General features: G+C 41.9%; 2 protein-coding genes across 8 annotated transcripts; one reads left to right on the top strand and one right to left on the bottom strand.

Moving 5' to 3' along the window:
* The first annotated feature begins 62105 nt into the window (after positions 1-62105).
* kcnab2b (potassium voltage-gated channel subfamily A regulatory beta subunit 2b) lies at positions 62106-164937 on the top strand. 4 transcript variants are annotated; one of them, XM_060938224.1, is made up of 15 exons: positions 62106-62156; positions 67928-68202; positions 129302-129345; positions 129565-129602; positions 131323-131402; positions 138580-138624; positions 141815-141859; positions 143529-143572; positions 143662-143748; positions 152495-152580; positions 154153-154273; positions 154424-154518; positions 155268-155388; positions 160955-161043; positions 163809-164937. In XM_060938224.1, exons 1-15 carry the CDS (start codon positions 62106-62108, stop codon positions 163896-163898), a joined length of 1311 nt encoding a protein of 436 aa, XP_060794207.1. In that variant the 3' UTR covers positions 163899-164937. The 4 variants fall into 4 exon arrangements, with proteins under 4 accessions (XP_060794207.1, XP_060794204.1, XP_060794205.1 ...); XM_060938221.1 differs by lacking the exon at positions 62106-62156 and adding an exon at positions 148540-148584 and having other exon boundaries at positions 67812-68202; XM_060938223.1 differs by lacking the exons at positions 62106-62156; positions 67928-68202 and adding exons at positions 98548-98756; positions 148540-148584.
* Positions 164938-169158: 4221 nt separating this feature from the next.
* Positions 169159-261484, bottom strand: megf6a (multiple EGF-like-domains 6a). Of its 4 annotated transcripts, XM_060938217.1 has the most exons (34): positions 261069-261484; positions 245210-245332; positions 235518-235643; positions 227985-228107; positions 227295-227417; positions 227054-227191; positions 217621-217743; positions 217346-217468; positions 217030-217212; positions 216574-216705; positions 213290-213418; positions 212937-213065; positions 212681-212815; positions 212452-212586; positions 208449-208574; positions 207409-207540; positions 207117-207245; positions 206874-207005; positions 206633-206761; positions 206398-206526; positions 206015-206143; positions 204244-204372; positions 203997-204125; positions 203764-203892; positions 203499-203627; positions 194441-194572; positions 194202-194330; positions 182769-182897; positions 182530-182658; positions 171489-171617; positions 171263-171391; positions 171059-171187; positions 170057-170185; positions 169159-169929 (listed from the first exon to the last, which is right to left on the bottom strand). In XM_060938217.1, exons 1-34 carry the CDS (start codon positions 261223-261225, stop codon positions 169865-169867), a joined length of 4401 nt encoding a protein of 1466 aa, XP_060794200.1. In that variant the 5' UTR covers positions 261226-261484; the 3' UTR covers positions 169159-169864. The 4 variants fall into 4 exon arrangements, with proteins under 4 accessions (XP_060794200.1, XP_060794201.1, XP_060794202.1 ...); XM_060938218.1 differs by lacking the exon at positions 235518-235643; XM_060938219.1 differs by lacking the exons at positions 169159-169929; positions 170057-170185; positions 171059-171187 and having other exon boundaries at positions 171329-171410.
* Between the last annotated feature and the right edge of the window lie 26874 nt (positions 261485-288358).

The following is a 288358-nucleotide window of genomic DNA, read 5'->3' as shown; positions in this document are numbered from 1 at the left end:
TCACAATGTGTGTGAGGTTGCTGGTTTTAGTAAAATGAAGCTTATAAAAAACTACCTGCGCTCAAACATGTCACAGGAGAGGCTCAATGGGCTGGCAATGCTCTCTATAGAGCACGAACTTGCGAAAAAGCTGGACTTCAATGACCTTATTGACGACTTTGCCACAACAAAAGTCTGGCGCATTGCATTTCGCACCTGAATAGTTGCAGACTAAGGAAATGTTAAAATGTTAAAACTGTAAAAATGTTGAAATGCTAAAATTAAATGGTTGTTGACCTGTTGAATGGTTTTTGAATACCTGTCATTTAAGGGTTGGAGTGAGTAGAGACTGAGAGAGGTGGGTGGGTGTGTGGGTTGGCCCGGGGGGGGGGTTTGTTAGGGGGGCCCATTCAGAGCATTTTGTCCCGGGCCTAGCCAAAGCTGTCAGCGGCCCTGATTGGGTATATAAAGAGCATTTTAGAGAGGCAGAGTCTCTCAGATATAAAGATGGGCAGAAGTTTACCAGTCTGCGACAAACAGCATCTACAAATTGTGGAACAATTTCAGAATAATACTCCTCAATGTAAAATTATGAAGACTTTGAATATCTCATCATCCACAGTACATAATATAATCAAAAGATTCCGAGAATCTGGAGAAATCTCTGTGCGCAAGGAACAAGGTCGAAAATCAATATTGGATGCCCGTGATCTTTGGGCCCTCAGGTGGCAATGCATTAAAAGCAGGCATAATTCTGTTATGGAAATCACTTCATGGGCTCAGAAATACTTCCAGAAATCATTGTCTGTGAACACAGTTCACCATGCCATCCACAAATGCAGATTCAAGCTCTATCATGCAAAGAAAAAGTCATATATGAACATGATCCAGAAACTCCGCCGTCTTCTCTGGACCAAAGCTCATTTAAAATGAACTGAGGCAAAGCAGAAAACTGTTCTGTGGTCAGACGAATCGAATTTTGAAATTCCTTTAGGAAACCATGGACGCCGCATCCTCTGAACTAAAGAGGAGAGGGATCATCTGCCTTGTTATCAGTGCTCATTTCTAAAGCCTGCATCTCTGATTGTATGGGAGTGCATTAGTGCCTTTGACATGGGCAGCTTGCACATCTGGAAAGACACCATCAATGCTGAAAGGTATATATAGGTTTTAGAGCAACATATGCAGACATCCAGATGATGTCTTTTTCCAGGAAGGCCTTGCATATTTCAGCAAGACAATGCTAAGCCACATACTGCATCTATTACAACAGCATGGCTTCACAGTAGAAGAGTACGGGTGTTGAACTGACCTGCCTGCAGTCCAGACATTTCACCAATTCAAAACAGTTGGTACGACAAAGATGACCCAGGACTGTTGAGCAGCTAGAATCCTATATCAGGCAAGAATGGGAAAACATTTCTCTCCCAAAGCTCCAGCAACTGTTTTCCTCAGTTCCCAGACATTTATGGACTGTTGTTAAAAGAAGAGGGGATGCTACACAGTGGTAAACATGGCCCTGTCCCATCTTTTTTGCGATGTGTTGCTGCCATCAAATTCAAAATTACCTTATTTTTTCTTAAAATGGTGCATTTTCATTTAAACATTTGATATGCTGTCTATGTTCGGTTGTGAAAAATATATGGGTTCATGAGATTTGCAAATTATTGCATTCTATTTTTATTTACGGGTAGCACGGTGGTGTAGTGGTTAGCACTTTCAACTTACAACAAGAAGGTTCTGGGTTCAAGCCCAGTGGCTGATGGGGGCCTTTCTTTGTGGAGTTTGCATGTTCTTCCCGTGTCTGTGTGGGTTTCCTCCGGGTGCTCTGGTTTCCCCCACAGTCCAAAGACATGCAGGTGAGGTTAACTGGTGGCTCTAAATTTACTGTAGGTGTGAATGTGAATGGTTGTGTGTCTCTTTGTGTCAGCCCTGCGGTGACCTGGTGACTTGTCCAGTGTGTACCCCGCCTCTCGCCCATAGTCAGCTGGGATGGGCTCTGGCTTGCCCGCAACCCTGCACAGGATAAGCAGTTACGGATAATGGATAGATGGATGTTTTTTATTTGCATTTTACACAGCATCCCAACTTTTTTGGAATTGGGGTTGTAGAAAATATAGCCCATATAATGCTCTGAAAAATGTGTCGGTCCCCTTCTTCCTGGTCTACTAAGGAAAGAGACTACATTATCTTTAGATATTACTTGGGTGATAGTACATTCTCAATGTAGCAGTGAGATTATAGTTACATATTAGACTGTATGGTACCATTATGACAGCATCAGGCACAGTGCTGATGCTGGAATACTGAAACCCCATGTGCACTTACTGTACACTTTATTATACACCTCTCTTATTTTTAAACATTGTCAGTGCACATAGCCTTATCCTTTCCCATTCATGATTTGTGTTAATGATCTCTAGATTTTTAATAGTAGTTAATTTCTGACCACACCATCTAGTCAGTGGTGGTCCTACTGCCTACAGGGATAAGGTCACAAAGTCATTTAGAGCACAAGTCCCCAATCCTGAAGAGAGAAAAACTAGGGAGGGAACAAAAAAACATAATGAAGTTTCAGGAAACTCACATGCTGTACATTTGATATAAAGACATGTGACACCCTTTGAGGGAGACTGAAGTGATAGAGGACTCACTGCTGAACAGTTCCTCAGTAAGCGGCAAGCTGTATTTTTGTCTGAATTTTATTTATTTGTGGGTACATTCAAAAACCAGGGCACAGCAACTGTACAATAAGAAATAAAAGCCTATAGCCAATGGAAAAGAGTAACTGAATAAATTTTTCAAGTGAGCCAGAAAGAAGGAGTTGTTGGCCATGCATCTTGCATGAACAAAACAGCTAAAGGCTCTGAGAGAGGAGGTAAATAACAAACAACCTCTAAAAAATGCTGATATACACTATGTCTAAAAGATGGACACCTGACCATCACAAACAAATGTGGGTCACCCCAAACTCTTACCACAAAGTTTGAAATACACAATTGTCTAGAATGTCTTTGTAAGAATGAAACTTTACTGGAAGTAAGGGGCCCAAAGCTGTACCACCATGACAATGCCCCTGTGCACAAAGCGAGGTCCATGAAGACATAGTTTGCCAAGGTTGTTGTGGAAGAACTCAAGTGGCCTCCATAGAGCCCTGAACGCAACCATACTGAACACGTTGTGGGATGAACTGGAAGACTGACTGCACACCAGACATCCTCATCAAACATCAGTGCCTGACCTCATTATTAATGTTCTTGTGGCTGAATGAATAAATCCCCACAGACATGCTCTAAAATCTAGTGGAAATCCTTCCCAGAAGAGTGGAGGATGTTATAACAGCAAGGGGGGCTAAATCTATAATGCTATGTTCAACAAGCACATATGGGTATGATTGGTCAGGTGTCCCTACTTTTGGCCATATAGTGTATGAAGGAAAGATAAGGTAAACACTGATACATTTTAAAACTGATGTGATATTGCATTGTGCTGCAAATAACACTTTTATGTTTGTAATAATGATTAACTTTAATTAGTAATTCTGTTTGAAGTATTCAGTCTAGTTTTGTGATGAAAATATAAGCAATCTTAAAAAAAAAAACCAGTTGACAAGGGCCCTCCACCAAATGTCTTTTGAAGAATCCTGGGATGCAGGCACAATGATTATCAATCTACTTACTTGCTTATTTAAAAGTGCCATAGAATGGAAATCTGTATTGACTTTGGCATAGTTGAAAAAGGAGAGTTGAGTACATGGAACTAACATACTGTGAACCTCAAACATTGTTGTCTCCTCCTTCAAATGCGAATCCCACATATGCAGTAGAAAGTGGGAAAGTAGGCCAATTCCAAAATCCTTTACTGTTTCATAACACTTATGATTCAGTAATATTTACGACCCCAATATTTGCATACACCAGCCCATGTTCTAGCCTGGGGCAATATTACTTTCACGGTGGTGTAGTGGTTAGCACTTTCGCCTCACGGCAATAAGGTTCTGGGTTCGAGCCCAACGGCCGACGGGGGCCTTTCTGTGTGGAGTTTGCATGTTCTCCCCGTGTCTGTGTGGGGTTCCTCTGGGTGCTCCGGTTTCCCCTCACAGTCCAAAGACATGCGGTTAGGTTAATAACATGGGGCAGCCTTGCTCAAGGGCTGAGGTGCCCTTGAGCGAGACACCTGACCCCCAACTGCTCCCCAGGCGCTGTAGCATGGCTGCTCACTGATCTGGGTATGTGTGTGTGCTCATTGCTCACATGTGTGTTCACTGCTTCAGATGGGTTAAATGCAGAGAGGAATTTCACTGTGCTTAAGTGTACGTGTAATAAATAAAGTTGTTGTTGTTGTTGCTCTTCTTCTTCTTCTTCTTCTTCTTCCAGCAGCAAGTGGCTGCCTTCTCAGTAGCTCTGTGCTAAATTTCCGTTCGGGATTAATACCTACCTACCTACCATGGACCTGCCCAGTCGAAACTTCAACAGTTTTGCAGGTATTGTGAAGAGCAACACAATGACAATGGAGCAACATAATGAGAATGGCAGACTACTTGTTGGGATCAAAAAGTTTAGAGACTGTTCCTGTTGCGAATGCAGCATGGCAACGGCATGGTCATGCACGTGCAGTGGGAGCGAGCAGTAACTTTTGTGAGTAAGTATGCCCGATGACATCATGCTATCAACATTGGTCCCTGTGTTACATTCATTTTTGTGACAATGTGCACATGCGCATTTGCAATTTTACTACAGAACTCAAACTTGTTAAACTCAGGAAATCGGCAATGGAGACCATTGAAATGCTTCACCAATGCTTCAGTTTTAGCTGGGTGAGATGTTTTGAATGGTATTCACGCTTCAAGAGGGGCAGAATGTCACTGGAGGATGACAAGAGGTCAGGGCTTTGCTCAGTGTTTGACCCTGAGGGGCAGTTCCAACTTTACTGGCATCACAACCCAACTGCAAACCTGTAAGTAGTTAGCCATGCTGTGCAATTTTATCTCCTTTTTTTCACCAGGACCCAAGCCACATACCTCCTATTTAGACATCAGAGAATAATTTAAAACAGTGAATTAATGCATTCTATTGCCTCTTGAATTTGATATTCTTTTGATATAGATTTGCAATTTCAGCTGTATAGGCTGAAGTTTTTTGTTTATTACTTGTTCATATAGTTGCCTTTTCTGAAAGCCCACCACAAGCCTATATATTCTCAGCTGGGCCATTCTGGATCATGCACCCCTTGGACCTCCCTTTAAAAAAAAAATCCTAGATTCACCCCTGCTTGATCTTTTTCATAATGTTGTACAGTATTTAGAAATGTGAAATGAGCAGAATGCGCTCATTCTGTTATATAGTAAGCATCAGTGTTCCTTCTGCATCTAGGGTTCCCACTCTTTATAAGACATAATCCTTCCATTATCCATAACCACTTATTCTGTGCAGGGTTGCAGGCAAGCTGGAGCCTATCCCAGCTGATTATGGGCGAGAGGCGGGGTACACCCTGGACAAGTCGTCAAATCATCACAGGGCTGACACAAAGAGACAAACAACCATTCACACTCACACCTACGGTCAATTTATCCATCCATCCATCCATCCATCCATCCATCCATCCATCCATCCATCCATCCATCCATCCATCCATCCATCCATCCATCCATCCATTATCTGTAGCCATTTATCCTGTCCTACAGGGTCACAGGCAAGCTGGAGCCTATCCCAACTGACTATGGGCAAGAGGTGGGGTACACCCTGGACAAGTCACCAGGTCATCGCAGGGCTAACACATAGACACAGACAACCATTCACGCTCACATTCACACCTACAGTCAATTTTAGAGCCACCAGTTAGGCTAACCTGCATGCCTTTGGACTGTGGAGGAAACCAGAGTACCCAGAGGAAACCCATGCAGACATGGGGAGAACATGCAAACTCCACACAGAAAGGCCCCCGTCGGCCACTGGGCTCAAACCCAGAACCTTCTTACTGTGAGGCAACAGTGCTAACCACTACACCACCATGCGGCCTGTTTTATAAGACATAATTTTCCAGGAAATTTTCAATGATCCATTAAGCTTCGGATGATCAATGATATGATCATCAGTTTTCAATGTCATGGTAGCATGGAACTCCACTACCCATCAACCCCTGCACATGATTACTCATATGTGTCTTGTTGTGCTTCATTAGGCACCCTATATTCATGCTCCTTCTTGGAAGTCACGCCACCCTGCTATTAAGTGGAGGAGATTGTTCTGCCACGCAGCATCATGGAGGATGCTGTGCCTCCTGCTAGCTATGCTGGAGGTATTGCTCCTGGGGAACGACAGGCCTGTGTTGGCTCAAGGATATCCCATCAGGTAGTACAAAGCCCCCTCTTGTCTGTTTCACAAGTCAGGAGCTGTGTGTTAAAGGAGAGCTCTGTCAGGGTAGCATAGGAGTACACTACCCCTCAGCCCATGCACGTTACATGAGTCAGTCACATGCCTCACATTCACCCTCACCTGTTTCTTATTATGCCTCATTAAGCCGCCTATATAAGTTCCATTGACTGTGTGTTACTTTGTTGCGCATCATCCATGCTACAGTTTATTCTTTATCCATGATTCATGTTCATGCTTTTGGTTTTGTTTTATTTATTTGTTTACTTGTTCATCACTTTATGTAAATACAAATCTGCACTTGCATCCGCCTTCACTTCTTTTACATAACAGTTAATTTGCCGCTCTGTTCTGACTTCAGACTGGTGTTCTCACTGTGATGAGCAGTGTCCGGTTTACACCAAACATAGAACTGTGCTAAGGTCAAATAAAAAATTTTGTGTAATCAGGAGAGAGAACCTTTTCTTCTTCTAAAAAGTTCTTCCACAAACTCCAGCTTTCTCGAGTGTCTGCTTATCTGATGAACAGTTGCTACCATCTGATCTGTGGATCTCTCAATCTCCTTCAGAGTTACCCTTAGCTCCTTGGCTGCTTCTCTGACTAATACGCTCCTTGGTTGGACTATATTCTTTCCATTTTTTAATTGCGGATTTTATGGCGCTCGATGGGATGTGACACTTTAATTGCACACCAGTGGATTCATCTGATTTTGTCTTAATTTCAGGGTTTACTGTACAGGAATGGGGCTGAATACTTATGCAATCACAACTTTTACCTTCTTTATTTGTAAATAATTTTACAAACTATACTGAATTTTTCCCATATGTCAATATTATGGACTATGTTATGCAGATTCATGACCTCTAATTCCAGTTCGGTCCATTTCAGTCCCAGGGTGTAACATTATAAAATGTTAAAAGGTTCAAGGAGTATACTCATGCAATACACTGCAGCTTGATTGGAAACCCCTGAAGAAATTTGGCAGATTGTAAACATGCAGTAATTCATTCGTCGGACTGGTTTACGTGCAGGGTTCTAGCTGAACATTATACACTGAGCCCCACTGACTTGCTGCCCTTGCTGTATTAGTTACCAGGCTGTCATCACATTTCATGGTCAAAGGAGTAACAGTGTGCTGTGCTGAAGAATCTGTGCTGTACTGCAGTAACTGATTCCTTAAATGACCTCTCTCTAAGCCTGTGATGGTACGTATGAAGTGACTGTTAGTGATGTTTACTCACCAGTCAAATTTCATATTAAATATAGCTTAGAATTGAACTACTTTCAAAACAGTAGCAGTCAAATCCATGTGGATTAAGGAACTGTTCAACAAATTATATTTGCACAAATATATTGTTTAGTTCAAATGCAATGACGTGTCTGGTAACCAGAATTTCATTTTTAGTTTTCATTGGACCTTGTGATCATAACAACTGCATGCCTTAAAGCATTGGTCATTCAAAAGAAGGAATTTGTACTTCAATGGAATTTAAAATGTGAACGAGGACTTTATAAACTGACTTCTGTTAAGTTGCTGATATATATGATGGGGCTCTGCCCCACCTGCCCCACTGGATGAGCCATTACTGGTTGATTAGCTGTGTATGAGGTAAGTGGATTTATTTATCTATCCAGTAAGTTTTTTTTTTTTTGCCTAAAACACATTCGCTAAATGTATGGTAACCTAAATCTGACATGACTAAACCATCAACAGTACAGTATCAGAAGTATCATTACAGTATCTCAGATGTACAGTACGAGATCTCAGCTAAAGAGGCCATGGTGCTCAAGCACAGCAATAAATTAACCAATGTTTCAAGCCTGCAGGCTCTGATGGAGACCTGGATAAATCTTTCCTGTCCTTTGTGACAGTGACTCACCTCTTTTGATCTTGATTAATTGATTTGCTATGACTGCCATATTTAGCTTTCTCCTCTTAAAAGGCTATTTTTAGAGTTTTATGCAATTTATAGTGAGGGTCAGATTTCCCTTTTCATCAGAGGGAGCAACTGTCACTAAAGCAGTGATCGTATCACTGAAATTCAATCTTCAATGTCAGAGACCAAAGGGAAATATATTGTCGGACGAGGCTGTTGTTCTCAGCTACTTTGACCTTGAGTGAAAGACACTTGTGAAAAACATGAGGTGAAGAACAAAAGCTGATGGAACTAGGTGTCTGTTCAGCACATGACACCACTTTGACATCTTTTACCCTTAAACAACCTCTCTTGACTGTCAGAATGCTCCTGTTGTTATATAAATCTTTTTCCCCCCCCTAGAATTGGGAATATGGTTAGGTATTTTCCAGTAATGAATGTGTTGTCTATGTACTGTACTGATGTTACACTGTGGTTTGCTTTCAAGAGGTGATGTGGGGTGGGTTTTTTTTTGTTTAATTAAATACTGTAACTATAATAATTTCATACTTTGTTTCTCTTTTTATACCTCCTACTTCTAAAGAAATATAAAGAAATCTGTTATAATGGTCCAAATACCTTTTTTTCTGTGTGTGTCCCCCCCGAATAAATGTATGGAACAGTAAGCTTGACATGCAGGCTTAAACTGTTTACAGATGTTAGTTTGGAAGAATGGTCTCTTCGTGAAACTGTTTTTCTCTCCATTACTTTCCAGATTACTTTTTGGGTGACTATTCTGCCTTATAAAGCTTATGGCTTATTTTTAAAGCTATTTTCAGATTTCAATGCATAATAAAACTCACATCTGGTAGGGAGCAACCCAGTGCTTGTTATGCTTATTTTTATAAAGCTGTGTTATTCACACTTCAGTTTGCATGTCAGACTGAGGAAGGGTGAGATAAATGAAAAACTAAATTTGAGAAAGAATTACCACAACACACACACACACGAACAAACGTCCCTCTTTTTCAGTCGTGCAGTATGATTCCACCAGATGTATTTGATTGTAATTATTTGGCCAATATCTACAAAATTGTCAAATTACTGTATATTGGCAACACAGAAACCAGAAACTAAAAGCTAAAGCTAAGACGCAATAATAGCCATTTTCCTTTTTTGGCTTGTTACTAATTCTTTGATCATGCATTCATTGTTTTATCCTGAACCACATGGATTCCACAGTGCAGTGTGACTAACTAAAGTATGCTGTAAGACAAGCTTTAATCTGGTTATGTGCAAATCTGTACTGAGTTAAAAGGTTCACTGCAAATAATGTTCTCTTTCCTATGTTTAACTTCAAGTGATGTGACTGAATCTGTATGCCCTCCAGCAGGTATCACCTCCACGGACAGTAATGCATCTCTCTGGCTCTTGCCGTGAGCTCCAGTAAAGTGCTGAATGTTTAGCTGGATGGAAGAATCGCGGCCGATGCAATGTCACCTTATACAGCGCAGGCAGAAACCGGAGCTTATCGTGAGAGAGTGAGCCTTCACCTCTGTCCCCCTAGTTTATCGGGGAGCACCTTGGAACCTTGGCATCAAGCCTATATGGGACACATGAGAGGAGGGGAGGAGAAGCACTGTACCTGCTTATTACCTCGGTCTCTTCTGGCTTTGCTATCCATAGAAAGGGCATTCTTTGAAGAACAGAGCACAATAGAAGACAAGGAGTCCTTAAAGCTGCTGAAAGAACAGCAGCTTTGGTTGCAACCTTGGCTAAACTGTATTAGCTATCATCCAGATAGCTATCATTAAAATATATGCTCTGAAAAAATTTTCCGTGGGGCTATTACCGAAGCTTGTTATCCTTTTACAATGACAATAGAAATATTTGTCTTCGTATTATGAACTCTGTAGTTCACACTGAAGCATTTCAACTCCATCTGGCTATATTAACTAATCAGGATGCTTCTTTGCAATGAGCTCATCGATCTTGGCTGTAATTTAATTTATGCTTACATAGAGAAAATACAATCTAATCTTGTGAATATGTTGGAGTTATTTATAAATCTACTGGGAAAATGGCAGAGAAAGCTGGCATTTGAACAAAAGTTCCAATTCCATCAAAAGAGCCTAACATAATGTAGACTGTTGGAGAGACCTCAGAGGCTCATATGGCTTGGAAAACAATACTGAGTTTGCTTTGCTTCTGAAAGCATTTTGCATGGTGTGTTTGGCATGGCGGTGCAGGGAATAGCTTTGCCACCTCACAGCTCCAGGGTCCCAGGTTTAATCCTGTTCTCGGATTACTATCTGTGTGTAGATTCTTTGCATGTTCTTCCCATGTCCAAGTGGGTTTCCTCTAGGTTCTCTGGTTTCCTTAAAAAAAAACAAAAAAAAAACATGCCAGTAGGTGGATTAGATTACACTGGTGTATGCATGGTGTCCTGTGATAAACCCTGTGCAGGGTATATTCCCACTCCATGCCCAGTGTTCCTTAGTGAAAGTGAATGAAAGTCTACTGCAAAAGTCTGCATGTGGTTAAGATGCAATTCAATGCACAGTGGATATAAAAAGTCTACACACCCCTGTTATCATGGCAAGTTTTTCCATCCATTATCTGTAGCCGCTTATCCTATGCAGGGTCGCAGGCAAGCTGGAGCCTATCCCAGCTGACTATGGGCAAGAGGCAGGGTACACCCTGGACAAGTTGCCACATCATCGCAAGGCAAACCATTCACACTCACATTCACACCTACGGTCAATTTAGAGCCAACAGTTAGCCTAACCTGCATGTCTTTGGACTGTGTAGGAGTCCGGAGTACCTGGAGGAAACCCACGCAGAAACAGGGAGAACATGCAAACTCCACACAGAAAGGCCCCATTGGCCACGGGGCTCGAATCCAGGACCTTCTAGCTGTGAGGCGACAATGCTAACCACTACAGCACCATGCTGCCTTAGCGGGTTTTTGTGAAGTTAAAAAACAACAACAAAAAACCCCTAAGATAAGTCAATGTCAGAACTTTTTCCATGCTCGATGTATAAAAATTAAGTGAAAAACCCTCAGAAACATTGTAGGGAAAAATAAGAAAAAAATTACAATAACCTGTTTGCACAGCCTATTATAACTGTGGGTGTGGTTTTGTTCAGAATGAACCAATCACATTCAGTCTCATGTTCAAAAGTAATTATCATACGACTGTCATCAGTGAACTTATTCTGATTAATCCCAAAGAAAGGCCAACTGTTTCTCTAAGCGTTTCTTCACATCATCTTGGTTTCATCTGATTGGTAAAGACATGGTCTTCGCAAACCTTACAAAGCCTGTGAGATATTGCACTTGTTGAAACATATCGATCAGGAGAGGGGTTTAAAAAAATTTCCAAAATGTTAGATGTACCATGGAACAACATGAAGGCCACCATTGACAAGTGGAGAAAATGGAACACTACAGTGATATTACCAAAAAAGGACAAAACAAAAAGTTACTATGGAGGCTGCAACAATGACATTAAAGGAGCTGCAGGAATATCTGACAAGTACTGGTTACTATCTGGGGTATGGGCTGTGGGGTAGGGTAGCTCCATCCATGCCCAACTAAAATCACCCTAAACCATGTGGCAAAATGTTTTATGGTCTGCTGAGAACAATTCCAAAGGGTATAATAATTCTCCTATAATTATAAGCTATAATAACTCCAAAAGATATATTTGGCAAAGAAGAGCATATCACCATACCCATGATAAAGCATGATTGTGGCAGCATTGTGCTTTACAGCTGCTTTTCTTCAGCCAGAACTGGGGCTTTAACAAGGTGGAGGGAATCATGAATAGCTACAAATACCAGTTAATTTTACTGCAAAACATTCAGGCATCAACTAATAAGCTGACGATGAAAAGGAATTTCATCTTTCAACATAACAATGACCCAAAGCATCCAAATCAATGAAGAAAGACTGGAGAAATATTGCTAAGTCAAAATATGCCAAGTGGATAGACTCTTACTCAAAAAGACAAAGGAGTGGCATGGTGGTGTAGTGGTTAGCACTGTCACCTCACAGCAAGAAGGTTCTGGGTTCGAGCTCAGCTGCTGATGGGGGCCTTTCTGTGTGGAGTCTGCATGTTCTTCCCATGTCTGTGTGGGTTTCCTCCAGGTGCTCCGGTTTCCCCCATAGTTCAAAGACATGTGGTTTGGTCAACATGAGGCAGCCTTGGGCTGAAGTGCCCTTGAGAAAGGCACCTAACCCACAACTGCTCCCCAGGTGCTGTACTATAGCTACCCACTGCTCTGGGTATGTGTGTGTGCTCATTACTCACTTGTGTGTGCATGTGTGTGTTCACTGCTTCAGATGGGTTAAATGCAGAGGAGGAATTTCACTGTGTGCTTAAGTCTGTGCTTGAGTGTACGTGTGACAAATAAAGGCTCCTTGGCTTGGCTTCTTCTTCAACAAAGTATTAGTTACCTCCGCCAAGGAGGTTATGTTTTTGGTAGCGTTGGTTTGTTTGTTTGTTGGTTTGTCTGTTAGCAACATTACGGAAAAAGTTATGAACGGATTGCTCTGAAATTTTTTCCAGAGATGTGACTGGGCACAAGTAACAATCCATTAAATTTTGGCGGTGATCCGGATCACCGTCTGGATCCCGGAATTTTTTAAAGGATTCTTGGCAGAGGTCTGCGCTCTCCGAGTGCTTTTCTAGTTTAGGCATGTGCACACTTGTGCAAGTAGGTTATTCTAAGTGTTTTTGTTCTTTTTAAGTTTTCTTTTTTCTGATCAGAAGATCAGAAGTCTGCACTTTCTGGATCATGATGTTACATCATGGTACAACTGTATTGAGAACATGCATGTTTTTGAAGTGAGAGACTCTGGTGAGAAGTTTGGATGTGAGAGAATGTTGGCAAGCTGGTGTGTAACTGAAGCAGCTTAACAAGATTGCCACCATTGCCAACTACTTGACGAGTCACTTGAAGGTTTTAGCATGCCTTATGGGGTGTTTTAAAGATTTCTTTGCGATGTTCAGAATTTTAGCAGTACATTTTTTGTTCTGTTGAGACCCTATGGTAGGACAGGACCCTGTGTGTTTTTATCCATCCATCCATTATCCATAACCGCTTATCCTGTGCAGAGTCGCAGTCAAGCTGGAGCCTATCCCAGCTGACTATTGGTGAGAGGCAGGATACATCTCGCCAAATCATCGCAGAGCTGACACATAGAGACAAACAACCATTCACACCTACAGTCAATTTAGAGCCACCAGTTAACCTAACCTGCATGTCTTTGGACTGTGGGGGAAACCGGAGCACCCGGAGGAAACCCACGCAGACACGGGGAGAACATGCAAACTCCACACAGAAAGGCCCTCGTTGGCCACTGGGCTCAAACCCAGAACCTTCTTGCTGTGAGGTGACAGTGCGAACCACTACACCACCACCACCGTGCCGCCCCTGTGTGTTTTTATCTCAGGTTTTAATTCTTGATAGAAGACACATATGGCTATTCTAAATTACTCTCATTAAACTTGCTCACTACTCACATGTGTATATCATTACAAGAATCCATCATGCTTTTTCTTACGACAACACTCTGTTTATAATCTACCCTCTGTTATCCTCTACTAATCTACTGTACACCGAGAGAGAGCGAGAGAGCATGATCTGCATAGTCAGGGCAGTAGGAAGATTCACTAGGAATACACCACTGCAAGTCAAGCCACCGGATACATCCTGATATCTCTCTCTCTCTCTCTCTCTCTCTCTAGCTTATTTGCGCACACATTCCCCCCCCCCTTGTCTCACTTCCTTTCTCTCTCTCTGTACCTCTCAGAGTGATTTCTGCTCTGCCCATCTGTGTTTCCACACTGCACGCCAAGCTGGGGTCGGCAGGCTGGGATAAAGCACGGGACAGAGGTAAGCATTCAACTGCAGTATCACTTTCAATCTCCTCTGCCATATTGAGTGGCTTTGCTGTATGTGTGTGCATGTGTGTATGTGAGTGCATGAGAATGTATGCACTGCAGCAATGCACCACTACAGCACTACTATTCTCATCTCAATTTACAATTTGTTTCTCGATCAAGAAACACGTTTTCAAACCATCTTGTAAATTAGGTTGTAGTTTTACCACTTTCTTTATATTTACAGTGTTTTGGAGCTTTCTTAACATCAGTGTGCAGTAATAGTTATACCAGAGTCATTTTTTTAAGCTGCAAACTTGTACATTTATGTGGTGATTTGAGGTTATTATCTGTCCTGTTTTTGATATTAAAAAAACACATTGATAATACTGCTATTAAAGTTAAGATTGATATTTCACAAATGTTGATTATATTAACTTGCTCAGAAATGCTCCAGGATACAATACGTCTGATAAAACTTTGGGTTTAGTGAGTGCTAACTTGAGAAAGTGTGATCTCTGAGAATTCAGACCACTGAGCCAGGTTATTTTCACAGGAAGTACAGGCTTGCCAACACATTCGTCTCAGATCTGAACTCTCAGGAACATGAAGTGTGGGACAGATGGGAAGTGCTGTGATGCTTGTGACGGAACTGTAGAGACACCTTTGCTCTGTTGTTTTGCAGCAGGTTGGGTGTAATCTCTTTCTGTGTGTTATTGGGCTTGGTTTTTTTTGTCCTTCCCTCTATGAAACTAAAGATCAAAAGAGAGCTGAGTGGACTGTTTATGGTTATTCTTCATCCATACTCTGCAGCAATAATGTCAGTGAATGAGGTCAGAGCCTGTCAATCTTGAGGTTGTTGCTCAGTCTATGGTCTATGCATTAAGACCTCACTGTACCTGAGGCTTTAGTTGCCTACTGAATAATGACAAATGTGAGACGATGGCTTTCTCCCTTCAGAACAGCAGCCATCTGCAACAATGGGTGGATTTGAAGTTATTTTTCTCTGGACTTTTCATCTTGACAGTGTTTTGAAATGTGAAGCGAGGAAGGATTATATGGAAGGCCATCGGCTAAATATAGTAAAGGTTGAGGTCCAATATGATAGTAATAGTGCTTTCTGCCATATTTTACACAACCTGTACTTGGCCCAAGACCCAAGAGAGGAATTCAAGACATTTATTTGTGCACTCTAGTAAACTATTATTATTATTATTATTATCTCATCTCATCTCATTATCTGTAGCCGCTTTATCCTGTTCTACAGGGTCGCAGGCAAGCTGGAGCCTTTCCCAGCTGACTACGGGCGAAAGGCGGGGTACACCCTGGACAAGTCACCAGGTCATCACAGGGCTGACACACAGACAACCATTCACACTCACATTCACACCTACGGGCAATTTAGAGTCACCAGTTAACCTAACCTGCATGTCTTTGGACTGTGGGGGAAACCGGAGCACCCGGAGGAAACCCATGCGGACATGGGGAGAACATGCAAACTCCACACAGAAAGGCCCTCACTGGCCACGGGGCTCGAACCTGGACCTTCTTGCTGTGAGGAGACAGCGCTAACCACTACACCACCGTGCCGCCCTTATTATTATTATTATTATTATTATTATTATTATTATTATTATTATTTCCTAACCAGTTAATGGTCATGATAGTCTTCCGACTTTACTCCAACTCATGTCTGAATGAATCAGAATCAGGATCAAGTTTATTGCCAAGTACGTTCTCACATACAAGGAATTTGCTTTGGTGGTTGGTGCTTGAACAGGTAAGATAAAATAATGTGAAAATAGACAAAAGTAGTAATATAAATAGAATAAAAAAAGTATGAATCTAAAACATACAATTTGAAAAATAGACATGTTTAAAGAGTATGTGCATATACATATATGCGCTCCTGTATGTCTAAGAAGCTGCACTCTTCACATTTCACTTAGCTGAAAAAAGACACACACACACACACACACACACACACACACACACACACACACACACACACAAATTGGTTGCAGGATTATCTTGTCGTTACAGGACCATGAAGAGCACAAACTAATGATGTGACTCAATTTAACTTTAAAGCTGGTAACAGTAGCGATATTCATATCATGCTTCATATTAGAGAAAACACTAATCATCACCTGATGATGAAAAACAGAAAACAAAAACACAGTGAATCCCTAATGAATACTGGCATTCCTGCCTGCTGTGAATCATTCTGGTCTTATTCACCCACTCTAGAGGGCTACACTCACTCTATTTCCCTTTAAACATATGTGAGTTAGAGAGAGAGAGAGAGAGAGAGAGAGTCGGTGCTGACACCACAGAAACCTGCTCAGACTCCTGATGAGGCATCACGTAAACTCCGCTGCAGAGAAAGTCTCTCTCTCTCTCTCTCTCTCTCTCTAATCCAGTCAGCCTCCCACTCACTTTATTCTACAGTACAACACAAACTGTGATGTATTGCTTCAGCAATGTTTATCCTTTTTTATACAGACCCCATCAGTCCACAGTCTTTTTTTTTTTTTAATCTTGTTAACACACCTCTAGTTTGCAGACTCACTTAGGGTCTCAAGCCTGGGATGAACTGGTTAAAATGGTCTAAACATGGACAATTTATTTCTCTGGATGGACTGGGATTTTTATGATTTATTGCATAGTGAGAATCAAAGCTCTGAATACCTGATACCTGATACTGACTTAACACTTCCACCCTTATAATAACTGAACTTATCTTCTAGTAGCTTCTTCGGTAAAAATGAGAAACATCAAAAGCTTGATGGCAACAAATTTTAAGGTAAATTCTGTCTTGTATTCAATAGGATGTGCATTTGGGTTATTTCCACAGCTCAAATATTTGACAGAGTACCTAAATGGCAATTAATCCAATTTCTAGGTGGTGGGGTTCTACTATGTATTCTTCTGTATTTGTGTTCTTGATCAAACTTAATGACAGTAAAATTTTGGCTAATGGATATGTTGTGTAGTTAGCATTCCTGTTTTTACTCAAAATGTACTTGGCAAAAGTATAAAAGTATAATTATATTCATTCATGCCTACATTCGGGAGTGTTTAATGTAAATAAGATGTATATGATGATAAATTGTGGCATGGTATTTGTTTATGAATTGTATGTACTAGTCCATCTCAAGCAATTTGAATATTGTGGAAAAAGTTCAATATTTTCCATCAGTTATTTAAGAAAGTGAAAATTTTATATATTCTAGACTCATTACACATAAATTAAAATGTTTCAAGCATTATTCTATATTAATTTTGATAATTGTGATGAGTTATGGAATCCACGGACACATATCGGCCGAAACGAATCCGAGAAAATTGCAAAAGAAGCATTAAATGTCGAAAAAAATGCTTCTTTTGCGATTTTCTCGGATTCGTTTCAGCCGACATGTGTCCGTGGATTCCATAACTCATCACAATTATAGCCTACAGCGCAAAAAAAAAAAAAAAAACCCATCTCAATATATTAGAGTATTTCATTTCAAGTTTGAGTAAAACAGTATAAATACCATGTACTGTATCTCTCGGTCTAGTTCAGTACATGCAATCACAATCATGGGGAAGACTGCTGACTTGACAGTTGTCCAGAAGTTGATCATCGACACCCTCCACAAGGAGGGAAAGCCACAGAAGGTCATTGCTGAAAAGGCTGGCTGGAAAAGGTGCACAAGCAGCAGGGATGATCACAGCCATGAGAGGATTGTCAAGAAAAGTTGATTCAAGAACTTGGAAGGGCTTCACAAAGAGTGGACTGAGGCTGGTGTCAGTGCATCAAGAGCCACCACACACAGACGTCTTCAGGAAAGGGGCTACAACTGTTTCATTCCTAATATCAAGCCACTCCTGAACCAGAGACAACATCAGAAGCGTCTTACCTGGGCTAAGGAGAGAAAGAACTGGACTGTTGCTCAGTGGGCCAAAGTCCTCTTTTCAGATGAAAGTAAATTTTGCATTTCATTTGGAAATCAAGGTCCTAGAGTCTGGAGGAAGAGTGGAAAGACACAGAATCCAAGGTCCAATGTGAAGTCCAGTGTGAAGTTTCTGCAGTCTGTGATTATTTGGGGTGCCATGTCATCTGCTGGTGTTGGTCCATTGTGTTTTATCAAGTCCAAAGTCAACGCAGCCATCAGGAGATTTTAGAGCACTTCATGCTTCCATCTGCTGACAAACTTTATGGAGATGCTGATTTCCTTTTCCAGCAGGACTTAGCAGCTGCCCACAGTGCCAAAACTACTACCCAAGGGTTTGCTGACCATGATACTGTATTACCATGTTTGATTGGCCAGCCAACTTGTCTGACCTGAAGCCCATACAGAATCTATGGGGTATTGTCAAGAGAAAGATGAGGAACACCCGACCCAAAATTACAAACAAGCTGAAGGCTGCTATCAAAGCAACCTGGGCTTCAATAACACCTCAGCAGTGCCGCAGGCTGATCACCTCCATGCCACACCGCATTGATACAGTAATTCGTGGTAAATGAGCCCCAACCACATATTGAGTGTATAAATGAACATACTTTTCAGAAGTTGGACATTTCTGTATTGTAAATCCTTTTTTGACTGATCTGAGGAGGTATTCTAATAATTTGAGAAACTAGATTTCTGATTTTCATGAGCTATAAGCCATGATCGTCAAAATTAAAACAAAAAAGGCTTGAAATATTTCACTTTACATGTAATGAATATAGAATATATGAAAGTTTACCATTTTTAATTAAATTATGAAAAAAATGAACTTTTTCCATGATATTCTAATTGTTTGAGATGCTAGTGAGCAGAAACTTGCAGTTAAAGCTGAATCACCGCTCATTAGTATGACTGATTCATGAATCAGACACAGATTTTGTCATACATCATCCCATTTGTTCAAATCTGTACTTGCTTCTATGCAACATTCATTTGAAAGGCTATTGGTTAATGGTGAATGCAAATGAGAGGCTGAGCTTAATATATGTTCAGTTCAAAATATTGAGTTTATTGCTGTTCTCAGATATACACTAAACTATTTAATAAATTTGTACATTTTTAAATGCACAGATTGAAATATATCCATTCTCCATAAGGGACGCGAGGGAAGCTGGAGTAAATCCCAGCTGACTTTGGGTGAGGGGTGGGGTACACCCTGGGCAGGTCACCAACCTATTGCACGGTTGACACAGAGATCAACAACCACTCACACCTATGGGAAATTTAGAGTAGGTCACCTAATCTGTATGTTTGCTTTGGACTGTGGGAGGAAACTGACACAGGCACAGGGAGAACTTGTAAACTCCATAAAGAAAAGCCCCAGTCAGCTGTGAGGTTTGAACCTAGTGCTAACCACTGCACCACCGTGCCACCCAGATGGAAATGTTTTTAACGTATAAACACACACTAGGACAAATTCCTCTTATGTGAAAGAATCCGGGACTGTATGTTAGGTTAAAGCCCAGCACTGCAGCTCCCTCTTCTTTCTATAGTCCATAACAGCATGAGACAGCAGAAATGTGAGCAGAGTGTTATAAAGCAAACTTTCTCAATGTCACACTAATCACACATTCACTTGGTGTATTTCTTACAGCTCAGTTGTTATTAGCTGGGAATTCATCTTTGAGAACCAATGTACACCCACATAGGCAGTGATGCTGAAACTTATTGGTCCTCTACATTTACTCTAGAGCTCTATGAGGATCAGATGTTCTGTAGCATTTTCTTTGTGAGTACAAAGTCACTGCACCATATTTCTCTCTTTGAATATCAGTCCGTTTTAAAGGGAACTTGTGCTAAACAGATATCAGAACAAAACTCTTGAACACAGGAATCATGGTTCTTGAGTTGCCTGCTATTAGAATTGCTGTGCTCTTTTGATTATTTTTTCATTCTTTTAAGCAAACACACACTGATACCTCAACCCCAGTTTTTGCATCACTTTGTACCTACATATGAAAATACTCTTCTTGGCTGTCACTTCAGGACAAGGCAATAGTCTCTCATCTCATCTCATTATCTCTAGCTGCTTTATCCTGTTCTACAGGGTCGCAGGCAAGCTGAAGCCTATCCCAGCTGACTACGGGTGAAAGGCGGGGTACACCCTGGACAAGTCGCCAGGTCATCACAGGGCTGACACATAGACAACCATTCACACTCACACCTACGGTCAATTTAGAGTCACCAGTTAACCTAACCTGCATGTCTTTGGACTGTGGGGGAAACCGGAGCACCCAGAGGAAACCCACGCGGACACGGGGAGAACATGCAAACTCCACACAGAAAGGCCCTCGCCGGCCACGGGGCTCGAACCCAGACCTTCTTGCTGTGAGGCGACAGCGCTAACCACTACACCACCGTGCCGCCTGTGTAAGATGTAAGAAGTCATATATTTGACTATTGCCATTACATTTTGGGTGGCACGGTGGTGTAGTGGTTAGCACTGTTACCTCACAGCAAAAAGGTTCTGGGTTCAAGCCCAGTGGCTGACGGAGCCTTTCTGTGTGGAGTTTGTATGTTCTCCCCATGTCTGCATGGGCTAACTCTGGGTGCTCCAGTTTCCCTCACAGTTCAAAGACATGCAGTTAGGTTAACATGAGGGCGGCCTTGGGCTGAAGCGCCCTTGAGCAAGGCACCTAACAACTGATGATGCAACTGCTCCCTGGGTGCTGTGCGCTCATTGCTCATGTGTGTGTTCACTGCTTCAGATGGGTTAAATGCAGAGAGGAATTTCACTGTGCTTAAGTGTACGTGTGATAAATAAAGTTGTTCTTCTTTTCTGTGAAATGATGATGCAAAGAAAGTGATGAATTAGCACAAAGTGAAACTTGTCCTCAGGCTGGGTGATGATTTGATAAACAAATAAATAAATAATCTGGCTGACTAGTTCAATGCCCTTGTAGAATAACAATTGATCTTGATCTTCAAACATAATATCAGATTTTTGCAGAAAAGTATTGTTTTCTACTCCATTGTACCAGTGAGGAAATGTCCCGATATTTGCTGATTGTTACTTCAACAGAATATTACACTAAGTGTTATTCTGTCAGTTGTTCATTTGGCACTAGAACTTTCTTGACTTAGAAGTTCAGCACTTCTCCTACGTGACTTTTGCATTTGTTGTACATCACTCTGGATAAGAGTGTCTGCTAAATGCCTGTAATGTAATGTAAGCGATCTTAGACCCTTAGTGTGGCCACCGGCGCTTTAAGGGGGGGCTTCGGGGGGCTCAAGCCCCTGGGCCACAGCCAATCAGGGGCCTTGTAATATTAATAAAATAATAAACTGTCGGAATCGTGGGCCTACATTAATGTACGGATAGAAATAAGGTTAGAAATAAATGAGCGCACAGTAGCCTGCTGTAAGAGACATGGTGGATGTGGTTCGCGAAACGAACACCCACAACTGTACCAGAATAAAATGTAACAAAATGTAACGTCACGCACGAAAGCGCGCCAAAGACTGCAGACTACAGACTACTGAGACACAAATTTAGAGGCTTTGAAAGATGAAGCGTTCACATGTTAGCGGGGCGCATAAAAGGAAAAAAAAGAGAGATGCAGGTAATGATAGAATCGTTGCCTAAAGTCACAGACTTTTTTAAGGTAAGGATCACCAATCTGTTCAGAATATCAGCTACTTATCAGTTATCAGCCTACCAGCAGCTAGGCTATGTGCAGCTAGGCTAGATATGCCATGATCTGTCCAACAGTAAAATAAATCAGTTGTGATTTGAATACGTGTCGTGTGATTTGAGTTATAATCCTGTTAGTATAATAGCATATTTCGATGGGGATAATAAAATGTCTAAAACGGCATCTACTGAAGAAATTGATGAAAAGATTGTAGCCTATAATTTTCACAGTTCGGGCAGCAGACAGAGTAAGCATACTGAGGGGAATAGCAATACAAAGCTAGCACAGATCCACATTTCTCGCTAGCTGTGTTGGGTGTGTTGTTAACCCGTGTGGATTTAAGTGAAATACTTGAGAAGTTCTGTGGTCAAGACAACGTTTTAAGGTAAGGACATTTGATTATTAATGTTTGCCCACCGTGGCTTGTTGTTGACGAAAGGCCCACACGATTTTGCCTTATGCAGCTACTGCTAGCATCATGCTTTGAACTAGGTTAAGCTCATTTGCGCTAAAGGATGGGTTTATTGAAGGACTTTGATGTAACTCGTTTCTTTTTAAAAAATCGTATGCTCAAAACAGTATGCCCGTGTTCAGTGTTCATCATGTTTAACTTTTTTCTTGATGGAGTGCGTGAAATATTGTTGCAAGTGGTATTTCAATGCAGTCATGTCAAAAAGGCAGTTGAATGCATGGTCTTATTCAAGGAGAAGGAAGACTTGCATGATGCTTGAACATAGATCGGTAAAATAGACCCTAGTAGGACTCGGTTTTGTGTATTTCGGTCTGTAGAGTTATGAGTTTGGCCGCTGTCCATGGTGTTTACGTTTCATGTGGCCGCCAAGCCAAGTACCTTGACTTGCAGTGAATGTTTGTTTTCATGCCGCTGAGCTATTTTTATGTATTTTATTTTTTAAAAGGACTTGTCTGTAGGTGTGTGTGTTTTATGTTTACAACACATAGGTCTACATTATAGCGCACGCACACTTGTGTGGTTATCTCTGGCCATGCCCCTGCGTGAAAGTTGCGCAGTATCACTGTCCTGTCCGTGGTAATAATCACAACCGGCTCTGTAATGATAATGCGCACGTTCTTCTCTCCCTCTGTGGTCGGATGTGTTGAGCGATGTGAGCGTGGGCCTTGCGCAGCGACGCTGAGCCAAACGTAACCTATCGTAGGCTTCCAGGCTAATTACGTGCTTACACTGTAAATGCTTGACACGTATTGCAAATAAAATAAGAGTGTTTTCCTGGCCAACGGTAAGGGTAGGGTTGACAGGTAGCCTATGAGGGGCCTAGCCCCTGGGCCACGGGTGTTGATAAAGTGCCCCTGAGTGTGGCTACTGGCTAGTCAAAAATTGCTCTAAGTTTGAATGTGTGTGTGTGTGTGTGTGTGTGTGTGTGTGTGTGTGTGTATGATGCCCTGCAGTGGTCTGGCATCCCATCCAGGATGTATTCTTTCTTCCACTCAGTGACCCTGACCAGCATAAACATCTTGCAGTTGTAAATAAACTGATAAACTGCTGTTTGAGAGGTGTAGCCTGTCAGAGGAACCTTTCAGGTCATAATATTAGTGTGTTCTTGCTTTTTGTGCATTTTGCAGCACTATAGAAGTGTATGATGATATCATTACCAACAGAAAGGGCAGTCCACTGGAACAAAATTTTGCTTATAAAACAGTAACATGTTCAAATCTATGAATAAATTGAACTGATTTGTTAAATAAGATAAAGTATTATGTAAGGCCTTTTTAAAATAGCAATGATTTGGCCTTTACTATGGGCGGCACGGTGGTGTAGTGGTTAGCACTGTTGCCTCACAGCAAGAAGGTCCTGAGTTCAAGCCCAGCAGCCGACGAGGGCCTTTCTATGTGGAGTTTGCATGTTCTCCCCGTGTCTGCGTGGGTTTCCTCCAGGTGCTCCGGTTTCCCCCACAGTCCAAAGACATGCAGGTTAGGTTAACTGGTGGCTCTAAATTGACCGTAGGTGTGAATATGAGTGTGAATGGTTGTTTGTCTCTATGTTAGCCCTGCGATGACCTGGTGACTTGTCCAGGGTGTACCCTGCCTCTCGCCCGTAGTCAGCTGGGATAGGCTCCAGCTTGCCTACGACCCTGTAGAACAGGATAAGCGGCTACAGATAACGGATGGATGGATGGCCTTTACTATGTTAATAATTTTATGTAAAATAATTACACTATGTTTATGGAAAATTACTGCAATTTCTACAATACATTGGTTTCTTTTATTTTGACATGATGCATGTTTCCCACTGAAATGTCTAAAAAAAAAAAAAACCTTGATGATGTAACCAATCCTGTGTGAGTTTAGAAGTAGGGATTTGTATCTGGCGAATTAGAATTTAGGGATGATTAATCTCGAATGTGCTGCTAACTATGACACAGAGGCGAAGGAGAGAATACGTTTGGGCTACGAAGTTCACAGATGTAGAGCGGGAGCAGTTAAGTTAGTAAAAAGAGGCTTATTTAACATTTTTGGACACTGAGTACAGCTAATAGGCTACTGGCCCAAATGGCACGGTGGTGTAGTGGTTAGCACAGTCGCCTCACAGCAAGAAGGTTCTGAGTTCGAACCCAGCGGCCAGCGAGGGCCTTTCTGTGTGGAGTTTGCATGTTCTCCCCGTGTCTGCGTGGGTTTCCTCCAGGTGCTCCGGTTTCCCCCACAGTCCACAGACACGCGGTTCGGTTAATATGGGACGGCCTTGGGCTGAGGTACCCTTGAGCAAGGCCCCTAACTCCCAGCTGCTCCTCGGGCGCTGTTAGCATGGCTGCCCACTGCTCTGGGTATGTGTGTGTGCTCCTTGCTCACGTGTGTGTGCATGTGTGTGTTCACTGCTTCAGATGGGTTAAATGCAGAGAGGAAATTTCACAAGTGTGTGATGAATAAAGTTGTGCTTTCTTTTGCTTTCTGTTAACAAGTGTCTGTAGTGATAGGCTCCAGAGTGTTTGCTTTCACCTGTTAAGTTTAAAAGTGAGCTACCAAGTTAATCATTTTCACGGTTCTTTTCCTGTATTCGGCGGATGTATCGAGTGCTGTAGCATGTGTTGTAACAGCAAAAAAAGTGTCAAGTTTGAACTTTCTTCATTGCAACAAAACATCGGATTAAGTGAACACGAACTCTGATAAAGCTAGTGAAGCCACATTTGGAAGAACAGCTCGCTCATGGTGTCTCCCATAACCCAGTATGGAAAGTATGAACCGGAACAGGACGGTACATTACAATAACGTTCCGTTTTCTTAAAATTCAGAGGTTTCATACTTAACATCTTGTACTCACACATATCACTGCCATGTATTTTTTGATTATCCAGTATTATTATATCCCGTCACATTGTATTAACGTTATATTCACAATATTTTCAATCGAAATTGATCTAAAAGCCTGGAACTCCAATTATGGAATATACCTCGGCGTGATGTCACAAAGAAATCCCGTGTGGCGGAACAAGCACCATCTCGAGTAAAATGTGGTTTTACACTGATTGTGAAAATGTGGGTCATAAAACAGAAGCACAGATGAAAAAAGATAAGAACTTCAAATGTCTACAATGTCAGCTGAAGAAACGAAAAGGTAGAGGTAGGGGAAGAGGCAAGAAATTGTAAAATAGATGAATAAATAATAAAAGTTATATGTTTTGACAATAAAACAACTAAACAATATATTTTTTGCTTCTAACTTTATCATACGTGACGGGACGGGTTCATCTGCAAAGATGGTATGACTAATGTAAGTACCGATTAATAAAATGGTGGACGTGACGGATGTCTCTGTGAAACTGGAACAAAAAAGGTAAGATTAAAGATTATGTAAATAAATGTCACAAAAATGGTATTGCGGGACGGAACACTTGTTATACATGGGACGGAACAGCATATAAAAACCCGGAAGGCAAATATAAGAAAATACATGACACTACATTAAAATATGTGACGGTACTGTTCCGTCCCGTTCTGTTCCATACCAGGTTATGGGAGATGCATCGCTCATCAAATGCTTATTACTGCCTGCTGCTACAGGGAGCTACTAGCCTCCATTGCCATTGTCTTGCTCACCACACATCCTGGACTGCCAAGTTCATGAGTAATTTGTTTGAAGCTCAACTGCCGATTCATCCACTGAGCACAGTAACAGCATGAGTGAACTTTATTTTGTGTCGGTCGGATTTCATCTGCCATTGGAACTTGCATTGTAGATTTTTTTTTTCCTCATATGCACCAACGTTTAATGGGCCCCTACTTTTTTTTTTTTGCAAGCTTGCTATTGAAGCTCTATGAAATTGAGCTCTATGAAATTGAGTCGGACTATTATTGACTGGGGGGTGGCACGGTGGTGTAGTGGTTAGCACTGTTGCCTCACAGCAAGAAGGTCCTGGGTTCGAGCCCAGTGGCTGATGAGGGCCTTTCTGTGTGGAGTTTGCATTTTCTCCCCGTGTCCGTCATCGGCGTCGCCAGGGGTATTTTACTGGGGCACGTGCCCCAGTATAGATCTGTAGTGCCCCAGTAAAAAAAATCCAGTGACGAAACGCTCTGAATTTTAAACTTGGGAATAGCTGCAATTTAATTAATTCATAACGTGGGGTAGGCTAACCGATGCGCGAAGAAGACCATCTACAATGCTTTTACATTGGTAGTTTTGGCTGGCCTCGCGCACACTAAGCAATGTGAAAAAAGTGTGCGCGTGACATGAGTAACATCTTGGTTGCTATGGGGACCGCAGACTCCAGCAGCCCTCAGATGCAATGAAATTCAGAGCAGGGGAAACCATCTCTCCGTGTTTTTCAACTGTTTACAGGTTAGTAGACAGTAATTCCACTGTCATTTTTGTAACACACACACACACACACACACACACACACACACACACACACACACACACACACACACAGTGGTGCTTTTAGAGGCTTTTGGATTGTGTTTAGAGATGTTCAATGCTGAAAATGCGTGTGCTTACAAAGATATGTTTGGTGATTTAAAAGGTATCAAGTGTGAATACTGTTGGCCATTAAGTACTCTTGGTTGAGTTTAAAAACTCGGCGGTGTTGTATTGTATGTTAATATGTTCTTTTACAATATTACCAACAGTATAAGTATTACATTGCTATTATCACAAATGTTGCAAATATTCATACTGTTATTATTAAATGATTGACCTGGATTCAGTGTCCTCGTAATCATTTTGAGTTTTACAGCTCTAGTGACTAGTTTTAAGCAGGCCGTTTCTAAATATAAATATCAATATATAAATATATATTACATAAAATATAATATATATTACATAAAATGTAATATATATTATATAAAAAATATAAATATAAATATAAATATAGTGCAAAATTTTTAGCTCGCGCGCTTCGCGCGCTCGCATACATTTCCTGTGCCCCTTTTGTGCCCCAGTATGGTCTTGGGTCTAGTGACGCCCCTGGTGTCCGTGTGGGTTTCCTCCGGGTGCTCCGGTTTCCCCCACAGTCCAAAGACATGCAGGTTAGGTTAACTGGTGACTCTAAATTGACCATAGGTGTGAATGTGAGTGTGAATGGTTGTCTGTGTCTATGTGTCAGCCCTGTGATGATCTGGCGACTTGTCCAGGGTGTACCCCGCCTTTCGCCCGTAGTCAGCTGGGATAGGCTCCAGCTTGCCTGCAACCCTGTAGAACAGGATAAACAGCTACAGATAATGGATGGATGGATATTATTGACTGTGTTTGCATTGAAAACTGTGTAAAATTGTCACTTCATCACTTAACCTTTTGTGAAGGGTATTTTTCTTTTGTTCTTTTCCATTAGTGGGATTAATAGTGCCACTCAGTGTAGTGGTTGAATGGGGTGCTATCATGATTTGTGATACATTTTAGTTCATTATACAGTTGTGTGCGGAAGTGAATTGAGGCTTCTTATTTTTATTTCATATTTAGTCAACTATATATATATTTTTTAACATACATATGTACACACGGTGGTGTAGTGGTTAGCGCTGTCGCCTCACAGCAAGAAGGTCCGGGTTCGAGCCCCATGGCAGGCGAGGGCCTTTCTGTGTGGAGTTTGCATGTTCTCCCCGTGTCCGCGTGGGTTTCCTCCGGGTGCTCTGGTTTCCCCCACAATCCAAAGACATGCAGGTTAGATTAACTGGTGACTCTAAATTGACCGTAGGTGTGAATGTGAGTGTGAATGGTTGTCTGTGTCTATGTGTCAGCCCTGTGATGACCTGGCGACTTGTCCAGGGTGTACCCCGCCTTTCGCCCGTAGTCAGCTGGGATGGGCTCCAGCTTGCCTGCAACCCTGTAGAACAGGATAAAGCGGCTAGAGACGATGAGATGAGATGAGAGACATATGCATGCATTACACACACACACTTTTTAAATTTATACATTCTTACATTAAGATAACATAAATGTCATCTATTTGTTAAAGATTTATCTGAAGTGTGGCATTGCCTTATTGTAGTGTACAGTCAAAGTAAAAAGTTTGTGAACCCCTTGGAATTTTCTATATTTATGTCTAATTCCCATATAAAACACAGTCATATCTTCATGTAAGTTACAATAATGAACAAAGACAGTCTCCTATAACTAAAGATACACAGATTTTCAAAGAATGTGTGACCATATTGAATAAATCATTCAAACTGTGAAACTGAAGGTCAGAAAAAGTAAGTGAACCCTAAGCTAATGACTTTTTAAAAAGCTCATTGCAGTCAGAATTTAGCACACCTGGGTTCCATTTAATGAAACGAGTTCAGAGGTGTGGCCTAGAATTACTTTGATTGATAAAAACCCCTGAAAAGTTTGAGTTTGAACTTTTGACAAGAAGCATATCCAGATGGGAATCATGCCTTGCACAAAAGAGCTATCTGAAGACCTAAGATCAAGAATTGCTAACTTATATAAGGCTGGAAAGGGTTACAAAGTCTTCTCAAAGATTTTAGGTATTCATTAGTCTACTGTCAGGCAAGTTGTCTATAAATGGAGATGATTAGGTATTGTGGCTACTCTGCCTAGAAGTGGGTGCCCCGCCAAGATGATCCCAAGAGCACAACGCAAAATCATTAATGAGGTAAAGAAGAACCCGAGAATGACAGCAAAAGACTTGAAGATGTCATTAGAACTGGCTAACATCTCTGTTTGTGATTCAACAATACGCAAAACATTGAACAAGAAAGGAGTCCATAGCAGGACACCAAGAAGGAAGCCACTGCTGTCAAAAATGAACATTGCTGCACGCCTGAATTTTGCAAAAGAGCACTTGGACCCTCCACAATGGTACTGGGAAAATGTTTTGTGGAGTGATGAAACCAAAATTGAACTATTTGGGAGGAACAAGCAGAACTCCATTTGGCATAAAAAGGGCACTGCATATCAACATCAAAACATCATCCCTACAGTAAAGTGTGGTGGAGGGAACATCATGATTTGGGCCTGCTTTGCTGCATCAGGGCCTGGACAGCTTGCCATCATTGAGGGGAAAATTAATTCCCAAATTTATCAACAAATTCTCCAGGATAATGTGAGGGTGTCTGTCCATCAACTGAAGCTCAGAAGAGGCTGGGTGATGCAACAGGACAATGACCCCAAACATCGCAGCAAATCCACAGCACAATGGTTTCAGAAGAACAAAATCCACTTTTTGGAGTGGCCTAGTCAGAGCCCAGATCTCAATCCTATTGAGATGCTGTGGAATGACTTGAAGACAGCCATACACAGAAGACAACCCAAGAATATGAAAGAGTTAAGGCAGTTCTGCAGGGAAGAATGGGCTAAAATTCCCCCTGCACGATGTGCAGGTCTGATCTGCAGTTACAGGAAGCGCCTGGTTGAGGTCATTGCTGCCAAAGGAGGGTCAACCAGTTATTAAATCCAAAGGTTCACTTACTTTTTCCACCACTCCTGTGAATGTTGAATGTATTTGTATAATAAAGTCATGAAAAAGTAGAATTTTTTTTGTGTTATTGGCTTAAGCTCATTGTGTATATCAGTACCTGTGACTTGGATGAAGATCAGATCACTTTTTATTACCAATTCATGTAGAAAACCAGATAATTCCAAAGGGTTCACATACTTTTTACTTTGACTGTAGTTGACACTTCCTGGTAAAGTATTTCTTCATTGGAGGCACCACGCTAGTTATTTACTAAATTCATACAGTACTTACCTATTCTAATTTTGATACTAAATCTGCTAAATTTAATGGTAGACAGGAAATCCAGTCAATTCACCAGCTGGAAACCCAGGATCCTGTTTGTTTTGAATGAGTGTGACCTCAGTGTAGATTAAAACACTAGTGAAAAAGGGGTTACAATTATATACACTATATGTACACAATATACATTCTATTTTCCTTTGCTACATCATATTTGAGCGGAAGTCAACTCCCATAATTACAACCCCAATTCCAAAAAAGTTGGGATGCTGTGTAAACTGTAGATAAAGTCAGAATGCAATAATTTGCAAAACATGGAAACCCTATTTTTCATTGAACATAGTACAAAAACAACATTTCACATGTTGAAACTGAGAAATTTCATTGTTTTTTGAAATATATATGCTCATTTTGAATTTGATGTCAGCAAAACATTTCAAAAAAAGTTGAGACAGGGGCATATTTACCACTGTGTTGCATCACATCTACTTTTAACAACACCGGGTAAACGTTCGGGAACTGAGGAGACCAATTGCTGTAGTTTTGAAAGAGAAATGTTGTCCCATTCTTGCCTGATGTACAATTTCAGTTGCTCAACAGTTCGGGGTCTCCTTTGTCATATTTTGCACTTCATAATACACCAAATGTTTTAAATAGGAGACAGGTCTGGACTGCAGGCAGGCCAGTTTAGCACCTGGACTCTTTTACTATGGAGCCATGCAGTTTTAATATGTGCAGAAAGCAGTTTGGCATTATCTTGCTGAAAGAAAGAAGGCCTTCCCTGAAAAAGATTTTGTCTGGATGGCAGCATATTGCTCTGAAACGTGTATATATCATGCAGCATTAATGATGCCTTCCCAGATGTACAAGCTACCCATGTCATGTGCACTAATGCACCCTCATACCATCACAGATGCTGGCTTTTGAACTGTGCACTGATAACAAGCAGGATGGTCCCTCTGCTCTTTAGCCTGGAGGATGTGGCGTCCATGATTTCTAAAAATAATTTCTACTTTTGACTTGTCAGACCTCGGGACAATTTTCCACTTCGCCTCAGTCCATCGTAAAAGAGCTCAGGCCCAGAGAAGGTGCCGGTGTTTCTGGATATTGTTTATATCTGGTTTTAACTTGCATTTGTGGATGCAGTAATGAACTGTTTTCACAGACAATGGTTTTCTGTAGTGTTCCTGAGCCCATACAGTGATTTCCACTACAGACATGTGTCTGTTTTTAATGCAGTTTTGCCTGAGGGCCTGAAGATCACAGACATCCAATGTCAGTTTTCAGCCTTGTCTCTTGCATACAGAGATTTCTCCAGATTCTCTGAATCCTTTAATGATATTATGGACCATAGATGATGTGATCCCCAAATTCTTTGCAATTTTACATTGAGGAACGTTATTCTTAAATTGTTGCACTGTTTGCCCATGCAGTCCTTCACAGAGCGGTGAACCCCTCCCCGTCTTTACTTCTGAGAGACTCCACCTCTCTGGGATGCTCTATTTATACCTAATCATGTTACTGACCTGTTGCCAATTAACCAAATTAGGTTTTTTTTTAGCATTACACAACTTTTTCAGTCATCTGTTGCCCCGTCCCAGCTTTTCTGAAACATGTTGCTGACATCAAATTCAAAATGAGCACATATTTTTCAAAACCAATAAAATTTCTCAGTTTCAACATTTGATATGCTGTTCTTGTACTATTTTCAATGAAATACGTTATACGTTGAGTTACGTCAGTTACGTCACTTCCTCTGGCAGGAAATTTTGGAAAGGCAGTGAGGTGAGGAAAGGACTCTCCAAACATTTTACCAAATTGGATGGCTTTATTGGTGAATTATGCCACCAATAAAGAACTTTACAGTCGAGGAAGGCGAGGACATTAAAAAGTCACTCGACTTTCTGGCAGAAGAAGTTTCTATTATTAAACAGCAACAGAAAACCATCATGGACCTGGTGACGAAAGTAAAGTTGCTCAGGCTGCAGAACGCCGAGAAGGACCGGTGTCTCGCCCACCTGGAAAGCAGAGTTGCTGAATTAGAACAGTACACCAGGATGAATGATGTCATCGTCACTGGGATTCAGATTAAACCCCGGTCATATGCAAAAGCAGTGACAAGGGAGGGAGAATCTGATGAACTGGGCAGCAACTCCCTGGAGCAACAAGTGTCGGCATTCCTACATTCGAAGGGAATCAATATTGATTGCAACAACATCGAGGCCTGCCACATTCTACCCAGGAGAGACAAGGAAAACACTGCCGTCACCATGAGATTCATCAGCTGGAAACATAAAGCTACATTGCTGAAACAAGGAAGGAAACTGAAAGGAACAAACATCTACATAAATGAGCACCTGACAAAACGCAATGCTGACATCGCCAGAAAAGCAAGACAACTGAAGAAAGAAAATAAAATTCAATCTACATGGATCACCATCTGCAAAGTATTCATTAAGCTGAACGGTACACCGTAGGAGGCGAGAGTACTGGTCATACGAAACATCGAGGACTTGGACAAATACCAGTGATGGCTATCGGGATTGTACGGTAATCAATACCGACGTGACACGACACCAAACTCAACCATGACACACACCGAACTAACTCCTTCATCCATTACCCGGAACGCTACTCGGCTCACGCAAATGCTTGTTGATTATGAAAACCTGCAACTGAAACCACATGAATTCACTGACCATAAACTATTGGATACAGAAAATGACATAGACCCGGACAATAACTTTTTTTCAACCATTAATGACAATTGCCACTATTACACAGAGGAACAGTACAATCAGTCCACTGAGGCTGTGGGAAAATTATTAATAATACACTTCAACAGTAGAAGCATGTACGCTAACTTCAAACACATCAAGAAATACTTAAGTCAGTTTACTCATCCATTCAGCATAATTGCCATCTCAGAGACCTGGATTGACCTGGAGAAAGGAGTGGATTTCGAACTGGCTGGATATGAATTTAATTATATAAACAGGAAAAATAAAGGTGGTGGAGGAGTGGCGGTGTATGTGGACTGTAATTTGAATTATAAGTTAATAGATGGCATGGCAATGGTGATTGATAACTTATTAGAATGTTTAACAGTCGAAATTAATATTGAAAAAAGTAGAAATGTATTAATTAGCTGTATATATAGAGTGCCAGAAACTAGTATAGAGGCGTTTAAGGACTGGGTAGAAGAGACATTTACAGTAGATAATAAAAAAGTTATCTTCATTTGTGGGGATACTAATATTGATCTGTTGAACCCTAATAAGCACAGTATGACTGAGGAATTTATTAATACCATGTACAGTATGAGTCTCCACGCAAAAATTACCAGACCCACCAGAATTACTGACCATAGTGCTACTTTAATAGATAATATATTTACCAATGATATAGATAATAACATTATAAGTGGAATATTAATCAATGACATTAGTGATCATCTACCAGTTTTTACAATTTATGACTGTAATCATAAGAGAAATGTGATAGACCATAAACTTAAGTATACTGTAGAAGAGTTAGGACTGAGGAAGCCATGTTTGCATTAAATAATGATTTATTAATACAAGACTGGGAATCAGTTTATATAGAGAATAGATAGAGCATATGATAACTTTTTAAGTATATTCAAATTATTATATGATAAAAATTGCCCACTGAAGCAATATAGTACAAAACAAAACTATAATGACCAACCTTGGATTACTAAAGGATTACAAAATGCCTGTAAGAAGAAAAACACTCTATATAGAGAATTTATTAAATTAACAACCAAAGAGGCAGAAAATAAATATAAAAAATGTAAAAACAAGTTAACGAGTATCATAAGGAGATGTAGGAAGGATTATTATGGTAAATTAATATATAATAGCAAAAATAATATTAAAGGAATATGGAATACATTAAATAGCATACATACATACAAAATACATTAAAGATGGCTCTGGACAAATACATTACCCTAAATACTTTAATGACAAAGGTATCAAAAATTATAACATGGATGTAGTTGCTAATAGTTTTAATAATTTTTTTGTTAATGTTGGACCAAGATTAGCTCAAAATATCTCTGATCTGGTAACAAATGATGATTTTATAGATAATATTATAAAGAGGAATTCTTGTTCTATGTTTCTTACACCAGTAGATGAGAAGGAAATTATTGATATAGTTAATAAATGTAGTAATAAAATATCCACAGATTGTAATGATATTGATATGAAACTAGTGAAAACTATTATTGGGGGGATTTCTAAACCATTAACATACATCTGTAACTTGTCATTTCAAACCGGTACATTTCCAAGCAATATGAAAATAGCAAAACAAATTCCACTGTATAAATCTGGGGACAAACACAACTTCACAAATTACAGACCTATTTCTTTACTTCCTCAATTCTCCAAAATTCTTGAAAAACTATTCAATAACAGATTAGATAAATTCATTGAAAAATACAAACTACTCAGTGATGGTCAATATGGATTTAGAGCAAATAGATCAACAGAGATGGCACTAATGGAATCAGTTGAAGAAATCAGTAACTCTATAGATGATAAGAAATATGTCACTGGGATATTTATTGATCTTCAAAAAGCTTTTGATTCTATTAATCATGATATATTAATTAATAAGATGGAACAATATGGGATAAGGGGAGTTGTATTAAATTGGATAAGAAGTTATTTGAGCAACAGGACACAATTTGTGAAGTTGGGTGACTCTGTCTCAATTCGTTTGAATATTGATTGTGGTGTCCCTCAGGGGTCAGTATTGGGTCCTAAACTGTTTATTCTTTATATAAATGATATGTGCAATGTATCAAAGATATTTAAGATGGTATTATTTGCAGATGACACAAATATGTTTTGTTCTGGAACAAATTTACATGAGTTAGAAAACAATGTCTTCAGAATTGTACAGGTTAAAAAGTTGGTTTGATCGAAATAAATTATCATTAAATCTGTCTCAAACAAAAATCATGTTATTTAATAATTATAAAATAAATAGGGCAATAAATGTACAGGTAGATGGTGTTGATATTGAAAGAGTTTCTAATAATACATTTCTTGGGGTAATAATAGATGATAGAATTAATTGGAAATCACATATAAAATACATACTAATTAGACTATCAAGAAACATATCTGTGTTGAGTATAACTAAGCACGTCCTGGACTATAATTCACTCCGCATTCTTTACTGTTCCCTGGTTTTACCGTACTTAAATTACTGCTCAGTGGTGTGGGGAAATACGTATAAATGTTCACTTCATGCAATAACTATACTTCAAAAAAGAGCTATAAGAATAATTCATAGTGCTGGTTACTGAGATCATGCTAATTCACTATTCTTAAATTCAAAATGTTTAAAATTCAGGGATATTACAGAATATAAAACTGCCTTAATAATGTACAAAGTAAGGAATTATAAAGTACCAAGGAATATCCAAACAATGTTCTCGGATAGAGAGGGGGGCTATAATTTTAGGGGGAAATTGAAATTTAAAATTCGCAGTGCTAGGACAACGTTAAAAATGTTCAGTATTTCTATTTGTGGAGTAAAGCTATGGAACAGTTTGAATGTGGAGCTCATGAAATGTACAACTATAAACCAGTTCAAAAAAAGGTATAAGGAACAGATCTTTATGAGGTATAGGGAGGAGGAATTACAATAACATTCTATTGATAATATATGTGGTTATGGGTACATAAAAAAAAAAAAATCTCCTTCTCACCCCCGGCGGGGGGGTGGTGGTATCCATGTCATCCTCAAGCTCGGGTCCTCTACCAGAGGCCTGGGAGTTTGAGGGTTCTGCGCAGTATCTTCGATGTTCCTAGGACTGCGCTCTTCTGGACTGAGGCTTCAGATGTTGTTCCTGGGATTTGCTGGAGCCACTCTCCCAGTTTGGGGGTTACTGCCCCAAGTGCCCCCACTACCACGGGGACCACGCAACCCTTGACCTTCCACATCCGTTCCAGCTGCTCTTTCAACCCTTGATACTTCTCAAGTTTCTCATGTTCCTTCTTCCTGATGTTGGCGTCAGCTGGGATCGCCACATCTATCACCACCACCCTCTTCTGCTCTTTGTCCACCACCACTATGTCCGGTTGGTTAGCCAGGATCTGTTTGTCAGTCTGGAAGCTGAAGTCCCACAGAATCTTGGCCCTGTTGTTCTCAGCCACCTTCTGTGGTATGGCCCATTGGGACTTGGGTATTTCTATTCCATACTGGTTGCAGATGTTCCTGTATACTATCCCAGCCACTTGGTTGTGCCTCTCCATGTACGCTGATCCAGCTAGCATCTTACACCCTGCTACTATGTGCTGGACTGTTTCAGGGGCTTCTTTGCACAGTCTGCATCTTGGGTCTGATCTACTCTGGTAGATCCTGGCCTCTATGGCTCTTGTGCTTATGGCCTGTTCTTGTGCTGCCATGATTAGTGCCTCTGTGCTGTCTGTCAGTCCTGCATTATCCAGCCATTGGTAGGATTTCTTGATATCAGCCACTTCCTCTATCTGACGGTGGTACATGCCATGTAGGGGTTTGTCTCTCCAGGTTGTCTGTTCCTCCTCCTCCTCTGCACTCTCATCAGGGTTCTGCTGCCTGAGACATTCACTTAGCAGTTCATCCTTTGGGGCCATCTTTCTGATGTATTCTCAGATCTTCGATGTTTTGTCCTGGACCGTGGTCTTGACGCTCACTAGCCCTCGGCCTCCCTCTTTCCGCTTAGTGTATAGTCTCAGGGTGCTGGACTTGGGGTGGAACCCTCCATGCATGGTGAGGAGCTTTCTAGTCTTGATATCTGTGGCTTCTATCTCCTCCTTTGGCCAGTTTATGATACCAGCGGGGTATCTGATGACTGGTAGTGCGTACATGTTGATGGCTCGGACCTTGTTTTTACCATTCAGCTGACTTTTCAGGACCTGCCTTACTCTCTGGAGGTATTTGGCTGTGGTTGACTTCCTTGTGGCCTCTTCATGGTTTCCATTAGCCTGTGGGATGCCAAGGTACTTGTAGCTGTCTTGGATATCACCTATGTTGCCCTCTGGTAGGTCAATCCCTTCAGTCTGGATCATCTTGCCTCTCTTTGAGACCATCCGGCCACACTTGTCCAATCCGAATGACATCCCTATGTCATCGCTGTAGATCCGGGTGGTGTGGATCAGCGATTCTATTTCTCGCTCATTCCTGGCATACAGCTTGATGTCATCCATGTAGAGCAGGTGGCTGATTGTTGCCCCACTACGGAATCGGTACCCGTAGACGCTCTTCATGATGATCTGACTGAGGGGGTTCAGGCCTATGCAGAACAGCAGTGGTGATAGCGCATCTCCTTGGTATATGCCGCACTTGATGTTGACTTGGGCAATGGGTTTTGAGTTGGCCTCTAGGGTTGTCTTCCACATTTCCATTGAGTTCTGTATGAAGGTCCTTAGGTTCCTGTTGATCTTATACAGTTCCAGACATTCCAGTATCCATGTGTGTGGCATTGAGTCGTAGGCTTTCTTGTAGTCAATCCAGGCAGTGCACAGGTTGGTCTGTCTCTTCTTACAGTCTCGGGCGACTGTTCTATCGGCCAGTAGCTGGTGCTTGGCTCCTCTGGTGTTACTGCCAATTCCTTTCTGTGCCTCGCTCATGTATTGAGCCACATGCTTACTCATTTTTGCCGCAATGATGCCTGACAGGGCCTTCCATGTTGTGCAGAGACAGGTAATTGGCCGGTAGTTGGATGGGATGGGTCCCTTCTGGGGGTCCTTCATGATTAGGACTGTCCTGCCTTGGGTTAGCCATTCTGGGTGGGTTCCATCCCTCAGCAGCTGGTTCATCTGTGCTGCTAGGCGTTCATGGAGTGCAGTTAGCTTCTTCAGCCAGTACGTATGGATCATATCGGGGCCTGGTGCTGTCCAGCTCTTCATCTTTGACACTCTTTCTTGGACGTCTGCCATTGAGATGGTTACTGGTTCTTGTTCTGGGAGGTTGCTGTGGTCAGCTCTTAGGTCCACTAACCATTGGGCATCGGTGTTGTGTGATGCCTTTCTTTCCCATATGTCTTTCCAGTATTTTTCCACCTCAGCTCTTGGTGGGTCTGACCGGTTGTTGTTCCCCTGCCATTGAGAGTACACCTTGGCTGGTTCAGTGGAGAACAGCTTGTTTATTCTCCTGGCCTCTCCTTCCTTGGTGTATCTCCTCAACCAGGTGGCCAGAGCTGTTAGTCGCTGTTTGGCAGTTTCGAGTGCCTCTGGTATGGAGAGTGAGTTGTACTTCCTGGGCGCCCCTTTATTCACCATGTTCCCTTTCTGTAGTTCAGCTAGCTGGCTAACTTCTCTCCTTGCTGCCTTTATCTTGGCCTCTAATCGTCTCTTCCATGGTGGATACTGTTTGTTATGTCCCGAGCCCACCTTGTGTCCAAGCATCTCCATGATTACTGTTGCTGTACTGTGTATCAGCTTGTTGGTCTCAGTGATGGTTCTTGTGGAGATTGTCTTCAGAGCAGCATTCACATCTACTAGTAGATCTTCTGAAGGTACTTGGCAACTCAGCTTCGGTATTCGTCGGGGGCTCCAGGTTTCCAGTTGGGTCACGATCTTCCTTCTCAGGTCAGCAGCTCTTGTGTTGAGGCTGTTAGCTGTTGGGGCTTGGTACCCAATCTCTGGTTGTGGGGATGATGACATCTCCCCGCTGACCTGTCTTCCTGGCTCCCCCTTGCCGTAGCATCGTTGTTGTATTTCATTAATCTCTAGTTGTGATAGCAGATTTCGATTATGGATGTTGGAACACTGGGCTAATAGCTGTTTCTTTGTTAGCCTTGATTGTGGGTTTCGAAGTATCCAATGGTCCCACATTCTCTGCATGTATCCCCTCTCTCTGGGATTGCTTGTATAGTAGCATTCCAGCAAATCCGTATTTTCTGTCCTCGTCCATCGATGTCTTGTTCCAGTAGCCCATTTCTCATCAGTTTGCCCTGGTTCCCTAGCAACTGACGCAGACCTTGTTGACCCGGGCGACGTCTGAGCCGGTATGACTCTATCAGTTATGTTTTCACTCATTCCTGAGGTAGGCTGATATATCATGAGGGGGTTTTGCCTAAGGACCCTTACTGGATGATGTTTTGCCCCGACCGGGATTCGAACCCCGATCTCCTGCGTCGTAGTCAGTGAGCATTACCACTGTACTATCCAGCTGATTATATATATATATAAAATGTGAGTATTTTTATGATATGGGTGTCTGTGTATGTATGGATGTGTACAGTTATAGGTATGTGTATATGTAAGTACTGTGTATATATAAATTGTATGTGTGTATATAACATAATTATCTGTATATATGATTTGATTTGGTCGATATTATACCATGTTGGTATGTCTTGGTATGTTGGTATGTTTTCTTTTTTTGTTAATTTTGTTTTCTTTTGTATATATAGTTTATTATGGTAGAAAGTGACGTTTGATTAGTGGTGGTATAGAGGGTTAGGATTTGCTAAGTTATTTACTTCTTCCTAATCCTTTCCGAACATTATTATGTTACTGCCTTGTGGCTACGCTATTCTGTTTGTTTATGACGATGTTTTGATGATTGCATTTTTTTATTTTTATTTTTTGTTTTTATATCTTCTTTACTGTTCGGAATCAATCAATCAATCAATCAATCAATCAATCAATCAATCAAATATAGGGTTTCCATGATTTACAAATCTTCACATTCTGTTTTTATGTCCAGTTTACACAGTGTCCCAACTTTTTTGGAATTGGGGTTGTATACTGTCAGTATTAATTTTGTTTCATTGCACCTGTGGTCAAGAATGCAAATAAAGTGGAGGTTTAAGGGGACTGTCAGCTGCAGGAGTCCAACTGACAGGTGAGTTCGAAAGAGCTGATGGATGAAAGAAAGAAAGAAAGAAAGAAAGAAAGAAAGACTGTAACTGTGGGGTGAGAAAGAGAGTGAGATAGTTGTGAGTCTGGGGTTGGGAAGGAGAGGGCTGACAGTGTCGGGGTGAGATAGTGAGAGAGCTAAGATTATTTAACTGTAAATTGAATAGGCTCAGTCTTTATTTCTAATAATCATCATATGCAGAGGTGGCTCGTATCAATGGGCTTGCAGGACTAGGCCCCCCCTGTCTTTTAAAGGCAAAAGAAAAATAAGGTTTCATATTTTGGGCATCTACATCATCTTAGCTGCAGTTAACAAATGTTTTAAAGATGACTATTTGTGATTTAAAAAAAAAAAGAAAAAGTGTAACAGTGCCACTAGTGGTCCTACAAAAAAAATTCCCACACAGTGATAATAGTGTGAGGCTGTGGGCTAACTGTAACAAGCCCAGTGTTGTAGGCAGAGATACTCTCTGCTGTAGTTTTGTGCAGCCAATCAGCAGCAGCCATGTCAAATGACTACACAGCATGACACAGCCGCCTAGTTTTGAACTCTGATGGGCTAATATATTCTAGCCCATTTTGATGACCTTTCCATAATACTTCACCAGTAGGCACGTTACAGACTCAGTTGCAGGTGTAATGGATGTGAACAAATTGGATTATCTACTCTATCATTATATTTCCACTAAAATATATTTGGAGGAGAAAATGTGAGTTAGACTGAGCACACATTGTCTAATCAAAATACAAATTACACAAAAGTATAGATGACAAACTGTAAGTTTAGTGGGTTTTTTTTGTTTGAACAAAAGTGTTACAACATTCCTGTGTACCGTGTTTGTTATGCAGATGAAACACAGTCCAGATTCAAATGCCAGAAGTTATATATAAACTTTTAAATTATATATATTAGTGATATATATTATTCACTGTCTCCCCCCCCAAAAAAAAAACTACCACCAGCCACCATCTCATATGTATTGTCAATATACATCATACCTGAAATATAGCAAAGAGTGTGCAATCCCCCTCCAGTCCAACAGAGGTCATGATCACCAGATTGATCAGTCTCGCATGTTTCTCTGTTACTGCTTCCTACATAAACACAGTGCAAATTGATACATGTTGCAAAGTCTTGCTGAATATTCTTCCATGAATGATGGGCCATGTTATTGTTCTTTGTTTTGAATCAATCATTGGTCATGACTTGGTCTCTGTTTAAATGGTCTTGACTACAATACTACTAGTCAATTTGTATGTAGTAGTCTTATTAATGGGTGGCATGGTGGTGTAGTGGTTAGCACTGTCGCCTCACAGCAAGGTCCTGGGTTTGAGCCCAGCGGCTGACGAGTACCTTTCTGTATGGATTTTGCATGTTCTCCCTGTGTCTGTGTGGGTTTCCTCCAGGTGCTCCGGTTTCCCCCACAGTCTAAAGACATGCAGATTAGGTTAGTTGGTGGCTCTAAATTGACCATGAGTGTGAATGGTTGTTTGTCTCTATTGCCGCTTTTCCACTACCAACGCAGCTGAGTTGGGCTGAGCCGTGCCGTGCTGAGTTGGACTGATTCGAGCTGAGTGGGGCTGTTGGAGTTGCATTTCGACTACAACCGCGCTGAACCGTGCTGGCTGGAAGTGGGTGGACACATTGGGTGGAGTTAGCGAAAGTGGGTGGACATCACATGATGTCATTAGGCGGCGCAAACAGTGACATTAGTGACCTTTTAAGCGGTAGTCTCACGTTTGTTTGGGGTGAGGGCTTGTTTTTGGGGGGATAGTTAGGGAGTGTAGCAGAAGGAACGAGGTGTGCTACTGTTCTGAACTGGCATGGCTGCCCCAACAGTAGTCTGTTTCAATAAACCACTTATTGAAACTTACTCTTGTCCTAGCGAAGGATGCCTTTTCTAAAAGAAAAGAGTTGATGTCCAAGACCTTCAGCCTTAGTTTGAAGAAACAAATAATCAGTGATCTGGAGCACACTACTGTACATTGCTGAATCATGGTTGATGTGTAAGGAGGATGTGTGTAGACTGGAGAGCTGCGAGATGGGACTATGGAGACAAATGATCTCCTGGACAGATAAGAGCCGCAATGAAGAGGTGCTGCAGCACATTGGGGAAAACCGTTCGATTACAATTATCATCAGTAGGAGGCAGGAAGCCTGGTTAGGTCACATGTTACGGCATGCAGACCTATCGGTCAAAGTGATTGAAGGTAGAATAGAGGGTAGGAGACCCCCTGGGAGATGAAGAGTTGGAATATTAGACAGAATAAAGGATGGGTGCTCTTAGGCACAAGTTAATTGGCATGCCTTCAACATAATATTATAAGGGACTGTACTATGGGGGAAAGCCATGACCTAATGGTTAGAGAAGCAGCTTTGGGACCAAAAGGTCACCGGTTTGATTCCCTCAACCAGCATGAGTGACTGAAATGCCCTTGAACAAGGCATCTAACCCCAGGCTGCTCTGGGTATTTTGTACGTTGCTCTGGATAAGCACATCTGCTAAATGCCATTGATATAGTGTAATGACTGGAGCACCAGAGAAAGAGACTCCTGTATCACTGTGGAAAAGATGCTACATTTCTATAACTTCTCATTCAAACCTTGTGACCGAGTGCCTGACAGGGATATTCTGCCTCCCATCAATGCCATGGGAGTTAAAGTTAAGCTTTACTGGACTCTCCCAATGATACCGTCCCACCTCTTGCTCTTTTTCTCTTCTGCATGCATTCCTCCAGTGCCCATGTCCAGACATTCTTCCACTGAATGTTTAACCAGGTTTCTCTATATTCATTCTCCCACTCATTTCAATGATATTCTCTTCCTATCCCAGCTCTCTCCTCATTCATCCTCAGTTCTCTTTAACCATAATTGCAACCATTCTTTCTCTTGTTCTCATGATAGCAGCCCTTCTATCTCACACTCACTGATCACAGCTCTTTTCTTTCTTTTGCAGTCAGTGATCAATGCCCTTCTCACTCATTCTCAGTGATCGTAGCCCCTTTCTCTTAATCTTAGTAATCTCAGTCTGTTCTATTGATCGAATGATTGCAGATTCTTTCTTTCTTTCATTCTCACTGATCACAGCTCTTCTCTTCCTCTTGCTTTCAATAATCACAGCCCAACTCTCTCTTGTTCTCAGTGAACACAGTCCCTTTATCTTGTTTCTTTCAAGGAGTATATCCGTCTTTAAGTTCCAGCATTTTTCAAGGACCATATCTCTCTCTCTTTCTCTCTCGCTCAGTTTCTCTCAAAGGTCAGACTCTTCTCACTTTCTCAGCCTTCCAAGAATTCCAACTGTCTCTTTTTCAGCTACTCTCAACTATTACAGGCCTCTCTCTCTCTCTAAGGCTACATCCACACGACAACGGCAACGAGATTTTTTTTTAAATATCGCGTCCACATGGGCAACGGATCAGTAAAATATCAGGTACATATGGCAACGCAATGCTTGCTGAAAATGATGCAATACACATGCCACACCTCTACGTGTGCTGTAAGACGGTCCCATCGGAGACACCAGAACAATAGAAGAAGTAGACGCATGCGCATAAACCCCTTCTTCTGTAGCATCAGCCACATAAAGTTTTGATTATTAATCAGTAGCGTAAAATAGTATCTATTGTCTAAGACACTTATTTATATTTCATATTAAAATGTCTATGTAAATTAATACATAGAAAGCCTGGCCAGGCGCTGAACGTTCTTCTGCCTTCACTTTAAGAGAAATTCAGGGCGAGCATGAGCCTAGGTTCTTCCCTGTCACTGTCACACGCACACACCTTCTCACTCCCTATCCTATGGCTATAGAGATCTTGCAGTCACGTGACCGGAAAGTACACAACCGCCATCTTGTCGGTCAAAAACACCGCTGAATACTGCTGCACTCGTGTACAGAATGGATCAATTTCAACCGACGGACTACACGGCTCATTTTTCTAATGAACAGATAACTAGATATATGTCTAAAATAAACGATCTACAGATTTGTGACCCTTATATGGCTTACTGGACGGAGTTTTCACGACCAGATTTTGAACTGCCAGCAGAATACCCGGACGTGTATAATTACCTCATTAACTTTCCCTCGCTGTTCAGTGGTGAAGCACTGCGTGCTTATAAATCTCTGGACAGTTTTCTCTACAGAAATTCAGGATTTGTCAGCGACTCAGATGTGGCATCTTGTAAACAAGAATCCTCATTGGATGGGTAAGTCACTTAAGTATTGAGTATAGCACTGACCAGCCGATTATAGAATAGAATAAGGTAATTCCAAATCGTCCGTCTTGTTTACCTGGCGTTGGAGAGGTAGAGGCTTGGCAGTGGAGATTTGAGTGGCTGTTTTCTGAGCTTAGTCAACAGGCCGGCTCTGCAGCCTCGCTTTTGCTTCGGCTCCTGGCACCGCCTCCTTCGCTTTGCTTCCGATAACAATCCACGGAGACCCCGCTGGTCTCGCTATCTCGTCCGGAATGTTTTTTTTTTTTTCTCGTCCGGAATGTTGTGCATGCGATGGAAATCGCTACAAACCGTCATTTTCTGCTGGAAACCAATGTCCAGTAAGTCCATACGGTTGTAGTGGATATTGAAGTCCGGTACAGACAAACACGCAAAACACGCAAAAATACACACAAAAAACATAAAAAACGTGCACAGGTAGGGAGAGCTTGTAGCCGCAGCCGTTGTAGTAGAATTGTATATAGTAGGGTTTTCCAGAAGAAAAGGTAGAAGTTAAAGCAGAAGTAGAACCAGAAGTAGAAGTAGAAGGCGGAATATGGCGTTTGACCGACACGATGGCGTCTGTCACAATCTGGATCGGCTGTGACGTCACATGCAAGTGCTCCATAGTCCCTTTAAATCATGTGCTTGTTTTTTGAATGGAGACGCGGAAAGAGGAATGAACGGGGGTAGATGGAAGCCGGTACGCCAACATTCTGATATCCTCCAAATTCGTTAATGGTCCGGAATAAATTGAATGCTACACGTTGATGGATTACTTTGTTCTTCTACGCCCTTTTTGAGGAATCTACTGTCGGACTTAAACCAACATCTGAAGAGGTGAGATCGCTCCTTTTTTTCCTATTTTTGTTGGTGGGATTGTTTTTGTTTTCGGAAAGCGCACGGGTGGTGCGCGGTTTTGGTTATACTGCTTCCGCAGTGTTTGGACTAAAGACTCTGCCCTAAGGGTTATTCTCTCTCTCTCTCTCTCTCTCTCTCTCTCTCTCTCTCACTTTGCACCATTACACAATAAATATTCACAGTGAAAATATTTTGTAAGCGTGTTTCATGAACCAAGTTATAGGATTTGTTGACAACTCGCATCGAGTTCGTTACACTTCTACCCGGCGTGAAGCACATGTGGTTGTGACGTCATCGTAAACAAATCCGTTCTACTCATCCAGACGACTTCGCAACGGCGCCGTTGCCAGATTTTTCCACTCTGGAACCCGTTCTCAAAAGATTTCGTTTTGGGGCACCCAAAACGCCGGTGCCGTGTGGACGCCAGGCCAAAACGATAAACAATTTTATCAGATTCACCTGAATCCGTTGCCGTGTGGACAGGGCCTAAGTCTCTCTCAAGGATCTCAGCTTTGCTTTGTGAATGACTACAGCCACATCACCTTTCTTACAGCCTCTTTACCCTTCATCCTTGCCTCTAATATTGTCCCCAATTCATCCTAACCCTGCCCTTGCACATTCTTACTCATTCATTTCAACCCCTTCCTCTATGATCCCAACAACTTCTTTCCTCATTCATTCAAGTATCCATCACAATCCATTCCTTCATTTGGAGAATATACAATCCCATTTCTGTTCTCAAGTTTAGACCCTACTATAGGCTAAATCTACAGGCTTATCTTCTCAGGCTGACTCATTTCTTTTTACAATTTTAAAAATATTTGGTATTCATTCATTCATTCATTCACTGCTATTTCCTGTACATTCAGGTTTTTTATTTGCATTTTCAAAATTTGCATAAAAGATAGCTGAATGGAAAACTCCATTTCTTTCCATTTCTTACTCGTGTTAAAGGTGCAGTCTCTTCCCAGTCCAGGAGCTGCCCATTCTATGTATTCACTGAAAAAACATCCATTGTTTGTACACAGCCCTGACTCTGTAAATGAGACCCAAGTGACTGAGCCACACAACACTATTCCAGCCAATCAACAATGGGGGCATTCATGCTCTTGCACAGGACAGGGAGAGGGGGCAGGGAGATGGTGCAAATGGGGCTGTGAGAGCAAGAGGGGCAGTAAATTTGGAACATGCTAACATGCTGGACTCCACAACATAATCACATTGTCAAGAAGGAGAGATGCCAAAGTGGAGAAGGTCAGAAGGAAAAAAAAAAAGTCATTAGGCAAGTGTGAAGAGCCATGTTAACGTTGGTGAAGCTTTGCAACAGTGGAGAGACCTATGAGAGTTGAAAGACATTGAGGTTATGTTGTTTCTGCTTGACAGGTAGGTAACATTTAATTGTGCTATGATTCATAGAACCAATAGAGCAGTATTATTTTGTCCTAGGTTGGCATGGTGGTGTAGTGGTTAGCACTGTTGTCTCACAGCAAGAAGGTTCTGGGTTCGAGCTCAGTGGCCAATGGGGGCCTTTCTATGTGGAGTCTGCGTGGGTTTCCTCCAGGTGCTCCAGTTTCCCCCACAGTCCAAAGACATGCAGGTTAGGTTAATTGGTATCTCTAGATTAACTGTAGGTGTGAGTGTGAATGGTTGTTTGGCTCTATGTGTCAGCCCTGTGATGATCTGGCAACTTGTCCAGGGTGTACCCTGCCTCTCGCCCATAGTCAGCTGGGATAGGCTCCAGCTTGCCTGCGACTCTACACAGGATAAGTGGTTATGGATAATGGATGAATGGATGGATGTTTTGTCCTGTTTGCTAATGTTTCTAATAGCTAACCCCAACTGTTTAGCTAACAAGCAGGTACCTGTGCCACATTTGTCTCAGGTACTGTTGAAATACTTTCCCAATGACACTCAGCTTACTTTCTCATTTGCCAAGATATGCTGTTATTGTGATGTTAGCTATAGTCGCAGGGGTAACAGTTTGTTAACCCACAACCTTGCTACAGTTCATTATATTACTTGCTGTGTCGTTCACGCTATATGATGGTATTTGTCTCTACAAAAGTTGCAAATGGTTTTATAGGCACAAAGACCTGAAAACACAAGTTTGCTGCATACGGTACTTCAAAATGTTATGCTAGGTAATGTTACCTTCCTTGTTAGCTTCAGTACAGACCTATGGTTCTCTCTTTGGTCACTGTAGTTTTGTAAAAATAAATAAATAACTCTTGCTAGTTTTTACTCTGTTGTATTTTGGATATTGTGGCTGTATACATGCAAGTTGTTTGATGACATTTTATATTATAATGTTTGTTTTTCTGAAATTATGATGGATATCAGGCGACACGGTGGTGTAGTGGTTAGCGCTGTCGCCTCACAGCAAGAAGGTCCGGGTTCGAGCCCCGTAGCTGGTGAGGGCCTTTCTGTGTGGAGTTTGCATGTTCTCCCCGTGTCCATGTGGGTTTCCTCTGGGTGCTCCAGTTTCCCCCACAGTCCAAAGACATGCAGGTTAGGTTAACTGGTGACTCTAAATTGACCATAGGCGTGAATGTGAATGGTTGTCTGTGTCTATGTGTCAGCCCTGTGATGGCCTGGTGACTTGTCCAGGGTGTACCCCACCTTTCGCCCGTAGTCAGCTGGGATAGGCTCCAGCTTGCCTGCGACCCTGTAGAACAGGATAAAGCAGCTACAGATAATGGGATGAGATGATGGATATCCACTTCCACACTGTATAAAGTTGGAATGTCCAGACCATCTCCACCACCCTGTGTCAAATGTTGGCTCTCAGTCTTGGCCTGAAAGGTGAGGCAAACTGTTTGATTAGATATTTGCATTTTGATCCCTCTTTTTGTGACCACTTTAACCTCACAATATTTAGATACATATATTTCTCTTTTAATCAGCTAGTCCAGTTGTTAGGGTCTTTGCCTTTGCAATGCACATCCATGAATTTGGGGATATGGTGGACGGTACGTCTGAAGGAGCACTAAAGGGTGGTGTGTGTTTGTTTGGCTGTTGAGTTCAGATATAACAATCTTTTTCCAGAATTGCAGACTTCATCATTAAGACACTGTCATCTATAGGACCTGTCTGGAATAAGATGCAAGTTGAAGTAACTCTTACTCCCATATCCTTAGCATCACTTATCATATGCTTTTGTAACATAGCTGTCCCATTTTTCTGACCATAATGCCTTTTCTTCCACATTAACTTTCACCCTTCTATTCTAATCCCAGCCAACTGCAATTAGACATCTTCAAGAATGTCCTCCACTAGGTCCCTACACTCTTCCTCTAACTGCCAGATTCTAAATTGCAACACACTATTCAGCATGGCTACCTACAGACAATGAGACAGAACCTCAGAAAGACTTGCACAATGCATCAATTTACCTAATAATTGTGGGGGCCAGGCTATCTGATAAAAAGCACAGTGAAGAACAGGACATTTTCTTATGTATTGGGCAGGTTTATTACAAAGTTTCAGTGAAAAATGCATTGCTTTTTATGCATTTCTGTGGTACCTAGTTATCCTTCCGGCATTCAAAGTGGTACAAGTTGTACCGCGAGTTGGCTTAGTGGTTAGCGTGTCTGCCTCTCGATTGGGAGATCGCAAGTTCTACCCGTGGTTGGGTCATACCAAAGACCATCATAAAAATAGTACCAACTGCCATCTAGCAAGACATGCTGCAATACAGATATGAGTCAGGAGTCAAACTCTCGCGGTTACCAGAGGACCAGCCCCCCACTGTAATCCTAGCTATGTAATAGGCGAGAGGCCGAGGGCTACAGAAACGGAAATTGGCGCCGCCTTATGCGCCAAAAAAAAAAAAAGGTGTGGGAAGGACTTTAGATTCAAAGTAGCATAAGATTGACTTGGTGAATATACATTAGCTAAGTGTTATCAGTGAAAAATTAGGACTTTATTATATCCCTTTCAGGGCAGCGCAGTGGTTAGCATTGTCACCTCAGAGCAAGGTTTTGGGTTTAAACCTCATGGCTGACTGGTGCCTTTCTTTGTCAAGTTTGCATATTCTCTCTATGCCTGCATGCGTTTCCTCTGGGTGCACTAGTTTCCTCCCACAGTCCAAAAACATGCAGATTAGGACAACTTCTCTCAAGAAATTCCTTCAAGAAGCTGCCCAAGATCTCACAGACCCTTCCTCAGTATGGTTCTATAGTTGGTCTCCATACCATTTAATTAAAGGCAAGGTTTCAACTTCTCAAATTGCAAAGAATATTTAAAAATTATGACATAGAAGAAGCTCTTTGCTGCTCTGATAAATAATTTTGTGTGTGAGTCACATTAGGAATAAAAAGCATGACAGTGACTCATAATTTAGCAATATTGCATAAGCAAGAGTGTGGTAATTAAATAATATTGGTTGGCGTTGAGTGGTATATCAGATATATTCCATTCAGCTAGCATGATATTGAACTCGTCTTTGACTCGTTCAATATCATGCTAGCTGAATGGAATATTATGCTATACCATGAAAAAAGCCAGCAAATATTATTATTATTCATCTCATCTCATTATCTCTAGCCGCTTTATCCTGTTACAGGGTCGCAGGCAAGCTGGAGCCTATCCCAGCTGACTACAGGCGAGAGGCAGGGTACACCCTGGACAAGTCGCCAGGTCATCACAGGGCTGACACATAGACACAGACAACCATTCACACTCTCATTCACACCTACGGTCAATTTAGAGTCACCAGTTAACCTAACCTGCATGTCTTTGGATTGTGGGGGAAACCGGAGCACCTGGAGGAAACCCACGCGGACACGGGGAGAACATGCAAACTCCGCACAGAAAGGCCCTCGCCGGCCACAGGGCTCAAACCCAGACCTTCTTGCTGTGAGGCGACAGCGCTAACCACTACACCACCGTGCCGCCCATTATTATTATTATTATTATACATTCCTTTTGGGTGTTCAATACGTCTTTCTCTGTAAAAATTCTCTCAAAATTTCATATTTAATGAAGCAAACCTGGTGGCCATGTTTGTTTACAAACTGTCACAGTCACTTGCTAGCACAGAAGTTTTACATTTCCGACGTGTCTCTTTTCCAGTTTTTCGATGTCCGGTGGTATGTTTTTCTGTTGTAAACATGCATAAAGAATATCTAATGAAGTTTTGGTAGCGGCGGCACGGTGGTGTAGTGGTTAGCGCTGTCGCCTCACAGCAAGAAGGTCCTGGGTTCGAGCCCCGGGGCCGGCGAGGGCCTTTCTGTGCGGAGTTTGCATGTTCTCCCCGTGTCCGCGTGGGTTTCCTCCGGGTGCTCCGGTTTCCCCCACAGTCCAAAGACATGCAGGTTAGGTTAACTGGTGACTCTAAATTGACCGTAGGTGTGAATGTAAGTGTGAATGGTTGTCTGTGTCTATGTGTCAGCCCTGTGATGACCTGGTGACTTGTCCAGGGTGTACCCCGCCTTTTGCCCATAGTCAGCTGGGATAGGCTCCAGCTTGCCTGCGACCCTGTAGAAGGATAAAGCGGCTAGAGATAATGAGATGAGTTTTGGTAGCCTTTCTGGTGTTCAATGCGTTTTTCTTTCCTGGTGAATAAAGAAATGCTTCTGCACATGCGCAGCAGAAAACTTTCTCATTGGATATTCGCATCAGCTCCGACGTGTGATGTCATGTTGTCTTGACAAACATGCAATATCGTAAACCATATTCAGCGCTCATTCTCCATTGGGTAGAATAATGTAATACATGTAGAATAAGCGATATGCTAACAATATTGCATGCTATCAAACCAAATTAATGAAACCCGCTAGAAGGGAATAGAATCTTCTTCTTCCTCTTTTGGCTGCTCAGAATACATGCTTTTATTTCATTGAAAAAGTGTCCTGTATGTATAATAATCATGAATATTGACATGGTTGTGATTCAGCCAGAAGCATGAGGCCGCAGGTTTGAAGCTGCATGACTGTGAATGAGATGGTGCTTTTATACAACAGTTCTATAAATAAGAATTAATCTAGAGTAACTGACATTTCAGACACAACATGGCCAAATGTTTTGTTTATTTTACTCTGCTAGCAGAAATACATCCTAAAGAAGCTACACTTACTTTATAGACCATCAGTTAACTGGCTAGCTAGCTCACATACAATAGATTTGTACATTCTTCTTAAAGGTGCTTCCACTGAAAGTGGCTTCCCTTCTTCCTTTTTATCTTTATCTGACAAGCTTTCATATTTTAGGTCAATGGTTATATTCATGAAAAATGTGTCATTTGCCATGTTCGCTGATGACTAACTCTACTGTAATGATTTCAAATTATTATTATAATTGGACTTTTACATGGGCAGCACGGTGGTGTAGTGGTTAGCGCTGTCGCCTCACAGCAAGAAGGTCCTGGGTTCGAGCCCCGGGGCCAGCGTGGGCCTTTCTGTGTGGAGTTTGCATGTTCTCCCCGTGTCCGCGTGGGTTTCCTCCGGGTGCTCCGGTTTCCCCCACAGTCCAAAGACATGCAGGTTAGGTTAACTAGTGACTCTAAATTGACCGTAGGTGTGAATGTGAGTGTGAATGGTTGTCTGTGTCTATGTGTCAGCCCTGTGATGACCTGGCGACTTGTCCAGGGTGTACCCCGCCTTTCGCCCGTAGTCAGCTGGGATAGGCTCCAGCTTGCCTGCGACCCTGTAGAAGGATAAAGCGGCTAGAGATGAGATGAGACTTTTACATAGCGAACTCAGATGAGCGGAGTGATACATACAGTGAAACCTTCCAATGTGGTTATACTAAATATAAGCACTGTTGAAACGCTGCTCATCCAATCAAATTAGTGGACCATAACTAATTGTTGTAGAATATAAAGAATCATTTCAAATGCAATTGCATTAATAAAAATTGCCGTTGCACTTTCAACATCAGTCATCAGATGAACATTGTCTCATATTTAAAAAAATATGGCAAGTTAATTATTTTAACAGTCAGGAGTATTTTTTTTTATTTAACAGTCAGGTTAAATCAATTAACCTGTATTTTTTATATTGTGGTGTTTTTATATGATCATGATATAAATGTAATCTAAATAGAATTGAAGTCACATTAAATGCAAACTAAAGCAGTTGTTATCTCAGCTTGTTGTGAACCATTGTCCTTCTTTGCCCTTTACTATAAACAGTCCTCCTATTTCAGCCTTGCAGATGCTGTGTGGTTTGGTGCTCTGCAGTGACTGGAGTTTTCCTTCCATGCCAAGGAAAGTGTTTGCTTGTGTTGACACTTCAATTTTTGAACCCTCTCCTTCTCTAATGATTTATTGCGGATTCTGCTAATTTTAACATCTCACTGGTGAAAAGAATGGGGAAAAGATTTGGAATGAAACCTCTTTTTTGCTCATGTTTTGGATGAATAAGATCTATAGTTGGTTTTCACTGTTAGTGTGCTGAGGTTTGGGATGTGTCAGTACTGAACGTATTGTTTTGTGGAACCCTTATTCGCTATCCTCTTACTGGTCATGCCATGTGTATAAAGGTTTTATTTAAATCCTCGTGTGCAGTATTCTGCTATTGTGATTTGATAATGAAATCAAGTATTAGAATCCTCCTATTATTCAAGGGAAGATGGTAGTCGGGTTCCATCTGCTAGTTACTCCAACTTTTTCAACATGTTCTCATAAGCATTCTCTTATGGAAGCCACTAATTGGTTAACAGGGGACGGCCATAACCCAGTTTTATCCTAAAGCAGCAGCCTGCATTAAAACAGCCTGCTCCAACTGAGCACAGTATAGATTAGAGGAATATTATGTGAAATAATTCTTAAAAATTGTGGAAAAACAAATAAATGAATTAAGTATATGCTGTACATACTGAAATGCATTTTGTGAATGAATATGACCATTAAGTTCAGAATGAGATATGGTATAGTGATTTCTTGACATTTCTGAACATATGTGCTTCATTTTCAGATTACAGTTTAACATTGAATTATTCTAAAAAAAAAACCCTGCATAAAATTCAGTTTATTTTTCCAGTATTTTCAGTCCAGTGGAAATTATAATTGTAACTTATTATAGCCATTACTTAAAACCAAGAACCTTTAAAACAGCAAATATCCTCTTTAAAACAGATGTGTGAGTACAGGGTGTTTCAAAAAATGGGATATTATTTGAGATGTACTGTAAATATCCCAGAAACTACATAGTCTAGGCAAATGAAACTCAACAGGCTTAATGTTGAGCAATATAAGATTTATTCCTCAAAATTTGAATAAGAAATTCAAAGGTATATGGATTCCATGAACGATTTCACAAAATTTCAATATGCGTGCCGCCTGAGACACGGACACACAGACAGCCTTCCTCTTTTAACTTTTTGTGCCGTGTCCAAATCTGCATTGCAGTTGGTGCATTTTTAGAGAATTCTCACATAAATGCACACTGCACAGTCTTGTTCGACTGTGTTCGAGCGTACTCTAACACACACAATGCCTTTTCTTTTCTAGTGAATGGCATTTCTATACCTAAAAAGATAAAAACATTAAGCATAAAATTTTGACCTGTTTCCACACATGCTATTAAAATTTGAGGTCAATTGAATGAGAACTGGCAAATTTATTAGACTGTGAAATGATATCAGATTTTTTGAAACACCCTGTATTATTGCACCTAAATTTATGTCACTTACACTGGTGTTTAACTGGCGAGTGGCCTAGTGGTTAGCGTGTCTGCCTCTTGATCAGGAGATCGTGAGTTCTACTCACGGTCGGGTCATACCAAAGACTATCATAAAAATGGTGCCTGCTGCCATCTGGCAAGGCACGCTGCAATACAGATTGCATGGTTACCAGAGGACTAGCCCCCCCACTGTAACCCTAGCTATGCAATATAGGTGAGAGGCTGAGGGCTACAAAACGGAGATTGGTGCTGCCATGCATGGTGCAGGAAGGACTTTGACCGATACTGGTGTTTGATGAGGTCTAATAGATCAGAGGCTATTCATCACTGTAGAATATTTACAAATACCACTGAGTACAGTGGACAGGTTGAGCATTAACTTGTCAGGGTGGCCAAAATAAATAAGCAAGAATAATAATATAGGTCTGTGGACCTCTGAGTGCTGTTTTTGGAAAATACTGATTAAATGAAGTGTGTACATTGATGAGATTAAAACCACGGCCTAATGGTTAGAGAAGCAGCTTTGGCACCAAAATATTGCCGGTTTGATTCCCTGAACCAGCAGGAATGGTGGAAGTGCTCTTGAGCAAGGCATCTAACCCCCAACTGCTCCCCAGGCTACTCTGGGGTATGTTGTCTGTTGCTCTGGATAAGAGCGTCTACTAAATGTCTGTAATATAGATTATTCATTATGATAGTTGCAGCTTCTGTTAAGTTTATTAATGTGTAAGTTTAAATGACATTGTATTGGACCTGCTTCTTACTGGTTTGCAAAAAACACATAAATTTGCACCACAGGGCTGTTGAATTCTTGCATCACGCCACCCCATCTTTGAATCATTCATCCATTCATTCATTCATTTTCTATACAGTTTATCCATTCTGGGTCACATCTGAGCTGTCGCTAATCCCAGCTGACATTGGGCAAGAGGCAAGTTACACCCTGGACAGGTCACTAATCTATCAAGGGGCTAACACAGAGAAACAGACAAGCCATTCACACACACACACACACACACACACACACACACACACACACACACACACACGGGCAATTTAGAGTATGCCTTTATTGTCACTGCACAAATGTACAACGAAATTTAGTTTATCATAGGAGAGTAAAGCCGCTGCGTACGGGCGCGCCACCGCTCTTGGGCACTTCAGCCAAGGCCGTCCCATGTTAACCTAACCACATGTCTTTGGACTGTGGGGGGAACCGGAGCACCCAGAGGAAACCCACACAGACACAGGGAGAACATGCAAACTCCACACAGAAAGGCTCCCGTCAGCTGCTGGGCTCGAACCTAGAACCTTCTTGCTGTAAGGTGACAGCGCGAACCACTACACCACCATGTCGCCAGTAGAGTAGCCAGTTGACCTAATCTGCGTGTCTCTGGACTGTGGGAGGAAACTGGAGCACCCAGAGAAAACCCTTGCAGTCCATCTTTGATTATTTTTCTTCAACAGTATACATGTTTTGGAGCAACATGCTGTCATCCAGATGACATCTTTTGCAGGGAAGGCCTTGTTTACTTCAGCAAGACAATGTGAAACCACATTCTGCACGTATTATAACTGTACGGCTCCACAATAAAAGAGTCCAGGTGCTAAACTGGCCTGCCTGCAACCCAGACCTGTCTCCCATTAAAAACATTTGGCGCATTATGAAGTGCAAATATGACAAAGGATACCTTGAACTGTTGAGCAACTGAAATTGTATATCAGGCAAGAATGGGACAATATTGCACTTTCAAAACTACAGCAACTGGTCTCAGTTCCCAAAAGTTTACAGAGTGTTGTTAAAAGTAGAGGTGATGCATCACAGTGGTAAATAAGCCCCTGTCCCGACTTTTTTTTTTTAACATGTTGCTGACATCAAATTCAAAATAAACATATGTATGTGTGTGTTTATATATATTTTTTAATTCAGTTTTAACATCTGATAGGTTGCCTTTGCACTATTTTCAATGAAATGCATGATTTCCATGATTTGCAAATCAACACATTCTGTCTTTATTTATGTCTCACACAGCGTTCCAACTTTTTTTGGAATTGGATTTAAACAATAGGTTTCTCATGACCCACAGTTGTTGATGTGGGACAAAGTTAACAACTGGACTGGATTCTTGTCAGAGGAAAATGGATCTTTGATGCCATCTCCTGGTCAGAGCTTATCAGTGGCGGCCGGTAGTCTTTCAAACAGGGGAGGCTGGTCGGTTACGATATTTCCAGATTTTAAAAGAAGAAACACATCAATTTTGCCCATACTCTTGCCTCTGATCTGGCTGATTGTTGGCAGGGTCACAAACTGTGAAATAACAGGTTCTTTTGGCCCATTAGCCTACTGTCCAGTATACATGATGGTGGTGTTGGGGGGGGGTATATTTTAACATTTTATATTTTAAAATTGTGGCATGTTGTTTAAAAATTGATCATTATTGAAAGCAGCTCTTTGTCAGGAACCTCAGCAGTAACAGCAGAGTGTTCTGGAATAGGCACAAGCACTGACCTTGGGGAGCCAAACATAGAGCTGGGTGCCACACATTTCATTCAATGACACTTTCCCTATATTTTACTTATTTTGACTGAGAAATGTTTTTTTTTTAAGATTTTTTTTTTGCTTTTTCACCTTTATTGAATAGGACAGTGTAGAGACAGGAAATGAGCAGGAGAGAGACGGGGAGGGATCGGGAAATGACCTCAGGTCGGAATCGAACCCAGGTCCCCGGATTTATGGTATGGCGCCTTATCCACCTGAGCCACGACGCCCCCAACTGAGAAATGTTTTATTGACAATTTTGATAACCCTTCACTTTTAATCCAGGTCTGTAGTGTGAAATGTTCTCGGCTGTGTTTTTGTTTAAAAATGTTTTCCAAATTGTAGCTGTGTTTAATTCATATCCAGAGAAATATATATTCCAATATAATATACTCAGCATAAACATTTTAAATAGATTCTATATTTTTGGTCCATCCATGACATATTACTAAAGTAGCCTATTTACTGTTGTTGATGTGGGTCACTTGCTGTTAGCCAATTCACTTTCTCGTACCAGGAGAGCTGAAAGGAACGAGTATTATTCCCTACCTTTTTCACCAAGTCAGTTTGAGGCGTTGGTCTACCCTGCTCTTTAATTTTAATTTTTTCCTCGAAAGGAAGACTGGCAAATGGCTTCGCCAAAATTAAATCAGCAATGCTTGGCATCCGTGCGCAGCTTTCTTGCTAGCTGACTAGCCCCTTCAAGTTCAAGTTCAGTCACTCAAATAAACGAAATTTCTGGAACTAAGAAAGCAAACTTGACAACACTATATTTACACTTTATTTACAATGAAAATATATACAAACTAAAAAAGCTGGTAGAAACCGTATGTAATGAATGAAATCGAAATGTAAGCTGATCTCTTACAATACACCACAGCACTTGCGAATCCGCATGGGATTGAACTGAGATTCACCGCTGCCTGTCTATATTTGAAACGAGCTGTCAATCAAAGAAAATATCCGGCCGCTTTCACCAATCACCAGTCTCCTCGCGGTAACTGCCATGTCCCTCCCACTGTGAGGCTGGGAGTCCGTGGGTGGGCGTTTTCGCAGTATTTGTCCCATAACCATCTTGCATTTTGAGATTGAAAAGCGCATAGCTCCCAAATGCCATTGAAGTCCACTGAGGCTGGGAGTCCGGTGGGCGGGTGTTTTCGCAGTATTTGTCCAATAACCATCTTGCATTTTGAGATTGAAAGTGCATAGCTCCCAAATGCCATTGAAGTCCACTGAGGCTGGGCTGCATCGCGCTGTCACGAGGGGGAAAAACTCACGCACACATTAGGCGAACTGGGGAAAGTTATAACTGAATGATTTCGCACTGTAGTTGGGTTGAGCACATATATTTCTATGATTCTGGATCTGAAATAGCAATGTTATAAGGTCGGCTATAACATAAGCCTAGCGCAATTCATCCTACACGATGTTCGTCATTTTTAGAGGAGGCTGAGCCTCCCTCGTTGTCTTAGAGCAATCGCCCGTGGAGCTTATTATAAATACATATTTGATAACTTTAATTTGCTACACTTAAAGTTGATCCTCACGTGGTTACAATATCTTATCTTAGAACCTGATTACAAGGGAAATCTGATTTACTGACAGACTATTTAATTAGCAATTAACTTTGTCTCTCATCACCAGCATTACGTCAACTGGAACAGGGTCTATTTCCTACCACTCTGAGCTCGCTGTTTCTCTCTCTCATACTCCTAGAACTTTCAGCTCTTTCAGAATTCACCAGTCTGATTTAAGCTTCAGGATTCAATTTAATTTAAGTCATATAAGTCATGTCTGCCATTAAAAATGTGTTGCCTGGTTAGATTAACACACATTACTCCAAGTAACCTGAGCTGGATGTGTTGTCTGCTCAATTAATAGAAACTACTGAGGGAAAATAGCAACCATTTTGTCAACAAATTAGTGGTGGGTTTCCCAAAAGCCTCTTAATGCTAAGAGCATCTTAACTAGGAGAGAGAGTTAATTCATTGTGCTGCGCGCTCTACTATTTAACAATGAGCTTTGTGCTACAATGCTTTTGGGAAACTCGACACAGTTCGATAAATCAATCCATCTTACTGTTTTATAGTGTTGTGGTACTCAAGACCAGTCTTGGTCTTGAGACCACAAATCAATGGTCTTGGTCTTGTCATAAAATCGGGTGAAATTTACTCAGCCTTGTCTTGGTCTCGACCTGAATATTTTTTCCCGACACCACCCATGACCATAACATCTTTTCCATGAACAAGTATTTTGTAATGTTCCAGTTACAGTGCAAAATGTAAATGTCTGTCTCTGCATGTGGCATTATATAGCACCTATAAATGTCAAGTGACTATATTTTACAATACTTTATCTTCTTATGTCTTATGTTGAAAATAATATAGCTCAAGTATTCATAATGCACAGCTGTATTTGGTCTCAGATCATTGTATGAGCCAAAGATAAATAAATATAAAAAAGTTTTATATAATGTACCTGCTGTGTCCTTAAAAAAAGGAAATGTGCTTTGATTTACAAATAATTACATGTGCGTACTGCTCCTGTTGTATTTCTGAAAAAAAAAATAGTTTCATGTAGCAGTCATATAAAAGACACTACAACGCTTGTTAGAAGAATGGGCTGTGTTTAACATGTCCTATGTGTTTATTTTTGACAAAATTAAAATACCAAAATAGAATTTTTTTTCTTTTTCTTTTTTTTAATTCAAGAGAAATTTCATGTCAGGTTAGGAAGATAGTACAAACAGCAAATTAACATGTCTTGGTCTTGACATGGACTCTGCCATGTATGGTGTTAGTTTTGTCTTGTTCTTGCCCCAGTCATACTCTGTCTTGACTCGGACTCTACTGGCTGTGGTCTTGGTCTTGACATTTTCTTGAATGAGGTGGACTTGGACCAAACACGACTGTTTTATCACGCTACATTATAAGCAACTTACTACTCCAGTAAAATGCCCTCTTTGTTGGTGACAATTGGATAATGTCATGTGCCCCCCCCCCCATTGCTTCAAAGTGTGTTGAAAATGAGCACATGCTAATATTGATGCAACTTTACCTGTACTATCAATTTACACAGAACTACTAATCCAGAACTTTGTAGACTTCTAGAAAATTTTAAGTTATTAGCTAGTATTCAGACCCATAGTGTAAATAAAGTTTAAGCATTTTACCAACCCTGTCCCTCAACCCCAAACTGTATTCATGCCACAGTCAAATTACAATTAAGGTGTCTTAATTTCTCAGAACTGAATTCTCTTTCTTTTTTTTTATGGGACAAAATATACTTGGACAGTTGTCAATATACCTGGACACTGTACCACTTACCTATGTTTGCAAAACACTGGATTATATGCAACAGAACAAAGTACAGCCAGACGCAGTTCTACTGACGTAATATTTAGGTTTTTTTTCATATCTACTTTTTTCTACTAAATGTAGATACTGAGAGTGTGAGAAGGACCAAGTGGCTGGTCCGTCCTTCTTCACAGCTCCATGTATCCTGAAGCCAATTCAGACTCTCCTGCTCGTCTCTCTACAAAACACACTGGCTCCCCGGCTATGGTCTACACGTAAGTAAAAACGCATAGTGATCATAATCCAAGCATCATATTGGAATGAAAGAAAAAAAATTATTCGCATTGTAAATCACACAGCAGTGGTGCAGTGGGTAGCATTGCCATCTGGCAGATTCAGGGTCCCCAGTTTAATCCTGAGCTACTGTTAGTCCTGGTTAATGTCTGTGCAGATGCTATCTGGTTTCCTCCCACTGCCCAAAAACATTCTGTTAGGTGGATTGGCTATTTTAAATTGAAGAAGAAGAAGAAGAAGAAGAGAAGAAGCCTGTATTTGTCACATGCGCACTTAAGCACAGTGAAATTCCTCTCTGCATTTAATCCATCTGAAGCAGTGAACAAAAGCACACACACACACACACACACACACACACACACACACACACACACACACACACACACACAAGTGAGCATTGAGCAAACACACATACTGTACCCAGAGCAGTGGGCAGCCATGCTACAGCACCCGGAGAGCAGTTGAGGGTTAGGTGCCTTGCTCAAGGGCACTTCAGCCCAAGGCTGCCCCATGTTAACCTAACTGCTTGTCTTTGGACTGTGGGGGAAACCGGAGCACCTGGAGGAAACCCATGCAGACATGGGGAGAACATACAAACTCCACACAGAAAGGCCCCCGTCGGCTGCTGGGCTCAAACCCAGAACCTTCTTGCTGTGAGGTGACAATGCTAACCACTACACCGCCATACTGCCCTTAGGGTGTGTGTGTGTGAGAGAGAGAGAGAGAGAGAGAGATATGCCCTGTGATGGACTGGTGTCCCACCTGGGGTGAATTCTCTGGCTTTGCACCCACTGTTCTTGGGATAAGCTCCAGACTGTGACTCAAAGTCGTGTGTGATTGTTTCTTTCTTTCTTCTTCACCCTCGATACTCATTAAAACTTTTGCATCATTTATTATTTTACTTAATCTATAATTAACATTATGAATTTCATTATTCTGCAGTTCACACCAAGTGATGTCAAAGGCTGTTTGTAATAGCTAGATACATGCACTGAAAATGATCGTTCAATGCTTCTTATCACAATTGATAGCTAAAATGATGAAAATCTGAAAACTAAAATTAAACTAAGTTCAATTACCTAAAATTAAATTAAAACAAAACTTCTTCTTTGTTGCAGTGCTCGATATGGGAGTCCAAAAAGACAGCTCCAGTTTTACAGGTACTGTTATTTTTTTTTAATCCTTCATGTGCTTCTAACAAACCATATCAGACATTACAGTATATCAGACATACATTGTCTATTTTTTTTCCAGTTATTCATGTAGAAATTGGATATGGGAAGATATAAAGAATTCCTTTCTAGAATATCCCTGATCATGTACATAGTTAAGTCAAGTAGAATGAAGTAGCAACTCCCATCAGTGAAGATGATCTTTACATACATAAAACATCTCCGCAAAGTCAAAATGTTGTAATAATTTCACAAGAGGTTCACAAGAGAGGTTAAACCTGCTTTCTAATGAGCATGGAAAAGTGGAGAGAATAACGCAAGGCTGGTTATAAAGTTTTATATTTAGGAAAGCTGAGCTATGGTGAAGGCTCTGTGCTAAATAATACATCTGCCTGTTTTCAAGTCATGTCTTTAGTTATTTTGAAATACAACACAAGAGATGACATTTTAATACAGGGAACGTAATCTTTTTATTAATGTTGACATTTCAATGAAGTGCACACACGCGTTTCATTTTAATGCTGTGTGTGGTGTTGGTCAGTGGCTTTCACATGATGTACATGAACTCGTGTTTTCACCCTTTTGTGTACCTTCAGTAGACAGAATTATTGATAGGCAGGAAACAAACCATGTGACTTATACTTAAGGGAACACTGTGTACTGCTGGAAATAGTAACAAAGCAGTCCTATGCTGGATTAAGCATCAATCATGGCTTTTGTTAATAACTATAAAGCACGCATATGTGCAGAATATTATCTGGTTAAACTCGTTTCCTGTGTAATGGTGCCTCTGGAAGATTACAGCCAAATATATCCTGTGTGAACTCTGTGAACTCACAGTGACACACTGAAAACCCTAATAGTTTACCATCTACTGCAGTAAAACATTACATAGGGGGGCGAGTGATGCACAAAGCTCGACACATACCACAGAGGGACTGGGTTCCAGTATATCATTCAGACTTGCTTTCATTTGCCCAAATCATGCGATTTTATATTTGAGTTTTATACATAAATAGCAGAGCAAGCAAAAAAAAAAAAGGCTGCTAGTATTCAATCTTGTCCTACAATCTCAATTGTGAAAGGCTTTTAAGGGCAAAAAGCCTCTTGAATTATTCAGGTCAGGATGTATTTGCTGTGCTCAGCAGAACATACTTGTGCTGCAGTAAGCTCAAAAAGATGTTTATTTCTGTGACATCAACCATGAGAGGTGGAACCCACATCAGTGGAGGAGGTGGTGCTTTTTCTGGTTATAATCTAATTGCACTATGAGACACTCATGGCTGCGTAGATAAACCAGTCCTCACTATTTTGCTGAGTACTACTGCCATTCTAAATGAGCAACGTCATGCAAAACTCCTACATGGGTCGAGTTTCAAGTACCCGGGTGAGTACAAGAGCATTGTTTCTGCTCAGGGATGCTGCATGGTCATGCTGCCTGCACCCAGAGTTCTGTGTCAGGCAAGTGCAGATTATAAGGGCACAGCCACAGAGAGTGAAATAAGACTTGTTTTTGATATTTGAGTTTGTTTCTGTTGTCAATAGGGTTAAAGCAGGGTTGGTTGTGAAAAAATAGAGGATCTTGCAAACGTGATGGGCTTTTCGTAGACATGATGCCTTTGTACTGTAGTGGGAAACTTTTCTATAAGGAGTGCATACTTTCATCTGTGAATGCTCTCTTCGTCATATAATAATAATGATTATTATTATTATTATTATTATTATTATTATTTGTTTCACACTTCCATTCCCATTACATATGTGTGATTTAAATACAGGATGTAAGGAGGTTTTTAATAAAGTTGGCACTGGGTGTTTTAAAAGCTCATGTAAGATCTTATGTAATTTTGCGTACAAATTTTGTTTTTTATATCGATCGGGACATAACTGTGAATAACAAGAATTTTACCATTGTGTTAACATTGCTTATTCGAACAGATAGAGTAGATAAGCATGCACATTCAGTGATATTGATTTACACATTAAAACTAGTATTTGAAATACACTGTGTAAATTTATTGATGAATCAGTCAAGAATCGTTTAATAATTTAATCAATAATTCTAATTCAAATGGACACACTTAACTCACAATGAGAAAACACCATGTATACAAACCACTGGGGGAAACTTTGAACAAAGGAAGCTGGTCAAATGACTTATAATGGTAGAACTAGCATGAGCAAGACTTCTCAACATGTAAAGCCATACAAATAGATAGATAAAGATACAGAACATTAGTCATAAGGAATGGGTGCAAATTGTAGCTAATTGGATGGTGGGGGGGGGCGGCACGGTGGTGTAGTGGTTAGCGCTGTCGCCTCACAGCAGGAAGGTCCTGGGTTCGAGCCCCGGGGCCGGCGAGGGCCTTTCTGTGCGGAGTTTGCATGTTCTCCCCGTGTCCGCGTGGGTTTCCTCCGGGTGCTCCGGTTTCCCCCACAGTCCAAAGACATGCAGATTAGGTTAACTGGTGACTCTAAATTGACCGTAGGTGTGAATGTGAGTGTGAATGGTTGTCTGTGTCTATTGCCGCTTTTCCACTACAAACGCGGCTGAGCCGTGCCGTGCCGAGTCGAGCTGAGTCGGGCTGAGCGGGGCTGTTGGAGTTGCATTTCGACTACAACCGCGCTGAACCGTGCTGGCTGGAAGTGGGTGGACACATTGGGTGGAGTTAGCGAAAGTGGGTGGACGTCATGTGATGTCGTTAAGCAGCGCAAACAGTGACATCAGTGACGGTGGCGGAACAAGTCAGAGCCGGGCCGGGGGCGGGGCAAATGACCGGACCCTTTATTAAAGCTTATCATAACATCATTTTAGGCTACAAAATGTCCGCAACTGCGGTGTTTACCAATTTCAACACTACCGGGTGCAACTATGTTATTTAGTACATCAAGTCCTTCAAACGAACATGTAACTCAGAAACAAAAAAACATTCGGCGACATACTGTACATGGCTCATAATAAAACATCAATAGCCTACTGCGCGCATTATTTGAAGGGCATACGACGAGCCTTGCGCTCCGCGAACTCGTCCACGATGCTCTGTATGTCACTGATTCAGTGAGCTTTTAAGCGGTAGTCTCACGACCCGGATAGTAAACAATAAACATGGAGGACATGGAGTCGTTAGTGTTGCTGGTCTTGGTGCTGTGGCTTGTTGTCACCGACAACGCGGACAGATACTGGCAAGAGCGTATAGATGAGGCGAGGCGCATAAGGCTTCAGAAATTCTCGTAATTCATAATTATTCTCCTTCCGGGTTTGCGGTGTTTACAGATCCCAGCGCGCTCGCGGGGCGTGTGTGGGCATGTGAGGACACTCCTCCTCACCAATCAGTGCACAGGGGAGTGTCTGCTCACGCCCCCAACCTCAGTCGGCACGGTTTGGCTCGCTTCAGCCCCACTCCAAAACGGTGCGAGTTTTAGGGGCTAAGCAGGGCTGAAACGAGCTGAGTCGTGCTGGTTTTTGGTAGTCGAAACGCGAGCCGTGTCGGGCTGAAGTGAGCTGAAGCGAGCTGAAGTGAGCTGAAAAAGGGTAGTGGAAAAGGGCCATATGTGTCAGCCCTGTGATGACCTGGCGACTTGTCCAGGGTGTACCCCGCCTTTCGCCCGTAGTCAGCTGGGATAGGCTCCAGCTTGCCTGCGACCCTGTAGAAGGATAAAGCGGCTAGAGATAATGTGATGTGTGATGTGTGTGGATGAGTGGTCAGGGCAAATTTGGAGCTGGAGTGAGGAAACAGAACACAGAGTTTAATATTAACATGTAGTGTGTAAATATGTGCTGTGTCGAACACCAGGTGGCACCATAACATTGGCATGGAGAATCTAACCAGTGACTGATGTGGAGTTTGAAAAAGGAATCTGAGACAGAATCAGGCTGATACAAGGGAGGAAAAAACCCCATGGGTTTAGACAGTAGCTATGACAGCATCAAGAGCAGAAGCTGAGACTTAGATTGACGCAAGTTCTAAGCAGATCTAAGAAAGTAACTCAGTGTGTCGATAGACGTAACTGAAAAATGGAGGCAGGTACTTAGAATCAAGGACCAAGGTAGCAAGTTCAAAGTTATTTTATTTAAAAAGTTAAACAGGCAGAATAGGGTTGAAGAAAACACTTGAGAGCAAAGCACTCAGGGAGCCAGATCACAATTAAACTCTTACAATGCATAACCCTTAAATTATTCAGCTATTCATCTTCAAGCATAATATAACTATGGTGAATTATTCATTAACTACAGCAAAGCTAAGGAAATGTAAATAGTTATCAGAGTGAGTCAGGAATCTAAAGATAAACCCTTATCAAAAAGAAGTATACTTCAAGTTCATTTTATCAAGTATACTTCAGTAAAGTTAAAGTATATTTCCTTAAGTATACTTTTGTGTACCAAGTACACTGATATCAATGTACTTACATTATACTTGTAAGTAAACTAATCTAATACTTCTTGGGACTAAATTGGCTCATTTTTAGTTTATAAAAAGTATACTTTAAGTCTAAGAGAAGTAAACTTTGAGTAAACAACTAGTATTTTTCATTTTGCACTGCAAGTATACCACAAGTAAACTTATATACGAATAGTTTACTAGTTCTATACTTGTAGTCCACTCTTACATACTTCATAGTATACTGGAAATATACTATGAGTTTACTTGTTTTATACTTCTAGTCCACTTTTTAATTTACTACAGTATACTTTGTAGTATACTGGAAATACAGTATACTATTGGTTTACTCGTTACACACTTCTAATCCACTTTTTAGTTTATAAAAGTATACTTTATAACATATTGGAAATATACTATGAGTTACTGGTTATATACATCTAGTCCACTTTTTAGTTTTGAAGTATACTGCAATTACCCTTCTAGGTATACTATTAGTTTTCTAGCCCGAACCCTTACCTCATGCACACTACCAGGAGACAACTTAAGTATTTTGTACCTTAAGTTACAATGAAGTTATAAAGGTAAGAATTCACAAAATAACAACAGATACTCAGGATTAAGAACATATTCATTTTCTTTAAAAATCAAAATTTAAAGCAACATTGTATTGAATGTCAAAGTATAAAACCATGGCATTCACAACTGAAATTGACATCCAAGCTCTAAAGAAAAAATAAATAAATAATTTAATTATCCTACTCAGGAGAAAAAAAAAAAAAAAACTTGTATGGAACCTAAGAGTCAACAATGCTGAAGCACAACTACAAGGCAAGCACACTTGAACATAAGGCACAAATATTTTAATACTTTATTACACTTTTGTTAAGTATATCCTGATCAAAAGTTTAAGTATAAACTTGATATACTTAGACTTTTCTATATACTTTTCAATATAAGCCAAGTATACTTATGTATAACTTTATTAAGTATATCTCTGATAAATAAAAAAAAAATTACTGAAAGCATACTCTCTTATTTTTAGTTTAAAAGAAGTATACTAGAAGCACACTTGAATAAACTTCTTTTTTGTAAGGGAAGGTGAGGTTGTTAAAGCTAGATGGCCTTTGGATTTCATAAAATCTGTAAAATTTAGTTCCCTCTGAAATTTGGTCATTGTGATATATGTTTATTTCTGTAATATCTTAACAAACAAACAAAAAATCCAGACCATTCTGTGGCTGGGAAGTTATTTAATTTGAGCGGATTCTCTAGCAAATAGCATGCATGAAATCGTTCGTTTTGCGCAGTCAAGCAGACAGAAGACGTCCATGTGCACATGCTCAGGTTTACCTGCGTCTTCTCTTGGGTTTTACAGCAGCTGGCATCCACAATGTTGCATTACTGCGATCTACAGATTTACCTTGACCGTGCACTGACAGTTACATCATTCTGTTGCTAAACAAACAGCTGATCACACCGAGGTGCTCGCTGACTGCCAATATTTATTAGTTTGGTCCTGCGTTTCCTTTCCTTTGCAACATAATGTCTTTTCTTCTCGCTTTCCGTTACTGTAGTCGCTCTTTCACGTTTCATTCGCGCACTCATGTCCTCCATTTTTCTCTCCTGTTTCAAATTTGCATCCCACAATGCCTTGCGCGAACTGGGAAAGCCCACCACGTGATGCATAATTATCATCATGAGTATCTTGTATTGGGTCATGGTGAAGCAGGAAAAAATAGCAGAGAATTTAGGGCCATGTGGCCCTCAAGTCATTAATTGTTCTATTTAAAAAAAAAACTAATAAAATTGGAAGTCTGTGATTCGAATTCAGTAGCTTTCGGTCCACTAAACAAAAATAATTGGGTGTCGGAGAAAATTCTTTTTATGACCTACACTTGAAAAATCTGAAAGGCAGTCTACCTTTAAATATTTACATTTTATGTTTATCAATAGTACCCAAAATGTCACCAATATTAGTTGTACAACCATTTCATTCAAATGGTGATGTGACTCAAACCTCTTTCTACAAAATCCCGAAACATTTACCCATTAGATCTTTTCAATACTCATAATTTCTAGAAATATTTTGGATAGTGCATTATCTGGGCCTGAGTTTACTGAGTGGATTGAATTTGCTAAACTCGAGTGAGTGAAAAGCATGCACTTAATTCTGGAATGCATACTTTGCGTTAGGGTGACATTTAGTCACAAAATGGTGGTGAAACTTGAACATTTCTTATCACAGTGTGAACAGTTTGCTTATTTCTCTGCCAGCCTTTAATGCATACCATTTGCATGTCAGCCATTCACCTTTGCCCATGCCACCAAAGACCTGACTGTTTTGCATGCGCAAGTGTCTTTCCCCAGATAACTATCTGAACCCACACTTTTACACACCCTATGCCACAAGCCACTCTATCCGCTAAATTGTGTTTCTTGCTTTATGGTTTCCAGCTCATCCAGATGGGCTGGGAGCTAATGGTTGGCTCTGATTACAATGCATGAGTGTGTGGTGTTGTGTGGGAGAAGGGGCAGGTGCTATTTAAAGCAAGGTATCTGCCCACGTGGCTCTATTAGTCTCTGTCCTGCTATTGTACTTTCCTCACTCTTCCCTTTGCTTTATTGAGACTACTTGTGGGGCAGCGTCAAGTCCAAGGTCACTCGGGTGGGTGGGCAGATGTTTGCCACTCACAGAAGCAGTCTGACTGAGTTGCGTGTGAGCCATGGTGGCCGCCACCTCAGCCGACAACAGAGTATCCCTTCGGAACCCCTACAGGTGCCCAAGGTGGGCAGCAGTGGACGCAGGAGCAGCAGTAGCAGTGGCCGGCTCCTGTCACTCTCCTTCAGTGAAAGCATGCGAAGTGAAATCGACTGCTATCTGTCTGAGCAGAGTCTGTGCTCACTGCGCCAAGACAGAAGTAATCACGCCGATCTGAAGGGGCTAAGAGAGGTGCGGGCAGCCGCTCAGCTCAAGAATCTGGAGGACTTCCTAAGGAGCAATGATGTGTCTCTGCAGGATTGTGTGGCCTATCATACAGGCATGAAGTACAGGTAAGGAAGCAGTCTGAAAAGAAGCTGGCTTTTCAAGTCAGACTACTGGAAGAGGATTGAACTGGTTTGCTGAAAAGGTGGTGTTAATAATCTCTACAAGTTTTTTTCTTCTTTTCAGCTTAGTGTGTTTCTGAAGTTTGTTGTGATGAGTGGGAGCTGCTGCTCAGTTGGTTGTTTTACAGCCTCGACATTTTAACAGTGAACTCAGACCCGTCTCAGCTGAGCATTTTGTTGACATAAAATTTGTTTAATTTGTTAAAATGATTGTGACACCATATTTTATGGAAATACAGCATGTAACTTGTATGCGCTTACTTGACTGAGAAAAACGACTATATGGGACCTGACTGTATATTTAGATATTGTTCTTAATTCATCACAGTGGCTATAGTGACTTCTGTTTATCAGCTGTTGTCACAGAGTATTTTGGCTGTCTGCATGAAAGCTTTGTAGAGAATAGCAGATACTAATTGGAGGGTCCTGAGCTAGCCCTTTCTCTGTGGCCTGGATTAAAGGCTCTTTTATTACCTTCTCTCTGCTGACATTATAATGTGATTCTCCTATGAGTGAAGCTTTACTAGTCTCAGACGTGAAGTTGTTTGTGTCTAATTGCTCTTGATAAGCTCAAGTGGTAGGTAAGCCTTTGCCTTTGTATTGACTAAGAAGCGGTGTTTTATCTTCTCTCACTGGCTTCTGCTTTAATAAAGATGTTATTATAATAGGGAGAATAATGAACAGTTATTCCACGAAATCGAGTCGTACATGAGCTGATAGCCGATGAGGCACGTAGCACTGAGTTGGCTATAAGCCATGTAGGACGAGATTGAGTAGAATAACTGTTTTATTCTATCCACATTCACTGGATTTTGAGAAATGGAGCATTTTTTATTTTTGTTTTTTGCATATTCAATAAATGATAAATAATAATCAGTTAAATTTATGGAGCACCTTTCTCATACGTACCCAAGATCGCTTTACAATTATAGGGGGGAAAAAAAGAAAAGGTGCATGAAAATAAGTCCCATACCGCCTGCACAGCCGCTGCAACACTGCCAGGCAACATTGCTCAGAACACCGCGCCATGGATCCACAAAGCAAGCACAGAAGCACTGCCACGCACAGCGCTGGTACGTCCCAAACCACCTGCACAGCCGCCACAACGCCACCGAGCAACATCACTCAGAACGCCACGCCAAGCACAAACACACCGCCGCAAAGAGCGCTGGACAACCACGATGTTAAAAGAGCAATGAGCTCACTGCAGTCCATAGCGAGGAGAACAGGCATCACCCACAGCGAACCAAGGACTGGAGGGAACCGACACCCAAAACTGGGTCCAGAGCTACACCATAGCCGGCAGACAAAAACACTGAAACAAAAACAAAAAACAAACATCAAACTACACAAACACAAAAAAGAAAAACAAAAGGGAAAATAAAATAAAATGAAATAAAATAAAAAGCTCCGGTGAGAAGCAGCAGCCAGAATGCACCCAGTGTACTCTCAACTGGAAATGGAAAAAGTAAATAAAAACTTTATACAAAACCCCTGATAAAATCATTTCCACTTAGAATGTAAAGAAGCCGGCGAAATGACAGGAGCAATTTGTGAAAAATGCGATAATAATAATTCTTGAAAAATAAAAAAAAGATATGTTCTTACCACTAAATACTTTCATTCCATATTTTGTTGCTTTTTTTATTTTTGGGGGTTTTCTTTTCAAGTAGAGTTTTTATTTCATCCTCAGTTGGTTCAGCAACACGCTCCGCCATTTTGTTTTTCTCTACTCACGGTATATGAGCTGATAGCCTAGTAGTAGAGTAGCTAATCAGAGCGCACGATTGCTCATATCCAGTGAATGTGGATAGAATAACAATTTAAATGTGCAAAGAGTGTAAGCATATAGGTGTATCTTCACCAAGTAATAGTATAGTTATTAAAAAGTGTAGTTAATGACAAAAAAAGGGCAATAGCACTACAGTCAAGTCAAGTCAACTTTATTGTCAAATATGCTATACATGCTTGACATACAGCACAGATGAAATATCAGTCCTCTCTGACCCACGGTGCAAACAGGCAATGCAATAAATAAAAATAGAATAATTGAAAAAACAAACAATATAAACAGTATAAACACTCTAGATAGGAACTAGACAGACTAAACACTCAAACAATATAAACAGTATAAAACACTCTAGATATGAACTAGACTAAACACTCAAACAATATAAACAGTATAAATAAACAGTATAAACACTAGATAAGAACAAGACAGACTAAACACTCAAACAGACAATATAAACAGTATAAACACTCTAGATATTAACTAGACTAAACACACACACACACACACACACACACACACACACACACACACACACATACAAATTGGTACAAATAACCAGTCAAGGGCACTTGAGGTATAGCAGGTAAACATGAAATAAGCAGAATAAACAAACTAGCAGCTGTTAAGGTGAGGTAGTGCGGAGTAGTGCAAATGGGCGAGGTAAAGTGAGATGTGCGGTCCCTGAGTTCAGTGTGTTAATGAACGATGATATATATATATATATATATATATATATATATATATATATATATATATATGTGTGTGTGTGTGTGTTGGGGGGGGGAACTGAGGATGACATGTCAGATGTTGAAGGGGTGTGTGCGAGCAGAATCTGTGGCAGGGGGCAGAGGGGGGAGGAGGGGCAGAACAGGGAGGGAGTTGAGCCTCCTGACCGCCTGGTGAAAGAAACTGTTCTTGAGCCTGCTGGTTTTGGCCCGGAGACTCCGCAGTCTCCTCCCCGACGGCAGCAGGCTGAAGAGGCTGTGAGATGGGTGGGTGGGGTCACCTGCAATCCTGATGGCTTTGCGGGTGAGGCGGGAGTTATAGATATCCATAAGAGAAGGGAGAGAGACACCAATGATCTTCTCAGCTGCTCTCATGATGTGCTGCAGAGTCTTGCAGCAGGACATGGTGCAGGCGCCGTACCACACGGTGAGAATAGCAGTATTACAGAATAGCACTAATGTGTTGGCTTAACAAGATGATATTCATTAAGTTTCATGGCCTGTACACTTTACAGAGCATCAGGTTAGAGAAATGTTTATACAGAAGCCTTTAGCTACTTTTTAAGGTGACAGAGTGTACGAGTGTTGCCCACTGCGAAAATAACATCTTAATAAGTGCAAATATCTTGAATATAGTCAAATTGATATAGCATTAATATAAAAAAAAAACTTGTGAAGATATTCATCTCAATACATGACCTACTCATTCTAAACCTTTCGAGCTTCGCCAGGGAAGCTCTCGACCCCAAAGTACCAACCAAAATCTACTTGCACATAATGCCATGAAATAATAGATATGTGCCATAAAGATCTATTGTAATAGATCTATATTTATTCAACGTGTTCTGAAGTTACTTGACTGGGAACTGGGAATCTCAACCCACAGAACACGCTTGTTTACTCGCACCCGATAACCCGGAACCAACGACTGTACGCCACTTCAGGCCGGCAATGGCTGCTCCACATGGTTTTGCCTCCATGGATAATTCATGGAATAAAATTGTCCACAAAAGTGCTTTTACAGTGTTTTTTTGACTGAATGTGTGCATCTTTTGCCTATAAGTAATACAAAAAGCATGATTAATATAGTAAGCATGACCAGTACTGGTACACTTTAATATAAGATTACCATGAACCAAATATAAGGCTATTAAACCTGTTCCTAGGCATTTTTTTTTACTTTACTAATTCCAAGTTCCAAATTTTCATATTGAGATCATTTTTGCTTCTTTCTAGAAATAAATTCTTAAAATTAGCAATAATATTATCCAATCAAAAAGAAATTGATCTAGATGGGTGGCACGGTGGTGCAGTGGTTAGCACTGTCCCCTCACAGCAAGAAGGTTCTGGGTTCGAGCCCAGTGACCTATGGGGGCCTTTCTGTGTGGAGTTTGCATGTTCTCCTCATGTCTGGGTGCTCTGGTTTCCCCCACAGTTCAAAGACATGTGGTTAGGTTAACATGGGGCAGCCATGGCCTGAAGGTTGGGCTGAAGTGCCCTTAAGTAAGGCACCTAACCCCTAACTGCTCCCCAGGCTTTGTGTGCATGTGTGTGCTCACTGCTTCAGATGGGTTAAATGCAGAGGAGACATTTCACTGTGGTTAAGTCAGTGCTTGAGTGTCCATGTGATAAATAAAGGCTTCTTGTCTTGTCTAGAAATGGGTTTAATCATCTGTGTGGTCTGTTGCAATCTTATGATATGCAATACCCGATAAATCTGACGTCATTCAAGATATTTTCAATTGATTTATTTTTCTTCCAGTGCTTATAAGCTAGGTCTTTGTAAGGTAGACGATTGTTGTTTGAGTCCACTATATTTTACCAAAACATTATATTCATCCTTTATTCATAATGAAATAACAGATATTTCTAGTGGTGATAATTGATAGTAAATGATCAGGCGATTCAAGTGTGCAGCTGAACATGTATACCTCTGTTCCACACAATGAGAAGTGCTCTTACTCCTGCTGTTCCAAATGTCCCCACCGTGTGCCACTGCTTTCATAATTATTCTCCTTCCTGCACAAGTCCCTAGTAATCATTTTGCTAAAAATATGGATGATAATCCACATACAAACAACACGTCACAGATGACACTTTGGCGCTTTCTTGCAATGAAATCCCTTTTAAAAAAATTATATATATATACCAAATGACCGCTATATTGAAGTATTTTGCTGCTAAATCAGATCGTAAGCTTAATCAGAGCTCCATGAGCCCTGTAGTGTTGGGAGATCATACATGAATGCATTAGCTGGTTAACTTGTGTAGTTGTATGTGCACTGAAAATTACTGTCTGTGGCCTAGTATCAGAATCACAGATCTATTCCTTGCAGACAGATGCACATTACTGACATCAATACTGGTAAATTAGAGTAGAATATACAATACAAACTATATTCAGTGCCCTCCACAATTATTGGCACCCCTTGTAAAGATTAGTAAAAAGGTTTCTAAAAAAACCACCTTTTGTTGAAGTCACTTCATCTCACAGTGATAAAATTAGAAAAATCCAACCTTTCATTGAAATACATTTATTCAGAAGAAAACAAATCCCTCATCTCATCATCTCTAGCCGCTTTATCCTTCTACAGGGTCGCAGGCAAGCTGGAGCCTATCCCAGCTGACTACGGGCGAAAGGCGGGGTACACCCTGGGCAAGTCGCCAGGTCATCACAGGGCTGACACATAGACACAGGCAACCATTCACACTCACATTCACACCTACGGTCAATTTAGAGTCACCAGTTAACCTAACCTGCATGTCTTTGGACTGTGGGGGAAACCAGAGCACCCGGAGGAAACCCACGCGGACACGGGGAGAACATGCAAACTCCGCACAGAAAGGCCCTCGCCGGCCACGGGGCTCGAACCCGGACCTTCTTGCTGTGAGGCGACAGCGCTAACCACTACACCACCGTGCCGCCCCAAATCCCTCATCAAGTAATCTCATCTCATCATCTCTAGCCGCTTTATCCTTCTACAGGGTCGCAGGCAAGCTGGAGCCTATCCCAGCTGACTACAGGCGAAAGGCGGGGTACACCCTGGACAAGTCGCCAGGTCATCACAGGGCTGACACATAGACACAGACAACCATTCACATTCATACCTACAGTCAATTTAGAGTCACCAGTTAACCTAACCTGCATGTCTTTGGACTGTGGGGGAAACCGGAGCACCCGGAGGAAACCCACGCGGACACGGGGAGAACATGCAAACTCCACACAGAAAGGCCCTCGCCGGCCCCGGGGCTCGAACCCAGGACCTTCTTGCTGTGAGGCGACAGCGCTAACCACTACACCACCGTGCCGCCCCTCATCAAGTAATAATTATTTTCAACAAAAACACATGCCACAATTATAGGCACCCCTATATTTAATATTTTGTACAACCTCCCTTTATCAGTAAAACAGCACTGAGTCTTCTAAACTATTTTATAAGTTTGGAGAATACAGAGCAGGGTATGTGAGACCATTCCTCTTTACACAATCTATCCAGATCATCAAGGGTCCTCAGCCCTCTCTTGTGCTCTCTCCTCTTCAGCTCTCCCCATAGGTTTTCAATGGGGTTCAGGTCAGGGGACTGAGATAGCCGGGCCAGAAGCTTGATTCTGTGGTCAGCCAACCATTTTTGTGTTGATTTGGACATATACTTCAGATCATTGTCCAGCTGGAAGATCCAATGACAACCCAGTTTTAGTTTCCTGGCAGAGGCAGCCAGTCCATGATGCCATGTACCCTACCAAGGTTTCTAGGGCCTTTGGATGATAAATAGTTCCAAAACATCACATAACATCCACCATATTTTACAATTTGGATAGGGTTCTTTTCATTATAGCCATCCTTCCTTTTACGCCAAACCCACCTTGAGGGTTTATTGGCACAAAGCTCCATTTTTGTTACATCAGAACATGGAACACTGTTCCAGTCAAAGCTGTAGTAGCGTTTCACAAACTTCAGGTGCTTATGAAAAGGCTATTGAAAAGGCTTTTTTTTCTGGAATGCCTTCCAAATAATCTGTTGGCATGGAGGTGACATCTGATGGTGGTTTTGGAGACTTGGAAACCCCAAGATTTTAATTTTTTCTTGTAATTCACCAACAGTGGTCCTTGAGGATATTTTTTTGCCTCCCTTACCATCCTTCTCACTGTACAAGGGGGCAAAATAAACTTGGGTTCTCATCCAGGCAAGTTTGTAACAGTTCCAGACCTTTTTTTATTATTGTCCTAACAGTAGAAATGGTCATTTCCAGGTGAGTAGCTATTTTTTTTAATAACCATTCTCCTTCAGTTGGTTTGTGTGTTCTTTTATCTTTCCTATGTTGATGGATGACTAAGGGAATTTGGCCTCTGTGTCACCTCATATTTGTATCCCAGTTAATCAGGAAATCATGGATTAGAGCTTAAAAGTTCCTACACACTCCAATCAACTCAAACATGTACAATTTAAATGGGAAACATGCTTCAGTTACATTGTGTTCACTATAATATTCAGGAGTGCCAATAATCATGGAAGACACTGTACATATACTAACTAGTGATCCTAGTATGTATTTGAGGAAAAACAACAACAAAGATGTGTGATGTTTCTATATGTACTGTTTATGCTCTCTTTTGGATGGTTAAGGGTTCAATCTTTCTAAAGAAGTTTTACTTGGAACCTTTTGCTTCCCAATAGTTATCCTTTTGGGTATTACCTTAAAGGCAGCAAATATTGTTGTTTTGAACTACAGACGAGCCAATCAAAAATGTGTTCCTTAACTTTTTCACCAAATTATTCATTATTTCAGATTATCTACATTTTTCTAGTATTTTTTATCTACTGTAAATGCACAGTCACCAAATTATTCACCTTTCCAGTTTTCCAAGTTTTTAGGTAATATTTTTTTTATAATAACATATGTATGCAGCATACCCTGTTGTGCTATGATCACTCACGAACAGAACCTTTTCTAACTGCTCGCACATGTAATAATCAGTATGTAATATGCTGCATTGAGATTGGATTCTCTCTCTCTCTCTCTCTCTCTCTCTCTTCCTTCAGCACTACATCTATTTGGCACGGCTAATGAAATATGATGCTTTTTCTGCTCTACTTACTTCGCAATTACTACAATTTTTCTTTTTACCCTCATATATTTTCCCCCTTTAATTTATAAATGATATATTTTCAATAAATCTGTATTTGATTTGGTTTGAGACTTGAATTTGACTGGTATGTAAATAAAGTAAAAAAATTTCAAACGAGAAAGAAAACATAAAGGAAATCACTGCCCTTTGCATGACATGCCGCTGTAACTGAGAACCGTTAGAGTCTGATTTAAGCCATCGGGTGAACTGCATAAACATTCTGCAAATAGGCTTGGGATCAGTAAGCACTGCCAAAAAGGGTTCGAGGCAGACCAAACACAGTGACTCAGATATTCTTCAGAGGGTCTGGGTAATGTGAATTTGTGAAGCTGTTTAACAGGATGTCTATCACCATGTCACTTTATTTAATTCATGTTGGCTCATATGTCTGATTAAAGCTAACAGGGACAATCTGCTATGGTTAATGTTTTAGGTGATCTATTTCTTTGACATGCTGCATATTTATTAAATATACTGTGAGGTCTTCTACAAGATGGCTTGACGGTCCATAATCTCAAGAGAATTCTTTTATACCCTTATGAATAATACCAGCAGTTTCCTGTACTCCCTTCCAGGCATACCCAGTTAAAGACTTGTGTGGATTCATTTGAAAGAAGGTTGAGTTAGCTTTATTTGGAAAGACATTTTTGTGCCGCAGGGGTTAGTTGCTGTTGTAATGGTGCTGTATAATGTACTTATGTGTGTGTGTGTGAGAGAGAGAGAGAGAGAGAGAGAGAGAGAGAGAGACTGTGAGAACGAAAGTGTTTTGCAACTTGACTCAGTATTCTTACATTTTATGAGCTTGAATCAGCGGGGTCATCCTGCTGTCTGGCCACCAATGTTTCCTCCAGTAAGGACATGTGCTATTTCGGGGGGCTGAAATTATGTGGACTTTTCCAGCCTTGTTCCTGAGTGTGCACTGAATTGGGAACTGGCCTGGAAAAGGCAGTGATGTATGCAAAATAAAAGGCCTGGTCTCAATCTGAGCATTCCTGATAGCAGCAGAACACTTTATATGTAAGCAGAAGTATGATGGATGCTGAATAAATTTTGCTTACACCTATAAATCTTTGGGAGTCAGCTAACATATGGCATTGTGTTTTCTCCCCAGTGTTCTGTTTAATTTGTTGATTATTGCTTTCTTTTTGTTTTGCAGTGCAGCAGCTGTCCTTTTGTTGGACTTGCATTTTGCTTTGCTTAGTGCCACACTACACACCTGGCATTACACGCCATTCTCAGATTTTCACATTTCTTTTAAATAAAGATAAAAAAAATTTGACTAGTATTTTACTGAAAACAAATCTAATATTGTAGTTCGGCTTCCTTCTGGAGTGCATACGTACATATTTGCTTAAATGAGTGCGAAAGTACTGCCATCACGTCCATATCAGCTCAGTGAAGTTTTTTCCACACATGATTCTCGAACAGGCAAGCCAGCTGTCCTTTTTCTGTCAGTACTCTCTGGTCTTTGCCTTGTCGGAAATATTGGCCTGTCTTTTTCACTGGTTAAGTATTGGGGCAGCAGATGATAGTCTAATCGAAGATTAGCCTAACCTGCATGTGTTTGGACTGTGGGGAAAACCAGAGCACCTGGAGGAAACCCACGCAGACATGGGGAGAACATGCAAACTCCACACAGAAAGGCCCTCACCAGCCACTGGGCTCGAACCTAGAACCTTCTTGCTGTGAGGTGACCGTGCCACCTTCATTCATTCATTCATTCATTCATTCATTCATTCATTTCTATTATCCTGGCCTGAGCCAATCTTTGAGTTTCAAGTTGACATGGCATAATGATGCCCTGTTTTATACTTACTGTCTCGGTTCCCTGCAATGGAATCTCAAAATGCTTTTAGTATGCCACTTTTTTTCTCTCTGTAGACGCTACTGTCTGTGCTGCTGGAACCATTAAGAAGATATATAGGATAAGGTATCACAACCAGGTTAGTATTTCTTGAGAATGGCAAAGTTTTGTGTTTGTGCTAAAAATGAATATTTTTCAAGGAAATATACATAAATGTATATTAATAATATTGCATTTCATTGGTGTGAATGGTTGTGTGTCTCTATGTGTCAGCCCTGCAATAACCTGGCGACTTGTCCAGGGTGTACCCTGCCTCTCGCCCATAGTCAGCTGGGATAGGCTCCAGCTTGCCTGCGACCCTGTAGAACAGGATAAGCGGCTACAGATAATGGATGGATGGATGTTCAGTCTCATTGCCCAAATGCACAATCAATCCTGACTTGGAATTCTGATTGGTTGGTTACAGGCTCATCAAAACAGGCAGAATTTGTACTTTTAAAAAAAACAAACTTCATGTAGAATTAGAGATGTGTGCATGACATACTGCTGAACTATTTTTCAAGACATTTGAGTGACCTTTAGAGCTCCTTTGATGGATTTGTCAGTATTAGTTCACTGACACTGTCTATAAGTGAATATAAGTGAATTGCTACTTGTTTACTACTATTTGTGGCAGCACTAGTGGGTATGTCGAATTACATATATACTGTAAGAAGGACTGAGAGGTGGGGCGGCACGGTGGTGTAGTGGTTAGCGCTGTCGCCTCACAGCAAGAAAGTCCAGGTTCGAGCCCCGTGGCCGGCGAGGGCCTTTCTGTGCGGAGTTTGCATGTTCTCCCCGTGTCCGCGTGGGTTTCCTCCGGGTGCTCCGGTTTCTCCCACAGTCCAAAGACATGCAGGTTAGGTTAACTGGTGACTCTAAATTGACCGTAGGTGTGAATGTGAGTGTGAATGGTTGTCTGTGTCTATGTGTCAGCCCTGTGATGACCTGGCGACTTGTTCAGGGTGTATCCCGCCTTTCACCTGTAGTCAGCTGGGATAGGCTTCAGCTTGCCTGCGACCCTGTAGAACAGGATAAAGTGGCTAGAGATAATGAGATGAGATGAGATTGAGAGGTGATGGAGGATTTTCTGCAGCTTCTGAACACGTGCATTTGGTTAAAGGAAATAAGAAAGTGGGTTTGATACCCTAAGTAGAGGAGAAGTGTTTGAAGTGTTGGGAAGGTACAGAGCAAGGAACAGTGGGAGATCATTGTACTCTGTGATGTGATCTGTAGACCCTCAGCAAAGAAATTACTGGACAAATAAACAGAACTCCTATTTTAGCAGGACACGCAAAAGGTCAGAGAGGACAGTGAAAGCCCAAAATTCATAAGAGAAATTGCACATGAACTTTACAGGTTGGGTATGATATATATATATATATATATACACACAGCCATCTAGTTCTATGGCAGCCTGCTGGGGCTGGAAGTGAAATATACATTGTAAAAAAATTTACTGTAAATGTGTGGCAAAGGAGCACATGCATCATTTGGCCAACATGAGCTTGGAAAAAAATAATACTGAAACAGCCTGTAGTACATGATGACGCCAACATTTTCACACTATCCAGAGTTCATAGCAGATCTGTTGCATAGCGACCACCACTGTACAGCACGAGCTCCCAACCCATAAAGCAGTTACCATAAAATCATATATTAGTGTGTTATTTATTTATTTATTTATTATATAGACACTAATGTGTTACTGGGAAATACACCACTTGTGTTTTTCATATGAAATGCATCCTGGACCTGAGTAATATATTTTTCAATATCTTCACTCATGAGGCTATCGATCACTTCCAGTATTTTCCCGCTGACTTGGTGCATGTTGTCAAAATGGCAAACCGGTTTAAAATTAAAATTCTTTTGATTAACTGTCATTTTTTATGCTGCTATATAATAAAAAGAATATTAGACAGTGGCACGAAGATACGAAGTTTATCTTCTCATGTTGAAAAATATTTCACTTGTTCACTTGTGAAATATGTTCACCAATTGAAGATAAACTTCATATCTTTGTGCCACTGTGTAATATCATATATATATAAGAATATAACTTCTATATAGTTTTTAAAGAAAAAATCTTGTTAGATAATTATTTTTATTAAATAACCATTTATAAGGTACTTTTATGACCAAGAAATATACAAATGAATTCTGCCATTACTTTTTTCCACTTCTTTATTAAAAATGTATTATATCCTGATACAAAAATGATCATAGATATCATTATGAGAAATTTGTGTAGGGTTGCACTACTATTTTTACCCTACAACTGGATACAGGTCATTTCATCCAACGACCATTTCGTCCAGTAGTTAAGACATTTTGTCCAAAGCCTTTTTCATACGCACTATCAATTATTTTATATTTCAGGTATTTGTTTGTTCAAAAAAAGGAGGAATTCTCAGTGGAATTTGACTGAAGCAAAACACATTTTTGCAAAATGAAAACAAAACCGGAAATGATGGGAATCAGCTTTGGGTGCATTCAGCTGGGGCCGCTTCTGGGAGAAATTGTTTTTATTAGACCAAATTACATAGAAAATCTATACTCGCATTTGCCAGATATCCTTGGCAAGTGCGATATATGAGATATGATATCCAGATCTCAGTCTTTATATATAGCATGCTGATGCTTCTTGATCATTTGCAGGTGAGCCTCATTAACAGCATGCGTGCAAGAGTCCGCTCGGGTGCACTCCGGATTGCGCACGTGCTGAGCAGACTCTCGCACGCGCGCTGTTAATGAGGCTCACCTGCACATGATCAAGAAGCATCAGCGTGGCGATATAAAGACTGAGAAAACGCACGTTCAGTGAGAACACTCAACACCAACAAAACGAAGGAGCTGATAGTGGACTTCAGTAGGAAGCAGCAGAGGGACCTCCAACCCATCTGCATCAACGGGGCCCAGGTAGAGAGAGTGGACAATTTCAAATACCTGGGTGTCCACATCTCACAAGACCTCTCTTGGTCCTGTCATATCAACAGTCTGGTTAAGAAAGGCCGCCAGCGCCTCCACTTCTTAAGGAGACTGAAGGACTTCAAACTCCCACTCAAGGTACTAAGGAACTTTTACTCCTGCACTATTGAGAGTGTCCTGAGTGGGAGCATTACTAAATGGATAGGAAGCACCACCAGGAGAGATCAGCTGGCTCGCAGGAGGGTGGTTCGTTCCGCTGAGAGAATCATCAGGACCATCCTCCCTAACCTACAGGACACTTATTCCAACCGCTGCAGGGACAGAGCCAGGAAGATCGCCAGCGACCCCAGCCACCCAAATAATAGACTGTTCTCCCTGCTGCCTTCAGGGAGACGCTGCCGACAGCTGAAGGCCAACACTGAGAGAATGAGGAGGAGCTTCTTCCCTCAGGCCATCAGACTGTTGAACTGTTCACAATGATAACAAGGTACACTACTATGCACTACTGCATTTTGGACTTTAAGGACTCGTAACCACACAATCATCACATCTCTGCCATGCTTCCACTCATATATATATATATATATATATATATATATATATATATATATTATGTGTGTGTGTGTGTGTGTATTTTATTTATTTTTTTTCTTTCCCCCCTTCCCCTTTATTTCTCATCTCATCTCATTATCTCTAGCCGCTTTATCCTTCTACAGGGTCGCAGGCAAGCTGGAGCCTATCCCAGCTGACTACGGGCGAAAGGCGGGGTACACCCTGGACAAGTCGCCAGGTCATCACAGGGCTGACACATAGACACAGACAACCATTCACACTCACACCTACGGTCAATTTAGAGTCACCAGTTAACCTAACCTGCATGTCTTTGGACTGTGGGGAAAACCGGAGCACCCGGAGGAAACCCACGCGGACACAGGGAGAACATGCAAACTCCACACAGAAAGGCCCTCGCCGGCCACGGGGCTCGAACCCGGACCTTCTTATTGTGAGGCGACAGCGCTAACCACTACACCACCGTGCCACCCCCTTTATTTCTATAGTTTTTAATTTATCTTATCTATATACTTTTACACTCACAACAACCTAAGGTACATAAGAATTTCACTGTAATTACTTGTAATTATATGTGACCAATAAAACTTGAACTTGAAGTATTACACCACGTCAGTGCACATTACCAAGCCTTATTCTCCCGTGTAGATTCCCTGGGTTCCTGATCTTGTTTCCTGTTCTTAGTTTCTGTTTTTGTCTTTGCCTGATTTAGTCTGTGCCTTGCCTGACCTTTTGCTAGTTTCACGTTTATGAGATTGCCTGACGTTTTGGATTGTTTGCCTGTGCTTTCACAATTGTTAATAAACATTACTTCTTGCACTTGTGTCCATCTCCTACTGCTCTCTGACAGTGGGAGGTACACACAGGTTATTAGGTACACAAATCGCCATTTAAGCATGAGTTTAGTGTGGTAGACCCCCATTTTTTTAGTATTCCCTTAAATTAATTATGGTTTGTTTATATCTTGATCTTGTCACACATATAAAATAATTGACAGTGCGTATGAAAAAGGCTTTGGATGAAATGTGTCAAGTATTGGACCAAATAGTCATTGGACAAAGTGTCCTGATCCCCTCCACCTTAAAGACAATAAACATAAAGCCACTGGTATGTACAGTGGCAGGGCTTGAAATTCGCGGTGGTCCAGTCACCCGAGGCGACTTAATTTGTCATTTGGCGGGTAATTCCTGTCACTAGCCAGCCCGGCTGGCTTGTTGAAAATAAAAAATATATATGAAGCGAAGATTCAGACACACCGTCAACTAAAGCCGCCACATATTAAGCATGCGCCGTGTCTGTGTTAATCGATGTGTTTATCGTCAGGACGGAAACTACCGAAGAATTCCGAATCATATCGTGTACGAGTCAGGTTGTCGGTTTTTTCACTACTGCGCATGCATATAACGCATCTCGTTGAATATTGCGGTGACTGAGTTCTCAATGAACTATTTATTGCTAGCTTTTCAGCCTTTTATCACTTCCCAGCCACATGCACGCGCACACACGTGTTCTGGTTGGGAGGAGAGAGCTCCCTTTCTCTGCTCTCCTCTCCTTTTAAAGGGCGCGGTCACTGGGGAAGACACACAAACACAGGTTAATCCCCATCAGGTGCAATGATTCCACCACTTACCTTCCCTGACTCTGCCCTCCATTCACAGACCGACGCTTGGCCACGCCCCCGCTGCCACATCACGTTATCAAATTCAATAGATGTGGCCACATTATCGCCCATTTAAACACGTGTTTTTGTTGTTGTTTACATCTACATCTGCCAAAGCTACGTTGCGATGTGGAATTTTCTGAAAGGTGTACAGAAACCGCCAGAGACGGGGACAAAGTGACCTCGGTCTGAAGAGGAGAAAAAGGCCGCCAATAAAGCGTACGAGAAGAAGAAATGACAAAGGACTTATAAGCAAACGTGGGAGCAGGGTAGGCCTTGGCTGCGATACGATTTTTATGGAATAATTAATTTTTTTCAAGTTGATTCCTAGTCAGTATGAAGCTCCTAATGCTTTCTCTCTCATAAATGGTTAAATACAGAAAGCATGTTGGACATATTTTGGGTGCTATAGTCATGATAGTAAGTATATTTGCTTTCAATACTCATACACCAAGTTGCCAAGTTTTCCAATATATAATTTTTTGTTGATATTATATTATGGTGCTCTGTGTTGTTCTCATTTACGTATTTAACAACAGTATCAAAATACTCAGGTCTTGAAATACTGTAAATGCATATTAGTCATGAACAATGGTAACTACTCTCTTTTGCATTATTTTTGACAGAAGTAAAATTCATACATGAACAAATTTTGGCTAGTTGATTTTCTGTTTGGCTAGTTACTTTGGAAGGTAACTAGTCCGGCTGGCTGGTGAAAAAAAAAAAGAATTTCGAGCCCTGAGTGGTATGCTGGAGATGACACTCGTCAGTGATAACACTAAGCTTGAGAATGGTACAGTGGCTTAATTTTCTAAGCGTTTGTAGGTTGTAATCTACACCCAGCAGAGCAGCTCTCTTGCTTGCACATGACTATAATGGCACTTTCGCTGGGTGCTCGGAGTGCTCCAAGTTCAGGTAGGGGGAAAAAACACACTGGTCTGCTGAAGTGTATGTGTCGTATGTTCTCATGGTCATTGTGGAGAGTTCTGTTGATTAGTTCCACAGCTTCTGTCCTCTCACGCTTTACACACCTCTCAATCCATTCCGTCCATAGAGCGTGGCTCTTACAATGAAATGATTTACATGTAATTGCTCTATGCCTGTTCTCTGTTCAGTAGTGAACTTACTGTACATAGATTTCTCATTCATTGACCTAAATGACATTTAAATCTAGACACTGAATCCCTAAACTGCCCTTATTCATTTGGGTTTTAAAAACCAGCTTTGTGACACTGGATTATGTGATCGGTGTAGTCTCTAAAGACAGCAATTAATATGAAGGACTAAAATAGTGCTCAGTGTTGCTTTCCTGAACAGGTTTTCACATTTTATGTTTGTGGATGAAACTGACATTTTCTACTATATCGCAATAAAGTCATAACATTTTACAAGTATGATTACCACCAAAAGTGAAAAGAGAGAAAACAATTTGCTTGGAGTTGTAGTACAGGATGACTTAAAATGGAACTCTCACATATTGAGTATTGTCAGTAAAGCTAGCAACCATATTTTTTTTTATGTGAGAGCATGTAGGAAAGCTGGTCTTCCTATTGAAGTTGGCCTTACTGTACTACCTGCATCACAAAGATCCAGCCCTTGCTAGACTATGCCAGTCCCATTTGGGGCGGTTTGCCTGAGTATCTCTCTGTGGAGCTACAAAGAGTGCAAGACCACTGTCTGAGGATCCTTGGACTTCCAAAGGACAACCTGGAACCAATGCCCCCCCCCAACAAAAGAAAAAGACACTATGACTAAGAATGAACTAAAGCATATGATGAAGAGTAACAACTTTAACTACTTATTTCAATAATCTGAACCCATACACAACTACAGCCTAAGGAAAAGGAAAATTAACCAAGCACCGCTTTCCAGAACTAAGAGATATCAGCAATCATTCATTCCTGGAGCTTTGAGACTGTAGCTGTAGGAGCTATCTATTCTATTATATTTAACATTTACATAAATATATATTAACTATAGAAATTGATTGATTTTATTTTAAATGTAAAGTACTATATTTTTGCATAATAGTGTCTTAATAAAGATATTACTATAAATACAGAGAGTGAATCTAAATGAAGTCTACGTTTAGAAGAAGCTTAACATGTTTACTCTCCGTGTACTGATGGCTCATATTCACATGGGACTCTGCTCCTATGCATTTGCTTCTTCCCCATTCTTTTTTTTCCTGGATTTTGCAGTTCAGTGCTTTTTGTAAGCTCATCTCAGACACTTGTGCGAAGTAGGATAAAACTGTACCACATCTGGAGATCCTCCAACACCCCAGGCCTTTATATCATTTACATTTCCTATCTCATGTCTTGGGTTAGAACAGATGTAGTTATTTTTTATAATCTTATAATCTTTATAGTGTACTTATTGTGCATAGTAGCGCTTGTCTATTTTGTTTCTGTTTGCTTCATATTAGTAACTTGACTTGATCGTGCTTGGTTCTCCTTTTCAACTTCAGGAGCATCTGGCCATTTCTATCCAGGCCACCTGACATGGGTGCTTGCTCAATCACTTGTCAACTTGAGATTGGGCAACTGCAGGTTGCTCATGAAAGGTATTCTTCTGTGTACTATTTGTCTGCAACTGAATAAGAATGCAGCTACATGACTTGTTTTCAATTTCCCCAAATTCTTCCACATTACTCCATTGCACAGGTTCCTCCACTGGCTGCCTGTAGCTGTCAGCTTCAGATTTTAAGCTCTGATGCTCATCTACATTAGCAGAAACTGACCAGCCCACATGGTTGCAACTACCCAAACGCATGTATCAAACCCGACTCTGCATTGCATTCCCTTTGAGGCTCTAGCACACCTCAGTGTGAGCCACCATCCCTCAAGGTCCAGGAAGGCCTGCCTTAAGAGTCCTCGCTATACTGGCACCCCAATGATGGAACTCAGTCAGTGGTGGTCTTCAAATGAAGACTGAAGACATGCCTTAAAGCTCTTAACCAAGCACTTAAATGAGCATTATTTTTCTAAACCTATTTGCTATTTTTGTTGGTGTGCTAACTTATACTAATTCCCCTCAGGGTTTAAGAATATCTAAGGTATTCCTATACCTATTTGTAGTAGCATAATGGTACTACAAAGATCCTGGATAAGGGCATTGAATTCTGGAAATGTAAATGGAATGTATTTGCCTATAATATCAATAACATTTGAGAGAGAAAGTCATGCTCTCTACTTTACAACTTACAGCTTTAATCAACAAGTCAAAAATAGAACGTATTCTAAATGCATATAGCAATGCTTCTTTTCTAGGTGGCATGGTGGTGTAGTGGTTAGCACTGTTGCCTCACAGCAAGAAGGTCCTGGGTTCAAGCCCAGTGGCTGATGGGGGCCTTTCTGTGTGGAGTTTGCATGTTCTCCTCATGTCTGTGTAGGTTTCCTCTGGGTGCTCCGGTTTCCCCCACAGTCCAAAGACGTGCAGGTTAGGCTAATTGGTGGTCCTAAATTGACCGTAGGTGTGAATGTGAGTGTGAATGGTTGTTTGTCTCAATGTGTCAGCCCTGTGATGATTTGGTGACTTGTCCAGGGTGTACACCGCCTCTCGCCCATAGTCAGCTGGGATAGGCTCCAGCTTGCTTGCGACCCTGCACAGGATAAGTGGTTATGGATAATGGATGGATGGATAGAGTTATTAAATGAGTCCAAATATCATGTTAGTTAAATCTTCATATTGGTCAAGATTTCGACCGTTGTCCCCCTATTCCTCTTGCTGCTAAAAGGTCATATGGAACCCCACTTTCTTTCATCTATGACTGGGCTCCTCAGTGTTGAAAAATTACAGGTCAAAGAGCACCGGTGTTATTAGCCTGCTTGAAAATGACAGCGGGAGCTGTAGGTGTTGCAGTCTGACTAACAGCGGGTGTCATTTGAGTGTCACAGCACCAAGGCACATACATGACAATGTACATTTATATCCAATGTGCTAATGCCACCAATAGAGCAAAGCATGAAAGAATTCATTTTTACAACATCATTTGCTTTCTAGCTTGGTGTTTGACTCCTGGCAATTTACTTCATCCTTTCATTGACTTTCAAACATTTTTATATATCTTATATGAATAATGCCTTGTTTGTAAATCAAGGTCAAGTCTTTGTCATTTCAACCATATACAGTTGGTACAGAACAGAGTTAAAATGAAACAGCGTTTCTCCAGGATCATGGTACTGCATTAAACATCACAGGACTACAAATCTTCAAATAACATAAGTGCAAGAATGCAACAAGTGCAAACATTGCAGACAATAAAGTACACACAGCATAAAGCTCAGACAACAAGAACAGTGCAAAAACGACAACTAGCACAAACAGACAGTATAATGCCAAACGGTACCTGTCATTGTTAATGTGTGGAAAGTTGAGTGTGTGTATTGAGGTAGTATATGTAAAAAGAAATAAATAAATGTAAACACTGTGTGTGTGAGAAGCATTGTAAACATTGTAAAAAGTGATAGCGTATTACTGTTCACTGTGCAAAGTCAGCAGTGGGAGTGGTGTGATCAACAGTCCGTGCGTATCAGTCCAGTCCCTCAGAGTTGAGGAGTCTGATGGCATGTGGAAAGAAACAAACGCATTGTAAATATGTTTACAAGGTGATATATTCTATGCATAAAGCCATTTTACTTTCGGGGTGGTAACAATGTGTAAACTACAAACTGGACACTTGAAGGCTGGAAAAAAAAGACCAGGTGATCCCCCCAATCTTCAACTGTCCAGTTTTGGTAAGCCTGTCCCCATGATAGCTTCAGATTCTTGTTCTTGGCAGACAGGAGTGGAACCCAATGTGGTCTTCAGCTGTTGTAGCCCATCCACCTCATGGTTTGATGTGTTGTGCATTCGGAGATGCTTTCTGATCTCCATGGTTGGAAACAGTGCTAATTTGAGTTACTATAAACTAGTCAGCTCAGATCAGTCTGGTCATTCTCCTCTGATGTCTCTCAGCAACAAGGTATTTCAGCCTGTAGACCCTCCACATACAAGATGCTTTTTGTTTTTTGCACTATTCTGTATAAACTATAGAGATTGTTGTGTGTGAAATTCCCAGGAGATCAGCAGTTTATGAAATACTCAAACCAGCCCATCTGGCACCAACATCCATGCCACAATCAAAGTAGCCCATCCACCTCAACGTTCAATGTTTTGTGCATGCTGTAATGAGAGGTTGTGATTATATGAGGTACTATATCCTTTGTGGCACCTTGAACCAATCTGGCCATTTTCCTCTGACCTCTCTTATCAACAAGGCGTTTCCACCCCAGAACTGTTGCTCACTCAGTATTTTTTTTCCCTGCACAATTCTGTGTGAACTCTAGAGACTGTTGCATATGGCATGTGAAAATCCCAGAAGATTAACAGTTTCTGAAATACTCAAACCAGCCCATCTGGCATCAACAAACATACCATTGTTAAAGTCACAGAGATGACACTTTCTCCCCATTCTGATGTTTGATGTGAGCAATGCCTGAAGCTCTTGACCTATATCTGCATGATTTTATGCATTGTACTGCTGCCACATGGTTGCCTGATTGGATAACAGCATAAATGAGTATGCGTATACAGGACCCTCCATGATTATTGGCACCCCTTGTAAAGATTAGTAAAAAGGGTTAGTTGTCAGAGTGCAGGCACTTACAGATATAAATGCAGAGGAGAGCGGGGAAGCAGACTGTCGACAAAGCCAAAACGATAGACAAGAAGCGAGGTCAGGAAACAAGTGAGGGTCGGTTGATCAGCAAACAACGTAGAGAAGATGAGACAAAGAGCGTAAATGAAGGAAGGCTAGCAAAGGTCAGAAACTCAAGAGGCAGCTAGAGAAATACAAGGCTTGGAATGAACTAGGTGGATACAAAACAATACTTTGCATTGGAGTGGAGTGTGAGTGTGGTTTAAGTAGGAGAGGGGCTAATTGAGGAAATGAGTGTCAGCTGTAGTTAATATTGAGGAGACAGAGGCCGCTGTGAGTCTTGGGGATTGTAGTCTTGAATGTCCATGTTTGTAGTTCAAGTGTCAACAGCAGGTTTACTGACAGAGCCCCCCCGAGGAGCTCCCTCTGGAAACTGAATTTTTCCTAGGGTGCCCTCTACTTCATGGTGCTGGTTTGTGTGGATGTTGAGCATGAAATTCTTGGTTGAGAAGAGGGTCGAGGATGTTCTTGGCAGAGCCCCAGCTTTGTTTCTCAGGTCCATAGCCTTCCCAGTCTACCAGGTACTCAACTTGTCCTCTTCTGTGTCTAGAGTTGAGAATCTTATTTACCTGGTAGATGGGTTCCTCCTCTAGAAGGTGTTCAGGATGTTCCTGGACTGGAGTGTTCTCAGCCAGGGGGCCTAGGACTGCTGGTTTGAGGTTGGAGACGTGAAATGTGGGTGATAGTCTACTGTGAGGGGAGAGTTCTAAGCAGTAGGAGACTTCATTAATGCATTGTAAAATCCTGAATGGCCCAATGTATCATGGCTGAAGTTTTTTTGCAGGTGTTGGGCTCCCTCAGGTTTTTTTGTAGCCACCCATACTCGGTCACCTGGGGAGAAGTATGGGCTTTCTCCTCTATGTCTGTCTGCATATTTCTTATACTTAGTGCTGATTGTTTCGAGGCATTGGTGAACCTCCTCCCATATAGCTTGACTGCATGTAAACCAGTTGTCTACTGCCTGTACCTGGCTTGGTGCATCGTCCCAAGGGAACAAGGGTGGTTGGTAGCAGAGTATGCACTGAAATGGTGTTAACTGTGTAGCGGAGTGTCGGAGGGAGTTCTGTGCATACTTGGCCCATGGAAGAAAGCATGCCCAGTCCCCCTGGTTGCACATGCAGAAGATTCTCAGGAAGCAACCGATATCCTGGTTGACTTTCTCAACCTGGCCATTGGACTGAGGGTGGTAACCTGATGTGAGACTTACAGCAACCCCTAACCTCTCCATAAAGCAGGTCCAGAAATGAGAAATGAATTGTGATCCTCTGTCGCTGACTATATCTTCTGGGATACCTGAACACATACTGGAAGAGGAGTTCTGCTGTCTGGGATGCTGTTGGGATGCCTGGTAGGGGGATGTGCTTGAGAGCCTTCGAGAAGCGGTCCACGGTCACCATAATGGTGGTGTTCTCCTTAGAGGGTGGGAGGTCTGTGATGAAGTCAATGGCTATATGGGGCCAGTGTCTCTGAGGAATGGGGAGGGGGCACAATTTGCCAGCGGGAGGGGCTCGAGGAACTTTGGCCTAAGCACATGTTGAACAAGAGGCTATGAATTGGTTAATTTCTGTCAGCATGTTTTGCCATCAATTCTTATTCTTTAACATCAGATGAGTGCGGTGGCTGCCAGGATGCCCTGTGGCAGGTGACGCATAGGCCCATGTGATGAGTCGCCCTTGAAACTGCTTGGGCACATAGAGTAGACCAGGAGGGAGGTTATGGGGAAGATTTTGTGGTTGAGCCCTTCTTATTTCTCTGTCCAAGTCCTAGGTGATGGATTGCATGAAGCACTGGGTTGGGAGAATGGGATGGGTTACAGGATATTGGCGTGTAGATCCAAAACTGTGAGATAGGGCATCAGCTTTGGTGTTCTTAGAACCGGGGCAGAATGAAATGGTGAAATTGAACCTCGTGAAGAATAATGCCTACCTGGCCTGACGAGGGTTTAGTCTCTTGGCTTTCTTGAGGTATTCCAGGTTCTTGTGGTCTGTGAGAATAACAAAAGGGTGAGTGGACCCCTCCGGCCAATGCTGCCACTCTTCGAGGGTTAGCTTAATGGCCAGTAGTTCCCTGTTGCCGACATTGTAGTTCCTTTCTGCCAAAGAAAGTTTTTTTGAGAAGAAGGCTATAGGATGTAGTTTCTGTTTCTCACCAAAACGCTGGGATAGGATTGCCCCTACACCTGTATCTGATGCATCCACTTCTACCGTAAACGGTTTTCTGGGGTCTGGATGTTGGCGGATTGGAGCAGATGTGAAGGCTTGCTTGAGATGCTGAAAAGCTTCCTTGGGCTCAGGGTTCCACTGGAGGCGTTTTGGGCCTTTCTTCAGTAGCATTGTTAAGGGGTTAGCGATAGTGCTGAAACCCCTGATGAATTGGTGATAGAAGTTTGCAAACCCCCAAAAATGCTGAAGTCCCTTTACCAAAGTGGGTGTGGGCCAGGAAGTAACTGCAGAGACCTTGGAGGAGTCCATGCTAACTCCTTTGGTGCTTATAATGTATCCTAGGAAAGAGATTTGAACCTGGTGAAACTTGCATTTCTCGGCCTTGACATAGAGGTGATTTTCGAGAAGGCACTTCAGGACAGCTCTGATGTGCTTCTTGTGATTATCTTCATCTGTGGAGTAGATCAGGATGTCTTCAATGTATGCAATAGCAAATCTGCCTAGCATGTCCCGTAGCATGTCGTTGATTAGACACTGGAACACACTAGGTGCTGAAGAAAGACCATATGGCATCACCCAGTACTCAAAATGGCCGGTGGTTGTGCTAAAGGCAGTCTTCCATTCATTGCCCCTTTTGATCCTGATCAAGCTGTATGCACTTCTTAGATCCAACTTAGAAAACAGCTGATCAAAGTTGTTCTAGAGCCGCAGGTACTAGAGGAAGGGGATAAGGGTATTTTACTGATACCTCGTTCAACCCTCTATAATTAATGCAGGGTCAGAGTCCGCCGCCTCATTTCTCCATGAAAAAGAATCCTGCGGGAGACTTGGATGGGCGGATATATCCTTGCTTCAGGGCCTCTTGGATGTACTCCTCCATGGTGGCGTGTTCTTTCTGGGAGAGGGGGCAGATGCGCCCCTGTGGAGGTGACATGCCTGGCAGAAGATCTATAGCGCAGTCATAGGGCCGATGTGGTGGTAACCCTCTTTTCTTGGATATATTATAAGCACCAAAGGAGTTAGCATGGCCTTTCCTTTGCTAAAGACCTCCTGCAAATCCATGTAACACTCCGGGACACCTTCCAAGGAGTCAGGTTGAGGACTCTCAACTGTGGTGGAGGAGATCTTAACTTGAAGACGAGAGATGCAGTTAGTGAAACAAGTTGTAGACCACTGAAGAATTTCCTTGCTCTGCCATGAGATCAAAGGATCGTGAAGCTGTAGTCATGGATAACCAAGAATAAGGTCATGACTTGTTTGCTCCAAATGCAGAATGCCTACTTGGAGGTGAAGTGGTGTGGTCCATGAAGTGATGCGACCATCTCCTATTGGTTCTCTGTCAATGGACCTAATGCTGAGCGCGCTTTGCAATGGGACCATGGGCAAGTTGAGTTTCTGCATGATGGAACAGCTGATAAAGTTTCCTTCTGCCCCTGAATCAATGAAAGCACGCAGGAGGTGTGCGGAATCGGTCAACTTCAGTAATATTGGGATTTTAAAAGACTTGGATGTAAATTTTCTCATCAGACTCACAAAGCATGTAGAACCTTCTGCTGGAGCTGCACGAGACAGATGAATGGGACAGTGGTTGAGCTGATGTTCAGAGCTCCCACAGTAGAAGCACAACCCCTCTTTCCTCCATCTCTTGCGCTCGGAACATGACAACCTGGTGCATGAAATCTCCATGGGAGAGCTGTCTTCAGTAGCCGTGATAGGCTTAACACTTTCCTGGATGCAAGGGTGATGAGCCAGCAGATGATCGAGCTGGATGGCCAAATCGATCAGCGAGTCCAGCGTGAGTTGTTCGTCTCGGCATGCTAGCTTGCTGAGAATAGCGGGATGTCGACCCTGAAGGAAGACAGCCTTCAAAGCGGGCTCTTTCCATCCACTGGCTGCTGCCAGGGTTCTGAAGTCAAGAGCATATTCCGCCACACTTCGAAAACCTTGTGAAATGGTAAGCAAACTTTCACCAATTTCAATACCTTATGGTTCATGGTCAAATACCCTCTTGAACATAGAGAGAAACTGCTCATATGATGTTTGTTCATGGTCTTTGTGCCATACTGTGCTTTCCCAGCGTAGCGCTTTGCCAGAGAGAAAAGAAAGGAATTTAGCGATCTTATGCTTATCAGAGAGATTCGGCATGATGGCAAAATACATAGAGTATTGAAGCAAGAAACCCTTACAAGTGAGGGCATCTCCAGCAAACTTCTTGGGTGCAGGGAGTTGTAGCATGGGGCTAGGAAGAGACTCAGGGTGCAGTAGAAGGGCCTGCGACATCACGGTGGTCAGCTGTGTTACGTAGATGGGTGTTGAGGTTCGTTAGCATCTGTTGATGTTCTCCCAGCAAGCGATCCTGAGCATTCAAAGCAGCCTGCTTCACCTCTTCTGCTACATCCATAATGGCGAAGCATCCTGTCAGAGTGCAGGCACTTATGGATATAAATGCAGAGGAGAGCGTGGAAGCAGACTGGCAACGAAGCCAAAACAATTGACAAAAAGCAAGGTCAGGAAACAAGCAAGGGTCGGTCGATCAGCAAACAACGTAGAGAAGACGAGACAAAGAGCGTAAACGAAGGAAGGCTAGCAAAGGTCAGAAACTCAAGAGGCAGATAGAGAAATACAAGTCTTGGTATGAACTGGATGGATACAGAACGATACTTCACGTTGGAGTGGAGTGTGGTTTAAGTAGGAGAGGGGCTAATTGAGGAAATGAGTGTCAGCTGTAGTTAATATTCAGGAGACAGAGGGCGCTGTGAGTCTTGGGGATTGTAGTCTTGAATGTTCATGTTTATAGTTTGAGTGTTGACAGCAGGTTTACTGACATTAGTAAAAAAAAAAATCCACCTTTTGATGAAGTAGCTTCATCTCATGCTGAAAAAATGAGAAAAATCCAACCTTTAATTGAAATAAATTTATTCAAAGAAAAAACAAATCCATCATCAAACAATAATTATTGTCAAGAAAAGCACATATTCCACAATTATTGGCACCCCTGCATTTAATACTTTTGTACAACCTCCCTTTATCAACACTGAGCCTTCTCCTATACCATTTTACAGAGCAGGGCATCTACATAACAGTTTATTTCATACCACACACAGAAAATACAAAAGGGAAAAAAAAAGAAATTTTACATATGTTGGGTATAATGCCACCTAGAAAATAACTACAAAGCTACATTAATACATTAATAACAAGTGTTGCCAGGCAAAACAAACCTCGCCCGGTAGCAGTTAAGATGAATATGAAGGAAGATATCACAAAAAAAAAGGTACCCTATGGGTACATGTGGCTACTGCTTATAAATAAAATTTTCTGATACCATGTCCATACAGTAAATATAGCATATATATTTACTCTCTGAGGCAGTAGCCACAAAAATGAAGCGTAATCCAAAAATGAACAATTTAAAAATCACAGAAGTAAAATAATTTATACCAAGTGTCTGTACTTTGTATTATTCTACTCTTACCTCTTACAGTTTTTAAAACTGAAACCTCCGAACTGAGGCTGACATACACATGCTGTCGCCATGACCGAAACTCTTATTTACTGGAAATGGCCTGGCGCTAGAGCTCAGTGGAATGCACTTTCTCTCTAAAATAAGCATAAACATGTCTGAAAGCGATTTCTTTAGTCTAGTCCATTTATTTCAAATGGTGAATCGAATTGTAAACACTCACCGGCCATTTTAATCGGAACACGTGTATGTGCATGCGCAGTGCACGATTGTTACACTATTACATTCTTATAGCATGATGGCATAGTGGCTAGCACCTCTATATGAGGCAGTAGCCACAACAAAAACGATTTTGACCTTTTCGGTGACCTTGACCAGATGACCCTCAAAATGTTGGAGGTTCTGTTTGAGACCAATGCCCATCTATCCTGAAAATTTCATGAAGATTGATTTAGCCGTTTTCCCGTAATATTGTTTTCAAAAAAAAAAGAAACCCGACCAAAAACAATACCTTACCCCGCTTATTGCGTAGCAGGCAAGGTAATTAAAATTCTCTGTGGTGATCCCAACACCCCTGCTGATTTTTCTTGCTTATTTGATGAATATGCTCCTTCCAGTTGAGATGATGGTCTGTGACTAGTCTAAGATATTTGATATGATCCTTCTGCATGATTGGCTTTTGATTTACTTTTATAAAAACATTTTTTGGCAATTTCTTTTAAGGTGGATGAAAAATAACAAAGTTTGATTTGTCGACATTCAAAGACAATTTATTTGCACATAACCAGCTATGAACATTTTTCAATTCTTGATTCACTCTAGATTCAAGTGATTGCAGAGATGAATCTGCAAAAAAACAAATTTGAATAATCTGCAAAAAGATGAAAATCAAGCAGATTGGAGCAGTTACTAAAATCATTTACATATAGGAGGAATAGAAGGGGCCAAGAACTGAACCCTGAGGGGACACTGCAACTGATTGCTGCAGACCTTGATGAAATGCTACCCACTGACACAAATCGGTGTCTATTTGATAAATATGAAACAAACCAGTCATGACCAATTCCATGGATATCATAGGAATATAGTTTGGCCAACAAAGCATTATGGTTCACAATGTCAAATGCTTTGCTAAGATCAAGGAAAATGCCACAGGAAAATTGGGCAACATTCAATTGCTCTTTGTATTTGGTCTGTTATAAGAAGGGCATTTTCAGTTGAGGCAGCATGGTGGTGTCGTGGTTAGCACTGTCACCTCACGGCAAGAAGGTTCTGGGTTTGAGCCCAGTGGCCAATGGGGGCCTTTCTGTGTGGCGTTTGCATGTTCTCCCCATGTCTGCGTGGGTTTCCTCCGGGTGCTCTGGTTTCCCCCAAAGACATGCAGGCTAGACTAACTGGTGGCTCTAAATTGACTGTAGGTGTGAATGGTTGTTTGTCTGTATGTGTCAGCCCTGCGATGATCTGGTGACTTGTCCAGGGTGTACCCCGCCTCTCGCTTATAGTCAGTTGCTATATAGGCTCCAGCTTCCCCACGACCCTGCACAGGATAAGCGGTTACAAATAATGTATGGATGGATTCTCATTTGAACATTTTGCATGGAAACCAAACTGTCCAGGATAAATTGTTATGCCTCTCTAAATATTTGATTAACCTATTATACATTAATTTTTCAGTAATCTGATTAAAATAGTCAAAAAAATATTTGGCGGCACGGTGGTGTAGTGGTTAGCGCTGTCGCCTCACAGCAAGAAGGTCCGGGTTCGAGCCCCGTGGCCGGCGAGGGCCTTTCTGTGCGGAGTTTGCATGTTCTCCCCGTGTCCGCGTGGGTTTCCTCCGGGTGCTCCGGTTTCCCCCACAGTCCAAAGACATGCAGGTTAGGTTAACTGGTGACTCTAAATTGACCATAGGTGTGAATGGTTGTCTGTGTCTATGTGTCAGCCCTGTGATGACCTGGCGACTTGTCCAGGGTGTACCCCGCCTTTTGCCCATAGTCAGCTGGGATAGGCTCCAGCTTGCCTGTGACCCTGTAGAACAGGATAAAGCGGCTAGAGATAATGAGATGAGGGATGAGATGAAAAAAAATTTTCTATAATTTGTTATGGATAACAGAGATCCAGATTTGAATACTGGAATAACGCAAGCAATTTTAAGAGTCAGGAACAATGCCTGAAGAAAATGAGAAATTATATCATATCTCCAGAGGCTTTGAGCTCACAAAATTAAAATCTTAAGTAATGGGACAGGAATACTGAATAGACCATGTGGTTTCCCAGTTCTAAGACTTGAAATAATGTCTTAAATTTCCTTCATTGAAGTGGCACTAAGAAGAAAATTGTTCATTAAGTGTATGGAAAGAAAGCTTGTGAAATTGATGTCAAGCTTTGGTATAAATCTGACTTAAAGTTTTGCCAACATCTGCAAAAATTAGCTATGTCATTGGTATTAGACAACACTTTCTTGGAGGAAGTAACAGTTTTGATGGGGGTTACGTTAATTTTAGGTTTGTGGATTACAATTTGTTTTATACCCTTCCAAATATTTTTATATTAGACTTATTGTATATTAAATATTCTTCATAATCCTTCTTTTTACTAATACTAATTAAATTACCTAACTTTTTTCTATATACTTTATCTTTGGCATGAATGCATTGATTTCTTGTCCTAATGAATTTCTTGTATAATTTATTCTTAAGGTTTATTGATTTTCTAAGTCCCAAATATATCCATGGTTTTGATTTTAACTTTATTTAAATTTAATGGATTGGCTGATTTAGATAACTGCATAAAACAGTAGGTGGGTGGGTGTATCTAATAAAGTGGCTTGTGTGTGTGTGTACATAAACTGGCAACTATAAATTATATTATACATGCATTTATAATTCATATAGTTTTTATACAGCAGGTTATAGTTCCCAGTTACACTTTCCTTCATTTTATGTTCCTTGAGTGAATGGAGTGCTGCTAAATTTAGGAGCAACGGCACTGTCCTGTTTTTTTCTTGCTGAATTATGGTCTGTTGTGTCTGGATGCCATAAAAGTCCATGTTTCATCAAAAGAACACAACATGCTCTACCCTCAAAGCCAGCTGAGTTCATGCTGGCGTTTTTACCCTTTGTAAAGTACACAGTGAGACACTGAATATGGATATGGGAATACAAACCACATCAGAAATATAATTCAGCTTTAATTCAAACCCACAACCACAATTATATCTGACAATTAGCTGAATACTGAATCTATGAATATTTTATGCAATATTCAAACTGCTCCAGTGCATGAATAGATTTGATGTGTAAGAGTTGAGATCATAATAATGAGTGTAAGTGGAGGGGAAAAAGAGACATCAAGGCTTACGTTATACATTCTTACTCACTTGAGGTGAATTTTCGTGTAGGTCAGGCTGCATAATCTTGTGCCTATTGTTTAATTCGAAATTCTATTAATCTACAACAGATGGCTACTATGGATGATTTGTGAAACCTTCTATAGTATGACTGCTTCTGCTACCGCTTTACTCTATACATAATTTTGTTTCTGTGTTGTTATCCCTGGTGTGTGTGTGTGTGTGTGTGTGTGTGTGTGTGTGTGTGTGTGTGTGTGTGTGTGTGTGTGTGTTCGTGTTCAAGCGTGTATGTCCCCTTTGGCTGCTGTAGTCTTTGTCATGTATAGGCAGTGTGGAATATCAGATGCAAGCACATCTAAAAGAATAGCTGGATGTCACTCCGTCCCACTCTCTTGCTCTCTCTATCCATCTGCTTTCATGGGATTTTTCTCTTCCCTAGCTCTCTCAACATTATATGATCAGGAAACAGTGAGAAATGAACAGCATGCCTGAAAGAGAGTGTAAGAGAGAGTGGGAAATAGAGCACAAGATCCGCTGAGGAGACTGGGAGTAGAGTGTAGAAAAGAGCTGAACAGAGAGGATCCGAGTATCCTGACTTTGTAGCGAGAGCTCGGTGGAGCGTGGAGAGTTGGAGTGTGACGTGGTAGGATGAGGAGTTTCTTCCGATGTGATCCGTCTCCAGCACATGCTCGAAGGCACGCCTTCATGCACACATTGTGACATCTAACGATACTGATTTTCTGTACAGAGCACTGGGTCATGCCTGCCTACAGGAGAGCCATTATATCTGTCTACGATCTCTACAACTGCTTTTGTCAGTTTCTTGGCTGACACGGACAGGAATTACCTGAAGAAACAATACTTCATTTAAAAAGAGGAAACCCCCTTAGTACCTGCTGTGAGGAGATTTTTAGGATATCCTGAGCTCTCACTCACTGCTTTAAGCCTGCCCATTGTATTTCACTGGCACCATGCAGGTCTCTTTTGTGTGTACGGACCACCGGGCTGTAAGCCGTAGTACTGAGGACCGGCTGAATCGGCAGAATGCTGGTAGCCCCAGCCTGGGCACCAAGAATAAGTTTCGCACTGTGGCCATGGTGGCACGCAGCCTGGGCCAGCTCTCTGTGCAGAACCTGCCTTCATCCAGTGAGCACTGTGTCCGGAATGGAATGAAGTATCGGTAAGAGGAATCACATGCAGTCAATATATATTATGGGTAAAGTGAGAGTAAGGCCAGGGTATAGTGTCTGGCAGATATTGGTGTTTTTTGTCGAGTGTAATTTTATTGTTTTTTTTTTTTAATCATACTTTTTTGAAAATTCGAGGAAATTTATTGCTCTGATTCCTTGTCAGACAGAATGAAACTAGTCAGAATGCTTTTTAGACAAAAAAAAAAAATCAAACTGCACCTTCTCAAAGAATATTTAAAATGCATGTTATGCACATACAAAATCTCTAAACAGAAATAAGCACAAGCAACAAGAAAGGGATAGTCATCTTATGCTCACTTCAGGCTAAACACTGTATTCCCTGGAAGAACGCTGAGGCACCTACAGTAGGACATTGGTTTAAAAGTCTTAGCCATGGAAAAACTAACTTATGCCCCCAAGGGGAAAATACAGAGATTTTTTTTATACGTTGCTTATTTATTAAATATCATGAAAGTCACCTATTGAGAGGTTTGCTGAGTACGTGAAAAATGAGTTTGCTGTACTGTATAAAGATAACGTAATGTCATTCATCATAGCAGTTGCATAAGCTTTGCAGTGTTTTATTTATTTATTTGTGTATGCAGACCTTTATCAGTGTATGTGTTGTATTAATTCTGAAAAAAACATTTTTTTAAAAATATATGTAGTATGCCATTCTCACATGAAATCTATTCCTTACTCGTTCTCTCATCCTGTAATTTGGCTAATAGCACATTACAAGCACTTTGTAAGAACACTGGATAATGTACCTTCGTATTAACCTAATCTGTAACTGAACACCAGTCTAGTCTCTGAAAAACAGTCTCACCTTGTACTGCTATTCCAAATAGCTTTTGTCTTCCACATCTAACTGATCCTTCCATAATTACAATTTTCAAAACTGATTCATTTCAGATATCATTTTGCATCGAATAAGACTGTATTTTCCCCACTGGCATGTTTCTACTGTAGCACATAATGTAAGAATCACTATAAATTGCTGTGTCTTCTGAAGTATTATGTTTTATGTTTACATGACGTATGGTAAAGTATTTGGTATTCAAATTGCATCGTATTATACATTAATCATTCGTGTGCATTTTCACTCTTCCCACAGCTTTTAAATCACCACATCCATTTATTTTGTACCCTTTTATGCTAAGATCTCTTGTCACCATTGTATTGTATTTTAAGACTATGAGATTGTTGGTGTAAGAATTATATGGATATTTGGTCTACTTTTTTAATCAGCTAAGTTTAGTATCTTATTTGCTTTTGTTTATTACCTTGTCAGTCTTTGTGTTAAATATTACATGTATAAGAGTCTGGAATTGTGAAATCTGATCAGATCACAACAGCTACTCTAAATGACACAGGAGCCTCAGCAGAATAGAATACACGTCTTTGTTTTGCTAACATGAAGATACAGCTCTCAGTGTCACTGTGTACACATTCACATAAATGACTTTTATTCACATGCACAGGTAGCATATTCGATCAGTGTCTGTTCCGGTTTCAAATGAGATCCTTCTTGGGAACGCAGCCATGGTGATCCATCTTGAATTGGCAGTGTAATTTAAAAGTACGCCCTGCGGAAGCTTCCCCCACACTCATTCTCTTTCTGATTGTCAGGGGCGCTGTTGGAGGGGAGCTAGGACAATTCTAAGGGCCGAGCATTGACAGAGGGCCCTCAGAGGACAATATTAACATTGCCATGTGTAAGTTAAATTAATACATTTTTAAAAAATAATTTTCTCTTAAAACGAGCAAATACAACAACCTTCTGGTTTGTTTTTTCATTTTCCGCAAAATTATTAGAATACATAGTCTTTATATTTCACCCCTTTCCCTATCCATTACATGGTACGGTCTTGCGTAGGCAGAGCCAGAGTGCGACACTGTGTTAGGTTTATTGCTTTTCAATCCAGCACTAACATTAGCTGCGTACAGTAGAAGCAGAATTGATTGACACCATCATGAAGAAGTCGGGTTACCAGAAACATAAAAGGGGCAATATACTGTATATTCCTTCATGGGGCCCAAATTTTCTAGCGGCGGCCCTGCTGATTGTTGTGTGTCTGTGAACACGCAGGCAAACAAGTACGGTCTGCAGCGCTCCCTCTTTCTCACTGTGGAATGAATGAATTAATGATCAGAAGCCCCCTTGCTTCTTTACCAATAACATCCAGCTATAAGTGGAGAAGGAAGAGAAGGGATGAAAGAGTTGGACTAAGTAGGATTACTTATACAAGGCTACTTGTATAAGTAGTCTATATACTATATGCAGAATACATGCATGTGTGAAATGCTTGTGGTTCCTATCTTCTACATCTTTAACTGTAAATTGTAGTCTCACTTCAATCTGTCCAGCCAGTAATGAACATGGATTCATACTGCAGTTACACAAGCCCCTCACAGTTGGTTTGACACAAATCCATCAATTTTGAGTGCTGGGGAAAAAGGGTTGAATTCAGGGAATGAATATCAGATCAGGAGGTTAATAACATATTAAGAAGGAAGTAGGTAATGTGATTTATTTAAGCTGTGGCAAATTAGGTTGAGTATATAGTAAATTTAATGTTTTCTCAGGGGTCGGCATGGTGGTGTAGTGCACTGTTGCCTCACAACAAGAAGGTTCAGGGTTCAAGCCCAGCAGCTGACGAGGGCCTTTCTATTTAGAGTTTGCATGTTCTCCCTGTGTGTGTGCGCATTTACTTCGGGTGCTCTGGTTTCCCCACAGTCCAAAGACATGCAGGTTAGGCTAATTGGTGGCTCTAAATTGATCGTAGGTGTGAGTGTGAATGGTTATTTGTCTCTATATGTCAGCCCTGCCGGCACAGTGGTGTAGTGGTTAGCGCTGTTGCCTCACAATAAGAAGGTCTGGGTTCGAGCCCCGTGGCCGGCGAGGGCCTTTCTGTGCGGAGTTTGCATGTTCTCCCCGTGTCCGTGTGGGTTTCCTCCGGGTGCTCCGGTTTCCCCCACAGTCCAAAGACATGCAGGTTAGGTTAACTGGTGACTCTAAATTGACCGTAGGTGTGAATGTGAGTGTGAATGGTTGTCTGTGTCTATGTGTCAGCCCTGTGATGACCTGGCGACTTGTCCAGGGTGTACCCCGCCTTTCGCCCGTAGTCAGCTGGGATAGGCTCCAGCTTGTCTGCAACCCTGTAGAAGGATAAAGCGGCTAGAGATAATGAGATGAGATCTCAGTCCTGCGATGATCTGGTGACTTGTCCAGGGTGTACCCCGCCTCTCGCCCATAGTCAGCTGGGATAGGCTCCAGCTTGCCCGCGACCCTGTACAGGATAAGCGGTTACAGATAATGGATGGATGTTTTCTCAGGTTTTCAGTAACCAAGTCATTTTGTATGTTTACTCACTGAAAAACAAAAAAGGTTCAGTGGTTCATTAAATGTGGCAAAAACAAATCTGTGATTTTTACAGAAAAAAAAGCAAATTATTAGAATTACTTAAATGCTTTAAGCTCTGTACTAAATTAATTCTTGTAAATATGTGATTAAAACCCAAAGTGTATATTTTACTTACTTTACTGGGTTAAATTTACGATTATTTTGTATGTGTTCACAAAACTAGAACAAAAAAAAGAAGCTTGAACCTGTTTGCATACAACCCCGATTCCAAAAAAAGTTGGGACAAAGTACAAATTGTAAATAAAAACGGAATGCAATGATGTGGAAGTTTCAAAATTCCATATTTTATTCAGAATAGAACATAGATGACATATCAAATGTTTAAACTGAGAAAATGTATCATTTAAAGAGAAAAATTAGGTGATTTTAAATTTCATGACAACAACACATCTCAAAAAAGTTGGGACAAGGCCATGTTTACCACTGTGAGACATCCCCTTTTCTCTTTACAACAGTCTGTAAACGTCTGAGGACTGAGGAGACAAGTTGCTCAAGTTTAGGGATAGGAATGTTAACCCATTCTTGTCTAATGTAGCATTCTAGTTGCTCAACTGTCTTCGGTCTTTTTTGTTGTATCTTCCGTTTTATGATGCGCCAAATGTTTTCTATGGGTGAAAGATCTGGACTGCAGGCTGGCCAGTTCAGTACCCGGACCCTTCTTCTACGCAGCCATGATGCTGTAATTGATGTAGTATGTGGTTTGGCATTGTCATGTTGGAAAATGCAAGGTCTTCCCTGAAAGAGATGTCATCTGGATGGGAGCATATGTTGCTCTAGAACCTGGATATACCTTTCAGCATTGATGGTGTTTTTCCAGATGTGTAAGCTGCCCATGCCACACGCACTAATGCAACCCCATACCCTCAGAGATGCAGGCTTCTGAACTAAGCGCTGATAACAACTTGGGTCGTCCTTCTCCTCTTTAGTCCGAATGACACAGCGTCCCTGATTTCCATAAAGAACTTCAAATTTTGATTCGTCTGACCACAGAACAGTTTTCCACTTTGCCACAGTCCATTTTAAATTAGCCTTGGCCCAGAGAAGACGTCTGCGCTTCTAGATCATGTTTAGATACGGCTTCTTTTTTGAACTAGAGAGTTTTAGCTGGCAACAGTGGATGGCACGGTGAATTGCGTTCACAGATAATGTTCTCTGGAAATATTCCTGAGCCCATTTTGTGATTTCCAATACAGAAGCATGCCTGTATGTGATGCAGTGCCGTCTAAGGGCCCGAAGATCACGGGCACCCAGTATGGTTTTCCGGCCTTGACCCTTACGCACAGAGATTCTTCCAGATTCTCTGAATCTTTTGATGATATTATGCACTGTAGATGATGATATGTTCAAACTCTTTGCAATTTTACACTGTCGAACTCCTTTCTGATATTGCTCCACTATTTGTCGGCGCAGAATTAGGGGGATTGGTGATCCTCTTCCCATCTTTACTTCTGAGAGCCGCTGCCACTCCAAGATGCTCTTTTTATACCCAGTCATGTTAATGACCTATTGCCAATTGACCTAATGAGTTGCAATTTGGTCCTCCAGCTGTTCCTTTTTTGTACCTTTAACTTTTCCAGCCTCTTATTGCCCCGTCCCAACATTTTTGAGATGTGTTGCTGTCATGAAATTTCAAATGAGCCAATATTTGGCATGAAATTTCAAAATGTATCACTTTCAACATTTGATATGTTGTCTATGTTCTAATGTGAATACAATATCAGTTTTTGAGATTTGTAAATTATTGCATTCTGTTTTTATTTACAATTTGTACTTTGTCCCAACTTCTTTGGAATCGGGGTTGTACATGTTCACAGAACTGATTTAATTTTGAGCATTATGTATGGGTTGTTTTCAGTATTTCTTGTTTTGTATTAGCTTTACATTACATTAACAGCATTTAGCAGACACTCTTATCCAGAACGATGTACAACATACCCAGAGCAGCCCAGGGAGCAGTTGGGGTTACAGTAGGTGCCTTGCTCAAGGGCACTTCAGCCAGTCCTGCTGGTCCAGGGAACTGAACCGTCAACCTTTTAGTCCCAAAGCTGCTTCTTTAACCATGAGGCCATGGCTTCCCCGCCCTAATTTAGGCTATTGTAGTATTATGAAATGTTTTGAAAGATCAAGTGTTTCTGTAAAGTTTTTTTTGGTTCACCCTCTTTGTGTTTCTCAGTCAGATGTATGGTGTATGTGCACACAACGCACTGCAGTTAATTGAGCATCCTGGGTTCTGTCAGTCCAGTTTTTATGAAGGACGATATAATTGCATTTACTCTTTGGCATCCTACTTCTGTTTAGAACCATTAAAAGTGTTAGTGACCATTACACTGTAACGATAATGTTTACGTGATGTGTATTTTTACATTGTTGAAATTTATGTAGTTTATTTAACTAATATATGAGTAGAACAATTAAATGCTAGTTAAATTTACTTTCATTTTTAGGAGAATAATCTTTGGTGCCATGTAAACATCACTTAAAGCAGTGTTTCTCAACCACTGGGCCGCGAAGCACCATCTAGTGGGTCGCAAATTTTTTTTTCAAGTTGAAGTAAATTTTTTACTTGTAGTAGGGTACAGTTGCTGGGTTGCATCCGACGTCACATCCACTTCATTAAGCTATGGTCACACTGCAGCTCGCAATTTCTTGCGATGGGTTATTGATGAAAATGAGGCATTTTGGCGGCGATATACATGTGAGCCAAAATTTATGGTCACACAGCAGGTGAACACTTGATTGTCATGCCTTTGCACGCTTGAGCCTGGCACAGCTCGAGCGCCCGCGTGTGCTCACATAGCACATTGTGCATGCGCTTGGGACCCAGTCATTATGGGAAACACCTGATACTGATTTGAGCGCAATCAGCATGCACAGATGAGCTGTTTTCATAGAGGCTTTGCGAAGCATTATCATTATCACTGTCACGTTTGTTTCTCATCTCATTATCTCTAGTCGCTTTATCCTGTTCTACAGGGTCGCAGGCAAGTTGGAGCCTATCCCAGCTGACTATGGGCGAAAGGCGGGATACACCCTGGACAAGTCGCCAGGTCATCACAGGGCTGACACATAGACATGGACAACCATTCACACTCACATTCACACCTACGGTCAATTTAGAGTCACCAGTTAACCTAACCTGCATGTCTTTGGACTGTGGGGGAAACCAGAGCACCCGAAGGAAACCCACGCGGACACGGGGAGAACATGCAAACTCCACACAGAAAGGCCCTCGTCGGCCACGGGGCTCGAACCTGGACCTTCTTGTTGTGAGGCGACAGCGCTAACCACTACACCACCGTGCTGCCCACTTTGTTTCTAGCCATGTTTATAATGCTGTTTAAATACTCTGCTTTATGATTCTGCTTTCTGTTTTGCTTTTGTAAATAATATGCCTGCTAATAAACACTCTTCCTGCACTTAGATCTGTCTACTGCCATCTATCTTGCAGTGTCCTGAGCCCCAGATCTTTAACCCAGCCGCATATAAAAAGTTGTACTCCTCCATGCTCTTCCAGGTTTTCATGTGTATGTCCGTGTAGAACGATGTCTGCAGCACCAGGTAATTTGAGGTTTCGGGGAAATCAACAGATGGATAATTTTCCAACTCATAGGGAAAATCCTTCTTTGTTAGCGTGTAAGGATCTATCCCACTGAGTGGGTTCTATTTCCACTTCTTTTGAGTCTACTTCTTGGCTTTAATAACTTGCTTGTTTGCTGTACACAAACATGGCAATAAGCTCTTGTGTTAATCGCCCAGACTCCACTTTTGGATCATTAACCCCTTTTGACTGAGAATGCCCTGCATGCATGGTTTTATGTTGGCTTCTGGCACATCCATACAGTTTTAAACACGATACCTACAATTAAAAAAAGTTTGTTTTTATTGCATTTATTTAATTCCTGGGCTTCCATCTGTAACAGGGAGTGATGTTGCATCCCATTAATACACTTTACATTAGATTATTTGATTCTAATAAAATAGATAAGCCAAAATAATTGGGGATCTTTTTTAATGGGCCCCGACTCATTACAAGTATGAATAGGTGAGCCTCAAAGCAGAAAAGGTTGAGAACCCTTGACTTAAAGTATGCATAAATTTGCTAAGAATTTTTGTGTGTAAATTGTTACCACACTTTCTTTGAGCAAATATCATTTCAGTATTTTTTTTCCCAGTGTCGTAACTTAAAGTGGCATTATAATATTGGGGATATTTTACCGCTCATGAGTGCAGTGATGTATTCAAGATTATATCATAGATCTGGTTGGTTTAACTTACTAAGGTCAGTTAAGATGCTAAAGTTTTCATACAGATTGTATTGTGTTAGATGTTTAATGAATTATGTTCTGAAGACTGATAACGTTACTATTAGTCACATTCCATTCACACTAAGGAAAAACAACAACAACAACAACAAAACTTATGTTAACTTGATCTTTAAGCATCCTGAGACTGGTCTTTCAGCATCATTCCAAACTGTAAGTAAAAATTTATGCTGTAAGGCAAGGTATATGAGCTTGCAGACAACAGAAAAATGCCAGTGTCAGGTGGCCTGTACCAAATTGAGCACTTGTGGTCTTAAGGGCCCTTGTTTGTGTATTCACTGATGTAGGATGTCCCATATCTCATTTAGGTCTTCAAAAGCATGTCCATGAACTCACTCTAAGCCCTTTGGTGAAGAATGCAGAGGTCTCTTACATAAAATCCCTTCCACTGACAGTGCTAGACAATTAATAATTGAGCGGAGAATATCAAGGTGGACAAAATAAGAGAAAAAGATCTTAAAGTTAAGATAAATTTACAGTCCTAAAGTGTCTTTTGTTATTAATTTAGCTTATTAAGCAGCATTAGATGTTTACTTAAAGCTAGACGGCCTTTCAATTTCATAAAATCTGTTAAATTTACTTCCCTCTGAAATTTGGTCATTGTGATATATGTTTATTTCTGTAATATCTCAAAAAACAAACAAACAAACAAACAAAACAGGCCATTCTGCCGCTGGGAAGTTATTTAATTTGAGAGGATTCCCTAGCAAATAACGTGCATGAAATCGTTCACTTCGCGCAGTCGAGCAGACAGAGGAAGTCCGGTGTGAACATGCACGGGTTTACCTTCTTCTTTTGGGTTTTATGGCAGCTGGCATCCAGTGTTGTGTTACTGCCATCTACAGGTTTATCTTGACTGCGCACTGACAGTTACATCATTCTGTTGCTAAATGAACAGCTGATCACACCGAGGTGCTCGCTGACCACCGATATTTATTAGTTTGGTCCTGTGCTTCCTTTCCTTCGCAGCATAACATCTTTTCTTCTCGCTTTCCATTACTATAGTTGGTCTTTCACGTTTCATTCACACACTCAAGTCCTCCATTTTTCTCTCCTGTTTCAAATTTGTATCCCACAATGCCTTGTGCGAATGGGGAAAGCCCACCACATGACGCATGACGTAGGATCTTGAATTGGGTCACGGTGAAGCAGGAAAAAATAGCAGAGAATTTAGGGCCACGTGGCCCTCAATTCATTAATTGTTCCATTAAAAAAAAACTTATAAAGTTGGAAAACTGTGATTGATTCAGTAGCTTTCGGTCCACTAAACAAAAATAATTGGGTGTCAGGAAAAATTATTTTTATGACCTACACTTGAAAAATCTGAAAGGCAGTCTAGCTTTAATTGATATCTATAACCTACCTACACATGATCCTATTGTATATTGAGCTTATTGGATTAGTTGACTACATGCAATCAGCTGATTCCATTTTAAAGCAGCTTCCTGGATATGCACTGCCCTGACACTAGGCACAATTGGATGGGATAATCATGAGAGTCACAAAATATACTGGCAGTTGCATCCATGATGTGGAGTTGAACCAAGTTTGTGCCAGACAGCTGTTAATGATACTGAACACTCAGCAGTCAGCAAACTCAGAATGAATATAGGCCACATCTGTGCACTAAAATTGTATTGTAAAAAATGGAGAAAATTAAAAAAATAACCAATTATGATATATACAGTATATATTAGTAAATTAAAGCTTTTATTCACCATTATTGGCATTGACATTGTATGTGTACAAACATTCTTAGGCAGTCTAGAGAAGCTGTTTACAAGAATCTAGTTGACTTTCAAGCTACAAATTAATAAAAACATGCCATTAGTTAGTTCAAACTGACAACAGAGTTGTTCAGAGTTATCTCATCACTGAACTCATGAGTGTTAACATTTAGCTCCTGACTGTTGGGCTAAAAATACAGCTAAAGCAGCAATGAACAATAGGAGCATTTTGCTCCTAAATGCTGCACCAAAAGCACAATCAGGATTATAACATTGTATTTTCAAAAGGTATACAGTTTTATGAATACTTGTTTGATTTTATTGACTTGACTATGAACCACTTCTGATCAACATTTAGAACAGACATTAAAGATAACATTTGGACTTGCACCAACTTTGGCTCAGATATAACAATATTGTTAATTAAACTGCAGTTGTTGTAAATTTGTTTTGATCATATCTGTAAAACAGTTATCAAAGTATCAGTTCTAACTAGTCGTGATTGCCCGTGAACCTGATCTCCTCTTCACAGTGCTCTTCACAGGAGCTAAATCGCTCCCCACATCTCCTCAGTGACGTAGACTCGGCCCTAGCGGAAGTCTCCGGCGAAGAGCACTGATTGCGAGGTCCCTTACAATCAAAACTCTCAGGCGAGTCAGGGAGGGGATTCCCTGCCGAAGCTGTGCGCAGTGTGTTAGCGTGAGCATGCAACCTGCGGGAAATTATTAGTGTGTTGGATTAGCACTAATCCCATGTTTTGGAAAATCGAAAATGTTGTCTTGGGCCCCTCTGGGGTGTCACCAATCCATGTGCAAAGTATGGAGTATGTGCGTCCAGCCATATTGATTTGCACAAGTGAACAGACAGAAAGAGAGAGACAGTCTTCCTTTAGTAGTATAGATATTAGACCATTGTGCAAGATGATACTCTATTATATGGAGCAGATGCTGTACTATTCTTGACCTGATACACTCATTGAAGGGATCTTGGAGTAAAAAACTGGTGAAAAACTTCTACACTTAGACAATCAGCTACAGAGCAGCAGTGTTCTGAGGCCCTGGAGCAGCTGTGAACATATATCTGGGGTTCCCTACACTTACCACTTCCCTAGACTGTGCTTTGTCCTACAAGTTTTAGCTGAACATCACAATTGCAGTAAGTGGAATCAAAACTCTTATCCAGTACCAGGAAGAAAATGTATTTACAGAAATCACTGAAAAAGAAAAATTATTTCCCCCTTCAGTCTACAGTTCAAAATTTTCAAAATTCTAAAGTTCCTTGAAAATTTTGTGCATAATTCATGAATAACAACAAAAGACCCCCCTGCTTCAACCTCTCTGCCATGGCTATGGCCATACCCATGATCACACCCAATTCTATGGCTACACACATACTTTCGCCCACATGCATTACCTGAACTCTGTCCTCATTGTCCTTTATCTAACTTCACCTGTATATCTCCATCCTCTGACCTATCTGGAAGCAGCACATCTGGTTTAAGGCAGATTATGTCCTTATAGGACTCAGAAACAAAGGCTCAGATGTGTTTGTAGAGATACCATTGCCTAGCTAGGAGAAGTCCAGGTGAGGGAAGTGTGACTGGACAACCACCTGGATCATTTCTTTGGGTACAAAAATGGTGATAGCATGGTGTTCCATCAGGCCAATCTGGCATGTACAGCTGGAAAAAAAGAGGAGTTCATTGAGCTGCAGGAAACTCATCTCATCTCATTATCTCTAGCCGCTTTATCCTTCTACAGGGTCGCAGGCAAGCTGGAGCCTATCCCAGCTGACTACGGGCGAAAGGCGGGGTACACCCTGGACAAGTCGCCAGGTATTCACAGGGCTGACACATAGACACAGACAACCATTCACACTCACATTCACACCTACGGTCAATTTAGAGTCACCAGTTAACCTAACCTGCATGTCTTTGGACTGTGGGGGAAACCGGAGCACCCAGAGGAAACCCATGCGGACACGGGGAGAACATGCAAAACTCCGCACAGAAAGGCCCTCGCCGGCCACGGGGCTCGAACCCGGACCATCTTGCTGTGAGGCGACAGCGCTAACCACTACACCACCGTGCCGCCCCTGCAGGAAACTAATACAACAAAAGATATTAGGCCTATTTCATTAAATTTAGTCTAGTCTGTAGACATTCAGCATGACAACATATACTTGTCAATTTAAAAATAAAAAGGGCATGAAAAAGAAAGGCCTATCTGTGTCTGTACACATTAATTACATATCAGTTCTTTGTCAGAGTTTTGGAATTTAATATGACTGAAACTTCTTGTCCTGGTTTATGGTTGCTTACGTTTTATGTGCCTTCAATGTTTGTCCAAACAATGCATATAATAATAATAATAATAATAATAGGTGGCACGGTGGTGTAGTGGTTATCACTGTCGCCTCACAGCAAGAAGGTCCTAGGTTCGAGCCCAGCAGCCGATGAGGGCCTTTCTGTGTGGAGTTTGCATGTTCTCCCCGTGTCTGTGTGGGTTTCCTCCGGGTGCTCTGGTTTCCCCCACAGTCCAAAGACATGCAGGTTAGGTTAACTGGTGGCTCTAAATTGACCGTAGATGTGAATGTGAGTGTGAATGGTTGTTTGTCTCTATGTGTTAACCCTGCGATGACCTGGTGACTTGTCCAGGGTGTACCCCGCCTCTCGCCTATAGTCAGCTGGGATAGGCTCCAGCTTGCCTGTGACCCTGTACAGGATAAGTGGCTACAGATAATGGATGGATGGATGGATGGATGGATGGATGGATAATAATAAGTTACATTTATACAGTGCCTTGCTCAAGCTTAAGGACACTTTACATAGGTCAAAGAAAACAACGCATACACACACACAAAAAAAAAGTTGCTAAAGAGTGGTGAGTTTATGCAGTGGTGGAGGAGAAGTGTTCATGAAACAGAAAGGTTTTGAGATGAGATTTGAAAAAAGGAAGGGAAGAACAGTCATGGAGGGGTTAAGGAAGGGAATTCCAGAGCTTGGGGTCTATGGCGCTACAGGACCTGCCACCCAGGTTAGAGAGTATAGTGCGAGGAAGAGCAAGGAGATTATGGCTAGAGGATCTGAGCGAGTGGGAATATAAATATTTACATATAAATGTAATGATGTAATGTAAGGCTTCTGTAAGAAGTTGGAATGTATACCCATACTCATGAAATTAATGCAGTTTCCTATCATGTTTATAATGCCCCTTTCAATAACAACTTCCATAATACACTACAGAAAGATTATAGTAATTGCCCACAAGATATAAAAACACAACTCACCTTTGAAGCTTTCTCTCACTTGACTTGACTGACATCGGCAGCTTAGCACTTTCCATGACAAACTTGAAATTAGTCTTTTTTTGGATCAAAGTCATCCTCAAATTCATCTTTGCTGTTATTGATATCAATTATAATATCCTCTTTCCAGGGTTGCACAAAGAAATCTGCAACTAAGTCACTCAACTTTTAACTATCGCTGCAATTTAAGTTTAAGTGCTTTGCGAGTTCTCCCACCATGGTTCATACAGGAACTATGCTATGCTATATATAATGCTATGCATTATATATAAAGAATGCATTTGATTGCCTGCACTGCTTCTTTGTAAGCGTAGTTCACAAAATTCAGCCAAGTAGAAGCCCTGTTACAGATCATGCATAGCAACAAGGAGATTTTGTTTTATACCATTTTATTGGCTACTCATTGAAATTATGTGAAAACAAACACTGGCTCTAGTGAATGGGAAATCTCCATTGTATTTTGATACAAGACATGAAGGATCATCCTCAGAAATACGCGATCAGTGGTACAAAGTCTGAAAGGTGTTTTTTTTGCTCTTTTTTAAAAATAAATTTCTACCACGATTTGAATATCTCATCTCAATAAAAGCATGTTTTAAATGTCATAAGGTATGAATTTCTGAAGAAAAAAAACAACAACTTGAAACATGAAAGTGTAGACATTCTACTCTGATATTATTCTAAAATCTAAAATTTGACTATTTTAGCCCACACAATGTATTTCCCCATTTATCTCAAAATTGTGACTTGTGACTGGTTTTGTAATGGAGAGTCACATATGCAGATTGAAGACATTGGTAACTAAGGAGTCAAGAAACATCAGAATTATGACACATAGAACTGTGAAATGAAGGGACTAAAAGAATGACATGCAAGAAGCCAACAAACAAATTATGATCTTAGAAAGCAAGAGATGTTCTCATTTTGAAAGCAAACTACAGTGAACAATAGAGGGGTGTATGTACAGAAGATAATAACATCTTCAGGCATGGCTTAGAAAGAGTTTTGGTTTCTTAAGACAATATTAAAGGGTGATACGCTGTACATCATACCTGTACCTTGCTCCAGATCCCAGGATTTATGCTTTTTTTTCATTCATTCTTGTGTATGCCACCCACAAAAGGTTTGGTGGAACTCTTTAATAAAGCCTTAAAAAAAACCCTAGAAAACGTGATTCAGATATTCATGGAAAAATAATAATAGAAAATTAGGATAAATCATTTAAGCTTGGGTGGTGTTCCAGGCCTCGACAGGGTTTTTCCACTTTAAATTGCAATATGGGCAAATTTAAGTAATTAATTTCAGTATTTCTTGGACCTCAGACTAAAACCCCACACACTGGGTTACTTGTCAGTGGAGAATTCCTCCAGGCTCAAGAATGTCCTCCTTATGAGGAAGAACTTGGCAAAATGCTGAAGATGGGAGTGACAGTGGAGTAGAAAGACCCATTATGCTTGTGCTCAAACAGTTCCAGTTCATGTACTTTTGCCCAGTTCTTTCTGAACCACTTTTTTCTTGGCTTTCGGCAACCAATATGGCTAGTGGTTATGCACAACCATGCCAGGGGTTGCTATATGTCTCAATGTGGTGCTCTATAAGCTTGGTACAACTGAGTAGGGGAGAAAACTGAACTTGCAACTTGCCACCTCTGTCCTTTTGTCTCTAAAGTTGAAAGATTTTTTTTTCTACATCCAGTTCACCAAATTGTGGCCTTTTTTTATTTAGGCTTTTTCAAGCACCAGCTCACAGTTCATATTCAGTCCATAGGTGACACCTCTTCACCTATTTAGATTATAAATTTATTTATGGTAATGATTGTCTGTGATATTTGCGGCATGCGTGGGTGTCCTGAAGTTCTTGAGATAGGCTAGTTTATCTGAGATTTCACAGGAGACTTGGTGGCTTGCCAATGAGGCTAGACCAAAAAGGGTGTTAGACAGTTCCTGGAGTGGCATGTTATTGTAGGTACCTGATCCATGCTGATGCCCTACTTCTGTTCGGAGTTTTCATCACCTGAAAATCATTCACTGCTGCTAAGGTTGGCCCCACATGGATAGCCAAAAGATCACCATGAAGTTACTGTTGATGGTATCACATAGACACATCCATGGCTCTGGATGTTCTTCCTTGGATAGTCTTTGGACTGCAATTGCTAAGAACAGTATGCATTCAAGTCTCCATCACTGAACAATTAATAACTTCAGTTTGATAGACTTTAAATTAAAACTATAATGTATTCAGAAATAGCTCTGATTCACAATTAGCACTTTTGACTATATTGTATAGAGTTATAGAAGGGAAATTATTTATAATTGTACTATCTGATCTTGGCCAGATGAGGATGGGTTCCCTTTTGTGACTGGTTCCTCTCAAGGCTTCTTCCTCATGTCATTTCAGGGAGTTTTTCCTGCAATCACGCAGTGGTTCCCACATGAAGGGTACCAATGTGAAGATCACTCATTGTTATCTCGCATTACAACCTTTTAAATGTACTTAAATTCCATAGAGTGCAGGGGGCAATCAGTGGCTGGATGGTTGCTTGGCTTGCGTTTGCAGTTTTGGGTATGTAGGATATGGTGCATAGTTTAGCAGGAGTTTATAGGATATAGTGTGATTTGGAGGATGGTCTGAAATAATGGCACATTTGTACATTTATGTTTTTACTTTCTCTTCCCACAATAAATAGTATGTGAGTGGAGCAGTGTGTGACTCTCATCTCATCTCATCTCATCTCATCTCATCTCATCTCATCTCATCTCATCTCATCTCATCTCATCTCATCTCATTATCTCTAGCCGCTTTATCCTGTTCTACAGGGTCGCAGGCACGCTGGAGCCTATCCCAGCTGACTATGGGCAAAAGGCAGGGTACACCCTGGACAAGTCGCCAGGTCATCACAGGGCTGACACATAGACACAGACAACCATTCACACTCACATTCACACCTACGGTCAATTTAGTCACCAGTTACCGTAACCTAACCACAGTCTTTGGACTGCAGGGGAAACCAGAGCACCCAGAGGAAACCCACGCAGACACGGGGAGAACATGCAAACTCCGCACAGAAAGGCCCTCGTTGGCCATGGGGCTCAAACCCGGACCTTCTTGCTGTGAGGCGACAATGCTAACCACGACACCACTGTGCCGCCAGTGTGTGACACTGATAATCAAAAAATGAGAGCAAACTTTTGTTCTGGTGTTTTGCCATCTGATGAATATGCTGTAAGTGTGAAGCAAGAAAAAAAACATTTGATAGAAACTCCATTTGCACCTCCATCCAACACTCTTTTAATAACTTCACACAGTTGATCATGAGCATAACTTATTTAACTGTACTTCATCTGTACATCCAGATAATGGAATGGACCACATGCAGGCACATAGCTACACTACCAATGTGTTTGAGAGACCAGACCTGTTGTTGAGCTTTCAGGTTAAATATTAGATTTGTTCACTTTCAGAGATCTATTACCTTCCTGGCTGTGCAGTGCTGATTGATTTTGTGTTGAGTGGTCCCAGGTTTAGAACGTGAGTGTGCCAGTATGTTTTCCATCTGAGCTTAGCTGACAGTGTTTAGCTATCTGCAATGCTGATGGGTTTTGTGTGTTTGCATGCTGGGGCTTAAGACATCTACCAGCTTTCAATAAGGCCAGGCTTGAGGAAAAAATTGATTGCCCACTGGTTTCCATTCCATCAGACAGAAAAGCCTTATAGCTTTGGTTGTAGGTAAAATAAATACTCCGTTATAGGATTATTCATTGAATATTCTCAGCCCGTTATGAATAATAATAAGTTGTATGGTTATCAAAAGGCACAAGATTTGGCAGATACCCTTATCCAGAGCAACTTTGCAGTGCTTTGTAGTCTCCATCAAAAGCATGTCATCAATGCGAGGACAATGTTAGGTTCTAAGAATGCTATCAAGGTAAAACCCTCTTAGAGAGAACATCGTACTTGGTGAAGAGGTAGATCTTCAAATTTCATTTAAAATCAGGCAGTAACTCAGCTGTTCAGACAGCCAGGGGAAGTTCATACCACCACCTGTGTGCCAGTACAGAGAAGAGGTTTGCTGCATGCCTTCCTTGTATCTTGAAGTATGGGAACATTGTGCAAAGCAGGGTTTGATAAGTGCTTTCAGATAGGCAGGAGCTGGTCTATGTTTGGCTTTGTCGGCAAGTATTTTAAATATGAGGTGGGTAGCTCTAGGAAGCCAGAAGATGGAACAAAGCAAGGCGTGTTGTGTGAAAACTAGAACTGCATTTGAGATCAGTTGCAAGGGATGGCTGGCATGCAAAAAGAGAGTTGCAGTAAAGTAATTTAAGGATGACAAAGGACTGAAAAGCACCCAAGTGACCATTTTGGTGGAAATGGCCAGATCCTTATAATGTTCTAAAGAAGAGCCCTTTATGAGTTAGGTTAACAAGAAAGATAGTTGTTTGGAAATACTCCCAAAGTTCATTGATGGATGGTGTGATCTGAGCATTCTGCAGGGGATGACAAAATCTTGACACAAGGATGACTCTTCAGTGACATACAGCAGCTCAACCTTGCAGGGATTTAGTTGCCAGTGATGAGCTTTTCTGGCTACTCAGGCTGAGATCTCTGCAAAAACATATATAAAATGCGAGGATATTACCTCACTGAAAGAGCAGCTATAGAGGCAAACTAGAAAAGGACCAAGCACTCACACATGTGGAAGACCAGTGGAGAGTCTGCAGATGTGGCTCCCCCTGATCAACCCTTCAGGTATGAAGTAGACTACCACAATGCTGTGCCACTAATTCCATTGCTTGTAAAGATGGACAGGAGAGTCTTGTGACTCACCATGTCAGAGTTTGTTGAGAAGTCAAGCAGGATGAGGACTGGTGATAGTTTGGTTGCTCTAGCAGTATGAATCTTTGTTTCTGTGGAGGATGACATTTTAGAGCTATACTGGTTAGTATCTTGGTCAGAAGGGAAGTTGAAGGTTAAGAGCAGTTGAAATCTTCAAATAGAGTGAGTGAGGTATCAGTAGAATTGCAGAGACTAAGGAAGATGTCCAGCTTTTCTGTGAAATTTCCTTTGTCCCTGCCAGTTTCTTGTGGAGTATGAGAGAAAGTAGCTGATGTTGCTAAATTCTCTGAAGTGATCCAGGTTCAGATCCAGGTCTCAATCAGTGCCAGAAAGTGGAGAGAATGAAGGGAAACTAAAGCTGAGATGATGTCAACTTTGAATGGCAGTTCCAGCATTTACCTATCAAGAATGTTTAAGACTGAGACACCAATATAGGGTAGATGACATTGCTGGTAGTGCAACCTTAGTACTGTGGAAGATGCCTTTGGGACTGAGGTGATATATAGTCAGGCAGACGTATACACTATAGTGTATATGGAGCTCCAGGGTCTAGTGAATGGTTTACGGTTATTAAGCACAAGTCTTTTAGCACAAATCTAAAGTCTTTTAGCACAACTCTAAGTTCTTTAGCACAAGATCCAAGAACACTTCATCTTTATTATGAATACTTACTGATCATGTTTAAAGATGCTTGATGGATTTTGTAATGAAAGTTGCCGAGATTCCAATCAAAAATGAGCAATTGTATTTCCCCTCTCCGCCATCTTGAAACCGCCATGTTTGATGTAGCCCGTAAACTGATCACCAATCCTTCCTCCAAATTATTTAACACAGCACGTACTGTATGCTGACACAGTACACTGCTACAACCAACTTCCAGGTTTGTTTTATCTTTATTAAAGTGCTAAGCTTAAATTATATAATATTTATTATTTACAATTTGCTAATTTGATAAAGAATGAAAAGTCAAGCAAAATTTACAAGATGACAAGAGTTTAAAGAAAGCTTTTTGTTTATTTATTTTAATTTTTTACAAAAGAAAAAAGGTCGAAAGAAAGGAAAACTATGTACAGCTATTTCAATTATTTTATTCAGCTATTTACATTTAATTTGGCAAACGCGTAATTATTGACAGTCAGTTGAATTTGTGATCTGATCAGAAGTGACTGAAGTTATCTATGAAGGTGCCCACAATTCAAGGTTTGTTATGGCTTAATTACAAATATCCAAAGACACCAAAGAATCTGATTTTCAGTCCACGTTTCAGGGATCAACAACTGATCCTTAACGTGCACAGCAACAGAAATTCCAGCTTCCAGTCCCTTAAGCAATCATAATAAACCCCGTCCTATATCAAGATGAGTTTTTATTATTATTATTATTATTATTATTATTATTATTGTGACCATAATCCAGAGTTGTGCTAAAGAACATAGAATTGTGCTAAGAAACTTTAGAATTTGTGTTAAAAGACTTTGGATTTGTGCTAAAAGTCTATTATGCTAAATAACCGGATACGAATGAGGTCCCAGCCAGTGGAAATCAATGAGTTGTGGCAAGTATAAATTGAAACGCTTGATCTGCACCATAATAAATTATTATGACTGTATTTAAATATACATTGTCATTATTTGGCAGTGAAATTCAGCTGATAATAAATATGTCTGAAAAGATGTGGGGGTTTTTTTGTTTTGTTTTTAACTGCACCCTATGCAAACTATACTTCTGGGTTCTGTGGATTGTCTAAGGACTATGGAAACAATTCTGTGTGTATCAGCTTTGCATGAATTCAGGTATTCAGTCAAATAACATCAGCTCTTTATTATTAGTCAAATTAGTTCCCTTTGTAGGTGCAAAAGATTAGACACTGCTCCCTTGATGCACAAGTGTAGCTCTGCTAGGGTCATGGTGCTCAGAGCACTGGACCATTTAAGTGGTAGGGATAACAGGAAACACCTACATGTAAATGGATTTTAAATCGATGAGGGAAGTAATTACATTGTTCCAAGGTCATAATGTACTTCTTAAAATCATTTGCAGAATAAAAAAGGATGCTTACTAAACTGTATCTGTACAGGACATTTTGTTTTATCCATCAAGGGAAAATGTGTCTTACATTTTTAGCCAGCAAATGGGTTTTTAGGGCTGTTCTTTGCCTCACATCATTTTGCTGTTTTCCTTGGTGAATTTAATTTTAATTTTAATTATTTCACATGAGGATTTGCAGAGACTTAACTCTAGGAATTGCATGTCCATAGTGAGAAGTTACCATTAGAAATTAATGGCCCAATCTCAATCCCCCCCTCCCCCCAACCCTACCACTTGGCCCTACCCCCTATTTTGTATTGTCCAGTGTAGGGTAAAGTGTTGTATTTCCTTTGGGAGTCAAAAGGGAGTGGTCATCTAAATTTTCAAATGGCCATCCAAATGGAATGTTTTCAGATGCAGACTCCAACCAGAGTGTTAGAAGAAATTTCACAGAATGCTTTGCGAACTGAACCAGTGTGACATCAGACATGGCTACAGGCATGGGGAATGAAGCCCATAAATGTAGTATATCTTCACAAATAACCATGCCAAAATTTTAAAAGTGTTTGGAATATCTTATTACTGTATTATATCATTCTAGTTTAAAGGTTCTGATTGCAAAGTTGAATTCTGGGCAAAAATGTTCTATTTCTATTGCTGTTAGAGTTTTGAGATATTTCACTGCTGCACACATGGTGTATCCTGTGTGGAAATGTTTTGCTGAGATAAAATGTGTCCTGCATTTTACAATTCTGGAGATTGCCAAAGAAAGTGAGCAACAATATCACATGAGCGCCACAGGGTGTGTTTGACCTACTTTTAACCAAAACAAGTCAGCGTGGGCAAACATGGTGGACTCCACTCTCCCACCAGCTAAAAGTCAGTGGAAAAGAAAAGGAAAGCCTACCTAGTGAGTGCAACTGCAAGATAGAGCAAGGTTAGATGATGTCATTTTTCTGGACAGATAACTAAATTATTCTAGCAAGCACTTAGCTAGCTTAGCCTTAGAATGCATGCATGCATTCCCATGGGAGTCGATCCCATGGGATCGACTCAACTGGGAACTCCATTGTAGAGAGTATGGAGTAACTAATGTTTTGATCTTACAGAGAAAGAAACAATAACACAAAAGCAGGAACAGAGAAAAGATATATTCATCTTTGTTTCATGGATCTATTTGTGAATATCAACCACAAATTACATACCTATGACTGAAAACTCTCTGAGGCTGATGCAGAGTCACAGTGTTTTCCGTGCGTTGCCATCTTGGTGTGATCCAGTTCCATCCATTATCTGTAAGCGCTTATCCTGTACAGGGTCGCAGGCAAGCTGGAGTCTAGCCCAGCTGACTATGGGCAAGAGGTGGGGTACACCCTGGACAAGTCACCAGATCATCACAGGGCTGACACATAGAGACAAACAACCATTCACACTCACATTCACACCTGCGGTCAATTTAGAGCTACCAATTAGCCTAACCTGCACGTCTTTGGACTGTGGGGGAACTGGAGCACCTGGAGGAAACCCACACAGACATGGGGAGAACATGCAAACTCCACACAGAAAGGCCCCCGCTGGCTGCTGGGCTCAAACCCAGGACCTTCTTGCTGTGAGGCGACAGTGCTAACCACTACACCACCTTGCCACCCATCCTGTTCCATAATTATGCTAATTAGTTCAAGCTCTTCGCATTCGCCTGTTTCCATAGGGCCATACTGTTTACCTCAAGAGGTAGGATATTCGGTCCCAAAACGGAGAAAAGCGACCCTCAGCACATCAAAATGATCACATCTCATCTGCATGATATTGTTCTTGCAGGACATAGGAAAATGCCATGCACAATAAAAAAATTAAAAAATAAAATTCAGATAACTTTGCAGTCAGCACCTTTAATGTCAATGCAAAGGAATATAATTGCACCGTTTTAGCAGGCGTTTCAGAAAAATCGCTATTCATGATTTCAATAGAGCTTAAAACATGATTTTTGAGTGACAGTACATTTATTTATTTATTTATTTATTTATTTGTACAGCCCATGCAACTGGTAGCACCACACCTGGCACTGATATTGTTGAAACCTGTGTCCAGAATGAGAATGGCTTGTCACTGGTGTATTACGTATGTGCCATCGTTTGTTACTGATGACGTAATGCATGGTGTCCAATGTCCTAGTAGTTAATCCTACAATCCTGAACATTTCTCTTGGAACCATAATAAATTTTCATTGCATGTCAGAATTCACTACACTTTTATTATAAGTTTGAGTTTCTTTCTAGATTAATATCACCCAGTATTACGGCTAAAGAAACAGCTTATTCTACAATGTCTACTTGGAGTGATACTCTTCCATAATTCCATAATTCCATTGCTCCACTGCTTCCATTGCTACCTTCCATAATTAAAGGGGACCAAAGATGCCCATGTGCATCGCACCATTCTAGAATTTCAGGCAAGGCCTTCTGGCATCAGCATTACCCACTAGGCAAACACACCACTCTCCTTCATTGTGTAAAGTATATATATGGTACTGAGAGGATAATGGTGCCAGCATTTATAATGAATTTTAATCAAAGAAAAGGAAAAGTTGAAATTTCATATTATGCTAAATGTTCTGCATGGTCTTTCATTATTCCTCTGTGCTAACAAGTTGTTATAACTTGTGCTACCAAGCTTTAGCCCATGAATAAGCAATCTGTCAAAAACTCTGGCTTCACTACTCATAATTGGTAAGATTTTTCATTTCTCGAACAAGATCACAATTAATTCTCAAATGTTTTCACAGTCTAAAATGATTTCCTGAGAGACCCCACTCTCTTAATATGATGACATTTACTTTTTTATTCAATGTGTATATCTTCATCAGGTCCTTGTATGAGAACAATTGGATATAAATTTTTACTTCCTGTTTGAAAGCACTGTTTAGTTATCAACAGTATTTAATATGCACACAAGATCTTATTAGTCTGTGACATTGTTTCTGTTGTTTATTGGAGCCATTGTTTCTGTTGCTTAACAGATCAAGTGTATAACATGAACACCAGGCTCTGTACAGCATTGTGAACAGTCTGTGCCCATTAGTTTGGGTCCATACAACAGCTGGCCTTTTCAACAGCTCTCCCTTCCAGTAACTGTATCTCATCTCACAAGTTAAAAATTTATCACTGTTTTTCTGGGCCCCCATACACAATGATAACTTGATTTAAGTGGATCTTCTATTCACAGCCAGTAAGATATGGCATTGCAGACAGCCTCTTTACTAGACATGAATATCTTGTGAATGTCAAATGGTTCTATTAGGTGTTGAATATTTGGAGTATTTAAATAAGCTGTCTTTACTTGTAGGGTACGTCATTCATCCTTGTAATTCTAGCGACATTTCGCTTCAATGCATTTTGGAAAAAATGGTTTGTGTGTAGGCAGCACGGTGATGTAGTGGTTAGCACTGTTGCTTCACAGCAAGAAGGTTCTGGGTTCGAGCCCAGTGGCTGACAGGGGCCTTTCTGTGTGGCGTTTGTATGTTCTCCCCATGTCTGCATGGGTTTCTTCCGGGTGCTCCGGTTTCCCCCACAGTCCAAAGACATGCAGGTTAGGTTAACTGGTGGCTCTAAATTGACTGTAGGTGTGAATGTGAGTGTGAATGGTTGTTTGTCTCTATGTGTCGGCCCTGCGATGACCTGGCAACTTGTCCAGGGTGTACCCTGCCTGTCGCCCTTAGTCAGCTGGGATAGGCTCCAGCTTGTCTGCAACTCTGCACAGGATAAGTGGTTACGGATAATGGATGGATGGTTTGTGTGCTGGTCAACATTTTCACTTTCCACTTCTGGAAATTCGTGAATTCACAGATATTTCTTCCTTACGTTTCTTCATTTGCCAGACTGCCTTCTTCAGATTAGATTTGGAGACCAAAATGGTAAAGAAAACTTGTGCATGAGGTTTTAAATTGTTGATTTGTTGAAGGGCACACCCATGTTTCATAGACTCACAGATTAAACAAAAAGGGGGGTGCAAACTTGCTTTTGACTGTAAATCTACTGGTATCCGAATTGTGTTTTACAAAATTGGTCAGTGCCAATGTTTGACGCCAAAGAGAGCAAAGAATTTACTGTCAGTCAATATCATCCAGCATGTGCAATCAGTGGGACTGTGAATGTTGCACTTGTGACATTCAAATTTGTAGCAATGAAGAGGTGAGTGTTTATTTCGGCCCCGGTTTGTTTGGGTGTGTCTCAGTCTGGTCACATTCACTACTATTATTTTATCTGTTTTACCTCATCATTTTGTGCAATTTATTATTGATCACATAATTAAAATTGTACATAAATTATATGTCTTAAAAAGCTTTTCATGGGACTAATTGCTTATACCTTTCCCACATCTGTTTTTGTGCCTAGTCTAGAAGGCTCTAAAATGTATTTAGTACATTTTAACAAGACAGCTGCTCAGCCTGTGAAGGTTAATCATAAATGGCCTCTTATCTTCCATGTGTGAAGGTACAGCACACTGAATAAAAGTACTAGTTATAAAAGCGCTGTGTGGCTGTTTCTGTGCCCTTGGCAATGTAGTCACATGGCAATTTGTAAGATACAGCACATAACCTTGGCTCCATACAATTTTGGAGGATGCTGAACAAAAGAGTCAGCAGAAGCACTGATTGGCTGTTCTTGGTTTTTTTAAAAAAAAAAAAAAGAGCTCAGTATCCAGGCTAGTGTTAGGGTTTTGCTGGGATTCGAACCTGGTTCGTTGGTGTGATAATCCAGCAAACCCCCACTAGGCCACCAGGGGGATGACTCAAATGCAGAGGCGTGAGGCGGAAGTAGAAAAAGTATCAAAAGGTTTATTTATACTATATACACTACATACAGGGCAAAACAAAAACAAAGAGTATAATCCAACACTGGGAAGACAAAGGGAAAAATAAAATATCAAAAGTTCAAAGTCCAAAAAGGAAAAGGCAAAAATGCAAAAGCTCAGAAGATCACAAAAATAAAAATATCCAAAGGTCCAAAACAAAAGCCAAAAAAACAGAAAAGCAAAGTGCAAAACAAAGAACACGGTACAGAGGAAACTGGAGATAAACATAACAGCACAAAGACTCCGTGACAAGAGGACTGAACTAAGGGGTATAAATACACAAACTAATTAAGGACACAGGTGAAAATAATCAGGACTAAACAGGCAATTAACACAACACAAAACACAGGAACAGTGGCGGCCTCTAGAGGCCAAAATAAACATGACATGAAAAGGAAATAACAGCGGCCTCTAGAGGCCAAAACAGTCCTAGTCCTAACAGGACCCCCCCCTCTAGGAGCGTCTCCTGACGTTCCCAGGGCGATCCGGATGGGCCGAATGGAAGTCCCAACATAGTTCTTTATCAAGGACATCCCGAGCAGGAACCCAGCAGCGCTCCTCAGGACCATAGCCCTCCCAGTCCACCAGGTATTGCAACCCGCCGCGGACCCGGCGGGAGTCAAGCAGGCGATGCACAGTGAACACAGTCTGCCCCTGGAAGATGCGGGGGGGTGGGGGGTTCCTAGGGGCAGGGGCATACGTAGACGTCAGTACGGGCTGCAACAGGGAAACATGGAAAGTGGGGTTGATCCTCAGAGTCCGGGGCAACTGGAGCCGGTAGGAGACAGGGTTCACCCTGCGCACCACCTTGAAGGGGCCAATGTAGCGAGGAGCAAGCTTGCGGTTCTCCACCCGCAGCGGAAGGTCCTTAGTGGACAGCCAAACCCGCTGCCCAGGGCGGAAAGCGTGTGCAGGTCTTCTATGGCGGTTGGCCTGAGTCTGGTTGGTTCTGGAGGTCTGTATGAGGGTCTTCCTAACCTTGCTCCAGGTCTTGCGACACCGTCTTACATATTGGTTGACCGAGGGCACCCCCGCGTCCTCCTCCTGGTCCGGGAACAGAGGTGGCTGGAACCCGAATTGGCACTGGAATGGCGACAGCTTGGTGGCCGATGACTGCAGGGTGTTGTGGGCGTACTCTGCCCATGGCAGCCAGGTGCTCCACGATGTCGGGTTATCCATAGCCAGGCCTCGCAGGGTGGTTTCCAGGTCCTGGTTGAGCCTCTCCGTCTGACCATTAGACTGTGGGTGAAACCCAGAGGAGAGGCTGGCAGTGGCTCCGATGACCTTGCAGAACCCGTGCCACACTCGGGAGGAGAACTGGGGCCCTCGGTCTGAGACGATGTCCTGTGGGAGACCAAAGACTCGGAAGACATGATTAAACACAAGTTTAGCTGTTTCAAGAGCAGAGGGGAGTTTGCACAGTGATATGAAGCGGCAGGCCTTGGAGAATCTGTCAACTATGACCAAAATGACTGTGTTACCTTGTGACTCAGGGAGACCCGTGATGAAGTCGACTGCCACGTGGGACCAGGGACGCCGGGGAATAGTCAGAGGATGCAGGAGACCCTGGGGACGCTGTCGTGGGTTCTTGGTTCTGGTGCAAACCTCACAGGACAGGACAAATGACCTTACTTCCTGCTCCATGTTAGGCCACCAGAAGCGTCTTTTCAGGAAGTCCAGGGTCCTTCGAGCTCCCGGGTGGGCGGTGAGAGGGGAAGAGTGACCCCACTGGAGAACCTTGGCCCGGGCTTGATGTGGGACGTACAAGAGGCCCGGTGGCCCCGTCCCAGGACCGGGGTCCTGGCGTTGGGCTCGTCGGACAGCCTCCTCAATACCCCAGCGGACAGGGGCCACAATCCGGGACACAGGGATAATAGGCCCAACTTCATTCTCCCTGTTAGTGGCAGAGAACAGCCTGGACAGTGCGTCAGGTTTGGTGTTCTTGGAGCCGGGGCGGTACGAGAGGGTGAAGTCAAACCGACTGAAAAACAGGGCCCACCTAGCCTGTCGAGGGTTAAGTCTCTTGGCTTGCTGGAGGTACTCCAGGTTCTTGTGGTCAGTCCAAACCAGGAATGGATGTTGCGCTCCCTCCAGCCAGTGCCTCCACTCCTCAAGGGCCAGTTTGACCGCTAGCAGTTCTCGATCCCCCACATCGTACCGGGACTCCGCAGGACTCAGGCGGTGGGAGAAGTAAGCGCAGGGGTGCAGCTTTCCTTCCGAACGTTGAGAGAGCACCGCGCCGACACCACTGTCCGAGGCGTCCACCTCCACGATGAATGGTTGGGAGGTGTCCGGGAGGACCAGAATGGGTGCCGTGCAGAAGCGGTCCTTGAGGTCTCTGAACGCCTTTTCCGCCTGAGGAGACCAGACATAAGATCCACCTGTCCCTTTGGTGAGGTCTGACATGGGTGCTGCTACAGAACTGAAGTTCCTGATGAACTTGCGGTAGAAGTTAGCGAATCCTAAGAACCGCTGAACCTCCTTAACGGACTTGGGAGTAGGCCAATCCCGGACGGCCAGGGTCTTGGCAGGGTCCATTTGGAGTTGGCCTGTCCGTACAATAAATCCCAGAAAGGAGACCTCGGGAACATGAAATTCGCATTTCTGGGCCTTGGCGAACAGATTGTTCTGTAGCAGCCTCTGGAGAACCTGGCGGACATGGTGGCGGTGCTCCTGCATGGTCTTGGAGAAGATAAGGATGTCGTCGAGGTAGACAAAAACGTACAGGTTAATCATGTCCCTTAAGACATCGTTGATTAGGGCCTGAAAAACAGCTGGTGCGTTGGTGAGTCCGAAGGGCATCACCTGGTATTCGTAGTGCCCAGACGGGGTGTTAAAGGCAGTCTTCCACTCGTCTCCCTGTCGGATACGGATGAGGTGGTATGCGTTCCGTAGGTCCAACTTGGTGAAGACTGTGGCGCCTTGGAGCAGGTCGAAAGCAGTGGACATCAGCGGAAGGGGATATCGGTTGCGCACAGTGATCTTGTTCAGGCCCCTGTAGTCAATACATGGTCGGAGCCCCCCATCCTTCTTGCCGACAAAGAAGAAGCCGGCACCAGCAGGTGAGGTGGAGGGTCGAATGAACCCAGAGACCAGGGCGTCTTTGAGGTATTCCTCCATGGCCTTGCGTTCTGGCTGAGAGAGGGAAAACAGTCTGCCACGAGGAGGGGTAGTCCCAGGGAGCAAGTCGATGGCACAGTCGTAGGCCCGGTGCGGAGGAAGAACGGCGGCCCTGCTCTTGCTGAATACCTCCTTGAGATCCCAGTACTCTGTGGGAACTTGAGATAACTCGGTGAGATCAGGGGGCTCGGCAGGAGACACAGGAGAGCTAGAGAGCAGACAAGAGGCATGGCATGCAGGGCCCCATTCCACAACCTGGCTTGTTACCCAGTCTATGCGAGGGTTGTGGCGAGTAAGCCAAGGAAGGCCTAGAATAACTGGGAACTCAGGTGAAGGAATCAGGTGCAGGGATATTTCTTCCTTGTGACCTTGAGACTGGAGGAAAACTGGAGAAGTAACTTGGGTGACTCTTCCATCACCTAACGCTTGGCCATCGAGGGCAGACACAGACAGTGGGACTTCAAGAGGTGCAGTCGGAATATTGATGCTTTGGGCGAAGTGAATATCCATAAAGTTCCCAGCCGCCCCTGAGTCTAACAAAGCTTGACAAGAGTGGACAGACTCACCCCAGGAGATGGAGACCGGGATGTAGATTCCTTGGCCAGGGAGTCCGGGAGAGAGGGTAGGCCCCGTCACAACCCTCCCTTGGCTGGACGGGGCGGTCCTTTTCCCAAGAGTTCGGGACATGATGCTCGGAAGTGACCAGGCTTGCCACAGTAGATGCAGCACTTGTCCCTCCTTCTGCGCTCCCTCTCAGATGCAGAGAGACGAGTACGACCCACTTGCATGGGTTCTGGACAGTCACTGAAGGAGGTAGACGGTCTCCAGGTAGAGGTAGGGAGGCTGGGGGGGCTCAAGGCTTGGTGACGTTCTCTCATCCTGTTGTCCAGACGAATAGCATGTGAGATGAGGGTTTCGAGGTCACTTGGGCATCCAATAGAGGCCAGACCGTCCTTGATGGGGTCAGACAGACCATGGTGGAAGGCTGACACCAGAGCAGTCTCGTTCCATCCACTTACTGCTGCGAGCGTCCGGAACGAGATGGCGTAATCTGCGACGCTTCCTCCTTGCCGGATGGACATGAGCTTTCGGGCTGCGTCGGTACTAATGTCCGCCTGATCGAAGACCCGAAGCATCTCTTCAGAAAACAGCTGGAAATCAAGGCACTCAGGTCCCTGTCTTTGCCAGATAGCAGTAGCCCAGGCTCGCGCCTTACCAGCTAATAAGGTGATCACAAAGGCAATCTTGCGGCGATCCGTAGTGTAGGTGGTAGGCTGAAGCTCAAAGGTGAGTTGACACTGGGTAAGGAACTCTCGGCACTCACTGTGCTTGCCGTCGTACCTCTGTGGTGCAGGAAGGCTGGGTTCGCGAGGTGAAGAAGGCAGCATGGCAGGAGGCACAGGAGCAGGAGCGGGAGCTGGATCAGGAGATGCAGGCAGAGATGTCAGCTGTGCCAGGGTTTTCCCGATTTGCTGAAGCAGTTCCTCGTGGCGAGCAAGGGCCTCACGTTGGCTGGTGAGCGTACGTCCATGAGCGTCCATGGTCGCTCCGAAGCGTGTCAAAGCTGCTGTAATTCCCTGAAGGTTGGCCGGGTAGACAGTTGAAGCAGCCTCTGCTGAGTCGGTCATGACGGAGTCTTTCTGTTAGGGTTTTGCTGGGATTCGAACCTGGTTCGTTGGTGTGATAATCCAGCAAACCCCCACTAGGCCACCAGGGGGATGACTCAAATGCAGAGGCGTGAGGCGGAAGTAGAAAAAGTATCAAAAGGTTTATTTATACTATATACACTACATACAGGGCAAAACAAAAAACAAAAACAAAGAGTATAATCCAACACTGGGAAGACAAAGGGAAAAATAAAATATCAAAAGTTCAAAGTCCAAAAAGGAAAAGGCAAAAATGCAAAAGCTCAGAAGATCACAAAAATAAAAATATCCAAAGGTCCAAAACAAAAGCCAAAAAAACAGAAAAGCAAAGTGCAAAACAAAGAACACGGTACAGAGGAAACTGGAGATAAACATAACAGCACAAAGACTCCGTGACAAGAGGACTGAACTAAGGGGTATAAATACACAAACTAATTAAGGACACAGGTGAAAATAATCAGGACTAAACAGGCAATTAACACAACACAAAACACAGGAACAGTGGCGGCCTCTAGAGGCCAAAATAAACATGACATGAAAAGGAAATAACAGCGGCCTCTAGAGGCCAAAACAGTCCTAGTCCTAACAGCTAGATTCAACAAAAAACATGGATTCTATCTATACCAGAATCTGGTATAATCTAGACTTAGAAGCCCTGACCTTATAGACATTATTCAGATGGCAGAGCTCAAATCAGTCCTTCAACTGCCATTGATGAAAGATCACAGATTACAGTATCAAAACTGCACTGGCATTAAATGAATGTTGTTATATAAATGGGATCCACAAGGTGTTAATTTATTTAAGGTAATCTAATGCACAAAACATCACCATTATTGTTTATATTATGTAATATGAAAAACATTAACCATACTGTTAACCATACTTCAGCAACCACTTTATTCTGGTCAGGGTTGCAGTGGATTCACATCCTCTCCCAGGAACACTGAACATGATGAGAGAATACACCCTGGAAGGGGGACCAGTCCAATCCAGGACACCATGCACACACTCATTCACACCTATGGTGAATTTAAAGTAGCAACTTCATCTACATGTTGTTGGAAGGTGGTGGAAAACCACAGAAACTGAAACTAATCCAAACCACACAGACAGTAACCCAACCTCAAGAGCCAACTGAGTATGCTGAAGCTGTGAGGTGGCAACACTCCCAATTTGCCCATTTGCCTTCATGCCTAAATGCCATTTATAACTTGATAGTACTGATATGGAATTTGATATGAAGGATTTGACTGGTGTTCCTTCTGCTTTCAGAAACCTTGGAAAGTCTGGCTTACGGGTGTCATGTCTAGGGCTAGGTGAGTACTGTCAAATGTCCTTTTTTTCTGAAACATATTATTACTGTTTTCTGTCTTTCATCATGGCTTTCCAATATCTGTAGCTGACAATGTTATACAAGTAACACTGAACTGAGTTAAATCCAGTTATTGGGTAATTGAGTAGGAATAAGATGTGTAGAATTGTTACTCTGAAAACAGTTTGTTCCCATGTTCTGATAGTATGTGGGATCTTTGCAGGCACATGGGTAACTTTTGGAGGTCAAATCACAGATGAGGTACTGTGTAATTCTTTAAGATCATCATTCTGTACTATACACTACCGACTGTTAAATTGGCAATTAAAATTTTATTGAAATATGTACAGAGAGAAAGTTATTCCCAGTGGCAGTACACAGAAACTTTTAATTGATTTTCTGGGCTGTGGATTTAGATTATCAGAATGACCTAATATGTGCATTTCATATATTTGGGGTTACTGTACCATTTTTTATCCACTGCTGGCCGAAAGGACCGAAGGGGGATTATGTCGTGGTGATTTCCGTCCGTCCATCCTGAGAAGGTTGCTCATCTTCTGAAATCAACTCCTCTCACAATTTTTGGAGGAATTTCACAAAACTTGGCAGGATTCTTTGTTATATCTCAGTAGTACGCATATTCTAATTTCATTAAATCAGTCACATTTTACCAGAGTTACAGCCCTTGATTAACAAAATTATACTTTGACAGTTTCATGAGAGTGTGTTTTCCTTCTGAAATCAACTCCTCTCATAGTTTTTGGAGGAATTTCACAAAACTTGACAAAAGGCCTTGTTATATGACAGTAATACGCATATTGCGATTTAATTTCGTTTGTGAAAATTTTACCTGAGTTTTGACCCTTGATTAAATAACTTGTACTTTGACAATTTCTTGAGGGTGTACGTTCTTCTGAAATCAACTGCTCTCACAATTTGTGGAGGAATTTCACCAAACTTGACAAAAAGCTTTGTTATATGACAGTTATAGGCATACTGAAATTTCGTTTAATTTAGGCAAATTTTACCAGAGTTATGCCCTTGATTATTAACAAATTTGTACTTTGGCAATTTCATCAAGGTGTGCTTGCTTTCTGAAATCAATTTCCCTCACAATTTTTGGAGGAATTTCATGTAATTTGGCAAAAAAGTTTTTATCCCTCGCTGGCCAAAAGGCCCGAAGGGGGATTATGTTGTGGCGATGTCCGTCCATCCGTCCCGGGAAGGGTACTCACCTTCTGAAATCAACTCCTCTCACAATTTTTGGGAGGAATTTCATGAAACTTGGCAGGATTCTTTGTTATATGTCGTTAATACGCATACTGCAATTTCGTTCAATTCAGTCGCATTTTACCGGTTATGGCATAGTTGCCAGTGGGGTATATTGTGCTCTCAGAGAACTCTTGTTATATTGTGTAGCTATTTCGTGGCAGGATTTTTTTAAAATAATGTCTAGACCACTTTCTTTAAATCACCCACTTGTATAATATTTAAGCAACAGAATTTTGCTGTTATCTGCAAAACATAATAAAAATTGAAATTCAATAAAAATGCAGTTTAGATGAATATGATATGCAACTGAGAAGAATTATTAATATACTGAGCAATTTGTGTACCAAATTTCATTTAATGTGATTGAGGCATGAAAGTGATTGCATTTATGTGCACAATATACATTTTCCATGCCCTCAGTTTGAAGTAATAAATGATACAAATGCCACGGTGTTGCAATAAATGATCACTGCATATTAGTGGTGCTGCAGTTAATTGTGAACTCTGAATATCAATGAGCATAATTGTAGTACTTTTTATTATAGGTGCACATAACTTTGTGAGAGTATCGTATGGCCTTGAAGGACTTTCAGTCTTTCTTCTAATAATTTAATTATGCACTTCTGTCAAGTTCTGCTGTATGATTATTTCCCTGTATCCTGCTCAGGATTTTATCTATTCCATTTTCTTTTATCCTTACTCTTCCCAGACAGCAGAGCAGTTAATGACACTGGCATATGAAAATGGGATCAACCTGTTTGACACAGCTGAGGTGTATGCTGCGGGCAAGTGAGTGCGTTCTTTATCTTCTTCATCATTCACTCCTCTCCTGTCAGGCACAGAAAGCACGCATGCTGTAATTCAAACAGAAGACACGCTGAACTGTATCTTCTTCATTGGCAGACAATGCTGGTATGCTTTTATCAGCACATTAGTTAAGTGTGTCGTTATATATAATGTGCACCACAATGAGTTTTCCCTGAATGTAATCTTCTTGCAATTATTTTATGTGCATTATTTTGAAGAAAGGATCTGAGGCAAATGTAATTATTTTCAAGCCTTTAAAGCAATGTAAATCACTGTAGTCCTCTTTTGGTCTCTGGGGATGTATTTGCTGTAATTTAGTGAGTGATGAATTTTATATAAACTGATTTGCAAACCACACATATAATATAATTTAAGAATATGGGATTTTAATCAAAACCTGAGGGAAAAGACACATCTAAGAATTGTAGAATAACACAAAACCATTTTTTCTTAGAAAAAAAAGGATTGAAATGTTTTCAGTAAAGCAGTGTTTTTTTTTAATAAATAGAGGCTGTGCACCATCACGTGACCCCATAGCAACGGTAACTAGGGCGCCATGACAGGGGGCACACTGTCGTGCTTCATTCAGCCGAGTTAGTTGTTATTGATCAGAAAGGGAAGGTTTTGCTGTGTTTTTGGATATGCAAATCATTTTGAACGAAACATAGACATCAAAATTTTTTTTTAAATTTACCAAAAGTAATTCATCATCAGTGGAAAAAACTAGAGAAATTTCTTAATGTAGAAGGGGAAAATGGGGGAAAAAACATTCAGCGGGACTTGATGTCGAAAGGAGAGGTCAAAATCCTATTGTATGCTCACTTCATTTCCACGAAGCACCTGATGCTGATTTGAGTGCAGTCAGCACATGCAAGTAAGGACACAGAGGCTTTGTGCAGTATTATCATTATTACTGTCACATTTGTTTCTAGCCATGTTTATGGATCTGCTTTCGGTTTTGTTTTTGTAAATATCACACCTGCTAATAAACACTCTTCCTACACTTAAAGGAACAGTCCACCATATTTCCATAATGAAATATGCTCTTACCTGAATTGAGACGAGCTGCTCCGTACCTATCCGAGCTTTGCGCGACCTCCCAGTTAGTCAGACGCAGTCCGACGCGCTGTCACTCCTGTTAGCAATGTAGCTAGGCTCAGTATGGCCAACTGTATTTTTTGGGGCTGTAGTTAGATGTGACCAAACTCTTCCGCGTTTTTCTTGTTTACATAGGTTTATATGACCAGTGATATGAAACAAGTTCAGTTAAAAAAATTGAAACGTAGCGATTTTCTATGCTATGGAAAGTCCGCACTATAATGACAGGCGTACTAACACCTTCTGCGCGCTTCAGCAGCGCATTGATATCTGAGCTCCGTATCAATGCGCTGCCGAAGCGCGCAGAAGGTGTTAGTACGCATGTCATTATAGTGCGGACTTTCCATAGCATAGAAAATCGCTACGTTTCAATTTGTGTAACTGAACTTGTTTCATATCACTGGTCATATAAACCTATAAACAGGAAAAACGCGGAAGAGTTTGGTCACATCTAACTACAGCCCCAAAAAATACCGTTGGCCATACTGAGCCTAGCTACATTGGTAACAGGAGTGACAGCGCGTCGGACTGCGTCTGACTAACTGGGAGGTCGCGCAAAGCTCGGATAGGTACGGAGCAGCTCGTCTCAATTCAGGTAAGAGCATATTTCATTATGGAAATACGGTGGACTGTTCCTTTAAGCCTGGTGCACATGGGCGACTTCTCATCGCAAGCGTATTGTGATTTTTGGATGCAAGTTTCCCCTCTCAGGTAGCTGCGTGTGCATGTTATCTGCGACCAGTGGGCGATTTGGGGAGGGGGATGCAAGTCATGTGGAAATCACATGACTACTTCACAAGCGGGGATGCAAGTCACATGGAAATCACATGACTACTTCGCAGGCGGGGATTGGCTTAACCTTTGGAGGTGATCACTTCATTATCGCAAAGACATGCACATGTGGCGATATCTCTGCAAGAAGTCAGCAACTGGCAATTTTTTGTCACAGAATATCAAGCATGTTTGATACCTGCAATCTGTCGCAAGCAACAAAATATCGCTGTCACAAATATCCGCACACGAAGCAATTTTTTGCTTACGTCAAATAGTTGCACGACCAAGCAATGAAAAATCACCCATGTGCGCCAGGCTTTAGACCCATCTACCGTCACATACCTGACATAATGCTTCACAAAGTCTCTGTGAAAACAGTGTGCTGATTGCGCTCAAATCAGCATCTGGTGTTTCCTATAATGACCGGGTCCCAAGTGTGCGTACAACGCGCTCCGAAGGATCCCCGAATGTAAATGCATGTTAAGTGTCAGTAAAAGCTGTGTTAAGGTTCATGTTCACTTCACTGTATAAGAATGAGCACCACGCTGCAGTTGTGAAATCTCATCTCATCTCATTATCTCTAGCCGCTTTACCCTGTTCTACAGGGTCGCAGGCAAGCTGGAGCCTATCCCAGCTGACTACAGGAGAAAGGCAGGGTACACCCTGGACAAGGCGCCAGGTCATCACAGCGCTGACACATAGACACAGACAACCATTCACACTCACACCTATGATCAATTTAGAGTCACCTGCATGTCTTTGGACTGTGGGGGAAACCGGAGTACCTGGAGGAAACCCATGCGGACACGGGGAGAACATGCAAACTTCGCACAGAAAGGCCCTCGCCTGCCATGGGGCTCGAACCCGGACCTTCTTGCTGTGAGGCGATAGCGCTAACCACTACACCACTGTGCCGCCCAGTTGTGAAATATATTTTTTTTAATTCTTACCTTCATGGAAATGAAGTGAGCATACCGTAGGTTTTTTTTTACCTCTCCTTTCGACACCCAGTCCCGCTGAATGTCCCCCCCCATTTTTCCCTTCTAGGTTTAGAAATTTCTCTAGTTTTTTTCCCCCTGATGATGAATTACTTTGGGTAACTTAAAAAAATCTGATGTCTTTGTTTTGTTCAAAATGATTTGCACATCCAAAAATGCAACAAAACCTTCCCATATTGATCAATAACAACTAACTCGTCTGAATGAAGCACTACAGTGTGCCCCCTGTCATGACGGTGTAATTACCATTGTTATGGGGTCATGTGACTTTGCAAAGCCTCTATTGTAGAACAGTAGAGGCACGCTGGTAAATATAGATCTGTATCAGTCACTTCAAAGTGTCGTGATGTGACGTGATGCCTAGACAGCAAACAACAAACAGTCCCCTCTGAAAGCACTGGAATGGTAAGGCTGATTCTTTTGTTTTTGTTATGCACTGAAGACATTTGGGTTTGGGATCAAAAGATGAATATAAGATGATAAATCAGAATTTCAGCTTTCACTTCCTGATATTCACATCTAGATATGTGAAACAACTTAGAATATGTACTTTTGGTGGCAGACCAACCAATTTTTAGCTGAGTAAAATTATTGGAACAGATGGATTTAGTCTAGATGTGTTAAGCAACTTAGAACATGGCACCTTTTGTTTGAACCCACCCATTTTTCAAGTGATTAAACCTATTGAAACTGTGACTGACAGGTGTTTCTTGTTGCCCTAGTGTGCCCTGTTAGATTGATTGTTTAAAGAATTAATGCTGTAGCTCTGGAATGTTTACTCTTGGTTTGAGTCCTGGGTTTCATCTGCATTTGTACAAAGATGAACCAAAAAAGTTCTCGAAGCAAGATTAATCTCTACCAAAATGATGGAAAGTAAAAAAGTGTGGAGAAAGAAAGGATCTGCTCATGCTCCAAAACATACAAGCTCATTGATCAAGCATGGGGGAGGTAATGTCATGGCTTGGGCTTGCATGGCTGCTTCTGAAATGGGTTAACTAATCTTTATTGATGATGTAACTCGGGATGGTAGCAGCAGAATTAATTCGGAAGTCTATAAAAACATTCTGTCTGTCAAGTTACAGAGAAATGCATACAACTGGGAGGAACAGCAGCAAGGCAAGAACCAAAAACACACTGCCAACACATCAAAAGACTTCATCGGGGGAACGTCAAAGGTTTTAGACTGTCCAAGTCAATCACCAGACCTTAACCCAACTGAGCATGCATTTCATCTCCTGAAGAAGAGACTGGGGAAGAAATTCCCCAAAATAAGCATCAACTGAAAGAAGCTGCAGTACAAGCCTAGACAAGCATCACAAAAGAAGAATGCAAAAATTTGGTGATGTCAGTGAGTTGCCAGATTTGTGCAGTTATTGCATGCAAGAAAGAAAGAAAGAAAGAAAGAAAGCATAACTTTATTCATCTTATGAAATTTCCTCTCTGCATTTAACCTATCTGAAGCAGTGAACACACACGCACGTGAGCAATGAGCACACACACATATCCAGAGCAGTGGGCAGCCATGCTAACAGCGCCCAAGGAGAAGCTGGGAGTTAGGTGCCTTGCTCAAGGGCACCTCAGCCCAAGGCCGTCCCATATTAACCTAAGTGCATGTCTTTGAACTGTGGGGGAAACCGGAGCACCTGGAGGAAACCCACGCAGACATGGGGAGAACATGCAAACTCCACAGAGAAAGGCCTCCACCAGCTGCTGGGCTCGAACCCAAAACCTTCTTGCTGTGAGGCGACCATGCTAACCACTTACACCACCGTGCCGCCCAAGATATGCAACCACATCTTAAGTGTATTTCTATAACTGTCCTCACCTAAGAGGGAGCACTGTTACGCTGAATGTCAGCACAGCTGAGATTTGGTTGCAGGAATGAGGCCATATACTGACAACACGACCTCAAGTGTGAGACTGCTTTTATACAACAGTTCTATAAACAAGAAATTAATATCAATTAAGTGAAATTTTGGACACAATATGGCCAACTGTCCATTTTATTTTTGCTCCACAAGTGGAAGTAGATTCTGAAGAAGCCACACACGTGAAAACATCGACTGTATATTCCCATTAAAGGCGCTTCCGGTAAAATTAGTGCCCCTTCTTGCTTTTCATCTTCATTTGGCACACTTTTATATTATAAGTCAAAAGTTATATTCTGGGCGGCACGGTGGTGTAGTGGTTAGCGCTGTCGCCTCACAGCAAGAAGGTCTGGGTTCAAGCCCCGGGGCCGGCGAGGGCCTTTCTGTGCGGAGTTTGCATGTTGTCCGTGTGGGTTTCCTCCGGGTGCTCCAGTTTCCCCCACAGTCCAAAGACATGCAGGTTAGGTTAACTGGTGACTCTAAAATTGACTGTAGGTGTGAATGTGAGTGTGAATGGTTGTCTGTGTCTATGTGTCAGCCCTGTGATGACCTGGCGACTTGTCCAGGGTGTACCCCGCCTTTTGCCCGTAGTCAGCTGGGATAGGCTCCAGCTTGCCTGCGACCCTGTAGAAGGATAAAGCAGCTAGAGATAATGAGATGAGATGAGAAGTTATATTCTTGAAAAGTATCATTTGTCTTGAGTGATGTCGCTAACACTACCGTAGTAACTGCTTTGAATTAGGAAGTGGAGATTTACCTGCCGAACACAGATGAACAGAGTGATGCACACAGTGAAAGGTCAAAGTGCTGTCATACTTGATATCAGCATTCTTGGAATGTTGCTCAAACCAATCAAATTAGTGGATCAGAGCTAACTGTTGTATACACTGATTTATCATCTCATATTCATTTTTTGATTTCAAACCCAAATATCTTCACTGCATGGCAAAACTCAGGACAATGAGCCTTTCTGTTCCAGTATTTTAAGAAGAAACTGTATACATGCATTTTTGTCTACATTATGCTTCTGTGTTATACTGGACTAGGCATCTGCTCCTCTCCCTGGTTGAGTACGACACTACTGTAAGCATCACAGATTACAGATTAACACACCTTTCCCTGATCACTCATATACAGTAAGCACACAATCCCGATCATGGTACCCTGTTCTGATTCTTGGAACTGCCACAGCCATTGATGTAGGAAAAAAAACCCCTATTTTGATCCATGAACTGTATTTTACAAAATAATTCTGTTATTTCAAGCTGCTGTCCAGATAAATACTTTGTGTTTGTCTGAGGAGACTGAAGGCCTTGTTTTTTTCTCAGGATACTCCAGCATTTACTGTCTGCGTCCCTCCATATTTCAACAGTTCTGCATTTGTTAAAGACTGTTGAAAAGATTTACTTTGCCTGAGTGCAGGAAAAATGAGAGGCATTCATAAAGAACACACTCTGAGCCGTAGGACAGGGATACCTCATCTGTCATTAGACACACAGAGCTACTCCCCATCAGCCCAGCTGGCCTTTTACTCAAAATATCCTGTCAGCTCAGGAAGCAATCAGCTTACGCCTGTGTTTGATGCTGTGAGATTATTTAATATCACTGCATTATACCCACTATTCATTAGCGTGATTTTTGGAATTATAATACATACGGTAGGGCCAAATTACTCACTTCTGATTGGTCAGTCAAGGAGGGCTTTTTTTCTTAACACGGGGCCGTATTTCTGAAATGCTATTGGCTAGTTCATTGCTTGGTTACGGTTACAAAAATTAGCAAATTTTGTCAACAAAATGGCTGACTCTGCTGACTCAGCAATGCCGCGTTTCCAAATACCGAAATACAAAGTGGTATTTGTAGTTCCTTTTTGATCAAGCACAGAGTTTTCTTGCATTTAGCAATCAGCTTTTGTAAAAAAGTTCCAATAAAATTTTGTAAACCACTTTCAAAATCCTCGTGTCATGTCGCCGTGTCATGATGAAAGACGTTTTAGAAATTGATTCAAATGTGCAAGATAGTCTTGCGCCCTGATTGGTTCAGGAAATGTGAATGACAAATGTTGTGAACTTGAATGGCTTCCGAAGTATGAATTTGGCCCTATATATTATAAACAAGTAATCGTATGGTTCCTCGTAAAATTAAGGATCAATTTCACACGTGATTTTCGAAGTTTTGAAATTGCCCTCGTCGCTTCGCGACTTGGGCAATTTTCAAAACTTCGAAATCACTCATGAAATTAATCCTTAATTTTACTCAGCCCCATACGATTACCTATACTAAGAAGCAAGTGGTCCCTAATTCTCTAATATATCTATCTAGTTTTGAAGAAAACGCTTTCATAGAATGAAATAGTGCACCTTTTGTTCTTATATTTATAAATGTGATAACTGATTCTCTCTTTTTTTCTTCTTCTTAAAGGGCCGAAGTGGTTCTTGGCAGTATCATAAAGAAAAAAGGATGGAGGTAGAGACTTATATTTCTATCTTTTTCTCCTGTGGGGTTTTTTAATGTCTGTGTGGCTCATGCTATATTTTTCTGCTAGTAGAGGACTGCAGGCATGGTCTTTATGGAAGAGATACTGCTTATACAACTCCAATTCCAAAAAAAAAAGTTGGGACAATGTGTAAAATTTATTTTTTAAAAATAAAGGAATGTGTTGATTTGTAAATCATGAAAACCCCATTTTTCATTGAAAATAGTACAAAGACAACATATCAAATGTTGAAACTGAGAAATTTTATTGTTTTTGTTTTTAAAAAATATATGCTCATTTTGAATTTGATGCCAGCAACATGTTCAAAAAAGTTTGGACAGGGGCATGTTTAGCACTGTTTTGCATCACCTCTACTTTGAACAACACTCTGTAAATGTTCGGGAACTGAGGAAACCAATTATTGTAGGTTTGAAAGAGAAATGTTGCCCCATTCTTGATGCCTTCCCAGATGTACAAGCTACCCATGTCATGTGCACTAATGCACCCTCATACCATCACAGATGCTGGCTTTTGAACTGTGCACTGATAACAAGCAGGATGGTCCCTCTGCTCTTTAGCCTGGAGGACGTGGTGTCCATGATTTCTAAAAAGAAATTCTACTTTTGATTTGTCAGACCTTGGGACAGTTTTCTTCTTCGCCTCAGTCCATTGTAAAAGAGCTCAGGCCCAGAGAAGGTGGCAGTGTTTCTGGATATTGTTTATATCTGGTTTTAACTTGCATTTGGAGTAATGAACTGTTTTCACAGACGATGGTTTTCTGAAGTGTTCCTGAGTTCATACAGTGATTTCCACTACAGACACATGCAGAGGCTCCAACTTGGGAAATTGCAAAGAGGGAGATTCTCCCTCTCTGCGAGTAGCTCGGAGGGAGACAAGTTTGAGCACCATAGGCGCGAAGGCTAGTTATATATCATATATATAATATGTGTGTGTGTGTGTGTGTGTGTGTGTGTGTGTGTATGAATATGAATGATTCACCACATTTCGTGTCAATTTCGTGTCAATTAAATCTTATTAATAGTAACAGATCTAGATAAATCCAGTGACTATAGACCAAACTTTAATATGCCTAAAGTCAGTGTTAATATCAGTAATGACTATTATAAATTGCCAATGGTAGACCCTCTGATGATAATGTTCTTCTAATAATATTCTATTTCTAAGTCTAAGTTAGTAAAAGTCAGACAAAAAAAAGTCAGACAAGTTCATCAGAATCTAACGTCTGGTCTGGTGAGCTAACCTTGTCAGATATAGGATCGTCTTGCTGCCATCCAAAATAGTCCGCCATTCGTCCCTGGCGACCATCGTGACAGGCGATCCGAACTTTTTCTTGGTGATTTTCTGACATTTTTTCTTCGTAGTTTGACTTGCGCCATTTCCACCAACGGAACTTCGTTTCATTATCTCATTCAAGAGAACATAAAGTTAGAGACGAGCAGGCGATAAATGCAGACACAAAAAAAATGGTTGAATGTCATGGGTTTTCTCGTTCTCTCGCGCGTATCATTAATAGCGCCATCTGTATGCTTTATCGGTAACTGCTAAGACATTGGGTGGGCTCAAGTGTGTACCCCGCGGCGTATCCCCGGTGTACCGAATTCCACTCGATTCATATGCACGCTTGATTTGCATGCGCATGCCTCCAGCATTCACTTCAATCCCCCTGTTACGCCGATCGGTGTACCGACCGGGGAATCGGCATATATCGTGGGGTACACACTTGAGTCCACCCATACAATGTCAGACACACGAAAAGCGGAAAGTCAACTATTTATTTTCGTCAACATAAACGTATCAAGTTATATATTTTTTTAACTAATCATGTGTAGTAAGGGTGGGCGGGAGATTTTTATGTTGTCAGCGGGAGGTCGGGAGGATTTTCTAAATGTTCCCTAAAGCGGGAGATCTCCCGCCCACGGCAGGAGAGTTGGAGCCTCTGCACGTGTCTGCTTTGAAATGCAGTGTCGCCTGAGGGCCTGAAGGTCACAGGCATCCAATGTTGGTTTTTGGCCTTGCTCCTTGTGTACAGAGATTCCTCTGGATTCTCTGAATCTTTTCATGATATTATGTACCATAGAATGTGATCCCCAAATTCTTTGCAATTTTACACTGAGGAACGTTATTCTTAAATTGTTGCACTGTTTGCCCATGCAGTCTTTCGCAGAACAGTGAACCCCTCCCCATCTTTACTTCTGAGAGACTCCGCCTCTCTGGGATGCTCTTTTTATACCCAATCATGTTACTGACCTGCTGCCAATTAACCAAATTAGGTTGTTTTAATTAGTTTTATGCAACTTTTCCATTCTTTTGTTGCCCCTGCCCCAACTTTTTTGAAACATATTGCTGGCATCAAACTCAAAATGAGCATATATTTTTTAAAAATAAATAAATAAATAAATAAATAAATAATCCTCACTTTCAACATTTTGTATGTTATCTTTGTAGTATTTTCCATGAAATCTAGGGTTTCCATGATTAGCAAATCATTGGATTCTGTTTTTGTTTATGTTTTAGACAGTGGCCCAACTTTTTTGGAATTGGGGTTGTACCTTTTGGTTCCTTTTATTTTTATGAATGGTTTTGTGCCGGTTACACTGACTGGACCATGAGCTTTTATTTATACTGTAGCTGTACAAAGGAGACCTGAGGCAGTCAGCTTTTTTCTCCAGAACTTTCCTTCTTTGCTCACTGACAAAAGCATATGGAAAGACTGCAAGCTATTATCAGTCACATTCATTTATCAATCTGTCATCATGACTTCTTGTACGTCGCTCTGGATAAGAGTGTCTGTTAAATGCCATGTAATGTAATCATGTATTTTAAAAAAGGGTGAAATGATGATAAACTGCAGGAATGATTAAGGGTTGTGAGAAAGCTTAAATAGAATATCCACCGTGCCGCCCTCAATAAACTTTGATTAAACCTAAATGCAGCTAAAGGTGTTTTGTTTTTGTCTTAACTTGATTAGCCCTTGAGTGTGAAACCCAGGATTGAATCTTCTCTCTGTATGTACAATTTGAGCTGAGTTTAGTGAAATAATGTTGAATAATACAATTCTTCTTGATTCCAATTTCCCATTGTAGCTCCTGGCCTTTTCATTCACTGAATAAGGGTTTTGGGACAAAGGTCTCACTGCACTTGTTCTATTTTCTTTCACAGACGCTCCAGTTTGGTTATTACCACCAAGATCTACTGGGGTGGAAAGTGAGTCATTGTATGTTTGTGTATATATGTCATGGTGAAAGTTATCTTTACCTCACCTGCTACGGAGTAAGTGGGGCGAGGTATTGTTTTCGGTGGGGTTTCTTTGTTTGTTTTTTTGTTAATGATATTACGGGAAAATAGCTGGACCAATCTTCATGAAACTTTCAGGATAGAAGGGCACTGGTCTCAAATAGAACCTCCAACATTTTGGGGGTCATCTGGTCAAGGTCAAGGTTTTTGTGGCTACTGCTTCATATAGAGCAGGGGTCTTCAATCCTATCCACAAAGGGCCAGTGTGGCTGCAGGCTTTCATTCCAACCAAGCAGGAGCTACACCTGATTTCACTTGTTTAATCATTTCACCCTCGTCTCCAGTCAACAATCAAGTGAGCCTCCAATTTGGCTGTAATGAAAGCCTGCAGCTACACCGGCCTTTTGCGGATAGGATTGAAGACCCCTGATATAGAGGCAGTAGCCATTATGTCATCATGCTGTAAGAGTGTAACAATCGCGCAGTACCGTGTGTTCTGATTAGCTGAGAGCAGTATGGTGCGTTCTGATTGGTTGAGAGCAGTAAGCAATACAGTGTATTCTGATTGGCTGAGAGCAGCAGAGAATCAGAATCAGAACCATGTTTATTGGCCAAGTATGTTCACACATAAGGTCAAAATCAAGGTCAAGGTCACCAAAAAGGTCAAAATCGTTTTTTCACGATATCTTCCTTCATATTCATCATAAGTGCTACCTGGCGAGGTTTGTTTTGCCTGGCAACACTTGTTATATTTGTGCCTGAGTTGCCCAATTATAGAGAGAGCTGTCACTCCGTAAATGTCTGTATGTGACAGTGTCTGCCTGTGTATATATGTGTGTTGAAGTGAGGTTTGAGAACCCCTTGCTCCCTATGAAGCCTCTGTCCAGGTGGCCAGAACCACAGCTGCAATTGTTTCCTGAATGTGCTTCAGATCGATTCCCCCCCATGGAGCATTGCTCTTTCCCTCAAGCTAAATTAAAGGTCTTAGGCCAACACTAACGAGCAGCTGTGAGGTGTCATTTTAAGGGGCTGACATTTCATAATATGTTGACTAATTTAGAAAAGTAAAATAGAAATTCACTGTGAATAATCAGGAGATATATTGCAGTTTAAATTATTATTTGTAATGTTAACTATGTTGTAATATGACCTGCTATATAATTATAAAACAATACTATATTTCTGTGTGATGTAAGTCAGAGCTGAAAATTTTGTCCAGAAGATTAACTGAATTTGAAATTCATATTCTGTAAAATCTCATATCTGATCAGATCTCTGTTTAGTTCTTTTTTTCTTTGATCTGACAAACTTAACTTTAAAAATGTTTAGTGAATAACTGATCTATAAAGATAAATGATTTACTGTAGTGTTTCTTTAAGACTGCCATCATAGTATATTTTCTGTACAGAGATTGTGTGCTTTTCACTTGTTTCTATACCTTATAGACATGCACTTGAATACTGATGACTGCATCATCAAATACTTTATTCAATCAATGTGTTTCTTGATTTAGCATCAGTTTCAGAGCTTGGGATTAGGACTGTCAGAAATAGTTTGCCTGAGTTTGCCTGGATGAGCTTTGGAGCTTTGTACAGTTATTGTATTACCATCAATGTCTGTCTTTTTATGTTTTTTTCAGAGCCGAAACAGAAAGAGGATTGTCAAGAAAGCATATAATAGAGGGTAAGTCACGAAAAATAATCTTCACATTCCTTCACAAAAGGATCTGTTGCATATGGTTGAACTGAAATCGTGCTTTCTTTACTTTGTAGGTCTGAAAGCATCTTTGGAGAGACTGCAGTTAGAATATGTGGATGTAGTATTTGCTAATAGACCGGACTCCAACACACCGATGGAAGGTAAGCATGCATGCTGGGATATTGCACCATCCCAACTGTCTGTCTGCTGAGGTAGAATGGTTTGCTTAGGGGTTTTGTAGACTGTGCTATTTTTCACATGCAGCATGGTAACAACTGCCCCCTCCCCCTTAAATCTGTCACTGATTTTGCAACTAAAAAGAATTACACTTTGGTGTCATCAATTTTATTATTCTAAGTTATTTTTGTGTGTACTTTGCAGCATGCTTTCTGATTATCCTTAGACTGTATACATGGACTGAATTTAAATTTAGGTAGCATTCTCATTTAATCATGAAAGTACTTGCACAAAAGGAATGAAGCATGTCTGATTTTAAATGGTTTGTAAAAATATAATAGCATAAACTGCATTTGTCATAACTTTAGGTCACGACCATAACCCAGGTTCTCTGATAGGATGAATGAGGCATCTCACTGTGGGACAGAAATCTGTATAGTGCCAAGAAGCCCTTGTACACCAACTCTCATTGGTTGATATGTGTCATGTACGTTCCGACTGATGTACAGCACCGGGAGCTCCTCCCTCTCCACGATCTGGGACAAAATGGCCCCCAGCCTTCTGTCCAACATGTCAGTCTGCAAAATAAAAGGGAGAGAAAAGTCAGGGGAGTGTAACAGGGCCTCATCATCGCACAGTGCAGCTTTTATCTGAGAGAAAGCCTGTTGGCACGGGTCCATCCACTGGAGAGGATCTGGTGCTTCCTTTTTAGTGAGATCAGTCAGCGGGGTAGTGACATCTGAATTGTTAGGCATGGACCTGCAATAATAACAAGCCAGCCTCAGGAACTGTTTCACCTCCTTTTAGGTCTTGGGTCTCAGGCAGGTTGCAATCTCTGCAGTCTTATCAAGTTGGGGACACACCTGTCCATGGCTCAAGTGGAAGCCCAGATATCATACTTCCACTTGCCCAATCACATACTTTTTTGGGTTCACTGTGAGCCCCATGCATCTCAACGGCTTCAGAATAGCCCCCAGATGTTGCACGTGCAGCTGGCAATCATTGCTATAAATGATAAAGTTGTCTATATGAGCCTCAGTGTAAGTGGTATGCAGGCAGAGGATTCTGTCAATGAGCTGCCAAAACATCACGGGAGCCCCGAATAACCCGAACAGAAGGGTAATGAATTGGTGTAAACCGAATGGAGTGGAAAAGGCTGTTTTTTTCATGGGATAATGGGGTAAAGGGGATCTGCCAATATTCCTTTGTCAGATCCAGTGTTGAATAAAAGCAAGCCACGTCTAACCGATTGAACAGTTCATCAAGGCCAGGCATCGGGTATGCATCAATTTTAGACACTGTGTTGACTTTCCTAGAGTCTACACAAAATCATACTGACCCATTGGTGTTGGGAACCAAAACCACCAGGCTACTCCAATTACTGTGTGACTCCTCGACTATTCCCATATTGAGCATGGTCTGGAGTTCATCCCGTACGACATTTTCTTATGTTCGGATAGGTGATGGGGGGGGCTGTGCACCACCACCCCTGGGGGCATCTTGATGTGGTGTTCTATGAGATGCATGTGACCGAGCAGAGGTGAGAACATGTTGGAAAATTCTGTTCACAACTTGGCAACCTCTGTGGGTTGGGATGGCGAGAGGTGGTCACACAGGGGACTGGGGTGGATTGAGTGCCTACTTTTGGACTTACCTCCAGTCCCAGCTCCTCCCTCTCAAGGACCACTATCACCAATGCCACAGGGATCACCTTATTCCATGATTTAAGCAGATTGAGGTGGTATATCTGCCGTGATCTGCCTCTATCCATTTGTTTCACCTCATAGTCAATGTCCCCAACTCACCATGTGACTGCAAAGGGCCCCTGCCACATGGAGAGTAATTTCAAGCTCAACATGGGTAATAAAATGAGCACTTTATCTCCTTGTGCAGATTCCCGTAGCTGAGACACCCATTATACAGCTGGGATTGCTGTTCTTGCCTGTAGCAAGTTCTCCTGGGTTAGGTTACTTAATGTTCGGGATTTTGCTCTCAGGTCAAGAATGTACTAAATTTTGTTTTTACTATTAGAAAGTCCTTCCTCCTAATTTTCCCTGATGACATCCAGTACTCCATGATGTTTGCGACCTTGCAATAATTTGAATGGGGAGAACCCCATGGAGGCATGCAGGACCTCTCACACTGCAAATAAAAAGGGCTCGAGCCACTTGTCCCAGTTTCGACTGTCTTCCCACACAAATTTAAAAATCGTGGTTTTAAGTGTTTAGTTAAATCATTCAACCAAGCTGTCCATCTATGGGTGATGAACACTGGTATGAACTGATTTAACCTTAAGTAATTTATAGAGTTTGTGAAGTGTGCATTACATATACATGATGCCATGGTCAGTCAGGATTTCTTTTGGAATCATGACTCGGGAGGTAAACTTAAACAGTACCTCTGAGACATTATGTGCGGATATGATGCACTGTGGCATGGCTTCGGGGTATCGCGCTGCATAATCCATTAGGACTAAAGTAAAGCTATGCCCCCATGCAGTCCAATCTAATGGCCCGACAAGATACATAACAATTCTTTTGAAAGGGATCTCAATTAGTGGTAGAGGGTGCAATGGTGCTTTTGAGGTGAATTGAAATGTGGGATTCTGAGGAAAACAGAGAGGCACATCCCACAGTGAGATACCTCACTCATGCTATCAGAGAACCTCTGGTTGTTAGGGCCGTATTCAGAGTTGAGTTACGCACATTTAGCGATGAGTTAATATACCATTTCAGATCTCCTGCCTGAATAACTTGCATATAAATATTTATAACTACTCTGTGATCTTCAGTGATGTCCAAGAGTTATTTTAATGAAATTGTATGTTTTTGATTTTGGTTAATGGTTCCCTAATGCCATTCAACTATGTAATATAATAACTATATAATAACCCCAATGCCATTCAACTATGCGCTAATAATGGTGCCAGCAGGCTTTTGTCCTTAGTTTTGTCCCTACCTAAACATATTGGTGCAGCAATTCTTTAATCCTTTATTCTCTCCAGCTCTCACCTCATCATTTGTACACACTCTGAATCAAACATAGTGTTCCACTGTTTCAACTTTCATGCTAATACTGCTGTCCTTGATCAAAGCCACTGCACTCGTCATCTCATAAATCAATTAATGAATGAATGGTTTTGTGACAGCTCTGTGATAGATTGGCGACTTTCCCAGGGTGTACCCCACCTCTTACCCAAAATCAGCTGGGATTGGCTCCAGCTCACCCGCAACCCTGACAGATAAGTGATATAGGTAATAGATGGATGGATGGATGGATGGATGGATGGATGGATGGATGTTTTTGTCATGGATTCAGATTCTGCCTTGGCTTCATACATTCTGCAACTGACTACAAAGTATTGACAGCCAGTAAATATGGTTTTGTAATCACTGCATGTGATTATCATAACTAGGATCACAACTTGGACCATCATATAGGATCCTTAATATATTTACAGTATATTAGACAACTATTAGATGTTTATTTGAATATATGTCTACTGTACTTCTCTTTGATATATTAGTTTCAACTGTATTTCTAAAACTGTCTCTTGGTTTTACATTACATACTATTTCATTAGACAGCAAAGAGGAAAAATTAACCTGCTTCATCAGTCTACATTTTTTTTCCACCAAATTTTTTTGTGTGTGTGCTGAAATGAAAAGTATTTATTTATTTATTTATTTATTTATTTAAACAGTGGTATAGACACAAATGAAAAACTGTCTCATAAGTTCTACACAAGAAAAAATATGGCCGCTTCGGAGACATGAACTGCACATGGGTAATTATAATAATCTTACTGGACCGCTCAGTAAATTTACTTGAATACCTGCTTAAATCGGGCGGCACAGTGGTGTAGTGGTTAGCGCTGTCGCCTCACAGCAAGAAGGTTCTGGGTTTGAGCCCCGGGGCTGGCGAGGGCCTTTCTGTGTGGAGTTTGCATGTTCTCCCCGTGTCCGCGTGGGTTTCCTCCGGGTACTCCGGTTTCCCCCACAGTCCAAAGACATGCAGGTTAGGTTAACTGGTGACTCTAAATTGACCGTAGGTGTGAATGTGAGTGTGAATGGTTGTCTGTGTCTATGTGTCAGCCCTGTGATGACCTGGCGACTTGTCCAGGGTGTACCCCGCCTTTCGCCCGTAGTCAGCTGGGATAGGCTCCAGCTTGCCTGCCACCCTGTAGAAGGATAAAGCGGCTAGAGATAATGAGATGAGATGAGACCTGCTTAAATCAACTTTGAATATGCAGAACTTTCCAGTATAAATATTTGACACGACTTTTCAACATAAGTTGCCGACTGAAGTCACCAACTCTGAATACAGCTCATAATAGTGTTTATAATCTTAGAACTTCATAATGATGTGCTTTTGGCATGTCAGGTTTTATTTATTTATTTATTTTGCTCCTGATAAACTATGGCATGTTCAGTGTGTTTTTGATTGTCTCCCATAGCAAACTTCAGAATATATTAATTTAGTTTCTAATGTAGATCCATATTAATAGCTGACTACTTCATTTTCAATCTGAGCTGATTAGTATATTATGGGAGCTGCACTTTTACTTTAAATCTCTGATGATGCCCGGCTTGGTGTATGGCTCTATAAGAAACATAGAATGGTTTATAGGTGAAGCTGGTGCTGCTGAGGTAGGTTGACTGCACGATCATGGTGAGTGAACAGGAGCCGGTCCTTTCCAGGAATCCTCTGAGGTTCATTACATTCATCAGTTTATCAATTTATTTCACAATATTTTGCTTGTTTTTTGTCACCAGGAAATCCATTTAACACCTCAAAAACAAGAACATTCATCATAGAAGGTACACTGTAGCCTCAGTCAGAGTCCTGATCTCTTGTATCCAAAAGCATTTTATGGTAATGAATTGTGACTTTTCACCCTGTTTTTTTCCTGGTGTGGGAATCTGACCATGTCCATAAAATGCTGTTTTTTTAAGAATTACCTCTAGAAACCAATATGCTTTAGAATGATTGATTTGTTTGATTATTCTAAACATCTTGCAAAGTGGATTTGGAAAAAGTCATTGCATCTGAGCCTTGGTTCATTTTTCCCCCACCCATGCATTTTAATTTGATTTTAGTTGAAACAGTTTAACCAGCAACCATTTATACGAATGATGTTCTTAAAGTTCAGTTTAACATGTACATTGTTTTACAGTGTAAAATATACTTAATTAGCATCTTTTGACACAGATGCTAAATTGATAATATTTAACAAGGATAATAGAAAGCTTTCTGTCTGCCTGCATGTTAAAATATGTTAGATGCTACCCATCCCAAAATCTTTATATGCCCTATTACCTGGTGCATCTCCTTTTATTTCTTAGGTCAGCTTTGGTTAACATGCCACAGTATTTTTGCAAGATGATTGCTTATAGTGTGATGCTGAGGGTGATTTTCGTGCATGCTCATTTAGTTACAGTATATTCCCTATTTCCACTATGTTAGAAACTATACACGTTTTACCCTTTGCATGTCTGAGGGGTTTTTTTTTGCACTTGTTCACAAATCTTACAAATAATAATAAAAAAATACAAATAGGCTATAATGACATTAACTATATGAATACTGATGAATATTTCAGTGTTTAAGGTTTGTGAATTTTGCCTTTGTCTTTTTCTTATTCATAATTGAACACTTAGGCATATAACTGCAAATATGAAATCTAACAACACATTTTCCACTAAAAATGTAATTTTCATAAAAGATGCTCATTTATACTGAAAGCATCTCCCTGAACTGTAAATTGGAAGACTGACTGGATTTATTTATTTATTTATTTGTTTAACTAGAATCAGTGTTCGCACTGGTCAAAATACAGGCACATGCAGATAACTCACAAATCAACAAGTCAGGTTACATTGAAATCCAGAACACTCCATATTTTAAACCAGGAAGTATTAAAAGTATGGTGAAAAACAAGGAACTTGCCTGCAGCACAGTGCGGCTTTTGATTACTGAGAACTTCAGAAATGAGCAGAATAGGAATAAGAAAGAAACAGGAAAGCAAGAAACAGCTGGAAACTAATTAAAGACAGCTGGAATTAAAGATGAGGACTAATGAGTGGGTAAGGGAGCTGGAAAGGTCAAAATGTTTGTGCAGATTGTTGGAAGCTGTTATGGACAGCTTAGATGGACAATACAGAATCCCCCAAACAGCCATCCAAATGCTGGACTCTTTAGGCACACAACCAGAAGATAAACAGATGGTGACCCTGGATTACTGGAAAACTTAATGGATTACTAAAGGAAAGCACAAGCTTGCAACTAAAAGCAAGGCCTGGTCATGAGTCTAGAGTGGAACAAGACTAAAGATAGACACAATTGGGCTTGATACAGAAGCTTGGACAGGATCTGATATGGAAACTGGGAACACTGTTGCAGAATCAGAGAGCATGGTGAAAGGAAGAAGTCATGGGAGAAATACAGGAAAAGGAGCAGTTCATAGGAGAAACACTGGGGAAAGTGATGTATGACTACACCATGTGCATTCACACCACTTACAAATCTTACTCAGCTCAGAAATGGGGTCTTGGATCTTTATTGTGTTGCTTAGGGGCCACAATTTGTGGAGCAGGGTTCTTTGAGTCCCTTGGCAGATCAGAATTCATCCAGGCCTTGGAGAAGCAGGCTTTTACCATAAGTGACCCATGATGGAGAAACAGCCAAGGCCATAAACTAAAACCCTTGAGCAACTTACAAACCTGGTCCTTCTGTAAGCAGTCAATACCTGAATCCAATGTAGCAGATCAGCAAGAGTTCAATCCCAGTGATCCATGGACTGAAGGCTCCTTGTGACTACTGTTTTCGCTGTTGCTTCAGTATTCAGTTCGTCTATAGTCAGACTTGGGGTGGCATGGTGGTGCAGTGGTTAGCACTGTCACCTCACAGCAAGAAGGTTCTGGGTTTGAGCTCAGTGGCTGACGGGGGCCTTTCTGTGTGGAGTTTTCATGTTCTCCCTGTGTCTGTGTGGGTTTTTATCCAGGTGCTCTGGTTTCCCCCACAGTCCAAAGACATGCAGTTGGGTTACTGTCAAGATCAGGTCCTGTCCAAACAGTATTAACCGGCTCCTCTAAATTGTCCATAGATGTGAATGTGTGAGTGTGCAGAAAGGAACTGGCCACCCTACTGCTGCAATTCTGACCAAGCCAACCAAACATGGTTTGCCTCAAACCTAGATTGGGTTCAGCAGTGATGACAACAGTAGTCAGACTCAGTATTTTTGAAGAGTCTCAATCCATTCACAAGCTCTCTGAGTGAACTCTGAGACCTTGGCCTTCTCTGAAATGGGTCATTTACTATGTGTGAAAAATGCATTAATATATTCCTTTAGCTTCTCAGGATCTCCATCATACTTATGAATGGCTGGGCAAAGCAGAAACAGTTCCTCAGCAGGATTGAAAATTCTAACACATGCAACATAAACCAGTGGAATGGCTCCATTAAAAAAAAAGCCAAATTGGTTCAGGAAGGCACAGTAGCAATTAAATTACTATAAGTTACTTAAATAGATGACCAGGTACTGCATTATACAACCCCAATTCCAAAAAAGTTGGGACATTATAGAATGTAAATAAAAACAGTATGCGATGACTTCCAAATCTCCATCTTTACTTCTGAGAGACTCAGCCTCTCTGGGATGCTCTTTTTATACCCAATCATGTTACTGACCTGTTGACAATTAGCCTAATTAGGCTTTTAATATTATACAGATTTACAAGTCTTTTGTTGACCCTGTCCCAATTTTTTTTTAAATGTGTTGCTGGGATCAAATTCAAAATGAGCAAATATTGCTCAAGAAACAAAGAAATTTCTTAGTTTTAACATTTTATATGTTGTCTTTACACTATTTTCAATGAAATATAGGTTCCATGATTTGCAAAAGGGAAGCATGGTGGTATAGTGATTAGCACTGTTGCCTCACAGCAAGAAGGTCCTGGGTTTGAGTGTCAGCCCTGTGATTACACTATGACTATGGGCGACTTGTCCAGGGTGTACCCCACCTCTCGCTCATAGTCAGCTGGGATAGGCTCCAGCTTGCCTGCGACCCTGTACAGGATAAATGGCTACAGATGATGGATGGATGGATGGATGGATGGATGGATTTGCAAGAGATCAGCACATTCTGTTTTTATTGGTGTTTCACACAGTCCCAACTTTTTTGGAATTGGGGTTGCATCAAGTGGCAGAGTTGACAGTACTGACAGTCAGTCAGACCTTGAGGCAGATTTAAACAGAGCCAGAAATCCATCAGAATTCATGATTCATAATTGCATTTAGCAGACATTACTTAATGGTTTGATAATATATTTTACATGCACTGCACATGTGGTGTTTTTTCCTATTAAACATATGTTAGGCAGTTCATCTTGGTATTGTTATTGGGTTAAATTTTCCCTCTGGTTTACATATTATTTATTAATTTTATAGGCTATAATTAAAATCACATCTCTTGTGATGTGCAAATTACACCATTTCATAATGGCATTATGTATTTGTAACCAATGTAACATAATTCTTTTTTCAGAATAAAAAGTGATCAAAATACAAACTTTATATTTTTGTTAGTTTGATAAACATTTCTTTTTCCTCCTCAACCTTTGTTTGCTCATGCTTTGCCTCTCTCCTTTCCAGCAGTATTGGCTTTAGTTCACTGATCTCTCCACTGTTTGTGTGTAGACCAGTTGTCATTGGTAATATTGTGATTGGCAGAGACAGTGCGAGCCATGACCCATGTGATTAACCAAGGAATGGCCATGTACTGGGGCACATCTCGCTGGAGTGCAATGGAGATCATGGTGAGTGTGTAGTTAAGCAAATTAATTAATTACTATATCAATATTAATTAAATATTGCAAGTAATATTATTTACTAGTTTTCTGAATGTATTTAAAAAGTCCTTTCATATTAGTAGCCATGCAGGATAGAAGATGCAGTACAAACATATAAGCAGCTTTCTATCAAATTATAGGAATATCTGACTGTTTTGACCTTGTAGGATCATTTGGCTGATCACCATGAGTAAACTTTGTATGCATATCAAGCAACATGTGAATTGGTGCCTTTTGCTATTTTGGATTTTTGGAAAAAAAAAAAAAAAAGAAGTGTTTTTCAAATTTTTACATAAAAATAGATTTTGACTTACACTGTAAAATATAATAAGTTGACTTTACTTAAAAAAATATGCAAAGTCGTTGCCTCAAAAAAAGTCATTTATGTTGATTTAGATAAATTAGATTGGGTTAACTTATTTTTTGTGAGTTTGCAGTACTCAAATTAACTTAGATTAGTTTGATTACATTAACTTATTTATTTTGAGTTTGCAGTACTCACATAAACTTATATTAATTTGATTACATTAACTTATTTATTGTGAGTTTGCAGTACTCATCTTATATAATTTTGATTACATTAACTTATTTATTTTAAGTTTACAGTACAAGTTAATGTAATCAAAATTATATAAGATGAGTACTGCAAACTCACAATAAATAAGTTAATGTAATCAAATTAATATAAGTTTATGTGAGTACTGCAAACTCAAAATAAATAAGTTAATGTAATCAAACTAATCTAAGTTAATTTGAGTACTGCAAACTCACAAAAAATAAGTTAACCCAATCTAATTTATCTAAATCAACATAAATGACTTTTTTTGAGGCAACGACTTTGCATATTTTTTTTAAGTAAAGTCAACTTATTATATTTTACAGTGTAGTTTCGAAGAGCAATGTTCGTTTCCGGAGCATATATCCAAAACTATTCATGATATGAATTTGAAACTTGGTATACATGTTAACAAGGTGATGTAGATGTGCCTTTTCATACTAAGAACTTTGAGAAACTTAAATTTTTCATATTTCCATGGAAACAACTTCAGACTTAGCCTCTCAGGTTAGTCTTAGTAGTAGGTTTTGTTTCTGGAGCAGAACCTGAAAACTATGAATGGTATGGTCTTGAAAGTTGGTATATGTGTTGATTAAGTAATGTAGATGTGCCTTTTGATACTAAGAAATGTGAGAAATTTTTATTTTTAGCTCATCTGGACCAAAGGTCCGGTGGGCTTATGCCATGGGCTGCTGCGGTCAGTGTAAAGAGATAGGGTTGGTTTCCTGCAGCAGAACTTGAAAAATGTGACAAATAATGTCTTGAAACTTGGTATACAGTTGGTGTATAGGGTGGGGGATAGAGATGACTTGGTCTTCTTGTTTAACCCGCGTCTGCATTATATCATATATTTAAGTAACTTTTGGTTAAATTAGTCTTATTAATTAGCTGAATTAAGTGTTATGTCAACAGAAGGTCCTCACAAGGAATGTAAATGTGTGTGTGTGTGTGTGTGTGTGTGTGTGTGTGTGTGTGCTTCTCAGGAAGCATACTCAGTGGCACGGCAGTTTAACTTGATAGCCCCGATCTGTGAGCAGGCAGAGTACCACATGTTCCAGAGGGAGAAAGTAGAGGTTCAGCTGCCTGAGCTCTTCCACAAGATAGGTGTGTGTGTGTGTGTGTGTGTGTGTGTGTGTGTGTGTGTGTGTGTGTGTGTGTGTGTGCGCCCGTGCGTGCCCGTGCGTGCGTGCATGCATGCACACACATGGCAAGGTCAGATCAGTTGAACAATGATATCCATATGTTTCTCCACAGGTGTGGGTGCCATGACATGGTCCCCTCTGGCTTGCGGGATAATCTCAGGGAAGTATGATAGTGGTGTGCCCCCTTCCTCACGTGCTTCTCTGAAGGTACTCTCTCAGCCTTGTGGGAAATTACCAACTGTCCTAGTCCCATGTTCTCTGATTGTGTTTCACTCTATGGCTATTCCAGTATCTCTTACTAATGCCTGTTTTTCCTGTTGTCTTCCAGAACTTGGGTGTGTTTATCAGTTGAAGACATCAGTAATTGATTTATGCTTGTTTTTTTTTGTTTTATTTCTACTGACATTCTTAATACATTTATTGATGATACTTTACCATATTAGCGTTAATCCTTCCATTTTGCCTTTATAAATGATGGCAGGCATGTGGCTTTGTGCTATATCTTGCAATTATTTGTCCATAATTTAATGGTGTTACTGCATTATAGTGACTCCACGGTCATCTAATTAGTAGAAATAATTTGATCTAATGTAACTGTGATGTGGGTAACACACAAGTTATTTATATCTGCAGCAGAAATGCAACACGTAATATCTTGTGTGGCATTGGTAAAACCAGAAAATATCCTCAGTATATCTTCAAGAGAATGTTTCTGATTGATTGACTATACCTTACAAGTTCCATTTAGTTTTAAAATTAACACAGACTCATATTCAAGCACCAATTTTAATGAAATTCTAGGTATTATTTGATATCATCACGAAACTAATTTTGGTAAAAGATTATCATGATTACTTCCGGCTTCCAGATCTTGACTCAGCCTTCCTGGGGCAGTCCCATTAAGTTTCTGGTCAGACGCAGCCTCTCTGAGCAGGTGTGCTGTGTGTTTGGAACAGGGCTACCAGTGGATGAAGGACAAGATCCTGAGTGAGGAAGGCCGGCGTCAGCAGGCGAAGCTGAAAGAGCTGCAGGCCATCGCAGAGCGGCTTGGCTGCACGCTGCCCCAGCTGGCCATCGGTAATGCAGCCTGGGTTCTGCTGCTCTCTCTCTGTCTGTCTGTCTGTCTGTCTGCCTGCCTGGAGCTCAGGGCACACTGTCTTCATGTCACTTCCCTGTGTCTTATAGTGGTTCTTGTTCTGTGCATACTGGACTTATGTTAGTGTTGGATTTGGTCTTACCTGGTTTTCAGGGAACTGTTGGCATGTGGTAAAGCTTTTGTTGTTCAGGGTATAATACAGGTGGCACTATATGCAGTATTTTAGAGTCTGTGGTACTAGATGGTGTGGTTTTAATGACAGTACTTACAGTATTTTGATATCACGTTTTCTGTTATGAATAGATTATTTTTATATTAAGGATGGGACAGTCTTCAATACTAAATAAAACAGACTTAGCATTTCTTCCATAAATGGGCCTCTATATAGTATTACCATTTATCATCATGTTACATACAGTACTGTGCAAAAGTTTTAAGCACATGCAAAGAAATGCTGTAGAGCAAAGATGCTAAAAATAATGAAATAATATGTTTCTACATTTTAAAAAAATACTATAAAGAGGAGTACTGTAATACATGAAACAAAGTCGATGTTGATGTGATGACCTTTTGCTTAAAAAAATGGTAGTCTTGGGTACAATTAGTGCAGTTTTATAAGGAAATGAGCTGTAGGTTTTATTGAGCATCTTGTAGAACCAGCCACAGTTCTTCTGGACACTTTGACTGCCACATTTGCTTCTTATTTGTGCAGCAAAACCCAACAACCTTCATTATGTTTTATGTTTTTATCCCCCGCCCAAATTAAGTTTGGTGGGGAATATAGAAACAGGTTCCGTCCGTCCGTCCAGCTGTCCGTCTGGTCACATTTTCGTTTCCGGGCCATATCTTTAAAACTACTGAAGATATCTTCATGAAACTTTGTATACATATCAAGCAATGTGTGAACTGGTGTCTTTTGTGATTTTGGATTTTTGAAAAAAAAAATTTTTTTTCAACTTTCTGCACAGAAAATAGATTTTGACTTAGTTTCTAAGAGCAACGTTCGTTTCCAGAGCATATATCCAAAACTATTCATGATACGGATTTGAAATTTGGTATGCATGTTAACATGGTGATGTGCCTTTTAGAAATGGGTTCCATCCATCTGGCTGTCCGTCCGGTCACATTTTCGTTTCTGGGCCATATCTTTAAAACTACTGAAGATATCTTCATGAAACTTTGTATACATATCAAGCAATGTGTGAACTGGTGTCTTTTGTGATTTTGGATTTTTGAAAAAAAAATTTTTTTTTCAACTTTCTGCACAGAAAATAGATTTTGACTTAGTTTCTAAGAGCAACGTTCGTTTCCAGAGCATATATCCAAAACTATTCATGATACGGATTTGAAATTTGGTATGCATGTTAACATGGTGATGTGCCTTTTAGAAATGGGTTCCATCCATCCGGCTGTCCGTCCAGTCACATTTTCGTTTCTGGGCCATATCTTTAAAACTACTGAAGATATCTTCATGAAACTTTGTATACATATCAAGCAACATGTGAACTGGTGCCTTTTGCTATTTTGGATTTTAGAAAAAAAAAGTATTTTTCAAATTTTTACATTAAAAAATAGATTTTGACTTAGTTTCTAAGAGCAATGTTTGTTTCCGGAGCATATATCCAAAACTATTCATGACACGGATTTGAACCTTGGTATACATGTCAACAAGATGATGTAGATGTGCCTTTTCATACTAAGAAATTTTAATTTTTCATGTTTCCATGGAAACAATTTCAGACCTAGTGTCTCAGGTTAGTCTTAAGGGTAGGTTTTGTTTCCAGAGCAGAACTTGAAAACTATGACTGGTATGATCTTGAAAGTTGGTATATGTGTTGATTAAGTAATGTACAGTATATGTGTCTTTTCATACTAAGAAATGTGAGAAATTTTAATTTTCAGCTCACCTGGACCAAAGGTCCGGTGGGCTTATACCATGGGCTGCTGAGGTCAGTGTAAAGAGGTAGGGTTGGTTTCCTGCAGCAGAACTTGAAAAATGTGACAAATAATATCTTGAAACTTGGTATACAGTTGGTGTATAGGGCGGGGGATATAGATGACTGTCTTTTTTTTTTTTTTGAAAAGTGGTCTCTTATCGACAGTAATATGCTACTTTCTTTACTGACATACAAACATTTTTCTGTAACATTTAATTTTGTGCGATAAAACTTATTTTTGGAAATCTACATTTTCAAGTCTGTACAAAAAACTGTTTAGAAGCCATTAAATAAAAATCTATCACAAAGTTTGTCCAAAAAATGTAGGGTGCCTAAGACTTTTGCACAATACTGTACATCATAAATTGATCATTGAATGTAATGAGAAAATGGCTCTTATTCATCAAAGTGGCATACAGTCAGTTATGATAAAACAAGCATATGCCAATTCTATGAACACTTTCCTTATTCATCAATTTCATCATAGTATATCTGTATGATTAAACTCACATCTGGTTGCAGTGCATGTAAAATTGATCCTAATATTTCAACAACCTCAAGAAAGGGCTGATTTTCATTTAAATAATCGAGATCTATGTCAGTAGCAATAAGTGTAGCAAGTAGCATAAGTAATAACAATGAAAATAGCAAATAATGATCATAATCATAATTGTCCACAAGGAAATTTTATTCTAAAATATAAGTAATGGGTTTTGGTTTCAACATACCATTTGTAAAAATGAATAAGAATGTACAGATGTGGATCTTTATCAGCTCCTACAGCCTTCAACTGAAAATCAATAGAATATTTATCAACAACTGACCAGAATATTTGAGAATTGAACAAGGCTGTGGTATAAATCTATTTATCATATCAGTTCCTGTGGCTATGTTAAATGAATCATGTCTGTCTACATGCTGTGCACCATGTGGCCTCAGAAAATGCTATTTATAATACTGCTTTCTCACTTTTGCAAGTTTGCTAAAGGTTTTGCAAAAAAACCAAAACAAAAAACCCTGAGCTTTTAAGTGCACTTCCAAAAATGGTTAAAATCTGTTTATTTGCAAGGTTTTAATGTATCTGCTCAGTCAGAGATGACGTGTGCACTCTAGCACTTAGCTCATGTTGACTAAACCCACACACTTCTATCTTTTTCTGTAATATCAGCTGTCTCCTCCACAGAAGGAGACAAGTAGGAGACCTTTTTTAATGCTTACACACACATAAATAAAGCTTACTGTTGTCTCTGACATTATATGAATGATGTCACCATGGTAACTTTGGAAACCATACCATTTTAACATTTGTAATATGGTAGTAGGTGTTTTTGGATGTAGCATCTTGTCTGTTATCACTTAGCAGAACACCACTGATCATTCCTTCTGCAAGTCTATAAAAAGCACAAATGCATAGCTGAGATGTGCATAGCTTTTTATGAGACCTACATGCCATTTAGATTAATTTTATTACTCTGAAATTGCTCTGGCTTAAAAAGATGTTAATTAATGATGTGGTAAGTAGCATTATACTCACACTATAATTTACTATTACAACATGTTTAAGCAGGGAAGTAAATTGGCAAAGTAAAGTTGTACTGTAAATTGGAAGCAAGCAAGTTATCTAGTCTAAAATAAATTGGAAATACAGAGTTTTTATTTTATTATTACTAAATTTTGGTATTAGTTGGCAAATGCATATATATATATATATATATATATATATATATATATATATATATATATATATATATATATATATATATATATATGAGAGACAGAGAGAGAGAGAGCTGCAGAAGCTTATATAATAAGTAGCTATCTATTACCACATTGCTGAACCTGGACTATCAGCAATTTTTTTCTATGCTTTTATTGTCTTTAACATGTCCTTCAGCAAGCAAGAAATTTGCATGAATTAGTTTTTTTTATAAGTTGATTTAGTGTTGTCAGTACATTGTAATGAGTGACAACTTTGGAATGAAAACTTCAAAATTTAATAAGTTTGGTAAAGCTGAGGAAAAATATTCCTTTCTGTGAAAATGTGTGCTACATTTTACAATTACTACTTTGATGCATAAATATTTTTCAGATTAAGATTTTTCCCCTCTTTTTCTTCTTCATACCTGTCAAACAATTCAGTGAAATTTAGCTTGCTATTGCTAGAATGTATTGTGCATTTCAGTGTCATTTACTTAAACTGTCTTGGTAGTTACCATCTTTCACTCATAAGAGTTATGTCTAGTACTGTGTATACCACATATTTACCTGATTAATACCCAAAGCATACAACCCCAATTCCAAAAAAGTTGGGATGCTGTGTAAACTGTAAATAAAAACAGAATGTGATAATTTGCAAATCATGAAAACCCTGTATTTCATTGAAAATAGTACAAAGACAACATATCAAATGTTGAAACTGAGAAATGTATTGTTGTTTTTTTAATATATGCTCATTTTGAAATTGATGTCAGCAACACGTTTCAAAAAAGTTGGGACAGGGGCAATAAAAGACTGAAAAAGTTGTCTTTTTCTAACTGAGGAGACCAATTGTTGTACTTTTGAAAGAGAAATGTTGTCCCATTCTTGCCTGATATACAATTTCAGTTGTTCAACAGTTTGGGGTCTCCTTTGTCATATTTTGTGCTTCATACTATGCCAAATGTTTTCAATGGGAGACAGGTCTGGACTGCAAGCAGGCCAGTTGAGCACCCGGACTCTTTTACTGCAGAGCCATGCAATTTTAATATGTGCAGAAAGCGGTTTGGCATTGTGTTTCTGAAAGAAGTAAGGCCTTCCCTGAAAAAGATTTTGTCTGGATGGCAGCATATTGCTCTGAAATGTGTCATTCAGCATTAGTGATGCCTTTCCAGATGTACAAGCTACCCATGTCATGTGCACTAATGAACCCTCATACCATCACAGATACTGGCTTTTGAACTGTGCACTGATAACAAGCCGGATGGTCCCTCTCCTCTTTAGCCCAGAGGATGTGGTGTCCATGATTTCCAAAAAGAATTTCAAATTTCGATTCATCAGACTACAGGACAGTTTTCCACTTCGCCTCAGTCCATCATAAAAGAGTTCGGACCCAGAGAAAATGGCAGTGTTTCTGGGTATTATTTATATATGGTTTTAACTTGCATTTCTGGATGCAGTAATGAACTGTTTTCACAGAGGATGGTTTTCTGAAGTGTTCCATACAGTGATCTTGAATATTTGATATGTTGTCTTTGTAATATTTTCAATGATATATAGGGTTTCCATGATTTGCAAGAGATCATCGCATTCTGTTTTTATTTATGTTTTACGCAGCGTCCCAACTTTTTTGGAATTGGGGTTGTGCATTTGTTATTTTATGCCTATTGTGTACATATAGGAAGAAAATGTTTTCATGCTTAAAAGGGGGACTAGATGACACAATGATTCAGGTAGTTCAGTATTTTCTTAAGTTCTAGTTCATGGCACTCCTGAGGCATGTAATCAGTATTCCACAGCCTTTGTAGCCTCACTCTAGTGTGTTTTGAGCTGAAAGAGAGTAAAACTGAAGACTGACTGGGGATCCCAGGAAATAAATTAGAAACTTTTGGATTAGCAGTGTGTGTCTCCACAGCGTGGTGTCTAAGGAACGAGGGAGTGAGCTCTGTGCTGTTAGGCGCATCCAGCACTGACCAACTTGCGGAGAACATAGGAGCCATCCAGGTGAATATTCAATCATCTCTCTCTCTCTCTCTCTCTCTCTCTCTCTTTTAAATGCTGTTGTTTGTAATTAGCTGGTGTTCTAATTACCTTTTGCCAAGCTGTTGATGAGCCACAAATCACATTAGAAGCATGTCTGATTAATGCAAATGAAGTGATTGCAAATGAGTATGTTCAATTTATTTTGGGATTTTCATGTTGAGTTCTCAGAGACTGCCATGCACAACAATGTGATGCAACTGAAGTGAACAGAAATAATCAGTGGAAATCTTTGAAACTAGATGTTTAATCAAAGTCCATTATGTAGCAGGTTAAATGGCTTTATTCTTTGACACTAGAGAGTACTAGACACTTACAGTGCCAGTCAAAAGACTTGGCTGACACAGAGACAAACAACCATTCACACTCACGGTCAATTTAGAGTCACCAATTAGTCTAACCTGCATGTCTTTGGGGGAAACCGGAGCACCCGGAGGAAACCCACCCAGACATGGGGAGAACATGCAAACTCCACACAGAAAAGCCCTCGCCCACCGCTGGGCTCAAATCCAGGACCTTCTTGCTGTGAGGCGACAGTGCTAACCACTACACCCCCCATTCATGAGTTTTTTTTTCTTTATTTTTATGAATTAAAAGACACTTCATGTCTTAAAGTAATGATGGATGTCATTTCTCTTTACTTAGTTGAGCGGTTCTTGACATACTATGGATTACTACAGTTGTGGAATAGGGCTATTTACTGTATTTTTATTATTTACTGTTTAATCTCAAATGTATTAAGAAGGCAAGAAATTCCATTAATTAACGTTTGATGAGGCACACCTGTTAATTGAAAAGCATTCCAAGTGACTACCTCATGAAGCTGGTTAAGATAATGGCAATGGTATAAGTAAATAAAATGTATTTATATAGCACTTTTCACAGACAAGTGCTTTACAAAAGCAAATAAAATAGAAATAACACAAATACAGGTGGCACAGTGGTGTAGTAGTTAGCGCTGTTGCCTCACAGCAAGAAGGTCCTGCGTTCGAGCCCAGTGGCTGACGAGGACCTTTCTGTGTGGAGTTTGCATGTTCTGTCCGTGTGGGTTTCCTCCGGGTGCTCCAGTTTCCCCCAAAGGCATGCAGGTTAAGCTACTTGGTGGCTCTAAATTGACCGTGAGTGTGAATGGTTGTTTGTGTCTATGTGTCAACCCTGCAATAACCTGGCAACTTGTCCAGGGTGTACCCTGCCTCTTGCCCATAGTCAGCTGGGATAGGCTCCAGCTTACCCGTGACCCTGTAGAACAGGATAAGCAGCTACAGATAATGGATGGATAACACAAATACAGTCACAGTAAAATAAATAACACACAACAAGTGCATAAGGAATAATAAGAAATCAGGCAGGAGTTTACCCAAATGCTTGTTTAAACAAGTGAGTCTTCAGCTGCCTTTTAAAACAGTCCACAGAGTCAGCGAAACTGAGATGGGTGGGCAGGACATTCCACAACTTAGGGGCGACGACCTCAAATGCTCGGTCACCACAGGTCTTTAAAAGAGCATGTGGAACTGACAAAAGGTTTGGGTTGTTAGATCTAAGGGAACGTGCAGGTGTATGGAAATGAATTAAGTCTGCCAAATAAGCAGGGGCTTCGCCATGAAGTGCCCTATATGTAATAGTAAACTCTATCCTGTAGTAAACGGGGAGCCAGTGAAGGGAGCTGAGCAGAGGGGTGATGTGACAGTGTCTGCTAGATCTTGTAAGTAACCTAGCAGCAGCATTCTGAACTGACTGTAAGCCTGATAGGACAGGTTTATTAAGTGAGGAAAAAAGTGCATTACAATAATCAGTGTGTTAAGAGATAAAAGCATGTACCAGCATCTGAATATGATACCATAGATCTAAGTTTACTAATATTACGCAGATGAAAACAACAGGATTTAGCCAGCTGTTTGACATGAGAGTCAAACGACAGAGACTTATTAAATGTCACCCCTAAGCTCCTCAGGCTCGCGCGAACAGCAGGTGAGAGAGGCCCAGTGTATTGTTTGGTTGTATGTATAATATTGTCTGGAGGAATAATTAAGACCTCCGTCTTGTCTGTACAAAGCGTCATCAAGGTAAACAGCGGCTACTTTGAAGGATCTAAAATATCAAATGCATTTTGGGTTTTTTTTAACACTTTTTTGTATAGCATATAATTCCATATATGTTCCATATGTTATTTCATAGTTTTGATGTCTTCAGTATTGTTCTACAATCTAGAAAATAGTCAGAATAGAGAAAAAGCTATGAATGAGTAGATGTGCCCAAACTTTTGACTGGTACTGTATACTATTAGAACAGTATATATTTTTGACAATATACTGTATATGACAATGTAGCACATACTTATGTTGATGTAAATTTAAATATTGTATTTTATATAATGTCCTAGCCCTGTGATGACCTGGCGACTTGTCCAGGGTGTACCCTGCCTTTCGCCCATAGTCAGCTGGGATAGGCTCCAGCTTGCCTGCGACCCTGTAGAACAGGATAAAGCAGCTAGAGATAATGAGATGAGATGAGATAATGTCCTAAGTGTATGTACTGTAAATTATTCAGTAATAGTTTATGGTTTAATAATCCTAAACCTTCTGCTTTTCATGTAGTACTGAGCTCTAGGGACAGAGTTTAAGTGTTCCCACTTTTTTTCCCTAATTATTATTTCCTGGTATAGTCACAGCAGTTACAACGTGGTGGTTATATAAATCCAGAGTAATTATTATTTATAATTTGTCACACAGGTTCTATCAAAGTTGTCATCCTCAATCATTCATGAGGTGGACAGTATTCTAGGAAACAAGCCATACAGTAAAAAGGACTACAGGTCCTAAAGGGAGGCTTTCTCTGCTCACTGTCCTTTTGCTCCTACATCTGCTTGAGCTTTAACTGAATGAGACTTTGAGGCTCATGGGACCGGACCTGGCACAGTTGCAGTTTGTGCTGGAGATACCAACTCACACTCAATAGAGTCTTCTGATTCAGCTAGGAAGAATTAACTGTCTTCAGAATGGCAATGTCTTGTTAGTTAGACAAAATCAGCTGGACCAGCTCAACAGAATGCTCCTTTAATCCACAGAGGCACCTCTGAAACATGCACGCTCCTTGACTCACTTGCTTTTCCCCCCTTTGAGGCATCTTCTAGTAAACACATAGGATTCCAGAGAAAGTCTGTACACATTCAATAACTGCATGTGATTCCCAGGCCTAGACACATGCTTTTTTGTCCTTTCCCTTGGAAATATAACCATTTTAAAAGTGCTTTTGGAAGATAGTTAGCGTATAATTTCTAAGAGCATTGGTTATGTAGTTCAGCCACTGACAAAGTTGTCAGGGAATTAAACAGTGCAATTGTGACGGTCAGTTAAATAGAAATTTCATGCTTTTCACCATTTATTCTTCAAAGGAGATGGAGGTTGGGTACTTTGGAAATACTGCAGTTTAACCCTAACATCTGTAACGATGCCACATCGTTTTTACATCTCTTAGAGATTCCTGAACATCTGATGATGGGAGTAGAACGTTTTTGAATTTGTCGATTTGAAATTAAGATTTAAGGTTAAAATATAACTACCACAATTTATTTATTAACTAGCTTGACAACTAGCTTCTCTATATGTATAAACACAAAGCTTGGACAGTAACGGCATTCTCTGTAGTTAGGAAGCAAGTGAACATCTAAAATATTCGCTACTACATGCACATTTCTCAGAGTTCACTGAGCGAACACCAAAGAATTCTTATTATGTATGCATCCTCCTCTATTTTACTCTTATTCTTGCATATTGGAAACACAATACACCCAAATATGGATGCTTATTTAGTAGGGGCATATAATGTAAAAATACTCTTCTATGAATATTAGTTGTAATATACAGGGTAATATTAAGTATAATTGATCTTATATCCATTCATTGTTTGATTTGCCTTAATGCTCAAAAGTCATTTTCTGGTTTTAATGTTTCAAACATATCTTGTTACATGCCATATATATATATATATATATATGGCATACATTTATAAGAAACCTTTCTACTGTGTTTATGGAATGGACTTTTTGGGACTGGTATTGTTTATGCTTGTTTTTTTTTTCAGCTATGTTGAAAGGTTAAGTTTGAAGCATTTTTTTTTTTAAATGTTTCAAAGAGGTTCTAGTTGATTTTCACTCCAACCGCCAGCGTTTACATATTGGAGTTGCCTTTTGTTTCTTTCTTTCTGGGTGAGCAGGAAGCAATATATTTCTTGTTAGTTGTATGGCCAGTGGCTCCCTCTGCTGCGCGGTGATGCTCTTTAGCAAAGCCATAAATCTATAGCATCACCAGAACCACTCACCAGACATGCATATAAACAAGTCCATGTATCTGTATGTGTACAGTCTAAATTAAGTCCTGAACAATAACATTTACTGATTTATTAACACTTAAATATGATACTCTTTTCATCATAGGCCATTATGAGCATCTTGTATAAAACCGAATAGTGAATTAGAGCTCCTTCGGGCCTCACAGTGAAGGATCGGTTTCTATTTTATATTTGACTGCTAAGAAATTACAGTGAAGCCCAAATTAACTGGCTAAAGGCTATAAAACTCTCTCCTTCCTAAATACGTTAATAAAACCTTAATCCATTTTAATATCCCAAAGTTTTACTGAGTGTGTATTTTTAAGCTTTTTAGGCAAATAGCTGAACATCATTGATTTCACAGTTGCCTCTGTCTACTACATATCCTGGTAACGGTTACTGTAAAATGTTAATGTCAAAGGCAATCAATTATATGTGCTAAACTCCTTAGTGTAATTTGCACCACACTGATATTCGCCCAATCTGGTCTTCAGTATTACTGGAATTGGCATTAAAGCTCATGGCAACACCATAATGGTCTGTGAAAAAGAATTTACTGTGTATTTGCAATTTCACAGTGGGCCATTGATGTCTGATTACTGAGGGTCGGAGCCGTGTGTGTGCTGCAAAATGCTGATGATTATTTAAGTTCTGAGTGCATGTCATGAAAATATTAAAATCTAAAACAGCTTATTATTTAATCAAAGTTTTGCTTCAAGGATGATTTTTTAGCTCAACTTAAGTGCCATTGACATTACATGCACAAAGTTGTCACTTCTTTTTTGTTTCATTTAAATTAAATGATAGGATTATGTGAGTTTGACCTCTATGTACTGTACTGGTTTATTTTGCCTTGGGTACCATTTCTTACATTGTGCTTGATAGAAAATATGTACAGCTTAGAACTAATGAAAATAAACCACATTCAAAATGCAATGTTGTACTTTTCTTAATCTCCTTTTGTAATGATGTAAGTTAAAGGCACAGAGGGATGGATGGACAGACGGATGGACGGATGGATGACTCAATGATTCTAATTTATCCTTAGAACACTAAACTATTTTGAGCATTTTTCACTTCCTTTATTGCTAGGATTCCAACATTACAATCAGTTTTTCAAACATTACATATATAGGGCAGGGCTCGAAATTCATTTTTTTTTTCACCAGCCAGCCGGACTAGTTACCTTCCAAAGTAACTAGCCAAACAGAAAATCAGCTAGCCAAAATTTGTTCATGTATGAATTTTACTTCTGTCAAAAATAACACAAAGGGAGTAGTTACCATTGTTCATGACTAATGTGCATTTATTTCAAGACCCGAGTATTTTGATACTGTTGTTAAATACATAAATGAGAACAACACAGAGCACCATAATATAATATCAACAAATAATATATTGGAAAACTTGGCAACTTGGTGTATGAGTATTGAAAGCAAATATACTTAGGCTACATCCACACGACAACGGCAACGAGATTTTTTTTTTAGCGGGTAAAAAAAAAATATCGCATCCACATGGGCAACGGATCAGTAAAATATCAGGTACATATGGCAACGCAACGCTTGCTGAAAACGATGCAATACACATGCCACACCTCTACGTGCGCTGTAAGACGGTCCCATCGGAGACACCAGAACAATAGAAGAAGTAGGACGCATGTGCATAAACCCCTTCTTCTACCCGGCGTGAATGAGTGAGTGCTGCTTGTTCTAGTCATGTGGTTGTGACGTCATCATAAACAAATCCGTTCTACTCATCCAGACGACGTCGCAATGGCGCCGTTGCCAGATTTTTCCACTCGGGAAACCGTTCTCAAAAAATATCGTTTTGGGGCACCCAAAACTCCGGTGCCGTGTGGACGCCAGGCCGAAACGATAAAAAATTTTATCTGATTCACCTGAATCCGTTGCCGTGTGGACAGGCTTTTACTATCATGACTATAGCACCCAAAATATGTCCAACATGCTTTCTGTATTTAACCATTTATAAGAGAGAAAGCATTAGTAGCTTCATATTAACTAGGAATCAACTTGAAAAAATTTAATTATTCCATAAAAATCGTATCGCAGCCAAGGCCTACCCTGCTCCCACGTTTGCTTATAAGTCCTTTGTCATTTCTCCTTCTCGTACGCTTTATCGGCGGCCTTTTTCTCCTCTTCAGACCAAGGTCACTTTGTCCCCGTCTCTGGCGGTTTCTGTACACCTTTCAGAAAATTCCACATCGCAACGTAGCTTTGGCAGATGTAAATGTAAATGACAACAAAAACATGTGTTTAAATGGGCGATAATGTGGCCACATCTATTGAATTTGATAACGTGATGTGGCAGCGGGGGCGTGGCCAAGCGTCGGTCTGTGAATGGAGGGCGGAGTCAGGGAAGGTAAGTGGTGGAATCATTGCACCTGATGGGGATTAACCTGTGTTTGTGTGTCTTCCCCAGTGACCGCGCCCTTTAAAAGGAGAGGAGAGCAGAGAAAGGGAGCTCTCTCTCCCCAACCAGAACACGTGTGTGCGCGCGCGTGTGGCTGGGAAGTGATAAAAGGCTGAAAAGCTAGCAATAAATAGTTCATTGAGAACTCAGTTCTGGCCTGCCATGCTTCTGTGCTCCACACACCTGGTCCAATACTACACGTGATTACCGCGATATTCAACGAGATGTGTTATATGCATGCACAGTAGTGAAAAAACCGGCAGCCTGACTCGTACACGATATGATTCGGAATTCTTCTGTATTTTCCGTCTTGCCGATTAACACAGGCACGGCACGCGCTTAATATGTGGCGGCTTTAGTTGACGGTGTGTCTGAATCTTCGCTTCATATATATTTTTTATTTTCAACTAGCCAGCTGGGCTGGCTAATGACAGGAATTACCCGCCAAATGAAAAATTAAGTCACCTCAGGCGACCGGACCACCGCGAATTTCGAGCCCTGCAGGGTGTTTTCAAAAAATTTGATATAATTTCACAATCTAATAACCTTTGCCAATTCTCGTTTAATTGATCTCAAACTTTAACAGCATGCGTGGAAGCAGGTCACAATTTTATGTTTAATGTTTTTTGTTTTTATCTTTTTAGATATAGAAATGCCATTCAAGTGGAAAAGAAAAGGCGTTTTGTGTGTTAGAATACACTCGAACATAGTCGAACAAGACTGCAGCGTGCATTTATGAGAGAAGTCTCCAAAAATGCACCAACTGCAATGCAGATTTGAACATGGAACAAAAGTTCAAAGAGGAAGGCGGGGTTAGGGTTAGGTGCGAATATTGAAAATTTGTGAAATTGTTCATGGAATCGACATACCTTTTGAATTTCTCATTCAAATTTTGAGGAATAAATCTTATATTGCTCAACATTAAGCCTGTTCAGTTTAATTTGCTTAGACTATGTAGTTTCTGGGATACTTACATCTCAAATAATATCACATTTTTTGAAACACCCTGTATTTATTTTTCAGGAACTCTTGACACACATTTTTGCCAGTATTTAATGTGTTAAGATGAACAGATATTTACCTTTTTTCATGTACTTTGTGTCTCTTGAAATTTGTGCATTTTTGTATACTGATCAAACTGTTGTGATTTCAGTAGTGATATAATTTTAAAAGTGGTAAGAGTAGATTCTCTTCTTTCATTTGGGAAGATGCACACTTTGATGATTAGTTAAAACCAGTCAAGGTTTACAAGAATTTCATTAGAAATGGAAGCATTTTACTGAGTAGACAAAAGTTGTTTGGTTTACTTTTCATGTAAGGCATTTTAGGTTATAGATCCAGAGCACAATTTACAAAATAATGATTGTATTGAACAGATGGGGGGAAATACATTCTTTGACAAAATATTATTTTTAAGTGTAATCAAAAGAATAAATTCAATTGTAGTGTTGTTTACAGTTAATATATGCACTTTTACACATACAGAAAAATATATACCACTATTATGCAATATTATTTTTTGAATGTTTATGTACATATTATATATAAAAAAGAACTGTTTACTCTTTCCTTGATATGAAAATTACATAACTGCAAAGTCTAATCGCATTTCACTATCCTATATCTATTTACATTGTACAGTACTGTGTAAAGGAGGAAAAAATAATTGGGGGGGGGACCCTCTCAAATCTCCAGAAACGTTCTGGTGACAATATCAATGTAAATACAAATGATATTACAAAACATATGCATAATTATACAAATACTGCATACAGTATAAACACCTTTATACATATTTTATACAACTTTAAAATGAAGTTTCAGATAGTGGTGGGCTATTAGCCTTTTTTTCTGGTTTAGATAGTGAGGGTTAATGAGCCAATTTCCATTATTAATATCAAGTTTGCTCAGGTATGCAAAAAAAAAAACATTCCAATTTCTGTTCTGGAGACAGATTCCTAGTGCACTTGTTTAGTTAGGCTTGTTAAAAGCCTAAATCAACATTACAGGACATGTTTTGCGGTTGTCATACTGAAGCACTGTGTTGTGGCTTCCCTCTGGAGTGCTGTTGACTGGAGGTAAGGATGCTGCCTGAGGAGAAGGGACAAACAGTACATTACCTGTGGTGAATTTTAGGAATGTTAGCAAAATGATGACTGACAGCATGTAATAGAAAACTGATGAATGATAGCAAATGAAGCAATGATGATAAATGTACCTTCTAGGCAGTTCGGCCCCATCCAGCCATCCAGACAAGTGCATTGTCCATTCCTTGGATTGCACTGAGCTCCATTTCCACATTTGCAGCTTTCTGAACATTCAGGTCCATAGTGATTCAGTGTACAGGCTTAGCGTAAAAAAGAAAACACTTTTAATACCACAACGATGTGTTACATGTGGTTTGTAACAGAAAAATGAAATAAAATACACCAAAATCTTTCCTAATAGACACAATTTTTCAGATGCACATCTACCAGAAAGGTAGTATGTAGTTTCAGATCACAAAAAAAAGGTTTTCATTTTGATTCTGGAGTATTTTCCATCCATCCATTATCCATAACTGCTTATCCTGTGCAGGGTCGCGGGCAAGCTGGAGCCTATCCCAGCTGACTATGGGTGAGAGGTGGGGTAGACCCTGGACAAGTTGCCAAGTCATCGAAGGGCTGACACATAGAGACAAACAACCATTCACACTCACAGTCAATTTAGAGCCTCCAATTAGCTTAAGATACCTGCGAGTGGCCTAGTGGTTAGCATGTCCATTTCTAGATTGGGAGATCATGAGTTCTACTCACAGTCGGGTCATACCAAAGACCATTATAAAAATGGTGCCTACTGCCATACAGATGCGAGTGGGGAGCCAAACTCTCGTGGTTACCCCCCCCACACTGTAACCCTAGCTATGTAATATAGGCGAGAGGCTGAGGGCTATGAAACTGAGATTGGTGCCACCAAATGAATGGTGCAGGAAGGACTTTGACAACTTAGCTTAACCTGCATGTCTTTGGGGGAAACCAGAGCACCCGGAGGAAATTCACACAGATGTGGGGAGAACATGCAAACTCTACACAGAAAGGCCCCTGTCAACCACTGGGCTCGAACCCAGAACCTTCTTGCTGTGAGGCGACAGTGCTAACCACTACACCACCATGCCGCCCTTGAGTATTTTGGTATTACTAATTTGGTATTGAGTCATTGAATGAAAACATCTTTGGCCTACTTGTATCACAGCGGTGCCCCATTGTTCCTGGTCCACACAGGCACTTGCCCATCACAGGGTCGCATGATGTGTCTCCATCACAGTCACATACATGGGCACAGTCTGGCCCAAAACTGCCTTGTTCACACTCTGAAAGAAGAACAGGAGGAATAATGAGGGATCGCAATGTCTATAGAGATTCAAACTGTAAAAACTGTTCCTCACCTTTCTCACAGTGCTCCCCTTGATAACCTGGAGGACAGAAACACCGACCCGTCCTGGCATCACACTGGGCCTTGCCATGGCATTTGCATGCAAATTGGCAGCGGTGGCCATGGAATCCAGAAGGGCAAGCTTTAGATAAAAAAAAAACCTAGAGTCATACAGGATACAGAGATACAGTTATGTGGATGTGGATATACATATCCATTCTGTACTTTTTAGCTCTCACCATGTTGACAGAGATGGCCATAGAATCCTGGATCACACTGGCACTCTCCGGTCACTCGGTCACAGGTGGCACTGTTCCTGCAATCACACAGCTGGTGGCAGTTAGCGCCATACCTGCCTCTTGGACACTCTGAGAAACACATACATAGCAGCATACATGAGGGAGACATTAATCTGAACTGCAGACATTTTTAAGTAATATCTTGCTCAAAAAACATCATATGAGCAGTCCTTCCTATTATACTCCAAGTTTACAGAAGATGACATTTCTGTCAGATCTCAGTAAATCATTACTCTGGTTGGTAGAGCTGTAGAGAGAATTTAATGAGTTATTTGATCATGAGAGTGTGTAATTAAACAGGGATTCACCTGAATGACAGTTCATTTATTCTGATATAATTTTGGTTTGGGGGGCAGTAGCTACATGGAAATCCTGCTTAGCGAGTTAGTTAATCTTACACTAGATGTCATACACATGTGTTACAAGGCCTTTGTAGTTTATGTAACAAACATCGTAGCTCTCAAAATGGTGATTTTTATTTGATTACTTTTAGTACAGAATTTGCAGTATTTTTCATTGCACTGAACTTTATACATACATACATACATACATACATACATTATCTGTAACCGCTTATCCTGTGCAGGGTCGTGGGCAAGCTGGAGCCTATCCCAGCTGACTATGGGGAGAGGTGGGGTACACCCTGGATAAGTCGCCAAATCATCGCAGGACTGACACATAGAGACAAACAACCATTCACACTCACATTCACACCTACAATCAATTTAGAGCCTCCAATTAGCCTAACCTGCATGTCTGTGGGGGAAACTGGAGCACCTGGAGGAAACCCACGCAGCCACGGGGAGAACATGCAAACTCCACACAGAAAGGAAAGGCCCCCATCAGCCACTGGGCTCAAACCCCAAACCTTCTTGCTGTGAGGCGACAATGCAAACCACTACACCACCGTGCCACCCACAAATATATCCATTAACTGTTATTTAACCAAATATAGGCAATACAATTTAACTGAGAGCCACATGTAATGTTGTGATGTTAGTACACATGTCATAATTTATACTAAGTGCGCAATAACATAAGGATAGTTTTCTGTTTTTGGAACAAGTATCAGTTGCTCTTGTGATTTACAGTGGTGCTTGAAAGTTTGTGAACCCTTTAGAATTTTCTATGTTTCTGCATAAATATGACCTAAAATATCATCACATTTTCACACAAGTCCTAAAAGTAGATAAAGAGAACCCAGTTAAACAAATGAGACAAAAATATTATACTTGGTCACTTATTTATTGAGGAATATGATCTGATATTACATATCTGTGAGTGGCAAAAGTATGCGAACCTTTGCTTTCAGTATCTGGTGTGACCCCCTTGTGCAGCAATAACTGCAACTAAAGGTTTCAGGTAACTGTTGATCAGTCCTGCACACCAGCTTGGAGGAATTTTAGCCCATTCCTCTGTACAGAACAGCTTCAACTCTGGGATGTTGGTGGGTTTCCTCACATGAACTGCTCGCATCAGGTCCTTCCACAACATTTTGATTGGATTAAGGTCAGGACTTTGATTTAGTCATTCCAAAACATTAACTTTATTCTTCTTTATCATGATACTACCACCACCATGTTTCACAGATGGGATAAGGTTCTTATGCTGGAATGCAGTGTTTTCCTTTCTCCAAACATAATGCTTCTCATTAAAACCAAAAAGTTCTATTTTGGTCTCATCTGTCCACAAAACATTTTTCCAATAGCTTTCTGGCTTGTCCACATGATCTTTAGCAAAATGCAAACGAGCAGAAATGTTCTTTTTGAAGAGCAGCGGCTTTCTCCTTGCAACCCTGCCATGCACACCATTGTTGCTCAGTGTTCTCCTGATGGTGGACTCATGAACATTAACATTAGCCAAGGTGAGAGAGGCCTTCAGTTGCTTAGAAGTTACCCTGGGGTCCTTTGTGACCTCGCCAACTATTACACGCCTTGCTCTTGGAGTGATCTTTGTTGGTCGACCACTCCTGGGGAGGGTAACAATGGTCTTGAATTTCCTCCATTTGTACACAATCCGTCTGACTGTGGATTGGTGGAATCCAAACTCTTTAGGGATGGTTTTGTAACCTTTTCCAGCCTGTTGAGCATCAACAATGCTTTTTCTGAGGTCCTCAGAAATCTTTGTTCGTGCCATGATACACTTCCACAAACATGTGTTGTGAAGATCAGACTTTGATAGATCCCTGTTCTTTAAATAAAACAGGGTGCCCACTCACACCTGATTGTCATCCCTTTGATTGAAAACACCTGACTCTAATTTCACCTTCAAATTAACTGCTAATCCTCAAGGTTCACATACTTTTGCCACTCACAGATATGTAATATTGGATCATTTTCCTCAATAAATAAGTGACCGAGTATAATACTTTTGTCTCATTTGTTTAACTGGGTTCTCTTTATCTACTTTTAGGACTTGTGTGAAAATCTGATGATGTTTTGAGTCATATTTATGAAGAAATATAGAAAATTCTAAAGAGTTCACAAACTTTCAAGCACCACTGTATACTGAATGTTGTTTAGTTTATAGATAATGGGGAAAATGGAATATTATAGTTGTTTGGGTAAATTGCATAAAACTACATAAACAAATTATTGCATAAACCATGAAAACAACTCTCGAACTGAAGAAATTAAAGTGTGACTTCATTCCCAGCACTGATGGGACAAAAACCTGGTTATAAATTTAATACATTTGAAGTTCTTCATACTCATATAATGTATGTAGCCTCGAAAAATAAGTCTACCCAGTTAATTCCATTGCTTATTATTTACAGGCCCCCGGGGCCATATTCTGAGTTTCTTTCTGAATTTGCAGATTTTATCTCAGATCTGGTTATTTCCTTAGACAAAGCTTTAGTTGTCGGAGATTTTAATATTCACTTCGATAACCCAGAAGACCCTTTGAAAACAGCATTTGTGTCCATTTTAGATTCAGTAGGGATTGATCAGAATGTCATAGGACTGACCCATAATGGTGGTCACACCCAGGGGTTAAATTGGGATTGGTTATGTGGGGGGGCTCTGCCTCGTACCCGCCCCTGCCCCCGCCACCCTGCCCCAATATACTTTTTGGAAAATAACCCTCTAATTTGATAACCATATCATATTGCACAGAGATATACACCTTATCTGTGTGTTGTAGGCCTATGTGTGTCTTGTAGTGCCCCCCTACACATTATGGCAGTTTGAATGTAGATTGGTTGGCCAATGTAACAGATTGTACAGGTTGTTGTACATTGGTTTGAAGGAAATGATTAGTGGGGGGTCTGGGGGTCCTCCCCCAGAAGTTTTTTATTATCATACATGTTATTTGCTGAATTCTGGTGCATTTTAATAAGTTGTTAGCTGACTTTACAGAGGTAGGTTGAGCAATATCATGTTAAATCTTGTCACATGCCTACAGGTGAAAAATGTGAAGGAGAAATGTTCATTGAGAAAATTTGAAGGCTTGCACAATCTTAAACCAAAACAGTTGATTTATTTTGGAGGATAAATGTTAAATATGCCAAAACACTGTCAGTCAAATTGTCAATCAAATATATTCATGCAGTGAATGCAACCAAATACAAACAACACTATAACATTGGAAGCATTTATTATTATTGTTATTATTATGTATTCAATTATTTATTTGGCATGTGGTGCTTTTTGTATTGTCTAGAACATACATAAGATGAGCATATTATAGCAGCAAAATAGAAGCACAATCATTTGAATGCAGCAAAACTTTTGCTGCATTCAAATGATTGTGCTTCTATTTTGCTGCTATAATATGCTCATCTTATGTATGTTCTAGACAATACAAAAAGCACCACATGCCAAATAAATAATTGAATACATAATAATAACAATAATAATTACACTAATAATGCACTAATAATATTAACAATAAATAATAATAAATTAACATTAAATTAAATATTAACAATAAATAATAAAACACTAATAATATTAACAATACAGTTAACATAATCATTATCATATTTTTTATTATTAAAAACAAAATATTAAATAATACTGAAGAGGGGAAAAAATAATACTGATTTAAATATGTTGTGTTTTTATTTTTAGACAGTATGTGTTTTGCTAAACACATACTGTCTAAAAATAAAAACACAACATATTTAGATCAGTATTATTTTTTCCCCTCTTCAGTATTATTTGATATTTTGTTTTTAATAATAAAAAATATGATAATCGACAGTTAATTAAGGCTAGAGCACAAGACGAGTGTTTTGTTTATGTTTGCCAAAGGTAGCTAACTTGAGGCAACGTTAGGCTCAACTTTTGGTCAATTTCAGTAGCTAACTTTAACTGACATCTCCCCCTTCCCCCTGGCTAATTTCTGTCGATAACTGGGGACTATGGAAATTGAACTCGCCAAATGCACAGACAGTTCGTTCAAGCACCTCTGATGGATTAGGATCGTATGCAGGTAAAAGGGGAGACGGTGTATGGAGAAAATTATAAACAAGTCACAACGCTGAAACACAAGCCCAAAAACCCGCAAACCACGACTTCTGATTTTTTTTTAAAGCGAGCTCACAAAAAAAGAAACCCCAAAGTCGCTTATAAAAAGCGGAATTAGCAACCCATGCAGTGTTCCAGAAACCAGAATCTCTGATCGCAAGTTCTGTTCTAAATAGCTTTGACAGGTCGTCTTGTTATCAGGAAAACTATGATCTATCTCATAAAAGTCATGGGTTTATTGATTAATAAAACGATATTTAATTATTCAGAACTGAAAATCGTGAAAAGGGTTTGTTGCTTTTGATGTGTGCGTGATCATATGCCATCCGCTCCGAGCTTATGTGCCGGGGCTCAGCCCCGGAGAGCCCCGGCCCAATTTAACCCCTGGTCACACCCTTGATCTAATACTAACATTCAGGTTAAACGTAGACAATATAGTCATACTTCCACAGTCTGAAGTTATCTCAGATCATTATCTCATCTCATTCAAACTATGTCTGAGTAATAATATATGTACCTCACCACGCTACTGTATTAAACGTACATTCACGTCAACTACTGCACAGAGCTTTATAAATGATCTCCCAGAGTTATCAACTTTGATTGGGTCACTGTCAGTCCCTGCAGAACTTGATCAGGCAACTGAATGCTTACAGTCAACATTCTGCCATACCTTAGATAATGTAGCTCCTCTAAAAAGGAAAATGGTCAGAGACAAAAAATTAGCACCCTGGTATAATGATGACACTCGCACATTAAAACAGACCACTCAAAAATTGGAACATAAATGGCGTCAAACAAAATTGGTAGTGTTCAAATTAGCGTGGAAGGAGAGCTTCCTGAAGTATAGAAAAGCTCTTAGTGCTGCGAGATCAACATATCTCTCCTCCCTAATAGAAGATAACAAAAATAATCCTAGATTCCTATTTAATAATGTAGCAAAATTAACCAGGAATAAGTCCACTATAGACACATGCACACCTGCAGTATGTAGTAGCAATGACTTCATGAATTTTTTTAATGACAAAATTGAGAATATCCGACAAAAAATTCAAACTACTAATTTAAGGTCAGACAATGAAAGTGACCTTGTAGTTAACTATATAACTGTATCAGATCATCAGTTAGAATGTTTTACTCCCCTTAAAGAAAATGAATTACTTTCATTAATCTCGGCATCAAAAGCCTCAACTTGCGTACTAGATCCCTTACCTACACGTCTATTCAAACAGATAATACCTGAAGTAATTGAACCGCTTCTAAAAATAATAAATTCTTCTCTTACGATTGGCTATGTACCCAAATCCTTTAAACTAGCAGTTATCAAACCCCTGATTAAAAAAACTGACCTTGATCCCTGTCAGCTGTCCAATTATCGGCCAATATCAAACCTCCCCTTTATCTCCAAGATCCTTGAAAAAGCTGTGGCACAGCAGTTATGCTCATATTTACATAGGAATAACATCCATGAAATGTATCAGTCAGGATTTAGACCTCATCATAGCACAGAGACAGCACTGGTTAAAGTAGTAAATGACCTACTGTTGGCGTCTGATCAGGGCTGTGTCTCGCTACTTATGTTGCTTGACCTTAGTGCAGCATTTGATACCACTGATCATTCCATTCTTCTGGATAGACTAGAAAATGTTGTGGGAGTTAAGGGAACGGCCCTCTCCTGGCTCAGGTCTTATTTAACTGATCGTTATCAGTATGTTGATATAAATGGTGATATTTCTAGATGTACTGAAGTAAAGTTTGGTGTTCCACAAGGTTCTGTCTTGGGTCCACTGCTTTTTTCTCTATATATGTTACCTCTGGGTGATATTATTCGTAAACATTGTATTAGTTTCCACTGTTATGCTGATGACACACAGTTGTATGTTTCTGCAAAACCTGATGAGAGACACCAGCTTAATAGAATTGAGGAATGTGTTAAGGACATTAGACACTGGATGCTTATTAATTTCCTTCTGCTTAACTCTGACAAGACTGAAGTACTTGTACTAGGACCACATACAGCTAGAAGTAAGTTTTCTGATTACACAGTGACTCTGGATGGCCTTTCTGTTTCTTCACGTGCAGCAGTAAAAGACCTCGGAGTGATTATTGACCCCAGTCTTTCATTCGAAACTCACATTGATAACATCACCCGGATAGCTTTCTTTCATCTCAGAAATATTGCTAAGATGAGAAATTTAATGTCATTACATGACGCGGAAAAACTAGTCCATGCTTTCGTTACCTCCAGGTTGGATTATTGTAATGCCTTACTGTCTGGATGTTCCAATAAGTGCATAAACGAGCTCCAGTTAGTTCAAAATACAGCAGCAAGAGTCCTTACTAGAACTAGAAAATATGATCACATCATGCCTGTCTTATCCACACTGCATTGGCTCCCAATCAAATTTCGTATTGATTATAAAATACTACTACTGACCTTTAAAGCACTAAATGGTCTCGCACCACAGTACCTGAGTGAACTTCTGCTCCTCTATGACCCGCCACGCCTACTTAGATCAAAAGGTGCAGGCTATCTGCTGGTACCTCGTATAGTGAAGGCTACATCAGGGGGCAGAGCCTTTTCTTACAAAGCTCCACAGTTATGGAACAGCCTTCCAAGTAGTGTTCGGGAATCAGACACAGTCTCAGCATTTAAGTCTAGCCTGAAAACATATCTGTTTAGTCAAGCCTTTTGTTAATGGTGTTTATGAGGTAAAGGTGTAGATCTAGAGGGTCCTCAGACATAGAGTGTTTGGTAAACTGTGATGTATGGATGCTGTCAGTCCCCACTCGCTTGCTCACTCGAGTTTGTTGACGGTGTAGTGGCTGCTGCTTATGTCCTGGGGCTCCTTCATGCCTGTGTTATCTTCTGGCTCTCCCCTTTTAGTTATGCTGTCATAGTTAGTTGCCGGAGTCCCTGCTTGTACTCAGTGCAATATGTATACTGTTCCTACTTATTCTGGTGACATTGGGCATACCTAACAACCCGTGTTTTCTGTCCCTCTCTCTCTCCCCCCCCCAAATCTGTCCCTCTGAGTTACATGGAGTCAACAGGAAATCTTTTGGTGGAGAGGGTGGAGACCTCGACTGGCTCTCATAGCCTGCAGGGAATCGGCCGTCAGACATTCTGTCGCATGTCCCAGACCCGGTGAAATGTAACTGAATTGTCTTGGCCAGCCCTAATGGGTCCCATCTGCATCCCATCATTGCTGAGGAGTGTACTCCCATCACCCAATCAAGCATCCAGCCAGAGCAGTCATGATATTTTTTAACCATATTACAGTAACATGCCATTGTTGTGTATTATGTCCCTGATGTCAAGACTCTCCTCTCTGCGAGCCTACCACACAGATTTAATACTTGTGTCATTTTTAGGGCATACCTAACAACCTGTGTTTTCTCTCTCTCCCTCCATCCCCCCCAATCTGTCCCTCTGAGTTACATGTTGGTCCTGGGATTGAGATGCTGGCCTCTTCTGCCCCTCGGACCTGCTTGATCCATCCTGGTGCCCTGTGTCTGGTTGGAGTTTTATCACATCGCTCCTGTGGAGGACGGCCCCATGAGGACAGTTGAGGGTTACACCTGGAGGATGCTCTGGACTCTTACAGTAATGCTTTTATGGCTGAGGACTACAGTTGACTTGCTAACTTTAGGACTGCAGTTGCCATGAACAGTTTTGCACTCAAGTTTCCATCAATGAAGAGTTACAACATCAACGAAACTGTCTTCATGTTAAAACTGTTAATGTTATAGTCATGCTGTCTGTTGTTGCCCAAATGAGGATGGGTTCCCTTTTGAGTCTGGTTCCTCTCGAGGTTTCTTCCTCATGTCGTCTGAGGGAGTTTTTCCTTGCCACCGTTGCCACAGGCTTGCTCATTGGGGAGAGATTAGGGACAAAATTAGCTCATGTTTTAAGTCGTTCAAATTCTGTAAAGCTGCTTTGCGACAATTTTTATTGTTAAAAGCGCTATACAAATAAACTTGACTTGACTTGATACTAACTCTACTAACTGCATAATTTTGAAAAATGCAAAAAAAAAAATGGGAAAGGGGGAGGGGGTGTTTGTGGATGTGTGAGGCAGGAGTTGCTCAGTGAGTCTCAATCATCGACTATATAACAAATGGACTGCGCTCTCCTGTTCACTCCCATTCTGTAGAAATCAAGCCAAAATACCTTTGCCATGTTGTCAAATTTGCAACCAGAGTCTGTAGTAGAGACTTTCTTCTTCTTGAGTTTGCACAGTAGAGACAAGATGCAAAGTAAGGTACACCCAAGTCCTTCATCCTTTATGAATACAAATGCATTTAATAAGGACATTTATCACTTGGACATGAACTGAACATTCGCTGACAGATTAACTGTGGTTTCAGGAAAAGTAGCTGGTTTAGACTACAGTCGGCAGTGAGTGAAAAACCTATCTGTGACACCTATTTATAAAATGCATCTGAATGTTATTAGTAGTGTATGTGTTCACTGACGGATAATTGGCTTTTGCACAAATTTTGACAGCTGGCCGGCTGGATGTCAGTAATGCTGAAATAATATTGCTAAATAAGATGGCTAGATGAACTAGCATGATTAAGCTAGTGAGATTAACCTAGACCTTTTCCTATTAAACCTCTCAATGTTTCAAATATTTTTTAAAATAGAAATGGCTAACAGTTTGTATTAGTGCATGTATCCTGAAAATTTCAGTAGGTATTGGTATATGTAGGTATATAGGTAGGTCCATGACAGTAAATTCTGTGGTGAAGTTAGCTGGGTGGCTACAGCTGGTCTATTCCGTGAAAGCTGTCAATCATGTCATTCCCAAACATATCCACATCTTCTTACTTTAAAGTAGAATAACATTTTAAAACTAGCTTCTGGGGGGAAAGGAAAACGTGCAGATAGCAGCATAGGGAAAACTAGCTGTTTAAATTAGACATTGTAGATGGAAAGACAGTTTAGATAAGAAAAGCAACATGGAACAAAGACTGTTTAGTCAGTGAAAGATGAGGATAGATGGTGTTAAAAAGTGCACTGCAACTAACCTGCAGTGGCACTAGATCTGTGGTGGCTTCACTTTTTATACACGATGCACTGTACATTTTTTATACAGTCGATGATCTCAATCAGCATATATTTGAAAATGAATACGGTTTCAGAGACTCCCACTCAAGGGCGGGGCTGGGGAGGTGGGCTGCCCATCTTTGATTAGGGCATTAACTTTTTCTTTTTCTAAAATAAAAATTTCATGACATACAGAAATACCAAATACCTTGCAAGGTTCAGGAAGATTTTAACCAGTAGGTGGCGTTTTGAGCCATTTTCATCTCATTTCATTATCTCTAGCCACTTTACCCTGTTCTACAGGGTCGCAGGCAAGCTGGAGCCTATCCCAGCTGACTACGGGCGAAAGGCGGGGTACACCCTGGAGAAATCGCCAGGTCATCACAGGGCTGACACATAGACAACCATTCACATCTACGGTCAATTTAGAGTTACCAGTTAACCGGAGTACCCACACAGACACAGGGAGAACATGCAAACTCCGCACAGAAAGGCCCGCCGGCCACGGGGCTCGAACCTGGACCTTCTTGCTGTGAGGCGACAGCGCTAACCACTACACCACCGTGCCACCACTGGGTTTTTATTTAAAAAAATAGTAATGGTCAGTATTAACACCAGCATTGATGTGTTTCATCAAAGTACAGTCATATAATTTAGTTTACAGCTCAAGAAACACATTTAAGTGTGCAGTACCTCTTTAAATAATTTCAAGAAACTTTGCAGACACTACATTCTCAGCAACTATTTATAGCCACTTTGTGGCACAGCCTTTGGCTGAAGCACCTGTCTGTATGTGTATGTTTAATCAAGTTCGAGCGTGTTTAAGAATGTAACTGGCGTGCCAGCCTCAGGTAGTGATTCCACAGCCATGGTGTGGCACCATGGGTGGCACGGTGGTGTAGTGGTTAGCACGGTTGCCTCACAGCAAGAAGGTTCTGGGTTCGAACCCAGTGGCTGGCGAGGGCCTTTCTGTGTGGAATTTGCATGATCTCCCCATGTCTGCGTGGGTTTCCTCCCAGTGCTCCGGTTTCCCCCACAGTCCAGACATGCTGTTAGGTTAATATGGGATGGCCTTGGGCTGAGCTCCCCTTGAGCGAGGCACCTAACGCCCAACTGCTCCCTGGGCACTGTTAGCATGGCTGCCCACTGCTCTCTGTGTGTGTGTGTGTGTGCTCATTGCTCATGTGTATGTTTTCACTGCTTCAGATGAGTTAAATGCAGAGAGGAAATTTCACAAGTGTGTGATGAATAAAGTTGTGTTTTCTTTCTTTCTTTAATGGCATACTGACTATGTAAGTGCCATGTTACATAACCTCAGTTTGTGATGTAATCCTCAGTGGCCGAGCAGTCTACAGCACTGTCCAGGAAAGGAACGGATTTTGCAATGTCGGTTTGAATCCTGATGTCAATGTAAAAGGCTGAGCTCAGACCTAGACAGGTCTCTTGTTTAATTTACCTGTATCACAGTTATCCCCAGTCCAGCCCAGGCCACAGGTGCAGTTTCCTGTTACAGGATCACACAGTGCACCATTACTGCAGTTACAACGCCAAGTGCAGTCTTCTCCAAACCAGCCCTGTGCACAACCTGAAACACACAAATGAAGCTTGACATGAAGAAAGAGACAGACATCATAGGTGCACCACCAAGTAATCTTATCATCATCATTAAGAACCTGCTGTTTTGAGAGCTCAGACCTTGTCCACAGTCTTCTCCTTGGTGGCTGATATTGCACACACAGCGGCCTGTGACAGGATCACTCCTGGCTCCTTCTCCACACAGAGCTACTTGCTTACAGTCCTGTCCATACCAGCCAGCTGGACATGCTGATGAGAAGGAAATAAAAATATGAATCAATGTTCTAGAAATTCTATAAATCAACCCCCTATAATTTAACATCAATTATATTTTCCACGAGAGCGTTTTTTGGATGGGATTAATTGTACATGAGGAGCTGGTATTTCCATATTTAACTTGTGCTCCCCAGTGATTTTAACTCCATCCATATTGGCAATATTATGATTTTTTCCCCTCTCCTCTTCCTGAAGAAAATTATAGCCCAGATAAACTACTGTTCCTGAGAAACTTGGTGGTCTGCTAATTTTATTTTGCAGGCACACGTCACCTCTTGCAATGGATACGAATACTGAATTAAGTAGGTTTTGCTTACAGAGTAGGGAAAAGCATTTCTGTCAACCACAAAAAAAAAAGAGATGCTTGTGAAGAGTTTCTAATAATGTACTTGCCTTGGGTTGTGTTATTTTGTTGACATACTGTTTTCATGAGACTCCAGGACATTACCCCTACCTGCCAGCAGAGATGTGATTGCCAGATTACTGCCACAGCACTAGCTTTAAATTTCCATTCCCTGCTTTTAGCATTACATTACCCCCAGCAGGCTTGTAGTACTCGAGTCCAGGACTCAGACTTGAGTCCGACTCATGCCCTAATTTTAAGGATTTGTGACTTGACTTGGAGGGGCGGCACGGTGGCGTAGTGGTTAGCACTGTAGCCTCACAGCAAAAAAGTCCTGGGTTCGAGCCCAGTGGCTGGCAAGGGCCTTTCTGTGTGGAGTTTGCATGCTCTCCCCGTGTCTGCGTGGGTTTTCTCCGGGTGCTCCGGTTTCCCCCACAGTCCAAAGGCAAGCAGATTAGGCTAATTGGTGGCTCTAAATTGACCGTAGGTGTAAATGTGAGCATGAATGGTTGTCTTTGTGTTAGCCCTGCGATGACCTGGCAACTTGTCCAGGGTGTACCCTGCCTCTCACCCATAGTCAGCTGGGATAGGCTCCAGCTTGCCTGCGACCCTGTAGGACAGGATAAGTGGCTACAGATAATGGATGGATGGATGGCCTTGACTTGGACTCAGACTTGTGCATTAACTGCATTCGGACTTGCAAATTGGAGATGAGGATTCAGATTTTTTCTTTATTTTTTGAAACATGCCATAATAATTTGACATGATATTTATATCTACATTCAATTTTGTGTTAATTTTGTGCAAGAGTGTCATACCTGCGGATCTTGTAGCGTGCATCAGATAGACTCTCAGGCACGCTCCAGACAGCACGCACACCAAGCAGACTCTCTCGTGCGCACCGTAAACGACTCGCACCTGCACAGGATTAAGGCGCAATCGACGCACCTATATAAAAACTATGAAAACTCACTTACTTTGTGAAGTATTGAGTTGCGTTGCTGACACATTACCGAGCCTTATTCTAGATTGTTTACCCCTCTTCACTTGTATTAATTAACACACCTTCTGCACTTACATCCATCTCCCAACCATCTCTGACAGAATACTTTGCACTCCCTGACAAAGAGAATGCACATTCACCTGTTCATACATCAGGTTCAGGAACAAACTAATGATAATGGTGCTAAAACAGCCACCATCAAATGGTGCGGTTGGAGTCTTGTTCTCAGACTTGACTTGGATCAATAGTGGACTCAACTCAAATTTTTTTAATGACTTGGACTTGGCTCAGACTTGAACACTGGGGACTTGAGACTGGACTCGGATTCAAGGTTTAGTGACTCGACTACAACACTGACCCCCAGTGCATACTGCAGAACAGTGCAAAGTCTTGTAATTCCCAGTGTTGGATGAGTTCTCAGACTCCTATTTTTCTGATTGCCATTACCATGGACATATCCCTTTGGATCTGGTTATATTATCATTCTGTGTTTGTGTCCTGTCTTGCTGAATTTTGTAAATAGATACCTCCTGCAAATAGATCATTAATTTTATTGTTACACTGGTTAGAAGAATAAAGATCATCAAAATAGAGTGCGATGGTGCAAGCTGACTACATTGTCCATTACAATAACAGCTATAGTGGTATAAAGCTGTGTTATATAACCACAATACTGTTAATCTGTAAGTTTTGTGTTCTATGAAAAACAATAATGTGAACATATGACTATATGATGTGAACATCCAGATTAATAAGAAAAAATCTACTGGAAACTCACTTGTTCCAAGACTTTACAGTTACCCAAATGCGAAACAAGGAGAAAAACTGAAAAAGTTAGCCTAACATAGCTGTTGAACCTTCCTCAGCCAAGGTTTTTCCCAGCTCTAATCTAATACAAGAGACATTTTAATCAATATCTTCAGTAGCACTTGAGTATTAGAGACACGTGTGATGGAACTAATCAGATCCTTGATTAAATATTGAAGTCACTGAAACAGGTGTGTTAGAGCAGTGTTTCCCAACCATTCTTGAGCCACGGCACATATTTTACATTTGAAAAATCCCACGGCACACCATCAAACAAAAATATCACAAAAAAAAATTATATATATACACACACATATAAAGCCAAAGCCAATGGGGGGGGGGTGTCTGGGAGGGATACCCCCCCAGGAAAATTTTGAAAAATAAGGCCTTACAAACCACTTTTCCTGCAATCTGAGCTGTAGTAGATAAAAAAATATCTGTTGTCTGTTTTATATATTTACATGAAAATATGTTTCAAATCAATAGGAGTATTGTTTGAATTCAAAATAAAATCACATTTTACATTCAAGGCTATGGTTATAATTTATGATCAACAAAAATGACAAACTAAATTCACATTAAACTTAAGTTCTATTAATTATCAAAATGTTCATATATTAAATAAAATTTCTTAGGGTGACTGACGGGCGGCACGGTGGTGTAGTGGTTAGCGCTGTCGCCTCACAGCAAGAAGGTCCGGGTTCGAGCATGTTCTCCCTGTGTCCGCGTGGGTTTCCTCCGGGTGCTCCGGTTTCCCCCACAGTCCAAAGACATGCAGGTTAGGTTAACTGGTGACTCTAAAGTGATCGTAGGTGTGAATGTGAGTGTGAATGGTTGTCTGTGTCTATGTGTCAGCCCTGTGATGACCTGGTGACTTGTCCAGGGTGTACCCCGCCTTTCGCCCGTAGTCAGCTGGGATAGGCTCCAGCTTGCCTGCGACCCTGTAGAAGGATAAAGCGGCTAGAGATAATGAGATGAGATGAGGGTGACTGACCTTTTCTCCCTATGTCCTCATTAGTTGCATCTGATTTCTTCAAGAAGTCTTTTGAAATATTTAAGTTTTCAAAACTGTCAGCATTAATTCAGATTTACTATCTATCATATACATGTTCAATGTATTAAATCAAACGAATGCTAAGTTTATGGGATAATGTCTATGTACACTACCGTTCAAAAGTTTGGGGTTATAAAAATGGGTGTCCGGTGATGGACAGGGTAAAGGACTGTATAAGGGGGACACTGGATCGGGTATACAGCAAGCTACACAGGCTGTCCGGTTAGAACAGGAATTAATGGATATCCACTCACGAGAAACCGTGTAAACCGTGGTTTTACTAGAAAACAGAATAAAATACAAATACAACAAGACATGAGCAATAATATACACACAAGCAATAATGTAAATAATAACAATGATATAAATACAAATACACATCGCATTAAATATATATTAACGCAAATGAATAATAATTATATACAATGTAATACAAATGTAAAACACACAAATGAATACTATATAAGTAAAACAATGTAAAGCCCAATGAATGCTATTTACACCCCATAATAAATAACACAACACACTAGATACTGACTATCTACACGATATGTACACAATATGTACAATGTGTACAACGTACACGGAGGATGAGGATAGCTGCCTACAGCAGCTATCATTACCAAGGTGCGTGGTGCAACTGCTTACAGCGAGTCACACCCGCATGAAGACACAGAGTGTGTCGGCTGAATGAAGGGGAGCGTGGCTCCTTTAAGCGCTGCCCCGCGCTGTATTGCGCATAGAAGGTTAGAATATGTGGCGCGGTTATGAACTGTACATACCACCACTACACTCCCAACACGGCAATAGCTAATAATGAAATGTGCTCCCATAACAAACCGTGGTCGAGAAAACAAGCGCTATCATTACATGGCTACTGAACAGAACAGAACAAACACGTAAGAAAATAGACAGACACAGGATGAGAGAAAAAGAGAAGAAATACTCGCTAGCCTTACCGTCACATGTAACAGTTACAGATAACGAGTACACACATAACACAGTAGCTACGCAACAATAAACAACTTACATTCAAGGACGCACGGAATGCTCACACGGCACAAATGATGGACGTTGGATCCTGACACGTCCGCGATAGAAAGACAGAAAGCAAGAAAGAAATGAAACCGAGAAAGAAAGAGAGAAACGGATCCAAATATTCACTGATGAGAAGCAGGTGTTGCATGGAGTCCCCGTCTGATGTGTGCTGTGTTTTCTTCGATGTTTGTGCGCATCTTATATAGTCCACGCAGCACAGTGTGATGGACAGTGGCGCCAGGGTGTCTGAAGTTGGCGTGTGATGGACAGTGGCGCCAGGGTGTCTGAAGTTGGCATGTTGTAACATGCCCTGACAACTAACGAGTTGGGAGCCACTATGTCTGACAAGGGTGCCTGTTTACTACTTTTAAAGGTCAAAATAATTAAGACCTGGCACCGCAATTCTGAACAGCCGCCCCCAACTTTGTGGAACAAAGTTGTGTCCATGATGTCAGGCAGAGGTGTCCTGAGGGAGTGAAGGGAGTCTCACCAGGCGTGAGACTGGGCGTGTGTAGGTCCGGTCCTTGACCTGCACCTGTGCAGTACGTACCCTGCCATCTGCTCCAGGGATGACAGCAGTGACCTTGCCCACAGGCCACAGGGCACGTGGGAGTTGAGGGTCGACAATCATCACGATGCTGTCAACGATGAGGTCCTCCCGGTCTCGTTGCCACTTGGAGCGGGTTTGAAGAGAGGGCAGGTAGTTCCTGATGAACTTAGCCCAGAATTGGTCCGCAAGGGCCTGGCACTGTCTCCACCTGCGCCTGCTCAGGATGTCGGAGTCGGTGTAGACCACTTGTGGTATGGAGGGGTCGTGCCGCCCCATCAGCAGCATGTTTGGAGTGATGGGATCTGGATCTGCGATGTCTGACGAGGTGTAACCCAAGGGCTTGGAGTTGATGATGCTTTCCACCTCGATCAGCACTGTCCTCAACACCTCCTCAGTGACTGTCTGTGCATCGAGTGTAGTGTGTAGGGCAGCTTTGATGGAACGGATCTCCCGTTCCCAGGAACCACCGAAGTGCGGAGCATGTGGAGGATTGAACTTGAAGTCAATCTGTTGACTGGCTAAGTGGGACTGTAGCTCTGGGCTGAGGGCTTTGAACGTCTCCTGCAGTTCAGACTGACCCCCTCTGAAATTGGTGCCTTGGTCGGAGAGCAGCTCATGTGGCTTCCCTCGGCGTGCGATGAAGCGCCGCAGGGCCATCAAGAAAGCATCAGTGTCCATGCTGGTGAGGAGGTCTAGATGCACTGCATGGATTGTCAGGCACTTGAAAACGATGCCCCACCGTTTCTCAGTGCGTCGGCCGATTTTGATGAGGTACGGCCCGAAACAATCCATTCCAGTGGAATAGAAGGCTGGCTTGTGCAAGCGCAGACTTGATGGTGGCAAGTCAGCCATTCTGGGGATCACTGGTGTGCCTCGCCACTTCTGACACTCTGGACAGCTGTGCTGATGTTTCTTGACAGCCGCTCTCCCACGCACGATCCAGTACCGCCGGCGCAGCTCAGCAAACACTCGCTCTGGTCCTGGGTGCGCCAGGTGGCTGTCGAAGTCTCGGATGATGAGCTGGGTGATGGGGTGCTGAGGGTCAAGCAGGATGGGGTGCAGAGTCTCCTCCTCAACTGTGTCACACCTGCGCAGACGACCTCCGACCCGGATCAGCTGTGTCTCAGCGTCGTACTCCGGGGACAATGTGAGGATCCTGCTGTCAGTGGAGACTGGCTTCCCCGCTGAGAGCAGGGTGAGGTCTTCGGGGAAGGAGTCACTCTGTGTCTTTCTGAGGAGTGCCATCTCCGCTTGCCTGTAGTCCTCAGCTGTGATGGCGGATGTGGCCGCCCCGTGACGCGCTCTGACTGTGGCCTCCAGCAGCTCTGGATATTGACTGAAGTTCCCTGCATCAGGCAACGCAGGGTCAGAGGTCACGGTGATGTGGCCGCAGAACTGGGACTTCCGCAGCTCGGTGGCGTCCTGCAGCAGCTCCACTGATGGTGACGGTGCACTGATGAACAGGCACGCTGGGGTGGAAGACCGACGCTTGACAGCCTTGGCGGGGCCTTGAAGTGTCCACCCAAGGCGTGTCTTCAGGGCAATGGGTCCACCTGGTGGGCCCATGTGCACAGGCTCGATGGGGATGAGGAGGTCTGGGTAGTCAGACCCAATGAGGAGCAGCGGACGGGCCTGAGTAACGGAGTGAAGAGGCAGCCCTCTGAGGTGGCGGTAGGTCCTTTGGAGAGCCTCAACTGGGTGTGAATGAGGGGACAGTCCCAGTTCGGGTGATGTGAAAGCCCGCTGTATCTTGTACCGCTGCTGCGGTTGACTGAGGGATGACACAGAGAAGGACACTGACCTCCCCGGCACCGTTCTGATGTCATGACGGATGGTGCGGAGGGCCAGGTTCTCACTCTGTCCTTTCAGGCCAAGCTGCTGCGCTGCTTGGGGGAGGAGCATGGTGCGCTCTGACCCGTCATCGAGGATGGCGTAGGTCTCCATCTTCTTGCCCCTGTGATGAAGGAGCACCTTCACCATCTTCAGCAGCACACAACTACCTCTCCGTGCTGGGTCGAGGTAGTAGGTGGATGGCTGGCTGGGTGAAGACAGTGTTGCAGTCTCCGGCCTGCTTTGTGCATTCACCTCATGCAGTACCTCGAGGTGCAGGCGATTGCACTTCGGGCACCGTGCCTTGAGGTAGCACTGAGCTGCTTGATGGTCGCGTCCACACCTCCAGCACTTCTTCCCGGTCTTGATCCACTGGAGCCTCGGTTCCAGTGACATACTCTTGAACGCAGTGCACTGGTTGAAGTAGTGCTCCGTGCTGTTGCAGAAGGGGCAGTACTTCTTTGGAGGCTCCACCTTGGCGGGTGTACGTGGAGCTGACTTTGATGGCTGCTGAGCTGACTTGGCTGGGGGGTCTACCAGCAGGACCGTGGTGGAGCGTGTGGCTGCCGGCTGCTTGCCTCTGGTGCTCCGCTGCCGCTCTGCCTGGCTCGCTGTTGCCTTTGGCGGGTCGTTGGTCTCGTCCAGCTGCACACCAACCTCGTGCTGTAACCATGCGGCGAAGTCCAGGAGTGTGGGGACAGGCACACGGTCTGGGTCGATGTACCGCCTGAAGGCAGTACGCAGCTCGTGAGGCAGCTTGGGCAGCAACCGAGACACATGCGAACCACACCGTAGCTCAAGCTGTTCCTGGGTCCCCATCTTATCCAGCATCCCCACCAAGGACTGCACCTTCAGGGCGAAGTTCCTGAAGCCTCTCTGGTCACCGCTCCTGACAGGGGGCTCAGCCAAGACCTGGTTGATCTGCCTGAGTGCCAGTTTGCGGGGCTGCCCAAAGAGCTTCGTGAGGGCTGCCATCGTATCACTGTAGGGGTAGCTACTGTGGCAGTAAGCATCCGCTACCAGGACAGCATCCTCTAGCTTCAGGTGGTCCAGCAGGATCTGATATTTGAAGCGCTCTGTCGCGTCGGGTGGTAGGACGTTGTCGAGCGCCAGCTGCATCCTGTTGAACTGCCGTGGGTCGTCCTCGGTGAACGCTGGGATTCGCATCTTGGGCCCGCGGTAGGTCAGCTCCTGAGGGGGAAGAGATGTCAGTCGCTGTGGGACAGGTGACAGCCTGTGATGATCTGGTGCCACTGCCCTCTGACCGGCCGACACCGGTGATGACGTCCGCTGTCTCTGAGCAGACGAAGGGCGCCGTGGGCTGAATGGCGCTGAGTACTGTGGGGTGGCAGGAAAGGGTGAGGATGACGTGAATGAGTGACCCCGTGGCAGATTCATGCTCCTCAGGTGCTCTGTCAGCTCTGCCGTCAGTGGTGTTGGCAGATGGGGAGCTCCTCCGTGTGGCGGTGCGGACGTCGCTGCCTCAGCTCCTGCGATGTGTGGCCGAGGTAGAAGTGACGTCTGCTCCGCCACCGGGGCGCGGCGATGTCCACTGGTTGAGTCAGCAGGGCTGTATGTTCTGTCATGCTGCAGTGGTGATGATAAGACTGCTGGGGGGGTTCCAGGCGTGACGGCTGGAACCTGGATGTCCCTCGCTGGAGTGCGTGGAGGTGATGCATAGTGTTGTTGCAACAGGTACTGCACATCCCGCTGCAGCTGCCGATTGTCCTCCTGCATCTGCCGATTATCCCGCTGCAGTTGCTGATTGTCCTCCCGTATCTGCTGAAGGGCGAGGAGGATAGCTGCTGACGTGTCGAGGGGAGTCTGCCCAGCAGGGGGAGTGTGTGATGGCTCCCGGGGCCTGCTGTCTCCCACGTGGGAAGAATCATCCTGGGTGTGTACGCCGTCCTGTGGCAGCCGTCGCTGAGCCTGGGTCACCACGTAGTCATCCAGGTGCCTGGGGTGGTGGTGCTCACGGCGAGGACGGGCACTGCCATCATGAGTGGACATCCTGACTGTGTAGAATGCTGTATCCGGCTCGAAGGACCATATAAAAATGGGTGTCCGGTGATGGACAGGGTAAAGGACTGTATAAGGGGGACACTGGATCGGGTATACAGCAAGCTACACAGGCTGTCCGGTTAGAACAGGAATTAATGGATATCCACTCACGAGAAACCGTGTAAACCGTGGTTTTACTAGAAAACAGAATAAAATACAAATACAACAAGACATGAGCAATAATATACACACAAGCAATAATGTAAATAATAACAATGATATAAATACAAATACACATCGCATTAAATATATATTAACGCAAATGAATAATAATTATATACAATGTAATACAAATGTAAAACACACAAATGAATACTATATAAGTAAAACAATGTAAAGCCCAATGAATGCTATTTACACCCCATAATAAATAACACAACACACTAGATACTGACTATCTACACGATATGTACACAATATGTACAATGTGTACAACGTACACGGAGGATGAGGATAGCTGCCTACAGCAGCTATCATTACCAAGGTGCGTGGTGCAACTGCTTACAGCGAGTCACACCCGCATGAAGACACAGAGTGTGTCGGCTGAATGAAGGGGAGCGTGGCTCCTTTAAGCGCTGCCCCGCGCTGTATTGCGCATAGAAGGTTAGAATATGTGGCGCGGTTATGAACTGTACATACCACCACTACACTCCCAACACGGCAATAGCTAATAATGAAATGTGCTCCCATAACAAACCGTGGTCGAGAAAACAAGCGCTATCATTACATGGCTACTGAACAGAACAGAACAAACACGTAAGAAAATAGACAGACACAGGATGAGAGAAAAAGAGAAGAAATACTCGCTAGCCTTACCGTCACATGTAACAGTTACAGATAACGAGTACACACATAACACAGTAGCTACGCAACAATAAACAACTTACATTCAAGGACGCACGGAATGCTCACACGGCACAAATGATGGACGTTGGATCCTGACACGTCCGCGATAGAAAGACAGAAAGCAAGAAAGAAATGAAACCGAGAAAGAAAGAGAGAAACGGATCCAAATATTCACTGATGAGAAGCAGGTGTTGCATGGAGTCCCCGTCTGATGTGTGCTGTGTTTTCTTCGATGTTTGTGCGCATCTTATATAGTCCACGCAGCACAGTGTGATGGACAGTGGCGCCAGGGTGTCTGAAGTTGGCGTGTGATGGACAGTGGCGCCAGGGTGTCTGAAGTTGGCATGTTGTAACATGCCCTGACAACTAACGAGTTGGGAGCCACTATGTCTGACAAGGGTGCCTGTTTACTACTTTTAAAGGTCAAAATAATTAAGACCTGGCACCGCAATTCTGAACAGGGGTCACCCAGACAATTTTGTGTTTTCCATGAAAAGTCACACTTTTATTTCCCACCATAAGTTGTAAAATGAATAGAAAATATAGTCAAGACATTTTTCTGGCCATTTTGAGCATTTAATCAACCCCACAAATGTGATGCTCCAGAAACTCAATCTGCTCAAAGGAAGGTCAGTTTTATAGCTTCTCTAAAGAGCTCAACTGTTTTCAGCTGTGCTAACATGATTGTACAAGGGTTTTCTCATCATCCATTAGCCTTCTGAGGCAATGAGCAAACACATTGTACCATTAGAACACTGGAGTGATAGTTGCTGAAAATGGGCCTCTATACATCTATGTAGATATTGCACCAGAAAACAGACATTTAGTAGAATTTAGCTAGAATAGTCATTTACCACATTAGCAATGTATAGAGTGTATTTCTGATTAGTTTAAAGTGATCTTCATTGAAAAGAACAGTGCTTTTCTTTCAAAAATAAGGAAATTTCAAAGTGACCCCAAACTTTTGAACGGTAGTGTACACTTTATACAATTATTTATAGTTCACAGTCACTTCTCATTTTCATTTGATCATTTCGACTTCTTCAGCTTTTTGGCCAAAGACAAAAGCTTGTCAGTCCTCTCTTTTGTAAGAACTGTTATGATTGGCTATCATGCTCTCGCCGTCGATGTTTTGGCCAATTACATTGTAGATAACACATATTCTACCACAAGACTTAGCGAGACTAAAGATGTCGAAAATGTAAACATGTAACATCGTTGTAGGAATGAATTACGCTTGAGTATCACGAAGGAACATACCCCAACCCCCCTCAGTAAACAAAAAAAAAAATCTCAACGGATTTGGCATAATATAAAAAGGTCGATTTTTACTCAGAAAAAGCGGAAATCCACCGAAAAGCGGAAAACTCTCATCCCTGCTATCGCTATCACCACTGTCACACCCGAAGCATTACTAATTTTATTGTTTGAATGGCAACAGGTAGATACACAAGTTAATTAGCTACCTGCTGCCATCTATTGGAAGAGTATTTAATTGTTCTGCCGGTCACTATATGTCGCTGGCATAGACAAACGAAGACAAATTATTTGCAGTAAATAAATAATTTTCGGAACAATTAAGTGAAATTGGATAATGTCCCATGGTACACCTGATGATCTCTCATGGCACACTAATGTGCCATGGCACAGTGGTTGGGAAACTCTGTGTTAGAGGATAGAAATGTCAAAACACCTTGTTTTTGTGTAAACAGAGATAAGTTTGTCTCTGTCTTTTTGTCACTCACTGATATTGCAGTTGGCTCCGATATAGCCTGGAGGGCAGTCACAAGTGCCTGTGGTAGGCTGGCACACACCATCATTCAAACACTGACATTCACGCTCACAGTTTGGACCATAACGACCATCTTCACATTCTGTGATAAACAACCAAGCACAGACACTTGCTTACTTAAAACCTACATTCTCCATACTGTATTTCAGATTTATTTTCTAGAAGAAAATGCAAAAAGTAACAGAGTCTTGCCTATATCACACTTGTCACCATGGTAGCCCGGTGCACAATAACACACTCCAGTGACAGGATGACACAGGTGATTAGCTTCAGAACACTGGCACACATGGTTGCAGTTTAATCCGTATGTTCCAGGCTGACATTCTGCCAAAATAATCAGAAAATATGAGACTCTGAAAAAGTAGGGTGAACTTAGATATATTGGGACAGGATTTTTTGTTTTTGTTTTTTAAATTTCCACATTGTATAAGTTTTCTTGCTATAATGAAATCGATGATGCATTTCTGAAATGATCAAGACGATTTACATGTAAAGGAAAAACGTTTACATCACATTTTCAAGAAGCACAGCTCACTCTTTTGTCAAAACAGAACACAATTTTTACTGACATTTTAAAACCATTTAATGCAAATTCATCAGTGTGTCATTTAACCAAAGTTATGGGTGTTTCATGCATCCATTATATCCTCATTCAACATATTGTATTTTATGACTCTCCCAATTAGCCAGAACCATGCTGAACCATCTTGAAAACGATCAAGTTATAACTTTTTTTTTACAGTAGTACATCATATGTATATATACACTGTACATCGGCATCATACATGTAATATATTAGTCATGACAACTTTATAACCTTATGAAAAACACACCATAAAATGTCATTTTTCCTACCTCAAGCATCCTGTTTGATGCTGACCACATGCCTTTATGTCAGTGTTTCTCAACCACTGGGCTATCCATGAAGCGCCATCTAATGGGCCGCAACTTTTTTTCAAGTTGAAGCTAATTTTTAGTCGGGTACAGAGGACTTTGTACTGACTTTCACATGACATACTGGTTTGCTGTACACTTTTCAAGTGGAATAAATACATTTGTGGGTAAATTAAGAAGAACAAGCCTTTATTTTTGTCACATTCCTCTTCTGCATTTAACCTGTGTGCGCACGTGCGCGCACACACACACACATGCAGAGAGAGAGAGAGAGAGAGAGAGAGCAGTGTGCAGAATAAACAAATATGTTTGTGGGTAAATTATATGGATCTGTGATGCCTGCTGGAAGAGAAGAGCAGGGAGGATTGAGAATCGAGTGGCTGTGGTTTGTTTACACCCATTACTAAAACTTGTAGCATCATAGCAATCATCGTGAAGATGCATACAAAGCCCTAAAATGCCTTCTTACCCAGGCAAAAATGATATAGGATTTATCTTGTCATGTCCTGATCCCCAGATCTTTAACACAGCCAGATATAAAAAAAAAAAGTTGTACATCTCCATGTTCTTCCAGGTTTTCATCTGTTTGTCCATGTAGAACGATGTCTGCAGCACCAGGTAGTTTGAGATTTCGGGGAACTCAACCGATGCATAATTTTCCAACTCACAGGAAAAACCCTTCTTTGTTAGCGTGTAAGGATCTATCCAGGGTGCGATTTGTCAAAAAACCAGAAGGGGGGATGGTTTTTTTTAATCATGAAATGTCACAAAATTAAGGTAACAATAGGCTAACAGCTCAATAACATCCGATGATATCAAATGAATAACACTAAATGAAAACGAACACTAAACCAGAGATAGTAAATTCATCTTCCTATCCCTCTGACTAAATACACGAACACTAACACACAACAAAGTTCGCATTGCTTGTCGCGTTGCTGTGATGTTTCTCTCCCTCCGGATTAAATGGACAGTGACTCGAAAATCACTAAAATACATGAATACTAAATGAACAGTTTGCTCTGATGGCGCAGTTCATGTGGCCTTTTCTGCTTTCCCGTCGATGCGCTGTCCGCCGCGTTTTGCCCTTCTTTAATCCACATTTCTGTGAATTTCTCAGCAGGGAAAGAACGCACGTCTGGCCCATTGACAGCGAGGAAAAGAAGGCTGTTCAGTGTGGATACATTCATTCTGTTGCGCTCATCAGTAAGGATGTGATTCATGGCGCTAAAACCACGTTCACATTCTGATTATCTACAATGTATCTATTTGCTGGGGATGTTCGTAGGGTTGCCAACTTTCTCATATCCAAATGAGGGACACTTTGTTCCGGGTGCGGACAAGTACCGGTACAGGCCCTGTACACGCATCCCAGCGCCCCAAAATAGTTACAGTACCGAATCGCCTTTAGGTGAGTGTTTCAAATGTAAGCTACTACAAATTCATTTCTAAAATAGAGCTTTTAGAAATTAATAGACCAATTAATGGATATTTTTAAGTAACTTAATGCAAAATAACAAACAATTCTAATATTATTGTCTCATTTTTCTCTTTTAAACTTTGGCCAAATAATTCATCAGGCCATATTTATGAAGGCAATGTCATAAACTGAAAAAGTATTTGCTGTAAGGGGCGGCACGGTGGTGTAGTGGTTAGCGCTGTCGCCTCACAGCAAGAAGGTCCTGGGTTCGAGCCCCGGGGCTGGCGAGGGCCTTTCTGTGCAGAGTTTGCATGTTCTCCCCGTGTCCGCGTGGGTTTCCTCCGGGTGCTCCGGTTTCCCCCACAGTCCAAAGACATGCAGGTTAGGTTAACTGGTGACTCTAAATTGACCGTAGGTGTGAATGTGAGTGTGAATGGTTGTCTGTGTCTATGTGTCAGCCCTGTGATGACCTGGCGACTTGTCCAGGGTGTACCCCGCCTTTCGCCCGTAGTCAGCTGGGATAGGCTCCAGCTTGCCTGCGACCCTGTAGAAGGATAAAGCGGCTAGAGATAATGAGATGAGAATGAGATGAGTATTTGCTGTAGCTGTAAAACCCTGATATTTGCTTAATTGTCCATTTGAAAACCCTAAGAACCTTCTGCAATGCTTCATAGCAGAAGAAGAAGAGAGAAAGACATCACAAAGGCAGGAGTGAGGCAGAAAAGCTCCCCTACTATAGGCTGAGGTCTATCCTGTTTCGGAAGGTTTTTTTAAGCTATCTGCTATCCTTATTGAACAGTTAGGCTGTAGCCACTGGCTGCACCATCTGCTCTAGTTTAATTTGATGCCTATTTTGTCAGTATAGCTTAAAAATTCAGGATATGGCAACAGTGAATGGTTTTAAATCGCAGATGACCGCGACTCGCGGTAATAGCGCTTCTCACGGCAATTACGCGATTTACACCACAGCATTGGAGTGAGGGGCAGGATCTGTCCCTGACGGGACAAATTAAAATTACCCAAAAAACGGGATGTCCCGCCCAATACGGGACGGTTGGCAACCCTAGACGTTCGTGAACATCAAAGCTGCCACTTCAGGTCATTTTGAAAGTGAGTGCAATGTAGACCATAGAAAACTGTGTCACAACATGCCTGTCATGTCAACTTTTTTTTTGGTTTGTTTGTTTTATTGACGGGGTTGTCCCCGAGGATTTTTTTTCAGCAGAGATAAAAACCAGAGGGGGGGATGATCCCCCCATCCCCCCCAGCAAATCGCACCCAGGATCTATCCCATTGAGTGGTTTCTATATCCACTTCTTTTGAGTCTACTTCTTGGTTTTAATAACTTGCTTGTTTGCTGTACACAAACATGGTAATAAGTTCTTGTGTTAATCCACCAGACTCCACTTTTGGATCATTAATCCCTTTTGGCTGAGAATGCCCTGCATGCATGGTTTGGCTTCTGGCACATCCATACAGTTTTAAATACGATACCTACAATTAAAAACAGTTTGTTTTTATTGCATTTATTTAATTCCTGGGTTCCCATGCTCCACCCTGGACTTTCACTGTGGAGATTACTTATCTCCCAGGTCAGCGCTAATCCGGATCCGGGATGGGAATTCCATCTAGCCTGCATTTCACTTCTTGGTTCTCTCTGCTGTGTATAAATAAGCCGTTCTCAGACCCTGACTTTGCCAGAACGTCTCATTTTGCTATTCTAGCCATTTCTGTGCCTTTATTGTGTTTCATGTTTTTTGCTCAAGCTATTTTCTAGTTCATGGTTTTTGCACTTAGGGTTTTTTCTTGTTTATGTTTTTTTTTTTTGCTCTAGTGTTTTTGTCCTTGTCTGTCTCATGTTTTTGTCAAGTTTTTTGTCTCTTTGTACCTGGACTATTTTTGCCATTTGTTTGTTTACCTTTTTTGCCATGCCCTTTCCCTGGATTAAATGTCATTATTTATTGGATTACTACCTGTGTGTTCTGCTTCTGGATACTAATCTCACCACCCCTAACAGTATATTCTGGCCAGCATGGATCCAGCAGAACTCACCTGTCTGTGAACGGCCATCCAGCAGCAAGGGACTCTCCTTGGGGCCCATCAACAAGACCTCCAGCAGATCACCCAGAACCTCGCCACCCTGTCCAACTCACTCAACCTCCTCACCACACAGATGCGGCGCTATCAAGCTGTGCCTACCCCTGCCCAGCCGTCTCCTACTTCAGCTCCTGCCACTGCTCTTCTCCGCGAACCGAGACTTCCAGCGCCTCAGCCCTATGATGGAGAACCAGGTATGGTACTTGCAGATCGTTTCTGTCTCAATGCTCTTTGAGCCTAGAACTGCAACCTCTGGCCTTCCCCACAGAATGCTCCCAGGTAACATATACAATCACGCTCCTCACCAGCAAGGCCAGAGAGTGGGGAACAGTGGTCTGGGACGCCAATGCACCCTTTTGTTCCTGTTTCAAGGATTTCTCCGAGGAGATGAGGCGAACTTTCGACTGCTCTCTGTCCAGCCGGGAGGTGGCTAGAGGGCTCATGGAGCTACGGCAGGGGTCCTGGTCTACCTCAGACTACGCCATCGAGTTCTGGATGTTGGCGACATCCTGCGGTTGGAATGAGAGTGCCCAGATCGACGCGTTCCTGCACGGCCTGTCTGACGCCATTAAGGATGAATTGGTATCACGGGAACTGCCGTCGAACCTCTCCAGCCTCATGGACCTTGCCAATTGCATCGATGCCAGGGTCCAGCAACAGAGGACAGAGAAGAACTGCCCCAGCTTCACCTCCTCTCCACCCCCTGCTGCATCCATCGAACCCATGCAGGTAGACCAGGATTGGGTGTCAGTGGAGGAACGACAGCGCCGGCGGAGCACAGGGGCCTGTTTCTATTGCGGTCAGTGAGGACATATCTGCCAAGCCTGCCCGCTAAAGGTAATGAGACCACCAGTGAATCGAGGGGCCCTGGTGGGCAACACTCAGAATCAGCCCCCTGCTGATCGACCATTACTCCCGGTCATCATCATCATCCACAACAACCAGCATCACCATCTCCAGGCTCTCATTGACTCAGGGGCGGACAGGAACCTGATCTGCTCTGCCACCGCCAAGCATCTGAAAATTCCGCTACTCACTCTCGACGTCCCTCTCACAGTCCTGACACTCAGTGGCACCAGCTTGACCACCATTACCCATCTTACCACCCCACTGAGCCTGAGGATTTCTGGCAACCACTCTGAAACCATCCAACTCCACGTCATGAACAATCCCCACGTACCCATCATCCTAGGATTACCCAGGTTAACACAGCACAACCCCCACCTAAACTGGGCCAATAATACCATCCTAGGCTGGAGCCATTCCTGCCTAGCTTCCTGCCTGAACTCCGCTCTGCCTCCCGCCAAACCACCACAGCCTTCAGCCAGCAAGTTTCCCGACCTCTCTCACGTACCTCTGGAATACCTGGACTTAAGACTTGTTTTCAGCAAGACCCAAGCAGTGTCCCTCCCTCCTCACAGACCCTATTACTGTGGAATTGACCTCCTGCCTGGGACAGCGCCCAAAGGGTGACTCTACTCTCTTTCTCCCGTTGAAAGGCAAGCCATGGAGAAGTACATCTCTGAGTCTCTGGCAGCTGGGATCATCCACCCTTCCTCCTCCCCAGCAGGGGCGGGATTTTTCTTCGTGGAAAAAGACAAGTCAGTCCGCCCCTGCATTGACTATCGAGGTCTTAACGCCATCACCATCAAGAACCGTTACCCCCTACCGTTCATGTCTACAGCCTTTGAACTACTCCAGGGAGCCAAGATATTCACCAAGTTGGACTTATGCAATGCCTACCATCTCGTCAGGATCAGGGAGGGGGATGAGTGGAAGACGGCCTGTAACACCGCCACTGGCCACTACGAGTACCTCGTGGTCCCTTTCGGCCTGACCAATGCGCCTGCAGTCTTCCAGGCACTCTCCAATGACGTCCTAAGGGACTTTCTTAACATCTTTATTTTTGTGTACCTGGATGACATTCTGATCTTCTCTCGCTCCCTGGAGGAACATCAGGGCCATGTCCGGCAGGTCCTCCAGCTCCTGCTAGAAAACAAGCTATTTGTCAAGGCAGAAAAGAGCAAATTCCACCAGAGCTCTGTCTCGTTTCTGGGGTTCATCATCTCCCTGGCTAGGATCCAGATGGACCCCCCAAGCTTGAGGCAGTCACAGACTGGCCTACCCCATCCTCGCAACGACAGGTCCAGCGTTTCCTGGGATATGCTAATTTCTACAGGCGCTTCATCCACGACTTCAGCATGGTGGCTGGACCTCTCACTGCCTTGACCTCAATTAAGACCAAGTTCAAGTGGGGGGAGGAAGCAGAGAAAGCCTTCTCCATGCTCAAGCGCAAGTTCACCACAGCACCCATTCTCACCATACCCAATCCGACCAAACAGTTCATTGTGGAGGTCGATGCTTCCAAGTCCGGGATCGGAGCAATTCTCTCCCAGAGGGCCAGCGATAACAAGGTTCACCCTTGCTTCTTCTTCTTCTCTCACTGGCTGTCCCCTGCTGAACATAATTACGACATTGGCAACAGAGAGTTGTTGGCCACCAAGCTAGCCTTGGAGGAGTGGAGGCATTGGCTCGAGGGGTTGGATCTCCCCTTCCTAGTCTGGACTGACCATAAGAACCTGGAGTACCTCAAGTCTGCCAAACATCTCAATTCCCGTCAAGCCTGTTGGTCTCTTCTTCTCCCGGTTCAACTTCACGCTCTCCTACCACCCAGGCTCCAAGAATGGCAAACCCGACGCCCTGTCCAGGATGTTCTCTTCCCACCAAGAGGAGTCCAAGCCACCCGAGACCATCCTTCCTCCATGCTGCCTGGTGGGAGCTGCCATTCTAGAGGTTGAGAAGCTCATGCAGAAGGCCCTGGAGCAGGACCCTGGTGAAGGTAACTCAAGCAACATACCACCTAACCATCTGTTTGTTCCCTGTTCTGTGCGAACCCAGGTGCTGCAGTGGGGTCACTGTGCGAACCCTGGCGCTTGTCCAACAGCGCTTCTGGTGGCCATCCATCAAGGAAGACATCCAGGAGTTCGTGGCAGCCTGCGACACATGTGCCCGGAGCAAGACAGCCAATCGACCCCCTGCCGGCTTGCTAAGACCCCTCCCGATTCCTCATCGTCCCTGGTCTTACATCGCCCTGGACTTCATCACAGGACTCCCCAACTCAGGTGGCAACACATGCATCCTCACAGTTATCGACCGTTTCTCCAAGATAGTCCATTTCATCCCTCTGCCCAAGCTTCCCACAGCTAAAGAAACTGCCGAATTACTCATCCTCCATATTTTCCGCATACACGGACTCCCCACTGACATCGTCTCCGACTGGGTTCCTCAGTTCACTGCACAGTTCTGGAGGGCCTTCTGCAAACTCATTGGGGCCTTCTGTAGTCTCTCCTCAGGGTTCCACCCTCAAACCAACGGCCAGGCAGAACGGGTGAACCAAGATTTGGAGGTGGCACTCAGGTGCATGGCGTCCAGGGATGCCAGTTCTTGGAGCAAGTACTTACCTTGGGTCGAGTACGCTCATAACACTCTTCCTTCATCTGCCACAGGTCTCTCTCCATTCAAGTGCTCACTAGGGTACCAACCACCACTGTTCCCCAGCCAGGAGGAGGAGGTCGCCGTACCCTCAGCCCAGATCTTCATATGCCGCTGTAGGAGGATGTGGGCAATGGCCCAGAGAAGACTCATTCACTCCGTCCTAGCATCCAAGAGGCAGGCCGACAAAAGCCGCTGTAAGGTGCCCACCTACCGGGTGGGGCAACGAGTCATACTCTCCACATGCCACCTACCACTCAGAACTGTCTCCCGCAAGCTGGCTCCCAGGTACGTAGGACCTTTCCTCATCAGCAAGGTAATCAATCTATGTTCCGTCAGACTGGCTTTACCACTCACCATGCGACGTGTTCACCCCACCTTTCACGTATCACAGCTTAAACCCCTGGTCTCCAGTCCTTTGCTCTTCCTAAAGCTCCTGGAGGCGCTAATGGGGGGGGGGGAGTAGTGTCATGCTCCGCCCCGGACTTCCACTGCGGAGATTACTTATCTCCCAGGTCCGCGCTAATCCGATCTGGGACGTGAATTCCATCTAGCCTGCATTTCACTTCCTGGTTCTTTCTGCTGTATATAAATAAGCCATTCTCAGAGCCTTACTTTGCCAGAACATCTCATTTTGCTATTCTAGCCATTTCTGTGCCTTTATTGTGTTTCATGGTTTTTGCTCAAGCTATTTTTCTAGTTCATGGTTTTTGCACTAAGGGCTTTTTCTAGTTCATGGTTTTTGCACTTAGGGTTTTTTCTTTTCTTTTTTTTTTTTTTGCTCTAGTGTTTTTGTCCTTGTCTGTCTTGTGTTTTTGTCAAGTTTTTTGTCTCTTTGTACCTGGACTATTTTTGCCATTTGTTTGTTTACCTTTTTTGCCACACCCTTTCCCTGGATTAAATCTCATTATTTATTGGATTACTGCCTATGTGTTCTGCTTCTGGATCCTAATCTCACCACCCCTAACATCCCATCTGTAACAGGGAGTGATGTTGCATCCCATTAATATACTTTACAATAGATTATTAGATTCTAATAGAATAGATGAGCCAAAATAATTGGGGGATATTTTTTTATGGGCCCTGACTTATTACAAGTATCAATAAGTGGGCCTTAAAATAGAAAAGGTTGAGAACCCCTGCTTTATATGATCTCAGGTGCTCATCAAGGAATTTAAATGCTAGGGGAGAGTAACAAATGTTTTGACTTTCCTTAATTAGGCCAGAAAATAAGTGCTGTCAAGGTAAACTGTCTGAATTCCAGTATACACAAATTCACCCTCACTTAGGCAGGTCAGTTGTTTCTGTAATGCTCATTTGACCAATTAGCAAGTTGTATGTTCTTACTTTGCTCACAGCTCATTCCAGTAAAACCAGGAAGGCATCCACACTCCCCTGTCACATGATTACAGGATGTTCCATGGGCACACAGACATCGGTGAGAACACCTTTGCCCATAAAATCCAGGTAAGCATGCTGTGAAAACAAAATACTACCCAGTGAAAACCATGAAAGTGCAAAAGTAAACTCAACAATAAATGCAACAATACATTCTAAGGAAGTAAATGTCACCACTGTGTTCCAAATGGCAATGAAGGATAAGTGAACTGACTTTTCTCACAGTGGAACCCTCTCCAGCCTGGTGGGCACAGACAGACCCCGGTTATATGATCACATGGAGCTCCATGTTCACATCGGCACAGTTTCTGACAGCCAGGTCCAAAATGCCCTGCTTCACAAGCTACACACATACAGTCAGAATGAACAGCATAAAACACAACATTGGTTTTCCATTAACCTTTCATTCAGGCAGTCATGAAGATGATGTGTGTGGCCATTTCTTACCCGTCTCACACTTTTGGCCCACCCAGCCTGCTGGACACGTGCACTTTCCATCTTGGCGGTCACACACACCATCATTCTCACATTCACATCTATGCTGACAATCAGCACCAAAGAAACCTGGAGCACATTCTGTTAAAAAAGCAGAAAGGAAAAAGGAAGAGGTACTCCTTCACAATAATGTTAATATTTATGAACGTAATTTTAAAACACATAAAATAAATTGGCAAGTACTATAACAGATCTTCACCAAGTTCACACGCTATCCCTGTCCATCCACTAGCACACAAGCAGTGCCCAGTGATCTTGTCACATGACCCATCATTTTGGCAAAGGCATTGCTGGTGGCAGTCCATGCCATAAAAGCCAGCCATGCATTCTGGGGAAAAAATCAAACATCCATTAAACTCTAAACCACAACGTTGACGTGATTTATAATGTCAGCAAGAATCATCTCTTTCACCAAGTCAGTATGTTCATTAACAGACACGGCCATATATAAGAATGGAACTTTGTGATGTGACTAAATGTTCTCTAGAAATTGCAAAACACTCTTTATATCATTTGTTTGCATACACAAGCACAGGTGTAAGAAGAATAGTGGGCCTGATTTCTGACACACGACTAAAGCAGAAGCCCATACAATATATTTAGTGTAAAGTAGTCTATTCAGTCAATTCTCAAGTCACCTTGGATTATTATTTATAGGTATACTATGTTTTTAGCATGATGATACCACCATACGATGACTCATATTTTTCATCCAATATAGATACCGTACAATTATCCCCACAGTTATGAATTATATGGATTTTGTATTTTACTGTGTATATACTGTATGTATTATTCAGTTTGGCTTGTTTGCTATCAGTAGTTTGTATATTTATGATTATTATTACCATTAGTTTTGGGTTTTTTTTAATTGTTTGGACTTCTAGTATAGTTACGCTGACTTAGGAGTATACTTATTAAAGATTACATGTGCAGGCCCACCAGAGGTGTATTCTTACCTTATGCCCAGTTTTCCCAGGATAGTCTTCAGATCCAGACCCTGACCAGGATAAAGCTATTACTGAGAATGAATGAATGTTTTCAAACATGAAAACTGTTTTTTAATTACTGTAATTTTTCTTGAAAATACAGCTTTCAAACTGTATTATAGTCTTACTTTAGTGGATTGTCCTGTTTCATTTAGACTGCAGGTTCAAATATGGAGACAGATGGTTGTCACAAAATTATTTTTCTTTATGTAAAAAGCTTTAATTTTTAGGAGGGCAGTACGGTGGTGTAGTGGTTAGCACTGTCGCCTTACAGCAAGAAGGTTCTGGGTTCGAGCCCAGTGGCCAATGGGGCCTTTCTGTGTGGAGTTTGCATGTTCTCCCCGTGTCTGCATGGGTTTCTTCCGGGTGCTCCAGTTTCTCCCACAGTCCAAAGACATGCAGGTTAGGCTAATTGGTGGCTCTAAATCGACCGTAGGTGTGAATGTGAGTGTGAATGGTTGTTTGTCTCTATGTGTCAGCCCTGCAACTTGTCCAGGGTGTACCCCGCCTCTCGCCCATATTCAGCTGGGATAGGATCCAGCTTGCCTGCAACCCTACACAGGATAAGCAGTTATGGATGATGGATGGATGGTTTTAATTTTTTTTCAAGGTCTTCATCTCCTGGCAGAGGCAAAATGTCCTGGTATTTAACACGCATACACATATAAGTCTGTCAAAAAAATGAATACTGTTTTTTTTTCCTTTTTCCATGCTTATGTATTTTTTTTATCCATTGACTGACTTGTGCAGGTCAACAGCCATCACTAGGTTTTGTGTTAAAAGTTGTTCCCATGGTAATGTATGAAATCAATAATTTTGTAATGTTTTGCAAAAAAAATCAAATTATTAGAAAAAGAATGTCTTTAACTCATGGATTTTAGATGAAAGGTAAGTTTCAGTTTCCCCATTGGAGAAGTTTAATCATAGTGTCTGTTCAGCACAATGTACTTCAGAAGTACTGCTATAGTTTAAACACTCTACCTTCTTCACAACTTGGCCCAGTCCAGCCTGGCTCACACTGGCACTGCCCATTAACATGATCACAGCTGGCATTATTGTAGCAGTTACAGCTCAGCTTACAGTCAGGGCCAAAGGTGCCATCCTGGCATTCTGTAACATAGCACAAACAAAGAGGTTCAAACAAACAAACAGTCATCAACAGAGTACTACAAGAAGTTCTTGTACACTACAACCACAGGCATAGTTGGAGTGGAGCTGTACGGTATAACTTACTTAACATGCTCAAATAAGGAAATGTCCTGAACATAGAACACCACTGGTTTCCATGCAAATATTGAACATCTGGATTATCACTTTACTACAGTACAGAGTGCCGAGAGAAATACTTTGTGTATTAGACTCACTGGAGGTGCAGTGGGGGCCAAGCCAGCCAGCTGAACACAAACACACTCCCGTCACTTGGTGACACTGACCACCATTCAGGCATTCACACTTCTGTTGACACTCCAGACCATAGAATCCCTGAGGACACGCTGCAAAGGAACATTCATACTTGCATCTGTTTGGTTCTGTTTATTACATAGCTGTGACTTTCACGATATCTTTTTCTCACACTTCTACAAGTCAATCCTCTCTTACATTTTTCACAGTATGTCCCAATCCAGCCTGGCAGGCAGCTGCAGGCTCCACCCACATTCTCACACTCTGCACCATTCTCACACTGGCATTGGTGGCGACAATCTGGCCCAAAATAACCTGTAGGACACTCTTTTAAAAAAAGAAAAGAAAAGAAACACTGTTCATGTTACACACATTATTATTATTATTATTATTATTATTATTATTATTATGGTACATTTAGCAAGAAGAAGCTACACACTTTGTTCGCAGTGGGTCCCGGTGTACCCTGCCTCACAGTGGCACTGCCCCGTCACTGGGTCACAGTTCACTAAACTGCTCATACAGTTACACACATCGAGACAGTTGGCTCCCCAGTATCCAGGCTCACATGCTGTGACAAAATATTAGGCAATTATTCACTATATCGACCATACCTCATCTCCAATCTGCTTGGAATGGAAGTCTGGAGTAATATCTGAAGGCAACTCCGAAGAGACTTTACCCTTTTTACAGTTGGCTCCAATCCAGCCATCATTACACACACAGAAGCCTGAGACAGGATCACAATGGTTGCTGTTCTCACAAGGGCACTGAAACTGGCAGCCAAGACCAAACCAGCCATTTGGGCAGACTGCAAAGGATGAAGTATAAAACAGAGTCGTAAAAATAAATTACTGATGTGCAAACATACAGCTGTTGAAGTGTCATAAAAAGGTAGAGTGAATCTGAAGTATAAACATTATGGGAGCAGTGACCAGCAGGGACAGATAAATTACAGCTGTGCCCACTCCTACCATCCTGACAGAGGTTTCCGGTGTAGCCTGGCACACACACACAGGTTCCATTCTGCTTGTCACACTCCCCTCCATTCTCACAGTCAGGACATGATTCAGCACAAGCCAGGCCCCAGCGGCCCTTCTCACACTCTGGAATGCAACACATTTGACATACAGCAACGTAGGTCATGACCCGAAGCAAATTCTCCATTTAACCTATTGAGATTATCATACTGGAGAAGGAAATCAATTCAAGTACATTTTCCATGGCAGACAAACTACTTTCCATTGCTTCATATGGTTCAACTCCTTTTAACGGATCTCACATCAGGCCTTAATGCTGCATGCTACTATATAAACAAAGATCTGTGAGTTTGCCAGGCATCTGAGCCAAGCTAAGCAGCTCCTGCAGTTTAAACCTGATATTTCTAAAATGCTATTATTCTCTAAGCACTCCTACATTTACCACTCTCCACCTAGAGTCCTGATTGTCTCAATGTCTGATCCTATACATATTGTAGTGTTGCTGCTACATTTCAGTTGGGAGCTGCTACTCAGTAACACATGTTTAAACTGTCTCATTAAGAATGATGAGCTGCATGTTTGCCTGGCATCTGACAAAGAGCTCCGAAAATAAAGAGGCCTTTGGGAAGACATACAGTTTTATAATCTTTGGCCAGAGTTTAACAATACCTGAAAATAGACACATAGGCCCAAACATACTCTCTCTTTGCTGACATCCTGTAGATTTTCTTTCAAATGTGGCTAGAGTTTAGCAGAGGTGGGAAGTAACAAAGTACAAATACTTCGTTACTGTACATAAGTAGATTTTTCAGGTATCTGTACTTTACTTCACTATTTATTCTTCTGACGACTTTTTACTTTTACTCCCTACATTTGAACACAAATATTTTAACTTTCTATTCCTTACATTGTCAAAACAAACTCATTACTTGTTTCAACCTACGTGGATGACGACATGACGTAAAAGGCGCAACTACACAGAGCCAACACTGTGCTCTGCACATGTTCCTCCAGTGTAGCCCATTGTGGCTTACCATCTTCACAATGTTCTCCCATCTTGCCAGCTGGACAGTGGCAGCGTCCCGTAACAGAATCACACACTGCTCCATTACAGTCACAGTGCTCAAAGCAGCTAACACCAAACCTCCCTTCTAGACATTCTGTTAAAAAGACAAAAACACACATTGTTTTTGACACAGTGCCTTTAGAATAGAAACACAGGTGCAGACTTGATTATCCTTGCAAGTAAACTGAAATCTGAGAAGAGCTAATACACTTTGATCCTGTTTTTTTCTTTCCTGTAGTCTTGATTGTTATGCACAAGGCTAATTTTAAACAGGAACTTTGTTTCTAGTTTGGCAGTATGCTTTTCTTGCTATTGTCTCCACCATAGTTTAAATCCCTGCCCTTGAAATAGGGCATTATTTAGAATAATGCCGCAGTCACAAACACAGGTGTGCTGAGGCTCTGAAGACCTCAGATACGGTTATTAATAGTGAGGTCACAACTTCAGGGATGTGTATCATTAACAGTCAGGGCCAGAGGTGAGAGTGGAGGAAATGGTTGGTTAAGATAGTGGAAATCGTTGGTAAAGGTGCTGACTTCAAAGTTGAATTCTGAGCAAAATGTTCTGTTTTTATTGCTGTTGGAGTTTCAAGATGTTTTGCTGCTGCACACACCATGTATCCTATGTGTAAATGTTTTGCCGAGATAAAAAGCATCCCGCATTTTACAATACCAGAGATTGCCAAAGCAAGTGAGCAACAATATCAAGTGACCACCGTGGGGCATGTTTGACCGACTTTTAACCAAAACAAGTCGGCATAGGCAAACTCTGCTCTCCCTCTAGTTAAAAACCAGCAGAAAAGAAAAGGAAAGCCTAACCTAGTGAGTGCAACTGCAAGCTCGAGCGAGCAATGTTAGATGACATTTTTCTGGACACATAACTAAATCGTTCTAGCTATGCATGGGCTCGACTCCACGGTAGCGAGTATGGAGTTATACACCTAATGTTTTGAAGTTACAGAGAAAGAAACAATAACACAAAAGCAGAAACAGAAAAGATATATTTGTCTTTTGTTTCACAGACCTATTCGTGAATGTCAACCACAAATTACACACCTGCAAATCAAAACTCTCCAAGGTTGATGGAGAGTCACGATGTTTCCATGCATCACCATCTTGGTGTGACCCAGTTCCATAGTTATACTAATTAGTTAAAGCTCCTCGCATTCAGCTATTTCCATAGGGCCTACTCAAGAGGTAAGATATTCAGTTCCAAAACCCTCAGAATGATCACATCTTGTCCACATGATACTGTTCTTGTGAGAAATAGGAAAATGCCACGCACAATTTTTTTTTTTTTGAAAATTTCAGATGACTTTGCAGTCGACACCTTTAAGAGCAATATAGTTCTGGATTTAGTCCATCCAAAAGAGGAAACAGGTTAACCTTTGTATGATCGATGCTCTGTGTTGACAGATGTGGGACTGAGGCTGTGGATCCAGAGCAGAAAGTTGGGAGAATTTGCCCAAGACACACAAACAGTCACAGACCTATTCACATCTCTGGGCAATTTAGTGCAGCCAACCTGCCTACCCACATGTTTTTGGACAGTAGAAGGAAACCAGAAACCCTGGAGGAAACTGACACTAACACAGGGAGAACATGCAAAACTCTGTACACACAGTCACTCTAACTCAGGATCAAACCAGGGATCCATGAGCCACTACATCCCCATTCTGTTTAATAGGACTGACTATCTAGGGTAATTGCAGTTATACTATGGACCTGTCTAAATAAGTTAAGGGCAACAATTGGCAAGGGGCAAAGCATGGGAAACTGTAAATACAGATTAACTGCAGCACTCTGGGTTCACTTCAGTAGTACTGAGGGTCTGGATAAACTCCAGTAGGACAGAAGGTCTGGGTGATTTGCAGTAGATAATCTTACATCCAGGCTTCTAAAACAGTAGTCACTAAGGAGAAGAACACTAAATGGAGACAGCACAGCTTAAACAGTGAGCCAATGGTTTGGGTCAGAGTTCCATGCCACTGCCCCATCTTTTGCATTAGGCATCCCACATGGTACCGTATTTAAAGCAACTAAAAATATCTCAAATCCAGATAAAGTATCAGAAGCCAGATAAAATATTAGAATAAAAAATACTGAGAAGAGTTAAAACTCTAAATGCTGGCATTCTAAGGGTTGTGGGTAAATCGGGAAGGCAGTCTGGTGTGCATCCTATTACCGCCTGTTGTTCCTAATTGATGGCAGATGCAGCTCTCTGATTATTTAACAACTTCCAGATCAAGGATATTTTCGTGACCACCTTGGCTGACCATAGAGCTGAAACTGTTGTAGATTGGAAATTTTCTCTATAGACTGAAGCCCATAGCATTAGAAGTTTCCATTTTCCGCTTTTACAGACAGCTGCTACAGTGAAGAAAATTAGGCTCTGTACATATTGCCATATCCAGCTGTCTGTCTTTTGGCTCAAAGAGTATAAGGGTCAGAGTAGCAGGGCTAGTTTTTGTGTCTATAAATTTCCTACAGGGGAACATTGTGCAAGGAAATTTACTGTTCCTGATTTTGGTCAACAAGGACGTATAGGTTCATATGGCACTTATGTTAAAGATCGATACACAACTACATAAAAATCCATTTTTTTTACTTTGGTCTCTTCTATATTGTCAGCATTTACTGTTGTTTTGAAATTATGGTACTTTGGAGCTTTGTAGTACCCATGCCACATGACCCTATACTTCCTTGTTGAGCAAAATCAGGGTGGTGGGCATGTGCCATCCTTGACCGTTATGCAATGGAGTAGTAAGGCATCTCCTTCCCTCCACTAGCCTGGGGTGGTGCCTTGAGCAAGCACTAGCAACCCCTCAATCCTCCTGGTCAGGGTTACAACCAAAGACTGGACTCGGCAGACTACATGGAAGAGACCACCACCTGGTGGTTTAACAGGCAGGAAGACGGACCCACCAAAGCATTTGTGGACCACAATCAGGGCACAGTGCAACACGTAGAACACTGTTGGCCATCCATGGCATCCCAACCTAGCTCCAACCATCTTGATTCTGTCTTGCCCCTGGACACAGTTAGGTCGGGACAAGAGAGTGAGGCTGACAGCTGCACAACTCTCCCTCACTCTCATCCAAGTCATGCACAAGTCATGACTTCAATTTCAAATTCAAGTCCTGTGGCGATAGGTAAGTGGAGAAGCAGCAGGTGCGGAAACACTGGAAGCTGTAGAGTCACGAACCTGCACACAGGTGGCCCAGGGCATAGGGTCACTCTCTGCTGGAACAAAGCGGTAGCAGAGTTCGGCAGCCCCCTGGGTGTCTAAGCAACCCTGTTTAGGAGTCACTGTGCTCACCTCCAAGGAGGAAGGGGCTAGAAAATGTGCCCCAAACATAGCCTTATTCACCTCACCCTGGCCAGCACACTGTGGCTGGTGGGGCTCCCACTCAGCGGTTGAAAAATTGAAGTCATGTTCATCTTCAACCCCAAAGGACGAACATCAACATCATCAGTACCCATGAGAGGATGTGAGATGAGCAGTGGTACATTTAAGCTGAGCAACAATGCAAACATAGGGCCATAATCAGAGTTGGTGACTTGGTCCAAAGGTTATATTGATATGTATGTAGAGAAAGCTGTGCATATTCAGAGATGGGTCATGCACAAGGTTGGCAGAATTTCCTTGTGTAGAAATGCCTGAGACAGGGGGATTTATAGCATCTAGGCCTCTGCCTTTGAACACAAGCGCTTGTCTTTAATCCCCACTTCCAAACCCAAAACGGGGACTGAAAATGCAGAGTGATAAAGGATCAGAGTTTTGAACTTCTTCACTATCAATGGTAATATTGATAAGAGAATATGAAAGGTTCTCTAACTCTAACACAATGAAGCAGAATGAGATATATAATCAATTCACACAAAGTCTAAATACATAATTTTTTCTGCTGTGTTTAGGTTCATGAGATATGAGTATCAGGAGTAAAAGTTCCTGAACTTAAACTTTCACACCTTGGTCACAGCTTTTTCCATGCCATCCAGCTAGACACTGTTGCTGACACTCTCCGGTTATATGATGGCAGTTAGCTCCTGGTGGACACTGGCATTTTGTCTTGCATCCTGGGCCATAGTACCCACTATTACACTCTGACAACCAAAGATGAGAAAACAGATAACAACCATTTCACCATTTCATTTTGTATTAGAATTTTATACTGCTGGCAGAAACAAATCAGTTAACCTTCGCTACATGTCTTGCCCTGGTAACCAGGTTTACACACACAGGTTCCATAACGTCTGTGGCATTCGAGAGTGGTTTGTTGAACACACTGGCACTCAGCTGAACAGCCAGGTCCATATGACCATTTAGGACATTCTAAACATGAAATAATAGGACAAATACAAGAAACAAGAAGCATTAATCTTGCGAAAGGATACCAAAGCAAACTTTGCAAAGTTATTTGGGGAATTTCAGAGTTCAAATTGCTATGACGTACTGAGATGGCAGAATCTCCCATACAGGCCTGGTTCACAGAGACAGGCACCAAAGGTTTGATGGCATCGTCCATTATTTGCACAGTTGCACTTTTTGTTGCAGTATTTGCCATAAAACCCTTTAGGACATCCTGCAAGCCACAGACCACAGTTATAATCAGGCTTTGCATACTCTTATATCCATAGCTACTGCTAAGACATGGAGCTTGCTGAAAAGTAAGAATTACAGTGAAGGACACACATAAATTAAATAATTTATAAAATGTCCAGCAATTAAAAATTCACACATGTTCAATTTTCTGTGAAATAGAGGCGCATCAAAAACATTCTGAACGCCATCTGAGACAACACTCACCATTCTGGCACATGTCTCCACTGACCCCTGGTGGGCAATGGCAAAATCCCGTCACAGGATCACATGTGGCACCATTTCTACACTTGCATGTAAAGGAGCAGTTTTTTCCAAAAGTACCCTCGGGACAGGCTGGCAGACAAAAGCATGAGACAGGTCATACACTGATAGTTTGTGCTTATACAGGTGCATCTCAAAAAATAAGAATATTATGAAAAAGTTCAATATTTTCCATCAGTTATTTAAGAAAGTGAAAATGTTACATATTCTAGACTCATTACACATAAACTACAATGTTTCAAGCATTTTTCTATTTCACTTTTGATAAATATGGCCGATAGTGCAAAAAAAATCTCAAAATATCAGAATATTTTGTTTCGAGTTTGAGTAAATTACTATTCAAACAGTATCCAGTGCCTTACAAAAGTATTCCTCCCCCTTGGTGTTTGTCCTGTTTTGTTGCATTACAAGCTGGAATTAAAATGGATTTTGGGGGGGTTAGCACCATTTGATTTACACAACATGCCTACCACTTTAAAGGTGCACTTTTTTATTATTATTGTGACACAAAAACAGATGAAAAAATAGAAATCTGGAGTGTGCATAAGTATTCACCCCCTTTTGTATGAAACCCCTAAATAAGAGCTGGTCTAACCAATTCACTTCATAAGTCACATAATTAGTTGATTAAGATCAACCTGTGTGCAATCAAAGTATCACATGATCTGTCACATGATGTCTGTATAAATCAACCTGTTCTGGAAGGACCCTGACTCTGGTAACACTACTAAGCAAGCAACATGAAAACCAAGGAGCACTCCAAACATGTCAGAGACAAAGTTGTGGAGAAGTATAGATCAGGGTTGGGTCATAAAAAATATCCCAAACTTTGAATATCCCAGGGAGCACCATTAAATCCATTATAGCAAAATGGAAAGAATATGGCACCACTACAAACCTGACAAGAGAAGGCTGCCTACCAAAACTCACAGACCAGCCAAGGAGGGTATTAATCAGAGATGCAACAAAGACACCAACAATAATGCTGAGGGAGCTGCAAAGATCCACAGTGGAGCTGGGAGTATCTGTCCATAGGACTACTTTAAGCCATACATTCCACAGAGTGGGGCTTTATGGAAGAGTGGCCAGAAAAAAAGGCATTGCTTAAAAAATCTTGTTTGGAGTTTGCCCAACAGCATATGGCAGACTCCCCAAACACATGGAAGAAGATTCTCTGGTCAAATGAGACAAAAATTGAACTTTTTGGCCATCATGGGAAATACCATGTGTGGCGCAAACCCAACAGCCTGAGAACACCATCCCTACAATGAAGCATGGTGGTGGCAGCATCATGCTGTGGGGATATTTTTCATCTGCAGGGACAGGAAAGCTGGTTAGGACTGAAGAAAAGATGGATGGCACTAAATACAGGGCAATTCTGGAGGAAAACCTGTTTGAGTCAGCCAGAGGTTTGAGACTGGGATGAAGGTTCACAGTCTAGCAGGACAATGACCCTAAACATACCGCTAAAGCTACATTGGAGTGGTTTAAAGGGAAACATTTAAATGTCTTGGAATGGCCTAGTCAAAGCCCAGACCTCAATCCAATTGAGAATCTGTGGCATAACTTGAAGATTGCTGTACACCAATGCAACCAATCTAACCTGAAGGAGTTGGAGCAGTTTTGCCTTGAGGAATGGGCAAAAATCCCAGTGGCTAGATGTGCTAAGCTAATAGAGACATGTCCCAAGAGACTTGCAGCTGTAATTGTAGCAAAAGGTGGCTCTATATATTTGGGGGGGGACTTATGCACACTCCAGATTTCTGGTTTTTTTTTTCATCTTAATTATTGTTTGTGTCACAATTAAAAAAAACAATGTGCACCTTTAAAGTTGTAGGCATGTTGTGTAAATCAAGTGATGCTAACCCCCCAAAAATCCAATTTAATTCTAGCTTGTAATGCAACAAAACCGGACAAACACCAAGGGGGATAAATTCTTTTGCAAGGCACTGTAAATATCATGTATCTCTCGATCTAGTTCAGTGTACTATAATCATGGGGAAGACTGCTGACTTGACAGTTGTCCAGAAGATGAGCATCGACACCCTCCACAAGGAGGGAAAGCCACAGAAGGTCATTGCTGAAAAGGCTGGCTAGAAAAGGTGCACAAACAACAGGGATGATCACAGCCTTGAGAGGATTGTCAAGAAAAGTCAACTCAAGAATTTGGGAGAGCTTCAAAAAGAGTGTATGGAGGCTGGTGTCAGTGCATCAAGAGCCACCACACACAGACGTCTTCAGAAAAAGTACTACAACTGTTACATTCTTAATATTAAGCCACTCCAGAACCAAAGACAATGTCAGAAGTGTCTTTCCTGAGCTAAGGAGACAAAGAACTGGTTTGTTGCTCAGTGGTCCAAAGTCCTCTTGTTAAATGAAAGTAAATTTTGCATTTCATTTGGAAATCAAGGTCCTAGAGTCTGGAGGAAGAGTGAAGAGGTACAGAATCCAAGGAGTTTGAAGTCCAGTGTGAAATTTCTGTCATATATGATGACATGTAGTGCCATGTCATCTGCTGGTGTTGGTCCACTGGATTTTATCAAGTTCAAAGTCAATGCAGGCATTTTACCAGGAGATTTTTGAGCATGTCATGCTTCCATCTGCTGACAAGCTTTATGGAGATGCTGATTTTCTTTTCCAGCAGGACTTAGCGCCTGCCCACAGTGCCAAAACTATCAAATGGTTTACTAACCATGATATTACTGTGTTTGATTGGCCAGCCAACTCGCCTGACCTGAACCCCACAGAGAATCTATGGGGTATTGTCAAGAGGAAGATGAGAAACGCCTGATCCAAAAATACAGACAAACTGAAGGCCACTATCAAAGCAACTTGGGCTTCAATAACACCTCAGCAGTGCCACAGGCTGATCGCCTCCATGCCACACCGTATTGATGCAGTAATTTGTGGTAAAGGAGCCCCAACCAAGTATTGAGTGCATAAATGAACATACTTTTCAGAAGTTGGACATTTCTGTATTGTAAATCTTTTTTTGATTGATCTTAGGAAATATTCTAATAATTTGAGATACTGGATTTCTGATTTTCATGAGCTATAAGCCATAATAATCAAAATTAAAATAAAAAAGGCTTGAAATATTTCACTTAACCTGGAATGAATAAAGAATATATGAAAGTTTACCTTTTTTAATTAAATTAAAAAAAAAGTTTTCATGATTTTCTAATTTTTTGAGATGCACCTGTAAAACAAGGAAAATACAGACTCACTCTGGTTGCAGATAATGCCAGCCCAGCCATCAGGACAGTCACAGCCATTGCTCTCCACATTACACACACCATCATTAGAACAATCTTCGCACGTCAGACTGCAGTCATGGCCAAATGTGTTGTCCAGACAGACTGTGTAATTTTAGAATATGAAAGTTAATAAAAGAACACCACTGAGCTAATAATAAACCAAAATTCATCGCATGGCATTGTATTGTATTGGGTAAAATACACTCGTTGAGTGTGTTTAATGAGTCAAATTCTTAGAACACATTGATTTATACTTTTCTAATTACATATTTCCTTTATTTTCTTCTGGTATAGTTGCTGAATAATTCATGGTTATCCAGGCTACTGAATACACTTTCAGATGAATAGGGTAGTGAAATAGATTACCAAGAAAAGGATAACAGGGGAAAAAGACAAAAGACATCTTTGAAACCTTCACCGACTGACCAAATTTCTCAGTGATAGTGTTCTCTGCCCGTAGTTCTCCAAAGGTGTACTCTTCATAATCATCATAATGCTCTAGGGGCTGAGGGTAGTCCTGCAGCAGGGTAAACTTTGAAAATGGGTTCTCTACCACCACACGGTGAGATAGTGCATCAACAGACAGTGCTTCTACTGCCTTGTCCAGAGCTGGACAAACATGGAAAGGAAGAGGCAGAGGCATGTTATGTGTCACATGTGAGGCTTTAAATGAAATTTACATTGCATATTGTAGTATATCATAGCAGAGCTCCATCAAATGCATTTAGCACACTAAACCTACGGATGCAGGAGTGTCTGTCATCAGCTAGACGATGTCCCAGATTACAGAAGCACTGGTAAGACCCAGCTGTGTTCTGACATGTATGCTCACAGCCGCCGTTATCAGACACACACTCATCTACATCTGTGAAAATGGATTAAAACATACATACATACATACATACATACATACATACATACAAAAACATTCATCTATTTTACTCAACAAGGCATGAGGATTCTTGTATTCTGTACAGAAATATCTGATGTTTAATAATGAACAAGGCAGCAGTGTACCATCACATCCACATCCATCAGAGTTGAGTCTGTACCCTGCACTACAGTAACATTCATAGCCGCCAGGATAGTTGGTGCAGTCCTGTTCACAGCACGATCTCTCCTCTAGACATTCATCCAAGTCTGGAAAACATAAACAGCCATGGAGAAGCTGCTCAAACACAACACATGAAGCAAGACTATGTGTCACTGCTGCAGGTTGACCCTCCAGGCCAGGAAATTTTACAATAGCATATTTCCTGTCAGAGAAAAGAGCAGCTATCCTTTCTGACTCAAGAGAAAATCTCACACATCACTCACAGAGAAAGCTGCCAATCTAAATATAATAGACTGTAAAATATAATAAGATAATATAGACTGTTGTAGCCCAGCTGGTCGAGTAGACAGATTCACTGTGCAATAAATCTGTATTTTTTTAATATTTCAAATGCAGTGGCAGATGGTATAGATAGTTTTCACATGACGTCACAGAGTCGGGGATTCCCTAGTGGCGGCCATCTTGTGGGTCAAGCTTACCATACGGGTGACTGAGCACACATTGTAACGCGCGAGTACAAAGTCTTCAAAAGAACCCAAGCAGGCTATTTAAAGCTAGCAATGGTGCACACCTCTTGTATTCACGGCTTTCGTAATAGGTCAAATGATGAAGTTAAGCGGAGCTTTCATGGAATTCCCACTGTACGGGAGCACAAAGGCGAGCAAAGAAACTCAGCATACAAAGGAGAACTCTATGGCTTGCGAGAATCAACCGCAAGGATTATCAGTCTTCCAAACACAGCAAATCTGCTCCGATCATTTTATAAGTGGTAAGTTGTTTAAATAAACAATCAATTGTGTTTAAGTTTGTTTTTGGAAACCAAAACATCATGTGAACATTCTCTGGAGAATGCCTAACTGGAACCGCTGAGTGTACGTTTACATTGTAATGTACACTTAATATGGCTCGTTTGTCACCTTTCTATTTGAAACTTGTCACTTCACTCACGCAAGGGTCATTTTTGAAAAACATTTTAGGTCTATTCTGTATGATTTGATTTGTGTTTGGGATGCAAACAGTGCGCCTTTTGGCGGATGCCGCCTGAATCGCGCAGATCCGATTTTTTTTTTAGGGGGGGCGTTGGAGTGTCTGATTATAATTTCAAAGTAAATTCTGTATTAAAATTACTAAATAAGCAAACCCGTTACAGTCCATGAAACAGGAAGTATAAGGATGAGAAAAAAAACAGTTTAAATCGGAAAGCTGCGCACATTTGCGCAGCCCGAGCGGTGTGCAGGACTGCGCAAATGTGCGCAGCTTTCTGATTTAAACTGTTTTTTTCTCATCCTTATACTTCCTGTTTCATGGACTGTAATGGATTTGCTTATTTAGTCATTTTAATACAGAATTTACTTTGAAATTATAATCAGACACTCCAACGCCCCCCCCCCCCCCCCCAAAAAAAAAATTGGATCTGCGCGATTCAGCCGTGAAAAAGGCGGCATCCGCCAAAAGGCGCGCTGTGAATATATAAAGTTGTATATATCAGACAGCCTTTAAAGTTTGATGAAGTCAGTTTCAGGCTTTGGAGCAGGCTTTGGCAGTTTCAGGCTTTGGCAGCCCTGTATAGTCACTTGAAAATGCATCTTTGTCCACTTCGTAGGGGTCAATTCCCCCAATCAAGGCCAGTTTGGCTGCATACCATTGTCGTGAGATGTCGTCTAATGTATCTATATACTTCTGTTTGCTTGATTTTGCCGACATTGATCTTTATTTTAGAAAACTGACTATACAACTTCATAAATTCGTCCGAGATAACGTAGCTGGTAGTGGCGATGATCCGTTTTGTTTGCCCCGCAAGATGGCGGCTGGGGGGCGTTCCCTGGAATGTCATGACGTCAGTGAAAACTATCTACACTCCAACGCCCCCCCCAAAAAAAAATCGGATCTGCGCAATTCAGCCGTGAAAAAGGCGGCATCCGCCAAAAGGCGCGCTGTGAATATATAAAGTTGTATATATCAGACAGCCTTGAAAAACATTTTAGGTCTATTCTGTATGATTTGATTTGTGTTTGGGATGCAAACAGCGCGCCTTTTGGCGGATGCCGCCTGAATCGCGCAGATCCGATTTTTCGCCGAGCTGGTCCACGCCCTCACCACGGCCCAGCAAAGGTTGTTTTAATTAGTTGAAGCACAGATATCTGTTACTGAAGTATATTTAACAGTTAGTCCATGAAATTTAGTCGTACATGAGCGGATATCCAATGAGGCACATAGCGCCGAGTCAGCTATAAGCTATGTACGACAAGATTGAGTAGAATAACTGTTTTATTCTATCCACATTCACTGGATTTTGAGAAACAAAGCATTTTTATTTTTTGCAAATTTGAGAAACACAGTGGTGCTTGAAAGTTTGTGAACCCTTTAGAATTTTCTATATTTCTGCATAAATATAACCTAAAACATCCTCAGATTTTCACACAAGTCCTAAAAGTAGATAAAGAGAACCCAGTTAACAAATGAGACAAAAATATTATACGCGGTCATTTAATTATTGTGGAAAATGATCCAATATTACATATCTGTGAGTGGCAAAAGTATGTGAACCTCTAGGATTAGCAGTTAATTTGAAGGTGAAATTAGAGTCAGGTATTTTCAATCAATGGGATGACAATCAGTTGTGAGTGGGCACCCTGTTTTATTTAAAGAACAGGGATCTATCAAAGTCTGATCTTCACAACACGTTTGTGGAAGTGTATCATGGCACGAACAAAGGAGATTTCTGAGGACCTCAGAAAAAGCATTGTTGAAGCTCATCAGGCTGGAAAAGGTTACAAACTGTGGCAGTGGGGGCGTGGTCAAGCGTCGGTCTGTGACCGGAGGGCGGAGTCAGGGAAGGTAAGTGGCAGAATCACTACACCTGATGTGAATTAACCTGTGTTTGTGTGTCTTCCCAGGAGCCGCGCCCTATTTAAGGAAGAGAGTGAGAGCAGAGCGGGCTCTCTCCCGACCAGAACACGTGTGTGTGTGGCGTGTGTGTGTATAGGTTGATCAAAGTATAGTTAAGGCTGAAAAGCTTTAATAAACGTGTTTGTGAACTCAGTTCTTGCCTGCCGTCCTTCTGTGCTCCACCCGCCCATCCGAGTTGCTACAGTGGTGCCGAAACCCGGGACGGAGAGCAGGAGAAAACAGCCCCATGGAGTCCTCCCCTTTCGCCGAGCTGGTCCACGCCCTCGCCACGGCCCAGCAAAGCCAGCACCATGCACTAGTCACCCTCCGGAGGGAACAGGAACAGCAGTTCGAGGCCCTGATGCTGGCTCAGCAGGAGGAGCGACAGGCATTCCGGCACCTCCTTCCGTCTGCAGGGTCCACCGCCGCAGGACCGGCCCCCTTCACCCTGATGAAGATGGGCCTGCAGAATGACCCCGAGGCCTTCCTCACGCTCTTTGAACAGGTTGCAGAGACCTCGGGGTGGCCGATGGAACAGCGCGTGGCGCGCCTCCTCCCCCTGCTAACAGGAGAGGTGCAGCTGGCCGCGCTACAGCTCCCCGCCAACCGCCGGCTGGCCTACGCGGACCTTCGCCGGGCTGTCCTCCAGCGTGTGGGGTGCACCACCGAGCAACAACGGCAGCGCTTCCGCGCGTTGCGCTTGGAGGAAGTCGGCCAGCCGTTCGCATTTGGCCAGCAACTCCGGGACGCCTGCAGGCGGTGGGCCGACAACCACCGACAAGGGCCGACAACCGCGACGCCGAGGGGATCATCGACCAGGTGGCGCTGGAGCAGTTCATCGCACGTCTACCAGCCGGAGCTGTAGAGTGGGTCCAGTGCCACCACCCGGCGTCGCTGGATCAGGCAATTGAGCTGGCGGAGGACCATTTGGCGGCTGTCCCGACGGCAGGACAGCAAACAACCTCTTCTCCCCTCTCCTCTCTCTCTCTCCCCCTCTCCTCCTGTATCTCGTCCTCACCCCGTTCCCCCACCCCAGCCGGCCCGCTGCACCCGCGGTGCCCTCCTGTTCCTCCCGTCTGTGTCTGTCTCTCCCCCCCCCCTCAGGTGAGTGAGCCCCAGAGCACCAGTGCAGAGAGGGAGCTTGGGCCGGTTTGCTGGCGCTGCGGGGAGCCGGGCCACTTCCAACAGCAATGCTCGGTAATGGAGGTGGGCACGGTGGTTCTGATCCCCGACGCGCCAGGAGCCGCCCTCGATCGGGCCGGAGCGTATCGCATACCGGTGAGTATCCAAGGGGATACATATCAGGCATTGGTGGATTCGGGTTGTAATCAGACCTCAATCCTCCAAAGCCTGGTGCAAGACAAGGCATTGGGGGGAGCACAATTGGTGAAGGTGTTGTGTGTGCACAGGGATGTTCACAGCTACCCTTTAGTGTCAGTTCACATTCTGTTTCGAGGGGAGAAATTTTTAGTAAAGGTGGTGGTTAATCCTCGCCTCACCCACGTGATAATTTTGGGGACTAATTGGCCGGGATTTTGGGAATTAATGAGTCATTTAGTGAAGAGTGGGGCCTGCCATAGTTTAATAAGGGGAGGTCCTGGTGTCACGTTGGCGGGAGCAGCTGTCACAGAGCCGTCTACGTCAGCTCCGCATCAGAGTGAGGAGCCGCCGGCCCCTCCTCTCTCTCTCGGGGAATTCCTCGCGGATTTCCCATTAGAGCAGTCGCGAGACGAGACTCTGCAGCATGCATCTGACCAAGTGAGAGTAATCGATGGTCAAATGCTCTAGCCAAACACCACCCCGTCCTTCCCCTACTTCGCGTTTATGAAGGATAGATTATACCGAGTGACACAGGACACTCAAACTAAAGAGCGAGTCACACAGCTTTTGATTCCGAAGAGCCGCCGGGAATTGGTATTCCAGGCGGCTCACTTTAATCCCATGGCTGGACACTTAGGGCAGGATAAAACACTAGCCTGAATAATGGCCCAGTTCTATTGGCCAGGGATTCGCGGCGATGTCCGTAGGTGGTGTACGGCGTGCCGCAAATGCCAGTTAGTAAATACAGCGGCCATTCCAAAAGCGCCTTTGCGCCCTCTGCCGTTAATCGAGACCCCTTTTGAAAGAATTGGGATGGATCTCGTAGGGCCATTAGATCGGTCAGCATGAGGGTACCGCTTTATATTAGTTCTAGTGGACTATGCAACGCGATACCTGGAAGCAGTGCTGCTTTGCAATATCTCAGCATGCAGTATTGCGGAGGCGCTCTTCCGCGTTATCTCCCGAGTTGGAATCCTGAAAGACATTCTGACTGATCAAGGCACCGCGTTTATGTCATGTAAACTAAAGGAACTGTATAGGTTGTTGGGTATTAAGCCGATCCGCACCAGCGTGTATCACCCACAAACGGACGGTTTAGTTGAACGGTTCAATCGCACCCTCAAATATATAATTAAAAAATTCATAAGTGAGGATGCACGTAATTGGGATAAGTGGCTCGAATCCTTGTTGCTTTCAGTGCGAGAGGTCCCACAAGCCTCCACGGGGTTCTCCCCATTTGAATTGTTATATGGGCGTAAGCCGCATGGCATTATAGATGTGCTGTGGGAAAATTGGGAGGAGGGACCTTCATAAAGTAAAAATGAAATCCAATACGTTATTGACCTGCGCGCAAAACTCCACACACTCGCCCACCTAACCCAGGAGAATTTGCGGCAGGCCCAAGAACGACAAACCTGCCTGTACAACAAGGGTACGCGCCTCAGGGAGTTCGCACCGGGAGATAAAGTACTCATACTGTTGCCCATGTCGAGCTCTAAATTAATCGCCAGGTGGCAAGGACCCTTTGAGGTCACACGGCGAGTTGGGGTCGTTGACTATGAGGTGAGGTGAACAGACAGGGGTGGGGCGTTACAGGTATACCACCTCAATCTGTTAAAACGTTGGAGCAATGAGGTCCCCGTGGTGCTGGTGTCGGTGGTTCCTGAGAAGGCGGAGCTGGGGCCGGAGGTTCAAAAGGGAAAATTGGCATCACCCACCGCTCCGGTCCCCTGTGGAGCCCACCTCTCACTGACCCAGCTCGCGGAGGTCGCCTGGTTGCAAACAGAATTTTCTGATGTGTTCTTGCCCCTGCCCGGCCGCACCCACCTCATAGAACACCACATTGAGACGCCCCTGGGGGTGGTAGTGCGCAGCCGCCCTTACAGACTGCCCAAACACAAGAAAAAGGTGGTTCGGGAAGAACTCGAGACCATGCTCGAAATGGGCATTGTCGAGGAGTCCCACAGTGATTGGAGCAGCCTGGTGGTTTTGGTTCCCAAGGCCGACGGTTCATTCCTGTTCTGTCTCGACTATAGGAAGGTCAACACGGTGTCTAAATTCAACGCGTACCCAATGCCTCGTATTGATGAGTTGCTCGATCGACTAGGCACGGCTCACTTTTACTCGACACTGGATTTAACAAAGGGTTATTGGCAGATCCCCTTGACTCCATTATCCCGAGAAAAAACGGCCTTTTCCACACCGTTCGGCTTACACCAGTTTGTCACACTTCCTTTTGGACTGTTTGGGGCGCCCGCTACGTTTCAGCGGCTAATGGATAGGGTCCTTCGCCCCCACGCCGCCTATGCGGCCGCCTATCTCGACAATATCATTATCTATAGTAATGACTGGCCAAGGCACCTCCAACATCTGAGGGCCGTCCTTAGGTCGCTGAGGTGGGCGGGCCTCACAGCCAACCCGAAGAAATGTGCGATTGGGCGGGTGGAAGTACGGTATCTGGGCTTCCACTTGGGCAACGGGCAGGTGCGTCCCCAAATTAACAAGACAGCGGCAATTGCGGCCTGCCCGAGGCCCAAGACCAGAAAGGGGGTGAGACAGTTCCTGGGGCTGGCTGGCTATTATCGTAGGTTTATACCTAATTATTCGGACGTCACCAGCCCGCTGACTGATCTCACTAAAAAGGGGGCACCAGATCCGGTCCAGTGGATGGAGCAGTGCCAGCGGGCTTTTTCTGAGGTAAAGGCTGCACTGTGTGGGGGGCCACTGTTACACTCCCCTGACTTTTCTCTCCCTTTTATATTGCAGACGGATGCGTCGGACAGAGGGCTGGGGGCTGTTTTGTCCAAGGAGGTGGAGGAGGAGGATCGCCCAGTGTTGTATATAAGTCGGAAGCTGTCGGTGCATGAGGGGCGCTACAGCACCATAGAGAAGGAGTGCCTGGCGATCAAGTGGGTGGTCCTCGCCCTCCGTTACTACCTGCTGGGACACCCTTTCACCCTCTGTTCGGACCATGCGCCCCTCCAGTGGCTCCACCACATGAAGGATGCCAACGCGCGGATCACCCATTGGTATCTGGCACTCCAACCCTTTAACTTCAAGGTGGTCCACAGGCCAGGGACGCAGATGGTCGTGGCGGACTTCCTCTCGCGTCAGCTGCAGGCCAGACGGCTGCCTGGCCTGAGTCGGGCGGTGGGGGTATGTGGCAGTGGGGGCGTGGTCAAGCGTCGGTCTGTGACCGGAGGGTGGAGTCAGGGAAGGTAAGTGGCAGAATCACTACACCTGATGTGAATTAACCTGTGTTTGTGTGTCTTCCCAGGAGCCGCGCCCTATTTAAGGAAGAGAGTGAGAGCAGAGCGGGCTCTCTCCCAACCAGAACACATGTGTGTGTGGTGTGTGTGTATAGGTTGAGCAAAGTATAGTTAAGGCTGAAAAGCTTTAATAAATGTGTTTGTGAACTCAGTTCTGGCCTGCCGTCCTTCTGTGCTCCACCCACCCATCCGAGTTCCTACACAAACCATCTCTAAAGAGTTTGGACTCCACCAATCCACAGTCAGACAGATTGTGTACAAATGGAGGAAATTCAAGACCATTTTTACCCTCCTCAGGAGTGCTTGTCCAACAAAGATCACTCCAAGAGCAAGGCGTGTAATAGTCGGCGAGGTCACAAAGGACCTTAGGATAACTTCTTAGCAACTGAAGGCCTCTCTCACATTGGCTAATGTTAATGTTCAGGAGTCCACCATCAGGAGAACACTGAACAACAATGGTGTGTGTGGCAGGGTTGCAAGGAGAAAGCCACTGCTCTCCAAAAAGAATGTTGCTGCTCATCTGCAGTTTGCTAAAGATCACGTGGACAAGCCAGAAGGCTATTGGAAAAATGTTTTGTGAATGGATGAGACCAAAATAGAACATTTTGGTTTAAATGGGAAGTGTTATGTTTGGAGAAAGGAAAACACTGCATTTCAGCATAAGAACCTTATCCCATCTGTGAAACATGGTGGTGGTAGTATCATGGTTTGGGCCTGTTTTGCTGCATCTGGGCCTAGACGGCTTGCCATCATTGATAGAGCAATGAATTCTGAATTATACCAGTGAATTCTAAAGGAAAATGTCAGGACATCTGTCCATGAACTGAATCTCAAGAGAAGGTGGGTCATGCAGCAAGACAATGACCCTAAACACACAAGTCGTTCTACCAAAGAATGGTTAAAGAAGAATAAAGTTAATGTTTTGGAATGACCAAGTCAAAGTCCTGACCTTAATCCAATCAAAATGTTGTGGAAGGACCTGAGCGAGCAGTTCATGTGAGGAAACCCACCAACATCCCAGAGTTGAAGCTGTTGTGTACAGAGGAATGGACTAAAATTCCTCCAAGCTGGTGTGCAGGACTGATCAACAGTTACGGGAAACATTTATTTGCAGTTATTGCTGCACAATGGGGTCACACCAGATACTGAAAACAAAGGTTCACATACTTTTGCCACTCACAAATATGTAATATTGGATCATTTTCCTCAATAAATAAATGACCAAGTACAATATTTTTGTCTCATTTGTTTAACTGGGTTTTCTTTATCTACTTTTAGGACTTGTGTGAAAATCTGATGTTGTTTTAGGTCATATTTATGCAGAAATATAGAAAATTCTAAAGGGTTCACAAACTTTCAAGCACCACTGTAAAAACTTTATACAAAACGTCCAAAAAAATAATTTCCACTCAGAATGTAAACAAACCAGTGAAATGACAGTAGCAAGTTGTGAAAAATGTTATAATAATAATAATTCTTAAAAAATAAAAAAAAGATACATTCTTACCATCAAGTACTTTTATTCTATATTTTATTGCCCTTTTTTTATTTTTGGGGGGATTTTGTTTTCGAGTAGAATTTTTATTTCATCCTCGGTTGGTTCAGCAACACGCTCTGCCATCTTGTTTTTCTCTACTCACGGTACAGTATATGAGCTGATGTCCTAGTAGTAGAGTAGCTAATCAGAGGGCGCGATTGCTCATATTCAGTGGATGTGGATAGAATAAATATACTGTATATAGAATTTCCTTGTGAGAGTAAATATATACTTATTTTACCTGGAGATATTTGTACATTTTTGAGAAATCCAAGCATACCTTATTGGACTGGACTGTTGTAGCAAACCTGGTCTCACTGTGGCATAATATATTAGTATTTGCAAAACCTATCTGTATTTAAAAACATCTGAACAAATCACCTGAACAAGTCTTGAGGTCCTCATCAAGTTGGTAACCATGGTTACAGCTGCATACGGGTCCAAGTGTACCGTGCTGACAATGATGTGAACAGCCTCCATTCCCAGATTCACAACTGTTCACAATCTCCATTTCAATGCCTGTCAGATAATATAGAAGAACCAAAAACACCATGAGAGCATAGGGATCAAATCACCTACGGTAAACTGATCTTCAACCATGAATATTTCCTAGGTTACCCACGATAGCACTTCCTGCCATCAGAGCCTAGTTCATATCCAGGGTTACAGACACAGGAGAAGGAACCTGGACTGTTTCTGCAATCATGAGCACATGTAGCCTGGCCTGTTTCGCATTCATCAATGTCTGAAACATAAAATACAGCAGTTTTGAATGTCCAGTTTTGGCAAGTCAAATTATGAGAATTGATGGAATTGGGAAGAATAGAGAAGGCTTGACAACCTGCATGGAATTCTTTCAAATCTCTTTCAATTGTGGTTTCTTAATACGCTATGCATCACCATCACTATAAACAGAAATATTTTTCTCCAGTGTTTTACTATACAGACAGGGTCTAGGGTCAGACCCTAATTTTGTCAGATGTCAGGGTACCACCTTTTAACACCTGACTGGCAAGCTCAACATAACTTTAGGCCAAAAGCAATTCTGATACACGATTGAAGCCTCTACTAGCCAGTTTTGTTGATCCCAGGTGAGAAGATGAACCCATCTCACATTCATTCAACCTTGTTTTCCTTCCCCAAATAAAATGTGATATTTCCATCTTTACAAATGTTCCAAAACCACAGGAATGAAATTTAAGGATCCAGTAAGGAGAGGATGTTCCTTATTAAAGAGCTTTCCAAATCAGAGTAAGTAAAGCGAGCTACAGGGTGGAAAAAGCTTTCAGTTATTCATGCCAGAGCCATTTACCTTCACAGCTCTTGTGATCCTGAGCCAGGCTGTAGCCTGTGTGGCAGGCACACTGGGCACGAAGGCCTATATCACGACATGTATGCATACAGCCACCATTCCTCTCGGCGCATGGGTTTCTCACTGTAAGAGAAGCAGGCCACTGTTAGAGCACATGCTGTAACTTAATAAGACAAATGGAAATACACAAAATATGTGATCTTAGCATATTTACACTGCAAACCTTTTCTACCTTTTCTTCCCTTATGTGAAAAAAAAAACTTTCCCATTGTGTCTCACAGATTTCTCACCCATACTCCATTCCACACAACTAGTTAATTCAGGACAAAATCAGAGAGTAGTTATGTTTCTTATGGCATAAATAGGATAATTACTAGCAGTTCTGCACTGTGAGCAGGCTGCCTTTCATCCTCTCAAGGGAATTTCGCATGACTAATATCTGGAAGTAAAAATAAGTTACTAAAAGAAGAAGCTGCTGTTTATTATTAAAGACGGCACACCCAGAGACATTCTAACAGTGCTTCATGCTCTGAATTTCACTATTTTAACTCCAAGGACCCATGTATGTATTGTACATATTGTAGTTTTTGATCAATAAAATACCTGAATAATAAATATTAAATAATAAACATTAATGATAACTTAAGGGTTTGGGGTTAAAAATTACAAATTCAAAAGAATTTTAAAAAAATAGAAAAGAAGCACAAAAAAATGTAGAAAATAATGTCATTGAGAACTACCGATGAGCCACAACTCAATTGCTCTATAAAGATTAGAGATAGGGTTAACATTCATACTTTTTCTATACACATCTTTATTCTTATGGTTGCATGAATTGAATAAAATTATCATATTTTCTTAAATTAAATCTTTTTTAAAAATCAATATTCATCAGCGTGCAATCCATTTAATTTATGTAGAACTCCATCATCTATTTTCTCAATCATTTCATCATCATATCCTTTATTTAACCAGGTGAAGTCTCATTAGATTAAACGTCTCTTTTTGAAGGGTGACCTGACGAAAAGAACAGCAAACATTGTTACAATAAAACACACAAAAAATAGAAGCCAAGCCTAGAAGCCTTTATTTGTCACATGTACACTCAAGCAGACTTAAGCACACAGTGAAATTTAACCTCTGCATTTAACCCATCTGAAGCAGTGAACACACACAAGTGAGCAATGAGCACACACACATACCCAGAGCAGTGGGCAGCTATGCTACAGCGCCCAGAGAGCAGTTGTGGGTTAGGTGCCTCGCTCAAGGGCACCTCAACCCAACCTCAGGCCATGGCTGCCCCATGTTAACCTAACCACATGTCTTTGGACTCTGGGGGAAACCAGAGCACCTGGAGGAAACCCACACAGACATGGAGAGAACATGCAAACTCCACACAGAAAAGCCCCCGTTGGCCACTGGGCTCGAACCCAGAACCTTATTGCTGTGAGGCGACAGTTCTAACCACTACACCACCAAATAGACAAATACATCTATCACACTACAAACAAGTGTTGCCAGGCAAAACAAACCTCACCCGACAGTCTGGCCTAATCCGTGACCTTCAGTTTGACATTTCGGGGTTACTCAAGGTCAACATTCATGGTGCTAAATGAAAGCCCATATGGGACTACCTATATGTTGATAATGGTAATATTTCTCAATCATCAGCTGTCAGGTTATAGTCCTATGAAAATCCATGACCTTGAGTTTGACATTTCAAAGTCATTCAAGGTCAAAGGTCATGGTGGCAACTGAAAGCCCATATGGGACTTCTTATATGTTGATAATGGTAAACATCTGTCTATCATTAACCATTTTAAAGTTTTGAGCCTTTGAAAACTCATGACCTTGAGTTTGACCTTTCATGTTCACTCATGGTCAAAGGTCATGGTGCCAAATGAAAGCCCATATATGACTTCCTATGTGTCAATAATATTGAGTATCTCTCTATCTTGACCCGTTTCCCAGTTATGAGCCTCTGAAAACCCATGACCTTGACCCCTGATGTTTGACAAACAAACAAATAAATAAATTATAATAAATTATAATAAATTTTAAAAACAACAAAACGATTTTGACCTTTTTGGTCATTGTGACCTTGACCTTGACTGGATGACCCTCAAAATGTTGGCGGTTCTATTCGAGACCAATGCCCGTCTATCCTGAAAGTTTCATGAAGATTGGTCCAGCCGTTTTCCTGTAATGTTGCTAACAAAAAACAAAGAAACCCGACCGAAAACAATACCTCACCCACTTACTGCATAGCGGGTGAGGTAATAAGTGAACATACTGTAATGTCCAGCAGCGGCGGCTGGTAGTCTTTCAAACAGGGGAGGCTGGTCGGTTACGATATTTCCAGATTTTAAAAGAAAAAACACATCAATTTTGCCCATACTCTTGCCTCTGATCTGGCTGATTGTTGGCAGGGTCACAAACTGTGAAATAACAGGTTCTTTTGGCCCATTAGCCTACTGTCCAATATACATGATGGTGGTGTTGGGGGGGGTATATTTTAACATTTTATATTTTAAAATTGTGGCATGTAGTTTAAAAATTGACCTTGGCTGTGTTTTTGTTTAAAAATGTTTTCCAAATTGTAGCGGTGTTTAATTCATATCCAGAAAAACATATATTCCAATATAATATACTCAGCATAAACATTTTAAATAGATTCTATATTTTTGGTCCATCCATGACATATTACTAAAGTAGCCTATTTACTGTTGTTGATGTGGGTCACTTGCTGTTAGCCAATTCACTTTCTCGTACCAGGAGAGCTGAAAGGAACGAGTATTATTCCCTACCTTTTTCACCAAGTCAATTTGAGGCGTTGATCTACCCTGCTCTTTAATTTTAATTTTTTCCTCGAAAGGAAGACTGGCAAATGGCTTCGCCAAAATTAAATCAGCAATGCTTGGCATCCGTGCGCAGCTTTCTTGCTAGCTGACTAGCCCCCTCAAGTTCAAGTTCAGTCACTCAAATAAACGAAATTTCTGGAACTAAGATAGCAAACTTGACAACACTATATTTACACTTTATTTACAATGAAAATATATACAAACTAAAAAAGCTGGTAGAAACCGTATGTAATGAATGAAATCGAAATGTAAGCCGATCTCTTACAATACACCACAGCACTTGCGAATCCGCATGGGACTGAACTGATGTTGCCAGATACTGCTGACGTTATCCAGCCCAAAATACGTTCAAAACCCGCCAAAATGCACTTAAAACCGCCCAATTGGGCAGGAAACCGCCCAATCTGGCAACACTGTCCGCTGCCTGTCTATAGTTGAAACGAGCTGTCAATCAAAGAAAATATCTGGCCGCTTTCACCAATCACCAGTCTCCTCGCGGAAACTGCCATGTCCCTTCCATGTGAGGCTGGGAGTCCGTGGGTGGGCATTTTCGCAGTATTTGTCCAATAACCGTCTTGCATTCTGAGATTGAAAAGCGCATAGCTCCCAAATGTCGTTGAAGTCCATTGAGGCTGGGAGTCCGTGAGACTCCGTGGGCGGGCGTTTTCGCAGTATTTGTCCAATAATCGTCTTGCATTTTGAGATTGACAAGCACATAGCTCCCAATCCACTGGGGCTGGGCTGCATCGCGCTGTCACGGGGGGGAAAAACTCACTCGCACATTAGGCGAACTGGGGAAAGTTATAACGGAATGATTTTGCACTGTAGTTGGGTTGAGCACATTTATTTCTATGATTCTGGATCTGAAATAGCAATGTTATAAGGTCGGCTATAACATAAGCCTAGCGCAATTCATCCTACATGATGTTCGTCATTTTTAGAGGAGGCTGAGCCTCCCTTGTTGTCTTAGAGCAATCACCCGTGATGTCCAGTTTCTATACAATAAGAGATCATGGACAAAATATTTAAAATTTCAAAAGTAATTCCAGAGAAAACTTAGGAGCAATCACATTGACCAAGAGCACTATTTTCTTGCTCCTTTAAAATGTACTTAAATTACCTCATAGGAATTAGTTCTAGCAATTTCAGTTCTTTCTGTACATTATTCCAAGAGGAAGGTGTAGCATATTTAAAAGCTTTTTGCCTAATTCTGTTCTGACTCGAGAGACAAACACTTGTAAAATATCATGAGTATGCAGATCATATTCATTTTGGTTTTTACAAATGTATGTACACAAATAAAAAGGAACCAGCCCATGGAGTGACTTATATATTAACGCCAACCAGTGCAAAAGTCTGTGGACATACAGGGATGGCCACTTATTAGCAACATACAGAGAACAGTGGTGTACGAGATTTCCACATCCATTACCAAGGCATAAAGCCCAATGGTATACAGCATCCAATTTCTTTATGTATAGGTCAGATGCGTTGATAAAGAGCATTTACAGTTGTGCTTGAAAGTTTGTAAACCCTTTAGAATTTTCTATATTTCTGCATAAATATGACTTAAAACATCATCAGATTTTCACACAAGTCCTAAAAGTAGATAAAGAGAACCCAGTTAAACAAATAAGACAAAAATATTCTACTTAGTCATTTATTTATTGAGGAAAATGATCCAATATTACATATCTGTGAGTGGCAAAAGTATGTGAACCTCTAGGATTAGCAGTTAATTTGAAGGTGAAATTAGAGTCAGGTGTTTTCAATCAATGGGATGACAATCAGGTGTGAGTGGGCACCCTGTTTTATTTAAAGAACAGGGATCTATCAAAGTCTGATCTTCACAACACATGTTTGTGGAAGTGTATCATGGCACGAACAAAGGAGATTTCTGATAACCTCAGAAAAAGCGTTGTTGATGCTCATCAGGCTGGAGAAGGTTACAAAACCATCTCTCAAGAGTTTGGACTCCACCAATCCATAGTCAGATTGTGTACAAATGGAGGAAATTCAAGACCATTGTTACCCTCCCCAGGAGTAGTCGACCAGCAAAGAGCAAGGCGTGTAATAGTCGGCCAGGTCACAAAGGACCCCAGGGTAACTTCTAAGCAACTGAAGGCCTCTTTCACATTGGCTAATGTTAATGTTCATGAGTTCACCATCAGGAGAACACTGAACAACAATGGTGTGCATGGCAGGGTTGCAAGGAGAAAGACACTGCTCTCCAAAAAGAACATTGCTGCTCATCTGCAGTTTGCTAAAGATCACGTGGAGAAGCTAGAAGGCTTTTGGAAAAATGTTTTGTGGACGGATGAGACCAAAATAAAACTTTTTGGTTTAAATGAGAAGCTTTATGTTTGGAGAAAGGAAAACGCTGCATTCCAGCACAAGAACCTTATCCTATCTGTGAAACATGGTGGTGGTAGTATCATGGTTTGGGCCTGTTTTGCTGCATCTGGGCCAGGACAGCTTGCCATCATTGATGGAGCAATGAATTCTGAATTATACCAGTGAATTCTAAAGGAAAATATCAGGACATTTGTCCATGAACTGAATCTCAAGAGAAGGTGGGTCATGCAGCAAGACAACAACCCTAAGCACACAAGTCATTCTACCAAAGAATGGTTAAAGAAGAATAAAGTTAATGTTTTGGAATGGCCAAGTCAAAGTCCTGACCTTAATCCAATCAAAATGTTGTGGAAGGACCTGAAGCGAGCAGTTTATGTGAGGAAACCCATCAACATCCCAGAGTTGAAGCTGTTCTGTATGGAGGAATGGGCTAAAATTCCTCCAAGCCGGTGTGCAGGACTGATCAACAGTTACCGGAAATGTTTAGTTGCAGTTATTGCTGCACAAGGGGGTCACACCAGATACTGAAAGCAAAGGTTCACATACTTTTGCCACTCACAGATATGTAATATTGGATCATTTTCTTCAATAAATATATGACCAAGTCATATTTTTGTCTCATTTGTTTCACTGGGTTCTCCTTATCTACTTTTAGGACTTGTGTGAAAATCTGATGATGTTTTAGGTCATATTTATACAGAACTATAGAAAATTCTAAAGGGTTCACAAACTTTCAAGCACCACTGTACATTATCAACTGCGTGTCTCCAGCCAATTCAAAATGGTAGTGTTTACTGGGGAACAATGGACTCTAAAGTGAAAATGCATTTTGGCAGGCACATGGACGCAGACTCTTTGTTTGCCAAGAAGATGAATCTGAATAATTTAAGTTCTTCTTGGAGGAAATTGCAACAACTTCAAAGCATGCCAAAACACACAGCAATTTAACACATTTAATACTTATTCACTTCAGCCAACTTAGCTCTGTTTTCCATCCTGAAAAATTACTTCAGCTGGAGTCTTAGTTTTGTTATTTGTTATTGCTGCATCATTGTCATCACTAAATTTGACCTAAGCAGCGAGCTTTAGAAACGTTTTATTAAGATGGTGTATTAGTCCTTGATTATCTATAGCACTGTTCCAGAGTATGAATCAATTTAAGACAATATAGCAATATCAAGTAATGTGGTAAGAGTCTATACGCAGACATCCAGATAGGTTTCCAGATACTAGGCCTTTAGCTTAGCTAGAAGCTCAGAGAAGCTACATCCGAGTGCATTAGCAGATATTTTAGCTGTCTTTCTCAAAGACAGAAAGCCTTTCATCCATCAAAAATGTAAACAGAAGGAGGTCATAGTCACTATTATTAGTCTGGATATATTTAAATGTTTCTAATCCTTTTCTTTCTCTGTTTTTTTTCTACAGCGTAACTAAAGGCATGCAACTTGTGCTAGCATTAAAGTTTACAGATGACATATCATGCAAGAAGCCAAAAAGAATCCATCAATGTCGATGTGGTTCAATTACCATGGGATAAACAATGCCTTGTCCATAGGTTCTCCAGTTTTCTCCACCTTCCCAAAAACATGCCAGTAGGTGAACTGGACTAAATTACCCTTAGGTATTGCATAAGTGTGTGAATTTGAGGTGTGTGTGTGTGTGTGTGTGTGTGTGTGTGTGCGCGCTCATGGTGTCCTGTGATGGATTGGTGTCCCATTCAGAGTGTATTCCTGTGTCATGCCAGGTGTTCCTTGGATAGAATCTGGATACACTATGACACTGACCAGAATAAAGCAGCTACTATAGTTGGTGAGTGAACGAGTGAGTGATATTTAAGCTGTAAATTTCAACATGCATGTAATTATTATTTTTTTTTATTTCATGATTTATTTTTAGGGGCGGCAAGGTGGTGTAGTGGTTAGCACTATTGCCTCACAGCAAGAAGGTCCTGGGTTTGAGCCCAGCAGCCAGCAAGGGCCTTTCTGTGTGGAGTTTACATGTTCTCCCCGTATCTGTGTGGGTTTCCTCCAGGTGCTCCGGTTTCCCCCCACAGTCCAAAGACATGCAGGTTAGGCTAATTGGTGGCTCGAAATTGACCATAGGTGTGAATGTGTGTGAGAATGGTTGGCTGTCTCTATGTGTCAGCCCTGTGATGACCTGGCGACTTGTCTAGGGTGTACCCCGCCTCTCACCCATAGTCAGCTGGGATAGGCTCCAGCTTGCCCGCGACCCTGCACAGGATAAGCGGTTACGGATAATGGATGGATGGATGGATGGATGAATGGATGGATGGAAAAAACAAGTGATGGGCACTTACATTTGCAGTGCTTGCCATCAGCAGTAAGCTGGTAGTTATGTCTGCAGCGACACTGGAAGTGGGCAGGAGAGAGTTGTACGCACTGATGTTGACAGCCTCCATTACTAATAGCACAGGAGAGCACAGCTGAGAAGCACAGAGTGAGAGTTACACACAGAGATTATCCAATAATGCATAACTAGCTAGATAAAAAGCGTTTAAATAAACACTGACAGGACTGTACACTGTATATTATAATGAAAGACTATGTGTCCTACAAATCATGATGTTAATATTAAAAGGCTGTTTTTGGCATTTTATCTTCACCCCAATAGGACAATATTAAAGTGATGAAATATGTACAAGCTACTATAAAATCCTGCGATAAAACTATTTCAGACATAATCTTATTAGTCATATAATTGTTTGGACAGCTGCAACTGTTGCTGGATTTCTGTGGGACTATGAAATACCATTCTGTTCACTTCTTTAAAGCCTAGTAAAATCAAATTGACTGGGTAATTGTTCCATTCGTAAAATACTGACAATGTTGGTCCTGGTGGGAAAAAAAAAAATCAACATGTTGCTCATCTCCACTCAGCACTAAATGTAATATCTAGTGACCCTGCCATTCATCACCCTCAAAAAAGTTTGTAAACAGTATGTGACAGTTCGTATGGGTGGGTGGAGTACAGAAGGACGGCAGGCCAGAACTGAGTTCACAAAACTCTTTTTATTTTCACTTTTCAGTGCAAACTTTTACTCTCCCAGCCACACACGCACGTGCACACACACAAGTCGTCTGGTTGGGGAGAGAGCTCCCTCTGCTCTCGCTCTCTCTCCTTAAATAGGGCACGGTCACTGGGGAAGACACACAAACACATTAATTAACATCAGGTGGAGTGATTCTGCCACTTACCTTCCCTGACTCTGCCCTCTGGTCACAGACCAACGCTTGACCACGCCCCTGCTGCCACATACCCCCACCGCCCGACTCAGGCCGGGTGGCCGTCCGGCCTGCAGCCGACCCCCCCCGATGGGAAAGGAAGTCCGCCACGACCATCTGCGCCCCCAGCCTGTGGATCACCTTAAGTTCAAGGGTTGGAGTGCCAGATACCAACGGGTGATCCACGCATTGGCATCCTTCATGCAGTGGAGCCACTGGAGGGGCGCGTGGTCCGAACAGAGGGTGAAAGGGCGTCCCAGCAGGTAGTAACGGAGGGCGAGGACCACCCACTTGATCACCAGGCACTCTTTTTCAATGGTGCTGTAGCGCCCCTCACGCACCGACAGCTTCCTACTGATATACAGTACTGGGCGATCCTCCCCCTCCACCTCCTGGGACAAAACAGCCCCCAGCCCTCTGTCTGACGCATCCGTCTATAACATAAAGGGGAGAGAAAAGTCAGGGGAGTGTAAAAGTGGCCCCCCACACAATGCAGCCTTTACCTCAGAAAAAGCCCGCTGGCATTGCTCCGTCCACTGGACTGGATCTGGTACCCCCATTTTAGTGAGATCAGTCAGCGGGCTGGTGACGTCCGAATAATTAGGTATAAACCTACGATAATAGCAAGTCAGCCCCAGGAACTGTCTCACCCCCTTTTTGGTCTTGAGCCTCGGGCAGGCCGCAATTGCTGCTGTCTTGTTAATTTGGGGACGCACCTGCCCATTGCCCAAGTGGAAGCCCAGATACCGTACTTCCACCCGCCCAATCGCACACTTCTTCGGGTTGGCTGTGAGACCCGCTCGTCTCAGCGACCTAAGGACGGCCCTCAGATGTTGGAGGTGCCTCGGCCAGTCATTACTATAGATAATAATGTCGTCGAGGTAGGCGGCCGCATAGGTGGCGTGGGGGCGGAGGACCCTATCCAGCAGCCACTGAAATGTAGCGGGCGCCCCAAACAGCCCAAAAGGAAGTGTGACAAATTGGTATAAGCCGAACGGTGTGGAAAAGGCCGTTTTTTCTCAGGATAATGGAGTCAAGGGGATCTGCCAATAACCCTTTGTTAAATCCAGTGTCGTGTAAAAGTGAGCCGTGCCTAGTCGATCGAGCAACTCATCAATACGAGGCATTGGGTACACATCGAATTTAGACACCGTGTTGACTTTTCTATAGTCTACACAGAACCGGACCGACCCGTCGGCCTTGGGTACCAAGACCACCGGGCTGCTCCAGTCACTGTGGGACTCCTCGACGATGCCCACTTCGAGCATGGCCTCGAGTTCTTCCCGAACCACTTTTTTCTTGTGTTCGGGTAACCTGTAAGGGCGGCTACACACTACCACCCCCGGGGGCGTCTCAATGTGGTGCTCTATGAGGTTGGTGCGGCCGGGCAGGGGCAAGAACACATCCTAAAACTTGGTCTGCAACTGGGCAACCTCCGCAAGTTGGGTCGGGGAGAGGTGGTCTCCACAGGGGACCAGAGAGGTACGTGATGCCAATGTTCCCTTTTGAACCTCCGGCCTCAGCTCCGCCTTCTCCGGAACCACCGACACCAACGCCACGGGGACCTCCTTGTTCCAGAGTTTGAGCAGATTGAGGTGGTAAATCTGTAGCGCCCCACCCCTATCCATTTGCCTCACCTCATAGTCAACATCCCCAACTCTCTGTGTGACCTCAAAGGGTCCTTGCCACTTGGCGACCAATTTGGAGCTCAATGTGGGCAACAGTATGAGTACTTTATCTCCCGGTGCGAACTGCCTAAGGCGCGTACCCTTGTCGTACAGGCGGGTTTGTCGTTCTTGGGCCTGCCGCAAATTCTCCTGAGTTAGGTGCGCGAGTGTGTGGAGTTTTGCGTGCAGGTCAATAGCATATTGGATTTCATTTTTACTTGGTGAAGGTCCCTCCTCCCAATTTTCTCGCAGCACATCTAGAATGCCGCGCGGCTTACGCCCATATAACAATTCAAATGGGGAGAACCCCGTGGAGGCTTGGGGGACCACTCGCACTGCACATAGCAAGGGTTCGATCCATTTATCCTAATTATGTGCGTCCTCACTTACGAATTTTTAAATTATATTCTTGAGGGTGCGATTGAACCGTTCAACTAAACCTTCCATTTATGGGTGATACACGCTGGTGCGGATCGGCTTAATACCCAACAACCCATACAGTTTGTTCAGTGTACGTGACATAAACGAGGTGCCTTGGGCAGTCAGAATCTCTTTCGGGATTCCAACTCGGGAGATAACGCGGAAGAGCGCTTCCGCAATACTGCGTGCTGAGATACTGCGAAGAGGCACCGCTTCCAGGTATCGCATTGCATCGTCCACTAGAACTAATATAAAGCGGTACCCTCGTGCTGACCGATCTAATGGCCCAACGAGATCCATCCCAATTCTCTCGAATGGGGTCTCGATTAATGGGAGAGGGCGCAAAGGCACTTTTGGAATGGCCGCTGGATTTACTAACTGGCATTCGCGGCACGCCGTACACCACCTACGGACATCGCCGCGAATCCCTGGCCAATAGAACCGGGCCATTATTCGGGCTAGTGTTTTATCCTGCCCTAAGTGTCCAGCCATGGGATTAAAGTGAGCCGCCTGGAATACCAATTCCCAGTGGCTCTTCGGAATCAAAAGCTGTGTGACTCGCTCTTTAGTCTGAGTGTCCTGCGTCACTCGGTATAATCTATCCTTCATAATTGCGAAGTAGGGGAAGGATGGGGTGGCGTTTGGCTGGAGCGTTTGACCATCGATTACTCTCACTTGGTCAAATGCATGCCGCAGAGTCTTGTCTCGCGACTGCTCTAATGGAAAATCCGCGAGGGATTCCCCAATAGAGAGAGGAGGAGCCGGCGGCTCCTCACTCTGATGCAGGGATGACGTAGACGGCTCTGTGACAGCTGCTCCCGCCAATGCGACACCGGGACCTCCCCCTGTTAAACTATGGCAGGACCCACTCTTCACTAGATGACTCATTAACTCCCCAAATCCCGGCCAATCAGTCCCCAAAATTATCGAGTGGGTAAGGCAAGGATTGACCGCCCCCTTTACTATAAATTTTTCCCCTCGAAAAAGAATGTGGACCGACACTAGAGGGTAGTTGTGAACATCCCCGTGCACACACAACACCTTCACCAATTGTGCTCCCCCCAATGCCTCATCTTGCACCAGGCTTAGGAAGATTGAGGTCTGATTACAACCCGAATCCACCAATGCCTGATATGTATCCCCTTGGACACTCACCGGTATGCGATACGCTCTGGCCCGATCGAGGGCGGCTCCTGGTGCGTTGGGGATCCGAACCATCGCGCCCACCTCCATTACTGAGCACTGCTGTTGGAGGTGGCCCGGCTCCCCGCAGCGCAAGCAAACCGGCCCGGGCTTCCTCTCTGCACTAGTGCTCTGGGGCTCACTCATCTGAGGGGGGGGAGAGACAGACACAGACGGGAGAAACGGGAGGGCACCGTGGGTGTGGCGGGCCAGCTGGGGTGCCACCGGCCCCCGCCTCCATGGTGGGGGAATGGGGCGAGGAGTCACAGGAGGAGAGAGAGAGAGAGAGAGAGAGAGAGAGAGAGAGAGGAGAGGTCATCTGCTGTCCTGCCATCGGGACAGCCGCCAAATGGTCCTCCGCCAGCTCGATTGCCTGATCCAGCGACGCCGGGCGGTGGCACTGGACCCACTCTGCGGTTCCTGCTGGTAAACGTGCGATGAACTGCTCCAGTACCACCTGGTCGATGAGTCCCTTGGCATCGCGGTTGTCGGCCCTCAACCACTGCCAGCAGGCATCCCGGAGTTGCTGGCCGAACGCGAACGGCCGGCCGAATTCCTCCAAGCGCAAAGCACGGAAGCGCTGATGTTGTTGCTCGGGGGAGCGCCCCACACGCTGGAGGACGGCCCGGCGAAGGTCCGCATAGGCCAGCCGGCGGTCGGCGGGGAGCTGTAGCGTGGCCAGCTGCGCCTCTCCCGTTAGCAGGGGGAGGAGGCGCGCTGCGCGCTGTTCCACCGGCTACCCCGAGGTCTCTGTTACCTGCTCAAAGAGCATGAGGAAGGCCTCGGGGTCGTCCTGCGGGCCCATCTTCATTAGGGTGGGGGGGAAGGGCCCGCGGCGGTGGAGTTGGTGGACCCCGCCGACGCGAGGAGGTTTCGGAACGCCCGACGATCTTCCTGTTGCGCCAGCACCAGGGCCTCGAACCGTTGTTCTTGCTTCTTTTGGAGGGCGAGCAGCACCTGGTGCTGGCTCTGTTGGGCCGTGGTGAGGGTGTGGATCAGGTCTGCGAAGGGGGAGGACTCCATGGGGCTGTTCTCTTCTGTGCTCGGTCCCGGGTTTCGGCACCACTGTGACAGTTCGTATGGGTGGGTGGAGCACAGAAGGACGGCAGGCCAGAACTGAGTTCACAAAACTCTTTTTATTTTCACTTTTCAGTGCAAACTTTTACTCTCCCAGCCACACACGCACACGCGCACACACAAGTCGTCTGGTTGGGGAGAGAGCTCCCTCTGCTCTCTCTCCTTAAATAGGGCGCGGTCACTGGGGAAGACACACAAACACATTAACATCAGGTACAGTGATTCTGCCACTTACCTTCTCTGACTCTGCCCTCCGGTCACAGACCGACGCTTGACCACGCCCCCACTGCCACACAGTACCATTGCTTTTCAATGGGATGGGACACTCTAACGTAACATCTCTAATATCTTTCATGAGAAACATATTTGACTTTAAACTCCAACCGGTGGTGAGTCTCAGGTCCAGGAGGACTTGAGTATTGGGGAAAGTGGATTTACAGTGGTGCTTGAAAGTTTGTGAACCCTTTAGAATTTTCTATATATCTGTATAAATATGACCTAAAACTTCATCAGATTTTCACACAAGTCCTAAAAGTAGAAAAAGAGAACCCAGTTAAACAAATGAGACAAAAATATTGAACTTAATCATTTATTTATTGAGGAAAATGACCCAATATTACATATCTGTGAGTGGCAAAAGTATGTGAACCTCTGGGATTAGCAGTTAATTTGAAGGTGAAAATAGAATCAGTTTTTTTCAATCAATGGGATGACAATCAGGAGTGAGCACCCTGTTTTATTTAAAGAACAGGGATCTATCAAAGTCTGATCTTTACAACACATGTTTGTGGAAGTGTATCATGGCACGAACAAAGGAGATTTCTGAGGACCTCATGAAGGTGGGTCATGCAGCAAGACAACGACCCTAAGCACACAAGTCATTCTACCAAAGAATGGTTAAAGAAGAATAAAGTTAATGTTTTGGAATGGCCAAGTCAAAGTCCTGACCTTAATCCAATCAAAATGTTGTGGAAGGACCTGAAGCGAGCAGTTCATGTGAGGAAACCCACCAACATCCCAGAGTTGAAGCTGTTCTGTACAGAGGAATGGGCTAAAATTCCTCCAAGCTGGTGTGCATGATGAATCAACAGTTACCGGAAACATTTAGTTGCAGTTATTGCTACACAAGGGGGTCACACCAGATACTGAAAGCAAAGGTTCACATACTTTTGCCACTCACAGATATGTAATATTGGATCATTTTCCTTAATAAATAAATGACCAAGTATAATATTTTTGTCTCATTTGTTTAACTGGTTCTCTTTATCTACTTTTAGGACTTGTGTGAAAATCTGATGATGTTTTAGGTCATATTTATGCAGAAATATAGACAATTCTAAAGGGTTCACAAACTTTCAAGCACCACTGTACCCCTTAATCACCATTGCTCCCAGGTCCGCTCTCACCCAGAGTGGTAGCACCTGCCTAGGTTCCAGCTATGGGTTAAATAGTATATCACCAATAAGGCGCTGGCCGCAGGGCATTTTTCGGTGCAGTGTGGCAGATGAACCCAACAGGGCAATGGTACACCACCAGGTGGCATGTGGAAGAGCCACACAAATGGCCAATGGATGGCATCACTCGGCAAGTCAGTTGTCACTGCGGGGCAACTTCCATACCCATCATGTCTGTGGCACTTTTGTGCACCACTTGGCATCAGATCTGGAGGTTCAGAAAGACAACACGATGGACGCACGACATCATTTGTCTTACCTTACTGTGCAAGGTGCTTTGTTCTGAGAGGAGAATAGTATGCAAGAGCTCACGAGGCCAGACATTCCATGGCAGCTCGGCCGGGCCGTTCGTGCCACTGCTGTGGGCGACTCTGTCGCTCTGGTGCAGGCCTCGCGGCCCATCTGCGTTTCTGTGCATCCTAATGAAGCAGTCATTATCGCTAACTATGGACAGCCGACAACGATCTTTCATGAGAAAATGTAAATGTAATGTGCCTTTAAAACTAGTTTAATGCATGTAATTAGTCTGTAAGGACTATTTTTGTTTAAATACGTTTGAAACCCATTAACTATCCTATAGATAAAAGATAAATACATAAGGTAGAAAAGTTGTGTCTTTGAGGTCCCCAAGCTACATTCTCAGAAAACAGAGAAATAAACAGTCCCTTACCTTTTTGCTGTGGTTGTACCGTCAAGTGTACACCTTATCTACTTTTAGTATGTATCTTTAACCTAGAAAGATTCATATATTATATACCTTTAAAGCTTTATTCTACAAGGTAATTGTAGTCCAATTATGTATTGGTACACTATGTCTAGGTGAAAAACGCATATTAAAAGGTAAATGTATGACTACAGCATCAAGGATAGGTGCAGTTTAGTACCTTTTTTTTGTTTGCTAGTGCAGTCACAAACAATGGTAGACTTTAGTATGTTTTTGCCTGAGAGGGAACTGAAACCTACAATAATAAGGTGAAACAATGCAGTAAACTGTCCTGCACTGCACTGTTCAAACCCATTAAATAGAAGCTGAAAAAGGTTGAGCCAGTGTGAGCAAAGAGCACTGTGTTTATACAGTGTGGACATTACCAGTTTGCTCCTTTGCCCCCTGCTGTGATGCCCACACCTGTAATCACGGCAGTATGATGCTCAATTATCAATGGCTTTGTACCAGTGACACCTGTACTTTACCCTTAGCTCTTTATTCATTGTTTAGCACTACAATTGTGGTTATTTATTTTTAAGTGTTATTGCACGGTTTTTACACAGTCATTAGCTTTTTGTTAATGATGCTCTTCAGTTGGGGTTTATTTCTAATGGTAGCAACCTGTTAGTCTTTCTGTGTCAGGAATCAGGAAAGATTTTCTAGATTCATTTGCGCTATTACACGGTCAAAAAAATGTTACAGCTGAAAGGCTGGTAAATTTTAATCTCATTGTACATGTGTATAGTGACAATAAAGGCATTCTATTCTATTCTAAACACACAAGACATTAAGCATGCATTTGAAAGTAATGGAAAGTGCTGAAAATGCAGAAAGTGTGATCTTAAAAGCAATATAACAGACTGTTCACCTTTGTTATGCACACAAGGTATGTGTGAGCTTTGTATCATGCATCCAAACATACCGTACAAAATGGCAGTGTTTTGAAGCTGGATGGAGAGATACCTCGTGGTATTCCAAATTACAAACAGAAGTCTGGATAAGAGAATGTTCCAGGGGTTGAAAAAAAAAAGTAGTACCCCATTCTGTAGAAGAAATTAATATGCTTGCAGCGGAGTTATTAAGCACCTACCTGTTGACTTTAAAAGCTTTATGAATATCTGATACAAGACAGCAGGATGATTGCCAGCTTTTTCAGGGAACATTATGCACACCAAATGATCCAACAGTCTGTGATTAATTAGCATATCCTTCTGTGGTTTAACTGAATCCAGCTGGTTCCCTCACTCACTCAGCACAACTGGCTTTTGGAATAAACCTGGGCTCACAGCCCTGGACTTCTCGCATTTACTGAAATAGCTTCAGACCTCTTCCCAGCGGAGGAGTCTGGAGCATCTAGATACTCTCAGAGACACAGTACAGCTACTGCTTCAAACCCACAGCAGAGCAGCAGATAGATGAATGCCTATTATTTTAAAGTGTTTAAACACAGAGGCTTGCTTCCAGCACACAAAATTCATGAATGGCGAATGGAAGCCAGTGGAACTGGATATATCAAGGCCACCTCTCAACTTTTTTTTAAATGAATGCCCTCTTATTCCACTTTTAAAACAAAGAACAGCTGCTTTACAGTAATAGCAAACAACTTGGTGAGTCTTGAGAGAATGTCATAATTAAAGCTGTGAACCACATCCTCATCTTAAGAATGACATCAGAAAGTCATAAAAAATTCTCCATAAGTGAATATGTCAAAGAAGGAAAAAGTTTGTGTGCGTGTGTGTAATTAAATGCACATGGGTAAGAATTCCTCTTGGGTTCCGAAGAATGGCGGTTAGGAACATCTGAAGTTGAATTATGACTCCCTGTGTGGCACTGTCTAAATCTGACCAAAATGGTGGCTGTCTAAGTCAAAAGAGAAGGACGATGAATCAGTTTTGGACATTATGTGGGGTAATGTGTTAACTCAGAATGAAATGATAGTCTGACACCTTGTTAATCAGAGGCATTAGTTGACTGAGGAACAAATAAGATATATGAAATGAAACGCTGCTCAACCTCACTGCCCCAAACAGACTATAACAAGGGCTGTACAGTACAGAGCAGTGGGAAACATTCAGCTAGTATGGAAACAAGTAGTGCTTTCATTTCTTCTCATATGCAGAGCTGAAGGTGGAGTCATATATCAGCTTTGAAAGTAATCAGCCTTTGGATTGTGGTGACAGAATCCAGAAGTTTAAGCCAAGGCCAGTCACTAGTCTGTCAGCTGTGATATTGGCCTCTTGTGAAGCCTGTGCATCACTCACCAATACACGTTCGGCCGTCAACGTGTAGACGGAATCCTGGGTTGCATTCACAATAGTAGGAGCCTCTGGTGTTCACACATCTGTGCTGGCAGCCTCCGTTATGGACCTGGCACTCGTTGATATCTGTAGACAAACAGTTAGGAATGCAATCAGAGACTAGATCGTGTATCTAAATATGTTTTGATGAACTCAAACCATGTTATCTGGATACGCACTGTATATTTTCTTTTTCTCTTTCGACAAAAACAAAGCAATGAATCGTTCAGAGTTCTGACAGACAATTTGTGCAGATCAAATTAATAAGTTGTTTCCAGGGCTGAAACACATGTTCCACCATTCTTTATGAAAACAGCTTCTGAATACCCGAGTCTCTAAAAGGCTCCAAAACTAACACCATGCTAAGCACCTACTGAAATACTAAACTGTAAGCAAACAGGTTAGTAGATTCTTTAATGCACCACTGGAAAACACTATAAACTAGTGACTGAGCCCTAAGGCATAGTTCAAGATGTCTGGTTAGAGAATGGCTAAAGCAAAACCTATAATTAGTTCATGCTGTCATTCTCTTTCTCTCAGTAGTTCTCTATAATGTCTACACTACAGTCTGTCCTCGCTCCTTCAGTTTACTGCCGAATCTAACCCACCATCAGACCATCGTTATTCAGAATTAGTGCTTTCCCCACAACAGCACCATTACAACATATAACAATGATCAAAATGTCAAATTTATATCTTACACATAACTTACACCTCTGTATGCTAGAGAAAAAAAATTAGCTTGGATGACCTTGAGCTGCTTCTAGGCAATAGGAGAGAAACCACAGAAGAGAATGGCTTAAAGTAAAGCAAATCCATCATATTCCCTCCGAAGGTACTGCTGTCGTTTTTCTTTTTATAAAAAAAAGGGGGGGGTCGGTGGGTAGGTTCTGGATGTTGTTCAGAGATGCTTGGGGGTCTTAACCCAAAAAGAAGCAAGGATGAAGCACACTCATTAAAAAAATGAGCTGGGCGAGTGTCAGAATTAGTCCTTAGAGCTAACTTTGTGAGACAGAGTTTTGTGCACCAAACCAAAGTTAACGTGCCTACTATAAAAGATCATTAAATTCCCACAACATTCTTTTCATCCTGAAGATTTCTTTGTTTTGTCCCTCTAGGAGAAAACATCTGTCCATCCAACAATTATCTGTAGCCGCTTATCCTGTTCTACAGGGTCGCAGGGTTACAGATAATGGATGGACATATAACCATACAATAGTGTGTTTTCCTTTCAGAAGCTGAGAACCCATAACTATCCAAAGAACCCTTAAGGGAAAATTGTTTAAGAGTCTAAGAGAATCTTATAAATATTCACTTATAATGGTTGAATTATTTAAGCATAATCTCACAACTTACATCTCTGGGCTACTATACATATACTCTACAATACTACTTTTTAATTGTCTCCAGATTAATCCTTGGAAGGCTACTATGAAAGTTTCTGATCATTATAAGTGTCTGCACTTGGCATCAACTTTGTATTTTCCTCCTAGTGGAGGTCTGGACTGAGCATTGCAGCACAGCATACAAATATGTGTCAATTGTGAAATGGTATGACGGAAGGAAGGACAATTTTAAAAACATGTGCTGGCAATCGTTATCACTTTAAATTGACATCAAATTATTTATTATACCACTTAGCACTTTTCTGCTTTTTCCAAAGAAATATAAAGTGATGCATTATATCCTGTGTGAGACTAATATGTAGATAATATTACAGGACAATTACAGGAAGTGTAATAATTTTGTTCATCATAATGAGAATTTTTTTCAGTTAATCTTACATTTACCATGTTCAGTCTCCCATTTCTTCAGTTTCCTAGTCATGACCCAGGCCTCCTTTCTTACCTACAGCTGTTTTAAAGCTAGATGGCCTTTGGATTTCATAAAATTGGTGAAATTTAGTTCCCGTTGATAATTTAGTCATTGTGATATATGTTTATTTCTGTAATATCTAAAAAAAAAAAAAAACAGAGGCCATTCTGTGGCTGGGAAGTTATTTAACTTGAGGGGATTCCCTAGCAAATTATACTGTATGCATAAAACCGCTCACTTCACGCAGTCAAGCAGACAGAGGAAGTCCATGTGTGCATGTGCGGGTTTACCTTCTTCCTCTTCTTCTTCTTCTTTTGGGTTTTACAGCAGCTGGCATCCACAGTGTTGCATTACTGCCATCTGCACTGACAGTTACATCATTCTGTCACTAAACGAATAACTGATCACACCGAGGTGCTTGCTGACCACTGATATTTATTAGTTTGGTCCTGCGTTTCCTTTCATTCACAACATAACGACTTTTTTTCTTGCTTTCTGTTACTGTAGTTGGTCTTTCACGTTTCATTCGCACATTAATGTCCTCCTCTCCTGTTTCAAATTTGTATCCCCCAATGCCTTGCGTGAACAGGGAAAGCCCACCACGTGATGCATGATGTAGTATCTTGAATTGGGTCATGGTGAAGCAGGAAAAAATAGTGGAGAATTTAGGGCCACATGGCTCTTAATTCATTAATTGTTCTATTTAAAAAAAAAAAGCTAATAAAATTGGAAGTCTGTGATTCAAATTCAGTAGCTTTCAATCCATTAAAGAAAAATAATTGGGTGTCTGGGAAAATTACTTTTATGACTTAAACTTGAAAAATCTGAAAGGCAGTCTACCTTTAAAGTGAAGCTCTCAGTAAGATAAAACAAATGAAACGGTCAAGCAATTGTTCACTAAACATCAATAGGTCTCCTGATTTTAAACTGTCACTTTAAAATATGCACTAGGTAAATGACTAGACTTTCCTCAGACAGGCTGACTGGCCTTCGGAGTAAATTAAAGAACTTTTAATGCTGATTAAATGTCCTATTTGTAGATCATTTACTAAAAAGAGATCACTTATTTAGCATACATCTTTGACCTGGTTTATTATATTCATTCATTCATCTTCACCAATCACTTTTTCTTCATTGAATTCACAGTGAGTCCATTGCCTATCCTGAGAATATCCAGCACGAGGATAGAATACACCCTGGATGTGATGCAAGTACATCACAAGGCATTGTACACACATGCATTTGCACACTCATTCACAATTTGGGGAAATGTAAAGTAGCCAATCAGGAAGGTCAGAGGAAACCAGGGAACCCAAAGAAAACCCAGACATATATGTAGATAGTTAGAACATGTGAATCTCCATACAAACAGTAACAAGCTCAGGATCAAACATAGGAGCTGTGAAGTCGTAACGCATCATTCTACCCTGTTTAATAAATTGTGATGTCCTGATTAATACCAATGATTCTAATGAAGAAATGTTTAGCCAAACTGAGTCAAATTTGGGTGTTCATTCCAAGGACTGTTTCAGGTATTGTACTGAAATATCACATCAAACTGTACACAACATTTCTTCTCCTGTAGCCAATAATTACTTATTCACACCAACAGAGCCATAAAACAAATTCATTCTGTTAAAATGACATGGCAAAGTCATCTCATCTCATTATCTCTAGCTGCTTTATCCTATTCTACAGGGTCGCAGGCAAGCTGGAGCCTATCCCAGCTGACTACGGGCGAAAGGCGGGGTACACCCTGGACAAGTCGCCAGGTCATCACAGGGCTGACACATAGACACAGACAACCATTCACACTCACATTCACACCTACGGGCAATTTAGAGTCACCAGTTAACCTAACCTGCATGTCTTTGGACTGTGGGGGAAACCGGCGCACCCGAAGGAAACCCACGTGGACACGGGGAGAACATGCAAACTCCGCACAGAAAGGCCCTCGCCGGCCACGGGGCTCGAACCTGGACCTTCTTGCTGTGAGGCGACAGCACTAACCACTACACCACCGTGCCGCCCACATGGCAAAGTATTTAAAATAAATTAAAGATACAAATGTTAATAACATTATTTTTGCAAAGAGGGTAGCAATCAAACATTTATTATTCTATCCACATTCACTGGATTTGAGCAATCACATGTTCTGATTGGCTACTGTACTACTAGGCTATCAGCTCATATACCATAAGTGGAGAAAAACAAAATGGTGGAATATGTTAGTGAACCAACCGAGGACGAAATAAAAACTCTACTCAAAAACAAAAAAACCCAAAATACAAAAAAACAACAAAATATGGAATAAAAGTATTTGATAGTAAAAACATATATTTTTTATTTTTCAATAATAATAATTATTATAGCATTTTTCACAAATTGCTACTGTTATTTCATCAGTTTGTTTACATTCTAAGTGGAAATGATTTTGTCAGAAGTTTTATATCAAGTTTTTACTTATTGTTCAGAATTGCGGTGCCAGGTCTTAATTATTTTGACCTTTAAAAGTAGTAAACAGGCACCCTTGTCAGACATAGTGGCTCCCAACTCGTTAGTTGTCAGGGCATGTTACAACATGCCAACTTCAGACACCCTGGCGCCACTGTCCATCACACGCCAACTTCAGACACCCTGGCGCCACTGTCCATCACACTGTGCTGCGTGGACTATATAAGATGCGCACAAACATCGAGGAAAACACAGCACACATCAGACGGGGACTCCATGCAACACCTGCTTCTCATCAGTGAATATTTGGATCCGTTTCTCTCTTTCTTTCTCGGTTTCATTTCTTTCTTGCTTTCTGTCTTTCTATCGCGGACGTGTCAGGATCCAACGTCCATCATTTGTGCCGTGTGAGCATTCCGTGCGTCCTTGAATGTAAGTTGTTTATTGTTGCGTAGCTACTGTGTTATGTGTGTACTCGTTATCTGTAACTGTTACATGTAGCGGTAATGCTAGCGAGTATTTCTTCTCTTATTCTCTCATCCTGTGTCTGTCTATTTTCTTACGTGTTTGTTCTGTTCTGTTCAGTAGCCATGTAATGATAGCGCTTGTTTTCTCGTCCACGGTTTGTTACGGGAGCACATTTCATTATTAGCTATTGCCGTGTTGGGAGTGTAGTGGTGGTATGTACAGTTCATAACCGCGCCACATATTCTAACCTTCTATGCGCAATACAGCGCGGGGCAGCGCTTAAAGGAGCCACGCTCCCCTTCATTCAGCCGACACACTCTGTGTCTTCATGCGGGTGTGACTCGCTGTAAGCAGTTGCACCACGCACCTTGGTAATGATAGCTGCTGTAGGCAGCTATCCTCATCCTCCGTGTACGTTGTACACATTGTACATATTGTGTACATATCGTGTATATAGTCAGTATCTAGTGTGTTGTGTTATTTATTATGGGGTGTAAGTAGCATTCATTGGGCTTTACATTGTTTTACTTATATAGTATTCATTTGTGTGTTTTACATTGTATTACATTGAATATAATTATTATTCATTTGCGTTAATATATATTTAATGCGATGTGTATTTGTATTTATATCATTGTCATTATTTACATTATTGCTTGTGTGTATATTATTGCTCATGTCTTGTTGTATTTGTATTTTATTCTGTTTTCTAGTAAAACCACGGTTTACACGGTTTCTCGTGAGTGGACATCCATTAATTCCTGTTCTAACCGGACAGCCTGGGTAGCTCGCTGTATACCTGATCCAGTGTCCCTATTATACAGTCCTTTACCCTGTCCATCACCGGACACCCATTTTTATACTTATCTCATTTCTCGAAATCCAGTGAATGTGGATAGAATAAAACAGTTATTCCACTCAATCTCATCGTACATGGCTTATAGCCTATCAGGTCATGTATTACTTGATTTTGTGGAATAACTGTTAATTATTTTTGCCATACATTTCAGGAAAATTATTAACCATCACCTGTGCCACTGTAAAGTTCAGCTCATGAAGTAAATAAAGGATTAAAAAGGAATTCTACAGACTAACATTTGTAATGCGCTGTGTATGAGTTAAAGTTTCTGGAGTCCCCACAGCATAATGTGATTCACATAAGCCCTGAGAAGACTACAATTGCTAAATAGTAATGGAGACCACCTGTCCAGGAGATCCGACAAGAATCTTAATTACAATGGCCCAGAGACAGAAGCTGACATGAGGCTTAAAAAGTCCACAGCAGCAATGTGGCATGTGCTGAGAGGAAAGACCCCAGTCCATTCACAACACCAAGAACAGAACAAAACAAAAAAAGTGCTGCCGTTTCTCGAGACTAGAAATGCATGAATTGACTGTGAGACATAGGTTAAAGGCTATATGTGGCCTGGAAGCTTTTACTCCTGTATACTTGATTTGCAATTCATATGACACTAAGCAGGAACATGTCCATGGATAACTGGTTAAATCCTGCAAGAAACGTGCATGTGTTGGGGGTCATTCCTCAGACAGAGGATACCCTTATCAAAAAGAAGTATACTTCAAGTTCATTTTATAAAGTATACTTAAGTAAAGTTAAAGTATATTTCCTTAAGTACAACCCCGATTCCAAAAAAGTTGGGACAAAGTATAAATTGTAAATAAAAACAGAATGCAATGATGTGGAAGTTTCAAAATTCCATATTTTATTCAGAATAGAACATAGATGACATATCAAATGTTTAAACTGAGAAAATGTATCATTTAAAGAGAAAAATTAGGTGATTTTAAATTTCATGACAACACCACATCTCAAAAAAGTTGGGACAAGGCCATGTTTACCACTGTGAGACATCCCCTTTTCTCTTTACAACAGTCTGTAAACATCTGGGGACTGAGGAGACAAGTTGCTCAAGTTTAGGGATAGGAATGTTAACCCATTCTTGTCTAATGTAGGATTCTAGTTGCTCAGCTGTCTTAGGTCTTTTTTGTCTTATCTTCCATTTTATGATGCGCCAAATGTTTTCTATGGGTGAAAGATCTGGACTGCAGGCTGGCCAGTTCAGTACCTGGACCCTTCTTCTACGCAGCCATGATGCTGTAATTGATGCAGTATGTGGTTTGGCATTGTCATGTTGGAAAATGCAAGGTCTTCCCTGAAAGAGACGTCGTCTGGATGGGAGCATATGTTGCTCTAGAACCTGGATATACCTTTCAGCATTGATGGTGTCTTTCCAGATGTGTAAGCTGCCCATGCCACACGCACTAATGCAACCCCATACCATCAGAGATGCAGGCTTCTGAACTGAGCGCTGATAACAACTTGGGTCGTCCTTCTCCTCTTTAGTCCGAATGACACGGCATCTCTGATTTCCATAAAGAGCTTCAAATTTTGATTTGTCTGACCACAGAACAGTTTTCCACTTTGCCACAGTCCATTTTAAATGAGCCTTGGCCCAGAGAAGACGTCTGTGCTTCTGGATCATGTTTAGATACGTCTTCTTCTTTGAACTATAGAGTTTTAGCTGGCAACGGCGGATGGCACGGTGAATTGTGTTCACAGATAATGTTCTCTGGAAATATCCCTGAGCCCATTTTGTGATTTCCAATACAGAAGCACGCCTGTATGTGATGCAGTGCCGTCTAAGGGCCCGAAGATCACGGGCACCCAGTATGGTTTTCCGGCCTTGACCCTTACGCACAGAGATTCTTCCAGATTCTCTGAATCTTTTGATGATATTATGCACTGTAGATGATGATATGTTCAAACTCTTTGCAATTTTACACTGTCGAACTCCTTTCTGATATTGTTCCACTATTTGTCGGTGCAGAATTAGGGGGATTGGTGATCCTCTTCCCATCTTTACTTCTGAGAGCCGCTGCCACTCAAAGATGCTCTTTTTATACCCAGTCATGTTAATGACCTATTGCCAGTTAACCTAATGAGTTGCAATTTGGTCCTCCAGCTGTTCCTTTTTTGTACCTTTAACTTTTCCAGCCTCTTATTGCCCCTGTCCCAACTTTTTTGAGATGTGTTGCTGTCATGAAATTTCAAATGAGCCAATATTTGGCATGAAATTTCAAAATGTCTCACTTTTGACATTTGATATGTTGTCTATGTTCTATTGTGAATACAATATCAGTTTTTGAGATTTGTAAATTATTGCATTCCGTTTTGATTTACAATTTGTACTTTGTCCCAACTTTTTTGGAATCGGGGTTGTATACTTTTGTGTACCAAGTATACTGATATCAATGTACTTACAGTATACTTGTAAGTAAACTAATCTAATACTTCTTGGGACTAAATTGGCCCATTTTTAGTTTATAAAAAAGTATACTTTAAACGTGTCCTTCCACCAAAAACATTTAATACTGGCTCTTTTTGAAATACCATAGTTCACTATGCATCCTGCATGTGAAAATGTAATTCTACTCCCATTCCCTGTATTAGCTTATGAAAGAAAATAGTCGGGAAAACGAGTGAATCTGAAAAGTGACTTGCGTCACTTCGAAAATTAGTATTCATGGCCTCGCCCACCTTGGCTTGTGACCGCCCACAGGAAGAAAGTTCGGATTTAAGCGCGAGGAGAGATAGCAGAGCCCATCTCGTCAGTAGCTAATGAAGAGGACCTAACAGCAAGTTGAAAACATGTCTGTACAAGTTCGTGCCTGTGTTATTTGTGGCAGTAACACATCAATGTTGCATTTCTTGCCCAAGATAGAAGAGGTGAAGAAGAAATGGTTGGAATTTATCTTTGGAACACCACCAGCGAAGTATAATGCAACGTTAGTACTGTGTTCTGATCATTTCAACCACAGTGACTTTTCAAACTTCGGTGCTTTCAGTAGTGGTTTTGCTTCAAGGTTGTTTTTAATACCTGGATCTGTACCGTCAAGACGATCGACCACCAGCTCACAAGCTGTAACTAAAACATTAACTTTTTGTTTGAAGGTTTTTGTTACAAAATAGCATGTTCATATTCTCCACGTTAGCATGCATGACATGGTCACAAGCTAGGCAGAGATGAGTTTTCTGCTTTTCGGTGGATTTCCGCTTTTTCTGAGTAGCCCAGGAGTAATAGGGTTATACCCGGAACAAATTAGTAACAAGCTGAAAATTTCAGAATATGTTCAGAATACCTTTAGGAATAACATACTAAAAGTCCCCGGAAATCCCCCTTGTGCTCTCTGAGAAATTCAAGATGGCATCCAAAATGGCCACCAAATGGAGATCTGCCCATATCTCAGGCCCAAAACAAAATATTAATGCAATTAAAAGGTCAGAATATATGTTTTGTAGGGTAGGAGAGTAAATTCCAACATGTGTGTATTAATTACATTGTGTATTAACATTATATAATAACAATGTACACATTATTATAACAGTATATTTGTGTATAGTGTGGATCCATTGGTTACTCGTTCACTCCGTATCATCCTATTCTGTTCACAAAACAACAAACACAATTACTAGGGGTTGGAGCACTTATTTTCATTAATGTTAATTAAAGTAAATTGGTGGTGTAAAATGAAAAATGGCATGTTAAAAGGTCATGCTGAGTTCAGTCATTTTTAAAAGGTCATGCTGAGTTTAGTCATTTTTTTGTCCGAACACACTGGCATTGCTAGTAGTAAAGACTGGCGCTAGAAACTCAAAGATTCATTTTTTTCCACCCTTAAACAAGCTTGAATAAATTCCCTACTTCATTGATGGTACAACAAAGGTCCAAGCATTACAACTGAGGCACTGAGAAGTGTTTAAGTCTACTCATTGTTTATAAGGGGCGGCACGGTGGTGTAGTGGTTAGCGCTGTCGCCTCACAGCAAGAAGGTCCTGGGTTCGAGCCCCGGGGCCGGCGAGGGCCTTTCTGTGTGGAGTTTGCATGTTCTCCCGTGTCTGCGTGGGTTTCCTCCGGGTGCTCCGGTTTCCCCCACAGTCCAAAGACATGCAGGTTAGGTTAACTGGTGACTCTAAATTGACCGTAGGTGTGAATGTGAGTGTGAATGGTTGTCTGTGTCTATGTGTCAGCCCTGTGATGACCTGGCGACTTGTCCGGGGTGTACCCCGCCTTTCGCCCGTAGTCAGCTGGGATAGGCTCCAGCTTGCCTGCGACCCTGTAGAAGGATAAAGCGGCTAGAGATAATGAGATGAGATTGTTTATAAGCAAGAGCTTTTATTGAGGCAGACCTTTTTGTCATGAAAGTCGCCGGAATGTTGAAGAAGTGTACTGAAACAGCTTGCCATTGTAGTTTTAGAGGATAGAGTTCTCAAATTTAATTTCCCTTTAATATTTTATCAAAGCTTAAAGATGCACTAAATATTAAGGAAATTGATGTCTAATTGTTGTCTTACATTATGTTCATGTATGTAGGTAGCCTACTAAACTAATCTGTCAATCATGTCAACCATCAAATTCCATGTAATTTCCACATTAATGACCTTGTAATCTTGGTTAATTTTAATTTTAACAGTGTGACAATGGTGAATTTGCATTGCTTGTATGAGAGAACATATAATTTAACATTTTAATTGCATTTATATTATGTTTTATCCCTGAGATATTGAAAAATCTCCAATCGGCGGCCATTTTGGACGCCATCTTGAATTTCTCAGAGAGCCCAAGGTGGATTCCCGGGGACTTTTAGTATGTTATTCCTAAGGGTATTCTGAACATATTCTGAAAAATTCAGCTTGTTACTAATTTGTTCCGGGTTGGACTCAATTTTGAGCTAATGCTCTTGGGCTAGAGTAAAAAACGACCTTTTTATATTATGCCAAATCCGTTGAGAAATTTTTTTTAAGTTAATTTCGGGGGGTTGGGGTATGTTCCTTCATGCTGTTCAAACTTTATTAACTCCAATGATGCTTACACATTATTTGTAAGTCGCCATCTTTAGTCTCGTTTAAATCTCGTTGAATGTGATGTAAAATTTGTGTTATCTACATTGCTATTGGTCAAAACATCAATGTCGAGACCATAATAGCCAATCAAAACAGTTTTTACAAAGACACCCACATCCGCTTGTTCTGACGCACTGGAGGTAGCGTCACAGTGCTGTTAGCCAATCAGAGGTAACACGTTTACTGATTGCTGTTAGCCAATCAGAGGTAACACATTTACAAGCATGAATATTCATAAGTAAGAGCTGAAATCCTGTTGTTCTCTCCCCTCCCACTCCTCCACCAAACTAGAACAGCCTGAAACAGGAGAATCACAGCATTTTTTTTTCACCAAAACCGGCTCACAGGGCATTCATTCATACTAGAGACTACCGCACAATTAATGAAAAAACGATGCAATGAGACTTTTAAGTCTAAGAGAAGTAAACTGTGGGTATACAACTAGTATTTTTTTTTATTTTGTACTGCAAGTATACCACAAGTAAACTCATTTACTAATAGTTTACTAGTTCTATACTTGTTGTCCACTCTTTAGTTTATAAAAGCATACTTCATAGTGTACTGGAAATATACTATGAGTTTACTTGTTTTATACTTCTAATCCACTTTTTAATTTACTAAAGTATACTTTGTAGTATACTGGAAATATACTATTGGTTTACTCATTACACACTTCTAGTCCACTTTTTAGTTTATAAAAGTATACTTTATAGCATATTGGAAATATACTATTAGTTACTGGTTATTATGATATTAGTTACTGTCACAATGTTCTCACCTTTGTTTTCAAATTTGTTGGCAAATAAAATAAATGGTTATCTGTCTCTTTGTGGGTTAATAACACTATGTACATAAAAGATAAGTTTAAGTTCCAACACTGTTTACTCTTAAGCTATTCCATGCCAGAACTGACCACAAACTTATGGTACATGTAGGTTTAAAAGATGGGATTTAAAACATGCTGCCATAGATCACAAAGAAGCCAATATATACTGGTATGTGAAAAAGTAGTATTTTATAGGCTACTATCAAAAGGATAAGCACAACTACAGGGCAAGTACACTTAAACATAAGGCACAAATATTTTAATACTTTATTACACTTTTGTTAGGTATATCTTGATCAAAAGTTTAAGAATAAGCTTAATATACTTAGACTTTTCTACATACTTTTCAGTATAAGCCAAGTATACTTATGTATAACTTTTAAGTACATCTCTGATACACTTAATAAGCAAACTCTCTTATTTTTAAGTTAAAAGAAGTATACTAGAAGCACACTTAAATAAACTTCTTTTTTGTAAGGGTAAAGCAGTATTGATGTATTGTTGCTGCCTCCCTTGACCCCATTCAACAGATTGCATAATGCAGGAGGGTATTCATCATAAAATAATACTTATGTTCGGTGAAGCATGATAAATATTTAACTTAATCAAGCCCACACGCCTTCATCTAAAAAAGGAGTTTCCTCTTTATCTTGAATCAAGGGCTTTTAAATAAAACATGCTACTCCTAAGCATATGTTGTTGTTGTTGTTGTTGTTGTTTTTCAAAAGCTAATATTCTAGCAAGGGCGGCATGGTGGTGTAGTGGTTAGCGCTGTCGCCTCACAGCAAGAAGGTCCTGGGTTCGAGCCCCGGGGCCGGCGAGGGCCTTTCTGTGTGGAGTTTGCATGTTCTCCCCGTGTCCGCGTGGGTTTCCTCCGGGTGCAGGTTAGGTTAACTGGTGACTCTAAATTGACCGTAGGTGTGAATGTGAGTGTGAATGGTTGTCTGTGTCTATGTGTCAGCCCTGTGATGAACTGGCGACTTGTCCAGGGTGTACCCCGCCTTTCGCCCGTAGTCAGCTGGGATAGGCTCCAGCTTGCCTGCGACCCTGTAGAAGGATAAAGCGGCTAGAGATAATGAGATGAGATGAGATAATATTCTAGCAAACTAGCATAGCTCAGGGAAAAAACAAAACAGCAGTGGCTACAGTCATCACCAAGCATTTATACTCTGGTTTTTGGGAGCACTTAGGCATCCTGGTAAGTTATAATAGTCAGTGAGTGATGGACTGAAGCATTACAGTGTGACAAAGCTGACAAATACTATGTATACTATACACCTGTACTAATACTACAGATACATCCATCTAATATTAAAATTCATTGCACTTTCGATGGGCGGCACACTAGTGTAGTGGTTAGCATTGTCGCCTCACAGCAAGAAGGTTCTGGGTTTGAGCCCAGCGGCCAACGGGGACCTTTCTGTGTGGCGTTTGCATGTTCTCCCTATGTCTGTGTGGTTTCCCCCACAGTCCAAAGACATGCAGTTAGGCTAATTAGCTACTCTAAGTGTGAGTGGTGGATGTTGGATGTTTCCTTGGATGTTTCCCAAGCCCAGAAATGGGAGAGTTGTGGCAGGAAGGGCATCTGGTGTAAAATTATACTCCAATTAATATATGTCGATCAATAGGGTTCATATGGACCCCGACCTGGCAACAGTGCTGGACAATTTAACCTGAAACTACCTTCAAATTATCCATATTTATACAAAACCTGATAAACAGCAAATAGCCTCAAGCTGTGGTTGCATATGGTCAAAATCTATGAAAGTGCTCCATTCAAATCTCTGTAATGGCTTCTGTTCGTCCTATGTATTTGTCCTGGAACTAGTTGCACTTATGATTAATCTTCCTGATGGAGTGAATAATCTTACCTGGACACCCTAGACAGACCCTATTGAGAAGATGCTGGATTCTCTTTTGATTCTGGTTCCTCTCAGTGTTTCTTCCTCATGAATCTAAGAGATTTGTCTTTGCCACTTTTAGTCATGGTTTGCTTGTTAGGGATAACGAGACCCATATTTCTGTAATCTGTTTTGTGACAATGGCTGTTGTTCAATGAGCTCTCCAAATACAAATAAAAATTGACCTGACTTGAGTTTTAGTGGACTTTGGTTATTTCATGGTCCAGACTGAAACAGGAAGGTGACTTTTTTTTTTAAAGGTTCTGTAGAGAAATATGGATGAGAAAAAGGTGATATTACCGACTGCCAAAATCATAGTCTGTCAACCACATTTGCACAGTAAAAAAATAAAGACACATAAATAAAAGTGTGAAGATGCAGTTCCAGCTGCTGACAGATGAAAGGAAACTGCAACTGCTGCAAACAGATCATGCCAGGCAGTCTTCTTTTAATCAAATACACACTTTCTTCAGTTTCTATCTTGGAGATGTTTATCCCTGAAGGCCAAACGCCTTCACAGCCAAATCCCCTGTGTTAAACTGACACTTAGCAAAAGTGATCAGTGGTAATCTGATGGTTTTGTGGTAATTCAGTACCTGCTGTTACACCAACATAGGTGCCCTTTCTCACAGCCAAAATTCTTACTTTCAAACTAATCTACAACCCAGAAAAGACACAGCATTTAGGATTGAAAATAATACCACTCAATAAATTAATTCTTCTTTCACCAAGAAATCAAATTGAATTAATTTGGCCCACAGAATCAGTGTGCACTGCAAACATATGCTTGTTTAACTGGCTTTGAATCAGCATCTGAGAGTTGGCTGAGGATGTCTAAGCTCTCAGGCAAACCATGCAGTTTTTCTTCATGCGTCAAGGTCCATCCATTAGTCTACCATTACTTTTAAACCCTTAGATATGATCAGAAATGCGAATGAAATCTGTCGCATTCTTCATGATTCTTTGACGTTATACAAGGCTAATTAAAAACACGTTAGCTAATTGGTTTAGTGCCTTCTTTTGTTTGTGTCCCAGTTCAAAGAATTGTTATGCATTTATGCATTTTTGCAATGTGGTCGAAATACTTTAGTTATTTTTTCCACACAAAAGTCAACTCCAATCCTGGGTAGTTTAGAACCTCCAGTATTTTTTACTTACTTAATAAATTAAAAAAAATTTCATTAAGTGGACTTTGTTTACTTCATAATCTTTTTAGCACTTATTTCTAGGGACAAAATGTAACATCTTAATATTGCTCTACATTTGGTTGTAATTGTATAGCTTTCAGAAAGCTGTAAAATAAACAAAAAGAAAGTTTGTGCTGTAGTCTAAATCCATAAATTTAGCTTTGGTAATGCAACTTGCATAAAACTACTGGATAACTGTTACAACCAGGAACAAATTAATTATTGGTTATATATCAATTAGTTATTAGCTATAATTATTAGTTATATATCAATAACTTTCTAAATGCTCATAATATCCATCCATCCATCCATCCATCCATCCATCCATCCATTATCTGTAGCTGCTTATCCTGTCCTACAGAGTTGCACGCAAGCTGGAGCCTATCCCAGCTGACTATGGGTGAGAGGCGGGGTACAACCTGGACAAGTCGCCAGGTCATCACAGGGCTAACACATAGACACAGACAACCATTCACACTCAGTTTAGAGTCACCAATTTGCCTAACCTCCATGCCTTTGGGGGAAACCGGAGCACCCGGAGGAAACCCACGCAGACACGGGGAGAACATGCAAACTCCACACAGAAAGGCCCTTGCCGGTCGCTGGGATCGAACCCAGGACCTTCTTGCTGTGAGGTGCCGCCCTGCTCATAATATTAATACTAAAAATTGTGGCAAATTATTTATTTCAAATAATTTATCATTTAGAGAACAACACAGTGATCCCAGCGCTATCGTTTTTTTGCTTATAAAAAGTACATTAAGAAAATTAAGCTACTTTAAGTGACTATAAGTAGACTTTAAGTTACTTAAATATAAAATGTGTGTACAGCGTGAAATAGGGCAGATATTGCCAAAAGTCTGAGTTACATTCTGTGGGTTACAATTTCAGCAATTTATAACTAACCAGGGGTGTTTTTTTAAATATTCATTATTGTAATTTATTTTAATGTTCAATTTTTTTTTATTCTTTTGAGAATATGACATTTCTTAAAACATCTCTCATCTGTTCCCAAACAAGACTTTTCTAGCCATCCATAATTTATTAAGTGATGAGTGATGGATGTTTTCACCGCCAAAGCCAAGACATTAACAAATCATACAGACAGATTGGCAATTTCATATATAGTATTATGGTTCACCCTACATGGCAAACGAGTTAACAAAAGTGATTATTATGATAATGTAGTCTGCTGCATATTCCAGCAATGAAACCCTTATTCATATGTAATTCTGTAGATAGCACTCACCTGTGCCCACATATCCTGTGTGGTATCCATTGAAGCAGGTGTAGCAGTTCCTGTGAAAGTAGCGGTAATGTGTATTCCCAGCACCCAAACTGAGAGCTACCTGAGCCCAAATGGTCACAAAAAGTAAGTACCACCAAGATGACATAATGATGAGCATGGACTGAACCACTGACACCGAACTCAGACACAAACAAATGTAGGCATATTAGTAAAAGAAACCCTGAGCACCGACAGAGAGAGAATTATGCATTAGAGAAAGACAACACACTACAACTGCAGCTGTGCAAGCTGAACACTGGCTGTGTTGTCCTGAGTATCATGTAACACTTTTCTCCTCTCTTATACGCTGTGTCTGTCTGCCTCTCGCTCTGTCTTCTTGTCTCCTCTGCCACTGACAAAGTCTTCTCATTCTCTCTGCTTTTCTCTGGTTCTTCTCTCTAAGCTCTGAGAGATATGCATGCCTGGGTTGTTGTGACTCTCTGGCTCCTCCTTCACTGCTACGCCTATATCACTTCTGTCCAACCTCGATGTCCCTTGCTCTCCATCAGGAATTAGAGAATTCCTCAAATCGACAGACCTCCCGTTTGCTGAATTCACTTACAGCAGTGAGCCATCTTCTCAGAGATCTACATTACTTACATCCAGTCTTGAATTAATTGAGATCTTCTGAGGAAAAAACTGAGGATCACTTGAACAAAATACAACGGTCATAAGAAAAATTTAAAGAATCATCTGTAATTCAGTTACTAGATAATTTTGTAGCTCTGTTATCTACAGTGCAAAAGTTTGCATCTCCCATGATTTCTGGATGGGAGAAAATGCACAATTATTGTACAACATAAACAATGTAAAATTATAAAATGATTTTTAAAATGAAATGAATGAATCCTGCAACAAGAAAGCAATCTAATCAGAAGTTTAAAAAGAAAGTTTTGCCATGACCCTACTGAACTCGGACCTCATTTGAAGAAGGCAGTGTATGATGTCAGGCATATTTGTTATGATAGATAGATAGATAGATAGATAGATAGATAGATAGATAGATAGATAGATAGATAGATAGATAGATAGATAGATAGATAGATAGATAGATAGATAGATAGATAGATAGACAGACATCACCATCAGAAAAGGAGACATGGGTTTGACATTATGATTTTATTGGAAAAAAAAAACATGGTAACAGACCCTGTGCCTGTTGTAGCCTCAGACTTTTGTTTTTGGCTAACAGGAGTGAAATCCAACATGGTCTTCTGCTATTGTAGCTCATCTACTTTAAGGCTTAACATGTTATACTTTCTCAGATGCTTTTCTGTTCACCACAGTTGTAAAGAGTGATTATTTGAATTACTGTCTTCTAAACTTAATTTAAACAAGTTTCTAATTACTCGATTGAATTACGTAGCATGAGTATGATCAATTCTCAGTTCATGTAGTATGCTGCTGGCTCTTTTCGTCTCGGAAGACGGTCAACAGCTTCTTCCATGTCTCGCGGCTTCAGTCACTGGTACTCTGTGCAGTCCTGGCTGGGCAGTGCCTCTCATGGCTAATGAGTCCGATGTTAGCACGGCAGGCTCTCCTGCAGAATGCACAGCAAAACATTTGACCATAATTGTTCTCCTCTGTTCTTTTCTTCCCCCTGTGTCTTGCTTCCAAAACCCGCCTCTCTCAGGCAACCCTATACAGTCCCTTACCAGTGTGTACTGCTGATCTCCATCTACTTCTGTCCATTGCTATATTTTCCCAGCTCTCTTTGCATATGGAGAAGTCTTGAAAGGTAGCTTTGCATACGTCTTTGTACCTCAGCTTGGGCCTTCCTCTGGGTCGACTCCCAATAGACAGTTCGCCGTACAGTACTCTCTTTGGCAGTCTGGTGTCCTCCATCCTGCTCACATGGCCTAGCCAACGTAGCCTGTTTTGCCGCAGGATCTCGAACAAAGACGGTATGCCTGCTTGCTGGAGTACTTCTTCATTTGTGATTTTGTCCTGCCATTTTATGTTTAAAATCTTGCGCAAGCAACCTAGGTGGAAACCGTTTAGTCTTTTTTCTTGCCGTGAATAAACTGTCCATGTTTCACTGCCATATAGACCCTTTTCGCGCTCCGGAACCTCGGACGTTGGCTCCGGCAGCTATTTACACTGGATCCGATGTAAATAGCTGCCGGATCATAATTACAGTAAACTAGTAAATACAGTAAAGGAAAAAAATTGAGGTTAAAAATTGAGCGCGCTCCGGAACCTCGGACGTTGGCTCCGGCAGCTATTTACCTGTACAGGGCTTAACTTGAGGGGGAGCAAGCCGGAGCGCGCTCCGGAACCTCGGACGTTGGCTCCGGCAGCTATTTACCTGTACAGGGCTTAATTTGAGGGGGAGCAAGCCGGAGCGCGCTCCGGAACCTCGGACGTTGGCTCCAGCAGCTATTTACACTGGATCCGGTGTAAATAGCTGCCGGATCATAATTACAGTAAACTAGTAAATATAGTAAAGGAAAAACTTGAGACTGAAAGGTTTTAACAGTCATCCAAATGACTGAACGTAAACATTGCTACAGTAACATACTAGCTACTATGTTGTTGACATTAGCTAGTGCTAACAGCTAGCTGCTAGTACACTGCTACAACACAGACACCGACCCTAATAATACAGTTCTTGGTCATTGCCTGGTAACAGCAAATTTATAACGGGCCATGTCTCAACAGACTAAGAAGTTATTTCAATGACATTTAATAACATTTTGTTTATCCTGAGGACCGAAAGTAAATGAAAATGTGAACAAACCTTAGCTGTAATAAGATGGCGACCACCGGCTCTAGGGACGACCCACTGATGTAGGCATGTTACCCAGCCTGACACAAAATATTTGTAGGCATCCAAACTCTTATACGCTTTCAGATCAATACCTGTGTATGGCGATGGGTTTTTAATGACATAGGTATACAGATCATGTGGGCCGAAGTCAGGTAAAGACAAGGGCTTCGTGTACTTCTGTACGTCAGTGAACAATCCTGGTGGAAGCAGGTAAACGTCATTCTCTAAGCCTGCTAACCTCAATTTTTGCAAATACATCTCCCTCTGCTCGCCCTGTAAATGCCCTACGTTGCTGGATAGTGAAGGTGTTTTCTGCATCTCGCTCCTTTTTCTTTTATGTTTTTCGTTTGTCGCCTTCCTTGCATTCAAACCGATTCAAGCCGAAGTCCACTACATGTCCAAAATGGCGGTTGCGTTTACGAAGGTCACGTGACTGAAAAGGGTCTATAGTAGAGTTGACAGTACGCATGTGTTGCAGATCAGTACCTTTTGTCTTTCTTGTCAGCTTCTGGTTCTCCCAAGCTCTCTTGCTTAGTTTCCCATAGGAAGCAGCAGCTCTACCAATCCTCACATTTATTTCTTCATCCAGAGAATTGGCACTTGCCACCACTGATCCCAGGTAGGTAAACTTCCCAACTGTTCGGAGAGGATTTCCATGCAGTGTGATTGAAGGGAGGACTGCAGTGCCTTGCCCCATTACCTCTGTCTTCTTGACACTGATGGTAATGCAGACCAGATCACAGGCCCGGGCTAAATTGTCCAACAGTCCCTCCAGAGTTACCTCCTCATGTGCTGTGAATGCTGCATCATCAGCGAAAAGGAGTTCTCTGCACAACAGCTCAACAGTTTTACTTTTTGCCCTGAGCCTTGCCAGGTTAAACAGTGAGCCATCTGTACGTGACCAGATATAAATGCCATCCTGGTTTCCATTGAAGGTAAAGTGGAGGAGTACAGCAAAGTAGATGCTGAAAAGAGTTGGTGCCAGCACACACCCCTGCTTAACTCCATTTCTGACGTCAAAACAGTCAGAGGTAGAGCCATCAAACTGAATACAGGCAGGGGTACAGATCCGATGTCAGGATTGGGGGGGACACAAAAGTGATTTTTTTTTTTTTTTGCCCGTGTGCAACTCATACCACACAACCATAAATCACAACTTCGTAGAGGCTCGCCACATCATTCAAAAAGTACGGCACAGGGAATCATTTGTCGTCTGAAAATACATTTGTTTGTAAAATTTTGAATAATTTAGGGGATTTTTATCGGGGGGGACAATTCATGTTTTTCAGAAATTGGGGGGTCATGTCCCCCCCGTTCCCCGCACCCATGAATACAGGCTTTCATGTCCTCATGAAAGGAGATACCCAGTGTCAGGAGTTTAGGTGGACATCCAATACTCTTGAGTACTTTGTAGAGGGCAGATCTGCAGACAGTATCGAACGCCTTTGTCAAGTCTATGAAGCCGATGTAAAGCGGCATACACTGCTCTCTGCACTTCTCATGTAGTATTAATGTAAACCAATCTCATCTCATTCATTCATCTCATTATCTCTAGCCGCTTTATCCTGTTCTACAGGGTCGCAGGCAAGCTGGAGCCTATCCCAGCTGACTACGGGCGAAAGGCGGGGTACACCCTGGACAAGTCACCAGGTCATCACAGGGCTGACACATAGACACAGACAACCATTCACACTCACATTCACACCTACGGTCAATTTAGAGTCACCAGTTAACCTAACCTGCATGTCTTTGGACTGTGGGGGAAACCGGAGCGCCCGGAGGAAACCCACACGGACACGGGGAGAACATGCAAACTCCACACACGTGGCCCTCGCCAGCCACGGGGCTCGAACCCGGACCTTCTTGCTGTGAGGCGACAGCGCTAACCACTACACCACCGTGCCGCCCTGTAAACCAATTACATTATGAAATCCCACAAGGATTTTGGTACTGACAGGAATTATAACTAAAGAAAGAAAGAAAGACCCTCCTAGAACTGCCACCTTATTGTAGTGGAGGGGTTTGTGTGCTTGAATGATCCTAGGAGCTATGTTGTCGGGGGCATTATGCCCCTGTCAGGGTTTCCCAAGGCAGACAGGTCCTAGGTGACAGGCCAGACCAAGAGCAGTTCACCAAAACCCCTAATGGAGCAACAACCAAGGACTGAGATGTCGCCCGGTATGGCGCAGCCGGGGCCCCACCCTGGAGCCAAGCCCGGGGTTGGGGCTTGCATGCGAGCGCTTGGTAGCCGGGCCTTTGCCCATGGGGCCCGGCCGGGCTCAGCCCAAAGAGGTGACGTGGGCCCGACCTCCTGTGGGTTCACCACCCACAGAGGTAGCAGTAGGGGGCTGGTGCAGTGTGGATTGGGTGGCAGTCGAAGGCAGGGGCCTCGACGACCTGATCCCCTGACACAGCAGCTAGCTGTTGGGACATGGAATGTCACTTCGCTGGGGGGGAAAGAGCCTGAGCTTGTGCGGGAGGTTGAGAGGTACTGGCTAGAGATAGTCGGGCTCACCTCCATGCACAGCTTGGGCTCTGGAACCCAGCTCCTCGAGAGGGGCTGGACTCTCCACTTCTCTGGAGTCGCCCATGGTGAGCGGTGGCGGGCTGGTGTGGGCTTGCTTATAGCTCCCCAGCTCAGCCGCCATGTGTTGGAGTTTACCCCACTGAACGAGAGGGTCGCCTATCTGCGCCTTTGGATTGGGGAGAGGGCTCTTGCTGTTGTTTGTGCCTACGGGCCGAATAGCAGTGTAGAGTATCCGGCCTTCTTGGAGTCCCTGGGAGAGGTACTGAGGGGTGCTCAGACTGGGGACTCCATTGTGCTACTGGGGGACTTCAATGCTCACGTGGGCAGCAACAGTGACACCTGGAGGGGCATGGTTGGGAGGAACGGCCTCCCAGATCTGAACCCGAGTGGTGTTTTGTTATTGGAATTCTGTGCTAGTCACGGTTTGTCCATAACAAACACCATGTTCGAGCATAGGGGTATCCATAAGTGCACGTGGCACCAGGACACCTTAGGTCGGAGGTCGATGATAGACTTTGTTGTCGTTTCATCTGATCTCCGGCCCTATGTCTTAGACACTCGGGTGAAGAGAGGGGCTGAGCTGTCAACTGATCACCACCTGGTGGTGAGTTGGATCCGCTGGCGGAGGAGGAAGCTGGACAGACCTGGCAGGCCCAAACGTATGGTGAGGGTCTGCTGGGAACGTCTGGCCGAGCACTCTGTTGGGGAGGTCTTTAACTCCCACCTCCAGGAGAGCTTTTCCCAGCTTCCGGGGGAGATGGGGGACATTGAGTCTGAGTGGACCATGTTCTCTACCTCCATTGTGGCCGTGGCTGTTCAGAGCTGTGGCCGCAAGGTCTCCAGTGCCTGTCGTGGTGGCAATCCCCGAACCCGGTGGTGGACACCGGAAGTAAGGGATGCCGTCAAGCTGAAGAAGGAGTCCTATCAGGCCATGTTGACCTCCAGGACTCCTGAGGCAGCTGACGGGTATCGGCAGGCCAGGCGTGCTGCAGCTTGGGCAGTTGCGGAGGCAAAAACTCGGAACTGGGAGGAGTTCGGGGAAGGCCATGGAGAAGGACTATCGGTCGGCCTCAAAAAAATTCTGGCAAACCATCCGGCGCCTCAGGAGGGGGAAGCAGTACTCTGCCAACACTGTTTACAGTGCGGGGGGGGGAGCTGTTGACCTCGAGTGGGGACATTGTCGGGCGGTGGAAGGAATACTTTGAGGATCTCCTCAATCCCACCATCATGGCTTCCATTGAGGAGACTGAGGCTGATGACTCAGAGGTGGACTCGTCCATTACTCAAGCTGAAGTCACTGAGGTGGTTTGCAAGCTCCTCGGTGGCAAGGCACCGGGGGTGGATGAGATCCGCCCTGAGTATCTCAAGTCTCTGGATGTTGTGGGGCTGTCTTGGTTGACACGCCTCTGCAACATCGCATGGCGGTCGGGGACAGTGCCTATGGAGTGGCAGACTGGGGTGGTGGTCCCTCTTTTTAAGAAAGGGGACCGGAGAGTGTGCTCCAATTATAGGGGAATCACACTTCTCAGCCTCCCAGGGAAGGTTTATTCCAGGGTACTGGAGAGGAGAATTCAACTGATAGTCGAACCTCGGATCCAGGAGGAACAATGCGGTTTTCGTCCTGGTCGCAGAACACTGGACCAGCTCTATACCCTTCATAGGGTGCTCAAGGGTTCATGGGAGTTTGCCCAACCAGTCCACATGTGCTTTGTGGATCTGGAGAAGGCATTCGACCGTGTCCCCCGTGGTATTCTGTGGGGGGTGCTTCGGGAGTATGGGGTTCGGGGCTCTTTGCTAAGGGCTGTCCGGTCCCTGTACAAACGGAGCAAGAGTCTGGTTCGCATTGCCGGCAGTAAGTCAGACCTGTTCCCGGTGCATGTTGGACTCTGGCAGGGCTGCCCTTTGTCACTGGTTCTGTTCATAATTTTTATGGACAGAATTTCTAGGCACAGCCAGGGGCCGGAAGGAATCCTGTTTGGGAACCACAGGATTTCATCTCTGCTTTTTGCAGATGATGTTGTCCTGTTGGCTTCTTCAAACCAGGACCTCCAACATGCACTGGGGTGGTTTGCAGTCAAGTGTGAAGCGGCTGGGATGAGAATCAGCACCTCCAAGTCCGAGGCCATGGTTCTCGACCGGAAACGGGTGGCTTGCCCTCTTCAGGTTGGTGGAGAAGTCCTGCCTCAAGTGGAGGAGTTTAAGTATCTCGGGATCTTGTTCACGAGTGAGGGAAGGATGGAGCGTGAGATCGACAGGCGGATTGGTGCAGCCTCCACAGTGATGCGGTCGCTTTACTGGTCCGTCATGGTGAAGAAGGAGCTGAGCCAAAAGGCGAAGCTCTCAATTTACCGGTCGATCTACGTTCCGACTCTCACCTATGGTCATGAGCTTTGGGTAATGACCGAAAGAACAAGATCGCGGATACAAGCGGCCGAAATGAGTTTTCTTCGCAGGGTGGCTGGGCGCTCCCTTAGAGATAGGGTGAGAAGCACAGTCACTCGGGAGGAGCTCGGAGTAGAGCCGCTGCTCCTCCACATCGAGAGGAATCAGCTGAGGTGGTTCGGGCATCTTTTTCGGATGCCTCCTGGACGCCTCCCTGGGGAGGTGTTCCAGGCATGTCCCCCCTGGAGGAGGCCCCGGGGAAGACCCAGGACATGCTGGAGGGACTATGTTTCTCAGCTGGCCTGGGAACGCCTCGGTGTTCTTCCCGAGGAGCTGGCCGAGGTGTCTGGGGAAAGGGAAGTTTGGGCTTCCATGCTTAGACTGCTGCTTTCGCGACCCGGTCCCGGATAAAGCGGAAGAAGACGAGACGAGACGAGAAAGAAAGAAAGCACAACTTTATTCATCACACACTTGTGAAATTCCTGTCTGCATTTAACCCATTGGAAGCAGTGAACACACACATCCACACACACGTGAGCACACATACACATACCTAGAGCAATGAGCAGCCATGCTAACAGCGCCCAGGGAACAGTTGGGAGTTAGGTGCCTCGCTCAAGGACACCTCAGCCCAACGCAATTAAAACGTGTGTGGTAGAATCATGCAGCAGTAATGTAATTTTTGCTGAGTGTCAGTGACCTGGGTTTTATTCTTAGCTTGGATGCAAGCTTGGTGTTCAATTTTATTCAAGGCTTGAAAATACATAATCAAAATCATGTTGGATGTACAAAGACAAATGTGTTGATATTACTCAATTCAGTCACATGGAATTTGATATATATGCATTTAAATTAAATAAATTCAGTTAGGTTTTTTTGTTTGTTTGTTTTTTCAGCATAGATGTCTATCAGCTCAAATCAGTCAAATCTCTGACTTTACATTACAGGCATTTAGCAGACATTCTTATCCAAAGTGACATACAACACCACCCTGACATACCAACAGCAATAGGCATCCTGGGGAGCAGGTGGGGTTAGGTGCCTTGCTCAAGGACACTTCAGCCATTCCTGTTGATCCAGGGAATCAAACCAGCAACCTTTTGGTTCTAAAGCTTCTTCTTCTTCTTGTATTTACCACCTAGCCTTTGGTCTTATTAATTTACACACCATTACACTGTACTGTACGTCAACAATCAAAACAGTCAAACATTCAATAAGTTGTATGAGAAAAATGTATACATGTTTGGGGACAGTTCTTCAAATAAATGCTGTTCTATTAATTAACATGACTAGAAACAATTCCATAGCCTTGATGTCCAAAATCAGTCATGATGTTAGAATTTGACGCACCAGATGGTGGAGGTTCTTTATTGACCAAACAGAGATGTCACACTGTGAATTTCAGTACCCTGAATATTAAGTGTATAGTTTGATCACAGCATACAGAAGATATTCATACAGATGGACAACAGTAGCCCAGTAAAGTATAAATATGGACCAGCACATTAAAAAAGCAAAGCAGTAAGAAGTGTGAAAAATGTGTCGATGCTCACAGGTATTTCTCCTAAGTTCTCCTACAACCCGAATAGATCCATCGAGGTGAACTATTGCTGGGAATGACATCACATTATTAAAAGGAAACAGCTACAACTTTGAATTCTCACAAAGTCTCTTCTGGCAGAAGCACAGTGATTTTATGAATTCTGTGGTATTAATAACTTCATACACTATATCATTTTAGCTTCTTGTTAAAGAATTGAGAAGTTGAGATGAAATTCAAATGAGCCAGAAATAACAGGAACTGTGGCAGTTTGTTGGCCTGGTGGACCATAAGAAAATGCATGTGATTTATCACGTCTGAGAAAGGGGATAGAACAAGCCGGCAGTGTTTAGAAAAGTGAGAATTTTGACTGCTGGCCAATATATATTTAGTGTTTTTATCATTGTGAAAATATTGAGAAACGTGTGGTACTGGCTACAGTCCTTATAGCTGGCATTAAAAAAAAAGCTGTAATCTTTATAAAATTAGATAATTGTAATAAATTATATTACAAGGTTTTAGATAATATGGATGTGTTTCATCACTGGCAAGCAATGTAAACCCATAACCTAAATTGACAGAAATAGAGATATGAACAGGAGGTGCTCTGAGCTAGTTTGGTCAGAGTTGCAATGCTTTAAATTAGACTACTAGTTTGTTTATATTTTAGGAAATAGAACCGACTAAATTAGTTACAAAATATCACTGTCAGGTACAAATAAATATGATAATTATGAGAGAGGGATTTTTTTTTTAAATGTGTCCCATGTACATCTCTAGTTGAGACCAATTATGCACTGAAGCCATTTAGTTGAAGGTCCACTATGTAGGATTTAGAGGAATCTATTTGCAGAAATGGAATATAGTACTCATAAGTATGTTTTCATTAGTGTATAATTACCTGTAACTATGAATTGTTGTAGTTTCATAAGCTTAGAATAAGCCCTTTATATCTACATAGGGCATGGGTTCACTTCCATGGAGCCATCATGTTGTGGTGCTACAGTAGCCCAGAATGGACAAACTTCTAGAGAATGCCTTCTGTGTTTCGTGTTTTTACAAGTGGAGATGAAGATGAAGAAGAAGAAAGAAAGACAATGAAGAAGAAAGAAGAGGAATCAGTGTTTGATGGTGCTGGCTAACATGTTTGAGAAAGCAAATTTTATAAAATGGATGACCATACTTATTATTTAGCATGAGAAAAATAGCCTCAATGAGGCTGTAGCTCATACTGGCCACTGTTGTGTGCGAGTTTGAAATCCGATCAATCCTGGAGGAGTAGCGATTTTCATGAAATTTGCGTCCCCTCTGTAGCTTCATCCATGGCAGGTGGCGCCACCTGGTGAACAATTCTTGTTAGAACATGTCTTTAGAGTCTTCTGGGCGAGTTTCAGTGAAAACATCCTAGCAGTTTACGAACAGTAGTGTTTGGTGTGATGAGTCACCCAAAATTTTCAAACACCCATAAAATGTTAAATATGAAGGCAACACCACCATCTTAACTTTTACACATACCAACCTGGGGAACATTCCATATGAGTTTGATCAAAATCTGATCACTCCTGTAGGAGTTTTCGTGAAATTGCACGTGACCCCTCTTTTGCCTCATCCATGGTAGGTGGTGCCACCTGGTGAACAACTTTTGTTGGTATGTCTTTTTAGAGTCTTCTAGGTGAGTTTCAGTGAAAATGTCCCATCAGTTTACGAAGAGTAGTGTTTAATGTGACAAGTCACCCAAAAAATTTAGACACCCATAAGATTGTAAATATGACAGGTGGCGGCCACCATCTTGACAACTTTTATGCACATCCACCTGGGGAACATTTTATGTGAGTTTGATTGAAATTCGATCAATCCTGTAGGAGGAGTAGTGATTTTTGTAAATTGTGGACGAACAACGACGACAGACGATGTGTGACCGCATAAGCTCATCCAGCCTGGCCTGTGGCTGGATGAGCTAAAAAAAATCAAGGGAACATTGAAGTATGGAAGGGAAGTATTGGAAGTATGCTTCAGACACCTGACGGCCACCATATGTTCCAATACTTGGTTGAATCCTACATAATGGACTTTTCAGGTTGAGGAATTCTCAGAGATACAATTTACAGATCATGCTGACAGTGCTGGCATTTTTACCTCTTTTTTTTCCCCAGTGTTTCCCTCATCAAATCTATTCTGTTTTAGGCCACACCCACTTTGGAGAGTGCTGGCATGATATAAGGATTGGAAATGCAGTGGAAATCAGTGCAGCTAGAGGCTCGTCAATGTCTCTCTATTCGTGTGACTATGGATGAGGAGAGGAGCATTATGACGTATATTCTTTGTGCAGGTGCATTGCAATTACTGAAGTCCAGCTGCGAACAGAATGAGGTGTGGGTCACATCTAAATCCCAAACCATTATAAGCCCTGTGATATGACATAATAGCAGTTCTGCACTATCTCACTCTGTAGAAAGCAGTCCATTCTCATGCTTTTACAGTTAATCACATTAGAGAATGCTATTCAGATATGCACGCAATACAGCATTCATAAACCACGTTAGTTATTGAGCAAGTAGTTGTGAGAAACAGTTTACACAACGCCAAACAAATGGAACAAATTCATCCGAGAAATTGTTTTGGCCAGTGTTTTATTGAGTGCATCAAAGACACTGCAGGTGTCCAAAAGCTTTTGATTGGTCATGTACATTCATACTGATCTATGATAATCTCTGTTCTGCCATAAAATTAATTGTGTGGAATGGTCTTGGCTTTCAGAAATGGACGTCATAGTCATTAAAAGAATATATCAACTAAGCAAATTAAGCAAATCATGTCATTTCTAGTTACTGTATTCACTTCAAACTAGAGCTCCAATACAGGAAAAATATCATTGCAGAAATTAAGAAAAGAGAAAAATGCAGTGCGACAACACTGACCCTTTTATGTCCATGAGGCTTGGACTGTAGTCCCTTCTTTAAGAAAAGAACTGAAGGTTAGAATAGTTGCTCCAGTCTCAGTGGGTTACAATAAGATTTTTTTTAAACCATGATGAGTAATTCATGTCAAATCAAAGTATAAATCTCCTGAGCTATAACCTTGTTGTCAGATGTTCTACTCTAATAATTATTCCATGCTGTAGAGAAGAGGAACTTATGTCATTTCATTTTTTTTTTAAATTAACTCTTCTGATCTACCACCGGTGGCACAGTAATATAGTGGTTAGCACTGTTGCCTCAAAGCAAGAAGGTTCTGGGTTTGAGCCCAGTGGTTGATAGGGGCCTTTATGTGTGGAGTTTGCATGTTCTCCTCGTGTCTGTGTGGGTTTCCTCTGGGTGCTCCAGTTTCCTCCACAGTCCAAAGACATGCAGGTTAGGCTAATTGGTGGCTCTAAATTGACTGAGTGTGAATGGTTTTTTGTCTCTATGTGTCAGCCCTGCGATGACCTGGTGACTTGTCCAGGGTGTACCCTGCCTCTCACCCATAGTCAGCTGGGATAGGCTCCAGCTTGCCTGCGACCCTGCACAGGATAAGTGGCTATGGATAATGGATGGATGATCTACCACTGTCTACTAGAGAGTGCAGAGCATGAACATTAAAATAATGTCTTTACTCCTTTGAGCTTTTATCTTCCTTACACTCCTGATGTCATTGATATTGAGATCTTTGTATCACGTCACCCAAATGAATTAAGGTATTATTTCGGTGCGGCAGCGGGCAAGGGGGTTTGACCCAGTAGTGACTCTCATGGCTGGTGGAGCTTGCAACACACACACACACAGATTTTGAACCTTGAACTTGAATGAGGTGCAAGCCACATGCTGGTGATAGCTTCTTTGGGGTTGCATTTCTTTTTTACTTTCTTTTTGTTTGTTTGTTTTCAGTTTTTGGGATATGTGCTGAAAAGCACTGTGGGGGCAAAAATAAAAATGGTCCCAGAGCACTTCTGAAATTAATCCTGCTGTAGAGAAGAGGAACTTATATCATTTAATTTTTTTTTAATGAACTCTTCTGATCTACCACCTTCTACTAGAGAGCACACAGTACAGAGCATGAACATTAAAATAATTTCTTTACTCCTTTGAGCTTTTATCTTCCTTACACTCCTGATGTCATTGATATTGAGATCTTTGTATCACATTTCACCCAAACGAATTAAGGTATTATGTCAGTTATGGGTACTGAGACTTGGATATTGAGAATTACATAAAGAATATAAAGCATTGACCATAAAGAGCAATAGAAGAAGAAAAACAACTTTATTTATCACATGTACACTTAAGCACAGAGAAATTCCTCTCTGCATTTAACCCATCTGAAGGACTGAACACACACATGCAAGCAATGAGCGCACACACACATACCTAGAGCAGTTGGCAGCTATGCTACAGCGCCCAGGGAGCAGGTGGGGGTTAGGCGCTTTGCTCAAGGGCACTTCAGCCCAAGGCCACCCCATGTTAACCGAACCTCTGAACTTTCAAACTATGGGGGAAACTGAAGCACCTGGAGGAAACCCACACAGACATAGGGAGCAGGGTGCATCAGTTGCCCTCACTTTCATAAAATCTGATGCATTTTTGTTTGGGTGTTCCTTTTCACCAATAAAGACATCCTGTAAATTTTTTTGACCATATTCAAAAGTCTAATGGTGGCACCATGAGGTTCATTTTTTTGCCAAAAAACGCTTATTTTATGTTTTCGTGTAAGGTTTGAATCACAATGTTGGACTCCATTTATTGATTTCTTGTGGCCCAGAGATCATGTTAAGAACCTTTGCAAGGGATTGAGAAGCATTAATGTGATTCATAATACATTTGTATTGTTTAAAAGTAGTTGAACAATGATTCAATGAACAGCTAAAACTCAAACTGTGCTTGATAATATATTTAGAATATGTACTAAAAATGTGTATCTAAGATATTTGGTATACTCTATAAGGTGCCATAATGTTTCATGAAAAGTGATTGAAATTTTGTCATAAAAGTCATAAAATAGCAGCTTTTTCCATAACTTTGAGCTCCTGGTGCCACCATTAAACTTTTGAATTTTGTCAAAATATTTCACCCAGTGCGTTTTCTTACCAAAAGGAACATAAAAACAAAAATGCATCATGATCGGAGGAACTTTTCATTTTCAGGGGGCAACTGATGCACCCTAATAGGGAGAATATGCAAACTCCACCCAGAAAGGCCCCTGTTGGCCACTGGGATCGAACCCAGGACCTTCTTGCTGTGAGGTGACAGAGCTAATCACTACATCATCGTGCCACCCATCATTTCCTTTTATTATTTTTTAAAATAATGTTTGTAAACTAAAAGCTCTTTTTTTAGCTCTTTTGTTCTTGTAAAAGATAATATAAAATAATAACTAATATTAAAAATCAAAAAAACACAGTACTATCTATTAAATGATTTCATCTTTACATCTAGCTGAATTTATGGTTCAGTGAGTGCCTAAAAACCTCTAAAATCACAAAAAAATCATGAAAGCTGCATCATTAAATTTCATGCAGAAAGTTGGGAATGATAGCTTTTTCTTCTTGGACAGCACGGTGGTATAGTCGTTAGCACTGTCACCTCACAACAAGAAGGTTCTAGATTCGAGGCCAGCGGCCAACGGGGGCCTTTCTGTGTGGAGTTTGCATGTTCTCCCCATGTCTGCGTGGGTTTCCCCTACAGTTCAAAGACATGTGGTTAGGTTAACATGGGGTGACCTTAGGCTGAGGTGCCCTTGAGCAAGGCACATAATGCCCAACTGCTCCCTGGGCACTGTTACCATGGCTGCCCACTGCTCTGGGTATGTGTGTGTCCTCATTGCTTGTGTGTGTGCATGTGTGTGTTCACTGATTAAGTTGGGTTAAATGCAGAGAGGAATGTCACAAGTGTATGTGTGATGAATAAAGTTCTTCTTCTTCTTATGCTTCTTGCTGTTTCAGTCTAATGGCCAAAAAATACAAGTACAGACTGAATGCTGGCTGAATTACCATAAACAATATAGTAAATGTCAACTAAGATTAAGGAAAGATATAATTAAGTAATAATATAAGTTAGGACTGTCAGCTGTTACCCCAACAACAAGCCATGGGTAATGAAGGACATCAAAGCCCTCTTAAATGAGAAGAAGAGGGCTTTCAGAGCTGGCAACAAGGAGGAGGTGCGAGGAATACAGCGTGAACTGAGAGCAACGATCAGGGAGGCCAAGGAAAAGTACAGAAGGAAGTTGGAGTGGAAACTCCAACAGAACATGGGAGGTGTGGAATGGAATGAAGACCATCACTGGTTACAAGCCAACCAACAGTGAAGGAGTGGATGGCAATGTGGAAAGGGCGAATGAGCTGAATCTTTACTTCAACAGATTCGATGGCGTGACCCCAACCCACCACCATCACTCTTCTGCGGGATGGCTACAACCCCTCCCCCACCTCTTCTTGCCCAACCTCATCCCCATTTCAGGACCTCGCTTACACTTCCTCAACAGACCCCCTGGCTGAGCACACACCCCCAAGAAACACCTTCATCCCTCCCCCACCTGTCACCTCCACACCAATCATCAGCGAGGAGCAAGTGAGAAGACAGCTGAAGAGACTCCATGCAGGAAAATCAGCAGGCCCGGATGGTGTTAGCCCCAGGGCCCTGAAGACCTGTGCCCTCCAGCTAAGTGGAGTACTTCAGCATGTCTTCAACATGAGCCTGGGTTTTCAGAGGGTCCCTGTGCTGTGGAAGATGTCATGCCTTGTCCCTGTACCAAAGAAGCCATGTCCCAGTGACCTCAAAGACTACAGGCCCATGGCATTGATGTCACACATCATGAAGACCCTTGAGAGACTCATCCTGGAGCAGATCCGGCCTATGGTCCAACCACTTCTTGACCCCCTTCAGTTTGCCTATCAGCCCCATCTTGGAGTAGAGGATGTAATCATCTACCTGCTCAACAAAGTCTATGGCCACCTGGACAAGCCAGCCAGTACTGTGAAGATCATGTTTTTTTATTTCTCCAGTGCTTTTGACACCATCCGGCCAGCTCTGCTGGGTGAGAAGTTGACAGCGATGCAGGTGGATGCCCCACTGGTGTCCTGGATTGTGGATTATTTGACTGGCAGACCACAGTACGTGTGCTTGCAGTGCTGTGTGTCGGACAGAGTGATCAGCAACACCGGGGCTCCACAAGGGACTGTCCTTTCTCCTTTCCTTTTCACTCTCTACACAACTGATTTCAACTACTGCACAGAGACCTGCCACCTCCAAAAATTTTCTGATGACTCTGCAGTGGTTGGGCATATTACTGGTGGTGATGAGAGCAAGTACAGGACAGTGGTGGATAACTTTGTCACGTGGAGCAGGAAGAACCACTTACAGCTCAACGTGATGAAGACGAAAGAACTGGTGGTTGATCTGAAGAGAATCAGGGCTCCAGTGAACCCTGTTAACATCCAAGGGGTCAGTGCGGACATGGTGGAGGAATATAAGTACCTGGGGGTGTACTTGGATAATTAACTGGACTGGTCCAAAAACGTGGACACGGTATACAAAAAGGGCCAGAGCCATCTCTATTTTCTGAGACAGCTGAGGTCCTTCAACATCTGCCAAATGATGCTGCGGATGTTCTATGAGTCTGTGGTGGACAGTGCCATCCTGTACGCTGTCGTCTGCTGGGGCAGCGGCTTGAAGGTGAAGGACACTAACAGACTCAGTAAGGCCGGCCATGTTGTAGGCGTGGAACTGGACTCTCTGACAGTTGTGATGGAGAAGAGGACACTGTCCAAAATAAAAACAATCTTAGACTGTCCTTCCCACCCTCTACATGAGGACCTGATCAGCCACAGGAGCACGTTCAGTAAACGGCTGATTCTTCCACGCTGCACAACTGAGACACAGGAAATCATCCCTACCTGTTGCAGTCAAGCTGTACAATGCCACTGTATAACTGTGGTACACTGTCTTACCGTGTATACTGTATCCTTAACTTGCGTGCAATTCTTAATTTCCCTGAGGGAACCCTCCCAAAGGGATCAATAAAGTTTTATCTAATCTAAGTTTTATCTAATCTTATCTAATCTAATATGTAATATAGGAATCATTGCATATAAAATCACTTCATTTTGCTTTTACTTAAGTTATTGAACTTATTTAAATTTATTTTATTTATTCTTTCTTCAGAAGATTTTATCTTCTATTTTTAGACATGTTTATTTCTTCTCTGATTCAGGAGCTTGGTAGCAAGTTTGAATTTCCCTCCGGGGATTAATAAAGTAATTCTGATTCTGAATTAAATAAGATTAAAACAAAAAAGAGCTGATATACTATTAAACATGAAAAACCCACTCACCAGACTTTTGAAATGTTTTCATATTGACATATTGGACAAGCCTTGGATCACATTTACAACTCCATTAGTGGCTGTGACTGGAGCACTTGTAGCAGTCAAACAAAAGCAGTTAAATGTTTAACCTAGGGCAGCATGATGGTGTAGTGGGTAGCACTGTTGCCTCACAGCAAGAAGGTTCTGGGTTCAAGGCCAACAGGGGTCTTTCCATGTGGAGTTTGCATGTTCTCCCTGTGTCTGTTACCCCCTTTCCACCAAATCAGTTCCAGGGCTGGTTCGGGGCTGGTGCTGGTTCACAACTCGTTCAACTTGCGAGCCAGCTGAGAACCAATTTGCTTTTCCATAGCTCGCAGTGCTAAGCGGAGCCACGTCATTACGTCGCTGTATACGTCAGTTACGTCGTTGTATACGTCATTACGTCACTGTATACATCAGTTACGTCGCTACGTTTGCATAAACCTTGGCGCGAATATCGAAGCAAAAACAACACGGAAGAAGCAGCAGCAGCAACAATAATAATAATAATAATAATGGATGACTTTGTATTTGTACAGCTGCTGCTTCTCGTCGCTTAAAAATGGCGATCTTTCGCAGTTATTGTTGTTGGTCTTAACAACTCTGCCCCCCCGCTGACGTAAGCGGTTCTTTCCTCTGGCCCAGCAGAGAGTTGGTGCTAGCCTAGAACCGGTTTTTCTGGCCCCAGAGCCAGTTCTTTGTCAGTGGAAACAGAAAACCCGGTTCCAAACTAAGCACTGGCCCCGAACCAGCCCTGGAACTGCTTTGGTGGAAAAGGGGCATGTGTGGGCTTCCTCCGGGTGCTCCGGTTTCCCCCACAGTCCAAAGACATGCAGGTTAGGCTAATTGGTGGCTCTAAATTGACCGTGAGTGTGAATGGTTGTTTGTCTCTGTGTCAGTCCTGCGATGACCTGGTGACTTGTCCAGGGTGTACCCTGCTTTTCACCCATAGTCAGCTGGGATAGGCTCCAGCTTGCTCGCGACCCTGCACAGGATAAGCGGTTATGGATAATGGATAGATGTTTGACCTATTAAAAAATGTTTCCTTCGTGATGTGTCAGGTCACTTAATACAAATGAATTAGACAACCAGTAAAATAAATGAGAGCTCTGCATTATACTGCAAGTGTATTTACACCTGGCTAGCCAAAACCTAAGTTCTACACTCCAGCATAAGTAGTCATAGTTATCGAGACAAATAGTATACATCATTTTAAACTGTTCTACAATATTTGAATGTTTCCAAACCTAAGAAAGTATGTATTGACAGGTTGTTCTTAGCAGTTATATTGCCTCCAACTTAAATATCTTGTTGCTGATATACTTTCCAGTAAATTGTCATCTTTTAACCAAAATAAACCAGAATCCCCAGTGAAACCTTATCCTTCTTGTCAGAAAAAAAAGAACTTTTCAGCTTCTACTCAAAACACATACTTAATGGCTTGTAAAAATCCATGTCACTTTATGAATTTTAGCTTAGTGGGAAGAAAAAAAAAACCTTGTCACCAAACTATGTTTGAACATGCATACTCAAAGCATCCTGCCAGTTGCCCTGGCTTAGTCATGTGGAGGTTCATTGTGGATGGCCAGGGCTTTTTGGCACACATTTTGCCTCAGTAGATAGTGCTTTCTCCAGGATTCTCCATTCACATGCTTTGAGAAGCTTTAGTCAGTGATCAGGCTAAATCCAGAATTAAAGTTGCAGACCTCACAGAGTTTTAGTGTTGGAAGAAACCCAGGATCCTATCTGTCTTTTCCATGGATATGTAACCCTCAGGGTGATCACAGAGGAAGAAATGTTCCTCATATTTATTAGTCCATGCTCCAGCCAGCTCAAGAATACTATCCTCACAAATACAATAAAATCCACTTCTGGTGGTGGGGTTTTGGGATCTTCTTTATGATCTGCATTTATGAAGTGCTTCCAAAAGCATCTCCTTTAGTTATCACCGGAATAGATGCTTCAAAGGTAATAGTTTGGAGGATGAGTGAGTTGATGTCATAAACGTCATCAAGGGTGTTTTTGGAACCAAGATGGAAAGGCAGATTTTGCAGAGTTTATTCATCTCCAACATTGGATCCATGTTGAAAGAGACACAAAAACGCATGCTGTTGTGCTCACTTGTGCTGCCAGTGCTCATAAATTTGATCAATGAGAGAAAAGAAAACATTGTGTTTTTCTAGCATGTAGCTGCTAGGCATTAATGTGCTACATGCTGTATTATTTATATCGTCTAATACCGCTTTTCAAGCCTAAGAGTTTATGTAAGGCTTCTAATTGTTGGATTTAATGGGGACAATGTCTGTATTATCATCAGCTGTGATTATTTACAGACTTGCTGTTATAACTCCTAGCTAATGAGAGCATCCATATCAGATTTATTAAATTATTCAGACTCCGCTAACCACACCCAAGCACTCAGAGCAGGTCTAATAGTGGCAAGGAGAGTCTTTCTAAAATCCTACATAGCCTTTGGGGATGAGGGAGCAAACCTAAGAGATACCTGTCTGTGCTGTATTTTTCACAAACTTTTCAAAAATAGCTGATTACTTATTGCAACCAGTTACAGTATTGCACGGTTCCAAAGTAAATGCTAGATGAAGCATAGTTTATGTGGAAATGTTGTGTCCTACCATGGCAGGGCTTCCAGTTTTCTTTTAGTCTACAGCCACTAAGGAAATTGCAGTAGAAGCTGCCAGTAGTGTTGGTGCAGAGCCTTGCATAGGCAATGTCTCACACTCTGAACTGAACTGAATTGAGTGACTGTGAGACAGAGAAACAGAAAAAGGGAGAGTTCAAGTACATCTTGAACAAGTCCATGAGCCGTGTCTGGAAAATCTTTAACTTCTGTAAAAGAATGCAAAATAGAAAGTTGAAATTAGTCCAATGGCAAAGACTTCAGGATGTTTGTCTGTTTGATTTCAAAGCATTTGTGCTGAATCTGCAACCCTGATTCCAAAGAAGTTGGGACAAAGTACAAATTGTAAATAAAAATGGAATGCAATAATTTACAAATCTCAAAAACTGATATTGTATTCACAATAGAACATAGACAACATATCAAATGTAGAAAGAGAGACATTTTGAAATTTCATGCCAAATATTGGCTCATTTGAAATTTCATGACAGCAACACATCTCAAAAAAGTTGGGACAGGGGCAATAAGAGGCTGGAAAAGTTAAAGGTACAAAAAAGGAACAGCTGGAGGACCAAATTGCAACTCATTAGGTCAATTGGCAATAGGTCATTAACATGACTGGGTATAAAAGGAGCATCTTGGACTGGCAGCGGCTCTCAGAAGTAAAGATGGGAAGAGGATCACCGATCCCCCTAATTCTGCACCGACAAGTAGTGGAGCAATATCAGAAAGGAGTTCGACAGTGTAAAATTGCAAAGAGTTTGAACATATCATCATCTACAGTGCATAATATCATCAAAAGATTCAGAGAATCTGGAAGAATCTCTGTGCGTAAGGGTCAAGGCCGGAAAACCATACTGGGTGCCCGTGATCTTCGGGCCCTTAGACGGCACTGCATCACATACAGGCATGCTTCTGTATTGGAAATCACAAAATGGGCTCAGGAATATTTCCAGAGAACATTATCTGTGAACACAATTCATCGTGCCATCCACCGTTGCCAGCTAAAACTCTATAGTTCAAAGAAGAAGCTGTATCTAAACATGATCCAGAAACGCAGACATCTTCTCTGGGCCAAGGCTCATTTAAAATGGACTGTGGCAAAGTGGAAAACTGTTCTGTGGTCAGATGAATCAAAATTTGAAGTTCTTTATGGAAATCAGGGACGCCGTGTCATTCGGACTAAAGAGGAGAAGGACAACCCAAGTTGTTATCAGCGCTCAGTTCAGAAGCCTGCATCTCTGATGGTATGGGGTTGCATTAGTGCATGTGGCATGGGCAGCTTACACATCTGGAAAGACACCATCAATGCTGAAAGGTATGTCCAGGTTCTAGAGCAACATTTGCTCCCATCCAGACGATGTCTCTTTCAGGGAAGACCTTGCATTTTCCAACATGACAATGCCAAACCACATACTGCATCAATTACAGCATCATGGCTGCGTAGAAGAAGGGTCCGGGTACTGAACTGGCCAACCTGCAGTCCAGATCTTTCACCCATAGAAAAAATTTGGCGCATCATAAAACGGAAGATACGACAAAAAAGACCTAAGACAGTTGAGCAACTAGAATCCTACATTAGACAAGAATGGGTTAACATTCCTATCCCTAAACTTGAGCAACTTGTCTCCTCAGTCCCCAGACGTTTACAGACTGTTGTAAAGAGAAAAGAGGATGTCTCACAGTGGTAAACATGGCCTTGTCCCAACTTTTTTGAGATGTGTTGTTGTCATGAAATTTAAAATCACCTAATTTTTCTCTTTAAATGATACATTTTCTCAGTTTAAACATTTGATATGTCATCTATGTTCTATTCTGAATAAAATATGGAATTTTGAAATTTCCACATCATTGCATTCCATTTTTTTTTTTACAATTTGTACTTTGTCCCAACTTTTTTGGAATCGGGGTTGTACTTAAAACTATCAGCACTGTTGCAAAAATTTTACAATAATGTTCCTTATTTAATATTTAATTAAGGACTTACTAATTTAGCAGTAAATAATCAAGTGTTACAACTGTTGTTCATCGATAATTACTAATCATAAAAATAAACTAATATGTTGACTATGTGTAATGATTTCAGTATCTAATATTTTATACTATGCAGGCCAACTGCAAGCTGGCCTAGTGGTTAGCGTGTCTGCCTCTTGACCGGGAGATCATGAGTTCTACTCGCAGTTGGGACTGGTACATCCTTTCTGGTTTTATTTCATCATAAAAATGGTACCTACTGCCATCTGGCAAGGCACGCTGCAATACAGATGCGAGTAGGGAGTCAAACTCTTACGGTTAGCAGACGACTAGCACCCCACTGTAACCCCAGTTAAAATAATAGGCAAGAGGCCAAAGGCTATAGAAACGGAGATCAGTGCCGTACCCATGCACCTCAAAGAGCTGGGTAGTACTGGGACAGGAGACTTCCTGGAAAGACCAGATCCTGGTGTGTGCAGATAAAACCATAACTTGTTACTACATCATTACACTTTAGTTAACATAGTATGTATTTATTACTGACTGGTACATCCTTTCTGGTTTTATTTCATGCTTCCGAACCAGATTGCTTCTGGCTATGCAGCTCTGCAGAATTAATTACAATAATGCAAAATGTTTGCAGTGTTTCGGCACAGACATGGAAAGTATTGATGCAAGGACTTTTAGAATGCTATACAATGTTCATTCACTCATTTTCTATACTGCTTATCCATTGCAGGATGCAGGGAAGCTGAGCCAACATCAGGCAAGAGGCGGGGTACATCCTGGAAGGGCTGCCAATCCATTGCAAGACCAACAGAGAGAGACAGACAACCACTCAAACACCAATGGGCAATTTAAAGTAGCCATATTAACTAATCTGCATGTCTTTAGACTGTGGGAGGAAACCAGAGCACCCAAAGTAAATCCACACAGGCACAAGGAGAACATGCAAACTCCACACAGAAAGGCTGCAGAGCTCAAACCCAGAAGGCAACAGTGCTAACCACTGCACCACCGTGCCTTGCTATGCAACATTAGATATTACCTAATATTAGATAGCTGTTTACCTTGAAGAGTGGCTCTTATGCTGAAGAAAAAGTATCTACCGTTTGACTAGATTCAAAGGAGATTAGATGCCTTTATAAGGACTTTCACAAATCAGGGTAGACATTTCGGGTCCACAATAGTCCAAAAATCAAACCCCAGATTTTTGTTTCTCTGCTGTCAAAAATTACCCTTTGAGATGGAAATTAACTGTGCAGAATTTCAGAACTACTGGTCCTATACTGGGCATGTTACTTGTGGTGAGAAGACAGAATATAGTGTATTTCTAAAACTGGTTTCCTGGACAGTACACTTTTTGATGGACACTCATTTCAACCATATGTGAAGCTCTGCTGCAAATGTGTCTCACATCTGTTTCAAGTCTTTTTTTTTTTTACTGGAAATTTTTTACTGAAAGGCAGTGGAAATTCTCAGCATTTTCAGGAAGCAAGTTATTTAAAAAGATTGCTTTGAAAAGCATAGGAAAATGCCTACCATCTGAAGAATGCTCATTTGGTGCAGTTTTGAGGTTGTTTAACACCTGTTACTTGAGAGAGATCAGAAGCAGATTGAAATTTATTCTTAACTGTTCAAACATTAAAGTTTGTGTTGAATAAAACTCATAGATATTTTTAACACAGTGGGGCTGAAGGGGGCAGTGAAGCCTGCACACACGCATTTACATATTTAGTCAACTTTACACTTTTTGAGTTCTTCTTTTCTCTGTCAGTGTTACCCGTATCAACCTTTTTCTTATGAGCACAGCCATGGTAGCTTATCATGTACCATCAAACTATTGCTTAAAAAAAATAGCTCTCATCAAAATTTACTCAGGTTGACTTGACCATCTGTCCATCCGATCAAATTATCAATGAAAGGTTCCACAAAATGACCTTGTCATACATGAATTAATTTAGAGTCCTATATTTGTTCTTAGACTGACCACTTCCACCCATTTTGACACACACAAAAGACAAAGCACAAAGGAGGAAAATGTCCTCAGCGGAGTGAGATGAAAATTTCAACAAATTATCTCATCTCATTATCTCTAGCCGCTTCATCCTTCTACAGGGTCGCAGGCAAGCTGGAGCCTATCCCAGCTGACTACGGGCGAATCAACAAATTATAATATTTGGAGATAATTCTCAGCTTAGAGTGTATAAACCTCTCAACCTGTCTCAGGGAACACCATTGTGACCATATCCACACAGTATATAGCAGCTTTAGAATATACATGGTGAAGTAAGACTCAACGACCTTCTTATTCCCAGAAACACTCGCAGATAAGAATAACTTGGACAAATCAGACAAATCACAGTCTCATTCATTCAGCCCTAGGAAACACCATATGACTATATATACAATGTGCGTATGTGTGTGACTGGGATAACGAGGGGGGGAACCTACCATTCAATAATTGGCCCAAGGAAACACTATAGGACTACTTATACAATGCATGTATGTGTGCAATTAGGATAACCAGATTTCAGAAGAGGACTGATCCATCCACCCATCCATCCATTATCTGTAGCCGCTTATCCTGTACAGGGTCGTGGGCAAGCTGGAGCCTATCCCAGCTGACTATGGACGAGAGGCGGGGTACACCCTGGACAAGTTGCCAGATCATCGCAGGGCTGACACACAGGGACAAGCAACCATTCACATTCCCACCTACGGTCAATTTAGAGCCACCAATTAGCCTAACCTGCATGTATTTGGACTGTGGGGGAAACCGGAGCACCCAGAGGAAACCCACGCAGACGCGGGGAGAACATGTAAACTCCACACAGAAAAGCCCTTGTCGGCCACTGGGCTTGAACCCAGGACCTTCTTGCTGTGAGGTGACAGTGCAAACCAGTACACCACCAAGAAGAGAACCCAATGTACTTAATGAAGAAAAATTTCTTTTACCTTCCACATGGAGATCCCAGACATGAACCCCCAGAAAACTTTTAGGCTTTGAGCTGTCTGTACCGAAGGAGGTCAAATTGACAAAGTGTGATCTAGGAATGTAGACCTCTACCACCTAAGAGATTCTGCCTCACAGATTTCCAAGAGAAACAGTCACTGACACAGACACAGCTGTTCAGAGATGTTTCTCAGTTTATTGTAGGGCAAACATGAGCATATAATATAACATATTATAACATATATATATATATATATATATATATATATATATATATATATATATATATATATATATATATATATATTGGATGATGATGGTGATGATAACAATGTGATTGATGAAGCTAAGTTATCTGTGTATGACAGGGTAACATAAATGGGTGATGAAGCATTACATCACTGGTTTAGGCTACACTACTTTATGAAAGAAGAGAGACATTATGCACCATTATGTCACCCGTCAGGATCATAGTCTTAAGAAAAGAAGAAAGATATTACTGGTCAAAGTAACCTTCATTAAACAGAGAACAGAATGTGCAAGTGAAGATAGAGCTCAAGGATTTAACTAACCAAACCAAGTAGCAATCAGAACAGTCTGTACCAGTTTCAACCATGCCAAACATATACGGTATTTCTCTCAAAAGTACCTATATGTCTGAAAGTAAAACCTAGTTAGTGCTAAAAGATGCAATTCTGAATTTAAGCAGTAAAATCTAAGTGTAATAATTAAAATAGAATTAAATGAAATGACCACAAGGTCAAACATAAGCTTGCATTTGACTCTTACAAACATATTTATAAGAACTTATGAGAGACATTACTGCTATAGGTAGGGCTGGTGTGTTCCTGTAAAATAAGTTACAGTGGTGCTTGAAAGTTTGTGAACCCTTTAGAATTTTCTATAGTTCTGCATTAATATGGCCTAAAACATCATCAGATTTTCACACATCCTAAAAGTAGATAAAGAGAACCCAGTTAAACAAATGAGACAAAAATATCATACTTGGTCATTTATTTATTGAGGAAAATGATCCAATATTACATATCTGTGAGTGGCAAAAGAATGTGAACCTTTGCTTTCAGTATCTGGTGTGACCCCCTTGTGCAGCAATGAAACGTTTCTGGTAATTGTTGATCAGTCCTGCAGACCGGCTTGGAGGAATTTTAGCCCATTCCTCCATACAGAACAGCTTCAATTCTGGGATGTTGGTGGATTTCCTCACATGAACTGCTTGCTTCAGGTCCTTCCACAACATTTTGATTGGATTAAAGTCAGGACATTGACTTGGCCATTCCAAAACATTAACTTTATTCTTCTTTAACCATTCTTTGGTAGAATGACTTGTGTGCTTAGGGTCATTGTCTTGCTGCATGACCCACCTTCTCTTGAGATTCAGTTCATGGACAGATGTCCTGACATTTTCCTTTATAATTTGCTGGCATAATTCAGAATTCATTGCTCCATCAATGATGGCAAGCCGTCCTGGCCCAGATGCAGCAAAACAGGCCCAAACCATGATACTACCACCACCATGTTTCACAGATGGGATACGGTTCTTATGCTGGAATGCAGTATTTTCCTTTCTCCAAACATAACGCTTCTCATTTAAACCAAAAAGTTCTATTTTGGTCTCATCCATCCACAAAACATTTTTCCAATAGCCTTCTGGCTTATGCACGTGATCTTTAGCAAACTGCAGACGAGCAGCAATGTTCATTTTGAAGAGCAGTGGCTTTCTCCTTACAACCTTGCCATGCACACCATTTGTTGTTCAGTGTTCTCCTGATGGTGGACTCATGAACATTAACATTAGCCAATGTGAGAGAGGCCTTCAGTTGCTTAGAAGTTACCCTGGGGTCCTTTGTGACCTCGACGACTATTACACGCCTTGCTCTTGGAGTGATCTTTGTTGGTTGACCACTCCTGAGGAGGGTAACAATGGTCTTGAATTTCCTCCATTTGTACACAATCTGTCTGATTGTGGATTGGTGGAGTCCAAACTCTTTAGAGATGGTTTTGTAACCTTTTCCAGCCTGATGAGCATCAACAATGCTTTTTCTGAGATCCTCAGAAATCTCTTTTGTTCGTGCCATGATATACTTCCACAAACATGTGTTGTGAAGATCAGACTTTGATAGATCCCTG

This window comes from Neoarius graeffei, chromosome 13, assembly GCF_027579695.1.
Source record: "Neoarius graeffei isolate fNeoGra1 chromosome 13, fNeoGra1.pri, whole genome shotgun sequence".
Classification (NCBI taxonomy): Eukaryota; Metazoa; Chordata; class Actinopteri; order Siluriformes; family Ariidae; genus Neoarius; species Neoarius graeffei.
Note: the sequence above shows the minus strand (reverse complement) of the source record. Positions and strands in the feature narration are given on the sequence as shown.

What these genes read in the sequence shown, in the direction of transcription:
- megf6a (XM_060938217.1), bottom strand. Translation starts at nt 261,225, where the DNA reads ATGCTCATCATTATGTCATCTTGGTGGTACTTACTTTTTGTGACCATT. An exon ending in TGGAGACATGTGCCAGAATG is followed by an intron (nt 213,066 to 213,289) that starts GTGAGTGTTGTC and finishes TGTGGCTTGCAG; the next exon opens with GATGTCCTAAAGGGTTTTAT. An exon ending in AGGGATAGCGTGTGAACTTG is followed by an intron (nt 204,126 to 204,243) that starts GTGAAGATCTGT and finishes CTTTTTTAACAG; the next exon opens with AATGTGCTCCAGGTTTCTTT.
- kcnab2b (XM_060938221.1), top strand. Translation starts at nt 67,829, where the DNA reads ATGTTTGCCACTCACAGAAGCAGTCTGACTGAGTTGCGTGTGAGCCAT. An exon ending in CATACAGGCATGAAGTACAG is followed by an intron (nt 68,203 to 129,301) that starts GTAAGGAAGCAG and finishes TTCTGCTTTCAG; the next exon opens with AAACCTTGGAAAGTCTGGCT. An exon ending in GAGGTCAAATCACAGATGAG is followed by an intron (nt 129,603 to 131,322) that starts GTACTGTGTAAT and finishes TACTCTTCCCAG; the next exon opens with ACAGCAGAGCAGTTAATGAC.